Genomic DNA, 232,185 nt, shown 5'->3' with positions numbered 1-232,185 from the left:
TTTCTACTCTCTCTTAGGCCAAAGAGGGAACTGGCTTCTGAATCTGATGTGTTTCCAAGGCTAAGGGATTTATTTTTTCCCTACCAGGCACTGAAAGTCTTTTTTAGATTTAGCCCTACTTCTTGATGAAATCCAATCTCACAAACACAAAATAAGCTTACTGAGAGGGAAATTAACTAAACAAGTAGATACCTGGAAGCCTCTGTTTAGATATATCAAGTTGTTTTATAATCCTGAATTATTTCATAAAATCTGAGGAGAAGTGAGAAGGAGAAGTTCGTCTCCACAGAATGGCAGGCATTCTTGTGAACTATTTACACCAAATTTTGAGCAAAATTAGTGGGAGTTAAAGACTCCCTTCAGCTCCCAGAAAAGCTCAGCATCTTGCAGTAAACCGTAAATGAGCAAGAGGATAAAATATCTTCCTTACACCGTATTTCAGTGCTTTTAGAACAGTTAAATATAGGCATACTGGCTTGATAGAATAAGAAATGCATGTTACCTCTGCCAGTGGTATGAAGACTGTCAGTTTGGCAGCTTCCAAGGGTATAATTTTGCACATGAACTTTTATCAAGAAAGTTTCCTATTCTAGATCAACAGTGGAAACAGTACACAGAAATACATGTAGTCACCAGCATCTCTGTACTTTCTTCTCTGTGTGACTCATCTCTCAAAATAGAAGATATTTTATGCCTCTGGGATCCTTGGGCTTTCTACTCAGAATTTTCAGCTTGCATGTCAAATACAATTAGTGTCAAACATATGATGGCTGTTTCTGAGACCATGAAGGTCCGGGCAACTGATCATTACTTTTAGCCAATTGTTTTCACTGGAATTGTTGGGCCTTTTACATCTTTCCTGAGCAGATAAAGCTATTGCCAGTTTGTGTAACACAGGGGTGGTCAGGACCCTCAGTAAGGTAGCACAGTTTATAGGGTACCTGTGTAGAAATAGATGTGAAGCCATGACCATAGCAATCAACAATTTCCAAATCTGGGGCCCTAATTTTCCTCTCTATCTTTGCACGGGTCATAGCTCATCCCACTCTGGAGCTGAGGATTTATTTATTCTTCTAAGGTGCTACACATAATAGACACTAGGATATGAAAATGACAAATCATGCAGGAAAAAAAGGATTGCAAGCAAATACACAGATTTTCCATCTATTTCCTTACTGTCATGGTTTAACCCCAGCCAGCAATTAAGCACCACTCAGCCGCTTCCTCACTTCCTCCTGGTGGAATGGGAAGAGAATGGGAAAGTGAGAAAAACCACAAGCTGAGATAAAGACAATTTAATAGGTAAAGAAGATAAAGACAGTTTAATAGGTAAAGCAAAGCCCCATGTGCAAGCAAAGCAAAACTAGGAATTATTTAATTCACCCCTTCCCTTGGGCAGGCAGCTGTTCAGCCATCTCCAGGAAAGCAGGGCTCCATCACATACTGTGGTTACTTGGGAAGACAAAATGCCACCACTCTAAACATCCCCCTTTCTTTCTTCTTCCCCCAGCTTTATATGCTCATGGTGTGGGATATCCCTTGGGTCAGCTGTCCTGGCTATGTCCCCTCCCAGCTCCTTGTGCCTTCCCAGCCCCCTCACTGCTAGGGTAAGGAGCAGGAAAGGCCCTGGCTCTGTGAGTAATGAAATCATCCCTGTGTTATCAACATTGTCTTCGGCACAAATCCAAAACACAGCTCCATCCTGGCCACTGTGAAGAACATTAACTCTATCGCAGTCAAATCCAGCAGATATATATTTACATTATCATCAATATCCCCCCCTTATTCAGTGTCTTCAGCTCCTCAGACAAACCAGGGTTGGAGGATGTTGGTTTTCAAGAGGTCAGATTCTTAGGATTTTTTCACACATTATTACCCTCAAACTAAAATTTAATTTTAAAAACCTGCAAGTATTGAACTGGTTATTTTTCACTTCTGTTGATTAAAGTATGATCTCATATTTTACTCTGCCTCTTTCACACTTAATAAACTCGTGCCCTGTGGTGCCAGTGACTTTTACAAATCAACTTCTCAAACTATCCATCAGTTTTTACACAGAGCATTAATGTTTTATTGTTCTTGTTCTGCTAGTAATGATTTTTCACTTCCTCTGCTGATATTTTTTTATCAAAAGTAATTTACAGCACTCTTCATCAAGATGAGCCTTTGCCAATTCTAAATACATCATATGTGTGTTCTCTGCCACTTGGTCAAATATATGCTTTGCTGGTTTTAAATCCAGCCAAATGAGGGAATAAATAAAGAGGTCCTGTAGGCATTTCCTTAACCATTTATATATTAAAAAAAAATATTATTTAAGTCCCCTAAAATTCTGGGGTTTTTTCTGTAAAATGTTTTTGTAGGTTTTTTTTTATGTATAACTGAATGAAAGAGCCTTTTAAAATACATTATAATGCTATGATCTAAAATCTTTAAAAAAAAAAAAAAACAAAACAGGTTTCTTAGTTCATCCATAGGATTTGTCACTATAAAACTGTCACTTGGGAAAATACTAAGTTGATTATGAATAACCAAAAAGCTGTTTAGAATCAATATGGATCAACACAAACCCTTACCTGTCATCTCATTTATTATCTATTCTACAAGAAGCAGTTCTGAAGTTCTCCAAGACCTCACTTAACAACTGATCAAACATTTTTTTTTCTTTGCAAAACATTTGCAAAGAACTGGCATATATATCACCTTCAATTCTTTGCTGTGCAATAGAGGTGAAACTATTTCCTTTCTGACCCACTAGTTTGTGTGTAATAAGATCCTTGGATAGCTTTTTACTATAGGTATTGTATAATATTGTTTGATCAGGAATGACAGCAAAATTATAAAAATAATACCTATTAGATCTTTCCAGCAATAATTTATAACCATTTGCTAAATGCTCAGATAATAATTTATGTCTTTTTTTTACATTACAGCAACCAAAAAGTCATCTGGTTACACCCATCTGTGACTCTGAATGTGCTTTATAACATTTTGATGCTTAAACATCCAATCAGTATTTGTTAACTTTTCTAAACTTAATATTTAAATTTTAATATAGTTGAAATATTGTGTAGCTTGGAAATTTTTTGGAGCTGAAAGCAAGAAATTATCTCGTCCCTTGGCAGAGCCATTGTAAAAATGCCTTTTTTTGTCCATCTCCCTGCTGTTTGAGAAATAGGCTGATGAGATTGCAGACAGTTAGTGTTTCTTCCTTCAGACGCTGTTGCCAAAAAGCTTCAGTCTACAGAAGAGAGAGTTTCTTCTGGCAGTGTGTAATCCTTGAATTTGGAACAAGCTTGACATTTATACTATATAATTAGGAGGAGCAGCTATGTTGCTATGCTGCTTTTCCCATATGCTCCAAAAATCCAGCATCAGAGACTGAAAGTTCATGACACAATGATACATTCAATAACCCACCTTCACTAAAATATAATATTCCCTGCTCCTTTGTGTTAGGTAGTTATCTGTTTTTATTACAGGGAACATTGCCAGATGGAGCAATGGAGGAGCTGGAGTGCAAAGGTGTGTGGGAGGGGAACTGGTGCAGGTGTGAGTTCTCAGCTCACAAGGTGCAGCATGAGGACTCTGGTTCAGCACACGGCCAAAAACTGCATTTGAAAAAGAAAAAACAAAGCAATTAAACAACAAACAACCAAACCAAAACTGGCCTACACTACAGCTCTTTTTGGCTGTGCACCCTTTCTCTGTACCACAGGCTCCTTAAAGCATTCGATTCAACAGAAATGGAAAGCAAAGCTGCAGCTTTGACCTACAGAGAGCAAAGACACGTATCTAAATATGCTACCTCAAGCAGCAGCCACAACCATACCAGTATCAATCAGAAATAAGAAGCAAAGAAAATACAGACCCCATATCATCCAAAATCACCCTAAGGAAACATTTGAAAGAATCTGCATGAAACCTTGGGACTTTCCACACAACTTGTCCTCTGGCTTACTTTGTTCTCTATCAGAATATATTTCTTTCATTTCAAAACTCTGCACAGATTTGCTACAAGGATGGTTATACATAATACTAATACTCAAATCTCCAGTATTGCATCCAAACATGCTAAACCATATGACAGATGACAACACCCCTTGGAAAGAAGGTTCTTATGAGCAAGAATATGGTGTTCACAGAGATCAGAAGAGCCTGCTTCCTTTCCTACCTTCAGTGCAGACATCCTGTGACCAGCTAAACCTCCCACAGTCTTGTCAGCTCTCACACTTACACTGTGAAGACAATATTGGGTATCTATTAAGCAAAAGCTTTGTGGGGCATAAATCCTGGGAGAATAGATAAGAATGCAAATTAGCTTGTTCAAAAAGAGTCTCAATTATTCTTTAAAATAGAATAAATTAAGTCCATGGTCAGTTCTGTTAAAAAACTGCTGCTGTCAAAGTGTTACACCAAGGTCAGAATTCAGATAACCTCATCTTTCAAATACTCCCTGAATGCAAAAAATGTAGCTCAGTCATAACCTTGATGTGCAGAAAATGCATTTCTCATGGGCCCTTCTGTCTGCATACAACCCATCAAGTAAAGACATGACCAAAAAAAATATTTTTTATCAGCATATAGAGAGTTTGGGGTACAAATGTAAAATTCAGATTATTTCACTCACTTTTACCACTACAATAGTATTTTTTATTTTATAGCACTGAAGAAGCTCAGCTCCTTAGATAGCTCTGTAGGTACAAAAATGCTGTTAGCGAGGATTTTCTTGTTATTTTCTAAGGCCGTGAGAGATTTTTCTCTCTCACAGAAGAGGTAGCAGGGAATGTAAACAACCAAGCCACCTGCAACCTTGGAAAGTCTTGTTTATGGTATACTAGAAAAATATTTTGACAATGGATGTTTTAGGATTTTAGCCAATCACCCCCAAGGGGTGGCTGGTCCTTTGTCCAATTAGACTATGAAGAAAAAAGTCTATAAAAGAGTTTGTAAAATAATTAAATAAATCAATCTTGCTGCACAATTCCTGCCTGCTGGATCTTCTCTCCTCCTCCTCCCTATGGCTGCGGGACATGGTGATATACCCATGCTGCCCAACGTGATCTGCACTCTCTGACGTGTCCTGCTGCTGCGAGCCAAGCCGAATTCCTCTAGAGGTACGCTGTTCCCCTTCCCCCCCGGGACTGGGAGGTCCGACAGAACTGAGAAATGGCGAACAGCAGCTCACAGAACGACGCTGTCGTACTGGTCTGGAAGGGTGTGTTTAGCATATTGCACACCTCCATTCCTGAAAACTCAGTTTGGGAATTATTAGACTGGGCTACTTTAAAAGGGATTTCCATGGACAGAGATACTGCCCTGGATTTTGCCTTATGGCAGGAACTCGGCTCTGCTGTCCGACACGAGCTCTTGACTGGGGAGCCGGCAGCATTAGAATTATACAAAACCTGGCGGTCGTTATTTATCCTGCTGACAGCCCTTGACTGTGATAGCAGGGCTGGATCGTCTATTTTGGTGATGAGTGACAGAGGAATGTCCGAGGGGGGCCCCGCTGACTGGGCTTCCGAGGCAAATGATGGTGGATTCGGAATAACCCCCCCGGCTCCACAGGCAGAGCCTGCGCCAGCTCACCCTGCACAGTCACAGGACTCCGCAGCCCCCAGGGACCCCGCGCCGCCAGAGGCGGGGGGGTCAGGGCAGAGGCAGGGCGCACAGCCTGCCTTGCCGTTCGGCTGGGCGGCAGCCACGGCTTATCCAGGGCCGCAAATCAGCGGCTTAACAACTTGGATGCCCAGAGCGGCTCCTGGCTCAGTTCCATATGCACCTGGATCTGATTTCTTAGCCGGCATAGCGCCGGGCGTGCCTGCCCCGAGACTGCCTGGGTGTGATCCGCTGCCCTCCCTGCCGCTGGACTGTTCTACACAGTCGCAGAACCGAGCCGTCGACCTTTTAATGCAGCATCTGCCTTTGCTGACAGAGCTACCGCACCTATCCCGAAGGATGGAGGACCTGCTCAGCCTGTTAGAGCAGCGAATGCCCGAGCCCGCACCGGCCGTGCCAGCCGTGCCCCCCCTGCCAGCCGCGGGAGACTCGGCTCCGAGCCAGGAAGTGGCGCAGCCGCAGGAAAACCCAGAAGCGGCAGCAGCTGCGGAGACGCGGCCAGAGATGGCGGCGCCGAGCGCGGCCGGGGAGCGCGAAACAGCCGCGGGGGCAGTGGCACCGAGCGCGGCCAGGGAGCGCAAAACAGCCGCGGGGGCAGTGGCACCGAGCGCGGCCGGGGAGCGAGAAACAGCAGCAGAAGCGGTGACCGCACCGAACGCGGCTGCTGTGCGAGAGACAAGCGCGGCGCTGGGCGTGGCACTGGGCGTGGCACTGGGCGCGGCGCCGGGCGCGGCCGTAGCCCCAGAACAGGCGGCTGCAGCTTCAGTACCGGTTCGGTCGGGACTGGCCGAGACGGCCTCCCGTAAAGAAACTGCTGTAAAAACTGCTGCACAGCCAGCTGCAGTCTGTCCTGCCTGTTCTGGCTCTGGCGAACTTAGCCAAAGTGCCCCTCCACGTCCATTTCTGTTCACTCCCAGCACCCCAAAATTGCCTTTGCCTGATGACTCACTGTCAGGCAGTGAGGCAAATGAGGTTCTGGCCCCAGGTCATCAGACGGCTGTGGCCGCGTGGCGAAGAAAATGGCTGCGCCGGTCTCGCCCCTGGACCTTTCAGGACTGCACAGTAACAGTGCGTCCGACGCATCATAATCACTTCTTAGAGTCTGTTAAGATGCAAGCATTGGAGGAGGGTGACTGGAGGTTATTAGAAACCCTTGGAATGCCAAATAGATCTGAGGATTCTGGGGGTAACCGGGGAGCTGTTACACTCCATCCACAGGCTGTTCCAGTAGTTCAGGATGGTAGTGGTTCCCCAAAAGAGATCCGAGCTTTATCAGTGTATACGGCTCTCCCAGATTCAGGGGAGCATGACAAGCATGAGGTAATTGCTTGGAAAGTTGCCCAGGACCTCCAGTCCAAGGTGGCACAATATGGGCTAGGTTCTGCTGAGGTTATGCAGATAATAAGGGTGATAAATACAGATTTGCTTTCTCCATTTGATATCAAACACTTAGGTCAAATTCTATTTCAACCTGTACAATTTACAGTTTTTGAAAAAACCTGGAGAAAGCTGGCTGGCAAGACTGCGTTAGCAAATTTGCAGCTCCCTGCTGCTGATCCTAGACAGACAGCAGGAGTGGATGCTTTGATGGGGACTGGTCCCTTCTCTGATCCCAGCCTACAGGGTAACTTGCCCTCTAGCATCCTGCAGCAAGCTCAACAGGTCGGCATGGCTGCCCTGTTGAAAACCATACAGTTGTCAGCACCCAGAAAGCGATATACTGAAATAGTTCAAGGGAAATCAGAGTCATTCCTCTCTTTTGTAGAGAAAGTCGCTGCTTCTCTCGAGAAGCAGGTTGAGGATGACGGGTTAAGACAGTTGTTGTTAAGGCAGTTAGTGAGAGATAACGCAAATGAGGAGTGCAGAAAAATCATAGATGCCTTACCAGGGGATCCTGAGGTAACAGACATGGTCGAAGCCTGCGCTAAGGCGGGATCTGGGAACCAGGGAAGGTCTGCTTTGGCTGCGTTCCTGCAGCCTGTTCACACATCTTCTGGTCGTGAACCAAAGCAACCAAAACAGGTGAAGAAACAGACGCGGCCTAAGCCGAGCCAAAAAGAGAACACACCAATCCCCCAGTGCAAGAGGTGTGGCAGGCCAGGGCATTGCACGGGCTACTGTAGATCCCAGACTCATGCCAATGGTCAGCCTTTGTCGGGAAACTTCCGCCGGGGTGCAAGGAGGGGGAATTGCTCTCCGATGCAGTCGCTCCCCCAGAGAGTGGCACAGGTACAGGCACAGGCCTACCCAGCCACCCTAGAAACAGCACCCAGGGATCAGACGGTTTTGACATCCATACCTCAGCCGCAGTCGTCTTAGACTCTAGCGGTATTTATAAGGTTCCCTTGGACGCATGTGGACCCTTAGCCCAGGGATCCAGTGCGATGCTGGTGGGAAAACCTGATGTTGCCCATCAAGGAATCTTAGTGCACTCAGGAGTTATTGATGCTGACTTTAAAGGTCAGATTTGCATTATGGTCTCCACGCAAAAACCCCCTGTAACTATTCCTGAAAAGACCTGCCTTGCTAAATTAGTGCCTTTTAAGTCTTGTGTCCCCAGGATAGAGCAACAAACTCACGAAGATAACGGCAGTGGATCTACGGGACTTCCGCAGGCCTTCTGGACTGCAGACATCTCTGACCAAAGGCCACAGATGACATGTACCCTGATCCTGCTGAACGCCCGTCCACCCCGGACTCAGCTTCGAGGTTTGATTGATACAGGTGCTGATGTAACTATCATCTCCTTTTCTGCATGTCCTCCCTCATGGCCTTTAGCTCCGGTGGGATCAGCCATCGCAGGATTAGGAGGATCCACACAGAGCTATTTAAGCGAACGGCCTGTGGTGGTGAAGGACTCAGAGGGGCACACAGCTACAATTAGGCCTTATCTTGCTACCACTCCCGTTAACCTTTGGGGACGGGACGTGTTGGCAGCTTGGGGCGTACGGATTGGGACAAATTTTTAGCAGGGGTCACTGTGCGTAAGGGCACACAGTATCCTACACTGCCTTTGTGGTGGTTGATTAACACACCAATCCGAGTCAGGCTCTGCTCAGTTAGTTGAATTAAGGGCTGTTACCATGGCTTTTCAGCGATTCTCACAGGAACCTTTGAATTTGGTTACTGACTCTGCTTATGTAGTAGATATCACCCAACGCTTAGATTGTTCACTTCTGAAGGAGGTGAACAATGAGGCTCTGTTTTCGCTGTTGCAAACCTTGTGGTCTGCAATTCAGGCTCGAGTGCATCCGTATTACATTCTGCACATTCGAAGCCACACCAATTTACCAGGGTTTCTAACAGAAGGCAATGCCAGGGCTGACATGCTGGCCAGCCCTGCGTGGGTAGGGCCTCAGCCTGACAAAATTGCACAAACCAAGGCATCGCACGGTTTCTTCCATCAAAGTGCACATACCCTGCAGAAGCAGTTTCATTTAACGCCAACCGAGGCGCGCGACATTGTCAGTGCTTGTGCTGACTGTCACGGACTCGCTGCACCTTTGCCAGCGGGGGTAAACCCCAGAGGGCTAAAAGCCTTGCAGATTTGGCAAACGGATGTAACTCACATCCCAGAATTTGGTCGGCTGAAATATGTGCACGTGTCTATTGACACTTTCTCCTCGGCTATGTGGGCTACTGCTCACACTGGAGAGAAGGGCCGTGATGTCATTGCCCATTGGAAATTGGCTTTCTCAGTCCTGGGCGTGCCAGCTTCTGTGAAAACCGATAATGGTCCTGCCTACGCCTCGGAGAAGACGCGGCAGTTTTTACACCTATGGGGTGTAGACCATACCTTTGGTATCCCACGTTCTCCTACTGGCCAAGCCATTGTCGAACGCGCTCATGGTACCTTGAAGCATGCTTTGGACAAACAGAAAAGGGGAATGCATGGAGAAACCCCTCAGAGCCGACTAGCAAAAGCTTTGTATACAATTAATCACCTTACAGTACCACAAAATTCAAATAATCCTGTTATCCTGAATCATTTTCTCTCATCGCAGTCTGCAGGCGAGACACAACTGGCCCGGGCAAAAGTCTGGGTACGGAATTTACTCACTAACCTGTGGGAAGGCCCTCATGAGCTTATCGTTTGGGGTTGTGGGTATGCTTGCTTTTCCACAGATACTGGGGTATGGTGGCTACCTTCAAAATGCGTTCGCCCTGACCTGCAGCACCAGAGGCAGAACAGGCAACCTCCAAATGATGACCAGAACGCCAACCATCCAAATGGCGACCAGAATGTAGATCATCAGCCTAATGACTCTTCTGATGATGACCAGGATGTCAACCATCAGGCAGATGGTCCTTCTACAAGCAGAGACTGGGATGGTCCTTCCACAAGCAGAGACTAAACTTTAAATTTCTTGTTATGGAGTCAGATAGTTAAAGCCTTAAGGACATATTTAGAATTAATAACTGATGTAGATTTCTATTTAGGATTAATAGTAGAGTTATCTTATAAAACAAAAAGGGGGAATTGTAGGTACAAAAATGCTGTTAGCGAGGATTTTCTTGTTATTTTCTAAGGCCGTGAGAGATTTTTCTCTCTCACAGAAGAGGTAGCAGGGAATGTAAACAACCAAGCCACCTGCAACCTTGGAAAGTCTTGTTTATGGTATACTAGAAAAATATTTTGACAATGGATGTTTTAGGATTTTAGCCAATCACCCCCAAGGGGTGGCTGGTCCTTTGTCCAATTAGACTATGAAGAAAAAAGTCTATAAAAGAGTTTGTAAAATAATTAAATAAATCAATCTTGCTGCACGATTCCTGCCTGCTGGATCTTTTCTCCTCCTCCTCCCTATGGCTGCGGGACATGGTGATATACCATAGGAACCGGTAATATAGCGGTAATATAGCTCCACAATCCTAGAGTGACATTAACTGGAATTTGGTTTTGGAGGACCTAAAAGTTTTTCACATATTCAGGACTTAAAGTGAAAAAGAAAAAAAAGTAATTTAAAAGCTGAGATAGAAGGATTTCTTAACATCAGCTGGCCTTTTTCATGGCACACAAGGAACGACAGTAGGACTATGTTAAAGGCAAAATAATTAATCTAGCTTCCTTTAATATTCTCAAAGCACTAACAGGATCTTCAATGACCAATGACATTAAATGTTAGGGGAAATATATGTTTTAGAGCCTGTCTGAGCATAGAAGAATTGCTTTATTCACATCTCTGAGCATTGATGCAATCACAGCACTATTGTAGACTAATTACAAGATGAGAAGCAAATTGAATTATACCAGTGCAATTTCATTCAAATAATGCTCCACCAGGAAAAACTGAGTTGGAGGAAAAGATTAAAAAAGCGTACCCAGGAAAACCTTTAGTGTCAGGAGAAAAACTGTGTGCAGGCCAAACCATCAGAACATGGGACTTATGAAGTCTCATCAGTGCTTATTTCACTTTTTGTTCCTTTTAGAAAAATTAATGGAAGTAAATGCACATGAATGAAGATCTTTGTCCTAAAAGTCATCCTCATCTTTGAGAAAGTCATCTTCAGGTCTCACTGCTATATGAAGATACTATTAAAGAAGGATAATTATTTTCATTAAGTGGTTATTATTTCATATACTGTCAGTATCAGGACTGTTATAAGACTGTGCCTGCCTACCATCTCTCAGTTTTTGGCAGCTTCAGTGCTGAAGCACATCCTTTGAGTCTGCTGATCTCCCCAGGGACAAGGTAGCACAGCTAAATACATAAATAATGAGGGACACTGAAACAGTGGCACCGAGCTTTCTGAGACTGATGTAGGGGTAACTAAAAAGTGACTGGTATCTGATAAGTAATGGGAAAGCAAACTCAGGTACACCCTATGGTTTGCTGCAATATATGGAGCCAGGAACCTCACACACAGACATAGATCTTTCAGAGATCCTCAGGGAGCCTTTGTGCAGTGGAAGAAACGTGGGAGTGCATGTGCCACAGCCCAGAGATGTGCACAGGGCTCAGCAGGGTGCAAAGCCCTGCAGCCAAATGCTGGCAAAGGTATTGAGCCCTAGGGACTACTCTGTGTTCTGAGAATTCCAGATACCTGCCCATGCCTCATTTTTGTTTCTCCCTCCCCCCAAAAAGGGGAGGAAAGGAATATGGCACTTTGTCTAGAGGGTATTGAATGATGCTCTGGCAGGAAGGACCACTTAAAAAGAAAAGAAAAGGAAAACACCTGTCAAATCTCTTACACTGATTAGTTCTCAAAGTCTCACTGGGCAGAAGAAAAAAGGTTTGAGAAGTCTGAATTGGTCAACATCTAATTTTGAAAGGGGAGCTGGAAAAACTGATGGAATTATGGGTGGAATGAATAGCAGAAAAGAGAAAATAGACTACAACAAGCAATCAGTGAGCTAGCAGTTAGAAAAGCACATTATACTACTTTCATCACAATGGTCTGAGGAGGCACTGACCATGGAAGTGCTGGAATGATCAGAAGGGGGTGCAGACCCTCCACAAACAAAGTAAATGAGAAAGAAAACACACAATTATTTCTCTCCTGAGCACCTGTAGAAAACAAAGTAAAACAGAACAGCAGGGAAAAAATAAAAGATATGCAGCATTGCCTGTGAAAGCTGTGATGACCTCAGACTGTGCCTAGCCTCAGAGAGCACCTGCTGTGTGAATTGCTTGGGCTTTTATTAAAATTTCAATTAATGTAAACAGTTGCAATAATGGAAGAAAAACTGAAAAATGGTTATATACAGCCAAGGCACAGTCCAATAATCCTGTTTACTTTCTCAAGCAAAAGCCTAGTGAAAACAACAGAGTCTACCTGGACAGGGAGGGCTGAGGGTGTAGCAAAGCGAGACAGGACATGCAGGTGGTCAGTCTCTTCATTTGGAGCACACAGGCTCCAAACCCATGTACAGTCCAAAACCACACATGTGACCAAAAAGCCACCTCTGCCTCTGAGGCAATTTGCTGCTGAAGTGCAGCTGAACACAGCTGTGGGCCCTATGCTCTCACAGTATCTCACTGCCACAAGTATTCGGTGCATTTTGGCACCAGGTACGGATGCCCCAAACTGCAGCAAGGGCCCAACCTCTTCTGGCAGGTCCTAAACAGAAGAGACAGGCAATGCCTCTCTACATTCATTCATGGGCCTGAATTTCTCACCTTCTCCAGAGATACTCAGCTGAGAAAGATCTTCCTGCAATAACTGCTTCCTTTATGGTCTTCTGCAAATGGAGCTTTGAACAGGGCGTCAAAGGAGACATGAATGTCACAGAGGAAACTATGTCACAGGCTAAAGAACTTGGGATGAAAACCCCTCCAAACCCTATAGGTCCAAGAAAAACATAAGCTCCTCTTTGCCATCTCCACAAAACACATGCAAACAAATAATTTGAAACCTAACCTAACTTTACTCAGGACATGAGCACAGGAGGACACAACCCAGCTAACCAACTAGACACATCAGACATCTGCCATATTGTGTTGTCCAGCAGTAGAAGGTGATCGAAAAAAAATTCTGTGACAATTTCAAGCAATCCATAACATGTTTGGGGGGTTTTGTTAGTTTTTTTTTTCCGAAAATATAAATATTAGTTGTTGGTTGCAAAGCCTAGTTTTCCAAAAAAAAAGATAACTTTATCTTTCCAATTCATCATCTAAACAAATTAATTCAAGGCAGGGAAGTAATTAAAATGCAAAATTAAAACAGAAACAATATTATTTGTGTTCACAGCCCCCAATGTGGTTAGGAGTTAAGTTCACATGGGTTTATGTTGGCATGATCAAAGGGGAAAAAAAAATAATTAAAGTGTGTATCATCATAAATCATAAAACTCACACAACTGGGGACAGCATTGCTCAATTTATGTGTTGCCCCAAATAAAATATTCAATAGAAAACATGACCAGAAATCAGCCATGCCATAAAAGTGCAAGACAGGCATTATTTTTACATCTCACTATGGCTTCTGCCCCAATTCATTAGGTTCTTTAATTAAAAAAAAAAAAAAAACAAAAAACAGTTTCAGTATCTTTCATAACTTCATAAATGAAATTGGAGCTTAAACTCATTTTGTTGATTTAGAGGCCAAACTGGCTCATGAAGCTGTCTCCCCAGCACCTCCACTGGTGATCCTGCAGGCAGGTTTTGGAGAAAATCAGGATGAATGTCACACTGCTTGGCACTGGCAGCCTTTCCAGAGCCCAGGAAGACAGGACAGCTTCCTTAGGGCCTGTGGGAGGCAGCCTTGCTGCAGACCACGTGTGGTGCTTATTGCTTCAGAGGGTTCCCAGCACAGGAAAGAAAAGATCATCACTGTTTTCCCCCACATCCAGGCACGTACTGAGGAGAAGAGAAGAAAAGAAAGCCTAAGAAGGATCCCAAACCAACTGGATTATCATGTGCTTTCTATGATATCTGTATTTTTACTCTTTAATCCCTGTATGCATTGCAAGTTTGCAATGCATGTGTTAAAACTTAGACCTTAAGAGAAGCCACTTGGATCAGTGTCACCCCATCTCTCTTTCACAACTGAACACATTTCAATTAAGAAGACAATTTGACATTCAAAAACTTTCACTGGGATTTATGTGCACAAAATTAATCTTATTGATGGTTCCATGTGGGCTCTTTTGTAACTTCCTTTGGTTAATTAGGGACACTCTTTCATAAAATTAGCTGGTTTTTACATGGCTTAGTGCTAGCTCTTCCAACACTCCAGGGTAATATATTTCTTCACCACTCCTTCTAAGTCAGCAATATTGGAAGAAGAAAGAAGAATATTAAGAAAATCTTAGGGCAACAATGCTACAAAATACTCTGAGTGCTATCCTGTAAATGAATTTAAGTATTCTATAAATACACATATGCATGCTTCTGCAATGACTGACCAAAACCATTAAGGATATAATTTTGTGTCTAAACTTTTCCCAAGATTAACCTTAAGTGGTTGAGCAGTACATATAAATGTCAGCTGAGCCTAATTCTGAAGGCTTTGTTGCATTTTTACATCCAGGATATTGGCTTGCCAATCATACATTCTAGTTGGATTGTAAATGTGCTTCATCTAGCCTGATGTTATCCAAAGAGAGCTGTGAGTAAATTGGAAAAGGGATTTATTTTTTACCTGTCTGAGAAATCTTGTTTAAGCTGTAACTTTCCTGCATGCATGGAATTTACCTGCTATGGTAATTATTGCTGTACCTAAAATACAATGAGACAGAAACAGTTCAAAGAAAGTCAGAACTGGTGCAGGTGAAACCATCCTCTTAAACTCGATAAACCTTAAAAGGATGATCCAAAGCTGTCTATTAACAAATAACTTCTGCAGCAGTTCTGAGCTGTGCTGTGAAAGGCAAATGCTGCTGTATATTTTGGACACGGATTATGCTAAGAAAGCATTCAGTCTAATCCTTCTGTTGCTTTTATGTCAAATATACTACTGTTAGCTCAAACTTACTGCAATTTCCTTTTGCTGAATCTCAAAAACCTCTCAAGAGTTAAATCCATACAGAAACACTGAGCTCCAAGTGGCTTAAGGGCACAGCATGAGCCCTGCACACATAACATTGCACAACAAAGATCACAGAGTACTCCCTATGAGGAAGAAGCCCAAGAACCTCTGTCCCTGGCTTTTCATAGCTGTTAAACTAAAAAACTCACAGGTTTGGGGGTTCCAAACCTAGAGAACTGTAGAAAAGTTTTGTATTTCTTCAAAATAGAGGTCTTAATTCACACTATATGACAAAAATCAACATGTCAAAAATTTTTTTTCTATTTCAAAGTTATTTGTTTCTATTCAAGAATTTCTTCTGGTTTTCCAACAGCTGTGATATATAATCATAAAAAACAGAGTTCGTTGCATCACAGATGAAATTAAGAGAAATACTGTGATAAATACTTTGAAAATAAAGAATGTTTTTCTTATTTCCTCTGACAACTGAAGAAAAAGGGAATATTCCAGAAGACAACATACCTGAAATTAATGTGTAAGAACACATTGTTTTACAAGGGACAGACATGTCTGTAAACCTCATTTCTCCTAGATAGCTTCAGCTTCTAGACATAGCTAGACTTCCTATAGAACTTAAGTTCACGTCCCAGTCCATAGTTACGTTGAACCTTTTGGAGATAAGACTATATCCATGCAAACAGTATCTGCTGCCGTAAGAAACAAAGAATAAAGTGAACAGCTTAGAAAGGTTCCCAGGGAAGCAAATATTTAAATGGGGAAACAAAATAGGTTTAATGAGCAAAAATTTAAAAAGATGTTGCAACACTAAACGTTTTGTCTCAGGGAACAGCCTGGTACAGCTGGTGGGGGAGTGCAAGGAGTGTTTCTCTCTTACCTGGCTTCCTAGCTACAGAGTTCCTTCCTCTGATGCAGCTGTTGGCGCCACTTGTAGAAAGAATTGAACAGAAACCTGTGTGTATTAGTGTATTCCAAAGCAAGCCAGATGCCTAAATGCTTTGCCAAATGTCTCTCCGAGGACCACCTTGTACTTACTGACAACAGACATTGAGCTACAGATGTAGAACCTCAAGTAAAGGGAAGCACTTGTTGGTGTTGGGCCAGTTCTCACTGGATGAGGCTGAATGAAAATAAGAACAAGACTTACTTATTTACTTTATTTGTTTTACTGCACCTGTGGTTTTGTTGGAGACCTAAAAACAGTACAGCCAGGTTTTGCATTCTATGGGAATGCTTTATTGAACTAATTAATCATTAGCCGCTTCTCTTAACAGTTTGAAGAGTTCTGTCATACTCACTGTTACTCATAATTTGCATATAAACATTTCACATCTTGAAACTTCACTGCTCTTCCTCTACAGCTCACTTCACAGACTCTTGGCTAGAAAACAGATGAATTTACCAATGATTGGGACAGACAGCAAGGACAATGATGATGAATCCAGGAAAAACTCCAGAATGGCAGCAACAAGTAAAAGGACAGTGGATGTTATATATTTTGATAATTCTTGACTCTTGCTTGGCAGTGGGATTTCTTTGAGCATCTTTTGTGCTTTTATAGGAACAGCTAGAGATCAAGCACCATACACCTATTCTGCAGAATTGTTGCTGATTTCTTACTGATGATTAGTCTGATGTTTCACGTGCAGCACAACCGGGAAAGAGAACTTTGGATTTCCAAAGAACTCCTCTGCAGTTTTAATCCGTTCCCATTGCCTCTGAAGTGAACCAGGAGTATTGTATTTCCTGCTTTCATCTCACTAGACTGCTTATTTATAGTGGTTCATCTGCACCAGCAGCTGAATAAAGTATCAGTTCTCTGAACCTCCATGTCATTGCCATGAAAGCTTTTCATTATGACAAATCTTATCAAAATTACATACCTAACCAGTCAGATGAAGTATGGCATAAAACTTTGTTCTTGGTTTCTTTTCTGCTTTTTAAGATGTTTTCTTCAGTATTTTCTGCATCACCTTCAAACTGAAGCAGCTGGCTGAAAGGAACAGAATCCAAAGTGATATAAAGTGCTAATAGGCATTGTTCTTTGTTCATTGTTACACATATTGCCTGCTTCTTTCCTCTTCTTCTTCTCGATCTGATTGACACTGGGGAAAGCATTACAAAAACTTGGTATTGTAGTCTCTTCTTCCATGCCTCAATTGCCTTTACATACCTAAATAATGTGCCTGAACGTTTTGCATTGCTTTTAAAGTCCAGATTCATAAATAAATGCAAAAAGAAAAAGGGAAATAAAGCTACAACTATTTAGAGAGACCTATGTAACAGATGAAAATGTGAGTTCAGCAAGAAATGTAGAACAAAGACTGCAGTCTCTCAGAGTATTAATGTTGTGGAGGCAGAACTACTTCAGAATTGTGTTTGCATCCCTGTTAATCCTGATTTTTATTTACTAAATTAAAAAGGTGATTTGTGGTTTTGGATATAATATGGCATCATGGATACATGTGTAATTTGTGTACAATAAGGCATCATGGCCCAGCTGTTCAGAAAGAAATGAGGATGAGGAAATCCTTGGTTAGCATTTATAGTCCTTTCCCAGCAGATAAAACTTCGGGCAAGTCAAGTGGTGTCAGAATGTTGAATTGGCTCCACTTAATTAGATGTGTGTTCAGCTAATGCTTTGTTTGATTTTCTGTGACATTAAGGTCTCAGGTGAAATCTGAGGTGCCCAAACTTGGAGTCTAGTCAGGACAAACAGCACTGTAGTCACTAGCGAGAGCCACGCCCGCATCCAGAGGGTAGTACATACCATAGAGAAGTGGACCTGTCTCCTTAGACTGCTTCTCTCCACCTAATGATTGCAGAGGAGATCTAGCGTGACTCAATTCCTGACACAGAGACCTCAGCTGAATTGCTGATGGTAGGTAGGGTGAACAGGAGTGTAAATGTCACTACCTCTGAAGTCCCAATCTCAGAGGGACTCAGCTTTCATTTAACAGGAGTGGGAAAATCTTTTTAGAAGAGCTAAGCACTATACAAAAAGTAAAAACCTGGCCAGTACACTACTATAAGTACAGGAAATCTATCCAATTATGTCTGTCCCAAATACTATTCAATCTTTCTTTGACAAATCCAGATGCAGAAAATTAAATCTGTCTCTCAGGAAGCCAATAGAAGTGTTGCAATTATCTTCAATTAATTCAGAATTTCATTTAAGAAACCAAGATATGAGATGAAAACCAAGGTATAATAAATAGGTTTGAAAAGCACTTTCAATAAAGAGGCAGTGTTGGACAGGGCTTTAAGCAACCTGGTCTAGTGGAAGGTGTCCCTGCCCATGGTAGGGGGGTTGGAACTGGATGATCTTTGAGATTCCTTCCAACCAAACCCTTCTATGCTTCTGTGCTTGAAAGGGTGGTCCAAGCAGAGAACACATATATTAAAAGAGGCACTGAGGTATGAAGCAGAAGACAGAATGATAAAATGAGATCATATGTGAACAGATGAACACTGGCAGAAAAAAGAGGGTCAGGAGGTCAAAATCAAGGGAGCACTCCAGGCTGACACTCAAATACTAAGATCAGAATCTGGCTTCTTATTCTGCCTTGGTTACCAGAAAAGAAGAAAAAATCAGGTTTCCATGACTTGATTCTCTCAATCTAGAATCAAGTCAAACTTCTTAATCCAAATTTGCAACACTTTGTATCCAGTAGAGAATGAACAATGCACAAACCTCTTGTTGAATAACAGATTGTGAAAAGGCAGGTCTGAGTCCATTGCTTCCATTATTACCTAATCTCTAGAAAACAGCTAAATAGCAAGACCAGTTTCTCTTAGGAAGCATATATCACATTGTGTGTTTTCATCTTCGAATCATGCAGAAAATAATGTGGGAGTACATTTTTATTGGTATCACTAGCAGATCCAGCTCAGGTTCCACAGGATTTTCCTAGAGCAGCATTTCAGTTCCATTAGCATTGATTAACCTGGTATTAACTCAGTATTTACCTGGCATTAAATGAGAATTCTCCCATGCTTCATTTAAAGATCACAGCATTTAAATTTTGAGTATGGCTGAACTCTTCTTGCCTTCTTCAACATTAGAAACCGTGTGTCATCTCTTGCTTTAGTGACAGTCAGCATTGCAAAGTCACTGCAGATTATATCAGTTACAAAGCTGGCCAAGGTTCAAGAGTAATTTAAAATTTCTAAGTTGTCTTAGAGCAGGCAATAGTTGTTCAGATGAAAGCATTAGTACAAAAACCACCAGCAATAGGACAAAAATAATTAACTTCACATGCTTATTCCGGATCTAAATAAGTGCACTTAATGGCTGGGAATGGTAAGAAGAGCTTCAAACTTCAAGGTGTTCTTCTTCTTCAAACAATCTCAGAAAAATAATTTAACTCTGCTTTTTTTTTTTTTTTTAATAAGGTTTTCTACCTTAAGGGACTGTTGTAAAATTAGTACCTTGACAGGCTTCTAGAAGATGGTAGCAGATTACCAGTAATTGTTATCACAGAGCCTTATTGTGGATATATTCAGAATTATCATACAGCTTCAATTTTAATTTAAAAATTCCAGAAGGAAAGGCTATGCCATATTGCTACAAAAGGCTAATCTGGTTTTTTTCATCTGAACGAAATCTGTGTTAGGCTGGTATCATGACATTAGAGCAGGCCCAATGCTTTAAAGGGAGAAGCTTTTTAAATATCATGATTAAAGCACATTGGGGTTTTTATGGTGAATTTCATTCCCTGCACATGTTTAGAGCCACACCTGAGCTCCTTGAGCCCTTCCTTTTTGTGTGGAATTAGCCCCTTCCTTTCGGTATAGAGCAGTAGCACTGTAGTATGAAATTTCCTCTCATGGTATTTTTGGTAGCCAGACACTGAACAGAGAGAATTGAGCACTGTTTTCATTTGCTTTATTATCTATGCTACACAGAGGCATAAAGTTAACCAAAGTACAACTGGTGGCACAGAATCCTCTGATATTTCAAGTGTTTTAAACTGTTAAGAAGGACCACTATTTGCAGCAAAGGCAAACCTCCATAAACAGTCTCAGCATCTGAGATGGTAGATTTAGAGCCAAATAGCAATTTTCAGCTTCTGAGCCCAGCTGCATGATAGCCAGAGGCATCTGGACTCCTTGTCATCCTGAGATTCAGGTGTATATTTGTGTCTCAGGGAAAGGGAACACCAGGCAATGTGACACTGCTAAGCTCAGCTTATTGAGTGAGCCAAGCAAGGGATGAGCTTTGGCTGAAAAAGCTTTTCACTCATACACACACAAAGCAAGACCCACCCCAGTTACCACCTAATCAGGCTGGCTCAGGCTTTCCTGGAGGCAGCACGACACCCCAGTGCATCCAGACCCAGGGTCAGGCTCTGTTCAGTGGCTCAGAACTGACAGTTTCACTCTGCGTCCTCCTCCTTCTCATCCATTCCTCATCCAGTGGTGGATGTCTGCATAGCAATGCTTCCCTTGACCTCACTTGAGGGTTTTATAGCTGCTATTTGGCACAGGCTGCCAGTCAGTACCCAGCAATATCCCTGTCCATCTTCCCAGCAGTTTCAAATAATGCACTTGTATAACATGTTGATCCATGGCCCATGCCAAAGCTCAATACACTCTGTTCCTGTTGCACTTTCTTGTCAGCTGTTACTCACTAAACTCAACTGTGAATCAAAGCATGGTCACGAAGGCAGAGTGACAACCAGCTTTGCCCCTTTTTCCTCTTGATCTTCCCTTTAACAGTCCCTCTGCTGAATCATTCACGGAAGCAAACCAGAAAATCCGAACAAAGATGTTCCTTCAACATGCTCCAGACACATTTTAATTTTTCTTGTCCAGATACACCTTAAACATCCAGACCTAGAACGCCTGTGGGAACAATCAAAAAGTAGCTGATCCACCTATTCCTAAAGCAAGCTCCTGTGTGAACCCCACCAGACAAGGCCTCAAGAAAGTTTTCTAATTTATCTCTGCTTTGAGTGCGGATTGGGCCAGATGTGCTCCAGAGATCCTTTCCATTTTATAAGGTCCTTTCCAAACTGTTTTCCTGTGATTCTCTGACATGATCTCCCTTCTACACAAGTTGTTTGCTGTTGACTTTGCTGCTTACATCCTTTCAATAATGAGACCCTGAAGCAGGCCTGAGGCAATTTGCATGTACCAGGAAGACAGACAAATCCACAGCTGGAACAGTCATCAGGAGAGTTTTCAACATCTCTTCAAAGTACAGGGTAGAAGCAAGCTTTTGGAAAATATGTTTTCAGGGTACCTATTCATTGTAATAATTGAAGGTGTCACTGATAATGAATTACTGTTCTTGCTACTGGCCTAACAACCCTTTTTATCTTTGGGGTTGCATTCAGAAAGAAACTGTAACTTGTTGATTCAATGCTGCAACATACTGAAAATAAAAGCTGTGTTGATGTAATGCAAAAACAATCTATTCATCATCCTGACACCCAACAAATAACTTTTCCTCTTTAATCTGGAAACTATGGCTGTTCCATGTGTTGCTAAATCATGCTGTTGCTATTCTACCGATGGTCCTTATTGTTCGGCTTTAGGTTTTGGAGTTTTTTCTTTTCCACTGGTACATATTTCCATCTTTCTCCTTCCATATGCTATCGTAACATGTCCTTTACAAAGGGAAAAGGAGCCAGATGAGCTACTTGCAGCATATAGCTCACACATTTGTTTTTGTCTACAGTTCTCATGAACTGTACAAGACAGTTCAAAAAAAGTGCTCTCCCCAAGAACCAGCACAACCTAAAGAGACTGTCAAGTCAGAGCTGGAAATCCTGCTGGGATAAGAAACCAGTAGTTAAAGATATCAACAGACTGCCTTTCATCTGACTGCTGGCCCTCCTCATCAATATCAGTGAGATGTTACATTGTTTGAAGCACTTAACAATTTTCCCTTCACACAAACCATCCATGTGCAGATTTTCTGTTAACTACTAATTTACTGCTTTTTTGAAATATGAGAAAAATTGCCTCTAGAAACATAAATCAGACCAGAGATTACCTACTAAATACTTGCCATATCATCTCACTAAGCATTCACCATTTATACTTACTGCAGCTGTGCAGCTTCCATGGGGTCTAATTCACACACCTTACTCAGCAAACCCCAGATGTTTTCCATGGGATGTTCAGCTTGGTGACCTGAGCCACAGCACCTTTCCATCTCTCATTACCAGATTACCTTCACCTATGGAAGAAAGGACCAAGGCAAATGTCCAGCATACTCATCTGAACCTGGAGTTCATGTTCACAACTCCAATTCAAGTGTTATATCCTTTTTACCAGCAATAAATACAATTTCCAAGTCCATTCCCTGGAGCAGCCACAGGCTAGTTACCATTAAAAAACCAAATATTTGCCAAGAGTTGCCAATGCAACAGTGTGAGAAGATTAACATCACCAAAGATATTCAATTGGCTCCTAATTAGAAATGTAATTTAATGCTTTACCACTCTTTTTTGCTTCCTTTTTAAAACATCCATATGTTTGACATTTTATCCATAGGAATATGAACAAAAATGAACAGAAATGAATTCTGGGTCCACGTCTGACATACATAAGGAGATACAATCTTTTTGTTTCAAGTCTAAGGCATTTTTAAATCTTCATTTGTCAAGTCAAACCCAGTAATGTACATTCATAATATAACCTGCTAGATAGCTTCATTTTTAATAATGACTACTAAGTATCTGACTAAAGGAGCTGATAGAAAAGAAAGGACTTTTCCCAGAAAAATGACATAAAAATTTAAAAACAAGAAAAAGTGCTATCAGCATTTTTACAAAGAAATATTTCTGTTCCTCACCACCATATCCACACACTCTCCCTTCCCCCAAAGGAAACCTAACTGCAAAAATTATTTCAGAAGAAAACAAAATATTTCGCTTCAGAAACATTGCCAAATGGGAGATCCAGAGGAAGTCTCCTTCTAATATTTCTTATTACTAATCTCCCTGGCAGATTTATCTTTTAAGTTGCACATTTTGTCACTGTTGCAACATAATCTTTTGCATCATGGAGAAGCCAGGCATATTATGGAATTCTCTGGTCAGAACACATCAAAAACAATTCAATGGAGCTTGAAATCTCAGTCTTACCATCTAAGAAAAGATAACCGTGGTTCCCATGATGCACTGTAGCAGAATCTTTTAATTAAATGACTCATTATCAGCCAAATATTGACCTATTCAACCATTTCTATTTTTGAAGGAAAATAACAAACCCAAGTGAGATATCTGTGAAAACAATTTTTGTCAAAACCCGGTATTTCTTCTACAAAATAGTACTATTGTCTATAAAAGAAATATGCTCCAAATATTCAGAGCAAACGGAGGTAAAAACAAATAGCTACGTTGGTTAGGGAAATTATTTATGTGTTTAACTTTGCCTGTGAGGTCCTTAAGTATTTCTGTTTCTCTTGTCAAGGCTGGATTTCATGGCAGCATATTGCCCTGGCAGCACAGTGGCAGAGAAAAGCTGTGCTACAGCATCCTCTGACCCTGTGCAGGCAGAGTGAGTGACACAAAGGCTGACCATGAAGGTAAATACTGCTTAGAAGCCTTTGAAATACAGAAGCCAGATAAAGCAGGGAACTCTATGAGATAGAGGTTACCTTCTTGAGAAAGATCTTTTAGTCTCACACTCCTGCATGCAATTTCATTGATTTCTGTGGGATTAACTGCATACATCTGGTCTGCAAGAACCTCTGGCAGACAACCTATGAGTTGAAAAAAAACCAAAATAGCTGCCTGAACTGCAGTTTTGCATTCAAGGCAAGTTATGTCTCTGCTTGCCATCTGCCATAATTATCATTGTTTCTTCTGAATGTTCATTTCATTTGAAATGTGTTTGAACAACATTGTTCTTAATAGTTATAAAATGGTCCTTATAATGGGTTTACCACATTATTGATTCAAAGCTTTTTTATAAGTCAGCCACAGAAAACAGCACATTCTATAAATAATTAATTTTGCAGAGGATTAGGGGGAAAAAAGTAACTACAAAAAAAGTTTTTTCTTGCTTTTATGTGACCCACCTCATTTCTCTTAACTGTATTGTCCATAGTTGATTCAAAACTGTGAAACTCCTATACAGGAAAAAATTATCTGCACAGTGTCAATTCTCATATCTTGAGTACTACAATGAGTGAATTTTTGATGCCCAAGTTCCCAGAGTTCTGGGATTATATCAAAAATTTAACAATCTTTCTGAGATAAATGGAGAGAGTGGGAGGCTTGAGAACAAGCCTTGCGTATTTCCTAATGTTTCAGAGAGCTGAATGCTTTTTGAAAAAGAATTAATGATTTTTGCTGACCCTGGAGGGCTTTTTATCTGACAGGTTTTTATTACAGGAGTTTGATTGGCAGATCTTCATACAAAAGCAGTCAGCTATTTGATAAGGTGCAGGGTGGGTCTCTAATGCAGTTCAGAGCCCAGCTCTCATGGCATTATGTCCTGGAAAGGCACTTTGTCCATTCTAGACAAAGGAATGAAATTCTTTGCATTACAGAACATTCTGCTGAAGCAACAGCCTCTCCTTGACTGCTTTGTAATGGACTTTGGAGAGTGATTCGTCATGGGCCAGCACGCAGGGCAGGCATAAAGTGCTGCCCACTTCCATTAGCAGCCCACGGGGTCTGTGAGAACCACCTCAGGCAGGAGTAGGCAGGACAAAACTCAAGTGATGGAAAGTGCATCAGCTTTAGGAAGCAGGAGGCCAGGAAGGGCTGCCCGAGTCATTGAAAACCCCACTGCAAACCATGTCTACCTGCAGTACACCCAGAAATCATCCATCACCAGCTGTGGAGGGTTTGCTCCGTGCTGGCTGCCGGTGTCTCCCTGAGCAGTGTCATAACCCGCAGCTGCAGGCCCCTCAGCAGCCATCCCAAGTGACCCACCTGAGGCACATCCTCTGCTGGCCTCCAGAGCAGCTCCCCTGGGGGGTGCTCAGGGCTCCCTGCTCTCACAGCTACTCCCAGCTGGAAGCCAGGGGCTGACAGAGTGCTGAGTCCACGTTTCCTGCTGCCTTCCCTTTCCATTTAGGTGAACTGGCACACCCAACACATTCCAGTGGACACAGCCTGGACCCGGGTTATCAGCTCTGGATGCCTCAGCAGATGAAGAGTTCAGCAAGGCCCAGCTCTAACCAAACCCTGCATTTCTTGCAGCAACAGATGCTTTCAGTTTCTCCATGATCAATACTTTTAGACTGCACACCTGAAGCCATGGTTGGTTATTTCAGGATACAGGAACTGATTTGCATAAATATCTGGAGATCATAAATATACTGAATGATTTGGGTTGGAAGGGTCCTTAAAGATCATCTAATTCCAGCCCCCCCGCCCCCTTCCTTGGGATGGACACCTTCCTCTAGACCAGGTTGCTCAAGGCTCCATCCAGCCTGGCCTTGAACAGTGCCAGGGCAGCATATACTTCTGAAAATCAACAGCATTTCACCAATAAAGCAGCTGTAACTATATCTCAAAATAAAATAAACTTCAAGTGGAAGGGAGCTTAATTCTACTTTTATAGATATGACTTTGAATACTTTAAAATTAAAGAGATAATTTAGGTTGAAAAGAACCTCAGACAAAAATATAACTATCTGATCAAGGATTTGAATTTTGGTTTGCAACTGCAATGAATATTTTTAAAAAGCTTTATTTTTCCTAGTTTGTGTCTTTATATTTTTTGTTTACTTGAAGTAAGGTAGGAGACAGATATATAGAAGCTTACAAAAAGTAATGCACCATTTTGGGACAGTAGCCTGTGTGTGCAGGCCAGCACTTTGTTAGGACAAGCCATTCCTTTCTTGGCAAATAAACTCTGTTGAAAAAAAGCTGTCCTTAAGTAAGGCTCCTGTAATTTAGCAAAGAGATAATGCTATGTTATCCAATTAAATATGGTCTCCCTCACATTGTCAACAAACATGGCAAGCACAAGGCATTAATTTTCAAAGGGGAGATAGTCCAACTGTGACAGAACCATTCCCTTCACTGTCGCTACGTGAAATAATTGATTTGGACGCATACAAACACGTGGTATGGGGGGAGAAGATCTCCAGCACAGAAGAGAGAAAGTCTTTGCCTCAGAGTAACAGCAGTTCCTCAGGCATCTACCTTACTGGTGGAAAACTCTTCCCAGTGGTTAAAATGGAAACACTTATTGGTACTTGCTAATAATAGACCTTACCAGCTTGGCTTCAAATATTTTAACTTCAAAGTAATTAATGAATATTGGTTTAAACTGTTTCTTAAAAGTGCTTAACAACTTTACTGTATCAAATAACAGAGAAACAAGGAATTTCTTACACTAGTACAAAGATATTCACATAATCGTTACCTAATAAAAATTCTGCAACCTTATGTGAGGATTGTTGTTCTTATGCATTTAACACTACCATGGGTCTTTAAAGAATGTTTAAAAAAGCAATTTTTTCAAAAAACTTTGCCTCGAGGACCTTATAGTCTTAATCAACCAATTTAATTATATTCCTTTTATATCTAAAGATGGGGATTAGAAATTCAAGTATGAGAATCTAAGCATATGAGATTAGGTGCTGCCATCCACTTTGAGATGTGTGGCATTTTCATGGACTAAGCTTATGACCAGATAAGATCACTGGATTAAAAATTTAGAAATGCATAAAATTTGAGGGAATTATTTAATTTAATATTTTTCTCTCATTAGTTTTTTGCCTGCTTTTATGTTTTGAGACAAATTAGCGATAAGATATTATGAGATTCTGCATATTATGACAAGTACATTTCTACAGAACTTCTTGAGATCAAGCTTGTAATCTCCTAAAAAAAAAAAATATGTACCATAAAAATATCTAAAGCTATACTTTTACCAACAGCATCTTAGTGTTTGGTGCAAGTTACTTGCATTAAAAACATTTTTTAGTTTGAATTTTAAAACAAGATCTTTGCCATTTTCCAGCACTTCAGACAACTCCTTTTTTTCCTCCCTCTAACTGGGTTTGGTTTTGGAAGCTGATTATTTCATATTTGTGGTAAAGAAGTCTTCTGAAATCAAGAAATAATGGAGATTGGTTTCACATAACTGGGAAAATGGCTGAATACCTCTAGGAGAGCTTAGCTACATCCCTACTCCTTCCTTACAATTTTTCCATGCAAGGCGGTGGAAGTGGAGAAGGAGATGCTAAGCAGCTTGACAACCACCATGTGTTGCACCCTTGAAGTTGCACTGTTTGTCCTTATATATCTGAAACAAAGTTTCTTGCTGAAGGTGATTTCCAGAGTGCCTACTAATTAATTAATTTCTGTACTGCCTCAGGTGCTGACAAGGAAACAGTTTTTTAAGGGTTTTTTTCTGATTTGGGTTGTACATAGCCTATTAACATCTTTGTTTCTTTCTTCTCAGACTTTTGTTGTAGTATTTTCTAAAAAATTAAATAAAGTCCAAATTTAATTTTAAAATAGCAATTCAAATCACTTGCAGCAAATTCAGTGGCAGTGACAAATGTAGCACACAGTCCTGAGCATAATTATCCAACTCTGTATACTTACCCTAACGGGTTTTTTTGCTACTGAGATGTCATTGAAAAATGTCCCTTTAAACATTGCATTTAATGTATTATATAATAAATTTATTACTCTTCTATAATTTTATTTCATTTATACCCTCTACTTCTAAACAACAGTAGAGTAAGGATACTTTTGGGGAGTGGTGGGGGAGCTATATATCAATTTGTCCAATATCTTTTATTACAAAATTTCTTGATCAGTTTGGGATTCGTGTGACCTAAAAGTTAATTCCTGGAAAATGCTGAAAGAAGTTCATGGAAGTTTTGCACTTTAATTCACTGTATGCCATGGTACTTACACATCAGTCAGGCTTATTATGGAACAGTCTGCAATACACCCAACCCAACTACTACATTAAAAACCCATTTGAAAGCAAGTGGAAGCAGATGCTGTTCTCCCTTTACGTGACACCATGTAAATTCCATGACACCAGTACAATTCCACTGGAATTCAGAATATTCTGATGCAAAGGCACAGTCAAAATTCATGCAGAACTCTTGAGGGGCTGCCAAAGCCAGCTTCAGCTGGAAGGCACCGAGGCTCTGCCAGAGGCAGCTCCCTGAGACTGCACAGATGTGTCACCAGCAGATGGGATATGGGATGAGCTGCTTCAACAGCCCTGCCTGGGCAGTGTGAAATTTCCTGGCTGGGCTTCCCTCTGACAGCTGAGGCAGGAGAGTTGCTCCCTAGAACATATACCAGCATAGGCCAGAGTGCAGCTCCTCTCTTTTCTAGTCCTGTGAAAGTCCAAAGAAGCATAGGTACCCCAGCCACGAGGAAACCATTGTTCTGACCTAACAGCAGCAAAGGTTATACACACAAAATTCATCACTACTCCAAACACACTGGTCCTGAAATATAAGAAGACATCTGTAAAAAATGAGAAATGTGTCTAAATTTCCCACACGCTCAAGACTAAATTGTGATATTCTACAATGCAATCTTTGGTGATTGTCACATCAAGCTTTCTCTCCACAGCAAGTCTTCATCTTGTTCTTCCTAATAGAGCAGGGGAAACAGCATGCTCTATTCTCAGACTCTGTCTTGGTAAAATCCCTAACAATTTTTGTCATTACACACAGAAGTAATTTCAGGTGGCTGCTTTCCATTTGCTCAGAAATGTCATAAGCACTTGCCCCATGCCCTACCTGCCCTATCAATTCTAATATACCGTATCAACAATCCTTAACTGTGGGCCTCTAAGGGACTTTGTCCAGGGTAAAATACACCAGTCAGCTTGCACAGCCAGCCAGTGCGGGCTACAGAAGAGCAAAGTACTGTGGTACATCCCACAGCAAGGAAGCCAATGGCCAATATTTAGTACTTGATTTCATTGTGATGTGGGGTTTTTTTTTACATTTTTCCCTGCAACCAAAGCAGAGTGTGCTGCAGAAATCAGAACCCAAAAGGGAATGCCATTACCAGGTGAGAGCTAATGCTGCAATTACAGCAAGCCAAGACCTGGAAAAAGAATTTTCATTCTTCTTGATCACAGCTAATGACTGAGCAGCTACGAGCTGTCTAAAAGCTAATAAGGTTCTTAAAGAGTGAAGTGGACTAAACAGCTGAACTGGGACTGTTTAGCCTGGAGAAGAGAATGCTCAGGGCACATCTTACCAATGTATATATAAATACCTGAAGAGAGGGTTAAAGAACATGAAGAAGGGGTGCAAGGAAGTTGAAGACACGCTCTTTCCAGTAGTGCCCAGTTAAGGACAGGAGGCCATGGGCACAGACAGGCACAGGATTCTTCCTGTGAACCTTAGGAAACACTTTTGTAGCGTGAGGGTGACCAAGCAGGGACACAGGATGCCCAGAGGGGTTGCAGAGTCTCTCTTCTTGAAGATACTGAAAAACCATCTGGACAGGAGCAACTGGCTCCGGGTGGCCTTGCTTCAGGAGAGGACTTTAGGTCAAGATGACCTCCAGAAGTCCCTTCCAACCACAACCTATCTGTGATACTGTGATAAATGCTAATAAAAAATGCCAATATAAAGCTCTAATACAAACCACAGCTATTTTACTGATTGGGATATTAACATTTTTGTCAGTTCAACTTCTGTTTGTTTGTCCTAATTGGGATTTCTGTCTTGTTCAGATATTAGATTACTCATGAAATCTGGGCAGATCCAGCACTTAGTGTCTTTGGTACACTAGAGATATTGCCCTCTCTTCCCTAATACAGGAAATCCTGAAGAATTGTTACCTCTAAGGACAGGAGCAGTTCATCCAAGCTGTCCCTTGGAATTACACCAGAACACTCCATCTACTCTCTGGTTAGAACAGCAGCTGATCTGTGCTAACTCTGGACCTGGAAGCACTTCCCAGCTCTAAGAGTTCATTAATTCTCCTACCACTCTCCTGTGCCATACCTGAGCATCAAAAAGAGGTAAACCAGAATCAACTGCAATAGGCATCCTACTAATCCTCATGCGGTCAGAAAAGAAATTAAAATTAAGATATTAATAAGCACACTTAGACCTAAAGAGAAGTCTTCACAAGTAGCTGGCAACCACTTCCTGTGAATACAGACATAATGCCCAAAGTTGTATTTTTATGCAAGGTGTAACCAGTCAATTACCACTTATTCCTCACATTATCCAGGAAGGTCACCAGTCCATCAGAGATGAAAATATTATTCATATTTGAACTTCATCAAAATTCTCATTTTCGAACTTTGCAAGACTGATGAAAATGAGGTTCTATTCCACCCATCACAAATGATTCACAAATTGTCATGAGATCGTGTTACATGGGCTCTCATATCCAGCTATTTCCTAGTCCTTGAATGTGTTTCTGCCATGCAGTTTATGCTGTGATGACATTTTTAACAGTGTGCCTGTGCATTCTTCAACATGACTGGCATTGAAAGTGCCTGGTTTCTTTCTGCTCACCCAAGAAGATAGATCATTTCAAGAAGCATGATTTTCACAACAGTAAGTGGACTTACTTAATTTTAAATTAAAATGGATTGCTAAAAAGAATTACTTTCAAGGAGCTGGAGATTCAGTCCCTTTCCTAAAAATAAAGCTCCCCTCCCATCTAAAATAGAGTTTCCTAATTTCCTCTTCCATGAGCATGACACTTTAAAGTTTCAACCCATGACACTTTACATCACCTTGCACAGTGAGCACATCATGGCACAAAAGCTGCCAAGGGCCACATGCCTCCTTCAGAAGTTTAGAGTTAACTCTTGGCAAGTGAGACTTCCTTGTTATGCTTTTGAGGTGTTTGTCCTAAAGACAAACCAGTAAAAGGGATACAGAGAGATCCTAATGTTCCTTTCTTGGTTATGCACAGCATCTCAACTATTCATGATGAGAGATTTGGGGAAGATGTTTTACCCCTATTTCTCAGAAACCTCTCTTAACCTCTACTGGAATGTTCCTCAGTGGCTGTAGGAGCACCTACGATCCAGAAGGGAGCAGAGATTGCTACCTGCAGCTACAGAAGTTATTTTAAGTAACACTTGGCATTTCTTATGGTGACTGCTGAAAGCATTTCTTGAGTGGAAGACAAAGCCCTTTCCAGCTGGTATCACCACCTCTGAAAGCTCTGAACAGAAGAAAGCAGTTCAAGACACTCTGATTTCTGGATAACATGAAAAATTAGGAGACACTCTTCAGAGGAGCTGTCTCGTCAAAAGGAGGGCTACGTGAGCAACTGCTCTAAGGTAAAAGCCCAAAGAGAACATTCACCCTTAGTAACACACTTAGAATGGCAGCTCCGTATTCAAACTTACTGAGATAATGCTTCTGAAATACAAAATACAAGAAAATACAAATCTGAATATGATTCAAATACAAGGAAAATGCACTTGAATGATAATCTCTGGATTTTTAAAAAAACTTTCAGAGAAACATGAGGTCATGAAGAGTAAACACCTACCTGGCTTAATTTTTTTTCCATACAGGAACTGAAAAAGTAGAGAGCTGGAATTTAATCCATTACAATTGTTTGCTTTTATGGCATGAGCAAACATGTTCCAGATTTTTAGCTACCCCTGTCAAAAGGAACCTAAGACACAAAGTTAAACAGCCTCATGTCTGCTATGGTCTGGAAATGATGGATGAAAAAAATCAAAACCCAGAAATGTGTCACCTACTTGCAATAATTCTGAAGGCAGGATATTTTATAATGGAGATACCTTTTTTTTTTTTAATCATTTAAAAATGTACTTTGTTTTTTGATTCGATTAGCTACTTTAAGGTAACTTGCTAGAATAGAGGAGTACAATAAAATACAGTTCTAATAAAGCAAATAAACCCAGAGCAAAAGTTAAACCCAGAAGAAAACCTGCCATCCCTATAAGTATCTAACTAGAAACACAGATCGCAACCCAGATGGGAAAGTCAGTCAATGAATCCTTGGTCTGATCTTCAGCTGGTGAATAGGAAACAACATTGAAATAAGAAAAGATGTATTGATTTACAGCTGCTGAGAGTTAGCTGTGGATCTGACGTGATAGACAAGTCTGATGGTGTAAAATGGAGTCAGAGTTCAGTGGTGACAAATCTACAGAGACAGGAGTTTTTTAAGCAGCAAACCCCAGACTGATTGTACCTAGTCCATGACAAAGGATCTAGGGTTTGGATCATTTAAAACTGGACCAGGGCACTATCTATAATAGCCACTTGTTCCTACCCTTTTTTAGCTACTCTTTTTTTTTGTTTTTGTTTATAAAAGTATTCTTTTAAGGAGAAGTATTCTTAGTAGAATATAATGAGTATGGATACATTACTGTGGGTTCTACAGAAACCCAATTCGCAGGTCATAGCCCAGAGTGAGTCACATAATCATAGAATATGCAGAGCTGGAAGGGCTCCATCAGGATCATCAAATCCAACTCCTGGCCCTGCACAGCAGCATCCCCAAGGGTCACACCAAGTGAGTCCCTTCAGTCTGTTTGCCTTTGACAAGTGTATTATGGATACAAGGAGACACATGTTCCTGTTCCCCACTGTAATCTCTGGGAGTTTTGCCAAGGGTTACGAGCTGGGGACAGTTTGGGGAAAACTCTCATACATGCATTAAATGACCATTCAAATTCCAAATACAAGCAGCCCAGAGCACATGACTGTGTGGGAGTGTTCTTGCACTTCTTTCTCTGACAGGTGATTATTTCCAGCAACTCTCCTCTGTTTTTCACATCCAGACCAGAAACCATCCTTTGGCACAGTATTTGAGGGTTCCATTGAATTAATAGAAAAAAGGTCACATGAGGGAATGTGACCTGGCACAAGGACAGTTTCTAGTTCCCCTGCTGCCAACTGAAGTAAAGTCCAAGCAGAACAGTCACTGCACCACGGTGGCTGCTGCTGCAGGAACAACTCAAATGTTGATGCAGCAGATACAGAATCATTGCTATTAGTCCAAAATATTTAGGAGAACAGGCACTACAGTCAAATTACTTTCATATGCTGGATTTTAAATTGTGGTGGTTCAGCAAAAGTATTCAGACAGTAAATACACTCTCTGAAACAAACTACTTAGGCCATCCCAGGCTGCAGTTGTGCCTGCTAATGGAGAAGAATCTTAAAGAGTGCACTGAAGATCTCTAGATAAGGCTGCATTAGTCTGAAATGTCATGATAAGCTTGCTGGCAGGGAAGGTGCTATAATGCACGATTCCATGGAGTTACAGAACAGCTGATGGCAAAGCCTCTAAACAGAAAAATGAGCAATACATAGATTTAAAGATGTTTGGTTGTCTATTTCTATTTTCTGTCATCTCACTTGATGCCTTAGGGTTTAACTTTTATATTTTTAAAATCCTGTACTGCCTAGTGTGTAGCTCTGAAATTTCGTGTGGCCTGTTAACTACTGTTCTCTCATGCTGGTTAGACATAACAAACCCTCTCTAGGTTTGCACTTCAAGGACACCTTGATTGTCTCAGGCCCCAAAATATGTAAACTAAAGCCTTGAGTGGGGGGCAAACTTGGGGTAATTACGTCATTAACTGAAGTTGTAACTGGAAAATTAACCCTGATATGCAAATGGACCAAACTTATAAAAGTGTGAAGAACCCCGTGACCCAGGGTCCATCTTGGGTGGAGCCCTCAGAGGCTTTTGACTCCCAGGGTGTACCTTCAAAGGCCCTTCAAATAAATACTCACTTTTATTCTCTTATTCTGTGTAGCCTCTGTTTTCAGGTAGCCACTTCAAGAAATCACACTGATACATAAGGTCATTACCTTCAGAAATAACACACGCAGACTAAAAAATTATAGGTCACAATAATGTCCAGACACAAACAGGGATATGATTAACATAATATAATCCAATTCCTCCTGAAAGTACAATATGCAATAGATCTCTATGAAAAAAAATAAACAGAATTTTCTGTAAAGGATGCTCTTCAATAAAACCACAACCAAATATTAGTCTACTTCTCATTTGGTCTTAATTTCCCTGATCAGAGTCACTTTATAAACCCTGCCTGTTAAACTAAGCAATTCTCCTAAGGCAGGCTGCTTCATTTTTATAAGAGCAACAAGATTTTTATTCTTGGGAGGTGCTTGCAGGAGTTAGTTGCAGGGTAAGGAAATGGGAACGTGCAGGTGTGTGGCCTTCAGACTGACACAAAAAAGTATTCCCTTCTGATCAAAGAGAAAAGTTGAAGATTTGATATCCCTGGACTTGCAAAGAAAATAATAAATAAAACAAAAACACCCACCAAAAAATGCAGATAATCCACTTGTTCAGTCAGACATTCCATCTTCTTCCATGAGATGTCAACAAATAAGGAACATCTGGTAAGATGGAAATTCAGTGAGCTCCTCCTACTCATTAACTTCACAAGTGGTGTCCCACTAGCATATACACAGATGAGTGGGTCAGGGAATAGGACCACTTGCTACTTTTTCCACAGACTGAAATGACAGAAAACCAGCAGCATTTTGAGAGAATTATACTGTACCACTCGGAACACCTCTTTCAAAGGCATTTCAGTTGTTCTGCCAGGAACTTGGTGTGCTGGTGTTCAGACTTCACTGGCATCAGACCAGCAGCTCTCTTCTTCATTTGTGTCTTGAAATGTGAACAGTTAATTCTTCAGCATTGAGGCTGCAACAAGCACTCAAGCACAGCCCCTTGCAGACTGTGAGCTCCGTGGCGTTAACTCTACCTGGCTTCAGACTGCAGTTCATGCTGGCTCCTCAGATGCCCCTTTCTCATCCCATGTGATATGATTGCCCAAGCTGCTTCACCCACCCATTAGAATCCATTTTTTAAAGAAACTCCTGGAGGGAGTCGGGGCCAAAGTGTGTTTGTAGTAAACTTTACAACTTTCAAGTATTACAAAACTACTGTTGGAGAAGTAAGGACTTAAGCCAAATCAAAGTGTTTTTAAAACCATGTTGTTGAAAATAAAAAAATATGCGTCTCTGGTTGCAAATACTCCATTTAACAACCCTATCCCAAATTACAATTTTGATGAAAAGGCAGAATGACAAACCTCTTGAACCATGCTTAAATGATAAAGCCAAATCCTCTGTGAGATACTGAAATCCTGTATGGACAGTAAAGCACTAATGGGAAGCAGTACTTCTCCATGCTAAAAGCTTTGATAGCTGGCTGTGCAAGGAGCATTAAAACACTTAAACTAAACTTTTCAGAAATTACACAAAGAAAGGAGAACCACTGAAGCAGAGCTTTCAGAGACAGCACCACCAAATTCTCTGTGCTGTGTGTATCAGGTGAGCAAACCAATTTGAGTAGTGCTAGAACCACATGCTTAATTCTTAGCTTGGTGATACATTCTATGCTGCATACCAGAGAGCAACAGCTCCATCTGAACTTTGATAAGATTGGAATGGGAATCATGCCTTAGTGATGGAGGAGACTAGAAGTCTTTGGGTATGTTGGGGTGGGGGGAGGAGAGGAGAGGAATGTTGAAGACTTATAATTTCACAGTCCTTATAAATCACTTTACTGCTGCTCTCTTCAACACATTTCCACTTAAGGGAAAGTAAGCAGTTCCTGTCCCTTTCCAAGAGCCTGACAAAGTACACATTTGTATGTGCTTTTGTAATCAATGTAAAAATTCAGATCAGACACAACATCTGGTTTGCAGCAAGATTTTGTTTTCCAAAAGAAAAACTGAATTAGTCTATTATGAATCATTCAACAATATTGATATTACAATCTGAGCAGAAATAAATGTCATAAAACTACCAGACAGTAAACATAACGTTAATAACAGTAGGGGATCTAACTTCAACAACTTTTTAACATTACTTTCATGAATGTTTGGCATTCTCAAATTTTTGCCCTCTCTCTTGAACGTACACAGAGGCACTCCTTTCTTTCTAGCTCAGTGTATTTTCTATTTGGCATTTCACTCCTGGAGTGCAACAAATGGCTAGAAAGGGAAAACTCCTTCTGCCAAAAGAGGTTGCCCAACACTGCACAGTCTTAGCATAATTCAGAGAAAAATTGTTCTGGGTGGAGAAGGTAATCCCACCAGAAGATCCCCCTAAAACCAGAGTTTACTAATGCGTTCCCTAGATAGTAGGGCTCACAACTCTTACACACACAAGGTGATGAGCAGTTTTCAACCCCAGTGTGCAGAGGGGTGACTCACCGTAATGCAGCTTTTATCACTTATTATCTGGACAATGCATTCTGAGAATTCATTTGATGTGTGGCTTTGGTAAAAAGTTTGCAGTTTGTGCTGCACTAGAGACCGTATGTCTGGGTAGCAAGTCAGCAAATGATAGGTCCAGTTTGAAAGCTTCATCCACATACAGCTATTAAGCTTTAAAAATTGCAGTTATTGACCTGAATTATGTAAGTTTAGAGCCAGATCTCATAGAAGGACTATAGGAGCAAGGAGCTTTTAAGTTTGCCAGAGCACATGGGCCTGTTAGGGCCAGTGACATCCATTCCCAGAGCCTTGCTTGAACTGAGAAAGAGAAATGCCCCAAATGAGTTTTTTCCTTGTCTTAGTCTTATAAAAAACTTTGTTCTTTGGTATATTTCTACCAGCTTTGGCTTTCATTTCTGGGCTTAAAACAATACTGGTTTGTATGCCTCAGCAGCCTTTTGTTTCATGAAATAATGGCAGCAAAAAATCAGTAGATGCTCAAGGCAAAAGTTCTAAAAAATCTTGGTAATATCCCCTTCCTTTGCCTCCCACTTCCCAAAAGAATCTCTTACTTGATGCACAAATCATAAGCCTTTTAAAGAAAAATCTAATGGTAGGTTTTGATCTCCTCTGATTTTAAAACTACTCCGAAGCCAGAAGCACTCATGGGAGCCAGAGATCTTTCCCTCATCACAAGAACTCCTGTAGCAAGGGGCAGAAATGTGACTGGTGATGGAGTAATGACTGATCAATGAGTAATGCTCCCCAGCAGCAGCTCTTAATCTTGTTATACGGGGAAATGCGAGGTCATTAGAAAGAGGGCAGAAGTTGCTGTCAGAGGGACTTCCCAGTATAGGTGCAAACAAAACGTGCTGCAAAGAGCAGTATGAACTTCCCTAGCAATGGCAGTGGCAGCTGGGCTGCTCCCAAAACACGCCATGGGCGCAGGCTGCACGAAGCAATGCTAGCAGGAAAAATTAAAGCACACTAAACTTTTCGTAAGTGCACTCACTCTGATCCAGGCATGCAGGAAAGACTCATCTCTGGCTGTGTTCCAAGTCTGGTAGATGTAGAGAACATCTGCCAAGATCCATTTAGCTGAAAGCCAGGGGTTTGATGGAGCAGACAGTATCAGCTTTCAGCAATGTGCAGGACTCTGCATTTATAGTTACATGACATATAAAAATATGTGTTTGTATTTAGAAAAAAAACAGTTGTTGTTTGCGGTTTTTTTATATTTAACGTGTTTGTCAAAAAATAAATTTATTTTTGTGCATTTCATTTCTTGCATTTATTTTAAGTGCAAGCAAGCAAAGCACAAATTAAAAGGGGGAGTGGGCTCCCAAGAATGTCACTTGAGGCTTGTTTTACTGAAAGTTAGGAGAATGTAAGCTCTGATGTGCTTTTTTACCTTTTGACATTGAAAACATGCAAGCACTTCCACTGCTAATAGATCATAATGATCTGACCTTAATTTTTTTTTAAATTATTTTTGTCATGCACACTAGATGGTGCTCAAGTTAAAAAATGAATGGCAACTTTGATAGACTTTTCATGAGATTAGCAAAATACATTAACATACTTATATCCAGAAATCAGGGAAAACTGACCACTCACCTTAGCCTCTTCCTGACTGCTGATCATTTTACTAAAACTGTCTTTTTGCTGGCTTTGCTCCCAATCACTCCTGATTTTCAGTTGCATATTTATGAAATTTTTGCCATCATTTATAGCATCCTGTTTTACTAAGAGCAGAATGGATTATCTGAATATACGTACACAGCTCCAAACAGCATTGAAATATACTTCACCAGCCATCAGAAATTCAGTATCTGTGTTCATGACAATACTGAGTTTGTAGAAACATTTGAAAACAGAATTATTTCTTTCTCAGTGATCATATTGGATTAACCTATTAGTTTATGGAAAAGTTATCATATTTCTTGACATTTCAAGTACCAAGTATACCAAGTGTACCAAGTCACTGACCTTTATCCTAACTACAGTCTGAGTTTTGAGCAAATCAGGCTCTTTTCAAGTAGTGCAGAGAGAAAGGACTAAGCATTTCAGAGTCTGACACTGTTCAATAGGTGTCCAGTGCTGGCTGAAGACAGATAGACCTTCCTGAACTGGCAGTGATGGAACAGAAGTGGTCACAGACACAGATGAGGCCACAAAACTGGTGAGGAGCAGACACTGACAGCAATGCTGGACTGGTCACAAGCATGCAGACAACAAATTAGTCAGAAATACATAGATGCTTGAATCTGGCTCTTGATATTGCATTGATTAATTGGAGATATTGTCTATTTTTTCAATGAAATGTTATTTATTTCTGCAGGGTTAGTAATTCCTTGGGCAAACCCAGAGGCTGACTTGGGCTGCAGACAGATGGACACTTGCAGATCTGGCTGTGTAGCTGCAGATGCTTCTGACCCAAGCTATTTTTCTTCCATGGCCATCAGAGGTTCATTCCCTACTCTCCTCTCTCACTGTTAGTGGATTCACTTGAATCCTCCTTCTCTCATTTCAGAACCTCACAGGTAAGCCTAATTTTCAGTCTAACTTTGAAGCAGAAAACAGCAGTCCATGCTATTCTCTGTGCTGAGAGAGGGCAGAAACTTTCAGCAGGGAATTAGTAGCAAGTAGCTATTTAAGGGTGACATCTTCGGCCAGCATGGCAGTTTGCAAAGTGAACACCAACCCCAGCAACACCAGCTGGGCTAAAAGCCTTAGCCCAGACCAGCTACCAGCCTCACTTTTGGAAAAATCATGACAAATTATTCCGGAATTGCAAATCAGTGGTCTAGGAGAAAAGGACATAGGAAGCAAAACTAATTGAATTTTACAGTTCTTCACAAATCCCCCTAAATATTTGATCACAAAACCCAAAAGTGATCTTGATTCCTTTTATCCAACACCTGCTTCTCTGTCACAGTTCAACATTAAAAAACAAATGGCTCCAATCTGCTGGAAATAACAAAAGGCAAGAGAGTGTCAAGTGCTGTTTGCACAAAGAGGACTATGCAATAAAGAAGTTCATAAAATCACGAGCAAAGTTCACCTTTATCCTCTACAAATAACATTTCAACTTCCCTGTGTGTATATAATGAAAAAAAACAATGTTTCATCACATACAATCACCCTGTATTTGCAGCGTATTATCCTATTTTTTTTTGCCACAAAACGAAAAGCATTTAACAAGTTGTGAAAAGAAATCAGCATGGATTTAAATGTGAGGGGGGGGACCATTAGGAACTAGTAACCCTCACCCAGCCCTTTAGTCAGAGAAGGAGAATACATCTTTTTCTTCCTCACATCAGAGAACAGCACACATCCTCTGTAGAAAGCAGTGACATCCCCTGCTGCAATAGTCTAGATACAGACCCTATATATACTACCATCTCTTGAATAGCCTTTTTTCTACCCCAAACATTGCCATGAAGCTATAAATCTAAAAAGAATTTTTAAATAATTACAGGAGGATATTAGCCCTAGCCTAAAGAGCTTACAGCTAGCTTAGCCTACAATCCTACTTCAGGATTCTTTATTGCTGTCAAGGGGATTTGCACAGATGCAGCAGTTTGACCAGAAGGCCATTTCTAGAAGTGCCACATGACTTCACAGAGATTAATTCTACAGTTCCTACGGTGCGTGGGGTTCCACCAGAACATCCCCAGGCAGAATAAACTGCTCAGGAAACCATTTCTCTGACTATGCAACTCCACAGTCTGAGAGACTGTCACCACATCTGAACACACAGAGAACTGAATGGATAAGGGGGAGGTTTTTTCTATAATCACTCTGATTCTCTTTCAGGCACAACAGCACAAACTGCAAAGTAAAGCCCCTTCTCTCACTGAGGATTTTAGCAATAAGAAAACAGAGGGTTGGAATACACCGTCACAGACAGTGTTTTGCTGGGTTGTTAGGCTGAGTGTCTTTGACTTTGCTTATGTGCACCAATGAGTTTAGGCACTGGATTTTTAACAGTACATGTAGGTTGGCCCAGATGGGCAGAAGGCTGAAATCAAATCAGCAAAATGAAAAGAGCTAGTGAATCAGATTTTCCCAAATTAACTGCTATTTAAAAATAATAAGCAACTGCAATTGATTCTCCTTAGTGCATCAAGAAAAGATGGAGAAAATCCAGAGCTAGGCAGTCACTTCATTTATATTCTCCTATTGAAATCTTGCACATTTAATCCATATGAGCAGTAAACAGAAGAAAGCTACTCAGCATTTAAGCAGTTGGTCTAATCACAGACTGGCAAGGAATGTGCAATAGGTACAGTCGAGCCAAACCCTACAGCAGAACTCCTCTGAAAAAAAGCCAGACATATTGAGATTGCAAGTCTGAAGCAAGCCCCTGGTTTTTGAAGGGACAATACAAACCCAAAGGATCCAAATAGCCAAGAAACTCAGCAGGTTTAAAATATTTATTGGGATTTGAGTTCTGATGATTTGGTCAATACACTGTCTAGGTTTATTGAGCTATAAACCCACATCAGATGTTTGCTGCCCTCACCCCAATAGGTAAAAATATTTTATTTTGAAGACTGTGTAATTTCAAATAAGGTCTAATAATTCTTTATCAGCAAATGAGAGCAGTGGAAAGAAAGGTGAAAAGGAAAGCATAATGGAAAAAAAAATGGCCTTAAATTGAAAAATGAAGGGGTGAGGGAGCAAAAATTTCTAGATCTTTATAGCATCTTGATTATAATCTTCCTTGACATCATTCTGAAAAGTGAGTGAAAATCCATAGAGATTAGGGTTCAACAAAGCAAAGAAAACATAATATGGCAGGCTTAGGGTGCCTGAGCATTAATGAAGCAACTTAGAAGGGGAGTGGATCCAAATATACCATCAGGATCCAAATATACCATTAAATAAGGGGGCTGGCAGTGTATTCCAGTTATGCAGCAGTGGAATGGGAGCATCTCCAGAGGGCTCAGCCACTTGTACCGTTCATTACACTCCAAAGTGCAGCAGCGCCGTGGAGCCTGCTTTAGCCACAGAGCAAGACACTCTCATCCTATGTGTGACAGCAGCACCAGCCTGGCAGGCTGTCCCCACACTTAGAACTCCAGAGGAAGAAGCATCAGAGTGGTCTGTGATGCTCAGGACAGTCTGTGTGCAAAGGGATAGTCAGCAGTGGTCCAACCTTCTCTTCTCCCAGGCACCCAGCAGCATCTGAGCCAAACCCCCGCACACTGGGAAGGGGAGCATCATCAAGCTCTCCTTTTTTATGAACACATACAAGAAACAGGAGAGCAAAGAAAGACCATAAAAAAGGAGAAAATACTTAACCATGCCTTAACTGTGCATGTACAAATGGCAGGGTGGAGTCAGGTCTGCTTGGAAAAGCCAGTCAATACTGGACTTACTGTTACTAATACAGAAAATAAACAATGGGGCAGGGTTATCAAACAGCTGGGATTGAGTCAGGCTCCTGAAAGCAGACTGTGCAACATAACTATTTTACTGTGGATTAAATGCATATCCTAAGGATAAAGGGCATTCAGTGTAATTTTCTTAGATTCACTGCCTGAAAAAAAGATTAAAATTCCAATGGAAATCAAGATTGAAAGAAAGAAAACAAATATAGAGCTAAATTTTCACTGCATCTCCCCCAATAACTTATTGAAAAGTTAAAGTATGAGAAGTTCATTTTTCCAGTGTGATTACTGGGCAGAGCAAACAGCACAATGGAGGACTTTGATGGGTACAGGAAAAGCAAGCGCAGCGTCCACAGAACTGTAACAGAAAGGACTGTTTGAAAGAATGATCCTTCAGTCATGAACAGCTGTACCCACGTAACAAAAGAAAATCATGTTCAGTGTCCTCTTCTGCTATATCCTGCTAGTTTAAGGTTGTATACTCTATACTTCTTAGCTTCACACAAATGCCTGTGATTTTTTTTTCTTTGCTATTATTATAATTTTTTTTTAATGTGCCTAAGCAAAATAAACTAGGGAAAGAGCCACTTTTAACCCAAAGGTGATATGAACAACTTCCTCCACGTTAATGAAACTATTGATTCAGATTATTGAGGAACAAATCTCCAAAGTAATAACAGCTAGCCAGCAGGGAAAAAAAATCCCTACAAATAAATTAGAGAGTTGCCATGTTCCTCCAGACTCACTGGGACTTAGTTTTGGTGAAGAAATTCTGCAGTCATGAACTGACAACTTGGTAGGAAGAGAATCAGCATCAAAATCTGGCTCTAACCCTTTTCTTCCCATTTTATTGCCCAAAGCAGTACAGACTAAGATTTATTTCCTGAAGGTGATTCTCTTCCTTAAAAGACTCCATTAAGCCATTTAAAAACAAATGTCCTTAGAATATCAGTGCCAATTTTAATGCTTAAAGAGCATCCCAGCTATACAAAGTAGAGTTTGATTTGAGTGTGTATCTTAAGTATTATTGGCCCCAGACAGTCCTTTGGCCTGGCATCTAGGTTTCATCATCATTTAAATGAGTAATAAAGAGTTTTCATTTCCATAAAGATCCCTCTGCTTAGCTTATAAGGAGCACAATTTAATGTGTACACAGATAATGTATATTTGAAGAACCTTTGGTCTTGCCACAGTGGTAACAAGTGGCTGTCATATAACAGGGCCCTGAAGCTGTCATATAACAGGGCCCTAAAGCTCACATAGGATTTTTATGCTAATTTGGTAACATTCATGCATCAACTACTTGCTTGTTCTATAAAGCAGCCATAATGCATCTGACTTCATGGAAAAGTGTCATGATGTCAGACCAGCCTCACAGAAAAGCTTTCTGTCTTTACAGTGGTTTATGAAAGTTCTGCATATACCAAGGACCAAAACAAAACTCAGAGCTTACCAAAATGCCCTCTCCAATAACTTCTGCTTTCAAGCAGATGGAAAAGCCATGGATTTTTTTTTTTTGGTTGGCTGTTGGTTTTTTGGGGGCTTTTCTGTTGGTTTGTTTGTTTTTTATTGTGGAGGCTTTTTAAAATATTTATTATTTATTTCTGACTGCTAGTGCAAGGGAAAGAAAAACATTTTATGTCCTTTCATTGCTAAGGCTTTGTATGTGTGATTTATACCTTTACAGTGAACCAAAGAATTGAGAGACTAAAGTGATCCCTTAAGTACCTATTTCAACTAGACACAGGAAAGGCTTCACAGCCATACTTTGAAATTGATGAGTATCTTGGACCTCCTCCTTACTGAGATTCCTTGAAAGCCTGTCCAAGCCTGGTTAAAGAGATGCCCAGTTCCTCAGTTCTGCCAGCAAAGGACAGCTTCCAGAGATTTTCTCCTCTGATACCAGTGCAACACACCCAGAAGGACTAGTAAATGTAACTCATCTTTCCCATCAAATCCAAACACCACAGAAGAACTTGAGTTTTTCTACTTGGATCCGCACAGGTGTCTTTGGGGGAGGAGGTGGAGGGAAGGTGAGGAGAGAAAGATCATCCACTCTAAAACAAATATTTGAAACAATATTTAGCCTGTGAACCAAGCATCCTGCATTCCCCAAGACAGACTGGGGAGTTAGGAGATGGGAACAGTTGCCTTGAACAAACCAGTGGAGCAGCAGTCCTTACTTCTGTTCAGAAGACCTTTATGTGTGTCTCCTCTGAAAAAACCATCAGATTAATTTGCAGAAATTAGCTTAGATGTCAGTAAAGAGGATTCAGATAATGTTCCATATTTACATAGAAGCCACCAGTTCCAGGTGCTACCAAAAGAAGATACAAAGTTTTTGACATTAATACCAACCTGAGATGTTTAGAAGGGCCAGTTCACTGGAGCTGCAATGCTCTGTAGCTTCTAGCATTGTTTTTGTGGACTATGAGTCCTCTTGCCCGATTTCCATTCAACCCTAACCAGCCTTCTGGTGTTCCAGTGAAAAGACCAATACCTCATGTCTCACTTTTCCCAGCTTCTGAGTCTTCTCTCCTCATCCCCTTATTATGTACTTGTATTTTAAACTCCCACGTAGTTCACCAATCTTCAGTCTTTTGACTGTTCAATAGCCTACTGTAAAACAGGATAACAGTACCAATGTAGAAATTTAGTTTCCTGCAAAAAGTGCCAAGAGTCACAGAGTTTGTACACAAAGACACTTTAATGCAAATCAAATAGTACCATTTCATTCTAAGGTGCTCCATGTTCTCAAACACTGAGCATCCCAGTTTTACCATTCCATTGAGAAATTCACTTTTAGTCTAAACAACAGAAATTTTAAAAGACAACTCTTTAATTTTTCCTTTTTTTTTATTCAATCTATACTGCATTTCAATACCATCTGTTAAATCTTTATGAGCAACAGGAGCATATTCTGCAAATTTGTTGATCACTATATAGTACAACCTCAAAACTCTTATCCAAAACCCATGTATTCCAAAATTAGGTTTCCTCCCTCAACATGCAACATTTGAATAAAAAAGTCCTGATTTACTCAAAAAAAATTCCACTATGCAGTTATATAAACTCAGATCTCTTGACAACCCCTCTGGCTTATGAAGACACAGGTTTATATAAAGAAGCTTCAAAAGAAAATGAAAAATGAATATTATTTTGCTGAAATTTCCAAAGGATTCTAACAATTCCATTACCATAGCAGTACATATACATAAAGACACTGTATCCAGTAATAAAGTATTTCTGAAGGATTATACTTGTTCTCTGCAAAAGACTGTGGCATGTTATGCTGTGACTATATCAGAAACTACTGTGCAGCCATTCCATTTTATTTAAGCCTTCATAATTAGGAAAGTATCTCTGTTGAAATTATATTTATTAAAAAAAAATAAATCTTACTTTAGATTACTAAAAAAGTGCACATTCTGCAAGTGCAGGCTCCATTTTGCCATTTCTACTCCTTGTTTGTTCTACATTTCAGTTCCAATTCCCAGTTTTTCGTAACATCCTGCAAGGTTTGGACTGCAGAAATGAAGGCTAGATTTGCCTTTAATCAAAACTCTGGTTTTAAAGATGTTTTCATATCACCAACACATTTCAGGCAATCTCAAGTACTTCAAAAACTTTTTCCATCCTACAGAATCAAAACTTCCATCACTAGGTAGGGGCCTTTAAAAATAATCTAAAAACAGTATACACAGTATTTCAAGAGAGCAGGGAAGCTATATAGTCAAAAATGGCAACACAGACATTTTAAACAGTAAAACAATCTTCCTACTTTCTATATGAGGCCTCTGGACACAAAGAGATTGTGCATTTTGCATGGTTTTCTAGCCCCATATTTTTAAGTGGAGAGGCAAATTTTTAGAAGGATTTCTTATTTAGCTAGCAGAAAAATAAATCATATTGTCAATGCAGAGCTGATGCTGCCTAGATTCTCTTGCTCATATCATGATAAGTACCAAACTTCTTGTCCTTGCTTACAAGGTTCATGTTTATACTCAGTGTCACTGCTGAAGACTGATATATGTTAGCTGGTTTTAAAATAAGTGACTTGGAAAGATTGATAAAAACGTACAGAGCTCTGATTTGTTGTGGATATACTGTTTCAGTTTACACAGGAACGTGTCGTCTTTGCTCACAGCCAGTGAAAAATATTTCAACTCAACAGAAAGCATGGAATTGCATGATATTTTGATAAGGAGTTTCACAATTTCTACAAAAATTTAAATTGTTATGCCCAAACACAGCAGGAGGAACACGTCTTCAGTGAATCTTCCATCAACGCTCTCAGTCGAAATTCACAGGTCAATCATGCATCCATCTCCAGAGAACATCTTGCAGGAAAAGTTAGGTGAAGAGAGAGTGGGTAAAAACTAAGGTGCAGTGCATGGTGTGCAGTTTCTCTGTGCACTGGGTGCAGTGTAGGAGGGAGGAAGTCTCAGTGCAGCTGCATGCGGAACAGTTGAAGGACAGAGCAGAAGTTATTCCAGCAATCAGACTCCTCCATGCCTTGCCCACCCCAAGGCTGGGCTGTTCCAACCTGGGAAATGGCTCTGCTGGGCAGAGGTGGAACATTATTTCCAGTGTATCCAGAGGAAGCACCTCAACTTGAAGCTGCAAAGGATTCTTCCTTACCTTGGCTATTTGATGCAAAAGATAATGGTATCAGGCAGCTGGCTGCTGACAGGGAGCTGTGGTACCAGTCTCTCTCTCCTCAGAGGGAAAGAAGTAAAAATGACTTCACACCAGACTATTACGGATACAAATACTTTTGTCAAAAGCAGAAACACACAGAGATTTTACAAAATACTGTCTAGACACTGGAGCACACTGGCTAAAAGAAATCATTTGAGTACAGGCTTAATAAGGCAGGGTAAAAAAATCTACCACCTTACAGCTAACAACACTTGGAAAATGAGTCTGCTGTGTGCGATTTCACTGATGTCTGAGGGAGACAAAACTTGTTATGTTCATGTTTTTCATACTTTCAGTCAAACAGGTTGCTTAATAATCATGTTTTCTTTATTCTAATGGGTGAGGAAGCTATTATACAGAAGGTGTTTCCATATGTTGCAGTTAATAAAGGCAATTCTTACTAATAAGAGTAGGTTGTCTCCACTCAGTTATCTGATAAAAAGCCCTCCTGTTTAGAGGAAAAAGCAGATCCTGTGCCTAGAAGAGACTTCTAGGGCTGCACATTTCAGTGGCTACTGGAAAGTACTGTAGGCAGATGAATCCCAGGTCTTCTCCAACTGAGTCCGAATCAGTGACATTCACGAAAGTGTTCAGGGCACTAGGAACAAGCACTTCATGTCATCAACCTCTCCTTCATACCCACCCTTTTCTTGCTGGTGAAGGACAGTGGACAAGACCTGGATGCATCATTATGGAAATCGTCAGCAAGTCCCTTCAAGAGGTCAGGGTGCTTTCTTCTTTGAAGAAGCATCTGGGTCACTGTCTTAGGAGCTCAAAATTTTACAAGGAGAGTATGGCTAGTTTTAGGCTGAGATCACAGATGTTCCTTCAGACTGAAACAATAAAATGCATGGGGGAAAATAATTTTGGGGGAATCACCCAGAAGTATGAGATGTCACTTACATCTTTGTCTTTCTAACCACAAAGCTGGGTGCTTGTCCCCAACTGGATGAAAACCCCACATCTGTACCATGCTGTTAGAGCTACCTGGTAAAGAGAGAGAGAAAAAAAAAGTCTTGAAGCTCATCTCAGTTTGCTATGACATGTTCAGTGTCTGACCACATCTTTAAAAGCCATATGGAATCCAAACCTATTGAAGGACAACTTGCCTCAGACAATTGACATATCCCACCTAGGTTCACACAGCAGTGCTACACACTGGTTTTCTCTGGATTTCAAAGTAGGGCAGAGATTGTTCACCTGTAAGTACCTGAGTAGAAAAAAAGACCTGCCTCTGTTGCCATTCCCTTCAGGGAGACTGACAGTTTCCTACAAGTAGTTTCAAAAGGCACATCATCTCTCCATGGTAAGTAGCCACCTGTAGCCTTACATTTATGAACTTCAAAGCATTCTGCAAGACATCTTTTTATCCAGACATATAAAAATGTAGAAATTATTTTGTGGAGAGACATTACTAATAGGAAATAATCTATTTCTTCATGTTTTCTGGGAATGGTGTTCTGCTGGTTTTCACTATTCAGAATAGGCTTCAAGAAATGCAAAAAATACCCAAAGAAATAGGCAGATGCTTTCAAATATAGAGACAATGAGACCAGTTCCTACACATGCAACTAGTCCAGCTGGATATTCACTGTCACACATAATACTTTCCTGGATTTTAACCAAAGCTAATATGGCCAACATTTTCAAAATTGGCCACTAATTATGGGCATTTCCTAATTCAGTGTAAGTTTCAAGAACTGTTGAACAATACCTAGTCCTTGTGGACATTCAGCTTAGAAAATCAAATCCAAGGTGACTCAAGCCAATACTGAAAAATATGAACAAAGTTTGCAGTTGTTTTTGAAAATGCAACCCCTCAAGGCTAAATCCCTCTTTAAAGACACTGCAATAGTTTTGAAAGGTGCATATTTTTGTTGAGCCACTAGAAGGGATAGATAAATGTGATGGGTGGACTCTGCATCCATGCTCCTTCTGTGGGACCAGTGCAAAAAGTCCCTCCCTGACCAGCCACACTGATGACTGGGAACGGAGGGAATCCAGGATAGGCCTGCACAGTGAACCAGAAGTAGCCCTTGCAGAGATGAGGGAAAACAAGGGCTGCTGTTGGATCCTGCCCAGAACACAGAACCCAGCCACAATATGTCCACACAATGTTTCTGTCTCAAAGAAGTGGGAAGTCCTGTTATGTCTGCATTCACAATTGAACATGATTTTGACATTATTATGGTGCTGATGCTGTTATATCTTCAGTGTGTGATGGATCCTGGCTCTGTTCGGGCCTGCCTATTGTTCATGAGAGACTTTGTCTTTGCAATGATCGGAGAACAAGGTGTTCTGGAAGCTCTTTTCAGCTGTGATCTGGTGAACTTCTTACGGATTTTTCTGTAAGGAGGGAAGGAGGAAAGGAGGAAAGGAAGAGAAAGACAACAGAAGAGATAAATCTCAGTCTCTAACAGAAGACTGCTCAAGAGCCAATAACAAACATAACAAATACTCTTACCAGAGCAGGAAGGCTAGTTCATGGAAAAGAGACTTGCAGTCAGCAAGAGTCAGCCCTGTCCATCAACTGATGATTCACAGTTGTCTGATAATGATTCATTGAAAAGTGAATTGGTGTTAGACAATACTTGAACAATAATATTTAATTACATGAAATCTTGGGCCAGAATGCCCGGGTAGTGAATCCTCATGTGATACTGATACCGGAGTGAAGGACCACAGAAGAAAGGACCCTGTTGGCACCCAATGAATGAGCTACCTCTGTAAAAGTGGGAGCAATTGTTGTTATTTGCACTGTACCACTTCCACAGATAACTCATGACCCAGAGCTCTGGGATTTTTTACTAGTGCCATTCAGGTACAGTGAATTCACTTTCATTTTTGACTTTCAGATGACAAATCAAATATAGTAACTACAGGTGGCCATGTTGTTTGTATTGTAATCTTAAACATCTAATTAATTTTTAGTTAATTAATTGTTAATTTTGAAGCATAAATCCTTGCTATGTTTCAACTGCTCTGTCTCTACTGTTATAAATCAATAACGACAATGCTGAGGGTGTCCAGGGTATGGCATCAGAAAACACAGAATAGGTACTCACGGAGTATGCCAAGAATCATCTTCATTGGCAGAGACCTGAATATTAGATGCTACTGGAAAATGACCTATTTTCCAAATTTACTCAAGAATTCCAGCCTTCATTTAGTTAGTTTTATAGATTACAGGGATTTGAGCTTATGGAAATGAATTAAAGCAAACTGGGGCCTCTAATACTTATTGAGACCAGGCTTTCTAATTCAGACTTGAATATGTGACCTACAAACTACAGGGTGATGAGGTGCCTACCTGCATCAAGGTTCTGAGATGGTAACTCAAGGAGTGGTTTTTCCCTTTCATCTAAGTGGGCTGTTACCTCTGAAACTGAAAAATGGTGGCACGTGACATTGAAAATACATGATCAGCTGTAAATAAATTATATTGAATTCTAAAATAACAATTTGCATATTAAGTTTCAAACACTAGTTTGTTACTAGGTAGTTACAGATTGAGTGTTCCCCAGAGATGTAAGCTTCCATGTTAATTAACTGGGCCACAGAAGAGAACATAAGGAAAAAAAAAAACAGGCAAAAAGGAGAAGAATGTACTCTGCTATTAGAGGTTAAAGGGAGCCTGAAAAATACATCTATTTTGGTTAATATATTTTAAAGGTGCAGAGATGTATTTCCTTTTGAAAGAAGGATGTCTTCATGGCCTGGAATACCAAATTAGGGTTTAGCACATTCAGCAATAAGCACAACACAAGAAAAGGAAAGGAATCACCAGAAAGTTTCGTTTCAGCTTTTCACACAGTCCCACTGAGAAAAAAAACTTACTGTTTGAGTATTCACTTTACATGGTCATCTTAAATTAGGCCAAAGAAGATATTCAATTGATTGCAAAGATATTGCATACCTTCCAGAACAGTAAGACCACAGAAATGTAATCTCAGACTGGCAGAACTGTGTCTTTCTAAAAAATGAGGCAGCCGGGTTTCACAAATTCATGTGAATAGACGACAGCTATTACCCACGCTGATTACTAATGGGGATCATCTCAGCAAAACCTTACAGAACTGGATCCTTTTTGATATATTGGTTTGCAAAACTTTGTATTTATTTACAGAAGGAATGTGGTCATTAACCATCTGAGAAGTCCAAAGTTCAAATAATATCAGATAATTGTTCATCCTTCTGAATTTTCAATAAGGCAACTTTATAAACTGCCAAGAGGTTCCTGCTTATGAAAGTAATTTGCAGCTGACACTACATGTAAGGACAGTAAAGTATTTGAGATTACAATTAATGATTATTTTGTATGGACTGTAAAGTAAAAGATATGGTTATTCCCATTAAACACTGGTTCAAAACCAGCACAAAGAAAGGCAGAACAAAAAGGTCATCACATTATTATATCAAGCAAGCCACAAACAGAGTCAGCTCCTCACTGAGTATAAATGAAAGTAGCTCTATATACTCTGTCAGAAAAAACTAATCTGGTATGCACCCTGAAAAGGCAATCCAGCACTTCTGTTTAAACAGGATTGTGAAAATGCTTCCAGAAATTAGCTTTCTGGGATACAGCCCTTCAGAAATAAACCTGGAAGAATGGAAATTTCCACTGACTACATTAAACGTTATATTTAAACAATCATTTCTCCAAAAGCCAAAACTGTTCTTTTTACTGAAAAAAATACAGAATGTGAATTGACTGGATTCCTTACACTGAAGAATTTAGCATCTAAATACAGCCTAGCTTTTTGAGAGGCATTCATCAGGTTTCATAATTCTTCAGAGTCTTTTTAACACTTAAACATGCAGGTTGCAATAATAGCTGACAAAAGGCAGGATATTCAAAGATAAAGTTGTCATCACCCTTCACTCAGAGCACTTCCCCTCCCCCAAAAGATACACTGAACTAAGGGCAGAGTCAACTTTAATGCTCAATTTCCTGTCCCTCTTTCACTTAATACCAGCCATATGTTTTAATTACATAAAGCTTTTATGTGGCAATGGCAATAAATTGCTTTAATATCTGTATCGTTGGTAACATCCTTTGCAGTTGTTAGGGCAGATTAATTGCCATTTCCCCTGGGTTTTTTTTTTCCTTTGACTTTTGTACTGGTGCTTGAAGTATGATGCATTACAGACTTGAAATGCAAATTCAAAAGTATTTTAAAGCCTTTGCTTTGTACTTCTACCCTTCCTGTGACCAAAGGTATGAGAATGAACTAAATTTTTAGTAGGGAATCAGTATATAAAGCCCACTGTGCTCATTTTCAAGTCAAATATGATGCACTGGTGTAACATAGGAATAATACAGATTCCTTATATCTGCATGACACTTCAATTGTAACTGCAGATAAAGGTACACAAGACCCTTGCCACCTAGTCAGGGAAATATGGAAATGTCCATAAGTCTTACTGAAAGTCTTGATGAAGACCTATTGTCTCAGTGCAAGTTTCATACACAGGCTGGGACCTCCTGGGTAGAAATAATGGTTAGGCTGTAGAGGACATTTATACCCTGCCTAAATTTAATCAGGTGAGTCATTATAATTAACCAACCCTTTCTCAGGATCCAAGTGTGTTCCATGTAACTCACAATCTGCTGAAGTGAAGCACAATCCTATATAATCTATTATGTCCAGATTTCTCAGGAACAGGATAAGTGGTAGCAAAGTTTCACATTTGTAAAAGCTGGCTCAAAGTTCCCTTCTCTAATTGTGCCACACACTAAAACAGCATCAGTTTTTAAACTTTAATAGAATAAAGAGAGATGGCCTCCAATTGGTGTTAGTCAAGAATGTATTTTCAAGCCTTTTCTAGTAGGACTGGAAGGCACTGCCTGCTTTAGGTGTGTTGATATCGAGTGTATCTGTGTGCTACTGTGCTGTATATAAACTGTTGTGCATCAGTCTTGTCTCCTCAGTATTGGACTCAGAGCTGTGATGACTACACTGACTTTGGTCTTATCAGCTGTACCAACAGTACTTAAGAAGCAGTATTAAATAAATACAAATTATGGAAGAAGTTTCTACAGTGAAAGAAATTAATTGCATGCAAAAGCCTGCTGATATTTAAGCAGATGACAAACCTTGTTTTGAAAGAAAAATTTTCCTGGGGAGAGGAATTGTCCCCAACACACATGCACTTGTGAGATGCCCACAACTCTTAAATACCAAGGTCCAGAATTGCTTTTGGTGCTCTGTTTCCACTAAAAATACGTTATGACCTAATACAAACCTGGCTACAGAGTTTGAAGCTGCAGGACACAGTTTTGTTTTCCACACTCTCCCTAAATTACTTTGATATTTTTGCCTGAGTCCTTCTTAGACTGGTGCCATTTGAGCAACATCCTTATATGAAAGAACTGGTGCTGGTAGCACAAGGAACACCCCCAGGTCGGCAGCAAGCATAAATAAACTGATTTCCTGCACAATCGTAGTTGAAATTCCACATAATCTCTCCATTGGGGTGAAGTATTCTGCTATGACTTGCCAAGTGTAAACAGCAACATAAATGTGCTAGATGCATAAACACTGCCAACACTGGCAGAATTTTGTGTTCTGGCACAAATTTTGTGTGAAACTTGCAATCAGTCTAACCATAGAGCCATTCAGGGAGAAAACAAGGCTAAAAAATAGGCAAAAAAGTATTTTAGAGAAATGTTTGTGAAGTTGCTGCTGCCCCAGGGCAATATAAATTTTGTGCAATGTAAATTCTCAGTGCAAATTGTTAGAAAAAAAACAACTACTTAAAAGAATAACCATAACTCCTTGGCAGTTATTAGATGAAATAATCACTTATTTCTCTGAGGGCTTCTTTTATCCAGAGGTACATTTGAACTGATCAGTGGATTAAATTACAGGAGGGGATACTATCTCTAGAAAGCTGATAGGCTTTTTATTCATTTCAACAGGCTTTTAAACATAATGAAAGGCCAAAATATGTGAAGAGCTGCTTGCTCAAAGAGATTTTAACTGGGATGAAGCTGTAGGCACAGATCCTTAGAAAGCTGATATGCTACTGACTGAAGGACTCACAGCACTTCCTACCTTTCTACCTGTGTGGAAATGAGAAGTATTTTATTTAACTGCTTGGCTTGCTGCTTTAGACTGTTTTTCCCCTCAACGCTTTCAGGATAAAGCTTTCCCATATTGCATTAAAATTTTAATCTAACCTCAACATGACAGAAACTAGTTAAAAATAGTTTTGGAAGGCAGAAGTGGGTTGACACTGATACACCTTTTAAAACAAGGGCCTTAGGAAATGTTAATTTATGAAAACAGAATGGAAGACTTTAATAAGCATGGGACTACTGGAAAGCTGTTGCCATGAGCCACATAGCTGCTTTATAAAACCCATGCAGATGGCAGATAGAGTGATATAACCTTTATAAGATTAAAGAAGTGCTGCTGTAGACACGCCAACATTATTTAAATGTTTTAAGAGCTTATCTCATTCTTCTCCTCCTAGCAAGGAAATGTTTTCCTTTGCTAGTGTTTATCTTCCAATTTTTTATCAATATTTATGGAACAAGACTGTTCTCAATGAACAATAATTTTTAGACACACGAGTTAAAATTACAGTGTCAGATCTTCCTAAGAATCTTAAGATAACATATTTTTTCAAGTACTGCATCACCTTAAGGGCTTCTCTGATGTTTTGTGTTTCAAAGCAACAGCTTATAGGTCCTATGCATATAGAGAAGGACACTAATAATGGGGTTAAAGCATTTTCTTTATTGGGAGGAAAAAAACAGGTCAAGTGTTTAAAGCACAGACTTCTATGACTGTGTCAAGCCTGGCCTATTGTATGGCACAAGCCACCTCTGTCTCTTTCTACCTACTGCTGATTTAAAATCTACTCAGATCAAAATCACCTTGGAGCAGAAACCATCTCATTATGTGCATTTCTAGAGTGCCTGGAACAACAGGTCTATCTACTACTGAAATTATTTCTATCCAGTTTAACTGCAAACAACTGTCACAGCTTTTGGAATAATTAACTAATTCAATAGATTTTTCCATCTTTTCATTTCCCCTGAAAATATTTCCTTAATATTCTAAAGTGGTTTGGGAGAGAAGGAATTAAAGAAACATAAAGTCCTACTCTCAGCACCACTATTCATTTTTCAGTTGAATGCTGGAACTGAAAAAACTTTTAACCCCTAAGAAACATTATAAAGAGATGCTGTCATACACTGGTCATCACATGCGGAATAAATCTAAATCCCAACAATCAGTAGTGAGATTATCCTCACAGCTCATCTGCGAGCTTGGTATTTACCACCAAGGAGCTAAGGTTACCTACTGCTGAGACAACAAAGGTTACACATCAGTTTTGGTGCAAAGCTGACTTCTCACAGAAACCAGCAGCACAGAGGCCATACCAGGGATAGGAAGAGTTAAAAAACCCCTTGATCTACTTGGCAGGAATGATGGACACCACAGACTCAACATGGACTTGCCCTGTGTTTTGGGTGGAGCTTTGTAAGCTCAGCAGGAACAACACCTCACACACAGCAGTGATGATGGCAGAGCCATGCACAGAGCCATGTTCCTCAGACAGTCCTTCCCTCCAGGAGGGGAGAAAAGCCTGTCTTTGAATTCATGGCATTTCACCAGTATCCAACTTTGTAGAGTGGAGTAGAACTACTAAGTCCTAGCAAAGGAAGTTCGATGGAATGGGTAAAAAAGTAAATTATTCATACTCCTTAAAATAAAACAATAGCTCAGGCTTCAACAGACTTGTAACCTGAGCTACAGGACAGCTGCTCTGCACTTTATCTGAAATTCATTAGCCTCTCCTTAGTTACCTTACACTGCAGAGGCTGCAAGGCAGGAAGTCTGCTTTATCCAATAAAGGGTTGCTTAACCTCTCATCCCTGGGAAGGAACATACAGGATCACTGGAGATGTGTCAATACACCGGCACTCTGGGAATCCAAGGAGCCAGAAAGCCTTCCACAGCTTACAGGCACAAACACCAGCAGATTTCAAAGCAACTCCTTTATTCTTCTTAACTATATCAGCAGGGTGAGGATGAATTCCTACTCTACACAACTCTGTCCTCTACCAAACGGAATTTTCAAAACCATCTATTTATTCTGCAGCAGGATGGCCATTCTGTATGACCATTCATTGATTAAACATCACCTGCCATGAGATGAAAAAATTACCCACATGGCAGCATATAATTTTTCCTGAGACAAGCAAGAAATTGAAGAGGAGGTGCATCAGAGCTGGCTAACAGTGGAACACAATGTTGCTTTCAACTACTCCCCAAACACCTTGCATATGAATTCACAATTCCAGCATTATCCCAGACTCTAAGATGACAAAGAACATACAACTTCTGCTTCTGGCCTTGGGCTACAAGCATTAAGTGCCATCTCCCCAGCAACATTAAATACTGCATCGAAAACTTTCAAAAATATTATGTTAACTAAATATCCTTATTTAAGTCCAAGATAAGAGAAAGCTCCCTATTATATTTTTCATAGGGGGAAAAATTATATATTATACTTCTTCATTTTTATTAGTATTTTTCTGTCCTTCTTTTCTTACCTTGCTTGATTATTTCAGGGTAGGCTTCATCTGAAGTTTTTGGCCGGAATGCTGTGCTTTACAGTATTACAGCTTATAATATTACTCAAAAGAGTAAGGCTCTTTGATTGTCAATATGCTTCCTTTTTATCAATTATGCATACGCTTTTCCTGGAATAACATATGTACCAATAGAGTATATTTGGAGAAGGTTCTCGGCATCCTGGATATTTGCTATTAAGCAAGGGCTGAAATATAAAAATTATTCAGTCTTACCAGAAACAGTTGGAGAACAAAAGTTCCCTCAAAAGCCCATCCTCTGGGGCTCCACTTCACACCATCAATCTCTTGCATAATCAGCATTTCTCTACACAGAGAAACTCCAGTGCAGAATATGGATTAGAAACCTGTAGTGTGGCAGAGGAAAGCTTTGCCACAGAATGATTTGATGCTAATTTCTAAGGTCATTTTCATGTCAAGGGTTGAAGATTTTTTAATTTGTTTTTTTTAAATATTCATGTGACCAAAGGTCTATTCAAGTTCCATTTTCTGCCACTCATCCTGCACTCCACATTTATGTCCAGCACTTTTCACATCAGTATCTCATAGTGCTTGTTGGACTGATTAATTAAAAACTGCACAGCATCCTAAAGAGTAGGTGTACAGAAATATTATTCAAGCTTACAGACAAGATGTGGAGCTACAGAAAGGTTGAATTAAATTACTTGTCTGGTGTCTCACATCAAGCAAGAGGCAACCTCAGAATTTTAGTTTGGATCTGTGCTTTCTCCACAAGAACAAGACTTGAATAGTATTTTGTCAAGTAAATGTTTTAGCCTCTACTCATAGCACAAGTTACAAAAACAGCCAGTCAAGTCTCCTGAGATGTTTGACAAGAACTGTTACTTATCTCTGTGATTGACTTTCACAGTCACAGTCAATATGTTCTCTTTGGTATTTTATATTTAAAATTCCTATGTAGTTACTTATGCAAGCGTTTTCACCAAAAGAGACCAACTAACACTTGTTTTTCCACAGCCTTACCTACATTTATGCCAGAGGGTCATGAGTTTAAAAAAACCCCATATTATCAGGGAAAGTATTAAGAATGAATGATTAAATACATACACTGAAATATGGACTAATTCAGAATTAGATCCTCTACCTATTATTTGAAATGAAGACTGATAGAGGACAACTTATAAATTAAATTTAGGGGGCAGTTCTGTGTGAATTTTAAGACTGTGAGGATCACTGACACCATATTTTTGAACATATTCATCCCGGTACAGTTCTATAATCTTTTTTGCTATTTAACTTTAGCAACAGTGCATTCACCACAGGACTTACAGAGTTTATCTGCCTACATGTACATTATTGCTGTGTATTTCTCTGCCTTCAGATGAAACAATTCTTAACTCTGTGTCCAGCTTCTATGAGCTACTATTGCTCACAGAGCACAGAAATCATAAGAAGTGGAAAATATCTCTGAACACAGACACTGTACAGTATTTGGGGATTACAATCATTAATATCTAAGATCTAATGTGATAAACCTCCATGGTTTAGGCATAGGAATGGTGAGATTGGACTAATTTTAGTCTAACTAAGCTGATGTTACTCTAGCCTTGGTATAGGTAACAATTGTATAATTAATGGTGTCTCTACCTTTCCTTTGATACTTAAGTATGTTGGTCTGACAAGTTCACATTTTTATTGTTGCTTTGTATGTTTCCCAAGTCTTTGACAGAGAAATTGGCTTCCCCCACACAAAGATGCTTATTTATAGAAAAATCTCTTCTTGTTCAATACCAAATTGGTTTTAACTCCCACAATAGAAGACGGCCAAATATTACAAGATGACACATTCCCACTGGGCATGTGGATTTAGGAAAAAGCTAAGCAGCAAGCTAACAAAAAGCTAAGCCCTAAGACTTTCAGTTAAAACATTTGATAAAGAGGATGGGGTTCAGCTACATCAAATCCTCTGTGCAAACACAAAAGACAGCTTCTGAAGGAAAACCTTCTGAAATGGCCAAATGCAGGAATCTAAAAATTTGTCAAGAAATGTAAGGAAACAGGTTAAAAGAACTGCATGGCAATCCAGTTCAACTTCAGACATACAGGGTGCGTTGGGGACTAGGTGATGTACTCTAGCTGATGGACTGTGCTCAGTGGGAGTCAGGAATGGGTTGAAGGGCTTTGCTGAATTGGGTCTGGAAGGTCTAGCAAAGCAAACAAGGTTTTTGGAAAAGTCAAGTGCTTATACAGGAGCTTCTCCACCAACACGTACATTTAAGACAATCCTTAATGCACTTATCATCCCTGTATTTCATATAAGTTGTTGGGGTTTTCTTTCTCTCCCAAGTTTCCCAAGACAGCAAAATTGTACAAAAAGGCTCATTTTAGAAATTGTGTTTCCCTTCCCAAATATAAAATTTTCTGGCTATTTCTGCACCTACTGTCTGAATATGAGAGAACATTTGTCAAAGGCAGTGGAGAAGACTGCACGTGGCTGAGTGACCCTTCTAAATGTGCCTTTGTTTCTTAGCTGAGTCGTGTGAATTAACCACATTCAAGTTCCGACCTAAGATGCAATTACAAAGCAAACTTTGGTATCTAAGCCCCCCTGGAGAGGCAGCATATTTGAATTTCTGCTCACAACAGGGCAGGATCATTTCACACAAGCCAAAGGTGTGACTTTTCAGGCAGCAGTAACTAGGTCATTTACAGCCATCTGTTCCTAGCCTCAGCCTCCCTGCGGTCATCACCAAAGCTGTGTGCTAATTAATTTTTACCTGCTAACCAGTGGAGACAGCTCTGAAACTAACAAATCATCCAGTTTCAGTCAACAGCTCCTGGACTCCTGTGAGTGGCATTTCCATGAGACTTTATTACCAGTAAAGGTAAAGAGGTTTCTCTGAAAGAAGATCCCCTGTAAGGCTTCTGACCTGCTCCGTGTGGAGCGGCCCTCTGGAAGAATGAGAAGGCTTCATCTGACTCTTCAGGCAAAGAACAGGAGTTACCTGTTCTTTGCCGCCAAATCTTCAAGCAAGTGCTTAAGCACATTCTTAATTTTGATTTGAGTAGTTAGGTATATAAATGCTTGGAGATACAGACTTAAAAGACCTGCTTGACGTTTCATGGGAAGTCTGTGAGGAAGCAGGGAGCTGAATCATGTCTTCCCAAGTCCTAAGTAAGCACTCCAAACACTGCAACATCCTTCCACTACCATGTGGCTTTAAACAGGGCAAGTAGCTTACTGCAATGCCATTGAAACTCCATTTTAAGCTGTCAGAGGATTAATACATAGCTCCAAACCAGCACGATTGTATTTCATTTGTTCTGAGGACTGATAAAGCAAACCCCATAACACTATGGGTTCTTCCAACCTCCCAGCACTATCCATTGGCACAACTTATACAGAGCTCTGAGGGGGTTTTGTGTACATGTTTTCCTTGCATATAGCTATGATTCCTTAAATTAAAAAAAATATTCACATTCTTCAAATGAGTTGTTTTAGTTCCATGGAATGAACCTGCTTTTAAAAACAAACATTTGCATTATCACAATAGTGTTACTTTGATTTAGTAGGTACTATAAAGGATCCCACAGGAGAAACTCATGAAGGTGAATATTGAAAGAAAATGTCTTTAGACCCATGAAAGCTGCTCAATGGGAAATGAATGGCAAGAGATTATGATCTAGTTTCTACACTGCTGCTTGTGATTCTGTATCACAGTATCTCAGCTGGGGCTCAGAAAAGTGTGATTTATAAGGTGTGAACAGTGCGCAGCATTCATGAATAGCCCACACAAAATAAGGTCAAAATAACATCTCACAGAAAATATTATGCTCTCTCATGAGCATACAACAGCTTTGAATGGGAGTTAACCAAGTAGGATGGCTCCTAAACTGTAGCAAGGCCAGTTTCTCCCCATATTCCTCACACAGTATCGTCATGGTGACTGGAGAGAACTGTTAGTTCACCTGGACTCAGATATAACCAATCAATAAGATATTTGCAATCCTATCAGCAGAGATTAAACAGAATTCTAAGGTATATATTCTGTAATCCCTACTTTTCAAGATGTATAACAACTATATAATACAACAGAAGTAAAGGAACCAGAAAATGACATCCTTAGAGACTGATACGGTTTTTTGTTAGAGAGCTGGTGCATCATATTCTCAGGCTTGCAGCTGATGCTCCAAGAGTGCAGCCAGGCATCTTCTTGCAGCTGGTTACAGGACTGGGGTCTAAAGACCATGGTGCCATGCAGGAAAGAAGTGAAAATACACTAGGTCAGGATCCAAGTATGGTGTAGCTCAAAACCAGGATCCCAATTCAAATCAAGGTGCCTCATCTTTATGAAAAGCAGAGGTCAAAAATATGGTTTTTTGGTTTGGTGCACAAATTTTTTTGCACAGCTGGGGCCAGCTAGAAAAGAAAGAGTAAACGTACCCATGGACATTTGTGTGGTAGGAATTGCACACGTGAGGAGGAAGAAGGAGCAGAGCAGTTAACACTGGAGCTCTGGCTCGGATGTAGATCTGCAGCTCTGCACCATGTGTCAGACCCCCAGCACCGAAGCCTTACTCCTCCAGCTTTCCTTTTTCTCCCGGCAGCGTGCTGCAATGCAAGCACTGTGCATGGATTACAGCGCACGTGGGAGAGAGAGGGGGCAGGGGCAGGTCACCCACAACTCTTAACTCGGGCTTTGGTTCTCGCAGGGGTTCAGTTTGTGTTCCAAGGTACAGGTTAGGGTTTCCACGGATAAAGCTGCACTGCAGAGAGGGCCAGCAGCATGTGCAGGAGCACGGAGGGCTTTGAGCACTAGCATGGCTCTCCCCCTCTTCTGCAAGAGAAGCAGACCACTGACAGCATGGCAAGACTCAACATTCTGCAGCAGCTGGTTGTCAGCCTCACATTCTCTTCTTTCTCAACATGCAACTTTGGTTTTTAAGCTTTTTTTGTGTGTGCTATGAGACATGCATAAATAAAAATGAGTGGTACCAGGTAATTATCACAGCAATTGTGATATCCTTATGTAGCATCTCAACAAATCAAGGGAAGCTTTTTCCTTTTGGAGACAGAACATGAAGTGAGGGATACGAAAATTGCCTACATAATGCTGCCACAGGGATGCCTCTCAAATCATTTTATCAGCAAAAAAAGGAAGCCATGTCTGCTGGTAACAGCTAAAGATCACGTTCTAATTTCAGCAGTTGCAGTTAACTCATTCCCAATGGAGATGCACTTACCGTGAGAAGGTTTCTAACTGCTTCAGCACTGAAAGGAAACAAGCATTGAGTCATTCAACTGCAGATCTATATGCAAATATGCTTTTTGGCCCATGAAGGGAAAGCATACAGAATCCGCTGCTATAATGCAGTCAGCCAAACATTTCCACGCATTTCTTATAATGCAAACGCTGGGAAAAAAAAAAATCATTTACCAACCAGTGTTTTAGCTGTCCCTATACAAGTGTGATCATTGGCATGCACATGCACTCTGTTAGGGACAGAGCATGTGTATAGGAAATATAGGCACACTGCATACCTAGAATTGGTAAGAAAAGTTTTAATCAATAGATATATTCCCCTTGACATCGAATGGTTCAACAGTAATATTATTAATTTTACTCAAAGATTATGTTTATATCTTATATAATTCAAGATATATTAAGCCAATACATTACATTTTTATTAAACTTCTGAAGACTGTAATATGAACTGTTCCATTTTTTTCAATTATTAACTCCCAGAATAGTGATTCTGTATAAAGAATCTAGTTCCACACAATATGGTAATTTTGGTCTGTTGACCTCTAGTTGGGCCTACAATAGAATCCACATCACAGCTAGCCCAAAAAACTTTCTTAAAGCAAAGGTGATTTAGTATAAAGAATTAATAAAATGCTTTTATAGTTAGGAAACTTCTGGCTTATCCTAAAGCATACACTTAGTGCTAGGAGGGCCCTAGCAACTAATATCTAAGAATATTAAAAAGAAATAATTCTTTTGGTGAGCAATGATAAACGTGAGGCTCTTTAAAGAGTGACTTTTTCAATGAATTGTGTAAACAGATTTCCACTTTAGAATAAAATCTTGAGCAAGTTATTTCACAGCAGGGAATGAGAATTTCTTTTTAATTTGAAAAGGATAAGAATAAAGAAAAATACAAAAATATTAAATCCAGTAAAGATCAACAAAAATTATGATGTAATGTCAGAAGGTAAGTGTTCTCAAACTGCCATGTGGTTTTCTGCCTAGATTGATCCCTGCTGTGAGCTTGTGACTGAACAGAGGCAGGGAAATCCCATGGGAGCTGGTCTCACACAGGCATCGGGGAGGGTTTAGAATGGAGAGTGCAGCTTGTCGCCAGAGATGAAATAGCAAAACTGGGACCTCTGTATTTACTGGCAAAACTCACTGAGCCTGCTGACAGGTATTCAGAGGGGCATCCACATATCCATACAGCAAAATTCACAAGGATGATCCCTTCAAGGCACTAACATGCAGACAGATGGAAAAACTCTGTCTCTTCACCAAAGTGGCCGTGGGCTGTAATGACTGGGGCTCAGCACCATGTTAAGGCGCAGCTCAGCTCTGCAGAGGCAATGGGGCTGGGAGAGAGGGAAACACAAATGGGAGTTCTGCTGCCATTTTTCCCCAGATGTGCAGCTACTGATAAACAGCGGGGGAGGAAATGGCTTTCAAATAGCTACAACTTAAAAAAAAAACCCCACAGCTGAAATGTATGAGGATGTGCATTTCAACTGATGTGAAATACATTCCTGTTCTACTCTGAAGGGCAGATTAGCACCTAAAAATTTGTTGAACTTCAGATGTAAATTCCAGTCCTTGTGTTTCTATGATACATATGCTCACACTAATTTTCGAGGATACCTGCAGTCATTGTTGAACTGTGGCCTGAGTGTAGAGGGAAGGGCACTGCCCTAAAATTCTAGAGTAACTCCAAGGGTTACCCTGGAAAGCTTAGATGATATATAACTCCCAGAGTTATTTTCACTGCTCTTCGTATTTCACTCCCTACATATCTGTTGCTACAAATATCTCAAATCTGTGAGCAATTAGATACACAAGAGTTAACTTCACAGAAATACTGCTTAAATTCAGAGAGGAAAGGGTGATTGTTAAAAATTAATATTATTAAAAATTTCTTCTAAAATGGAGTCATACATACATGTATTCACCTTATCTATTGATGAATAGTAACATTTAGAATGCTCATGTCCATCTTTGGTTTGATTAGCATAAAATAGACTGGTACTTCATTTAGTCTAGAAGCAATATTATTACTCTTTTTTTTCTCAGCCAATATCAACAGTCTATTATAGTATAGGCTCTTAAAGCTAAATTTCTGTGAAAATTTACACTCTAGACTCCCTACTTGATGTTTTATAGAAATGTGCATCTTAAACATTAATTCACTAGACAAAAAGAAATATTTTAGGACAGAGAAATGAAAATTGTTGTGGACTGTTGCAAAAAAAAATTATACTGAAAAATATTTTCCTTTTTGCAGGCTTCAATTACTCTGAAAAATATTTTTCCTTTTGCTATAATTATCATGTGTCTCTCTCATATGTATTTTTAATGAAAAAATTCATCTGATAAAACAGATTGGATCCTGATGGAGCACAAAAAAAGTGCCCTAAAGAACCAGTTGTGACCTTAGATGGGGCAATTATTTCTGAGCTGAGTGTTCAGAACATGTTCAGAACTTAATGGTTTCTCCCTGGCAGCTCATTCTGATTGGCTACTTTTTTTATTTTTCCATTCTGTGTCAGGACTGGGTAAATTGTGTGCTGCTTTTTCAAACATCTCCCTAGATGTCTCTTTCCATTGCAATTATATTGTGTTCAACTCTGTCCTGGCAGTGCTGAGCTGTGTGATCTCCTATCACAGGGCAGGCTGCCTGTCAGGGACTGCTCTCTGCCTCCACCTGCCCTCAAAGAACAGAGCATTTAATTGTTGTCTTGGACATTAGGGCATTCCTAGCAGCAGAACCAGGCAGTGCTTTCCACTCGAAGCTCTGAAGGCTGGAGACTTTCAGAGCCCAGAGGAGAACAAGCTACCCCATCTCTAAATAATCACAAAGTAAAGGTGAAAGGAATCAAAGGAAAAAAATTAGAAAGGAGAAGGCACAGCTGAGGGAAGGAATCGATGGGGATGGTATGAGGACAGGAAAATACAAAAAAACCTAAGAAAGAATGGAAAAGCCCTGTGAAAGACAAGGAACAGATCTCCTGTGAAACAGAGTTTCAAAGGGTAACAAGCATTCTCTGCTGTGCTGCTCCAGCACCTGCCAGAGTGATGCAGCAGCACATGTTCAGGTACCTGCTTGTTTGAGGAGTATCAGTGAGGTCCAACTTCCCTGTGCTCCCCATACCAGGAGGTTTCAAATGTTACTCTTTAAACTGTTCATTACTGGAGAAGAGCAGCAGACACAGACCCCTGAGGACTAAGACCCTTGTTTGCACCCCACCCTGGCTGCAGAACCACAAAACAGTGGTACCTCTGCTTGCTCCCTGGCCTGGGTATGGTGTCTGCAGCCCTGGGAGCAGGGAAGGGGATTTCCTAGGATGGGAACAAGCAGAGCTGTCATGGATGAGTGATTTGCAAAGCCAGGACTCATCTCACTACACTTCAACCACCTAAAATTTAAACATCTAGTCCAGGTAAGTTATTTGGTCTGCCTGTGAGATAAGTGGGGAGATCACTGCCCGTGTAAGACTCTTCTCATCCTTTGACAGGTGCTTGTCTATAACATTGGGAAAAATTAAATTGAAAATTCTAAAACTTCAAAAGGTAACCAGTCTCACTTTCAGGATCCAATTGCTAGGGATTAGGCTGATATTACTAAGGTCTTTGTATCAAACAATTTTCAAAATGCCATCAATCTGGGCTGGAATCAGAAGCCTAAGAGCTCATCAGCTCATCATCCTCTTACCACTCTCTCTGAATTGTTGCATTCCTCATTAAAAAAAAAAAAGGTGCCATAATCAATTATGTTGAAATAACCACCAAATTATCATGTGCTAGTATGTTAACTCTCCTAGCTGAATCTGCCATTAATGGGATTAAACATGCACAGTTTCCTTGGTTATCTCTACATTTGCATATGTTCTTTCCCTTCCCTCTTTTTATTATTTACATTTTTCTTCAACTACCAGCTTTTCTAGGCTTGTGAAATAATCACAGAAGTGAGGAACAGTCTGATGTTGCTTGCTGTAATTAAGCAAGATATTAAAGGTTTTTAAATAACAGGCCCAGCAAACACAGTTTACAAAAACAGACTGCAACTTCTTCTCTTAGTCTGAAATAAATCAGGGAAGGGCCAGACAGGGGAAGAAAAGAACAGAACAGAGGAACCTCCAGAAAACTAGTGACTCTTCCATGATATCAAGCCTTTTTGGAAAAAGCAAAAGCTCATTAAATTTTACCAATTAATCTGTAACTGAAAGGCTGACGGAGATTATTATCTCCATTGCTTTTAAAGGAAATCAACTTCTCGCCTGGAAAGATGCTATCAGCTATATATTTCTCCACTGTGTACTATCTCTGAAGTTCTGAAAATTTTAGAGGATAACCTGCATTGTAGATGCATTTATATTTTGCTGAATGATCAGAGGTGCCCTAAACATCATTGTAGATGAACCACAATCAGTGTTAATTTAAAAGGTCTAATCTTTGCCACAGAGAAGTAGCACTAAGTCTCATTAATAAAATGCTGATAATATTAGTAGATAGAAGATGCAAAGTTTGGCTTGTACCAAAAATTGGTCTCTGCTGTAATGTGACCTCAGATAATAATGTCAAAACTGTTACTGAAATATTGGATCAGTAGCACGTATGCAGTGAAGCCTCATTCCCTGCTAAGGTTTCACTTTTCTTACCTGGTCTCTTCTGTAGCTATAAAGAAACCATCATCTGAAGCATCGAGCCAATTTTGCCTCTGTCTCTTGATCACTGGAATGGTGCTTGTCTTAATGGCACTTGCACTGGCTTGCAAGGCCTTACCATTAGCCATGTGGATGTGGGGAGCAGCGTGCTGAAATGGTAATAAAAGGGAAAGGTGTTTGTCTGAGAAGAAGCATAATTCCATTACCAAATTCTGCTGTACAGGGCAGCCTACACACGTCTCAAAACCCGGCTCATCGGCCCCAGCCTGTACCTGGGGGTAAGATAACAACCAACCTGTGCCCATTGACGTGTTTTATGCATAGGTCTTAAAGCTCTTTAAAAACTAAATTAACTATTGCTAATGCCATTTTATACAAAAAGATCTTGAGGCATGAATCAATGCTATGAACTAAGCAGTTCAGAAACAGAAACTCATTGCTTTTAGGAGAGAATTAAAATTTTCTGAGCAAAAAACCCTAACATTCCAAGCAATGAAACACAAGACCTATTTTTTCATCCAAGTATGGCACTAAGCTAATTTCAAAAAATTCATACTTCTCACTTTGCATGTCCTTACTCTGCCTGTCTTTCCTTTTAAATAGAAGTCACTGAGTAAGACAAGTGGTTTGGTCCTGCTGCTTACCTGAATGGAAGCAGGAAAACAAAAGTTTATATCACCATGCTGGTGCCATGGTTCTTAGGTTTAATTACTTAGGTAGTTAGAGCTACCTGAAATACATCTGCATTCATTCCATAACTGATAACATTAAACAGAAAACAATGCATTAATTTTCCACTAAACCTTTACCTGGAGTAATTGTGCAAGTACTCAGATCTAACAAGAGAAGCTGCCTTCTGACACATGAGGAGAGAATGAAAATGTTTTCTGTATCATTTATAGGAAATGTTTTGGAAGAATACACCATGACAAAAATACTAGTCTTGGAAATCTTAATCTTGTTTCCCACATAATTGATTAGCAGCAGGACTAATTAACAAAAATTGGATGAAAACAGATATGATAGGAGACATTATACAAAGATGAAAATTTGCTTACTCTATCTCCCATGGATTCAACATCGTGTTTCTTAGGAAGAAGTACTATTTTCTTGGTGAAATAATACCAGTATTCCACATTACTGGTAGCATTTTTGTAACATTCCTATAATGCACACAGTGCTGGACATTGGCGGGAGTACCCCCTAAATAGGGCACCAACACCACCATCACTGAGTAAGGAAGGGGCTGGTAGCACCCACAAAGACCAGCAGAACAGAACACAGAGCTGATCTCTTAAATCATGTCACAAAAACATAAAAGCCAGAAAAGATAAACAAGGGCATCATTTTTTCTGAACAATTCTTACACTCACATTCAAAGCATTCTATTCACATTCTGACACAACTTTCACCACACCCTGATCCACACCATTTGCTCTCTCCAGCAGGACAAATTTTATGCATCAGACAGAAAATTCCAGTATTCATTATGCTACTGTGAGTAACTGAGCCATCTCCTCTGTGATTCCTTAGATTTCATGTAAAGAAACCAAACCAGAAGAGGAGAAACAAGACATCAAAAGTGAGTGATTCACATAGAAATCTCTCTTTGAGCTGAACTATTTTATTTTGTCTTAAAAACAAAGATTTAGGGTGAATTTAGTTGTTGTTGCACACAGGGTCATAAAATTATCTTTGTAGCCTTTTTAAATATTTACCCAATTTTTTCCCATTTTTTCATTCAGTGCCTAGACTGCAGTTTGGCTTTCACATACTATTTTGTATTGGCTTTGGTGGGGGAAAAGACGTAAAAGACATGTTACTAAAATTCAGCTGTTATTTAGAATAAATTCAGGATAAAGTACATAGGTGCCATGAAATCAGAAATTCATTAAGGTTTTTAACTGCTGATCTCTTCTTGTACAAAGTGGGTAGTGCTCAAAAAGAGAGTAAGAAGTCATGCATGGAAAACATTGCCACACATCAGATTTCCCACTCAGGATTTGTAGCTGGCAATTGCCAGTGCCACACACAACATTCAAGGGCTCCAGTGGTATATTTTTTGTTGTGCTTCCCTCGTCAAAAATGGGTTTAAGTTATCTTATATAATGGTTCTGATCTTTTCCCAGGCTCCTTTCTAATACACCACTGAATGTTTCCTTTAGTCAAGAAGTGCAGGCAAAAAATGTTCAGGAACTATACAAGTTACAAAAAGTGTATTTCCTATGGCATAAACTCTGAAAAACAGTGAAACCTGATGGAAAAAGTACTTGTCTTTTCACAATACTTTTTCCCCTGGCAGAGCCAGATATTGCAACTAATTCTGAACTTCTGTTTTTTCTACTTTTATTAGCCCCTAACCCTCATTCCAGGCAAGAGATAACGTTATAGAAAATGACACAACGCTTACAATATAACCTCATTTCTGTTGCATCAAATTGGTTAGAATTTTCTCTTTTATTTCCCTTCTGTCCCAGCCCTTTCAAGCCATTTGAAGAAATTAATTACATTTCACATAAGGACAAGAGAAAATAAGATCATTTTTCTCCAGTCTGTGCTAGGGACCACATTAATTTCAAGTTAATAAAAACAATTGAAGCTCTTGACCAGGCAATCAGTTCATTAGTTCCTCTCAAAAAATATATTCACCAGTGTGTATGAAAATGAGCATTCAATGCCACTGTCACACTAATATCACCACCAAGAGCAAAATGAACTTTCATACAAAGTACTCGTTAAATGCTTTTCTTTTATGATGATGATGAATTCAAATCTTCCCCCCTAGCACACAGTTATGCCAGGTTATGAAAGCCTAGGGAATATTCCCTGTGCTACCAAAGAATTCCTTCTCATTTAAAACCCTGCTTGCAGCAAGCTTCAGTAATTTCCTTGCAATGCCACCGTGTGCAATCAGCTGCTGGTGCTTTGATTCTGACAGTGTACATCGCTAATGAGCTGTGCTGTGAGTTTGCAGCAGAGCCACTGGTGCTAAGGGTCTGCATACCAGGGGCACAACTGAGCAGCACCTGCATCAGCAGTTTGCATTTTGGACAAAACTTCCTCCATGCTGAGTGACTCCTTCCTCCCAAGTTCTTCATCTCAGTCTGAGTACATTCATTGAGATCTCTTGTTCCTCTAGGACAAAATTGTTCCATGCTCAAAGACATCAGGAGAAAAACATCTGAGTGCACTTGAAAGAAAAACTTCTCAAGACAAAGGGAGTTCTGATTCAGGCAAAGTTACATCCAGTAAAGAACACAAATATTTAAGTCAGCAGGGCGTTACCTCTGGAGAGAATCTCCCCTGTCCAGCAGGTGGTGTCCATGCTGCAAGACCGAACACACCCTCAGAAAGAAAAGGCAATCTTTTCAGGGTCTTCAACAAGGAGGAGCTTACGTAAAGACTGTTTGTTGTACAGCTTCACCTGTCCCCTGCTGATCCATTTCTCTGCTGCTTGCAAGTGCTGCTCATCAAAACTCGCCTGGCAGGGGCATGAATTTCCCATCTGCATTCATTTCACAGTGGGCAACTGAGATACTTCCAATGTTCAAGGAAAGCAGGAGATCCCTTCGTGAAGAAGTTACATGTCTTCCTCCCTCTCAAATCTTCTGGAAGCAGCAGCACTGAGTTACAACTGTAAATCCAGGTCTTTGAACACAAGGTGCACTGGGCATAAGGCTTTGCTGTGGCAGGGAAACCAAGGAATTGGCTGTATAGAATCACTGTACACATGATGTCTGCTGCAGTGGCATCTACGAGTCCAATGAAGTCTGGATACCATTCCAAAACCACCTTATATTAAAGTGGCAACTGAATACAGCATTTTTATTAACAAGGGTAAATCTCCTGTCCTCACTGGCTCCCAGAGAAGCACAAGAGTACTGAGACGCATGAGGGTAAGGCAAGAGAGGAATCCTGTACAAATTCAGAAATGGGACTCAGATCCCAAATCACAATTGAGGTTCCTGTCTATAAGTTGCTCAATTTGTACTGCTACATAAGTGGCCAAGAATTTATTCATTGAGAGCCACTAAAAATTCTGAAAAGACACTGAGGTCTGAAAAGACATCCAGCTTTAAAATAATACATAACACCCACAGTCATTCAAAGTGTAAAAACTAACAGTGAACATTTGTACTATGGCTGAAGGAATGTTTAACTGAACTATCATAAATTCCTAAGTGGACTTCAAATGTTTTCCCCATTGTTTCAAAAATGAAAATATTCCCAATGCCTTAAATTAATATTTTAAAGTTTTTTTATTACATCTTTAAAAAAAAAAAAATCAATTCAAATCAAGCCAAGCAAAAGAAGCTCTTTACAAGGAGAAAAAAAGTCGCTAGAAGAAATCAGCTTTGCTCAGATGACTGGCAATAACCCATATTAAATGGTTCCCCATATTTTGCATTGACCTAATTATACAATACATCATTTAAAACAAGTTTAGAATTACTTTAAGTTTAAATCAGGTATTGATTCTCTTTTGTCACACCTGAAGTATTCCTATTTCCAAAGGGATTAGCATTATACCTTTAATGAGCATCAGGGTTAGGGGCTGGTTTAGTTATTCATAGAAATGTGAGATTAATGCAAAAATGAATACCCTAACTCAGCATGAAGTCACAAATGTTGATAATAGCATGCAGGCACACAACCACTTTGGGTATAGGATTTCATTTAAAAACCCAAAGGCTATTAAAAATGAAAGATTTTCAAACAACAGATCATATACAAGAAAATAACCAAGTAGTCATCACAAGTGTAACTTTGGAACCTCTGGATTTGCTACCAAACCTTTCACAAACACCTACAATTGTTGTAATGATGAAAATCTAAGTCAATGACTTTTCTGTGCAAGGGGGGGAAACCACCAAAAAATCCCAAAAGAAACAACCCTCCTAAAAGATGACAGCTAACTTGCCAAAGCATCTGAGCCAAAATACTGCAAAGTTTATAGTCCCTGTTTGTCATAGATGGTACACAAGAGCTATATAACCTCTGAATAAATCATGCCTCAGAAGGCATCATTTTGAAGTAAACAGTTATTTATGGAAATCAGTAAATTAGTAATGAAAGACTAACCTAGGCAACCATCCACAGAATAAGAGGAAATTTATTTTTTAATATAAATAAATATATTTATTTATATTAGTTAAAACATAGAGCATGCCCTCCCTCTCCCTCCCATCACACAGATGCTTAAATTATTTTCTGTGGTTTTATTTTTATGAACAAGAATCTGAAACAAAAAACAGGTGGGTATCATTGCATTTAAATACAGAAGAAAAATTCTTGTAATGTTCTCAGAAAAACTGCACTTTGTTTTTTTAGCAGACTACACTCTATACCTTGCTGGCTTTGACTTTAACATAAATCTGAATCTTCAAGACAAGATCAGATTTAATGCCTTACATTATTTCACCACCTATAAATGCAACTTTAAAGACCAAATACTTCACTTTGGTAAGATAAAAGCTTTTTTAGATCAAAGCATCCAAGGCAGTAATACAAATTTGCTGTGATACTTACATGTTCTGTTGACTAAAGGTCATACTTTAACTTTTTATGTTACAATATAACCATAATCAGTCAGAATAAAGGGGACTTCATTTCGGAGTAACTATTTATTGCAGCAGCCATTATACATTGGCTCTCAGCAGTATTCCTTTACTACATCTGTACTGAATGCATAATCTCATAGTGTTGGTAATTCAAGGAACAGCATATTTTCTGGTTTCACTGACAATTTCTACATACTCACTGGAGAGTAATAAAATTTTCTTTTACACATTCAGTTATGCTTTAGTTGCAGAGAAGAGCGGACATTGCTCTAACAATTTCTCACTAAGCAGAATACCTATTTTTATTTCTACTTTTATTTATTTAAGTGCAATGAACAATTACTGCACACTGACTGCAGAACATTAGCCTGAGGTCTCAGCCAGCTGAGTTGTCAGCACAGAGGTCTGCAGAGGTTCACAACACAGGAACCTCAAGAACTTGAGCTATTTAAAAACCTTTTCCATCTCTCTTTAAAAGTTTGGACATGTTTTGGTGTGAGAAAGAAATTATATAGGCAAAACCCCCACTCTTTTGGGTCAGTTTATAGAACTGTTCTGGTACATTAATGGAAAAGAGAGACTGAGTATCTTCAGAGTACAATTAATAGGACAAAAAGAGTACAGGTAAAGCAGAGTGAAGGGTTCACCAGCTTCAACACAATTGTCCTGCTCTTTTCCTGACACCAATACAGAATGGAAAAAACATTGAAAAGTTTTTCAATCCCTTCCAAAATTTTACAGCAGAGGAATGCACTTGAATAACTGAGCATCTTCTTTTGAAATGTCTATTTAAAACAAATCCATGACAAACAAGGATTGTATCCCACCCAGCAGGAAAGAGAAATATCACTTTTTCCAGACATCTCTACTATTTTGAAAGGTTGTGATCTCTAGTCCTTACCTATTTATAATTCATTTGCACTGGATTATTAATGACCATTGACGATAAGGACAATGAACTATATTAACCTTTTATGCCCTGCAGAGTCAAGAAATCCATGTGGGAATTTACATGTCCCACAAATGCTGTACATACAGAAGAGGTAACTGAACTTGACGGGATACCCTAAAAACTGTAGGAATGGAAACAAACAAGCTCATGTCATGATTTGCTGGGGTTTATTCTAAAATTTCAGCACTCGCCCCAAAAACTGGCCTTTCTCCAGAAGCAGAAAGCCCTCTCCTCAAACACCCACAGGATAGGCATCAATCATTCCCTGTCAGAGGAAGGTTTTCTTTGTGTGAACTGTTGTTCAGCCCTTACCTAACTTTTGTTATGAGTTTGAAACAGAAAGAGACCGACAACATTTCTCACCCTATAAAAATGCAAGATAGACACTAAGGGCATGACATTTTTTTACATAAAACTTTCTAATCTCATTTTTGAAGGTGTATCTGTCCCCTTAAACATTTACCTATTTCTGGAACCCAAATTATCAAACCCAAGCTAAAGTCAGAGACTGGCCTCTCAGGAATGTGATGCAAGAAATTACTCAGCTATTGTTCTGAACTTTAAATGTGCTCTGACTCATGTGATATAGACAGAATGCAAGAAATTTTATCAACATTAATTTGACATAATCAAAAATCACTTTAACACAGAACACAGAATTGTAACTGGATTTTTCAGCTATTCAAACTGATAGCACTGTTACCTCTTAAGCTCTTCGACCTCTCATTTTTTGCCAAGATTTCTCATGAAATAAAGACAGACTCATTTTACCTCTACAGTGATATTGGACTTTATAAAAAAATGCCAATGTCTTAGGATACTACTACATCTACTTCATTTTTAAAGGAAAAATCATAGCTATAGACAGATCAATACCTATAATCTCCTCTATACTTACCATTATTGTTCTTGTTGTATGGCTGGATGATTCTGGAAAATAAAAGAACCACAGCGTATTAGAAAGTTTTCTTTATCCACAAAAGCCTTATTTTCTGATGCTCACCCTGAAGGCTACTGTTCAGCTACAACAATGAACACATCAAAAATGCACAGACTGGAAAGATTTCTCAGGAAACGAGCATAAGACCCATCATTGGTCCTGAATATATATGGCATGCTATAATATGCTGTTAAGTGCACCGTCCTCTTTGCTTAATTATCTTCTTCTGCAAGAAAATATAAAAATGGAACTAATTCATAATTCATGTTTGAAGAAGTAAGGGTTTTTTTCCATTTTGCATTTAACATATGGCATCATGAAGGATTAGCTCTGCAGACAAAAATACAGATAGTATCAACATAATTCCATTACTGTTCCCATTTCAAAAGAAGTTTTATAAAACTAGACAACCCTTTTTCTGAGAATTTTGAGATGGATGCTCAGTCTGAAAGTGACAAAGCATATTGAGAAACGCAACATGCAGAAATGTTAAATATTCTCCCCTATATGGTAAATCTGGAGTCAGTGACCTGAACTCATGGTTATATTTATATAAATTGCAGAGCAATCACTACTAGCCAATAACTAACACAGATTTCACCCTGCTGTTTAACTCAGATTACTTTCACTTTTTTCTTTCCCCAAGAACAGAAATCACACTCTCTTTGGCTTTAAAATGCTATAGTTCACATATTAGAGACATTGTTCTTTTTCAAAGCAGTGCAACTTCAGTAAAAAAAAAAAACCAACATTTAAAAAACCTGCAAGAAAACTCACTGCTGGTCTATAAGATGCAAGATGATACTGCCACCAGTCTCACAGGCTTGCTCAAAAATTTGGGTAGGACACCTCATGGGCTATAGCAGAGTTCTTAAGGAAGGGACATTTATCAACACTACATGCAGTTCTGCATAAAATGTACACAATTCTGAATGAATTGAATCAGCAGAGTCCTAGTTCTGCAAGTGAGATAAATGCAAAATAATTACAATTTTTTTTATTCTTGCCTTGGTTCTAAATTGTGACTCTTACAGGGTTTCCAGCTGGTATCACACAAAGAATTCTTGAGTGATATTATTGCTAAAAGTAGTATTAAGGAGATTAAAAGGACATGAGAACAGCTGCACATCTCTTTCTGAAAAAAAAAAGATGATTACACTCTTAAACTGGCATTTCTCTTCCATTTTGAAGAGTCACCTTAACCAGCATGAAGGTGTAGTTCAATCACTGACAGAAAAAAGATAAGTAATTTTAAACATCTCAAACTATAAACTCCAACATTCAACAGAAATTCCTGTATCTAGTGTACATTTACATTTGTACAAGTCTTCATCCTCACTCACTTATAAATAAAAAACATTTATATCGTTAAGGTCACATTGACAGAGGTACTGGAATGTGAATACCTACCTAAAGCCAGTGATATTTTAGTTGTGGGCTCCTCTACCAGCCCTCCTTTCCTCTTTTTTTTCACACAAAAGTTATCATATATAAAAATACATTTAGGTCACCAGTCCTCCAGGCAATTCTTAAACTGGTAGTATGAAAACTAAATATTGTGACAGTCTACTGCTTCCTGATACTTGAACATATTTGGCACTCTTATAAAGTAAGAGAAGATCACAGTAGAGTGAAGAACTCTATAATCTGTTAATTTTTTATCCTCAAAAAGTAATTTTTGTTATTATAACTTTTTTTTTTTTTCTTTTTTTTTGGACATCCCAGTAAAATAACATTTCAGGACCTGAATGTTCCTGAGAAAACCCAGGGACTGCATTCATGGAATAATGAATAATTGAGACAAAAATTCATTCCACTTATAAGCCTAAATACCCAGACAAAAACCCCAATGAACTTATCACCAAGAGCACAGTATTTCCTGAAGAATCCTGAACTTAGGCAGAATTACCTGGTTAAACACAAAGAATGGGGCTTCTTGTCTCTTGAAATGCAGAGGAGATAAATTACACAGCACTTTCAGTCACTCTCAAAATGATCAAAGCCAACAAACAAAAATCCATACTTTTTATATGGAGATACTTGAAACCTTCCCTCTTACTCAGAGGTGCTGTGCTTTTGGCATAGCTCTATATGCCAAATCTATAAAAACTATGCTTAGCCATGATTGTCCCAAAATACTCAGACACACTCTCACTCAGTTGTCTGTGAAACTGAGAAGATCTCCCCAAAATGAACTGAGGAACAACTGAATTTTCCTGGAAATTGTTAAACAGTGTATTTTTGAAAAGAACCTGACAGACACTGTTAATGCAGTGCCAGCAGCAGTTAACTCCAGGATATTACCATATTGATAACTCAATAATAAAACCCAGCAAAGAAGTGAAGAAAGATCTGTTATATTTGTAAATGTCCCTGTTATATCATGCAATAAAACCATTGTCTGCTTTTTGCATGTATTTTTCTTGCTGTAAATACTGAAAAATCATCTAAGTTGCCAAACATTAAAGACCTGAGTATATCCATTAAAAAAAGGTAGGAAAATAACTGTTTAATAAGTAGACATAGTCAAAAGAGTCTAGGATCTAGCAGAGACTACTAATTGAGGTGCCATTGTTACACAATTTAAACTCTTACATACTCTGATACACAAATATTCAGACTTTAGAACTGAGGAGACACCAATTTCTTCCAGAAAATAATTACGCCCTGACTTGGCAGGTTCTGAAAAACACTTATGCATGGACACACCAGCCAATTTTGCAGAAAACTTTTAATTAAGGCAACTAAAGAAGAAAGGCCTTGCTTAAAAAGGCAGTCACGCAGCATTCAAAACTTTTACGAAAGGTCTGCACTCCAGTGCAAACTCCAGAGCATCAGAGCTTATTTAAAAACCACAAATATCTTGGTGTTGAACAGAACAGAAAAAAAAACTTTGGATGTTCAGTTTTATCTGCCATGTTCTAGAGTGCCTTAGGATTGTTATAATCTGGCTCGAATTTTAGTGAAACTGTCACCAGTGGACACTTGGTTTATAAATGAGTTCTTACAGCAAAGGATTTTGTGCAGGACAATGATCTGTACTTGCACCACTTCTGCAGAAGGGAACTCCAGGATAGAGACTGATTCTCCCTTTAAGGCCAATGAAGTGTCAGGGAAGTGGATTGCTCCACTTTAAGCAGAAATGGTCAGACATCATCATCACTAACAAGGGTTCTTAGTGCTGTGATGCAGGCAAATTGCAGTAAATGCAGCTTCAGTGCTGACAAGATGTTTATAAGTTTATCATTGGGGAGAAATTGATGTACCAACAGAAGAAACTGCCTAAGATGCTCCTGTTCCCTTTCTACAACATATTTATTTGAGCTCAAATAGGAATGAGTAAGCTGTAGTAGAAATTTCCTCACAATAGAATGTGCTTTACCAACCATATTGATCAATCAAGTGTGTCTCCCTGTTTCCAGGCAGTAGGAGACCATAAAATTTCCGCACTGTGAAACCATTTAGGGATAAATCAGGAAAATGTACACTGCTAAGGGATGGTGTCAGCTACATAATTATTTCAAGTTTACATATTATTCCCCAGCAATATTGCTGCTGTTATTTTTTATTCCCTTAAAAGTTCTTCAGGTCAGGACAGAACCCATATCAGAACCCTTTTCCAGCTGTTCACATGTTATTTGTATATGTGATATTCTTTATTTCTGCTGATAGAAAACTTAATTACCTGGTATTTCTGGTTTTTATGTAACAGGATCATTGACAATACTAATGGGTGAAACATGTCCTACTTTTAAAACTTCCAGAATAAATATGCTTGAAGATAATTTGATTTTGACATATGGAAAATAAAAGCAGACTGGCAATAGCAGAGCTGTTTAATCCTAGCAACCTCTCATCTTATCTGCATAAGACTTTAAAGGTTCATTTCACCCAGGACGGACCACCTTATAAAAATGCTGAGGAAAGACTGCTTCATTATTTCTTCTGCATTTGGGTTATGAATGTTTTGAGTAACCAAACATAATTGTTTTTTTCTTCCCAGTTTGTAGCAACTGAACAAGTGACTTTGTTAATTCAAAAGTATTATTAAAAATAAATAAATATGTATCTATGCCTAAGAATAATTTTTGAGGAAGACCCTTATTCTCCCAAGACAGAAATTTTAAACACTGGAGAAAGAATATACAGATGAAAAAAAGAAAAACCACACAAAATTATCACAGAGCAGACACAGGATCTTTCCAGTTCCACTACCGAAGCACTTTGTGAAGGTGCCTTGCCTATTGCATTATGTCCTAAAATTGTTAAGAACTATTGCTCTGCAATCACAGCTTACAAAAAATAATCAAACTACTTGACAATAATCATACACAGAAGCGCTTTGAGTATGAACTCCAGATCTTGAATCCAGAACACGTAATTCAGGAGGTAATATGCAGCTAATCCTGTTATCCAACAGACAGGATTCTCTTTCTGCAACTGTAATTCTTTAAAATCATACTGGGGGAAAGTAGTGATTCTAGGAATTAAGCTCTGGCTATCTCCATTGTGGTTTAAATGTTAACTTAATTACAGTGTTGTTTGCTGTTTTAAGAGCTGATTCATCCTGCCAATTAGAAAAGCCAGGGTTACTGCAGTTTCATGTCTACATGTTACCTGCATATTAAAACAAGAAACACTGATTCAACAGCAGAAATGGGGCACTTTATCATGAAGTGCCCTTTCCTCTACATGGGATCCCACCTCTTGCTCTTTCTGATCCCTGCTGTCACCAGTATTACCAGAAACACGTGCTGCACTGGTGAGTTCAGGGATGCAACACTGCCAATCTTCCATAAGCATTCATTTCCTTGGCACAGCAAAAGCAAAGGATCTATGGCACACTCGAAGCAGTGCTTTAAGGCATGAATGTGACTCTAGATCTGTGCTTTTCTTGTGAATCAATTGTAGGCAAAGAAGCCTTACAAAACCAAAGATACGTTTTTGAAATAAAGGAATAAATGCAGAAGGAATTCATAATAGTCCCTTATTCAATTTCTAATGTACTTTCACCCTGGGAAATAAATCACATTTCTCAAGATATAGTAAACCTGAGCATTTCAGTTGAATGGAAATTGTATTTTGACTTTGGCAAAACGAAAGTAATGGCGGGCTGTATTTTAAAAAAACCACAACTTGCTTAGGAATAGTTCTTTGTCAGAGGAAATCCAAGGAAACCTGGGTTTGCAGAAATGCTTTTGCTCCTCCCAAGCACTCCTGTGACCAAATTACACTGCTTACCTTTTCTCACTGAAAAATACCCTGCACTTTAAGCAGTCTTCAGACAGAGAATGGAAGACTGTCCTTTTACTTGTCACCCAAGGAGCTCAAATACTTGGAAGATAACTGTAATGTGAATTCAATGTACATGTTTATCAGTGTGAGAAAACAAATTATCTTCTAAATTTAAGAATTCTAGGGAGAAAAGATATTTCTCTTCTATTTTTTTAACAAAAATATTTTCCTCCTACTTGGCTATTTTTCATGTTATGTCATGATATCATTTGCATCACTGGGTTTGGAGGAATGAGGACAAAGAGGGAAGTGGGGAAATCATCTACTCACTGTTTTATAATACAAAAATTTAAATAGGGGAAAAGAAATTACTCAAGATATGCAAACATGAGATGCACTAGCTTGGTTCTACAAGGGATTGACAATGTCAGCAGAAGCATCCTGGGGTAATTAAGGCTTGCATCATTTTCTGGGCACATTCTTTGTGCTCTGGAAGTTGTCACTAGTTCATCATCTTCAGTATCATCATTTGTACCTCTGCAAAAACGAGTGAATTTACTGACCACAGAAATGTAGGCTTTAGAGCATTTTAGTTTTCTAATCAATATTTAAAATGATTGCTTCTAAATGCACAGTGAAAATAGAGAGAAATTGTCTACTCTTGTGCAAGTTTCAAAAATTAAAGGTAAAAAGGTTGTTAGGTCAATCTCTTGAGGGTCAGAGATGGTTTTAATGACTTTGTATAGAATGGCAGGACTAAGCTCTTAAGTATTTCCTATAATGATATAAGCATAAAAGCAACATATTTGGGGAAGTAACTAAGAGCCATAAGCATCCTTTCATAGTCCTTTGCTTCCCCAGTAAATGACAGTAACACAGCATCATTTTTTCCTGAGAGATCTATTTTCCATGCTCACATTTCCATCAATACCAGTGCACACATTTGACTGAGAAATCTATAGCTGAATATTTTAAAGCATTTTCTGCCTATACTAAAGACCAAAGCTAGAACACACATGTCCTAAGCAAACTTCAGAGGGAAAACTGACTGTGGAGCAATATATAGCTTTTGTCTCCCACTTTTGGGAAGAGTGAGTATACACAATCCAGCATTAATCATACCTTGTGTTTCAGCATGGAAGAAATGGCAAAAGTGGATTCACATAGGCGCTTGTTTGTCACAACTCATTCCTTCTCGTTCAGTCAGAAATCACTGGTATGTTAAACGAGGCTTATAACAATTTTGGTTTATAGTTTATTAATGTGTAAAAGAAAATCTAAGGTTGTCTTTTTTAAAGCAACAGAGTGTCAGATGTTTTTTCATGCGCAATCCATGCCGCTCCTCTGCCACCGCAGCAGAACATCTCCGTCTCTACTGAAAGATAGCATCGTGATAACAACCACCAGACACCTTTGAGAACAGACAACTCACTCACTGCTGAAAAATTTCAACCTAAAGTGAAAACTCCTTCCTTTTTTTATGTGTACTTTCACATAGAGTTATGTGAACTTAATTATAATGAAGCGTGTATTATAATTGTTTTCTCTGTTTCAAGAAAATTTGGGAAAGGAAAAGCTTCAGTCTCCCTGCTTGTCAGTTAGGCTGCTTATATTTTCATCTGTTTGTCAAGAGGAAGTCACAAATTCCCCATGGAAAAATAGGATCGAAAACTAAGCCTTTCTTGCTCATCTCCTGAAGAGCCAATAGTCATAAGCACAGAGAGAAGGATTGACCAGAACAGCATCTAAGAAAGAAGGTACATTTTTTTGAGGTCTTTCTCCATTTCCCAGTTTCTCATGTCACCTTCTCATCCTACTGGCCCAGAGATGTGTGGGTTCCTAGGAAAACAGACCCCAAAATTGTTGCCTCATTCCTAGAGACTTCATGTATCTGCTGCACACTTCAGTACATTCAGGAACAGAAATTTGACTGTTGAAAGAATTCTCTTTAAGGCAGCAGGACATCTCAGACTGAAATACAGCACAAAAGGTAAGGGCAGGGCAGAGAGGAGGAGGATCAGGGCTGTTGAATCGTGTCTTCAACTAGGAAAAACTGGATCTTTTATTTTTGCCCACAACTCATGAAAATGGTATCAACAGGCACAGTCTGATTTCTGCACCTCATTAGTGACAATGATGCCTTGGACATCCTGCTGATATTCTGGTTCTCATGCTTGAAAGGTATGGAAATGCTTGCCAGATGGCAGAGATTATTCTTGTGTAAAATGCCTCTACCTGATGTTTCCAAATACTATAAGCAAAATTACCATTACTCACCCTGCCAAAACAATAGACTGATGTGAAACTTGACTACTTGGATGCACTGGTCCTCACAGTTAAGCAGCTTGTGGGAGAAAGTAATTGCTTGGAATAATTTCAGACACTGTAATTTAAAGATCAGATTCAAAATATCTAAAGCACTTTACAGTCACACCTAAATCTTCCCATCATCAACTCCAGTCACAAAATTGGATACATGTAACCTTCTGCAACATCGTGATTTTCTGAAGATGGAATTTTCCCACTTGAAAGAGGCTATCTTCACGGCAGAGAACCACTTAAATATCTTGTGCTGACTTTAATTTCAGCAGCAATTGAAATGCTGCATCTCAGAGTAGTTAAAAGCTCCACCGTGTACATTACACAAAAACTGCTCAAAGTACTGTGACTTTTTTTTCCAGAACAGCAAAATGCCAGTTCACTGGCATTTTTCACTACATCTGACAGAATACAGGATTTGCTGTGGTTTGAAAATAAAATGAAAAACACTTTTCTAAGATCATCCAGCAAAAGTCTTCCTCCTAAAGCCCACTAAAATAAGGGACACAAAAACCTACTAGATCCTCTCTCTAGCTACAATATACAGTGCAATATTTCTTAAGCGGTGCAATTTCACTCGTGTCCATGCCTTACACCCAAGACTGACACTCAATAACGATATCAGGGCACAACATCCCCATTTATGAAGAGATAAATGAGCTCCCTCATCATTCTTGACAATGATCGAGCAAAATCAGTCAAAAATGCCTGACTTCCTCACCCCTATCAATTGCACCAGACCCTTTCTGGAGGTGCATCCATGGAAAACTAAAAGGGAATCTTGTCCTGCATTGGCTAAAAACAAAACTCAAGCCAATGTAAGACTTGTATAAGAAAAGCAAATCATATTCTTGTTTATTTTCTTAAAAGCATTTAACTAAATGTTAATGATGTTTCTCATAATCTTCCCCCACTTCCCCACAGAGGCTTTAAAAAGTGCCATTTCTATAATGTACTGCTATATTCAAAGCAAATAATTATTAATTTGCTCAAAAAAAAAAAAAATTCTGTCAAAATAAGGCACTCATCTAGGCAGTAAGATTGACTTAAATTATGCTAACCTAAATATATATTTGCACAAGCCTAGGCAACATTTACTTGAATGCTGTAAAATACTGTATATCTTATGTAAACATATTTATGTGGCTTTCTCACAACGAATTTCTAATACTGTGGGGAAAAAAGTAGACTTGAAAATGCAGACAGTTCTATGTCAATAACATTAAGATTATGAAAACAGCAAGACATGAAAGTTATATTAAGTCCCCCATGCTCCTTTTTGTTTGCTCATTTCATCAAAGCATGCACCAAAAGGCAGACTCTGTCATCATCTCCATAGCAGGCTTTCTGCATACTGTTAATTGATACAAGGCAATTAACCCTGGAGCAATCGATAGTATTTTGGAACCAAAAAAGCTTTTTATTATATTTATAGTAACATAAAAACTGTGGGGGCTGGCAAAACCTTTCTCTGCACAAATAGTACACTATGGTCAGGGAAATGACACAGAAACCACCACGTCCCAAGTTGATCTGGTACTGAAGAGAAGCTGGATAAAATACAAGAAAAAACCCTGTATTTTATATTTACCAATAACCTGAGGAGGAGGTAAATGGTGAATATTGAAGGTAATCACCGTTAAGTCAGAAGAATCAGAATCTGTGCTGTTGAGTATCATTACTACTGGTTTGTTAATTTTTCATTGCATTTTATTTACACTTTTCCACATTTTAATTAGAGCAGCAAGAATAATAACCAAAATAGCCATTTTTAATACGAAGATAGTAATTTTTGCACTAAAAAAAATACAGATTTCACTTATTTAGGATATATGCTTTCCAGTAGGTTGTTTTCACAGAAAACAGATAAGCAGAAATATCTCCTAAAGCAAAGACTTGCAGTTCTCAATTCTAATTTTTCAAATTAGATGTTATTTTGTGCAAATTGCTTAACACAGTTAGCTGGCTGTTTGATACAAAATAATCATGTACTAATGACTGGTTTTACACACTCTATGCTTTGAAGAGAACATCTATACTAAGTAGAAGAAAAATTTTACATATTTCCAAGCATGCCTCCTTATAGGGACATAAGGTGGGGCTTAATCACAATAATTACCTTGAACTTATTGCTACAACCTTCTCTGCAGGAGAAATGTGCAGGTTGTAGCAAGATGGGGGTCGGTCTCTTCTCACAGATAAAAAGTGATAGGACAAGAGGAAACAGCTTCAAGTGACGCCAGGGAAGGTTTAGGTTGGATATGAGGGAAAGCTACTTCACTGAAAAGGGTTGTCAAGCACTGGAACAAGGGAACCACTGCCCAGGGAAGTGGTTGAGTCACCATCCCTGGAGGGATTTAAAAGTTGTGGCATGTAGGGTTTAGTGATGGGCTTAGCAGTGCTGAGTTAAGGGTTGGATGTGATCTTTGAGGTCTTTTCCAATGGAAAGGATTCTATGATCATCTTTTGATCATAGAAAAAGTAATTCACTGCTCAAAACTTACATGGAGAGTCCAGTTTAATGGCCAGCATTGGTGCACGGGGAGGCCTTCGTTCACATTCTCATGCTCCAACTACTAAACCATCCATGCAGAATTCCACCCTCAAAGGCTGCAGTGGAAATTCAGCATTTATGGCTCTGCCTACTAATGCAGGTATCATATTTTCTTCCAACTGAGAGTCCCTTGGTTGTCACCTTTGTCCCCCAAAGAGCCTGTGTTGCCACGAGTGTTGTTTGTCTGTGGTGCAATAGCTTCACGCTGAGCAGAGGTGCAAGCAATCCTCTCTTCTGTGTATTCTAAATAACCATTTCTTGTCAAAGTATGTCATGATTTCTATCTAGGTGTTATTAAATGAACAGTGGGTGTTTTCCCTGCAATATACAAGTAGTGTTTGCACGACAGAAAAACACAATTATGGGGAAGATGATGGAAAATGAATCAAGGATTTCTCCCTTTATTTGGAATACTATTTCTATTAGCTTGTCTGAAAGGCAATTCCTCTCCTTTCTACCTTGACCTATTCTGTGAAGCATGAAAGCAGATAGACACCTCTTTTGTGCACATCATCTCCTGAACAGTCTGTTTGAGAGCTCAACGTCTGACAGATTTCCACCCTCAATAACCTTATTCAATTACAGAACAAATAAGCTAATGGCTTACAGAAGTTATATCTCACAAAGAGATATCAGGAATGCATGCATGCATTTTCTTTTAGTGCAAACATTATATCCTGCTGGATTCTCCTATTATTTGTACATGAGATAAAACTGCTTACAGTTACAGTTGAAAAATCTTTCTGTTTGGTAATGATAAAAAAAATAAAATCAATAATGCACAGTCATTTTCAGGATGAAAAATAAAGATCATTTGAGAAAAGTTAGTCTTAGCCACAAAGGTCCATCCTTTTTTTTGTTTTTTTTTCTGCACAGCTTCATTCCTGCTCTCAGCTTGCACCGAGGTGTAATGAGGTGGCTGGATACACCAGGCCTAAACATCACCTCTGGCACTGCAAAGTCTACAGAAAAAGCCTCTCCTGCACCTCTATGATACACCTTTTACTTCCTTCTCTGCAGGGACAGTGGTTTCTAAGGTACAATGCAAAAAGCCAAAATAAAACATGCTGCATCTCTACCTTCACCAAATTTGTTTTATTCTTTTCTTGTCCTTCCTTTTTAAATCAAGATCAGTAAGGAAAATGGTAAATGGAGTTTTTGTAAGAGATGGTATTAATATATCCTTCTCCAATGAATAGGCACCACCATTCATTGCAGTGCTGCTATAAACATACCATCCATATCTTACCCTCTCATTTAATGTCATCTCAGGTTCACAGAAAGTTTTGCAATTCAGAGAGTCAAAGAATATTTCATTTATATTCCTTCACGTACCATCAAGCCCGTTATGATGGCTGTAGTTTCTTTTTCCCAAAATACTTAATGAAGAGTGATTGGAGGGTGCAAGCAGTCGTTTTGCACTTGGACTTTGAAGGCTTGGTGTTGACCTGATTACATTGGGTTTCACAGCAGGATGTATCTCTGTTTGAGACAAAAGAGAGAGAAATGACATCTACTTGATTTTAAAAGAAATAAAACAATCTATTCCACATATGAAATTTACTCTTGATTTCAGTGAAAAGAAAGTTCCTTCTGCACTTGTGTGTTTACAGGACCTTGAAAAACACTTCAAACACAAGTCCCCATACCCACAGGCCCTCCTAAGTAAGAGAAATCTATTTCACTTTAGATTACCCAAGTTCAATTCCATAGTGAAGATATGTAAGGATTTGAGGTTGAAGAGCTAATAAATATGAAACAATCTGAAACAGGTGTGTTTATAGCTTCCTACCCTTTTGGGGTTTGTACTGAAGCTACACACCCACAGGTTTCAGCAAGCAAGTAAAAGCATTTTACTATAGTGAAACCACCTCAATACCTCAAGCTATTCAGTATTTTCTGTCACAGTAACAAGCTTTAAGGGATCTTCCCACACACAAGTCACAAGGTGCAGGAGGTCAGGGGGCCAGACACTGTCAGGCTCTGCAGCTAAAACTACCCCAAAACTGCAGTGGGAACACTCCCATACAGACTCATTACTGGGGAGCTTCAAACATCCCAGAGTATCCATTTCATGGAGCAAGATTATTTTGGAGAAGGAGGAATAAAGAGGATAGGAGGCAGCAAAGCACATCTGGCCAGCACATTTCAGGATGGCAGCTGCTGTGCTTGCCAGGAGCTGATACAGCTGCATGGAAATTTCTCAGTTATCTGCCAGATAAAAGTGGCAAAAGGAAGCCTCAGTTGAATCTGCTGATCCCTCACCAGGAACTGGCTGAACCAATTAATTAATTCCCATCACACATTTGGGTTCAAAATGCCACCACTGTGTACAACCTTGGATGGACCCAAATTTGTGTGGGAAGTCAGCAGCCCAAGGGCAGGTCCCAGCCCTCTGACACAGCCACAGGGCACCAGCTGCCTGCACTGCACAGGTTATGAGGTGCTTGCAGCCCAATTACAGCAGCCCCCCGATGACCCCAGGCAGCAGAAGAGGCTGAGAAGGTGAGGGCAGAGGGGCTGGGTGATCAGCAGAGTCAGCTGCCCAAGGCAAGTGAAATCAGAACACAAAAACTAAGTACTTTCCCATTTGCAGTCCAGGTTTACACCTCCCGAAAAGTGCTTCTTTCTGCTTTTCTGTTTATAAAATGGGGCATGGAAGCTGGGAAGATGCAAAAGCTACAGTGAGGCCAGGTATCCAAGGAGGAGCCTCTCCAGCCTCTGCCATCCATGGCTATCATGCAGGAGAAAGAGAAACCATTGCATGAGGTCAAAGCCCACTGCAATAGCATGTTTTTCCTCCTTCAGGAATGCCCAAAGTCTGACATCCAAGTGCTTGCCTACCCTGCCTGGAGCTCTTGGTCTCATGGCCTTGGCCAGGCTGTACTGGAACAGAGTGCCAGGAGGAGACAATGCCAGCAATTTTCACACTGGGAAAGACTTTGCTTAATTGTTCACCACTGGTTTGGTTGGGGCGTGCAACCACACTCTCCAAGCATGGACATCCTCCCACAAGAAGCTTTGAGAAGGCCAGGTAAGAAACAGCAGAGCAGAGAAATGCACAGGCAAGGTTTAGAACAGCACAGAGGAAAGGTAAAGGTAACCAGCCACTTCAGGGCAGACCTGTCGATTTGATGTCACCTAATTTCCCACCACTTAATTAGATGAGAGCTTTTTACTGCCATTCACTGCAGTATTCATCTGCTTTGCATACAGAAAAGATTTCATGACATGTCCCATTTTTCTTGCTGTAGGGAACAAGCATCTTGTATTTTGCTTTTTTACTAAAATGGGAACTGAGGCATGCTTAATGTTACGAACAACACTAATTGCTAAGGTAAAACTTTAAACTGAAATAGAAACACTTGTGCAGTTTGCTGAAGGTAATTGGAAATTGCATTCTAAAGTGTTCATTTAGCAATCTTTTCCAGTTTTCTGAAGGAAATGGTAGATTTCCAGGGCTAACAACACTAAAATATTATTTTATTTGCCAAAGAGCTCCAGCAGCAACCACAATAATCCCAGCAGTTGCATTAACATATGAGAACTCCATCTCCTTTCATCTACAACTTATAGGAGAGCCAATTTTATATTTCCAGGGCAAGCAAACAGTTGAGGAAGGAAGCATTTCCTTCCTTCAACTTGTCTTCAGTTCTGAAGTCACTAATCCTCCATTAGTTTACCACAAAGTCTGTCTTTTCTCTTTCTGCAGTAGAGGAAGGTAGCAAGACCAAGCTCTACAGTTAAGTTCTATAAAGGAACTCAATTAAACAGCCAGGACAACTTCCCAAAGGACTGAGTCCTTCCTGTAGGGGCCCTTACATCTTATTTCACTCCTCCTATACATATAGAATTGCTTCAAATATTTTCATGCTTTAGATCAGCACTTACTAACCAGCTGCCTCATCATACCTGAGCAGAGAAATGAGGTATTTCAGGGGTTTTGCCTATTATCCCTTCATATTATTGTATTATGGAATAATGGTAATTAAAATCTTTTAATTCCTGCTGCTCTTATCCTTGATCTATTGCCTAGCACTTCACTGAAAATATTCTAGCCACCTGCACCGTGTGCTAACTCAAAAAACTGATTATAGCATTCAAATTATCCCATTACACGTGTAACAAATAACCAGTGAGCCACATTCTGAAATAAAAATAAAATAGGAGTAAGAAACAATGTTTCAGTAACATATTAGGAAACCATTTTATAGGACCAGATTGCAGCCTCAAAAAAGTGAATAACAACAACAAGGCTAAAAACTTCCCCATTTCTGCTCTGTCAGTAGGGTGAAAAAAAAAACCAAACCCAAAGTAAACAAAGAGAAGCTGAAGTCTTCTACTGAGTCACCTCAATAAACATCTTGGATTCTGGAGAGACTTAGGCAGCTGCACCTTTCTCTCACCTCATCTCCTCAACAGGTATCCCAGCTGGAGGTGTTAGCCCGTTTTCCTTATAACTAGGAGGTAATACAGGACATTTAATTAGCCAGGGGTTCACTTTAGGGGCTTTGTTGTAGGGAGCAGAGTGATGACTGAGGAGATTACAGGGGATTAGCCCCAGCTCTTGAGAGGACAGGGACTAATTTTAATGCCTACCTCACCTGTGGAACCTGCAGCCCAGATGCAGAGCAGGGATAAAGGGAAGGGACAACCCAGGATGTGCAGGGGACTGAAATCCTCTCTGCCTTACCAGAAAGGTTGAAAACAGTAGTGCCCTGAGACACACTGTTAATCATATGCCAATAAATATCTGTGAGAACAGCACAACATGAATCTTAAAAAGAAAACAAATGCCTCCTATACAAGCTATGACATGATATTTAATACTAATTTTTATGAGGAAAAAAATGCAAGATTTACTTATTTACCAAAACATGCAAATAAACAAAAAAGATCACAAACAAACTAAACTAAAAAAATCCCACCAAGCCACATGGCAAACAAAAAGCCATGTTCTAGCCATCCCTTTAAAGCTAGTTCAGATGCATGTATTCAACTGCAAAACTTCGTATCCCCATAACACACATTATTTTCCTCAGCTGCAGTGAGATACCTTTACTTCCCATACAGTCAAATACTAAGCAGACTCCACAGATAGCTGGCATATTTTAGCACTGTTAATCTTCTACCAGACCTTCATGTAAGTACACAAAATGCTGTTTGACACTGTTCATCCATTTACTCCCATTAAACCTACAGACTTAGACTCCCAGAGGGATCAAGACAACTCCTCAAAGACTACATAACACGGTACTAAAAACATGTGGTGCCTTCTAAGTTTGCCCATGTTACCATTTCCTCTTTAGATGCACAGACAGGTCAGCTGGATGAACCATCCCCCGTCCAGCTTCCCCCCTTACAACCACAAGTCAACCGAAGTAGTCCTTTCAACACACTGTCATTAATTCCTTCTTACCCACATTCTTGTAGTATTTTGACAAAATTGGTGTTCTGGAAGAACAGTTGTAACTACACTAATAGCTGATTTCTATTTCAGTAAGGCAAGAGACTTACTGTTTACTTTGATCTAGTACAAAAAAACCTCCTGGTGATTGAAATTATGAGCAAAACATCAAGACTGAGCTCTACACTCAGCTTCACTTCTGTAGAACAGGATTAATACACAGCAGAATTATTCACTGCTTCTCTGATCAATGGATTGATTTCTATATTCATTTGAGGATTAACAACCTCTGGGTTACCACAATTCTTATATGACTGTACAAATATTTAATAGTCAGTGATGGTTCCTTGCAAGGAATCACTATTACTAGAATTTTTCCTCTCCCCATTAACTTATGGGTTCAATGTCCTCTTGGCTGTGAACTCAGTCTACATTTCACTGCACCTTTTTAACTTAGGTCATCACATTACAAGGTCTGTGTCTTAGTGTGGCTGAGGTCCCCTTCTTTTAAGTAAAAAGTAGTACTGCAAATGGATTCAAAGGGCACAGTAGAGCAGCCCTGAGCATACTATCTCTCCTTTGAGCAGTTACTCTTTTTATTTAGACAGGCAGACAATTTTTCAGATTCTAAATTGCATGAAGTTTCACTCTGACACATTAAACTGGTATCAGGACTTCTGCCTGTATCCTGCAAGTTGCAGTTTTGCAGCTGGTAGTGGACCACCATTATTATTAATTTATTAACTTCAGAGTTTTGTCGTGTTACTAAAAGCATAAATCTCTCTGTGCATACCAGATTATAAAGCTTCAGTACACACTGAATGTTCATTTGGGTTTTGTTGTTACTCTCTGGAGGCAGATACGCACCTAAATACCCAATGATACATGACAGTGGTTTTCTGGTGCTTTTTATCTTCAGAGGGTTCCCAGCAAGTTCACAATGTCGATCTGCATCTGAGAATTTTAAAGAATAAAACTCAGTTTAAATATTTTACCGTTACAAACAGATTTAGGACACAGCAACCAGTTTCTGACTTGCATTTTTAACACAATTTTCTTTTTTTCTTTTAGCCCACCTTTTAGATTCTCCTTTTTTTCATCAATACTTCTAATCATGGATATTTAAAGGCAGGACATGTCCCCATTCATGCAAGTGATGTTACGATTTTTTTTTTTAAGTTAATGTAAGATTTAAAACCAGTTTGATGGTATTTTTTGCTTACAAAGTCTTTCTGGAGATAGTCAGCCAGGCAAATGAAACACAGATGAAAACATGAGCACTAAAAGAAATGCAGTTTGTGCTACTAAAAATAATTTACATTGAATTCTTTCTTGTTTTCTACAAGCTTCTCTGTCTCTAAATGGTAAGGATTTAAAGCTGGACTACTGATTTTTGTCATGCAACTCTTCACGGTAAACTTTTGAACAAAATGGTCAGTTGTAACCAAGTATTACAGAGCTCAAAGGTCTCAAAGATTGTAACTTTCTGCTAAGTACATGAAAACTAGCAGTGCAGCAACTGCCTTAAATTTCCTGCTGCTACTGTGAATACACAAGCAGAGATTCCATCCACATGTCCCAAACACAAAGTGTTAACATAAAGAGGTTCATGGTTAGACATTGAAGTCAATCAACTTAAGGTAAAAATTCACAAGACACTAGGTTTCAGTAAATAATTTCAAGACTACTGGAAATATAATTTTTATTTTTAAATTATTCAGAATGACTGGGTTATCTGTCTTCCATGAGCCCCTAAAAATCCTCATATAGAGGTTCCAGTATCCCTAGAACATGGGTATTTTGTTGTGGACAAAATTGCATTCATACAGTGATTGTACAGATCAAGAGTTCTCTCACATGGAATTAGTCCCCACAAATACCTACCTATAAGTATTCCTTCCTTTGCACATGTAGATCTGCATTTTCTAACAAGGTTTACAGGAGGGACACATTATAAAGAGATTATAATTGCAACTCCACCCTGTGTTTCACCAAACTCTTCCTGTTTGCTTCATTCCAGCACGAGACAGAGTAAATAGTAACACGAAGAGGATAAGACACCGTATAGAACAATTTACAATCGCTTTACCTATTCTAATCTAGATCTGTGCAAAAATCACAAGTGACTGGAATATGTAGTTCAGATGTTCAAATGTTTTCAGTGCAGCAGACAAAGCACAACTTACTTTAATAAATTAAGGAATCTACCTGAAATTCTAGAAATACCAATGGGTTTCAAAGGTACCAGAGCCTTAATGCTGAGTACATGAAGTACTTAATTATTTTTTCTTAATCACAAAATATACCGTGTTCAGGGGGAAAAAAAAAAATGCACAAACCTGCTGCCTGGAATATTTTTAATATTCCTGAAATATTTTAAGTGGTGGAGCAGAATGATGTGTCTCCACTGACTCCCTCAGTAAGACAAGCAGAGGCTATACAGTATTTTACAGTTACTCTGAGAACAGCAAAGCATCACCTAAGAAGTAATTAGCAAGAAAATTTTCCATCTATGTGTCTTCACTGTAAAAAATATATTGAATCATGGAGTATTAATATGCTGCCTGGGGATACATACTGCAAGGAAAGCACAATTTCCATGCTTGAGATAAAGCATGTTCACCAAAGGTGAGTATTCCAAAGCACACCTATCTGCTGAAACAGTAAAGTATGTTTAACAGCAGCAAACTTTGATCCACAATAAGGTGCTACCATAAAAAGTATAATAAAGTTTATGATCTTTATGCAGAACACAGAGAAAAACACAGAAGTTGGATTGTGCATCATTCTCTAGTGTAAAACCAGAGAATAAAATTTGGGTGGGAAGTTATCAAAATTCCCAAAATTTAAAGCAAGTCCTAAAATCAAATATGAGCTTTTATATGAACAATAAAAATCTTAGTAAGATCAGTGAAATAGCAGAAGCTATGAGAAAAAAACCTACATTTATAACAGGAGGGAATCTTATATTTTTTAGTGTATTTTCAAATATAGCAAAAGCAGAAAGTGTGCTGGTGTCTGTAGCAATAGATTACGAAGGTGTGAGGCAAACACACAAGAAAGATCAAGGCACAGCAGAAAAGCAAAATGGATTCTTTGCAAGTGTTCATTGCAGAAGCACTTCAAGAAGCTCACTTCCAAAATACTTTTATGAGGAAAGTATGAGAACTGAGTCACATTAAAGTGTCCATAGGAAATATTTCAAAACAAACTGGTTAAGGAGTAAAACCAAGTTACCAGGACCAGGTGGAATTCATCCAAACTGCTGAGCAGACATGCTGCTGGTATTTAATGAATGCTTAAATGGTCTTGGTTCAAGGGAACGAAAACAGGGCAAATGTGATAACATTCATCAGTAAGTAGTCTGCAGAGTGGCAAAAGGTTGCATTATTAATAGAGGCACGCAGTTAAATTTGGAAACATCAGGGGAGCCAACAAAGACCTTGGAAGGGAAAACAAGTTGGATGTGTTCTCGTTACTCAGCGGTGTGTCCTTGCAGCAAGGATGATGATGGCGTTCTGAGCCGCACGCGCGCCCGGCACGGCGGGGGAGGGAGCTCACCTCTCCCCTCAGTCCATGGGAGTACAACAGCCAGACCCCCTGTTCAGCTCTGGGATCCCCACCACGGAACAGATACAGGCACGCTGGGGCATGGCTGAGGGAGACTCACCAAGCTGGTTGGGTGTTTGAGTTCAGGACACACAGGCACTGGGGAAACTGGGTCTGGGCAGCCTTGAGACGAGAAGGACAAGGGGACACCTGGTTGCCACCTGCAGCCTCCCAGTAGCAGAGCACAGAGACAACTGAGCCAGACACTTCTCAGAGGAACACAGGGACAGGACAACACACTCTTCCTGTCTGTGGCAACAGTCAGGCCAGGAGACAGGAAATTGTTAGATTTAAGGATAAGATTATTTACTCTGAGGTTGATCAAACACTGGAGCAGGTACCCAGAGAAGTCGTGCAGCCTCTACCCTTGGTGATCAAAAAGCTCATCTGGACAAAAGGCCCGTGAGCACATGAACCTTATGCATGAGGTGGGATTAGAGACTTCCAGGGTCCCCCTTCCTACTTACATGTCCTATAAACCAGTAACTGCCAGTTTCATAGGTCTGCCAGACCCTCTGAGGGGAAAATGACATGTCCACATGCAGCTGATCTGGCATCCAACCTGGCATTTCAGTGAACTTTTACCAAAGTGTGTCACCAAAGATCTCTGCTGTCCAGCTGTTATAGGGTAAAAGAGGCTTTTTCAGGAATTAGCACCTAATTAAAATTAATTGCCTGTGTAATCCCAAATGATCTGTTCTGTTCAACATATAAAAGGGCAGGAAAAGAGGTGATTAGAGAGTTAAAATTTCCTGATAACAACTTTCTGAGCATAATCAAAGCTAAAACTGATAGCAAAGGATAGCAGCAGTATCAAGCAATGCATATAAATGAATTCCGAAGGGGTCAAATAACTGTAATATATGGCTATAATGATGGCTTCTACACCAAGCAGAAGAGTATTCATGGAGTCAGTGTCAACAGCTTTCTAAAAATATCTAGACAATACTAAAAAGAAATCAAAATCAGAATACTAGAAATTACGATGACAGGAAAATAGAAAACATGTGACTTTCTAAAATTATGGGAAATCCGTATCCTGAAGTGCACATAATTTGGGGCACCATAACCCTACAGAGAATACAGCACAACTAGAAAAATTCTAGGAAATTACATTACAAACCAGAGTGTGAAACACATTTTTTATGAGGCTGTAAATATGCCAAGCACGATGACTGATGTCGGTATTACAGAGGTGAATGAAATCAGTAATGCCAAGAAGAAGATGATAACAAATGAGGCTGTGCTTTTAGATATGAAAGTATTTTCTAATTATTTCCTTTTATAAAAAACTAATTTGTAGGTCTCTTAAGCTTATAGAGACTCTCATTAGCAAGTTATTTCTCTTTGACATTCCATCATATCTCTGTCAAAATGCAGATTATCTAATGCATGTACGTGCTCTATGTATTCCCTGAATCATATCCTTCTTAAAAACTTTGGAAAAAAAATAGTATGCTGTCAATTATTTTGCTGGCTATTAAAATCTGGCACAAATTGTATTCAAATATAACAACAGAGAAAATATTTTCATCCTAGATACAAATAAAAGCTCTTCCATAGCTATCAAATCAAGGATGCAAAACATAGTTTGTGAACTAACACCCATTAATGTTACTAAATTCAGATGAATGGGTAGTTCTATGTCAGTAAAATACAAACTATGCTTACAAAGAGAAATCAGTAACATTTTGCATGTTCTGCTATTTTCACTTGTCTTTGTTTCATCAAACTAGATCACTAGTATGTACTGTGTACCACATTTGTTAATAAATCTGAGGATTTAAATGTATGATAAGTTTTCATCATGATCAGTACCCATTTCCAGATAACTATATGTATATTATACAGATAATATATTACCATGCACTGAAAACATTTTGACAATCATGTCTACACAGACAGCGTGTAGTTATCCAGATTTAAATTACTATAATTAATACATATAGGTATATTGATAAAGCTATATCCAAGCAATGGAAAAAAAAAAAAATCCCTCAAAAGTCTCCCTGTGCTGAAGCAATAATGTTTACAGACACATGGCTCACTGCCAGGCATTTATCAACCTGCCTGTGAGCTGCAAACAGATCTGATCTTATCAGTGACTGCTGAGAAGAATGCTCACTTTGCTTTTCTCTCATTAAGAGACCTTCCCCAGACAGGATGGTTTTGCTTAACTTTCTAAAAAACCATGCAATATATTCAAACTAAAAAGGAGGTAGTGCATGAGATTTAGACCATGAGAATTTCATCTTACCAAAGCAGTTCACCAATTCTAATTATTCCTGAAAAGCCATCAGATAAGTTTATTGTCACCAACCACAGTGAGTCTATTAAGTTCAGGCAGAACAAAGTTTGAGCTTTCCATGATGGGCTGCGCTCCTAGCAGGAGGTGCTTTGCCTTCTCAACCTCCCCGTGGCCATCCCGAGATTGAACTGGGATGTAAATGCATCATCTCTACTACCTCCTGCTAGCATCTGAGCAGGGGTCATGCTACAGGCTTCATTAATGAGCAAAATCTAATCCTCTGCACTATCTGAAGGAATAAAGAACACAGAACAGGAGCTCGTTTTCGGCCCGTGGATATAATGGGCTGAGGGAGAGGATGTGGGTGGAAGTACAGTAATAGAAAATGCTCTGTCGAAACCTTGTTTCACCCAAAAGATGCTTGGGCCTTAGGTAACCATTCTCAGAGGTATCCGTGCTCCTCCAAGACAACTGAAGTACCTGCAGATGCATTCAGGTACACAGGTGGAATGAAAAACCAATTTATCTTATGAGTGAGCTCTGACAGGCTTGTTCAGACAGTCTCTCTCAGATTTGGGAATCAGTTTCATTTACAACCCGGCACTTCAACAAATTGCACAAGACTAAGCGGGCATAAAACCTGGTATGCAGCTGGGATAAGTGCCCTCCTACCAAACCTCCTGTCTCCAGGTTTTATGGTTTCTGAGTGTTGTTATGGTGCCCAATGCAATATAGTTGGGAAATGCAGTTACATTTTCAAGAACTGGTTTGGCACACACAGAGTCAGGTGAGTCTGACAAAGCATCCAAGCAGCCCTTAGATTCAAGTTTCAGCACACCAACATGGAAAACAAATTCCAAATCAGTTCTTGGGCATTGTAACCATCTTATGCCACATCACATCATGGGTGACCTGATACTGTGGCCAGGTTATTAGCTAAGCATAACTGTAACATTTCTAACACCAACAAAGATATTCATTCAGTACTGTAATTACACTGGATCCAGCATAGGAAATCATTACTGCTAATTAAGTATCTTCTTTGAAAATCTGAAAATTATTTGCTTCAAGATAACCTTAGAAGAGGATTCAGGGTATTCTCAGGAAAAGAGAGACTATGTAGTTATAACATTAAAATTTACAGAGTGCACTGAGAACAGGTCACCAGATGTTAGTACAGGAATAAAACTAAAAAACATTTTTCTTCTTTACTTACTTTTTTTGGCTTTACTAGAGCAAGAATATGACAATGACAATGCAGGTAAGAGCACTGTAATGATTCCACAGAAAGAGAGATTGCCAGAAACAGAACATGGATTGTGGATATGTGTTTGTGTACAGAGAAACATGAGTTAAATTAGTTGAGGTATAATTTGGTTTCCACCATCAGAACATTATTTTAATGTTGTGTTCAAAAACCATTAACAATTGTGACCTTTTTTCTTCAACCTATGTTAGGTCTAATCAGGAAGCATCAGAATTCAAAGAGGCAAAATCGCAAGGTCCGAAATTTGCTTTAAGCAAAAAGAATAATGAAAGAAAGAGACTACAGGGAAGACAAAAAAAAAAAAGTCTTTCTACTCTTGCCGTTAATCTGATGCAGAACTTTTCCACTCAAAGAAGCAAAGACAAAAGTCACAGCACTCCCAGTCTGAAGCAAAAACGACTATTTCCTGCTGAAAAGCTCACCTTTTCAGTCCTCTCTCTTAACACTGAACACGTGTTCTAGTATGATGATTAACAGCTTGATGAAACTTTTTTCTTCTGTTTTTTCTTTTCCTTAAACAAAAGTTTCATATTTTGAAATTTTTTTACTTCAGTGACTGACAAGAAATAGGGATATGGATAAAAAGACATAAGGTTCAAGTGAACTTCTAAATTTTCCTCCATGATTCAGCAGAAACATAAATTTAAAGGTACAATACCTTTCTCTCAGAAAGTAATTTTTATTTTGGATTGAGGATGAAAAATATATTCCTAATCCAGCTTTAGACACATTTCTTCCATGAAGAACAACTCATTTTATTCACACAGTGGACACGTGGTTTCCTGAAATTTGAAAGTTGCTCCTGACATGCATAGATTTAAAAGAAGAAAGAAAATGGCCAAAAGAGCAACTAAAAAAATAGACAAGGGCAATGAACAGAAATATTCAGGAAGTTTTGGAGGACTGCAGAAGTAGGTGAAGAGTTTGCATATGCGTAATGGCTGGTCTTAAAGTACATAAAGGGAAAATAATTACCCAAAATCAGATTTTAAGCCTCCATGGAGTAAATTTCTCATAAACAACACAGACATCATCTGCATCCCAGATAAGTATGCTGGGAAAACATTTCGTGTTAGCCTAGTGAACATGGTTATAAACCCCGCATCTAATAATCTTAAAAGTTCTCTTCAATTCTAATACAATTGACAGTACAATGAGCCAGCATGGCTCATCCTGGAATACCAAGCATCTGCTCCAAGAACTGTATCTGTGGAAGAATGGGAAAAATAACCAGACAGTGTGAACAGTAAAACAATGTGCTTGGTGCAGATAAAAACGCTGTTGAAATATTCAGTGACTTTGCAGCAGAACTTACACACATAGGCAGGTGAAGAGACTTACTATTGCTATCTACAAAAACCCATAGCTTTGTGTCATACTACTGGAAATTCATCAGATCTTTATATTTTGGCTATAAAAAGAACAAGCATAATACAGAATTTTATTTAGAACTAAAATTTAAAACTGGAACAGACAAAACCAAAATGATGCATCTATGATGTAATAATAAACATGGCTATCACCACCATCGGATTGTCACAGTGACAAAGGACTGCATTGCACACCACATTTAAATTATTATGAAGCCCCAGCTCCTGATTCTTTGAACAACCCCACTGAAAAAAAAGTACAACATGTACAGATCTATAGGTTCTGCTCAGCAAAAGAATAAAAATAACAACATAAAAGCACACTTCTTTTGTGCTGCCTGGGAGGAGGCATATATGTCATGGCGTTGATTTTCCCTTCCTGCCCCCCATTTTTGTTACTGTCAATTTTTGAAAGTAAATGAGGTAATATTTATCCCCTTTTTAATAAATTTGAAATGTTTCCACAGCCTAAGATCTGTTCAAGGCAACCAGACTTTATCCAGTGTGTCGGTGATATGCTGGACAAATGAAAAAAAAAATGAAAAGCAAAAGCGTATAGACAAGAAATGTTTATTGAAAAAGAAAATAAAATTAAAAGACAAAAATGGGTGGGAAGCACAGCACACAGAACTAAGAATTAAAAAAACATCTTACATTCTGCCTTAATGGCAGCACAGTTAATAGGGACAAAGGGACGTCGTGCTGCCTGCCGCAGCCGGAGGGTATTTTTGCAGACCTGACGGGCCAGTTTTGTCCAACACGTGGTGTGGAGAAAGAAAGCCTGCCGTGTTTTCACCGCCGACTTTGGGCTGCCAGTGTTCCGGACCGGGGTGCCCTGCGTGGCCTGCCGGGACAGGTGAGTCCGCACGTGCGGTTCCTGCGGAGAGGAGCAGCGAGAGGTAACGCACACGCCTCGCGCACAGCACCCAAACTGCCCCAAGTTGGACACGCCGGCAAGAACAGTCAAACGGGATGTCTGAGTGCTAGACAAAAACCAGGCCTGTGCAGGAAGCTCTAAGCCACAGAGCAGAGAACTCTGTTGAGAATGGATCTATAATGCTATTCTAAATGAGATATTTTATAGTCAATTTAACATTTCACAGATAACACGCCATTTGACTGACAAAATTACTTTTGTACACCAAAAATGCAGGAAGTGCATGTTTGTTTATCCAGGATGTAGTCAAATAAAGATATGGCAAGGCCTGAGCACTGTACAGTTCTACTTAACACAGGAAAAGGATTAATAAACTGAGTTTTGTAATACTAAAGTTGAACACATACATAAAACCCCATTCCATTAAACAATCAAATCACAGCAGTCTTGTGAAAGCACCATGTTTTCTTTTTGAAAAGTTTATCTGCACAATCCTACCTCTGTAGGTTGGCTGGAAGACAGTTTATCTTCATCTGTCTGTGTGGGCATTTTCAGGCCACCATATTTCTTCCAATAAATCCAGCAAGATGCACACAACCTACATTGCATATTGGGAGGGCCCCAAGAATACCATTGGTGAGACTGTGGAGCTAAGGAGGAGAAAACAACACAGGTGAACTGGTGCAGGCTACATTCACTACAGTAAATCCAAATGCTGTGTGCTATATATGCCCATAATATATGGCAGTATCAGAGCATTGTATGGATAAATATTTAATATATTTGACACAGACAGTAAGAACTTGAATTGTTAGTTGCTTTATTTTTTTTACAAAAGTACCACAGCAGTCAACTCCAAATGGAAATTTTGAAAGTGCTTTTATAATAAATTTCAAACCAGGGACTTTGTATTGTCAGGAAGAGATTTTCTTCCAGAGGACTACCAGAAAAAAAAAACAAACCCAACACTATTTCTAATCTCACACTGGAAGACAGGCTTATTAAATTGGATTTTATATCTACTCTCATATAACCTCTGTTGAGGGCTGCTATTTCAAGAAATCCAATAAAAATTATCAGAAACATACAAAATACTAGAAAGAAACAACAGCCCTCGCCCTGTTCCCCAACAACAACAGAGGGGAGGAAAAACACCCCAAAATCATTCAAACAAAAAAAAAACCAGCTCAAAAACCCTGCAGCCTTAAAGGAAAAGCAAAAACAAATTTGAATTTAGCATTCTGAAGGCAAATATATCAATGATATATCAATTATTCTGAAGGAATAATATATCAATGCCATCATATTATACTCCTTAAACTTTCTGTACTTTATAAATTGCTAGAAAATAAATTACAAAGTAATTTGAATGCTTTAATTAATATACTGAAGGCAGCTCTAACTTTAAAGTTATTTCTGCGACAAAAGTATTGCAAATTATCCTCTACCACATGCAAACAAAAGTACATACACCTTTTTTTTTTAAAACACCACATATTAAGATTAACCTAAACTCTTCAGTCATTAAAAAAAATATATATTTACTTACTATAGCAGCTTTCACAAGCCCGACCTATTACTGTGGCTTGTGCCTGGTAAGAGGCTCCCATTGCTCCATTGACTGCAGCAGGTTTCCCATTATTGCTGGATATTTGATTGGGATTTGGTTTATTGCTTTAAATAAATTTAAAACAAAAGTTGAAAAAAAAGTGGTTTTACTAATTGGTAAACATGAACACAAAAAATCTAATTCTGGAATGCTGATGTGTGCTGACAATATCTATAAAATCTTCTCTAAACAACAAGACTAATTTTTGTACTCTATTATTTTCAGCACTGTAAGAGAATTGCTATGTAAAGCGCTGCTGTGATACTCCAATTTACAGCTCTTTAGTGTGCTCACATGGTCTAAGCTACTTGGCAAGCTCATAAAAGACCAAGTCTCAGGGTCAAATCATTAACAAAAATCTGACACAGCACAGAATTTAAGAAGTTTACAAGTCGAGGCTGGACTTTGGGTGAAGTATAACAAGTAAGAGTAGTAACAGTGCCTGTAATACTACAAGGTTGTTCACCCTAGGAAAGGGTCAAACAGTCTCCTGTCTGAAAACGTACACACCTTCCCACCAACTACAGTAATGCAAATGTCATATAACCCTGGCAAAACTCACCCTTATAATATCAGGTTGTTCTGTCTAGGTTCTCTTCTAAACTACTTCCTCTCTGAGAAGGCTGAATAACTGTTTTTGGATATTTCTGTTTGGCTTTTTTAATATTATTATACTATATCATTCTTGTGATTATTGCAACTACTGATACTTCAGTGAAGTAGGACTTTACAGGTCAATTAATTCAGAGAGCATTAATATACTCCTCATTAGGTTAAGTGCATTATTTCCAGAGTTTCAACTTTGTAAGCCTTAATTACCCTCAATACAATGCAAGGCTGGATGCATTTATTCCTAAGATGATTATTTGTTACTTTAGGTAGCATAAAATACATTGAAGAAAAGTTAAAATGAGAGTTGAAGAAACCTTTGCTGTTTCAAGTCTCTATTTCAAGTGCCAACAAGCCTTTCTCCTGTCTTTTCCTTTTTCACTATATCCAGCAAGAGACAATTTTACAATTTCCACGTATTCTTTATCTTGGGCCCAAGGTACAAGAGGAGAGATTGAGAGACAATTAGGTCTTCCACATTATGATATGTTGTTTAGTTACCTTCCAGAAAAGCCATTAATTAAAAGGCACTCTCTGGTATTAAGGACAGAACCTTGCATTTAAAGGAAATACCTAATGATCAACTTCAAAAAGGTACTCAGCTCTGAGAATCAATTCTACTCAGATTTCAAACTCAGTCAATTAGTCTTGAAGCACAGCATTTAGCAATCCACTTCCCCATGACCACCCCAGATTGGACAGGTATCAAAGACTTGAGAAGTCCTACCATCCCCTTACTATTGACTAGGGATTTTGTCTTGAAATGGAAGCAAAAGACAGGCAGTAAGATAAAAATGCAAAAAATCCCACATTTTGAAACACATTTGTCATCCAATACAGCTGGTCCCTACTGAGAACATATTGAAAATCTAAAATTGTCCACATGGACCAAGGAAATTAATTGAAAAAGCATAATGTAAAGACTGAGCACCTTATGGTTTTCCTAAAGCAGCCACTTCTCTGAGAAGGTTAGGGAAACCTCATCCTAGAGTTTTTAGCTTTTTTTTAAACATTATTAGAGATGTGAGCTTCAAAACTCGCAAAATTTGTTCAGAGGTAAGATTAAAATAATTAATTTAACAGTCTGCTGCTTTCATTGTTACAGCGGTTTAAGAGAGAAAAGTCAGGATGAAATATGGAAATGAAATTCTATTGTATGTAATTTATACAAGTCATCAAAAATCTTTGCAAAGTACTTCCTTTGGTATTACATTCTTCTGTTATACAAACACTCATGACAATGGGAAGTCCATATATATGTAAACTGAATATACCCACAGAAAGCTTAGAAAAAAGTGATTTGTAATCCTTTCTCTTGTCATAATATTGAGGAAATTATGAATATGAAGGAGGGATTTTATCTTTTTTTTCTGCAAACCACATGTTAACAGAAGCAGATATAGCATTGAGTTTAAATCTAAAGAAAATACAGATCATAAACCCTCAGAAATAAACAAGGTTGCATTAATAGGACTTGGTCAAAGATAGAAGATCTGGGGCTGTGTGCTGTCTTTAATTTACAGCCAGAACCTCTCTTGTCCCTAGATGAAGAACAGATATTATCAGCCAGATAAAACTGTAATGGGAAATTATCTTATTTTATGTAACTAAATTAAGAACTGCTTCTGTTTTGAAATATTGCATTTACACAAATATGAAGTGTTGTGCTACAGGGATTTGGAAGAGATTATTTTGGAAAAACTACTTTTTAAATGATAAGGCTCTTCTTGCATGTGAACAGTCAACACGTAGCACCTGATCAGCTTTTGTAAAACTTCTCATTCCAGACAAAAAGATTGCAGGTCAAAGACAAAGGGATCAGTTGAGCATGAAGGTTTCACTTAAGAGTTTCTAGCATTTTCCAGTTATATCTCTGCATATAACAAATCCTGTGAAATAACCATTAAAAAGATGAGTAGGAAAACATCATGCATGTAATTGCATGTTACTGTTTCAGTTTTACCTGTATATGACTCAAAAAAATGACTTTGTTGTTATACTCACTAGGTGGGGATGTATACTTGCTTCAATTTACTTTCTGCTTCAGCCGCTTTCAGACGTTTCTAGTTGAAAATTAAACACATTAAAATATTTTATTATATTAAGGCATGAGATTTTGTAAAACTGCAAACAATCCATCTTTAAATTATTTCTATTTTGTGATTTCACAAGAGCCTCCAAAACAAGTGTTGAAATCTTCAAGATGAAAACCATGAAAAACAAGTTCTCCATTTTTACTATTAGTTTGAAATCATAATATACTGTCCTTCCCAGTAAAACCCACAGGCCTCAAATATGATAACAAAACTGAAAAAATAACAATTACGGTGTACATGAATTACATCTATATAAACATGTACAACATCGTGGCTACCTCTCATTGCAGAATTAAGTAGAAACTAAATGAATGAAATTGTGTAGGAACATCAGTCATGTAACAAAACTTCTTGTGTGCTCTCTGTCCAGCCTGAGGCTGGGATTTTATAACACAGTACAAGGAGCAGTAAAGTCCACTGACTCTCAGAAATAACTAAACACCTACTAGCATTAAATGCCATCACAAGCGTGGCTCAGGAACATCACGGTAACAGGACAGCTATACTATTGTCACGATAGTCTGAATTTACTAAATCGCTGCTTTCTTCATACTTGCAACAAACTCAAACCCTTTTGCATTTCTGTAATGTTGAGAAGTTTTAGGTATTACCATATATTATGCAAGTAACTAAGACAACAGTTTTTTCAGCAGTGACACAAGAAATACAGCATTCAGATGTCTACAGGTTATCCAAAACATTTGTATGTAAAAGATGAAGAAAACATTATTTCTCTGCAATTTCTGTACTCAAAACATTACTTCTGCTCACTTAAGAGAAAAAACCAAAAAAGACAAGAGAGAAAAAGAGTTGAAACATGGTCAATTTCATTACAGAGGATGAAAAAAAATGAGGGGACACCTTTATATCCAGCAATAATAAATCAGTACTACCTGTCTTTCTTTTATCAGGTGCTTAAAATTCAGTCCTCCATTTCTCTTACACCAGCCAATTCTCCTCTCTGCTATACTCCTATTTTTTGATATCCAACCTTTCCAAGGCTTATAATCCAGGAAAATATTTCCCACCTTGAGAAAACTATTATTAGATGACTGCTCTGAGAGTCCCTTGCCTGAGTCATGAGGTGAGTTACAGGGTTATTCAGCTTTACTGGCCCAGAAGTCTAAATAAACCTCCTGCCGTAAACTGTTGTTCTTTTCCACTTCATAAAGTTGCCTCTGTGTTGTCCATTTATAAAACTCCTACTTATAAATTTGCATCTTTAAGGAGCAATGTATAACAAATAGACTTATAATCAGTCCATGCCACCATCAATTAATTTCCATGCAATATGCGAGTTCTTTTCCGTTTTTCTCCAAAACAGGCTTCTTTTTTCTTACAGTCCTTTGCTGTTCACAGATGCCCAGTTATGTTTGGAGCTACAGAAGCGAATCCCATTGACACTACTGGTACAGTTGCAATCTTTCCCCAGTGCAGGCTTGGCAACACTGCTCTGCTTTCAGCAGGCCCATAGAAAAATGCAAACATTGTCTGCTCTGCCTGCTTGGATCAATTTTTACAAAAGGAAGGAGAAAGAACAGCAGCAGCACCATGCTCCAAGCCTCATAAACTGGTAGTTTTTAATCTGAGAACATTTTACAGCCCCAGCAGAGGAGCTCTCAATGGTGAACTCCCCCTGCTTAACAGCAGGACACAGGTTTTCCACAACTGTCTCTCTTTCCTTTCCATATTATATCCAACAACACAGAATTTGTTTTCAGCCTGAAAAAAGCGTGTGATACCACCAGTCAACAGGTGACACACATTCCACAGAGCTTCCAACCAAACTGGCTCTGTTCTACAAAAGCATCGAGTAAATCTCACTGCACAGCTACCATGAGCAAAAGAGAAAATACAAAAAAGGGCAAGAAATGAGGAAAGTAGCCCTGAAGCACTGTCAGAATGTAAAGGCATGTGTAGGAAGCTTTATTAAGCCCTGATGGCAGTGTCAGTGAGAAGTGACTATAGACACATTAATTAAATTTTAGTACTGGCACGGGGGGTTGTAAGGAATGCAATTTAACAATTGCTTCCCTCCTTTATTTACTAAAGTGAATGATACACTGCCTTCTAAAAAAATAACCATGCAATACCATTTCAGTATAAGCTATATTTGTATACCTTAAAACTATGGCTAACATTGCTCTCTAAAAGCAACAGAACATGTCACAGCTTGAATTCACACTGACATACTAACTTTTAACTACCAAGAGAGAGGAAAGGATGCAGAAAAAAAACTACCAATAGTTGCATTTTCTAAGATGAAACCTCTGCCTGTTGAAATTTAGAGACAGAACTGGTAAAAACTGGAAGCTGAAACTGAAAATATTTAGACAAGAAACAAAGCACCAGTTTGTAATAAATCCCTAGAGCAATGCAACAAAGAGAGCTGATGCTTTACCTGGAAAAAAATTTACATCTTAAACAGTGTTTCAAACAGGTCTTACAGACTGCATTGCAGGGGAGGTCAAAGTACACTAACTTCACCTGGGGTCTATTGCTTTAAATGAACTAGCATTGAAACTGAATGTTTGTGGGGTTTAAGGATATTTGCTATGAATATCAACTTACAAATATCCCAAGAAATGAATATTTCCCTAAATTAGTACTGTTTTCAACCGTGGAAATAAATAACTGAGAGGCAAATATAATTTACCGTTTCAGTAGAGCAATTTAGCTACCATTTAATATGTTCTCTCTTCTCCTCTTATGAAGTCTCAGTAAAGTCTTTTTTGCATTGAATCAGACTTTTAAGGAGAACACCACAAACAACCTTTCATTCAGTAGAATCAATCAATCAAAACCTGGCCTTCCTCAAATGCTATATATAATGTAGTGGTCATGAGAAGTGCCATATCACCAAGAATCATTACCCAAGGCCTGAATTAATTTTGCTAGACAAGTTCAGAGAACTTTAACATATCTTCCCTTCTCTTTGACTTGAAGGGAAGATGTTCTCAAAGCAAGGTGGTAGCAGTACCTCCACTGCCATTAAATCACCATATTTATAACCTAGCAAGAACAACATTTAGTAACAATTATGATAAAGAAACCTTTCTTATGGCTGACACAATACATCTAATTCACACAAAGAAATAAAGAGAATTAAAAGCAAATTTTTATATTAAATCACCCAAATCTAGAACTCAGGTTCTGTATTTTAAAATTCAAGAATGTGCATTGACCTTTTTCATCTTCCCTTTCCCACCAGTTCCCCTAGCCCTCGAGCATGAGATTTTGAGGAGAATGACTCTGAAATTGCCACTTCCTTACTGAATGCATTTTCTCCCTGAAATGCATTCCATTATCACTGCTTGTTCTTTTTCAACAATTCCTACAGATACTTTTTTTACTGAACTGTATTAATTTTTACCATTCCACAAAAACTAAACAAGGGCATGATGAAGTTCTAATCCCTTCTTAGGAAGGATTACAGAAATGTTAACCAGGATAAAAATTAGGCATTTGGTCTACACTAGCTTTGTTATTGATGATCACATACATGACCCTGAAAGAAGACATCTAAAGCATTCAATCCTGAGTGTACTGCCACAGTCTGAGTAAGATGTGGTAAGTTTATTTAGTTACAAGTAAAACACAGGCATTACAAAAGCATTCAAATCACAGATAACCATAAAGCCTATGTGTTTTTCTTGTAAAAACCCTAATCCTATGGAAGGACATGTAATCTTAAACACCACACATCTTGATCTTTGTAGCAACAGAATCATAATAGAGCTCTAGAAAACTACAAAAGGAATCTTAGCCTTTCACCAGCCACTCCAGAGCAAGCATTTCAGAAAAAAGTCACATTTTTATCTGATTCTTAAAGATAATCTTGCCCAATCATTAAGAGTTGACAAGATGCACAGCAAATCTCTGTTGGCAGCACCGTTCTAGGATAAAAATTAACAGTGAAAAAAAGTGTTAAAAGTGAAAAGAATGGTGACAAACCTAGAAAAACATGCCTTTATATGGAACATATTGTATTATATTTGTATTATCCATAGAACTAAAAAGCCCTAGTGATAGTCCAAGATTCTACTATGTGGTAAAAGACCGTTCCCTTATTTTCCATACTCTAACCAGATGATGTAGAAACAATTTCAAATAAACCAGAACAACCTGAAGCAATTATTCTTCTGATACATTTAATCTGAAAAATGTCTAAAGATCCATCTAACTACAACTGTAGTTACTACAGCAAAAAAAATTATTTTCAATATGCTGTCCATAACATCACCATCAATTATGTGGCAAGCAAAGGAGCTACAGTTTAAACATTAAATCAAAAATGAAAATAGAGTATTTCAAAGTATTTTATGTCTAAACCAAGGAGTAAATAGATAAAGAGTACAAGATATAAAAAACACCAACACTGAAATTTTGCCTAAACCTGCTAAAAATATCCCAGTATTGGTACCCAATATAATCTTAACATGTTTTTGCTCCAGAGCAACCCAAACAGTTGAACATTCAATCAGAAGGATGAACACAAGGTCTCAATTTTGAAATGCTGGTAATGCCAAAGTAATGTTTTGTTCAGGAGTACCAATAAAAGGTTCATAACACCAGCAGCCACTTTAACACAATGAATTTCCTTCAGTCCCACAGCAGCTTCCCAGCCTAAAGCATTTGCTCTACAGTCCATTTCCTTCTGATCCGCTACTGAAGTAGGAACCAGGAATCCCATTGCTTCAAACCAGCATACAATACAAATGGCTTAAAAAGCTCCTCACAGCTATGGGATGTACAGCAGACATCAGAGGATTTGACAATGCAGCCTGAAACAGCACAGAACCATTGGTTTATACCCCAAAATATTACCTTAGGCCTCCCATCGTGTATCTTTTCAAGAAGACAAACAGATTTTTATGCTTTAACAAGATCACATTTTTTTAAGAATGTCTCAGACTGGTTCATTCTGAAATAGTCATTAAATTACCTGCTGCACATATCTGTCAGTGGTTTTCCACATGTAGTAATACTCAATGATGCTAGTCAGTGACTTCCAAGGGAGCTGAAAAACATTTGTTACAAGTTAAAGTGGTCCCAAGAAACTGCAACATCCACTTCTTGTGAAATCAAGTATAGTTGAGACAAATACTAAAACCTGTATTAACGTATTAAATTACATTAGAATCCATATGTAAACAAACACATTGCAAGTAATAATACACAACCTTTCCTTACAGTATGCAGAATTACATTATCACACATCCAAATCTAAATGTAATTTATTCTATTTAAGCCATATGGTTAAACAAAATGATCAAAACAGAATGCAGATTTCCATCAGGAAACACAGAAGGTAATATCTCTATTATAAAGTGTGTCAGATGGAGAATAACATTAGGACTAAAAGAAATCATCTTGACAAGACTGTGCTCGAGTCTCATGATAATTTTGCTCTTAAAAAACACAAAGGATGCAGATTTTTCATGTCCCATAACAACTCAGCTGCTCATACATTACCACTAGTTTTGCATAAACTCCCACATGCTCTCAACCATTATCAAGAAACAAAAGGATGTGAGGGACAAATGTTACCCTGAGCAACAAGAGTGATACTGACAATAAATTTTTCACAAAATTCTCTGTACAAACAAGGTACATTTGATAATGACAATTATTTTGGGTGCCCACATTCATCGGTAAAATAAAAATGTATTAACCTAAGTCTAGGGAAGAAAATTAAGCAACCATTTTTAATTATCACCAAATAACCTATTAAACTCCACAAGGTCTTCCTGTAATTTAAATTACAATGTCTCATCCAAAATTCATGCAATTTTTCTTCATAACTTGGAACGTTACTAATTTGTCTGCTATATTTTCTAGAGGCATGCATTAATGCAAGTATTATCTGCTTTCTAGAAATGAGGATGATGTTTAGGAGATTCCAGAAAATACAGGTGTGGAAACCGATCTTTCCAACCTTACTGACCCCATTAGGCAGCTTTCTGCATGCCTTAAGTCAAAAGAATAGTTTTCTGCAACTTTAAATTCCTAAAACACCAGCGGAACACCTTCTCAAAGTGCCTCTCCCTGCATGCAGAAGCTCACTAGTTTTTTGAGCTGCTTGATTCAGGGTCAGAGTTAGAAGTGTACCAAAGTGTATAAATCCCCAAACATTTGCATTTGATTCAAATGTAGCAGTGTATGAAATGCATATGCTGATGTCCCAATAAGCAGTAACACACTTCAGGTTCTTAAAAACCTTTTGCTATCTCAGGCCATTTGTGTCTTGAAAGAAATCTTCCCCCAGAAAGTCCAGTGACATGAAGATATGTTTGGTGTGAGGTGACAGATGAAATGATTGTCAGTCTCCAGGTCCACCTTCCTCCTGGCATCCAGGTGAAATGCTGTCACCCCAACCTCCTGCCATTGTCAATTAGTTTATTTTAGCATATTCACATTTATTTTCCTTCCTGAATACTTACTGACATGTTCATGGTCCAAATGTTTGCCATTTCTCTAGAAAATACTTTAATCTATTTTAACTATGACTGTGACACCAGTATGTTCATTCACTCAGTAGGCATCTACAAGTAAAGATGATTAAGATGCATGGACCAAATAACTGCAATCCTTTTGCACTTTGATTCAAAACTTGGAAAACCTGTTTGACAGATTGAGTATGGATAACCTGTATTCCATTTACCTATGCACTTAATGCACTGAACTGCCAGTGAAGCTGTCAACAGCCATAGAATAACATATTGTCATTAGCAAATTCTGTTCTTGAAAGAAGTAAATATGCTCATCTGCATAACATTTTTTCAGGAGGAAATTAGCAAAAGCTATCAGCTCTACAAAAACAGAGAGAGGGGAATTTTAAGTTTCTTTAGTTATTCTCCAGGGTAAAAATAAACCAGTCTAATCAGATCAGCAAGAAAAGTTTAGGATTATAAATCATCCTAAAATGAACATGGTAATTTTAAGGCATGTTTTCACAATTTTCTAAAGCTGGAAAACTGTTGCTCCTGCTTTCTACAAACAGTTCCAAGTCTTGATTACCAAGGCCTTTCCTGCCATATCTGAGATGTAATAGTTATGTATTAGTGAAAACTGTTGATAATGAAAAACTTAAGAAGTATAACAGCTTTGTCTTACTGTTAGGAAAAGTTACAGTTGGAGAACTTAAAATATTCATTCTTTTTCCATTCTACCACCCTGGGATGTGAAATAATTCAAGCACATCAAGTAAATTGAATTAGCTTACAAGGTTTAGGTTGATTAGGATTCACACAGAGTCTTAAAGATAGAAGAACCTCTCCTATAAAAGTCAGTCAACAATTGATGAAAATTATTATTCAAAGGCTAGACTGGTAACTTGATTACAAATGAGCATCTCTTATGTATGAAAAAAAGGTAAAGTCCTTTACATCATTTAATTTATAATAATCTTGTTTACTAATATTTAGTGTTTGTAGCTTAATACTTGAGCTGCACATCTAACATCAGACAGTGGCAGTTCATAGCAATTGCTGGAAAAGTAAATGAATCTGCCCTTTACAGAACTATCATGTAAGGGCTGCAATTGCAGCTGCTGTGCCTTGCAAAGCTGGGCCGACTCAGAAGAGGCAACTCCTCTGGGATGTAATGACTCAGGCAGGTACTACATCATCCTTCTGCTTCAGGAGACTGCTACCAACCACCTCCTGCCATGCAACGTGACTTTCTTGCCTGTCCTGTGGCACCACTGCTTGACTGCTCAGGTTTGAATTTAATCTCAGGCACTGCAGATTTAATTTTATCACTAGATCCTACGTGGGTGTCTAACAAGTTCACACACACACTATCAGTTCATTTGCCCTTGCTCTAAAAACACATCTACGAGTCCTTAAACTTATCAATGGCTCTCCACTGGAGAGAGAGATGACAATAGATAAAAGTATTATCATGGAAAATCGCTGCTTAAGTGCTACATATTTATACCTACCTCACCTTGCAGAAACTTTTCACATATCCATGATCTAAATCTCGAAGCACTATTTTCGATGATTACTTAAAAAGCAAATGTGTGTTTTCAAATCCCTGTACTTTTAGAATGCTACATAGGAAGTGAGAACACATATATTTTACACTAGAGAAATTAAGATATCCCAAGACTACACAATGATTAGCATAATTGAAAGATTTCAAATTAGAATTAAATAAAGACTGTGCACTGTTATTAGTACCATATAAATTGAGATATAAAATAGATGTTCTTCTAAGGATTTTTTAAAATGACACTTTTCCAAAGATTAAAAAAAGTGACTAGGAGTATATAATATCCCTGTTCTAACTAAATGAAGCTATAATTAATTAGTGCTCCACATCCATTTGTGCTGCACTCTGACTCATGGTTAAGGTGCCCTCAGTAGGCTACGCAACGCTATCACCTGTGTGTGTCTCCTGCTTCAAGAGGAGACCATGGGAAAGTATCTGCATTTTGGGAAGGAAGATTCAGTGAAAGAGGGAGGGTATCAGGAATCTATCTGAGACAAAATTTGAATATTGCAAACAGCTTCTAATAGAATCATTCAAATACCTATCATTTGAATATTACAAATGCGGAGGCAATTCTTGCAATGCATTGCTATTCTGTATCACTTTAATGTAGTAGTAGGTAACACAGAAATTTTACAGAAAATAAAAATACTACATAAATACCAGAGACAAACCTTCTGCATAGTTATTCCCAAATTGTGTTAGGACACAACTCATAAACAGCCAATAAAATATGTTACATGCTTAAGGCATTTTTAAAAGCCAAATATTATATATTAGGAACCATTTAATTAGAAGACATAGCTCCTGAATTATTGTACAATTACAGCTGAGAACTATTTGTCTGTATGAGAAATAATATGGAATGTAGTTTACATTACGATTTCAGTTCTAAAAATCTATAAAATATTATTTTTCAATAATATTTTCTTGAACTTACAAGAGCTGTTTCATCCATGATGCAACTTTCAACCTTATGTCATGAATGCAGTGAACATTTTCTCCCTTGGGAATCTCAAAATTAAGCATGCAGATATAATACACCTATTAAAATGTCAGTTCACTAGAAAAACAATAGCCTTCCCTTCCCACCTTCATTCAATTACCTGTTCCATTTCAAATCTGTGAAAATGAAGGAAAGACAGCTTAGCTCATTGCCAAGCCTCCTCCCACTGTCCCACACTCTACCTTGGAAGGACTTCTACATTTGCCATACAGTACCTTTTTTTCCCCCTCACAAAGATCATTAATAAACTTCTGCAAAGAAAATAAAAAAAATCTGAGCTCTCGGAGTCAAGCAGGATGGGATTAATGTGAAAATGTTTCAATCAACTTCAGTCTTAATGGAATTCCTTTGGCTCAAATCTTAACCTCTCCATAGAGCCCAACCTGAACTTGGTACAACAGAGGAAATGTTTTTCCTTGAAAGAAAAAGGCTCTCCATAAAATGTGTAAAAAAATTCGCAGCAAATTACTAGCAATTCCAGCAATCAGTGTTAGAATCTATTTAATTTCATTACTCTGCATTAGAATTAGCAAATTAAAGGTTTACTGCTCTCTAGTCTGATACTTCAGTACCAAAACCAGTGTAGTTAGAACATATTGGAAAACATTTCTTTCACTTTTCAGAACTGCCAAAACATCTAATATATCAAAATAACTCCCTGTAGTACATTTTAAAACCTATCTGAATATAAATTTCTCTCTGCTAACCATAGTAGGAAACCCCAGCTTTCCAAAAACACCCAGGGGAGTCAGCCATGTAGCTGCTAATGAATTTCACTGGAAATTGTGGAAACACTCTGCAAAGTTCCCGGACCTTTTTCAGATGCTTGTAAAATCCTTGTAAAAATTCTTCTCAGAATGTCTCAGCATGAAACATCCTACGTGGTATTAAACCACTAAACAGATTATCTTGTGTCACCATCATTCCAAACAAAGAAAGCACATTGACTTTCAGCCAGATAAAATGCATACCTATGTTAATCACATGTACTTGTTACACAGATTTCTCCCCTAGCTAAACCTTCCAAACCTACAGAAAGCAGTTATGCTCAACCATGGCAACACACAGCTACAGGAAAGGGCACCACTTTCATACTTACAAAGTCTTGTCGAATGTCATTGAAGTCCTTGCCATACTTTTCCAAAGCCTCTTCAAATAAACTAGCTTCTGATGCTGACCACTCTTCCATTTCATCTCTGCATAGGACAGGCCCTCCCAGTGGCACTAGAACACTGATGGCACTGCTCAAATCATAGTTGTGTTTATGCAGTGTGTCCATTGCGTGAAACTGGCAGGGACAAGGAGAGAATAAAGATGTGTTTAAATAGACAGTAGTCCATTTCAGTTAATGCAAATTCAATGTATTATTCTCTATAAGCCAAGCCAGGAGCCTCAATTGATACTAAATTTAGAATCTGTCTCGATATCATCATTTTCTGCTGCGGAATATGAGGAAAATAAATGGTTTATTACTTAATCTGGGAAAGGAAATACCTTGATAAAACGTTTACCAAAAATGACATTAGTTTATTAGTTCCCGCAAATTACTAGCAAACACTTATAAAGAATCTTTAGTTGGTAGAAATTGGTTCCAAGAAACCCAATAAAGACAGTGGCATATATTGACTGCAGGGGCCATTTTCAATTAACAGAAGCTTTAAATAGTAACTAAACAGCTGCTCGGACATCTATGAGCTCAATATTTTCTCATTGCTGGTGAAGGAAGACACTTATTGTTTTCATTATCATCATACTGAAAGAACAGCAAGATTTTTGTCCCTTGCTAAACCCTGTTGTCACAGATTGGTAAATAAGGTTTCTTTGGTTGATTCCCTTTCTGTTATAGAGAAAAACAGAAAACAAACAAGTGAAAACAATCTTCCCACTGTAGGTAACACTGAATGCTCCCACTGCTAACCAATGATGGGGAATATGAAGAGTAAACAAATCCACCCGTCGGGAAAATGAGCAACACACAAGAAGCATTTCTGACCCAGTGTCCCAAAAGAGCCCATCACCACAATACAACTGGCTGTGCTGAAGGAGGTATCAGAGTTAGAAGTGTAATAATGTTTGTGACTCTGTATCAGTCTCCTTCCAGTGTGTCCCACCACAGTGCTGAGCTCCAAGGGTAGCGTGCAAACTCTCACACGGCCACAAACCCAGCTAAGAGAAAACCTTTCAAGGAAGGAACATTCCTGTGTTATGTGCCAGTATAGCAATTCCAGCTGAACTTCTGCATACAAATCTACTGCAAATAATGGATTTTGCTTCTCTTTTGCCATCTTCTATGAATGACTATTGTCTCTCTCCAGTGTTCACCATAAAGTCTTTGAGTGCTATCAAGCGCAAGATTCTGGAACTGTTTTGTCTCCAAGAAGCAATGTCACTATTATCCTGCAATATATCATTTTACTTATGGTTCAATCAAATTCACCAGCCTGGAGAAAAGCCATTGTTAAAATCAGGTATTCTAATATGGAAATATGCAACATAATGTCTAAAATCCATCAGCTTCATATTAAAGAATGTACATTGAAATCACTGGTTTATTGCTTACCATTCAGGCAATGAGTAAACCAGGACTAAAAATTGAACTCCTACAGCAGATGTGTCACTGAGGTTTAAATCATTTTTTAAATTGCAGCCCTCATGGAAAAGCAGTACACACAGGCCATCTTCCAAGCAGCTGCTGAATCCAGATCTATATATCACTGATCCCAACTTTCTCAAAAATGACAACAGAAGTGAATAAATCAGAATCTTGCTCTTGCTTTATGTTTGTTTTTCATCTATAATAAACATCTGACTCCATAACACTTTTTTTGATAATAGTAAAGATTCATACTGAAGTCTGTGGATAAGTGCTGTCTTTGCTGAGCTGTCCTGTGACAGAAGACCACTGACAAGTCCTCTGATAAAAACTCTGCCTTCTACAGGTTTGTCAGCCCTCACCTGCATCCAATTTCCCCACTGCAGTGCAAATTGTGGTAGCAAAAGCACAAGAAGCCTGAAGGCATTCGTAGAGGCTGAGAGAAAAAGTCCTGGAGTATCTTCTTTTTATCTGCTTTACCCTAAGAAGCAGGAGGCTTGGAGACCGGGCATTGCCTCTCCCAAACAGAAGCCTGAAGGACAGAGTAAGAACCTTCCCTAAGAACATTTGCCCAGAGCATGCTGTCCAGCACCAACAAGGGGGCCCAGCAGAGGAAAAGTGTTAGCCACACACGCAAGAGGCAACTTCAAATCCAAATATAAGCAAGCAAAGGAAGAGACTTTCCACCAAAAGCTAAGGAAGGGTTGCATGGAACTGAAAGAAAGGGCCTGAGAGGGCATCCTGCAAACCAGCCACACAACACAGCTCCAAAACCAGCTGCAATTTCAGACTGAACTGCCTCCAACAAAGCACTCAAACTGGAAACTGAGTGTGGATTCTCCAATTCAATATTTTAAGTGTGTTTATCTTAGGAGCCACATATATGGAAGTCTAATAAAAATCATTAAAAAGACACCATCCAAAATGCAAAGGAAAAGACTGTTCATCCTTTTAATTTTGAAGAGACATCCAATATCAGATTGAGGTCCCTACAATAAAGTCACATAAGATCTTCTGAACAAACCCACTACAAGGAGCAAGTGATTCCATCAACCTGCTTTGCTTTAAATGGCTCTCATGATCAGTATATGTACTATGAAATATTTAGGAATCTGAAACAGAGGGTCTTCCCAGTCTCTTTCTCTTCTTAGAGATCAATTTTCATTATAAAATAAAACACTGCCTTTGGGAAGGCCAGAAATGCAAGTTTTAGTTGGTTGTCTCAAGTCTTTACCACTGTAAGAGAAGCACATTTTTTATCATCTAAGAAGGTAAACACATTGTTTCATGTCTTCAGTAGGGTTTGCTAAAAGCAGGGGGTTTCCTATCTCGTCTCATTACTTTCCCGATATTTTCAAAATAAAGGAGCTTGAAAGCAGCCTCTCAGTTGTTATTCTCCTGCAAGAAATGTGTACATAAACCCTGGATTTATCCATGTTTATAATCTAGGCTTTTTTTTTTTTTTTAATATCAGCCTGTTTACAGTTATGCCTGATTAAAACAACTAATTAGGAATAATGGAAAGCCACAGGTGTGGCATACAGAAATCCCATTAATAGTACCTCAGGTGCAAGGGTTATCTGCCTTGCATTAAGAAGATAGATGGTATAATTTTCTTAGTGTTATGCACCTATATCCAAAGTATAAATGAGACACACCACAAGTTCTGCAAATGTCTCTACTAACTTTAACTGCTGCTGAAAATATGCTCCAATTAACATGGAAATGTCTGAAAAAGTAACTATTATAATGACAAATATGTCTTTTCTTAACTTAGAAGGAAGTATGTTGCCAAAAAGCAAAAAGTAGGTTTTTAAAAAGCTGAGGGGGTAGAAAAATGAGAAGAGACAGACACAATAATTAAGTCTAGGGTGGCTCCTCTGATGCCTCATTACAAGATATGCCTTTCATTAAGTGTAATGGAAGTTAATGGACCATTTGCAATGAAGAAACATTAACATGGCAAACAAAGTATCCCTTTATTAGCAGCATTGCACATATACTTTCAAATGAGAAATTGCCATAAGGATAAATCCATTCTACACTGAATACAGTATGCAAATAAAGAAGGTAGATGCAATATGTGAAATTTATTCAAAATTCTTAATTAAATGAAATAATAAAATGAAAAATATTAAAGAACTATTCTGATGAACTAAATAAAGTATTTAATGTGAACAGAATTGTGTTTGTAAAATTCATATTAGCAATTGTGAAACAGAAAATTAATTTTGAGTATTACTGAAAACATTACATTTTACCCCTACCTTTATGATACTATCATAATCCAGACTAAATCAGTTTCCTGTTCAATAGCCTTTGAGTACACTGCAAAAGGTAATAAATTAAGAATTTTTCTCACCGTAATAATGAATTTATCTGGAATACAAGAATTGTCCCAGTGAATCAGACCAATCACCCATCTAACTAAGCATTGTGTCTCTCACAGTAGCACCAAAGAATGTTAGACAAAATATTCAGGTAAGTCTAACCACAGTCTGAGGTTAGACCATTTCATTGACCAGCATCTACAAAGCTTGAGAATTAGGATGTTTAGAATGTACGCCTTTCCCTATTCTCCTCAGTATTAATTTATGTCCTATGGTACATAATTTTTCTAACTATTTTTTAGCCTGCTGGTATTGCCCATTCCCACAAAATTTTGTGCAACTGAATTCCAGGGAGTATCTATTCATTCTATATGGCAGCCCCTTAACTATTTTAACTGATCTGTTAGTTTTATTGAGTTTCCTCTAATTCCAATACTCCAGCATCTGGTAAATAGCAGGTCTTCTTTAGCCTAAACTATGTGACAATGTTTAGGTACAAAAACACCTAAAATAATAAAACAACAGTTGATGCCTTTGGATATATAAGTCAAACTTGATTCTATGAAACAGTAATATTTTTTGTTCTCACATAGTGTTCCTGGCATACTTTATTTACTGTAGAACACCTTCTCATCTCAGCTAGTATGATTATACAGAAACAAACCTCTAATCAATATATTTTTCACTTTCTCTAAAAGATGCAGGTGCTTACATTAACAGTGAACAGCATACTAAGGAAACATAGTAAGAACATGCTAATTAAAATGTTCTTAAAAAATATGCTTACAAAGTCAGATTGCTTATCCTTTATAAAATGTGATGACATATATATCCAGTAAGTGCAAAGTATTACCCACACAATTTTCAATCAGCTTTATTACCGACATACTTTAAATGACACTGTTGAACTGTACCGAATGAATCCCTCTAATATGTGTATTATCCATTCTGCTGTGGGTATCCACAGCTGTGGATGATCCACAACTAAAGCCAAGTGTTGTACAGTGTGATTACAAGGGCAGCACTGAGAAGCTTAGAGAAAACACACAGGATTTTCTAACACACACCCACACCCACATACACCCCCTTGCATGCAGGTATCTAAAGGACAACAGGCAGAGAAGGGGGACTTTGGAGTAACAGAAAGTGTTGAATTCACAGATATAGATGTTGTAGGAAGTTTAAGAAGCCACCTACCAGTGTGATGTCTCGGGAAGCAGCAGCTGCACTCATGTGTAAACTGGGTTGCCTGACAGAACTACTGCAGTCCAAGGCTCGAGCAAACGTGCCAACCGCACTGCAACAGAGGAACAGGAGTGACAGTAAATACACAGAAAGGTGCAATCCCTTATATCAGATTACATCATCTCTATAAAAGTGTCCTTTTAAACATGGAAGTCACATACTGTTACTGTTAAGATTTCAGGTCTCTGCTAACAAAGAACAACTTGATAAAGACAAACCACTAAACACTGCAGCAAATATGCTGACCTTCTGCCCCCAAAAGTAATGACGGACATGTAAGAACAGCAGCTCAGAAACAGAAGGTACTCACAGAATTCTCATGTACCAACCTCTTAATGTATCGATTTTTCAATTAATTGCAAAGTCAAATGTTCTCCACAGTCTGGAGTTTACAATCGAGACTATTATTTCTAAAATTAAAATGCTATAAGAGTGCTTAAAAATTATAATTCAAATGAAAAAGGGGGTTCACCATGTCCCCACGAGGAAATGAAAACACTTTATTCACTTCAGTAGTCCATGTCTACTACTTCCATTAGTGAGCCAAAAAAAGCTTATTAGCCTAGTCTAAGGTACTGCCAAAACCCTGTTTTTGTCACAGGGTTTAAGCAATAATGAAAACAATGGATCTCTCAATCGACTCAATAAAAGCATTCCATTATTGAAATGAAAATATTTTTTCCAAAACTTTGGTTTTTTTCCACTTTAGTTGATGAATTGTACATGGCATCTATTATACTTAGACTGTTCTAAACTGTAAACATTTCTTGGAGAGCAGTAAACATTTCTTGGAAGTACATCTAAGTATCATGCACAGGGAAGGGAAAAATGCATAGAAAATTTGACTGGGCCCAGCATATCATCCGGGAAACGAGCAAAGATGCAGTGACACAGAACATTATCACTTAACAGATGAGAAGTTTGTCCAGCACCAGCAGTTGTATAACGACGAAGTGCATTGTGTCACATTGATATCAGAAAAGTCCCATTTGTTGCAGTTATGACATAAGCCCTTCTAAATTCAAAGACCCAGTTACAAAACAGATGTAATGCAGTGCAAGGCTCTGGTGTAGGGACTCAAGCCTCACTCAGCAATTACACCCCACACAACTTACAAGTGCAGAATTACACCAATGGTGAATGTCACTGACAGATCAACACACATTGCTGTATCCTATAAATCTGATATTCAACCATGAAATAATGTGCACTGAGACTTAAACTCACTGAAGTTATAAATGATCATGGAGAAACTGATAATAATGTATGTTACTGCAATTTTGTCTTGAATCTCAAAATATTTAATACTGAATACATGTCTCAGTACTTGCTGCCACAGTCTTACAAGTTAAGATTCAACAGCAGTGATTCAGACCCCTGGTATTAACTGCTTAGGTTTCTAAAGGCTGTGGAATACGTAAGTGATATTCAAATGTTTTTCCATGACCTTTGCTCCTTCTTTGCGGAGATGGCAACTATGGGACAAGAACACACACACACATTCTATACTTTTTTTTTTTTTTTTAAAGCTTGGCAGTACATAAAACACTATTTGTCCACAAATCACTCCCAAGAATAAGGCTCTATTGTGAACACATTTCCTGATAGTCTGTCAACCCCTTTCAACATGTTGGCATTGGTAAGGGTTGTAGCTAAGCAGTCTTTCCTGTGATCCTTCTGTCCCTACTGTTCAAACCAGTGAATGTGGCATGACTGCATTCCCCTTCTGCTGCTACCTACCAGCTTCTTATCTTCCTTTGGCATAACTGAAATGATTTTCTTTGGACCACATTTCTAAAATAAAGTCTGAGTATGCTATGAACATTACAAGAACATTCTCACAGTCACTCTCTGGCAGATCAAACTTTTGAGGCTGACTTCAGAGCCCAAGAGTATTTTGCTGCCCAGAATGTAAAGTCATAACTAAGACACAATATAAAGCTAGGTTTATTCTGAATAAGTGATAAAGAGGTAAGAACTGATGCACCAGTGGACATTGCTTCCAGTGCTGTACTGAGTAGGAGAGGATTGCAACCATCAGAATGCTGTGTGGGAGTTTGGAGTATATGAGTGCAAAACAAATTAATAATAAATAAAACACATAAAGACAAAATAAAATAAATAAAACAATAGAAGATAATAATAAAAAATAGCATAAAATGTAACAGAACAAATATGATAATAAGAACAACACAAATAAATAATAAATAAGAAAATGCAAGCAGTGTGCCATTGGGGACAGGACAGGGGATGGGGATGGTACAGGACACAAATGGGGGGTGTGGAAGTGTGAGGTGTGTGCATGTCAGTGGCTCTCTTGAAATCAAAGTAACTTTCAGTTCTCCTTTCCCCTCAAAACTTGTGAAAAACAGTGAATTTCCAAATAAGTGTAGGAATTCTAGAGCATTTGGCTGTTAAATAGTAACTAGGTTCAAAATTAAACAGAGATATACAGTGTTCTGTATAATCTAGCTATGCAATTCAGATCTAAATTCAATACTAATTTTAGAAATCACTAAAATACCTTAATTTTTATGTTTTTCAATTAAAAATACATACACGAGGAACATATTGATGCAAAGGTCAAAAACTGTATTTGTCATTTGTCCTTGCATGATTTTTTTCTAATTCCACCATTCAATAATTGTTTTAGAAAAGGAACAAAATCAGTAACTAACCAATGCCATTTTCAGAAGACACACTATTGTCTTTACCTACCTAAAATAAAACTCAGTATTAAGCCAATGCAAGCTAAACAGTCACACCCTAACCACTCATTTTTCTTAACAAACTTTCAATATTAATGTCTTGTTAAGCTTGTAGAATTCAAAGAATTGCAAATAGTTAACTGAAATTATATTTAATTCAATAATAACAATAATAAACTGACAACCCAAAAAACGGTGCTCAGCAAGCTACTTATGAATTATTGAACATGTAATTAAAATACTTAGACTTCAAATAGAAACCAACACTCCCCACATTTTCCAAAATAAGCTAAAGCCAAAAGTCACACAGACAGTGAATTACACAGGTGGCAGAAAGACGGACAAGACAAAACAATTGGTATTATCAGCAGGGAGATCACTCTCTGCACAGCCTGCATCAGCAAGCAGGTATAAGAGCTTTAAGGGTTAGACCAAATGATCCAGTGTTATCTTAATTAGGTTTTCCTTGGTTTAATTATCTTAAAGAGCAGAACCAAGAACGTTCTCTCAAGGATTTTTAACAGATTGCACCTGACAACCATACAAACAAAAGAAATTGATGCAGTCCAGTGCCAGGATCTAAGATTATGGAATAAATCCACAAATTCAGCGAAACTCAACAACGTCTATGTCCAAAAAACTTTGGAGAGATCGCTGCAGTTGCTATGCCTGTGGGCCCTACCTTTAAGCAAAATTTCAGATTAGATTTTGAACATAGAAAATACATTGCTCCAAATTTCTTATAGCTCAAGTCTAAGACAGTAAAGGAAATAATTGTTCAAATTTTTGCATAAGATTAATATTAGTGGTAGGCAATGAAATTAAGAAGCAACAAACACAAGAGACTGTCCTAACAAGCTTCCAAAGTTTCAGTGGCTCATCAGTAACTAGTTCTGAAAAACGCTGTTATTTACCAAAGAAAATCTGGAACCACTGCAATTACACACCAGGATACAAACAGCCTCTGCTTCTCCCAGTAGCAACAGTGGTCTGGCACCAAAACAGATCCAGAAGGTTCTGGATCCAGGCCAGCAACTCCCAATTTTCTTCTACCTCATATTCTTGAAAATGCAGCTGAGACATACATCCTTCTCAGTCTGAGGATGCTTGTTTCAAAACTGTTCACTTTTCTACACTGTTTGTCTGTTTCAGTGATACCAGAGAAGTAGTGGGTATACTCTGGGCAAAGCTGTTGGAAGTGAACCACATCTGTGCATACATGAATCTCCAAATCCACAATTCTCCACAGATACTTGCAAACTAATGAATGAGACCTTTGCCTCACCTCTGAGCTAATATTTTTGAGGAAAACGATTAAGTGATCTTTGGTTGTTTTCTACATATTAGGGAAGCTTTTTGTTTTCCTTCTTTTTACTCCAGTGTTCCTCTCCACTGTAAATTGGAAACAGTCCTAAAGAGTGACCTTTGAGACTGCTCTGAACTTTACAAACAGCAAATTAATATCTGCTTGTTCTTTAAGAAAATATCGTGATACTTAAAATACTGGAAAGAAGAAAAAAAATACATCTTCGGTGAAGACACATGTAAGCAACAAAATATTAATTTAAAACTGAAAATACACCCGAGATTTTCACAACCCAATTTTGCAAAATCTGACCTGCAGAACATATTCAAAGTAAAATGATGCTGTCACAAAAGACATTTTCTTGGCATTTCTGAGCAACTGCCTGTACAGCGCTATGCTTCATTATTATCACTTCAGGTATTTACAGCACAAAGGGAGATTACATGATAAACGTGAAAAGTCACCTGCAACTATTCTTTTGCTGAAAGACTCTCAGAGTAAGTGTGGCATGATATATAAATGTGTGTGCTACGACCAACCTTCACATTCCTTACTAGATGAATAGAAATGAAACATATGTGAAATCTTTCTTCTTCAACAGAAAAAGAATCTGATAGATAAAAGTAGTTAAATTCACAGGATGTTATTTAAGGCATCATCTGTATGCCATCCTGCAATTTCAGTCACAGAGGAGGAAATGTACAGCCCCCTAAAAGCAGGTCCATGAAAACTCTGCTACAGAAATTTATTCTTTATACTGCAATAGATCAAAATTCATTAAAAAAAAGGACACAAAAAGAAATTCAGCTCCAAGTCTGAATTAGTCCTTTTCAAATGAATTTGAGTCAAGAAGTACAGTAATACAAAATGCACAAGGGAATGTGCATATACTAGCCAGGCATGACAGACAGGCAGAAACATAGAACTTTTGATATGCCTAGTAAACTTGATGTGAACATATTTTTCCTTTTTTATTGCCAAACCATCTGCCTACCATTAGATGCTGTAATTCACCTTGCTAGCAAACATCCAGTTTTGTGAGCGCAGCACTGGCATCAAGAGTTTTCACCATTTTTGCTGCATAATTTTATGTTGCAATTCTGCCATTAAATTTAATTACCTCTTTAATGAACTTCAATTCCTTTTACTTCTCACCACCTCCAGAGAATCCAGAAGCGCAGTAATACAAACTGATGTCTTTTATGTATTTATTTTCATTTATGAGCTTTGGGAATCTTGTCTACGGCCACTGACTACAATGAATTATTTCACAAGAACAGAGCATTATTGTTTGATCACACCTGTAAATGTCTTTATTTATCATTCTAAGTTAATGAGTGTATTATTTTCCTCAGTATAATGAAAGATATCTTGTCAGTTGAAGCTGCATTGTGTTCCCTTCCTTACTATAAATTAATGTAACAAATACACATACAATCATAGAACATCTCCAAATACACCAGCATACTGTGACCACTTATAACTAAATCAATAGTAACCAACAGAAAATTAATATAATCACTGCCCTAGAGCAAATGGAAAAGTGGGAACAACACAGGAAGGATCAAGATCTAATTTCACATGACTAACAAGTAATTTTCCATTCTTCTATGATTTTACATCAAAAAATAAGTGGCATTCAAATAAAGAGAAATATGTCAGATAGAGGTATGTAAAGCCATTTTAATGTCATAGAAATCCAAGCACAAGATTTTAAGGTAGAGATGCAATGCTTCAAGGCTCTTTTAATTAGATTTCAAAACTTCGGTTTAGTTGGAAATAAGCCGGGACCACAAATGTCTGTAAAATTGCTTCATTTAGAGATATATTCCTTCCAGAAGACTATGTTGATAATGTAGTTAGATGAAGCAGAATGAAAGAACTATGTTCTTAATGGTTTCACTGAATCATAAAGCACATAAAGAGAACTACAACGTACCAAAAATGTATCATGTAATGAATTATAGCCCAAATTAGCAGACAGAAAGAAAATTTAAAAAAAAAAAAAAAAAAAAGGGTCATTTCTTGAGCTCTCAGCATCTGTCCAGACCAGAGCTCACACCTCCTAGTGCAATTGAGACTGGGCAGGATAATTTTTGACTCTGACAAACCAAAAAAACGCAGGACTATTACGTGATACGGACAATAGGAAAGCTTTTATTTCCTAACACTGTGCAACTTGGGACAGAATTAGAAACAGAACATAAGATCTGGCAATGAAATGAAGTACTCCTTGTATATCAGAAATGATAACAGACTGACGACTGGAGGAAATGGGCTGTATCTGTATCAGTTCAAATTAGCAACGGAGTTTCAAAGCCCCTGTCCCCAGCGTTTTTATCTACTGCTCTTTAACCAACAACAAGAAGTATCTCATAGCATACAAACTGGCTTTCTGCTAAAAGCAGTTCCACATACTTGTAGATATTTAGTCCACAGGATCTGGCTAGAGTTATCACTAAAAATAAAACTGCTCAAAATGCATAGTGTGGACACTAGGCCCTCATCACCAAATATTCCATTTTTACTGTACTAAATTATTTGCTAACAGATAGAAATGGCTGTTGCAGCTTCTCAAACTCCTGTCCTTTGAAGCTGGTAGACACAAAAGAAACATGGCCAATATATAGGACAGAAGCAAAACTGGTTGATGAAATTGTATCTTATTTGAATGGAGTAAAAAATGCTGTTGGACTTTTCCTTGCCACAGCACAAACATTACCCAAAAGAGAACTCAAATTCAGAATACATTAGTCTGATGCCTCAAGCTTCTCATAAAAGATGCTTTTGCTATTTCAAGCAAGAGCCGTTACCCAAATTATGCTTCAGTAGCAGTAATAAGATACTTTCAAGATTTGTATGGCAAGCAAGACTGTTTGGGGAGGCCAAGGTTATGAATCCTTCCACTTTTTTCCAAATCCACGCCATTTTTTTGGCACTGTTACCTCTAATTTCTGCACAGGATAGGCATATTCTTCTACCTTTCTATCCAGGAAATTATTAAATACTAGGGCTTAGTGAGATGCCCAGACTGACCATGCATATAAATCTAGAAAAAAAGGCCTCTCCTTCCTGAGACAGCAAACAAAACTTGTAAGACTGGGAAAGCTATGTGCCCAAGGTAAACTATAAATATACTTGTAAACGGGCAACACAAATAAAAAAGTATTTAAACACTTTCTAAAAAACCAACAAAGCTGCTTGTGTGATTGAAAAAGCTAAAGCATTTCAGGACAAAAGCAAGTCTTCTTTCAACCAGATCAGACTGAAAAAAAATTAGAATAAATACTCAATTCCTTCGATGCAGCATCTAAAAAAGATCACTTGAAAATGCTTTTAAAATGTCAAACATAATAGCATACACATAGTTAACGAAAATCACACATGGGAAGGTATTCAAGAAAAAATTTTTCTTGTCATATTTTCAAATTTGCAGAACTGAACGTAACCAGAGAAAGACCATTCCAACTGGAAATCCAGCAGGCACAGCCAATGCCTAGTGCAGTTAGGCCACAGCAGAGCTGTCTGTAAGCACTGTTCACCAGATCATACCAGCTCTCCACTGTTACTCAAGCAGCTTTTAATGGTCCTATATAATGGTCCAGTATAAATCCTGCAAGCACGCAACATAGCGAATTGACAGCTGCCACTAAATCATCACAGAATTATTTTTCCAGAAATTCATAAAAATCTGTCTCAGAAGCCACTTACTGCATTCTGTGAACACAAGTATATGGGAGCTTGGGAACAGTTTCTGTCAGTTGAAAAGCAGCTTCCAAAGATGAGTGGAGTTCTGTGGAAGAACATCCACAAAGTTGCACCTGAGTAACACCTGATTCCAGATGGCCATTCGCCTACCACAAGACCTTGGATAGTTACAATTAATCAGCCATGATCCACTGTAACAGAAACCATCTTTACAGAAACGTATCAACTGTAAAAAAAATTCAGTCTTGGTCAGGGCACAGCATTGCAAAGGATGTCTTAAATAACAGGAAAAGTATATTCTTCTTTATGTATTTAATTATTTCCTTTTACTTCCCAGCAGGCTGATTACTGCTACACTCCTCTGGGAACATTTTTGCCTCCACAGAATACTACTTCAGTTCCCCAGAGTGGCTGAAAAACAGCAAGCAGAGGAATTTTAAAGCAATGAATGAACTCTTCCAAAATTCACAATCTTTATGCAAATGTTTTTTAGGGCACACCATAACAGACTGGCCATACATCGTCATGTATTATACTGCCTGTGGAAAAAGTAGTTCCGAGTCCTGGTTTCTGTGGGACATCTACCAGACCCTGTGACCTTCTGGACACCTGTTAACACCTAAACCCCTCTGCCTTGCTTGAAAATTCAACAAGGGCAAGCAAAAAAAAAAAAAATTTAGTACTGTATAGAAAGGATACAACACTCCAGGTGGGGAGAGTAAGGAAAAAACCAAAAGGATCAGCACCTGAACTGTCAACCAGTAAATCAGCATCCCATATCACCATACACATAAGGTGGAAAATATAGAGCAACTTTTTTTTTTTCCTTCCTGAAATGTTTTATTCAAAAGAAAGAAAAAAAACCAAAACCTAGAAACCATGTAAAAGGATTATTTGCCTAAGAAGATTTGATATTACACTCTGCAAGCAGGTTACAGAAAACACAGGAGATGGATTTATTCAGGATAAAATCCATATGTAAACTGTGTTCTCTGTTATCATTAGAACAGTACCTTTGTAAGTATGAATTAGAGGACAGGCAAAACCTGCTGTATCCCATGAATGTAGAATTGTTCTTCAGTAAGAAACCTACAAATTTTTGAAGGTTTGTTTTTGAGGGTTTTTTTAAGTAGAGAAATAATTTTTAAAGGTATTTATTAATTCGAAGCACTTTGATGTTCCCTTCATAAATCTGCATAATCATGTTAATTTATAAAATTGAACTGACCTGATTTTTTTCACTAATAAAATACATCACTTCAAAACTTTATTTCAACATTCATCCAAAATAATTGTACCGTCTATTATTCAGCTTACATGCACGTGTGGCAAGTTCTGCACCCATTCCATTTGTTAACATTTTTTTTATTTCTACTCTTTAACTTCTATTTTATGCCATGAAATTCCAAGCACTGCAACACAAAACTGAATTATTATTAGCACTGAAATTATTTACTCTGGGAAAGCAAACTGACATCTACATTCAAAGTATCAAATTTGACTATAACCTGAAATACAGGGAGTGTAGCATTATTCCAAAACTCACTCTCTTTTTCTCTCTCCTGTACTGGTAGCTTCAATAAATATACAAAGGGTCATGGTCTGCTTTTCTCTTTTAGCTAACTCTGGGAAGGAGAACGGATTACAAAATGGCAAACAGGATGAGTAACACGATATAGGGGAATAAATAGTCAGTAGGAAAAGGAAAAGGATTTTTTTATGAGAGGATTTTAATCTTACCGTGCTACAACTAAAAACTGGTCAATCTGACGGTCAGTAAGGGGGCTATCTGGATCCCACACTTTTACTTCCAGCTTTGCCTGTTCTCTGTCATCTAATTCTCCTGTCAAAAGGTAGATGGGACAAAACACTTATTACTCACAATGTTTTTCTTTGTGTAGTTCATGCACTATGTTTAAAAGAGACATTGTACATTTTTAAACATATACACATACACACGGAGTACTTAACAATCAGCAGTTATCCATTTAAATTCCATAATGCAACACCACCAAAATAAATATCTTCCCTTAACATCAGCATTTCAATTTAAGGAGACATTGTTAGGAAGCATAATATCAACAAACCTTAATAAAATGTTATTATAAACTTGAAACCATTACCTAAGTAACCAGTGACTTCTTTAAATTGCTTGTCTACTGTATCAAAGTTACTGTTTCACTTAAGCCATACTAAAATTAATTTTATACTTAACCAGCTTTAGCGATTAAATTCTATCCAATTTGTATTCTGCCCCCCAAAAAAAAAATCATTATGCAAAAATGCTGTCTATTATATTTAGGCATTTTGTTACCTCTTCAGCCACTACATTATCTGTAATTTTAAAATAAACCATACTATTAAAATTTCTGAGTACATTGAGTAGTTCTAGCCTCTTACAAACAAATACGTAAGGCTGCACCACAACAAAGTTACTATATACTACATCAGCATTTCCCATCTTCATTTGGTTGAACAGAACAATTTGTGTACACGGACATGGCTGTAACAATGGGGGTGGGTCCCAAAATTTAATTTGCCCTATATTCATTGTTACAAGAGTATGGCATTTGTACTGCACAGAAGAACAGAGAAGTGTGAATTTGGTACAAGGATTCACGTTCATAAGAAAGCCTTGATCTTGTCTTGCCTACTACACCAATAACTTCTCCTGTAAAGTAAGAAACATGTCAGAGGCTGATGGAGGAAGCACCACAGATTCTACCAGTATGAAAAGATTTACCTGTGGGATGTAGCCAACACATTTGTGGCCACAAGAGATGACAACAGTAAGTCAGAATCATTGTCTTTCCCTACTGTTTTAGAATAGGAGGGTGCTCTTCCCTCAGCGAACATGTGAAAACCACTAATGTTTAGCTGGTTGCCAGTACTTGTCTGTGACTTCTACACGCTCCTACAAGAATGAAAACCTGTTGTCAGATACAGCCACTCCACTCCCTTTGAAAATCTAGGCTGTGTGGGCACCTCTCTGATCACACAGAAGATCACTTTAGTCTGTGCTATTTCTTCTGACTTTATGAAAACAGCCAGTCTAATCATGCGCAGTATCATCAAGACATGAAACAACCTGTACACTTAAGAGTCTGGAAGCAGACAGCAAACCAAGCACTGGCTCTTCTGAAATCATATTATATATTGTGAGTTCTCTAGCACATTGATTCTGGAAAGAAATTAAAATGTGGTATATATTTATCCCTAGCAAACACACAAGTTAGAACTGCACCATGCTGTCAGGCTAATGTTTCAGGAACAAATTTCACAGTCACATTCTCAGAAAAACACAGTAAATTACTTTCTTCCAATACACAGGCAATAAAGGATTGGCTGCCTAATGGGACTTCAGCTTCTGTTCAAGCTAATTGACATCCAGTACTGGAGAGAAACTTGATTTCTGGCATCTTGGATACGATTTTAGGTCTATCAACTTATTGTATCGATTGCACACCTGTCAATACATTCATTTCTTCCATCTGTGACAGACACATTGTGGGTGATGTTCTACACTTTATAAATATTCTCTGAGCACTTCATTTCAGTCTGTTAATATATAGTTTTTAAATATCTTTAATGTTAGTTAACTGTTTCAGGACATATTCTGGATATCATAACAACACTCAGGTAGATTACACTTCTCACAAAGATAAAAGATCATACAAACACAGCACCAGTATTCAATCAAAACATGTCTATCTCCTGAATCAAGTCTGCAAAAAGAACAAAAAAATTGCAATACTACAATTCTTACTTCAATTAGAGGTAATCAAGCAATTGCTACCATAAAGTGCTGTAACTCTTGATGAAGGTGAATCTGAAACTTTGCCAAGCAGTATTTTGCAATGGCAGTAGACATAAATAGGATACAAGCAATGGAATATCTATACCAAAATAATCTAAACACATATAATAATTGCAATATTAAATATCACTGCAACAATGGTAGGCAAAGGTTTCCAGAAAATAAGTGGAGTCTGCCAAACTGCACTTTAAAAAGCTACTTAATTCCCGATTTTCCACTTACATGGCACGATATAATCACTTAAACAGGGAAAGTAACCCAAACAGACCAAACCATGGAGGCAGTCAAAAAGTGCTGTAGAAATCTTTGCAAAGTTCATTTCAGGAATAAGTTTTTTGTTAACTTCCTTTGCCTGTGCTGAGAGCATCAGTATAGGAGGATCACATAAGACAAACAGGTCTTTCAAATAATAATCATAAACCCTCTGTGTTTTACTTGAGCTGTCAGTCCTTAGCAGATCGTGCCTGTGCCACATCCTATAGGATTTTTAATGGAGAAGACCACTTTAAAACTAAGATGCAACTTTTCTGTTAGCACGGCAACATTTCTCTTTTACAGGGTTGAATTTGATGCCAAAGTATAAGACATTCAAACTGAACAGATAATAAAGTTGTCATAGTATTAATTCACTATATTGCAAAACCCAGGTCACAAAGAAATGGGGGAGTTTTACTTTCAACATTTGCAATGCATCTGAGAAGTTCAGTTTTAAGTGTGTCACCCTCCCTTACCACCAGCTTCTGAGAAGTGCCAGGCAATTTTTTTTAATAGCTGGTATGACATACCAGTAGATCCAACTTATTCTAATCACTGCTTATAATTTTGTTATAGCCAGTCTAACCCTGATGACTAATTTTATTGGAAAACATTAGTAGATGGTCAGAAATATGTCTGGTTTACTCTTCATCAATCATTCAATTCCTTATTTCTCATGGCTCTCTTCTAATAAAAACATAAGTTATTTTTTTCTCTAAAAAAGAAGTAAAAATGTTTTGTATTTCAGTCAGTCCTTCTAAACAAATGAAAGCATGATATGCCCCTCTGAACAAAAAATGGAAGAAAAAATTTACAAATAAAAAGTAAACCAAATGCATTTAAGATGAGGTACAAGAAATTAAAGATCTACTTAGTCTTTTAGATTTCACTTCTTGCAGACAAATACCCCAAAGATATCAGATTCAGTATGATCCTATGTTCTTCTTGTATCCAACTAAAAGAAAATAACTTGCAATATAAACTATGAGCAGCTTCTTAGAGTGAAATTCTTTTAATTTAATAAATACATAACAATACTGCAATGTCATATGCTATTAAGAAACTGAAAGATGAATCTATACGTTAAGTTTTATTTTAAAAATGGTTTTCAATGAAACAATGCAAATTCCACTTCTAATGACAAACAGTTGATGAGGTATCTGATTTTAAAGACAGTTATGATGTATAAAGTCTTATTTTTGTGTATTGCATGATCTGCACTATTTTTCAAGATACTTTTTTACTCTCCTTCTCAAAAAAGTAATTTAGCTGTCAATTCAATCCAAACATGCAAACTAAACACCTGTAGTGCTCAGCTTTCTGAATGAATCCACCTTTCAGGATATGCAAAACAGAGATACCAGATGCTGGATCCTTAATTACAGGGGACAGAAAACCTGTAGCTGTGGGGTTTTGCTCATTGTGAGACAGCAGATGTATCCATGGACAGAATTGTATCCATGGACCAGACCAAGAATTTCAACCAGAGAGCTCCTCCTAGTAAGCAAATTCATTTATTCATACAACCTCCTGAAATCAGCCAGTTTTGATGCATGTGTTAATTCCTCAGACTCACCAGACATCTAAGCAGATAAATGTGAAGGCAGTGGTAGAGGCTCATATTCTTAATGCTTAGCACATATTTAAGAATTCAATTCAGCGTCTTCATCTCTGTGTGTCGGTTTTGTACTTGTGAAACAAGAATAGCTCTTAGCTAACATTGCAAGGATGTGAAGAGAGGTACTTGTTGGTTCTTATCCTCCCCTAGATGAGTTGAGCATGCAACACAACGAAATTTCTTTCACTGAAATATGGATTTAGCAGATAAAGCTTTTAGCAGGTTTTTGCCTGAACTCCTTGGGAGTATGCTATCTGCAGGTAATCCTAAATGGTTTTTAGAACATAGTTTCATGTGTCGTTTGTGTGCCATTACTGTAAAAATAGGCAACTAGTCAGTGAAAATGAGGTTTCAGTTCATGAACCACATTCTCATGCTGCTATTTAGACAGTCTGCAAACATTTTCTCTAACTTGCAGAGGAGAAAAATAGACTCACAATGAATTTTCTTGTACTGTATGTGAATGAATTTCCAAACATTAAGCCTGTCTGTCTAATGTGACATCTGATCTTTCTCCTTGGACAAAAAGTACATTAGTTCCTCACTAAAACAGTCAGCATATTCATTCTGCATAAAATTCTTATTAGTCATTTTTATTTAATTTTTTTTATCATTTGCAATTCTCACCAGTACAGATAATAAAAAATAATCCAGATAAAAAGTTCAAAAGTTTATACTTACCTCTTCAAAAAATATAATGGAGTCACATGCAAATAACTTCTCTGATCACAGTAACATGAGAAAGCTTAGATGAAAAGTGTAGGCAAAAGAAAAATTATCAGTTTACCTTTCAATTTCAAAACAATCTCCCCTCTGCCTTAGCTTGCCTGACAGATGTGTATTCAGATTTCAATTATTCAGATAAGCAGTTACATGCTTACACAAATGTCATAGTAAAAATTTATTAATGTAAGACATGTATATGGACCAGAAATGAAAAACAGGCTACGTATAGAGACTACAAGTGAAAGATATAATGTAATATAGGCCTGTTACTTGTCTACAAGTATTTAAACTGCTATTGGGCATTTTTAAAGCGAATAAAACATGCATAGTCCAATCACCACCTATCCTCTAGAGCTTGAGTTTATAAAAAACATTTAACCATTCTTCACTTGAAAAATCCCTTTTGAAATAAAACTGCCTCCTGTGACCTGAAGTTCTCTCAGTGTTCAGCTTTGCAGTACTTATAATTTAATCACTGATGATCAAAAGACAAGAGCTCGCAAAACACTCAAAAAAGCTTTAATTCATCGTGTTCTAAATTCCTAGAAATTAACAGAAATAATTACACTTGAGCTCAGAATAAACTGAACTATAACCATGTATTAATGACCAACTCCTACATAATGCTGCATCGAGAATGGTTGGCTTATGGAAATACCCAGTGCTGGAAGGAAGGAACAAATGAGGCTGCCTCTTTCTCAAAACCCTGCAGAACTGTTCTCAGTTTTTCTGAAATTCCTGAAACACATGAGGCAATAGAGTTTTCAGGAAAGCATAGTGAAAATGATTCTGAGTGTTAATAATAGCAGTACTGTACTACATATGAATATTAGTAGTATTTAAAATACTTGCTTTCGAAAAAGGGATGCCACAATGCAGAGACATTGCATTCTCAAAAAAAAAAACCAAAACAAAAACCAAACCAAAACAAACAAAAAAACCAAAACAAAACCAAACCAAACAAAAAACCAAAACCAAAACAAACAAATAAAAAAACCCCAACAACAAAAACCTAATGAAACAAACACACACCAAAATCAAACCCTGACTAAATTAAAATGAAACTGTGGTACTTCAGTTTCAGGTTGGTTTGGTTTTTTTTAAAAACCTTAATGTTAAAAATATGCAAATTCCCTGTGACTTAAGGATTCTAAAGAAAAATAAGACTTCTCATGTGAATAAATGTAAACAAAAAATTTAAAGGAGAACTTTTTGTTTAGGATAAAATATATTTTGACTTACTCAAATGTAAAAAACCATATTTCATCTGCATCTGCTATTTGTTTTTCATCTCCTACAGAATAAATTTAGAAGAAAAATCCGACTTGCAGTAAAACAGCAAAGAAACAAAAATCTGAACTTACAATGAGTCCTTTTAGGTGAAGTTACTGAGGTAGAAAATACCAGCAAACTCATTGCTGCTTGAAAAGTGATTTGAGTGCTCACGGGGATAGTAAGCACATACACAGCACACCATAAATAACTGTATCCATCCTAAGACTGACTACCCGACAGAACTCATTTAGGATTTGAACAACCTCAGCCAAGGCTCTACAGCTATCATTAACAACAAAATCTCTATGACAGCTATCATGCACAACCTTCCACACCAACGACGGTCTGCAGCACAAACCATTCATGCTGCACTGCAACCAGAGGGCCAAAATAAGATGGCTACTTTAACCATTTCCTTCAAGTTGTAGAAAAACCAGAGGTTCATAACAAACAGAACACTGATAACAGAAGCCTAAGTCCCCTCAAGGAGCTAAAGGCAGCAGGGTATCATGGCTCTTTTTTTACAAAGACCAAAACTTTGACGGACTTCACCTCAAGCATAAATCACACTTGACAAAGGCAGACATGCTTTTACAATTTGGTGCAACCAACAAACAAGAAACCAAACAACCACAGAAAAAACCCACTCCAACTATCCCCAAGCAGGACAACCTGCATAGCTCACCTCAACTGTTGCACAGCTTTTAAAAAATCTAATTGATAACAGCACAATTTCCAACTCTTCTAACTTATCCTTGACTGTTAACATAGAAGTTGTGGATGATCTGAGAACTGAAGCTCAGAAATTTCCATGACCATACTTGGTCTCTTTGATCAAAATTATACATGCAGTTAATACCTCAACAAATTGTACCACAAGGCAACAAGTATTTTTAAATAACATCACTGAAAACACTTCAGAAAACACTATGGTTTACATTGCAAAGCTTCAAATACCTAATTGAGCTTCTCTAGTACATGTGGCCACAGCCCTAAACTACAGATTTTCCTTGCAAATGCATGATTAATCAGAAGCAAAGTTTTACTGAAAACAGGCATCAACAGGCCAGTTACATGTGTTTTGCTTAATTTCTAGTAAAACTGATAAAATTCTATAAACATGCTTTTAATTGCCCAGCACAAAAATCACTAACTCAGCTCCCTAGAAGCAAGATGGTCAAAACTGATGTAAAGGATATTATAATCCTATTAAAATTTGGCATGAACAACATTGTAAAGTGTATTTTACTGTTCGTGATGATCAAGCATTTGACAGTTAATTAAGCAAAATTTATTGTATGAGCTTAATAACAAAAAAATATTCAAATCTAGCAAAGGACTACCATGTTTAAATTGGTTAACCCTCAAGAAACAGCTCTTACTTATAGAAGATATTGTAGAAAAAATTTCATGTTAACTCAAAGTCAAAAGTGCAACCAACAGAAACCCTATTTGAGAACAAAATATATTTGAGCATATATAACCAGGAATTTTATTATTTGCTGGGATTCATCTCATCTAAATATCTGATCTATTTTAGATATTCATTTTCAGCTGAGATGAATCAAGGCTCAGCAACTCCTTCTATTCTGACCATAAAGGTAAGTCTTACTGGGTTAGCACCATCACACCTGTTATGTCTGGTGTTCTATTGCAGCTTCCATAAATAGGAACTCCTAGATCTGCTTGTTATATCTTTGTTCCATGCACTTCTTCTGAAAAATCCATTGAAATAGAAAGCCACCATCTTATAGTTGAACAAAGACTGTTCTACTTCTGCCATTTTCTAACCAATATTTTGAAGTTATAATTTATTTTGCTGCTAATTTACCAGTTTTTCTGTCAAATATAAAATTTCAATGAATTTCACACTGAACTTGGTGAAATAAATTTTTACAAGATTCCAAGGCATCTAGAAGCAAACCTGAGTTAGGCATAACCATCTCCTTTTGTACTTGCCCCTAAAGGTATTTTTTATTTCAGACTTTGAGCTTTGCTTTCTGCTCTCTGGGTCCCAGTGAGGTCACCTTGAATTGACAGGAAACCTGGTTTTAGACACTGACTGTGAACTCCCAAATTACTGTATGTAGGACAAGGGAGGTAGGCAAGCAGGTAGACACACTAGCTCCTCAATCCCATCCAAAAATAACTTTATGGTTGACAGCTTTTTCCACGTAATTCTTCCCCTCACCCACTGCTCATCGAAGAGCCTAAAGGTGCTGCCGTTGCCACCTTCTGTGAGTGCACAAGAAAAGCAGCTCTTCCTTTGATCATACCTAAGCAACTGGGTTTACATTAAACCCACTAACTTATTCTTGAAATGGCAATTTGTTTCACTCACAAAGGAAACACTAAAATCAGAATCATCAGCCCTCACGATTTTTTAAAGCCAGTTAAACACAAAAGGTTAGATGGATAATTCTTGAAACATTGAACTCAGGAGAAAAAGAGGCAATATTTTACGAATTTTATTTTCTAAGAACTACCTATTGTATTAATGTGTCCAGTTCATATCCAGCAAAAAAGTGATCACTTAGCACAAATTACAGACCATATTTTCTGGAAATCGATAGGACATGAAGACACAATATTTGTTTATCCTGTCAGATATTTCCCACAGACGTGCACTGTCTGTCTTCAGAGTATCTGCCTGTCCAATTTTTAACTGAAATATTTGAATACAGAACCTTCTAAAAATATTTCATATCAAGGGTTTTTAAAAGGGACTGATTATTATCTTCTCACAACAGAATTAAATCATGGCAACTACATCAACACTAACAGAAATAATCCAGCACACAGACTTCTGACAACAGAATCAGATGCACCATTCAAATTACTGCTGTAGGTCTCTGGCTTTATGATTTTCAAACTCAGCAGTGGTTCATATAATGAAGCATTATGTTCACATAATCAGCATTATGTACCACAAAGTAACAGAACAGATCCCTCCTCATGAGATTACATTTGAGTTTCACTATTCTAAGGCATATTTTTCATTTATTACATGAAAAAAAGATTTAGTTATATGGGAAGCATTTGTAGAACCAGAAAATACAATACACCAAGTCTAAGCATCTTGAACTTTCACTATTTTAAAAATCCAAACAGATTGTAGATGAGTTTCTCATCTGTCTCTTTACTTGTAACTATGTTTAAACTCAAAATCCTAAAATACCAATATTCCCAAACATTAAAAGGTTTGAACTCTGAGTTTAGAAGTTTCCATTTGGTATGTCTGGTCTATTAAAAACAACATGCTCTTACAACTGAGTTGCAGTAAGAAGCACAAAAACAGTGAAGACTTTAGAAACCACCCTTAAAGTAATTAATTTATTCTTTTTCAAAACAGAAAAATTTTAGAAACTTTAAATACAGTTTCTCTGTACATCATCCAAATTTTGCTTAAATTTGTCCAACTGCTCCCTTTCTTCCTACTAAGCACTCAGTTACTTGAACTGCATTAATTCTAAAATGCCTTGGCTTCAAAAACTAAATAAACTGCACAGCAAGTACTATTTCTAGGCACTCACTGGGTATTTTCAGGTGTGCAAGAGGGACTCCAGCTTTTAGTTTGTAATTTTATTTACGAGAAGAAAAAAAAGCTTCAAACAGAACATCTTTCCTACAGGCTGCTTCTTCCTCCATTTCAGACTCTTATTCCTCTTCTGTATGTCTTAGTAGGGGGTACTCCTGTTCCTTACCCACTTCACACTCTTTGTATTGCTTTAAATGGCCAGAGAGAACCCAATTGTGTCAGATGCCTGCTCCATAAAGAATTCCCTAGGGTCTCCTTTTAAACCCAGATGCAAGAGATATGCAGTGCTGGGCAGGGAACAGGACTGCAGCTGGGAGGGGACCATTAGCATGTGACTTAAGATCATCCCTCCAGGCCATTAAAACAGGAACTTCCAAACAGTCTGGCATTGCTGATGTGGGCATTCAATCAGGACTAGCAGCCACTTCTCCAGATAAACCTTTAAACCTAATCATTCCACATCGTACTTGTCAATGTCTTGCTGCCTCTCTCCTTCCATATACCTCTGCATGGAAACGGAAAACTCACTTCCCAAATCAAACTAAGCCTTCCTGCATCCATCATCGCATGTCCCTCTCTGGCATGTCTCCATTTTGCCCAGTGATGTCTGGCTCTACCTGACTTGCTATGTACTCAGAATCTTTAACGATGGGGAGAGCTGGATGAGCTGAAAGGAGCTGCTGCACACAGACAATTAACTCACAGTAAACATTCTTAGCAGACACTTCCCCCTGCTCAGATAACCGTGGCTGGGGACAGTTGCCACTGGGATGCTGCCCAGGATAACACAAGAGCCCCTCGCTGTCTGCCAGCACCGCAGGGCCTTTCCCACAGAGCTGCCCCTCCTTCATACCCAAATAAATTTCATACATTTATGAAATATATGAGTACGGGTAACTTCATACGCTATAATTTTCCCTTCAGCTAGACAAAAATTAAGGACATCTCACATCACAGAGGGAGAAAACCATCTTTGTGATTAAGACACATTACTAGATGTGGGATTAATTTTTTTCTTGTCACTCTTCTTTTATCCTCCTATTTGCTACAACATAGTCCAAATTTCAGATGGCATTAAAACGGCTAAGGTCTTCTCAGACCATCAGTAGAGTCAAAAGGTCTATAAACTACCAAAGAGTCCAAGACCTTGACAACATGATCTATTCAAAAAGGAAGCAAATAAGATAAATTTAAATTAATTGTTGGAAGAGAAATCAAATTAATTTTCTGCATTTGTGATGACTGGACAGAAGTGGAGATGTTCATGTGCATCATGAAAGACCTAAAAGATACATCTTAAAATGAAGCATTTGTAGGAGAAGTAACAGAAAAATTATACACTAGGAACAGTAACAAGTTATTTGAGTTTGGACAAGAATCCTCTCCAGATTTCTACAGGGTCTCAGGAATACAACAGCTACTAATCGAGACACATGAGCTCAAATCCAGTTGTGTTATACCAAGGGCGTGAAGGAGGGAGTGTGAGCTAAAGAAAAAATGTGGGCAACTAAGCATAGTCAAGGCTCACAGCTATACTAGCCAAACTAGTCAAAATTGCAACAACGCCACAGTGGTCAATAGGCCTTTTATAAAGAAAAATCCCACCTCACGTAATTCCTGAAGTGCTGCAAAAAGATCATAGAGGGACATAAGGAAGCTCAAGATGACAGCCTATTGGATTTCTAGTAGGCTTTAAACAAGTTTTAAGAAAACTAAGAAACCACAAACGACAAGATCTCCTGCATGGATAAACAGCTGATGGTCTGACTCAGCATGGTCCTTCCTACACTGCTGGGCTGCTTTCTTGAAAATGCTGATTTCAACACTTAAACATGTTACATTACCTAGCACTGCACTGTTCTACCACATCCTGGTACATGAAATCAAATGTAACATAAGAAAATCTATTTTGATAAATTACTTTAAAAAAACCCCATAGGAAATTGTTATTTCAAATTGTTATAATTTTCTTGAAAATACAATTGTTCGGTTGGGATATTTTTTGGCAGAGAATTACTACAGACAGTTTCACCAGACTTACATACCATGCCCAGAATGCAGTCATGAAAAAATATTTTGTTAATTTGTTTAGAAAATATCCTTTGCTTCAGAAGTTTTAATAGAGCTTTGATGGACAGAAGAACAATTATGGACCTTTTCTGACTTGGTTGCAGCCTTTCCACTTGATTCACAACACCATCAATGAATGAAAATAAGCATTACTTAAGAAATTACTTATTTGGCCAATGAGATTACAGTAAACAATTGGCTTCCCTATTTGCAACATGACTACAATTGTATTTGTTCAGCTAAGCTGTCATGCATTTTACTTTGTGACAACGCATTTACATTGTGTGACAGCTGCAGTTAGACCTGTGATGGCATGCATGAGGCAAAAAGAGCAGTGCAGGCATGTGACAGAAACAATAATGCATTAGATGAACTCCTACAGAGCAAAGAAACTTTCCTGTTTCTCCCATACTTAACCATTATCCTACTTCATAAACCAGATCCCTAATGACATGCCAGCACTTTTCTCTCTCTCTTTCTCTGCTTTTTAGCCAACCATGTAAAACAACCTGTCACTGCATCAGTTGTTCCACTGCCTGAGACACACTGGTTGAAATGCCAGAATTTAAAAACATTTGGACTTTAAAGCTGTGAGACAAGTAAGAATCAATGTCATATAAAAGTCTACCAAGTATCTAAACTAGTTTGCCTGGGTGCAATCTCCCTGTACACAAAACATGACTAAATACAATCTGTTAAAGGTGACAAAAATTTGATCATATTCAGAACAACCTATAAAAGTGTCTTGTTACTAAGTAACAATAATAATAATGCCTTGCCCAGACCAACACTGTATAGGGTTTTGTTCTTGCTTGTTTAGGGTCTTTAGCTTTGTTTACTGAAGTTACTAGTCACCTATAAGCTGTTGATCAAATACAGCAGGTGAGTGCACCAGACAGCAGCTTCTGGCCATCACACATGCAGAGAACCACATACCTTGCTCCTGTACTGTGCAGTAGGGATGCTCAAAACAAGATACTACTTGTCCAAATTCATGCTCTTGATTCTCAGAGATAAATCTTTTTATTCTTGCTGTGCACAGAGGAGAAGAATGTTGCCCCATGCTGGATACAGATGTGAAAATAAACTGCTACATCCACCAAGCAAGCCACTAGAGAATGTGTTGTTAAAAAAAAGAAAGGACCTTCTTCTGTATCCTGCTAGCCAGAATTTGAGTCAATGCTGTAGAACAGTCTCCTGCCTTCAGGAGCAACTAAAAAGACCCTAAAAATCTTCAAACTAGAATGTAGACAGACTGTAACGCTTGGCACTGGGGGGATGGAAGACATCACACAACCATATCATCATTCAAATCTGACAACTTTTACCCCCAAGTTTTACTCCCAAGAATGGTGATAACAAAAGTCGGAAGAGACTGTGGAAAGAAATCTGCTCTGGTCTTTCTCCAAAGTTACAGTCTTCACTAAATGTGTGATCTAAGCAATTTAGCTACACCATTACAAACAAAAGTGGCATAGATTTACAAGGTTTACGCTTTTCAACCAAATTTAAACTTTGTTTACATTTGTTTACCGCAATTGTGTAAAGGATTTATGACCCAATATAACTTAAAGTGGGAAAACAGAAAACAGTTGAATCCGGAATACTTTATTACACATCTTGTTTTTAATAAACCTTTTAGTCTTTTGAAAGTAGGCGTTCTTTTCATTTCAAAAATTAAAGAGAAATATAAATTTATAAAACACCCCTGGGGCAGGGAGAAACAGGTATGCTGCATTATCCAAAGTTTGACCTAAACACCTGCTTTTGCAGTACGTTTTACTCAAGGATGCAAAAATGGCAACATCAATGCAAGGAAAAAAAAAATCTATTCCTACAAAAAACACACAGAGTTCTCCAATAAACACCAAAAAATCCAAAACAAAAACACTATAGTCTATTCAGATAGAACTGGAATATTTCATCTACTAGAATTCATCTGTGTATTTTCAACAAATTAATTTCACGTTTATAGAGCATTTTTTCCCTTTTCTGCCATGTTGTGACTGGTCTTCTGAAAGCTAATCTGAACTGTCTTTGGTCATTTGAATTGGATTTATATGCCAGTAACTTTGAAAATAAAACAACTGATGGTGTCTGAATCTTTGATTTGTCTAAACTTTTTTTTAATGGTTCTGGGGATTTTCTGTAAATATAAAATATGCCTACCAACCACCTTCAAAAAGGTAGTCTTCCTTTATATTACAGGACAACTTTTATGTGTGAACAAATTCAGCAATGCTTTGAATTTTATTTCGCAATATTATTATTAGATGATATAAAATCTGATTTTTCCAAACTGACAGGATGTTGTCTAAATTCTGTCTTTTAATTTCAGGTGATGGCTCTAGACTTAAGAGTTACATATTAGAGCATAACAATTTGGAGATACAGATCACTAGCCACTTTTAACAATACAGGCTGAAAATTTACATAAAGATTAAATATCTTCACAGAATCCATATTTTCCAAATATAACTCTTCTAACAATTTTTAACATTGCTTAGATTTGTTTTCATGAAAGAAAAGGCTTGACAGTGAATGGATTAACTTCCAGGCTGTCAGCTTACATAGACACAGCAACAGCTGAATCATCTTTTGTTTTTCCTTGGAGGTCAGAGGGCTATGGAAACATTTAGAAAAAAATCAGCCCAAACTACCATAATTCAGATATTTTTATCCTCCCAAAACCAAACTCTTTTTTTCCACCAGCCACTTGAAATAAGTGCAGATTGATCCAACTAAACTGCTCAAGTGCTCCATGTACCAACAGATCCTTGGTTTGTGGGCAGTTTCGTGCTTCTTAGCTTTGATGGATTATTACTTCCTACTAAAGGCAGCAAGAAGACTGCACCACTCATTGCATTTTGGGGGTTAGTGGGGTGTGAGAAAAAGAAGACAGTAACACACAGTGAAATCCTATCTCCATGATATGAGAAAGAGATCATCTACTCATGTTAACTAAATCAAGTATTTAACTCAGAATGTTAAGCTCCAGAAGAACTTGGTAACTTTAGTTTAAATGAATATGGAATTTAATTTTAGAAAAAAACCAAGTAAGTAAAATTTGAACAGGAAAATATTTATATGTAATGTTCACTATCTCATAATTAGCCTCTGTCTTTAGTAATTTAAGTAAGAAAAATTCAGTAGGAAAAGATTTCCTGTCTGGCAGACAACCCCAGTTATCCTGAAAACTACCTACAGTTCAACCAGGTACTTGGGAATCAGATCAGTACTTCCCAGTTACCTCTCACACACATTGAGACAGCCATTTCCACACTAGCCCTCTGGCAAGCTTTCCTCCTGAGCATATGAATGCCTACAGGACTATTTTTTCCCTATGGCAGGTACATTTTACAGCAAGAATAGCAGTGGATCACAGTCTATTCATAAACATGTTCTGAAACAGGTCTGTACACCTTGTAAACAAACCTGGAAGTGACTTCCTAGAGTTTATTTCTGGTTATTAAAAGACGAGTCAGAATAATAATGCAGATGATCTATTAAACAACATTCATTGTAAAATAATCTGCCACTTGCCAGGAAACCAAATTATTCTTGTTTTATACATTTATTAAATAAGCTCTGTAGAAATCAGAAATAATGGGGGATTTTGTGCAAAAGAAAAAGTACAGCAGCAAAAAAAAAGCAGATCATGGTGAGTAGAAAACACAACATTTAAGGTTACAAATATGTATATTTGGGGCATTCAGAACTCCTTGGACTTACTGCAAGTGATGTTCTTCTCACATAATCCTTTCTTTTTAAAGAGTAACTACCATGATTCTTGAAAATAGTATCTACAGCTAGATACTTCTGAGGAAACTTTTTTTTTTTTTAATTTAATGGGCAAATACAATTGCAAGTACAACAAGACATGGCTATTCATACTTCTTAAATGCCATACAAACATGAAATAAATATTTTACTTGCAATTTTGTTTAAAAGAATAGTTTGTACATAGCAAAACACTAAGGCATAGGTAGTTGTGCTAGATTATAAATAAATAAAATTTTAAAAATATTAGTGATTTTAAAGCAATGCCAAGGCTAGAAATAGTTGTTTCAATCCTGCTACAAAACAGACAAGAGGCTTTAAAGAAAGACAATATGTTAAAATAAGAAGAAACAAAGACATACATTCTCTATGCATTCTTCATTTTAAAAGGGAAAGAAGAAATATATTTTTCACTTGTTTTACTACAGTGTTATTATTTTACAAAATGGGTTGGTTCTTAACATCTTCTCTCAATGCAGCCTATGTTAAGTAACTAACCAGACCATATAATTAAACAAACAAATATTGAATGCCTATGCACAGACTGGAAACGGACATATTTTTAACAGCTATTCAAGAGCCCTTTCTTTTTCCATATCTACTGGCATTCATAAATTTTCTCAGACCTACCATCTTACTTTGACTGCCTCTATGTATTAATTTAGTTCAGAAAGTCAGCATGAGCAATAATGCAATATGAGGACTTTTATTCTTTTCACTAATCAAAGATCATATATTTACCTTCCACAAGCATGTCTGGCACATCTGCTTGATATCTGGGCCCCACTCTGATTTCTCCCTTGTCTGCTAAAAGCGTTTTCAATGATGGATCATACACCAATGAATAAAAAAAAGTATCCTAAAAAAAAAAGACACATTTGCAACAGCATAATAATTTTTAAAATTAGGTTTGTTAACTTGTAACACCTCCCATTTGGAAATTTGCACACTTGACAGAACACAGATTTGGTACATAAATCTTTATTTTACATAATACAGATGTTTCATGAGTACCTTTAAAAGCTAATTGAAACTTCTCTCATTGATAGGACTTACTTCAGAACAGAGCAATAATGAAAAGAGTCATACACAAAAATATATCAATGGATTTGAAGAGAATTAATGTTAACAGCTTTCTGAATTTAACATGTTTCCACTCATAAGTATCTCTACCATACTGACTTCCCATTATAAATTAGTCTCAAAAAAAAAAAAAAAACGAAAACAAAAACAAAACACTGCCTGTGTAAATCCTTTTCAGGCACTAAAACAGTACTGGCAAATGTGGAACAATCACATAAGTATAGGCCAAGTCCTGCTCTCAGAAATATTTTTACTGATTATCAGTGGTTTGGTGTAGGAATTTAAAAATAAAGGCATGTTAATTTCAGTTACAAACCACTGTCTTCCTGATGTTATATTAAGACATTCCAAAGAAAAATATGTTTATTTTGAAGGCATTTTGCAATACAGTTATCTTTCAAATTCTTGGGGAAATTTCTTTCTCTCTGGTAAAGCTCAGCATCCTAAGTACCTTCTAGAGGAAGGTGAGGAGATACTTTCCATACAATAAAAGGAAAAAAAAAGGAAAGATTAAGGAGGAAAAAAAAGCACCATGTGAATTCTCCCTTCAGTATCGACTACAGGAAAACATCTCTATATTTTTCTTCTGTAAGATGCCGCATTGAATTACTTTAAATTAATTATTTTCTAAATACAAACATATTCATAAGAAACCTATCATTTAAGAGTGTCAATTAATTTTTTATCCAATAACATTTTAAAATCAGTGTTTTGAGCAACTAATTTTTCTAAGCTATTTTTCAAAATAAGATCTTCAAAGTGTTGTTTGTCCATTTATTAAAAATGCAGCTGTAAAAGAAAATTAAACCCATCCTAATATTTAATAGAAACCACAATTACCTCTTTCTCCAGGTATGACAGCACAGATTCTGTCTCATTCAGAAGTGCAACACTGCATTTTCCCCTACAGAAAGACAAGCAAGAACAGCTGCTTAGTAAAAAGTTCAAATTTCAAGTAAAGAGTTTTTTATAAGAAAACAATCCAGATATACCTTAATCTTCTACACTAAAAATATAAAAATATTATAAAATATAAAAATAAGCATTGCCATACTTTAAAAATACCAAAATTAACATCAAAGCATCAAAATAAATGGCTGTATTGACCCAAGCATTCAAATACATACAAACTGGGATATAGTTTCAGTAATGGAGAAGCAAAGAAAGAGAAGAGGTACAATGGCAAACAATACATACACATATAATTAATAAAAAGGCCTGGATTAAAGAAACACCAGTCCAAGTGACTTATCTCCAGTATTTTTAGTATATAATCTGAAAACAAACAACCCAAACTGGAAAGAACATAAGGTTTTACCTTTGAGGCTGTAAAAACAAAGCACCTTTCTCTTTTGAATGGAACTATTTTTAATAATGAATCATGGAATTCTATTAGTTTCTTCTACGCCCACATTAAAGTGCTAACAACCGCGTTTCTGTGCAGCCTCCTGTTGCTCAGCAGTGGTACAGACCTGCCCATGTGTAACACAAGTAGTCAAGGCAATGGGAGTTTGACCCCACCGCCCTCACCCCCTTCTCATCCCCATCTCCCCCAGCATTGCCTTGCCTCAAATTCCTCTGTCTCCAGCTTCTCTTCAGAATAACCTGCAGAATTATTTTTAACAAATGGTATTTTAAAGAAACACTCATGGATGTGGATGAAAAATTTAAAGTGTGCTGAATCGTCTTGGTAACAACTCGCATTTTTATGTTACCATTTACAACTGAACGACCATTTTATACATATATATGTATGTACGTATGTGTGTATATATATGAAGATATATTTGTTACCCCTTACATACAGCACCTCGTATTTCATGCACCTAAATTTTACTCAGTTTAGTTGGTATTTGCCAGGAGGTTCCTGTGCCCTTATACATACAGTTACAGGAACTATGCCCCAACAACCATCTCCCATCTTCCCTCAGGGAACAGACCAGAATACAAATAGAGAAAAAGTAATTGTTTGAAGAACACCATCTTCATTTTAAGATAACACCAAAGCAGGTATTGTAAAAACCTGTCGTTCAAGTCAGGGAATGCTGACTCTAAGCTCAACCAGAGGCATTAGAAGCCGATTGCTAATGGCCGATCATTAAGTGAACATAGCCAGCTAATGCCTTAATCACTGCCACTGCACATCCTGGGAAAGGGGGATAAGCCACACATTACCTCCGGAATTCCTCCTCATTGTCATACCTGTCAGGAGAACCACATCAACAAAGAGAAATGATGGGAAGAGGAGAAAGAAAGTCTGAGCACAATAAACAGCAGAGGAAAAGCCTCCTGCAGTGGAGAAGTAGAAAACCTCCTCGATACCCCATTTCCTTGACGGTGCTTTTGAAACCTTTGGCCTTGATAATTCCAGAGCCTTCACTTCTAAAAATTAATTATGCTGTAGCACGAAGTCAGTTTTCCAACTTTATTTTAATATTTTATTGGGGTTTTTAATGTAAAAGGCTAACCAGGAGTATACCTTTCCAGTCTGCTTCTATTCCATAGAGGTCTAGTATGCTCTCTCTCTCCACTACAGCCTGCCCTTCTTTAACTCCAATTACCACAGAGGCATTCACTGCTTCACTGCCATCGCGACTGCAAGAGTATTTTATTGACCGACCTCATCTTTTATTGCTGGTCCGTTAAAAAATTCATTTTATTTCATTAAGACACAAGATTAGTCCCTGCAGCATGTCTTCTAAGTGAGTGAATTTCTGTTGGATGTTACATTTCTTTGTACAGCACTTTAACCATCTAACGGCTGGAGCCACAGAGGTTACAGAGGTAATGTTTTGTATGCATATATGACCTCTTTACTGCAGGGACTTGTGTCTCAATAAAGACAGTACTAGAACTGCAGCAGACACTAAAATAAAAATAAAAAAACAACAAAACTCACATTTGAAAACAGGTAAATCACAGATTTTTTTCTAATTTTGACTCTCTATATTACAGTTACCCATTTCTGTAATCTAGAAACCTGCAATACTTAATATAAGTGATTTAGAATCTTTACCAAACTTATAAAAGCTTCTGTTTATGTAACTCCTCTCTTTCTTTCCCATCGGAGGAAAAGCTTCTCTGTCTAGCTGCAAATGCCCTGCTGGGTTGAACCAAGCATCTAGTTAATTGTATTGTTTCCAGCACCCCTCAGTCACGGATGCTAAGGAAATAACTTAAGTGAATATTGATTTGCAGTAATATGCCCCTTAATATTCTCCTACCACCACTGCACTTTTCACCCTTTCTTCAATACTAATAATCAAAAAGCCCTGGAGAAAAAGTTAATGTCATTTAAACCACATTACAAGGCGACTTGGGAGTAATTTCTTTAAGGGATGTTTCTGAAAACCCATAGCTTCTCTGGATTTAAAAACAATATTTTCCTCCTTACAGAGTTCTGGAGCTTCATTCCTTAATGTTTGTAAATAATTTCAGAAAATTGGGACAGAAAGAGCCATATCAAATAAATAATCAATATAACAGGATAAAATCTGACTATTCTAAACTAGACAGAGAAAAGAAAGGGGGAGCTAGCTACCTACAAAAACAAATGAAAGAGCGTGTACGCTGCATTTACCAGATTATGAAATCAGTCACACACCAAAATAAAATTACACTCTCTTCTTTCAGAAATCCTACTGTTTGTGCAATTTGAGTATTACTTAGACTGAAGGCATACAATGCCACAGTTTCATTGTTCTATTGGAGTCTCCTGCCTGAAATCTGTCACTAAACTGAACAAAACTCAGGTAAAAACTACAAAGAGCTGGCTTTAAAAAAATAATTAAATAAATAAATGAAGAGTTGTCTACTGTTTTTTCACGTATGAAACCTTCCTCCTCTTATGTGACTCTGATTGTCTGATCTAAGCTGTATTCCTCCAACAAGCAGCATTCTTGACTTAACTGGTATCACCAAGGTGAATTATTAGTTAACAGCATCAGAAGGTCTTGATGTTAAGATGACATATCTGGTTTGGTCCTTTTTCTCAAATTAAAAATATTCAGAAAATTTGTTTTTATTTCCTACAGAATTAGGCAAAATTTATCTTGTAGGAATGTTGAGGGAAAGTTTCAGCAACCTCAGCAATACACAAACAGCAAACAAAAAAGTAAGTTAGCTTTTATGTCTTCATTACAATTTAATTTTGATGAGATTAAGTTGTGCCTCCAGAATTCTTTCTGCTCTTAGATGTACTTCATATTTAAACTGGTCATAAATAAAGAGTTGTTCCATTGAGCTGACAACTATGTCAACAAAACTTATTATATTATTAAATCAGACAGCAACAAAAAGTAATTTAGAGGTCTTGCAGTAAAAGGAGACAATAAAACTTGACTGTATATATGTGCTCATGGTATTTGCCAGCTTCTATCATATAAAACACTTAGGATTGAATTTCTTCACCTGTCCTAGTAGCCAGAGCCACAACTCATAACTTTTTTCTTTAAAGCATTAATCATGTGAAAGCTCTTTTCACATGCAACACCTTTCTTCACTCTCATTTGTTAGAAGCTTTTGTCTGCTTGTAAGTTTTTTTTGTATGTCCCAGGTGACTTCACCAGTGGGTTGACGATTCCTGATCATTTACACCCATCAGCTAAGGGATGCCTGACAAGCTATTTTTCCATACATACAACCTACTTCCATACCCCAGGGAAGCCCTTCTGTTACAATATAGAAATGAGACTCACTCTCTCTCTTCACAAAAATCATACTATAGAAAAAGTGCCTTAATGATTTTGTAGGAAAGGATTTCTTCAACAGCCGAAAGCTAGGACCATACAGTCCCAAAACCAAACCTCTAACCATCTACAGCTGAAACCTCAAAGCACAGAGACACTAGTGAGGATTAAAAGGAAATGGTAAGAAATACTAGTCATCATGTTAGATAGAAGTCTCATTGTGGGGAACATAAGGATTTGTTTTCTTCCCCTCCCTGTTTTAGGGAACTATATTACCTTGGATGGGTGGGGGACTGTTTACTGCGGAACAAAGAAAAGGAGAATTAAATTCTAGCAAATAAATGACAGCTTTGTGAGACTTTTTGAGTTTCAATAAGGACCTAATGAAAATCAACATTCTACATGAGATGTCAGTTACCATGCCAGTCCTGAAGTAGAGACTTCACAGAGAGTAAGCTAAGACCTAAGAGATCTTGAAAACTAAAGACAAAAAAGTACCATATTTCAGTGAGACCAAATAGAGGAATGAAAAATGTGGGAACATACTTTAGACAAGATTCTGACATCAATATTTAGATGAGAAAAGGACAAGACTGCCCTTACTAAGCTGTTACAATGAAGGCAAAAGATGATGATAACCAGCTCAAGAATTACACCAGACAATGTTATGAAAAGACTTCAGTATAGTCTGGTTAAACAACCTAGAGCAAAACACCAAACTGCCCAGAAGATACACTTAAATGCCTTCTTGTTTGCACTGTCTGGGTAATTGTTCTTTAAAGACCTTTTTCTCAAAGTACTCAAAAATATAGATTAAAATCTCTACCTACATTTTTAAAAAGCTGATGCAAACATTTCTATTTTAAAACTATCAAAATGAATCGAAATCAACAGCAACTTCTTCATTTTTTTACAGTCCCTGTTGGTTTCAGTGATGCCATGAAGATTTTTTTGCCTTTTCTTTTATACCCCTGTTATACCTTTTTACAACTTCTGTATTCTTAGTGCTTTTTGCCTACATTCTTGGACTTGTTTGTCAAGCTGAGAGACTAAACATTTTAGAAGCTTCGTAGGTAGGGGACCAGACTCCAAGGTCCTCTCCAGAACACATTCTGTAAACTAAGATAGAACCATCCAGGGGAAAGCTCCTTGGGGAGGGGGGCTCATTCAAGCGTCTCATTGGGGAATTTTTGATAGATATGCTAATTAGTAAAACCCATAATGTTATACCAGATCTTTTGGGAGTGTGCATTTCGGTGCATTTGACCTGGACATGTGCACCTAAGGATCCTTAAAATAAATACCAAGGTAAAATCCCTTTTTCCCTTTTAACTGTGTATGACTCTTGATTTTAAGACCAGGAAAAGGCATCATCAGCACACCAGTGGAAAGCCTCTACAATTCCCGTTCTGCTGTTCTTGCAGGCTATTTCTTCACATTTTCACCAGATGAGTAAGACAGCCCATGAGATACTAATTTTTTTAAAACAAGGATTTCTTGGAACAGGAGGTATGCAAAAAAAAAAAAATACAGAAAGAAATGACAAGAAACAAAACACCTGCTGCCTGCTAACCAGCATGAATGATAGGAGTAGAGAAAGGCAACCTCATGGGTTCAGTACCATGCCAATGAAATCTCCTATTGGAATGAAGATGTAGCCTATGACAATGACACAGTGCAAGAACTCTCAGAACTCATTGCTCTGGGTTCCCACCAAGTCAATGAAACTTTAAATGCATTGCTAATTCAGATACAAGCGGCAGAAAGAAAAAAAACACATGCAGGCATGACCCCAGAGACTTGGAAATAACAATTATTAATTGCTCTCCTGAATATGACAGAATTATGTTGGATGATTTTGTACAGATATATACCAATTGTATCTTGATGATCTGCATCAAGAAATGTTAGTGTCTTGGTAGACATTTGGAACACAGAAGCATGAGTCACTAGCTAGACAGTCTGAAAATAAAATAACAGGAAAGAATATTAGGAAATATTATGCTTGTGAGAAAAATCTGATTTGATTTTAACATATGCTGTTACTTCAGTGACAATCAGAGATTAAACTAAAATGAAGGTGCATAATGAAGAGGGGTAGAAAGGAGCAAGTGCAGGAGTAGAACTCAAGAGTAATCTTTCTCATATCCAGCATAAAGGGAGAAAAGGAGGAGTGGGAAAGGTACAGATACTAAGTAAAGAAAGAGAGAGCTACCTGAAATAACAGTACTTTTTTTCCTGAACTCTCTTAAATGAGAAAGTGTCCTGAAGATTTCCAATGAAACATCCAGTTTGAGCAAGTCACGATCCCTTACAAGCAGCCTAAATTGCAATGATGATCACCAAACCACAGAGTGGGAACTGTGGAGCTCAAAGAGCTTCTACTAATTATATGAAATTGATTCCCCAGTCACTGGAAGCCAATATTAAGAGTACCTGTGCATTTTACTTTGAAGCACAGTTTAAGGGGCACAGAATGATGCTGACAGACACATACCAATGTCTTTATAGCAAATTTCAAGTTCACAAGACTGCAAAGAGATTAACTGGAGAGCAAGCTATTGCTTAACACTAAAAACAAAAAAAAACCCCATCATCATAGTGATTTAAACCTACAATAGATCCCTAACTACATTTTGACTTTTAAAATATTCAATCAAAATTTGGAATTGACAAAAAAAATTTTCTGCATTGTATTGATTCATAATGAATTGGCTCAAGTTTGTCTCTGTTCATTTACAGAGCCATCTCAAACATGAAGAAGAAAACCCAAACGAAAACCAAAAGTATTCGCTAGGTGACTACTACTGGGATCTGCGCCTCTGACAAAATAATGCCAATCTTCTGAAGAGTACAAAATTGTGTATCTGTGGCCAAAAGATAAATCAATAAACTTGATATTATCTGACTAATACATGCTTGATCAAATAAAATTAAAAATAGAATGCATGGCAAACTGATTTATGCACATCTAAATGAACTAGTAAATGCCTGGCATCTGAACACATGCACAGATCATATGCATGGCCCAGGATTTTTATACTGAGTGTGGCTTTTAGTCAAAAAATTCAGTTTTAATTAGAGCTAGAGTGCTAATTTTGACCACTTGAAATTGGTAACATTTACAGAGCAATCGTGCCCAGCTGACATGGATTTAAAAGTAATTAAAAGGTAAATATTTTCTTAATGCAGCCATAGTAAAACTACATATTTTGATATCTCAAAACAAGCATAACTGTAGATGTACTTGCTGTAAACTGGAAACTGCATTGTTGCAAACTCAAGTCATTGATATATTTTCTCTAGGGACTAATTCATGCTTAAAAGTAAAAAAAATTGTTCCCTTTTAGCACAGCAGCAGTGATGCACATGAATTGAACAAAACCACAGGAGGCTGGTTAGGAATGATTTTTCATACAATCATGAAACTATTTAGGTTGGAAAACACTTTTAAGATCATCAAGTCCATTACAAGTTGCCCAGCTCGGAAGCAACACACATCACTCCATGCAACTGAGCATAAAAGTTTTACACCATATGAAAGGCTCCTACTTTGTAATTGTATCACTACAGGGAAATATGTACTGATTTTCAGATATTTAAGTGACAGTTTTCCACTGATAAATATACTTTTTCTTACACTGTTACTAGTACTGGCTATTGACCACATCTGAAAACAGAATTCTCTCCTAGACTGAATTTTCATTTTAATTCAAGTAAGAATATTTTGAATCCTATTGGGGGGAAAAAAAAAAAAAAAAAAAAAAAAGAGTCAGACATGCTTCAAAGGTCCCTTTCCTCCAAATAAACTCAATCCAGAAAGGAAGAATACTTTGCTCAACAATCCAAATGATCAGGTAAGCATATACCTATGCAAAACAAATTCATTCCTTATCCAGTCTGATTTATGCCAGAAAATAATCAGGCTTATAAGGCTCATAGTAAGCTTTTAAAAAGTAGCTAAAATTTGTATATATACCCACACACCCTGTATGCAGAAACGTCTAGTTTGCCAGGAATGCCAAACCTAGAAATCCTGCGGTAATACCACTAAATTCTAAAGTGGCCTGTCTTGAAAAGCAACACTATAAAATGACCTGCCGTATCTATCTTGAGCTTCAGATCATTTGTTGTGTTTTGAATGAAGGAATCCCACATTCAGAAGAAAAGTATTTCTCTAAATCTCAGTTTTATCACCCAACTTTCTTTTTTGCTGTTCTTTCTTCTTCATGATCTCATCAGGACTCACTAATATTGATACTTCAAACAACTGAGTCATTTATAACACATCTAAAAAGTGTCACACTGATACAGTTTGTAAGCATGGCATGTTCTTATAAACTGCACATTCTTAAGCTGCTTTTTCTGCTATGCCTACGAAGTGGTACCAATCAAAGTTCCTTTAGTCTGCCCAAGAGCAAGGGTACCATTTAACAACAGCCAAAAACACAACCAACAAAATAACACAAAACCACCATCACCAAACAATTAAAACAAACAAAACACGAAACTAAAAAAAAAAATTAACACTGTGTTCTGGACTGCATTACTGATCAGAATAATGTCAAAAGAGGGAAACCAAGGCCCTTATAGATTAATATTTTAGAAGTTCAAGTACACTTTTTTGTATGCTTGCATATAAAAATATGCAGAAGGTCCAAATTTCTTAATCAAAGTTGGAGAACTCTTCTCATGATCTGACTATTTGGATGCTCTTTAATGTCACAAATGCACAGTCATTCTGCAAAAATACTCACATTCTCCCCAATCATATTAATCAGCTTTTAATATAACTATCTTATGCAATCACAATTTTTAAAAGGCTCATGAAGTCCTTTCTGTCTTGGAACAGAAGCAATAAACCAAGCCTAGAACATCTTAAGATAGTTTGGAGGGTTCTTTTCTTGGTTTTGTCTTTTGTTTGTCAGTTTTTAAAATACAGGGTATGTGTCAAAAGATTTCAGAATCAAAGCTCAGAAAGTGTTTCTGAGTTAAAGGCCGTAGGTGCACAGAAAACTTGAATTTGCTGTTTATGTCAAGCAACAAATATGATCCTCTAAAAAGCACAAGAAACACTTAGTTCATCCAATTGCAGATTGAATAAACACTCCCTATTAAAGATTACAGTGCAAATTTACTAGTTTTTGAACAAACCCCATAATGACAAACATCTACATAATGCACAGATATCCTGCACATGTAAAATAATGCAAGTTGGTTTTTTTTTTCTGAAGGGGGTGGGGGTTGTTATTGCAGTATAAAGCAGCCCAAAAGATTCACCCCTGATTTTCTTATGACATCTGAGAGTGCTTGACTTATGTATGCTTTCCAAACACTTAAAATATAATCGTCATCACCATCTTACCTAAAAAAAAACCCCACGACCCCAAGACTAAAACACCATATAAGCAAACAAGAAATAAGCAAAGGTATTGAAATGGTAAGATGAACCTTGATGTATAAATAAATGCTGCTTCACTATTCATAAGAAATATTAAACTTTAGAGCAATTACAAATTAACTTAGAAGCTAATGCAATCTTTTACAACACTCTAAACATGTTTAATACCTATTAACTCTTGAGAGCTTAAGAGTGAAAAATAAATATAAAGCCCAAATCACAAGTCAGACAACCCAGTGCATCTCCAAAAAGATAACCATTTGCAGATTTTTATACAAGGACCCACTCTCACTACATGCTAAGTTTTACGATGAATTTTACAACACTGGCAAACAATTTCAACTTCCTGACAACTTTCACCATTTTTCCCCCCATAACTTTTCATGCCTTTCCAAAATGCTGTATTTGATAATGCTCAAACCTCTGAAACCCCATGTACACAGCACTGGCTCAACTCAGCCCCTCTCTGGGATGGCACTGCTTATAGGAGCCACCTGCACCAATCCTGGGTGCATTCACTGCGTGACATTAATCAAGGAGGGTGGCTCAGGGAGTCCAGCTGGCAGGACAGCTGTGACAAAGACGTGGGATTACAGAGTCTGGCAAAACTGCACCTGTAATATGCAGGGATTATGAAAGAAAGAGATAATCCACTGGAGGGGTGTTACTGACTGCACACATTTGAGCAGACAGGGGAGGCAATAATTTCACTTGTAACTTGACAAGTGGGCATGAAGGTAACAAGCCTTGTCTTTGATCCCCAGACTGATGCATGAACTTGTACTGTACCACACACCATGACTCCAGAACAGTGCTGCACCCAGCTAGGCAATTCCACCTTCTGAAATACATTCCACTGCAAGAACTCTGTCCACAAGGCAGCACTGCCATGTTTGATTACTACTACAATACCTACTACTAATTATTTTCTAAATCTGGCTCTTTGGGTGCTTTTTATGCCAAAACTTATACTGCTCCCTAAAGCTACTGAAATGGCATAGTGACACCTAATTTAAAGGGGAGACAAGATGAAGTCTAAAAAATCCCAGCATTTCTAACAAAACAAATTACACATAATAAAAGTTACATATAATGTATATACAATAAAATAAAAATATCAGAATAAGGAATGAAACTGTATTTCACTAATACAAGAGCAAACAAATGGCATCAGAATTATTCAAAACCCACCGTTGCAGACCAAAGAGCTTCAGAATTAGACATGCACATAAAAGAAATCTAACCCACTAAAGTAACTGCAAGGTAACTCAACTACAAAGTAACAGCAACAGGTGTATAAATGAGACATCACTGTATTTGGAATTGTGAACTAGAATAAAAGTAACCTTAGTGAGAGGATTTTTCAGAGGGGAGGAGGTATAATTTCCTCTGCCACTCAGTTTGAAAAATGTAAAAAGGATAAAGTTAAGAAGACAAAACAAAAGCAGCAAAACCATATTAGCAAAAACTAAATAAAAACGTACTAGGTAAAATTCTTTTATTCCTTAAATGACAACAAAAAGGCAATTACACTCAGATACTCTTCTTGGCTGAAGATGTCATGAAAAGTTCAAGATCTGTAGCTGCCAAAAACCTCCTCCATTCTCTTAAAATTGACTTAAAACTTTCTCCTGTCCCTTCCAGAGGGGTTGAGGTTTTGTGTTCTTACTCTTGAGAGAACTGATCTCCAACCTCCAATCTCCACTCCATACCACAGTGTCATTTATTCCTGTAAATCCAGTTTTTCCTATCTCAGGGCTAAACTGCAGGTGCTTAGAGCAAAGGCCCACATCATGGAGCTACCCTGGCTTTTTTATTGCACAAATATCCCCTCGCTTTCTATATGGAGGCAACCGGCTTGGTAGACCAGTGACAAAAGAGAATGTCATTGAACCTGACTTGAGCAAGGCCTGCAGTGTTCCAGTGTCCTTCAAGCAGATTGGAAACACATGGACTAGATAAGTAGACAATTAAGCTTGGAAAAAGCCATCAGACTGAAAAGGCTGTGGTGAGTGATACAAAGTCCAGCTGGCACCTGGTTACTGGGGGCATTCCCCAATTGCTGACCCTGGAGCAAACAGTTTAATATCTTTATTAACCTGAATACACTTTCAACAAGTCTGCAGACGATATTAAACTGGATTTGTTCACTCTTAAGGTATGACAATTAAAGGGAGAAATTCTACTGCTTTGTTCAATTAGCTAATGAAAAGATAGATAACTAAGATGGAGCCAGGCTCCTTTTGGAGAAGTACGGTGATAGGACACAAGGCAGTAGACACTAAATTTCAGCAAGTGAAATCCCAAACAGATGACAGGGAAAAAAAATTCACAACAGTCATCAAACACTGAAACAGACACCCAGAGAGGCTGTGATATCTGCATCCTTGAGTATTCTGGAGTGAAAAAATGATGGAAGAAAGTTAGAGGAGTACCACCTTCTCAGTATTTCTATTATCTTTACAGGATGAGCTAATTACTAAAAGTTAAGAAAACTACTGAGAATCACAGAATGTGAACACAGTAAGTTAAAAAGCTAAATAAGGCATATTTTATAGTGTATTTGCCTTCTTGTTTCTTTTTAAAACAGAGTTAAGGTTGCTGAAACGTCATTATCTACATCAAGCTTGTTCCAGAATTTGTTTGGTAAAGGTCTTAGTAACACGTGACAGCACAGTCCTACAACATTCATCTGTTCTGAAAAGTAGATGCAAGTCATCACTCTGCTTTTGCCTGCTGTGCTGTGTGGCATGCACTATGAATTCACGTGTTTTTCTGCCTTCTTTGTGAACTATGCACTGGAGAACCTCTATTGTATTTGCTCCCCGAGTTGTAAGGTGAGAAGACATTTACAATACTTCTTCTATGTAATCTTCCCTCTGCAAGGAGAATACCTTATTTCAATACCTAAATGTCAAAGTAAGTAAAAGAAACTGCACAGGATTATTATCTCCATGCTATAGTTGGAGCAGCAGAAAATTGACAGTTAAATGACTTTCTCAAACTCAGAACAAGTAGCTGAATCAAGCACAGAAAATTAATACAAAATTTTCCAACTTCCAGTTTTTGTGTTGTCAGTGAGAGAGAGAAGCAACATCTCTGTGGTGACCAGTGACAGGACCCAAGGGAGTGGCCTGAAGCTGTCAGGGGAGGTTTAGGTTGGATATCAGGAGAAGGTTCTTCACCCAGAGGGTGGTTGGGCACTGGAAGAGGCTCCCCAGGGAAGTGGTCACAGCACCAGGCAGCCTGGCAGAGCTCAAGAAGCGTTTGGACTATGCTCTCAGGCACACTGTGTGACTCTTGGGGATGGTCCTGTGCAGGGCCAGGAGCTGGACTCAGTGGTGCTTGTGGGTCCATTCCAACATATTCAGTGTTTATGTGATTTGAATATTCCGTGATTATGTGATTTGCCAGTAAGAGAGAAAATAAATATGCACATACAAAGTGTTTCTGCTGTTGGACAATATCTACTTTTTTTTGGTAGCCTTTAGACATTTATGGTCTGAAATAGCTGGGGGCAGCGGGATGTAATGAGAAAATGAAAATTCGTTAAGAATGCAATGTGAGAATGCATTGTTTCACCCTAAACTAGACTCCCCCCATCACTGTGCTGTTTCTTTTCCATTTCTAGATTTATCATCCACTCTTCCCAACACAAAAAAAAGCTTTCTTGACTGCTAAATAGATGATGACATGAGCACCTAGGTCATTTACAGAAAGAAATCAACAAACACTTTTCGAGCTTTAGCAAGCTTCTTCCCTACATTAATATTAAAGGCAATTTAAAACAATACTTGAAATGTTTCTGCAACATTTAGCCAAACTCAAGTCATGGCTTCTTCACATTCTGAAGTTGGGGCAATTTTAATTTTACATGCATGCAGCCCTAAACTGCAGATCTGACCACTGAGCCACTGCCTCCTTTCCAAACCCATCTGCTGTTTCCCTGGCCAGACAAAATGGTCAAGGCTCAAACATCAAGTAACAGAAGGAAAAAACAAAGGCGCTTCCAAAGCAGTTCATGGGACAACCTGGACCAACTCAGCCAAGACCAACGGCGCCCTTTTGCAAGGCTGAAGCATTCAAGCAGGTGGGCTACTGGCAGGCAATCCACCCAGCAGAACACACAGAGAAATTGTATTTACTACTTCTTACCTGATATGCGTTGCTGGTAGGGACTCATACTGGCGAGAAAGGAAAAGCTCTCTGTGCTTCAGCTGATGTTTCTGTTTATCAGTCAAATCAACCTCAATTGTAGTTTCAGACTCTTCTTCAACTTCTTCTGCAGAGAAGCAGAGCGTAGGTCGAAATTAACTCTGTTGCATAACATCATTGCAACCATTTCATTTGACATCCCCCCCACCCCTTAGCAACCTCCTTTAGTATTTCAAAGAAAAGATGAGTTTAACAAGACTACAGTTTATGTAACTTGACAGAATGTTAAGTATTTTGAATTATACACTTCTACTTCAACTCTTTAAAAAAATTATGCTCCTCTCCTACTGTACTACGCATTGATGTCTTTCACACAGTTTAAGAACAATCCTGTCAACATTACTCATTCTTTTTTCATCTTCTTTCCTCTGTTTTTTTCTCTTGCTTGTTGACCAGTTTTGGGTTTGACTTTCTCTTGCCAGTATTACTACTACTAAAACTTTTACAGAAGTCCTGGAGGAAAGCACACTTTCTATGAACTGAAATTTACTACACATAATTGCAGTCTAAGACTGGAAAATCAGTCTAAGAAAACTGAAAAAGCCTAGTGTCTTCTATTATTCCATTACCTTCTTAGATACTGACAACAAACGCAGTGTGTTAAATTTGCATATTTAAATAAGATTTAAAGTTATTTCTCTTTTAAGCAAGACAGGAAGAAATAAAAGCAGATACTAGATAGAACCACATATAGAGTTGAAGGGCAATGTTCCCAGTGCTTGCTAACATGTAACACAATGGCACGCTCTCCAAAAGACCTATCCTGGGATCTTGATGGCTGAAATCTGCCTTCCTAGTGGATTTTTGAGACATGTGGAACCTGAATCTGGACTTCCTCTAGCATCCCAAAAAGGGCAAAAAGTCTCTCTGAATAAGGGATGCAAAAATACAGACCTTTTAATAACTTCTCTAACTTTTCTGCCTGGTAAATTATCAATCACCTAAAAAACCAGGTGTAGTTTACAAAATATTTCTCAGAAACTCAACAACAGAACCTCAGCATGAGATAGTATTTCACGTAACTACCTACAACAGAGGACCTCACCCTCTCTACTAATAATAACCATTTTTACAACCAACCTACAGACACTATTTCAAAATGAAGCCTGCCTGAACCCTCATAGCAACCACAGTTCTCTCCAAATGCAACACTACTACTTTTTTTAATCATGCCTGTGTGTAGTCAATTCCACTTCTAACAGTTCTTTTCATAAAAGTGATATAACAACACACCCTGATATAACCAACTTCTTCAAACCCAATTCTACTTTAGGTCTATCTTGCTGTAGACAACCCCACCCCCTTCCTTGTTTTGGCATATTTTGTGGAGAGAGAGAACAAGAGAACAAAAATGAAAACAAGAATTTCGCCCATCTCACCTGACAACCCACAACTTCACCGACACATGGACAGGTTCAAGCCAGACTATAACTCAATTTTGAATTATTTTGGCATCTATAATACTGATGATGAATAAATCTTTACAAAAATCTATGCCAAGGCAAAGCATTTTTTAATTAGGCAAGTAATTATTTTAAAAAATATAAATTTGTGTTAAAAGGTTCATGTTTTGCTGGTTTTGGCTGGGATACAGTTAATTTTCTTCACAGTGGCTAGTGTAGGGCTGTGTTATGGATTTTTGCTGGAAACAGTGCTGATAACACAGGGATGTTTTTGTTATTGCTGAGCACAGGTTACCCAGAGCCAAGGCCTTTTCTGCTCCTCATAGCACCCCACCAACAAGGACACTGGAGGGGCACAAGGAGCTGGGAGGGGACACCTGACCCCGACTGACCAAAGGGATGTCCCACACCACATGGCATCATGAGCAGCATATAAAGGTGGGGGAAAGAAGAGGGAAGTGGGGACATTCAGAGTGATGATGTTTTGCCTTCCCAACTCACTGCTGTGTGTCACAGACCCCGGCTGTCCTGGGGATGGATGAACACCTCCCTGCCCGTGGGAAGCAGTGAATAATTCCTTGTTTTACTTTGTTTACTAATTCCAATTCTCTCCCCCATCCCACCTGGGGGAAGTGAGCCAACAGCTGTGTGGCGTTTTGCTGCTGGTTGGGGTTAAACCACACCAATGTTTCCAGCAACTAATTTCTACAACTGTTTATTACAATAAGTGACCATTGCAAGATACATTTTGATTTCCAATTTCAAGCGTTAATGTTTCTTTTAGTTACCTTGTGTTTGGGGTTTTTTTCTAAGTAATTCAGGCATCCAAACCCAAGTTTGGTCAACATATAAAAAAGCATTTGACTGTAGATAAGGCACAAAACACAGGACAATATGGGCTGATATTCCAGAGTTTAAAACAGCTTTAGACAGCTACACTCATCTCAATATCTTCCTCAAGTAAGAATTTAAATTAAAAAATCAAGAAGAAAACCCACCACCTTGAATCAAATTTATTGCACTAATCTTACATAAGACATGAAAATGCTGATCCAAGAGCCTGAAGCTTAAACCAAATGTCTCTTAGACCGATCTCTTAAAACACTCCAAACCTAAACATGAAACAATGTAACTTTTTCTCTTGTATTTTTAGAAATAAAACAGATGTTTTACACATGATGATCTGGCAACTCAGTACTAAGTAGAGGAAACCACAGCCAGACACAGAACAGTTCCATCCACTCAACACAATTTACCATTGGGATAATTTTACAATTTCCTGCTTCAGCTTTAAAATATAAAACCAATGCTAACAGTAGGATTTTGTAAAACAGGTAATAGCTTGTCCCAGCAGTCACACAAACCTATACCAGGAAAGGAAACTGGATAGCATAAAGAAGGGAGAAAGCTAAATTTGCTTGATGGCAATACAAAGAATTCTGCATCTGAAGAAACCTTCAGAGAGCTGCTTTTGAAGCAGGTTTTTGCAATGATCTGGCCTTAACACCCATTAGAAGGAAAGTGGTAACAACCTTGCAGAACTCTTAGAGATCTTGTCACATTTTTGACTTGATTTACAGCACATGTGAATTTCATTTGCCATCCAAGGAGAGATTATTTCTATCAAAAGGAGTGAAATAGAAGGTACCTACAGGAAATCATAAAGTACCCACCAAGATACGCACATTTCACCATTCAGCAAGGGAAGAGAGGCAACAGCTCAGAGCAAGCAAACATTTTTATGCAGGATTATGGCGATGACATACACAGACCTCATTGTTCCATGATTAGAGAGACAAAAAAATAAATTTAAAATTGCTCAGCTAAATATTATATTGAAACTCTTAGGTATGACTCCAAAGATGAATACAATCACTTTTTGAAAAAAATCACACAATCCCCTTTAGGCCTTGGGCAAAATTTAAGAGAATGTTGTTTTTTAGTATTTTTCCTGGTTTACAAGAAATATTTCATTATTTAAAAGAAAAGTCCTGGTGAGCAAAAGCAGGCATCTTCAGTGAGCTTTTAAAACTTGTGGTCTATTTATTACATGTGGGTTTTCTAATCATCAATGGTAAATAATTACTGTGATCCTGAAAACCAGAGTGATCTGGTGATACTTTCATGGACTGCGTGCAACTTTCCCTTTCCCATCTGATGTAAATGAGACTTAACTGACTCAGTCAAGCAATGGATACTGGAAAGAAATGGTAATCCTCATTCTTTTTACATATGCATCACCACTTTTCAAAACATGATGAACACTCTCTTTTTTTCCCTCTTCCACTTAATTTGTAGGATGCACTGTTAGAAAATGGTGGTGTTAGTGAGCCTGAGAAGAAGAGAGAGCTGTCTGTGCCACCTAAATTTTGAATACAGTGTCTTTGCTTATAGTTATGTGATGAGTGAAGCTTGCTATGAGGAAGAATTGCTTGTTTTTGCAACTAAAATAAAAATAAACTGAGGGCAAGTCTCTAGAAATACAATACTCCTATTTAGTTAAAAATTTCTTTTAAAACAACTTTTTAAATGTCCTGAAAGACATTTAAAGGTTTAAATGCAGCTCAAACAACTGTACAGTTAATCATCAGCTAGCAAAACAAGGTAAATTCCTCAGACACGCTACTCTTCTTTAACTAAATCAAAATAACCCCCCATGTGCTCCCTTTGTGTATTGCAGAAGAGAGTAAGAGAGATTTGTTTAAACATTGAAGACTATCTTCAGGGAGGAGGAGTAAATCTTCAATATTAAAAGAAAGGAGAAAGTTCTCCCTCTACTGCCACCAAAATGCTGGCAGCATTCTTTCCAGCTAGAGTTCAGATCTGGACATTCAATCAAAAATCATGACAACAGGCTGAAAAGGGTCTCAGGAGGTCTCTAGCACAAGCTACTCTTCCAAGTAGGCTCAGCTGTGAGGTCAGCCCATGTTAACTCAGCAACTGAAAATCTCTGAAGACAAGAGACTACACAACCTCTCCATCACCCAGTAATGGTGAAAAGCTTCTACCCATATCTAATCTGAATCACTCCCATTTCAATTTAGTCACCGCCAAGAGTCCAGCTCCATCTTCTGGTCTATAACCTCCCCAAAGGCACTGGGAGTCCACATCTTCTCCAAGCCGAGCAAGTTCAATTCCAGCTGACTCTCCTAGAAGGGCAAGTGTCCATCATGGTGGTTTTTGCTGAATGCATTCCAATTTATCAGCAACTTTCCTTTATCAGGAACCTAAAACTGGATGCGATATCCCTCGATGAGATGCAAAGGGAGGATAATCTCTTGCCTCGATCTGTTGGCTCTGTGCCTGGTAGTACTGCCCAGGATGCTCTTGGCCAACTCCCTTCATTGTCAGGAAGTTATTGTCTGCCGGCAGCCTCAGGGCCTTTCCTGCAGAGCTGCTCCCCCAAGCCCCAGCTGATATCCCTACCAGGAGCTCTTCCTTCCCAGGTGCAAGACTTGGCATTTGTCCCTGCTGACCATCTTCATGTTCTTGACATACCACTCCTCCTGCTTTCTAGGAATCTCTGAATACCAGCCCTTCCCTCAAGCCACCCCCGGGTCATCCCCCCATTCTTGTGTCACCTGCAAACATGATAAGAGTGCACCACATTGCCTGCTCCAGTCACTGGTAAAGACAGGTCCCCACAGAGATTCCCATGGGACTCCACACACAGTCTGGATGCTTCACCACCACCCTCTGAGTCAGACCATGCAATTAGTTTTTTATTCACCCAGATGTCCCAGGTCAATTCCAATTGCTTGGCCTAGTGGATCTACCAAGAAAAGAAAATAAAGAACAAGAGAAAGAGAAAAAAGCAGAACTAGGAGACTGGAAAGACATAATGGGAAAAAACAAGACTACTCCTTTCAACAGCAGGACAGACCAACGCTGAATTAAAACGGCAGAGTACCCAAAGCTACAGTGCATTAACTTTCTACCTCTTAAACTTAATTGCTTCTACTGTTGAAACCATACCTCAGCTTAGCTACATCTGGCTTATGCAAGCCTAAATGCAGAGATTCAAATCACCACCACCATTTGTGGAGCTACAGCCGTTTCACTGTTTGCTAAAATACTTTTAAAATTGTATTAGACCAGTATTAGAACAGAATTTCAATTCAAAGAAAGTATCACTTTCAGAAACCTTTCCAAACTTTCTTCCTTTCCTGTATACCTTTTTCTTCTACACTCAGCCCAAAAATTATACACATACCCGGTATCAACAACATATTTTCAAACCTACAGATAAAAAGCTGAGAATGCCGAAGAGCAGCGAGTTTACCACACACATCAAAGGAAAGGTGGCTGTGCATAAGTCTCTCTAAGCTTAGATGGTTGCGGCAACAACTTCAAGTGCACATTTGGCAGTTAGATGCTACAGCAGCAACAATTACAAATACAGATTTTGGGGGAGAGGGAGTAAATCTAATTACTGCCAAATTTCATACAAAAGAAAAACAGTAAGTCTCACCATCTGAACAACTTTATTCAGACTGTGAATGAAGAGCTCTCTTAAGTTAGCAGTTGGCCAATTTGCTCATTTGCATGAGGCTTCTTGCCACATGTTTCACTGTACTAACTTAGTTGTGATATTTAACCCCTAAAGCTGTAGTAAGGCCACTTAATTAACTTTGTGAGCTAGACTATGCACTGTCAATTTGCCTAAGGAAGCATTTCCCAAAGCTGAATTAATTAGCTTTACTTATACCACATCTGTGGCAACGTTCAGATGAGTGTTAGAATATCTAACATCAATTTGATATTTGCTATTACTTTCAAATAGGATAAGAAATCCAAAGCACAGTTTGTACGGATTACAAGTCATTTAAATAGAATATTACTATTGAAAGTATGAATCTGAGCACTTTTGCAGGCAGGTAAAAAATGTGATCACTTGTGTTTACAGGGAACAGGTCTGCTTTTAATTCCTGCTGGATAGCATGGACATACATGTGGCCTCTAAGGGATTATCCAGTTTTCCTACACAATTATCCAAGGTGATCCTCCCACACTACCTCATCATTATATTTCTAAAGGAGGTCACAAAACAAAGTAATAACTACTGTACAGCCATTAAGAACTAATATGCCACACCTACTCTCAAACAATAAAAATTATTTCCAAAATAATGCAAAATGGTTTTTTATGTACTTCCAAGTAGCATATTACGATAATAACAATTTCCAGGATAATAGTCAGCCACAAGCAATTGGGCAATTATATCATGTTTATCACAGGCCTGTAGCAAAATATTTTATGGAAACCATCACATCTTTCATTAGCAGAAAAGTTCACCTTCCAAAACTTGATGGGTGGTGGTTTTTTGATAACTGGTTCTGCAGATTTTTGAGAGCAAGGAGCTTGTGGGTGGAAAGCAAGGAAGGATTACCTCCATAAGTAGTATGAATCATGATGTGCTACATTAATAAATAGATCCTAATAAATTAAATATAACATGAATAAATGCAAGAGCAAGCACAATAGTTCTTTAACCATTTTTCAGCGCTTCAAGCTAGTTTGTAACAACACTACAGAACAGAAGGGTCCCACAGACCTTCATGAGAACAATAATATGCCAGCAGTGCTGAAAGAGCTGGGCATTCTATATGATAAACCTCAACTAGGTTTTCCCCCTTTTACCTGACTTCTGTACCACCTATTCAAATGCAAATTCTTCCAAATGAGAAAATATCCTGTTACAGGGCTCAAGGTGTGCTTGGTCACGTGTACATCTGTATGAACTGCAGCAAGCTGCTGCAGGATGTGTGAAGCCACAGTCCTGTATGGCGTTTCTTTAAGCAGCTCATTAGTAGCAGCAAGCAGCAGACTCAAAGCTGTGCCATGGACACTGCTATTTGCAACACGATGAACATCCAATTACTGGTATCCAGCTCATCAGATGAATCAGAAGTCAATTAGTAGTTTTTCCAAAGTGTACATATGTTTAGAGCTGTGTGGGAAAGAAAGGAAATTTTAGTTCTACCCTCAAATCCAGGCTGGCAGACCACCATAAGCAAAAGTGTATGTGGTGAATCTGACAGTGCCCAAGAAAAAACTTTCTTAATCCATCATCTGGCTCAAGAAATCCAAAGGCTACCTGCAACACTGCCATGTAACCTGCATAAATAATTATTACACCTGACTTTAAGAAAAGGGAGGTCTGTATCTCTCATTTTCCTGAGACAGCTGCTATTAATAATTTTTCCCATCTCTTAGATTGCCACCCTTTCCATGTGAAACTCCTGCTCATATCTTGTTAAGATCGTCTTCCCTTTAGCATAGGCAACAGGTCTGTTTGATCTAGATGGTTTACAAGCTGCATGGTTGTCTCTCCTTGCAGAGCAAATATATAAAAAATAATAAATGTAGCACAAGAACTAAGCACACAAAAAATCTCTTACGTTTTCTGTAAGAATCCAAAGTCCAGGTTTAAAATCTACACTGGCATTTTCTTCCACTGTGTGACAATAACCACAGAGTTTCAGAGATCTAAACTGCTTTTCTAACATTCAGTTCACATCCTCAAAGCTGATAAACAACTTTTCAAAATTTGTTGGCAGAGATGAAAAGGCACAGATTGTACAAGCACTCTCCTACCCCTACTCAGAATGGCATATGATTCTGCTTATAAAACACAAATTATTTATCTTCTACAGTATCTCCTTACAGAAGGGCTGAATTTTGTTGGATTTTTTTGCAGGAAGGAAATAAGAATTAGGGAGAAAATAAAAAGAATGAGAAGGAAAGAAAAACAAAGAAAAGGATTTGTATATCCTGCTCTTGGGTAAACTTAATAAAGACACATTAAGGCTCTATGTGTGGGATTAGGAAACGAGAACAATATTTTCCAAGAGAATGCCTGCTTGATGCCAACATGGTAAGAAAGCTTTTCTGTCTATAGACCTGACAAGACAACCAGGAAGAGGAGTTCATTCACTCTGATGGTCTGTGTAAGACTTAAAGGATCATTTTTTTTCCATCTCTTTTCCATCTTCAACCATGCTAGAGATTTACCTCCCAGAATACATTATATCCTTGGTGTACAGAGATAATGCGATCAAAATTTACAGGAACTATACATATGAACTGAGAGAAGTGTAAATATATGTAGTACTTTAAATTATTAAAGCCTTTTAATTCATTAATTCTGATGCCAGGAGGAAAAATAAACAAACAAAACAGTGTAGGAATAAACATCACCTTGTATTAACTGGTCAAATTTTAAAACATATGCCAATCCCAAGTAAACCAATGAAGTTTTTCTTCTACTCTCAGTACTTTGCTTTGTAGACAATACATTTAAATACCATTTTTGTTGCAGCAAGTAAAATATCAAAAATCTTCACTTATTCATCTCATACTTGGTAAATATTCAGTATTCTGATTCTGGCTTTTTTTCCACTCATTAAAAACAAAAATTAAAAACAAAAAGAAAGGGGAGAGCATTATGAAGGTATATGAAGCTAGCCCCCATTTGAAGGAAAATATAAATATGAAAGCTGCCCATATATCAAAACCTTTTTTCTTGTATTATACTTGGCAACTAAGTCCTTGGCCTCTTGAGGGCCTACTGAGAATAACTGCATCAGGATTTCACTCCTGACAGCAGCACCAGTCAAAGGATCTGCCTAAAGGAACTGCCACACAGCCAAGGGCCACAGTACTCTGTAGGTCTAGGTTACAGGTCGCTGACTCTGCCAACACTATTTCTACCCTGGTTTAAGCCAAAACAAGGCTGCACTTTTAATGCAGGAAACTGAAACATGACTCCCTTCAGCATTGCATATCACTATCACAATCCTTCACAAAAACAAGAACAGGCAAATTAAAAATTAATTCTATCATTCAGCATATCAAAAATGGGAAGTTAGCTAATTTAGTTGGGCTGGTTTTGGATAGATGTTTAACCTGTTGTACAAGTAGAAAAGGCACATGCACTCACATAACCCCCAGATATATGAAGGCATAATGCCCAGCAACTGTGCATCTTATGTACTGTGATAAATCTTCAAACAGGTTTTGGATTCAGGCAGTAGGTGACAGCCAAAATGAACTACTTAGCTCCCCAAACTCTTTTAGGAATTTGATAATGTAGAACAGGCTTTTACTGAAAAAATTGTGCTTTTTACTACTCAATCTTTTTTTTGTATTCTGCATTAGTACAAAACAATGTCTCTGCAAGGATCACAGAATCATTTGTGTTGCGTATCAAAACCAGAAGCAAAGCAGATTCACACTACAAATCTTTGCTTGATCAGAGAGGGTTACAAACAGCAGCTGAGGTAAAAAAAAAAGTACTGATCAAACAGACAAACAGCACTGTGAAATAGCACAGCCATTCTGGCCACCCACTCCATGTGGTTTGGGACATGACAAACTCAACATATTTGCTAACTTTGAGTCCTGTTACTCGTGCAGGCTACATTTAAGAGAAAGAGAGTTTACCACACAGAAAGAGACAAACCACACAACCACTTTACACGTTAATCTTATCTGCTACTTCTACCTAGTCCATAATACCTCACATCATAGATATATATACACACAGCACTGCATGAATCAGCTTGGGTAGGAAGCACTACACCCATTCTCACACAGAGCCTTGCTCAAGCTAAAAAGCTCCACCTCTACCAGCATGTGTGCAGTTACAGGCATGCATGAGTATTACCAAGGGCAGCTATTGCAGATTTCATCCCACTGCATAATACAGACATTCAAGAATTACTGCTGGAAAGCCTGTAAATCTTCAGACCTGATTCCCAAATCACATATTTAACTGCCACTGCATGATGGGAAAAAGTCTTTCTATATTAATAGTGAGTTTACATCATTCAGATTTATAAATTATATAAACTACTGATTCAATTAGACTATCAGAGAACTCTTTGAAGATGTGAAATGCATCTCTAATTGGAGCTTTACAGATAGAGATAACCTAGCAATGTTTTTGTAGTCTAAAATTTATGCCTCAGGTGCTTTGGTACAGTGTGGGTGCACTGGGAAGAAAGTGGGAAAAGTCACTTAAAATTAGGAGCCAAGGGAAAAAAATGAAGAAGTAGAACCATTTGAGACTATGGAAATCTAGGAGGTGTGAAACATCCTATTTATCTTCATGAGACAAAAAGTTATGATCAATAATATCAGTTTAAATACTACAAGTATTTTGGGGGTACCAAGAAAACAGTGTAGGATCACTTGCCTGCACAATTAAGAAACACAAAAGAGGCAGGAAAGCAGCTGAGAGAAAAGAGTTACATGTTTTCCACAAATCAGAAGAATCCCTGAATAAGTACGGTAACAATGGCACATGTATTTAAAGTTGACCATGAGGAAATGAATCCTTAGGAACACAGGGAAATAGGGGAATGCACAATGCTTTGGCAATTTTCTGTGAATACTGTCTCCTTCTAAAGACTCAAATGTGAAAAATTTATTTTGGGAGTAGAGCTCAAAAAAATGACACCTTTTGTACCCTACTGAGTTCTTACCAAGGAAACATACTAAATAAATACTTCTGGTATTTAAAATAAAAATAAAAACTGAGCTTCATATATCTATTAAACAGTTTTAAGCATAAATATGACCTGATATTTTACAGCTTTCCACTCCTCACAGCAAATTCACTAAAATTAATCCAGATTTTAGGTTTAGTTTGTTTTTACGTTCAGAGCAATTGGCAGCAATGTATTCAAGCCTCTTAAACTGTGTGTTCAGAAAATAAGATTTTTGAATTTGAAAGAAAATTAATCTACACACACTTGCCCAAATTGTAAGTTTATACTTCAGAGGTCTAAAGATGAAGCTAGCAGTTAACAGCTGGACAGAACATGCAAAACTTAAGATGTAGTTATACAGATTGCATGGAGTGGACAATTTTTAATATGTGAAGAATCCATGCATGATCCAAATGCAGATCACACATTCTCAGGTGAGAAAAAAACCCCTTTTTAGGCAAGTTTTATGCAAGTTTTCTATAAAATCTAGGAACTCCTAAAATGATGAACTTAGTTGTAAATCCATTCATCCATTAAGAGAAGATCATTAACATTCACAACCTGACAAGCCATTCTGCACCAAAGGAGGAGCCTGAACAGATAGAGAAGTTAATAATTCTACAAGATACTTGGGGCTGACAGTAAACTTGTTAATAAGACAATATAACTACTAATTCTAAAATGTCAGTCATGAAAAGAAGACTCAGATATTGTCAGAAGAAAACACTAATTACTGCTTCTTTATTGCTTTTACTCTTGAGGAGAAAAAATACTCACAAGTTCTTGAACAAAAATCAAATGAAGAAAACACATAATTTATGAGACTACCCCAAGCACCCTTGAAAAGAATAATTGGGAGCCTTGAGACAAGTTTCTCCTTGGTGACAAGGAAGTAGTTTTTGACAAGGCTTGTTGTATTTCAGCAAGTTCTGAATTTTTCCCCCCTCTTCAAATAAATTAAAATTGATGGCATCCTCTTGGGTAAATGAAGGAAAACTTGATATTCCCTTGTCTCAGGAGATCAGAGATCATGTCTTCCTCACAAAAAACCCCAAGCTCATTTTCAGTGAAAGTGATAGTTACACTAATATAAGAGCCTTAGCATAAAAGCTACTCTGCCACTGATTAAAGAATTTGTTATCTGTATCATCCTTAAATGGTCCTCCTAGGGTGTGTCTCTCCCACATCACAGACTTCGGGATTCCCAGAAGCAACACAACATACCTGAATTTGTTACTGCTTAGTTTACATGTCTCTATCAGATGTCTGTAAATAAGTATTAACATGTAAAATTCCAACAAAAGCAACATCAGAACCCATACACCTAAATTTCCTGGCTTCCAATACTTGGTTTTGTCTCTGTTCAGCACCCCATCTTCAAAACAAACCCAAGAGCCTTCTGATGAGTTGCTCACAGACAGGGACTTCTGAAAAGCCTTTCTTGTCCTCAAAGAAAAGAGGGCAACTATGTGAGGTTGAAACTAACTTTCTCCTAATTCTTGGTGTGTGTGTGGACAGAGATGACAGAGCCAGGGACACTGAGCTGCCAACAAAACACAAGTTTATATTTACAGAAGCCTTGAGATTAACAGGGCAGTATCTCACTGAACCAGTTACACAAGTCTGCTCACCCACTCCTCAGGCATATCTAGCAGCCAAGCCTTCTTCCTTATACACACTTCAAGAGATTCTCCTACCTTTCATTCCCAGCTCTGTCTTTCCAGGCCTTAGCTCCTTTCCCTCCTATCCAACTGGAAAAATGGTATCCTTCATCACAGGGTAATATCAACAGATCTCTTTTCTTAGCAGCAAGCAAGAGAGGCCTTCTCACCAAGTACAATTACAAAAAATGAACTGTAACCTAACAGAAAACTTTCCAAAAGCCACAAAATTCCATGGAAATGTTACTTACACTACTGTAAGAGACACAAATCAATTGAGCTCTTGAGCTCTAAAGATTTATTTTGCTTTGGTTTTTTGCATCCACATGACCACAAGCAAGACCAAAAGAGTTTTGTTTCTGTTTTATTTGTATCAAGACTGATGCAATGCTGTCTTTTCACTCAAAAGAGCACCTACTAAATAGGCAGCTATTTAAACTTTAACTCCCTTGAAAGGGTAACTAAGAACTCTCTATGCCTTAGTGCATCCTTTTCTACAGGACGGATGCCAGTCTCTACAAGCCCACCAGTAAAGCAAATAAACTATCTTAATTCATTTCCTGGAAGCTGTACACAGGATACAAATAAGCATTCACCAGGGGGTTGATTTTTGTTGTCTGGGATTTTTTTTTAAAGAAACTATGAATTATTTCAACATTCAAAACTATCAAGATAGAGAAAATGGATTGTATGCAGTACAAGAGTTAATATTTGTCTCTTGGGTTCATTTTACTGAAGGTGCTTCTGAACATAGGCTGCAAAGATAACAGGTATCAAGGGAAGTACTGGAACCAAAAAAAAGACAATTTAAGATTTCAAATAAAATCTCCAGTCAAAACATACTTTTTATGCTAAGACATTATGTGACTTGAATTAGGTAACAGGAAAAATCATCTTAAAGTGATTTTTCAGAAAAGGGATTGTGATTAAAGAAACATTGTATTCTTTATTAATAACTGTTTAGTTTGATGTACAAGAACTGCTATGATGAAAAAGAACCACAACCAAAAAAAAAAAAAAATCCACCAAGTTTCTGGTTGTGTTACAATCTGATTGGACAGAAATAGTCCAGCTATAGTATTTTATAAATGTTTTGAATTATACTGAGTCAAATATGTGACTAAGATAACAGAACACTGAACAACACAGTGTTTCAGACATTTTACTCTTGAGCTCTTGCCTGAACCCCAAGGGTCTCCACATCCATAATTTTTTTGACACAAGTTTTTAAATTGTATTTTTTTGATTGTTGAAGAGGGCAGGAAAAATTCTTGTGTTTTTCCTGGAGGTGAGTATTAAGAAAACCACTATGCAACCATATGTTAAAAAACCTGGTAACACATGAAAAGAATTCACATTTCAGTTTTGTGTATATTTGGGAACATCAGTGAGTAATCTACTAAACACTACTTCTCAAGCTAAGCTCATTTTCTTAACATCTTCTATGATACCTTCCAGCCTACTGCTCTACTGAAATAAAATGCTTCTCAAAAATCAGATGGAGTATTAACAGCTTATTTCTCTTGGATGCATCTGGAGTGCTGGCAATTAACATAGACAATATGCAAAATATTCCTCCCCTCAAATACAAAGCACCTTTAAGTGAAGGTAAGAAGGCTCAGCAGCAGCTAAACTCCTCTGCAAGATCAAGCCATTTCCAGGAATGCTGGAGCATTCTTGATATTATACAGAAAATAATCTCCAAGTGCTTGTAAGGCGCTTTGAGGTATTTTAACAGCAACTATAAAAACGTATTGGCATATTAAATATTTTTCCCCAACTTTAATAAGAACTTCTAATAGGAGCATTACTTTACAGGCAAATAAACTAAAGTACAGAGAGAATACTGGATTTGTTTCTGATTGCAACACACCAATGTCATACAAAGGTCAGAACTGAGTACAGACTCCAGCATTTGATGATAAAGTTTAGTGGGCATGGCAGTGTTCAGTCAAAGGCTGGATCTTGGAGGTCTTTTCCAACCCTAATGATTGTCTAACCAGGAACCACTAGCAGGACTCCTTTCCTCCTAGATATCTACCATGTACAAAAATTCTGTAGCAGAAAACACCATTTACAAAGCAATGTGACATGAAACATGACTGATCAAGAGCAAAAGAATAAAAGTCCTAAAAAATGTGCAACAAGAAGTAAAGCCAATACGTGATCTCTAAAAAGAATTGAGGTTGAAAAATATTCTTTTATGCCAGCTTCTGTAATCTAGAAAAATTTCATTTTATCTTTCATCTCAGTCAATGAAACCAGCATCTCAGATTTTTTTTTTAACTAAGTCCTGTCTCATTCACAAAGAATATCAATTGTGTTAATGAGAAAAAATAAATTCTGCATGGGCTTTATCACAGGCCCAGAAATATTCTTGGCATTTAGTCAGCATCTCAGCACACCTAAATGAAACAAACCCTCTTAATAAATCAGAAGATGAAGGACTCCAACAACAGTAATTTTTTTTATATCCTCACCAGATGGTTGACTAGGCAAAAGCTGGCTGAGGAGTTGCAACAAGAGAATGACTTCAGACACAGTATTACATGATAGCACACGATCAGATAAAGAACTCAAAGTGTAAAGGACTGCAAAAACTGGCATCAGGCACTTAGGTCACCCTACTCAGCTTCAAGAAAGTAGTAGTGAATAAACCTCAAATACTGTATGGTTCTTGGAATGGTCCCTGTGCAGGGGCAGGAGTTGGACCCAATTATCCTCATGTGTCCCTTCTAATACAGAATATTCTATGATTCTATGATAAATCTATTGCAAAAGAAGGAAATACAGAACTTGAGCCCTTCACCGTAACCCAAAACCAAAAACCCCAAAACTGCTGGTACAAAGCTAATACAGTCTCCTCTCCACAGCTATTAAAACTTTGCCCTAAAATGCTTAGATTAGCTCTCCTTAAGAAAGAATCATCTACATTTTATAGATTCAGCTGGCAATTTCTCAATCACACCATTTAGTTAGCAAACATCTCTATGTTTGCTTCACCCATTTTAATGAGCTGGGTGTTTCTGTCCCATCTCTCCAAGTTCACTCGCTTACGCACTTGGGTACCTGTTGCAATCGCTCTTGTCCTGCCTGCCATCCTCTACTCATCTCTTCCTTCTTTTCCCTTCACAGTAAGCCTTACTCTGCTGGTCACTTCTTTCATGCCAAGAAAGGAATGACCCCCTTACAGTGATCCTGTGGTGGTGACTATAACCTAAGTGCTGGTGAGTGTTAGCACCCCAAAAGAACTCCCTTACTAAGCTCAGGAGGTTGCACAGGATCAAGAAGCCGATCCTGGAATGTCTTTTCGTTTGTATTTCAAGTTGACCTTACCATAAACTCTATTTTATAGTAACATAAATCAAAGGTGAAAAAACATAAAAGTCCTCAAGTGCCCATAAAACATTCCAAACTCCTGGATTTAAGTGGCTACAGTCAGCTTCTAGAACTATTCCCAGATCTAGACTGATGTCATACATGATGCTGGTAGACAAATAAAAATTTCCTTAATTAAATTCCACCTGGAATACCAGAGAAAAAAAGAAGGCAATACAATTTCCTCACAGATTAGTGACACTCTTTGAAAACAAGGGAACTCCTCTGTACCTGAGCATTTTAGAAGGGCCTAAGGAAAACTTGATTTTCCTCCCTCAATTTGTTACAATATCTTGAAACATTTTGGAAGACAACTTAAAACAAAAGCAAACAAACAAACAAACAAAAAAGCGCAAAAAATCCCCAACCAAATTTTAAAAAAAAACCAAACCAAAAAACCACTGAACAAAAAACAAAAAAACCCCCCAACAACAACAAAAAAAAAACCACCCTAGGAAAACAATATACTGATTCTTTACTAGTGATAGGGTCATGGATCAGCTTTATTCCAATTTTACCAAACGTTCTTTAGAATAATTCTGAAACTTTTTCAAGTGATCAAAATTTTTTTTAAAGTTCCAAGATATTTTCTTGCAAAGCTGTTTTCTTCTTTTAGTAAATGGGACCATGCCTACATCTCAAAATATAACCTTGAGTCAAAAAAATACCAACCCCCACCTGCCAAAATCTTAAGAAGTACATAACTCAGATCCATTTTCTCAATCATAAAAGGAAAAAAAAAAAAACAACCCAATGCTAGCAATACAAAATATCATTAGAAAAGATCAAGTAGATCTTATATTTAAAAAACTTCTCCAAACAGGTACACAGGAGAAATCAGTGGCTGAAGTTGAATTTCCATTCCTTAAGAAACTTGTATCTTTTAGCATTTCTATTATACCAAACCAGGTAGAAGTGTTGAAGTGCCAACATGTTTAGCTATATAAAACATTTCCAAAACATTCAATTCATAAATATACAAATATTTTGTTTACACACACCATATTTCTAAACAGAACACTGTGTTATTCCAGAACGAAAGCCTTTAAAGTGATTTGACATTTAACTACATCTGCTCTATGAGCTATAGGAAGCTCTAGCCGAGCAATCCTTCACTGTGTGCTGTCCCCTGTAACTGTAACAAACATCTCCTAAAAGAACGTGGCACTACAGAGTCCAGAGATTGGTCAGAACAGAAACATTGTGTCCAGAGAAAACCTTCCCAGAGAAACCTCATTCATAAGAGCACTGGGTTAGAAGGCTCATAACCTGTGAGACACAGGCATTCTAAAGATGATTGTTGAGCCAGCTGGAAATCACATTTCTGTTTTCTCACTACAAACCCACAAGGGGATCCCAACAGAGAAAACATGATGGAAGATTCTATGGCACTTCTAGTGACACCAACAAACCCCTAGTATGATATAGGAGAAGAGCAACACGCCATCAACAAATCCTTTATATCAAAGTGCTGACAAAATGGCAATCTAAAACTCACACAGGAAATAGAAAAATCTTATTCACTTTTCCAGATGGAATGATACCCACAGAACTAACATACCCTTTTCTAAAAAATAAGCCAACTAAAAAAAAATTTACAAGATTCATGTTTTAAAAGCCAAATTAAAATAAAAAAATATTTCCAGTAAAATTGTTATCCTTTTCATACTTTCTTGCCCCTCCATTAGAAAAGAAAAACAAAAAAAAAAGTGCTAAAAGTTTAGTGAAGCTCACCTTAAGTTCTACGTTTCTGTACATTTCAGGTGGAAGAACTCAAAAGAGTAATGATTGCGGGGGCTAATGAACATGACCAAAAATAGGTCACAAATAACTCTAGAGTGTACCCAACTATATTAGAAAAACATTAAATCATTCCCTTAATACATAAACGAGATGTATCATCTTCCTATAAAAGCCAAGCAAGTACTTCATACTCTGCACTCAAATCACCTCCCCTTCTCCAGGACCAATAAAAAATAGAACAAAACCCAAGGGTTGGCTGTTTCTCTTCACTAACCATGCTGGGATGAGCAAAATTACCAGAGCCGTACATTAAACAAATTGCAGGGTATTTTTAAAGCACCTAATTATGCTATTATATATCTGCATTAAAAAGTTGGCATTATGTAATGTCTTTCAAGAGATTCATCCTGAAAAATTACAGATTTATAACCCCTACATAATTTACTCACGGATTAATTTTGAAAACTCAAGCATCATATATAATCAAAATGGTACTTAATAGCATATGGCAAGAAATTTATGGGATGTTGACATACTTCACACCAGTTATTTACAAACATGACTGCAGTATTTTGCAAATTACTGTTTTCTCAAACATCTCAGATTTTTAGGTTCTGAATTATATTTTCAGAATCATATTTTTTTCTCTTCAGAATTATATTTTTCATCAAAAAGTTATGGAACAATACTGTATTTCACTTGCATACCAAATGGCAGATACTAAAAAAGTTAGGTTCATGTTGAAAAATGGGGCTTTTTTCACCTATTACCACTTGTTGTTTTTCTGGAAAAAAAAGGAAAAGAAAAAAAACCCCAAATCCCTTATTTTTTCACTAATATCTACATTTAGCATAAATGCACATAACAGCTCTTTTACAACCTCCAGTGATTTTCAGTCTTCAATGATACATTTCATTCTTTACGTCAAGCAATACATGTTTATGTCTAAATCCAAAAAGTCATGTACGATATTTACAAGAGCTCTTAAGCCTAAATTGACTTACAACCAAGAATTACTTTTGACATAAAAACAAGAAATCCAGCTGTATCTCCCAGATGAAAAGATACATTCTTTTTTTTTTTTTTTTCCCAGATGAACAGCCTCAATCACATGGATACAGCTGAACTTAACTCCCAGAAGCAACTGATAGGAGCAGGATAGTATCAGATAATACTGAGCAACTAACTGGATATTAATAAATGCCTAACATAAATATATATTTCACATGGCAAAAAAAAATGCAAAGTTAAGCAGCTGCAGAAATTGAGCAGGCTGTGTTAGTAAGAAAAAATGCCCTGTACCATCTACTTACTAGCATGCTTATCTGCAAGCATTATAAGGCTGTTAGAAATATCTCTTCGCCTGTAAAAACACACCACTTTTGCTTCCACGTTTCCATTGGCAGTCTACAAAAGAAAGATAAAATCAGGTCAGAATGTATCCCTCCTCAGCTGAGTAACACAAATTAAATGCTCTCTGCTTGGAGTGTTCCTCTATCAGTAGTTCTCTCATGATCAGTCAAGCTGAAATCAATGGAATTACTCCAATAAATAAAATTTTCTTGAGAGAGGCCAGTACCAATTTCAGACCAGACAAGAGGAATAACTACAATTAGTGCTCAGAATTTCTACATTATTCAGCTGTTCAGAGATGCAATGCCAGTATCATGCTAATGTAAGAATCCTTCAGAAATTTTAGAACCTTGTGAACATTTCTTTGCAAACCAGCTTTAGACAGAAATGTATATTTCAAAGTACTCTGGCATTTTTTCAGCATGCCATTGAATATAACATTTATTGAAAAAGTCTTCTTGAGAGAATTCTGAAAGGTTTATTTGAAAAGTCACAACAGCTCCTAAAATAAAAGAGCTATTTAGTTCAATGTTGTTTTCATGACTCATTATGGGGACCATGCTCTTCAGCTTGATGATGTAAAGAATTTACTAATATTTGAAGAACTATATCCTCCTTCTTGGAGGATACAAAAGTACTTTTTTACCTTGAGTTACTTATTTAAAACTGAAAAGTATAATGTTTCAATTAAGTTTCTTACCAAAAAATACTGTCCCTGGTAGAACAATAATCAAAGCATTTTATTACACATCCACATAACTTCTCCATGTTTGCTCTATACCTTTAACACTTGAAAGCAAACTATTCACATTTAAGATGTCAGGACTACAACCTCCAACCTCTCTTTAAGAAAAAAAAACAATACATGACTCTGTTTAACCTTGCATGAGCAAGATTAAATTACAGCAGTGCAGTTTAAAGATAATAAACATTACATTCAAAACATGATTGGAATCACGTCAATTACTGTGAATAAAAAATACTCTTCTCCTATAAAAGTCCAAAATGATTTGCCATGCACAGGTTCAGAAGATGTTGTGTTGGACAGCACTAACAGTTAATGTGGCTGATGTCTGCTATGGAGTAGTGCTATGTTTCATTAATAAGAAGAAAACCACATGCAGGTCACCAATTTTTTAATCTACATTCTAACCACTGGGAAAAAAAAATCTTAATCATTATTTATACCATAAAGGGCATTTTGACAATTAACTTTTGATGTAGTGCATCAGTAAGTTTTAATACTGCTTGAGGGAAAAGTAAGAAAAAAAAAATAATACATATAGAAACGCCACACTATTCTTAGTAGTGTAAGAGTGAAGAGAAATAATCGTGCTTTCCCCAAAATGACATTTAATAGAGCCTCCATTTTTAAAGAAAATACACTCAGGATAAAGACAGAGAACACAGTCTGTATTCAAAAGCCCATTCTTCACTCACAGCTGCCAGAGCAATGAACAGCCACAGAAGTCACATATTCTGTTATTTGATCACTGAAAAGTCTCGCTGGTACCTTCCAGCTCTTTACACATCTATCTAAAAGCAGACACATTACATGATGGCTGTCATTCCAGATGGATTCACAGTGTCCTCGTCAGCCAGAGAATTAAATTCATTCATTTCCATAAGAATTCATAGAATTCGTTTGAAATTTTTTGCAGCAGAGTAATTCTGTTCACCAGGAATGAGCAGCTGGGTGTTTCCTTAGGTAACAGCACAGAATTACAGGATATCACATAGCAAGTTTTCAGTAACTGAAACATACACATAGCGAATGTCAAGGAAGTTAAAAAAAAATAAATAAAAAATAAATAAAAAACCCGACCAGAAGACCCTACCACAGGAGAAATCTTATGGGATGGAAATAATTCTCAGTTTCTGACAAGCACACTGACTGCTATCAAAGGTCAAGAAAGAATCTTAGATATTTGTACCTTGTTGAGTTCTTCAATTCTCCTAATGAGATATGGATTGCTGGAAGAATTTTCAAAATAAACATAATCTGCAAGGAAAAAAGGGAAAGTTGCTGAAACACTGAAAAATATGTAAAGACGTATCATTATTAGTGCAAAAACTTTTTCCTAAACCTAAAAGTTCTCAAAGCACTGAGATTTCTTCATGAATGTTGGGACAGGGATGTATTTCTACACTGAGATTTAGCATAATTTGTTCCTAAATTCTGGTTATAACTGCACTACACCTGCTTTAACAACCATGCTGGAAAAAAAGTTAAATGCCTTGTGTTGAAGCTTACACTGTAATCCAGTAATCCACACACTTCATAAATCTTGACAGAGAAGAAGCAACTTCTCTCAATCAACTAGGGAAGATTTAAAAAGGGAGCACTTTAGGGAGTTTCTGTATTATGGAGATTAATATTTCTGTAAGAGATGCCACTTAACATTTATTATCAGGTGATGTGGCAGTACAGTTGTCCCAATGAGTAATGTATGATATTTGTAATATTTGTAATGTATGATAATGTATTTTATGATATTTGCTCTTGTTGTCATCTCTGTCCAGTAAAATGCAAACTATATTAAGCAGCAATTGTCATGAGATTAGCAAGGATCTTCCAGGACAAAATCTCTTCCAGCATCAAAACAAAAATATTTTCATAGAGTGTATGGAAGTTTACTCATATCCTGAAAGCTGCTCCCGTATAATATACAAAGAATTGACATGCAGCACATTTCCTTCAATAGTTTTCTGAAAACTTATTTTTTTTTCAATGAAAAAGTACCCATCAAATGCCAGCCACACTTTAAATTTGATATTGGACTTCTGCACCATGCACCTTGCAAACTTTATTTTTAAAGAGAAACTATAATGATGTAGAAAAGTCTTCTGCAATGTTTTGACACTACAGTACAATGAAAATGAACTTCAGGCAGTTCTAATGAAAGAATATGATCTCTGTATATTCACGATTGCTTATTTAGATTACAACGAAAAAAAAGAGAATTGGTGACCAAAGAGGCAAACCCTACCCACTACCTGCTCAGAGAAGGATTACTTTCCTGAGTAAAGGCTGATGGGACTACAGTCTAAATACCCTAATGAGGAAGCATGAAGATGGAATATTTGTGGCTATCATCATATCTCAAAACATTAGCAGAAAGGGATTCAACCTATTGTCACCCCTCATTTGCACACATCTTCCCTCTCAGCTCTGGCTGTGGAGAGAGCAGGAGGACAGAGCGATTTTTGAGCACCCAGTACTGCACACCTAACTTGAGCGGTGCACCTGAGCCACAGAGCTGGGCACACTGTCACGTTCGTTCCCTCCGTGAGGGAGCGAAAGTTATCCGTGTCATTTTCGAGAGGCTGCGGGTGAGAAGACAAACGTTTGCCTTGTTTTTCACCGCCTAAATGCCCCCTCCCCTCCTCCCTTCGCTAAGCAGTCACGTATCAGGGCGCTCCTCAGGGGTCACGGCGGTAAGCAGGGAAGCTGACAGAAATCCCCCGGTTACACAGCCGGATTAATTATTTATCCCCGGCAGACCAAGGAAGGCGCGGAGAAACTCCGCCGTGGGAGGGAGGGAAGGGGCAGGGGAGCGGCACGGAGGAAAGCGCCCCCCGGGGTGGGCGCCGGCTGCCCGTGCGCACCGCCCCGCACCGCACCGCACCGCGCCAGCAGGGCCCGCCAGGCCGCGGCGGGGCCGGCCCGGCCCGGGGGCGCACGGCCGGACAGGCGGCCCCTCGCTCGCCCCGCGGGGCCCGGCGGGCGGCCCCTCCGCCGCTCTCCGGGGAAGGAGGCGAGGCGCGAAGAGAGGCTGTGCCCGGCCGCGCCGCGGTGCGGGGGCTGGAAGCCCGCGGCGCCGCTCCCCCCTTCCCCGCGGAGGGCGGCGCTGCCCTTCTTCTCCTCGGCGGCGGGGGCCGGGCTCCCACCCGGCGCACGGAGCTGGCGGGGGAGGAACCTGCGTCCTCCCCCTCCGCCCCGCGGAGGGCCCGGCGACCCTTTGCCGGACCGGCTGCCGCCTCCCGCCGCCTGCCCGGGCCCGGCCGCCCCGCTCGGGGACGCGCCAGCGCGAGGGGCCGGGGCGCCGCTCTTCGCCCCGGCGCGGCGCGCACGGCCCGCGGCCCGGCAGGGCCCCCCGGCCGTGCGCGGGGGGCTCCGGGCGGGCGCTGCTGTGTCCCCACATACCTCCCACTCGGTACATGTTGGCCGCCATGTCTGCGCTCTGCGCCGCCCTCCTCCTCCTCCTCCTCCTCCTCCTGCCGCCTCTGCCGGGCCGGGCTGGGCAAGGAGGGAGCGGCTCCCGCCGCCGCCCCCCCGCGCCGCGCTCGCCCCCACCCCGCGCCGCCACCCCTCCCCGCCCGGGCGCAGGACACAGCGCCCCACGGGGCCGCCGCCGCCGCTTCCGGAGCCGCCGGCGGGGAAGGGGTTAAACGGCCGCCCCCGCCGCTCCCCCCGCGCACCGGCCCCGGGGCGGGTCGCGGGCAGGGCCCGGCCGCAGGTGGGGTGGGGCGGCCCGGGCCGGGCGGTGCCGGGGGAGGTGCGGGTGCGCGGCCGCGCTCCCCGCCGTGCCCGAAGCACGCCACGTTTTGCGGGCTCTCGCCGCTTTGTCCCTCTCCTCTCCGGCCCTCTCCGGGTCTGGCGGCTTTTTGGCGTTTGCCTCGTCCCCGAAGCGGCCGAGGGATCTCTCCCCTTTGGCAACTCCGAGTAGTATCCCAGAGAAAGTTTGTTTCTTGCGCAGCACCTGTTGGTGATGGGTTTGGCGGCCCCTTTGTTCGCCTCCGGAGCGCGGTCCCGCGGGCGGCTCCGGCGCCCTCAGCCCGCCCCGGGCACGGAGGAGCTCTCCGCCGTTCGCAGGAGGAAGCCTGCTCGCAACAGGCAGCAGAAAACATCTACTACAGAATAAATATGAATCCAGTAGCTCGTCTCAGAGTCAGGAAGCGTCGAAAGAGATGCTTACAAATAATCCGATGAGAGAGAGATGCTTCAAAACCATCAGTACTCCCCCCGCCCCGTTTATACAAAGTTCACACCATAAGAAACAATCCATACACTTTACTAACAAATTGATCATGCTGTGGCTTGCTTCCTTGGAAGAGAAATGCTTGTTTTCATCTTTCTGCAAGGAAGGGGATGATTTATTGTTTGTTTTATGTCCTGAATATTTACGTGTGCAGCTTGAGCATTACCAAGCTAAGATTTCACTTCATCCTGAGATGCAGGAAAATGTGTTGATTAGAAGGAGGATGATCTCTGGTTTTTCAAACGATCATATCCTTTCTTCACTTTCTCCTTTAAGCAAATCTGGGACTATGAATTTAAGTTTTTGTCTACTTCTAGGAGGCCTTTAATTTGCCAAGTGACTACAACTTTGTGTCAAAGCAGCAACTGAGTAACAAATTTCTGAAACAGATGAAATAGGCATATGATACAGTGATTTATTCTTCCTTTAAAAGCAGCAGCACATTCAAGCGCTGGAAGGAAAAAAAGGGTATTTTCCGCAGTTGAATATCTGCGGGAGCTAAAAATAAAGTCAGCAGAAACTCCTTGGGAAGTACCAACTCGGTCTAGCCGGGTATTTCCAGAGGCACAAAAACATGACCTTAGCAGAGACTTGAGGTGTTATTTTTTACTCTTCTGGTTTACTGCTTGGGTAAATGAAACAGGTTAAACTTTCAAGGCAAGAGAACAGTTAATTCAAATAGTTGGTTTGTCACAACCATTACCAGTTAAACAAAACGCCTCTAAGCTATTTTCCTCATTTTAAGTCCGCACTTGGACATTAGGGGAATTCCCCACACTTGGAAGTTTACAACCTCCCCTCACCCAGCAAGGTGTGGATTTGGATAGAAACAGACCATTGCTTCTGACAGCTGAAGGCATGGCCTATGGAAGAGGAGGGCAGCTCCTGAAGGTCCAGAACGTGAGAGAGCAGCCCAGGGAACCCATGGCCCCAGCCCGTCCTTTGAGGCTGACAGCCTGAAATAGTAAGAAAACCACCCTTACTTGCAGTTGCCAGCCTAAGGCTGCACCACAGACCAGATAAAGAGAGAAAGAGTGACATTTATACAGCTTAGTACTGAATCCCTGGGCCTCACTGTTCACAGTAACACGGCTCATACAGCCAGCTCCAGGCTGAGGTGTACCGTACGTCCATAGTCCAAGGTCACTGCTTTGGGAGTGGGCACAGCTAGTTAGTGGATACAGAGCTGCAGGACTGGCAGCACATTTTACTTTGGTGTAACACAGACAAAAGCCTGGATACAGTTTATTTTCAGTGCTCTCTCAGTGTACAGAATGGGAAAAATTAAAGTTATGTAAACATCTCCATTTTTCTAGATTAAATAGAATGGAAAACTCTTGTTCCAACCACAAGACTCTTGAGAAAAAAAGAAACAGATAAGAGCCTTGTCTTAACCTGGTATAGGAACTGTATTTAGCTATAGACTGAGATTACTTGTGCTGCTCGAAAGAAACCACATTTCTGTGGCAACTTAATTGAAGATACAGATTATTCCTGTTAGATACATAGGTTACCTGAGAGCTTCATTCTACAATTTTCTTTGTTGTGCCACCGTTATAGCAGCCCATCGTTCCTCCTCATGGTCCTCCAAAGAAAAGCCAAGAAGGAAAGAATGGAGTGTTAAAAGGATCATTTTAAAGTATGGACTAGTTCCATGTCCTGGCTGCCCAATTGCCCCCATGGTAAGCTAGATCAGCAGTCCTGAAGGAGATGGACATCAGGCACTGAGAGAAGAGATGACTGAGGACCTTTCATGGTATTCCCAACACAGCGTCTGTTCACTTATCCAGCCTCTTTTTCTGGCTTTTTCACTTTAGCCTCATCAGATGCATCTAAATCATGTCCATTACATACCTATTAAGCTGACTGGAGCTATACAGTTTTCTTAATGCATTTAAAAGAACACTATTATGAAATAATTTTTTTTCCATTAGAGATAGTACAAAAAGTTTCACCTTTTCTTCATAGGCAATTTAAGGCTTCTTTCTTATATGTAGAATTAGGTGGACAAAGGTAATGGGAATCTGCTATCAGAGAATTTTATTCCTGAATTTTCATTTTTCAAATTGAATTTTCTCATTTTCCACTATTGCAGAGGCACAATGAAAGTTTTACAAAGCTCTGGTAACTTTATCATTCCATGAAGTCGTAGAATAAGGGAACTTCCATTGCAGCTGTTGTACAGTATCCTGTTTTGTGTCCACAGAACTTAATTTCAAAGTTTCCCGATTTCAAAAGTTCCTTAATTTCAAAAAACCTGAATCTAAACAACACCAGCTCCGCCACCAAAAAATGTCCAGCCTATAAGCTTCCTCACAACAGATACCAGAACTGAAGACAAATCTTCCTAAATCACTTGTTTATTAATGATTATACTGACAGTCAAGAGGACTAAACTAAAATATATTGATAGAGGTGCATATTTCAGATTGAAATACTTCAGGATCTTACAGGTAGGAACATCTTACTGAAAGCAACAGAAACATTGAAGAAGGAGTTGCTTGAACCTTCATAAAAAATGTTCATCTTCCTGTGGAGTTTTCACAGAGGCTCACCCTCATGCTAATGCAATAGGAAGGAAAAGGCCTTTCCCAACCTTGGGCCATACCTATGGCACCTTAGAGGGTTTGTTGGTTTGTTTGTTTGTTTGTTTTTGGGGTGGCGTTTTTTTTTTGCACAGGTAATTTTGAAGCACAGGAAACATTCAGCAGTTCAAGTTCATGAGTTCACACCAAGGAAATCCTGCTCCCTTGCTAGTAAAACTTTCCCACAACAAATAAACTGGCTGTGTGCACATAATCCATGCAAAAAGTTAAACAAAATACAAAGGACTTCACAAGTGATCATTTCTTATCAGCCTAAACTGCTACACTGAGACTGAATTGCCACCACCAAGGACTTGGGTAGTTTATGGACTTGTCCTGTAGCTCAAAAATAAGATGTAGTCTGTACAAAGTCACTTTGCTCTCATGTGAACAAGCATACCAGCTAACACAGTTGCACACTGATCAGACTGACTTACAGGCAGCTAAAACTACAGGGACTTTTTTTTCCCTACCAATGCAAAGACACACCATAGCTTGCAAAACCTCACTAGTGAATTTATAGCAGAGACAGAATTCATATTGGTGTCACTTAATTAGTCACGAAACAAAAATATTTTTCCACATCAATAGTCATGATTATATTTATAAAAAACTTACAGAACTACCATTTTGCAACAAACATTATATAAGGTGGGGGCTTTTTTATTTACAGTAATACAAAATTCAGTGTTTATTATCCCAAGCAATTGAAACTTATAGCTGCCTCTACAAAACAGAAACTGTAGGTGCAATCTCTAAGAGATTCTTCCACACCAACTTCTATATAAATCAGAAAAAAAATCTCAAACCTCTCACAAGAAAAAAATCATCTTCTCTTGGTATCAGAAATAACGTTGGCTTTTTTATTGACTCTGAGTCAGATCTCTCAAGAGATTCTTAGCTAAATATGTCACTATTTTCATTAACTATGATTTAAACAATAGCTTAAAGCTAATTGCTGAATTACTAGTAGTCTGCAGATTTAAATGTTGAATCCAAATCTTAAAGTCGTAAGAACTCCACTAAATCAATGTACAGATAAAAATGGTGCTTATGGTTGGCAACAAGTTATTAATTGAGAGGGTAGCTAAAACCAGATCTCAGGTAATGGTTTTTCAATAACTATCATAGTGTTATATAGATTGGTGCTGTAGCCTACCAAAAGGCACTTCTTTGACACCACACATAATTTCATTTCCTATAAATCATACAATTGAATCAAGGTGTTCTCTTTTTTGGTTTTTTTTTTTGTGCAAATTAAGTCAGAACTGGACCTGTATGTACCTGTCTTCCTGTTGTGACTGAATTTGCTTTAATGAAAACCATTCTGTTGCAATGAAAAAATTACTTTAGGTTTGAGGGAGGGAGGGAGGGATGGTAAAGTAGGGTTTATTATTAATATTCTAGTAAAGGCTAGATGTATTTCTTCCACTCCAGAGGCATAACTCTCAGTTCTTGATAACAATCTCAGTAACAGAGAAAATATCTTCTTTCTTAATCAGATTTAAAAAGAAAAAATAAGATTTACCAATCTAGAGCTTTTGTTAGTGCTACCAATTTACCTTCCAATACACATCTTAATGGAGAAAAAGCTTTCAGCTCTAGGATTCAGTTTTGTACCCCATTCTGTTTGCCAGTTGTAGAAAACCCCTAGGTTTATGTCTAGTTTCTGTTCAAGTCCAAGTGAATTTTGTGGTTGACTCCAGTGGAGCTAAAACAATACCATTGTACAGCTTTTTAATCTCTAACACAAGCAAGGTTGCTAATGAGAGCAGCTGGAAGCACACTGGAGCATTGCACACATCTGCAGCACTCCGAAATGAAGCCATTTTGGACTTCAACACAATACTGGATAGATATTAAACAATCCACAGCAAATTTACTCTTTATCTCTCCCTTTCTTTCAACTGATCTATTTTTTGTGCTTAACACCTGCTAAAAAGCTGTGAAAGGTGCTTAATGACACCTATTTAAGTAGAGTACAGTACATTCATCTGAGCAGAATTAATTTAAGGACTCAGCATCTGTTCAGTTCAGTTTTTCTGGAGCTTGAATGATCTCAGGCAGGCAACACCAAAGTGCAACTTATTGAAGTGTACCCTCAGTGCCTTCCTGTGTCTCTAAAGACTGCCTGGTGTTTCCATTACAGATGCATTTGACCTGAAATTTTCAGGTACCAGTTCTACCTTTAGTGTTGAAAATCAGAACAATTTCCTTATGCAGGTAGCAGGTCTCCAGCTCAGTGCAGCGGGAACACGATCACTCATTGCTCCGTTCTGAATTCAGGCTGGATGAGTCTCAGGGACACATTTATCAGTGCTATAACACACACACCTTCCTCTTATATCAAGGGCATCATGCCTGCTTACACACAGTGAATTTAAATTTGTGTTCAAGTGACCTTTATTTCTAACAACAGGTGGTATGACAGAGGAGGTCAGCTTGCCTGCATGATGAACAGGTGTTTGACTGGATGACTTACTTCCAAAAACCAGTCGGGGGAATGGTGACAAAGAGCGCAGCACTCAGCACAATGGCAGTACTGCTGGTATTTTGGAAAGTATTGCCATTGCATTTGAATCTTTTACTTAGAGACAATCAAATACCTGTCTCAAACCAGCGAAGTTCATGAAGTATTTTCTCAGGATGAGTGGAAAGAACAAGGAACATGCGTCTAGACAGGTAGGTTACTGCAGGTAGAGTTAGTACACCAGGCAATAGGTGGTAACACAAGGAATACTGCAAGAACTAGAGGATGCCTAGTTGCAAAGCTGGCATGGTTTTTATTGTTGTTTGGAATTATTTTGTTTGTTTTAAATCAGCTATGTTTTGCTTGGCAAGAGGAAATAAACAGCTTGAAAACCCCCTTCCCCACAGCACACAATGGGCTGATGGAGAACACTTGTGCACTCAGAAAATTCTGAGTATTCCCCCAATACAGCAAGAGAACAGGAGATTTTACATATTTCCTATAGCAATGAGCCTAACTGATATGTTCTGCAAGTAAGCTCTTTAATAATGGCTGTTTGTGCCAAAACAGACAAAACAATAGGCAAATCTGTGCCAAATTTGACTGTTTTTACCAAATAAGCACAATCAAAAAAAACCCTGAACATATCACCTGCTTCTGAAACATCCATACAAAAGAATATTTTACACTCTTGCAAGCAAGATGTTTTTATCATTTATATTTCAATATAAACAAAAACCAGGGTGCATCAGCTCTCTTCTCCTTATGAAGCTCCTTTGGGATGCAAAGGTACAACATACAGCTGAGACTAACAAACACAGAGAGCCAAAATTTAATGGTTTTATTCCCCTGTCTTCCTCAAAGCTATCCAACCAACTACTCTGATGTAAGGAACCAGTAATGGGGAGAACTTCTAGAGGAAAACACAAATTCCTGCTCTTCAAGATGAATATGACCAAAGAAGCATCTTTCATAGTATGCTCTTTGAAAAAACTAGAGCCCTTCATCCAGTGGTTCTGCCACACAACTCTGCAAATTTCAGGGTCCATCCTGCAAGTTCTGCTTTAGGATAAAACTCAAAAATTCCTTAAAAGAGACATGATAGGAGGAAGAAATCATGGACTCCCATGCGTACAGTATGCTTGGTTTCCTTTTCTTCTAACACAAGAATAATCTACACTGGAATAATCCCCTTTTATACTGTTACATCTACTTCCCCTTTAGGGATCTGTAAAAGTTGTTAAATTAATGAATATGTGCAGCAATAACAAAAACAAAACCACCAGAACCCCACAAAAACCAACCAACCAACCCCATCCAAAAAAAACCCCAGAACCAAAAAATCCCACCCCAAAATTAGTCAGCAAGATATCCAGGACTATTTTCACTGAAACCAGTTCCTGAATTTCACCAGAATAATCACCAGCAGCCAAATCAAAGTACAAACATATGTGTATGTGAAATGCCCAGAAGCCATCACAGAGGAAACAAACACAGCTCGTACTGCTAAATCACAAATACACTGGGACAGAAGAAACCTGCTCATGTATGTTTCTCAGATCTGCTTTCAAAAGTTCTGCACTTCTTTCCAAATGGATACTCACATCCCTCTGAGGCTTGGCTGGGTCCATGAATACACCAAGGTCAACATGCAAGCCCATGACTGGGGAGCGCAGTCTAACAGATGCTGAATGCCATCTGCTTTCGTGGACATCAACCAGGTAATACATAACACTCCATACAGGTAGGAGGCCTTCCAACTTTTCCATGCTGGAGAATACTCACACAGTAAGTACTTACACTGCATAACTCTCATAATAATTATTCATAACATCAGTTCCCTAGGGACTGCTCCATTAAACCAGTTGAAAACAGTACACCATGACAGGGAGGGGAAAGTTGCAATAAAAATATCCCAGCCATAGTGACTGTCAAGCCTTTCAGGATATAACATCTTTAATGAATATTTTCAGAAGATTTCATGTTTTGATTGGGGTCCTCTTTGGCAGTTGCCCAACATTTTGGGATGAGAAAGGTTATTTATGTTTGATTGAGGAATATTTTCTTCTGAACAAAACAGTGTTGTGTTCTGCTATGATCGCTTTCTGTTTAGAAAAGAAATCAACAAATGACTGAATACAGCATAATGATCTGTTCTGGGGGGGAAGCAGGAGGCGAAGTGTCTGGGCAGGGCCAGTGTTGCCTTGCATAGGATGGAATTCATGGGCTTTACACTACTTAATCTGACATTTTACCCGAGCTCTTACCTTGCTCTTTAGCAAGCCTGATGTAATCTATAAAGCACTGAATATGTGAAGTTTATGTTAGTTCTAGCTTTAAAATTTGAAGAGGCACACTGCTTAAGAGTAATCAGGACTTTCAAAAAAGCCTTTTGAAAGGCCTTTACACCTTTCCTCATACATCAAAATGTAAAAATCAAAGTATCAACTTGTAGTTTAACTCCCTCTTTTTCTTTATGGACAAACTCTGCTGTGAGTATCTTTCTTATTCACCTACAGATTTCTCTGATGAAAGCATCACAAGGACTGAAAGGAGTATTTGCTGCTGTATTAGTCCTTAACAAATTCAAAAACATTTCTGAATGGAGTGCATAGTTCAAGAACTTTGTTCAGGGATGAGCCATTTCCTACAAACATTTGGAAACACTGTTACTCTTTCACCAAAATTATTTCCCCACCAAAGAGGACAAAAGTAACTACAGTTCTTCATAACCTTTCTGGAATTGTGTATTCACTTTCTGGTGGAGCCTGCTGTTCTGAATAGCAAAAGACAATGCTGCTTTTTCAGACACACCAATCTTGCAATCCCCCACAAGTGCAAAACTTCAAAACACAGAGAATCCATCATATCACCATTCACAACTCTAAAATTTTCTCCATCACTATTTCCATTACCAGCCCCTCTTCCAAGGTCTACAACTCAGCAGTAAAAGTTCATGCTAGGCTGAAATTTGTCCTGTGAAGTTTAAGGAACCCAAGAGCTATTTTCTTTTTTACTACAGAATTACTTCTCTGTTGTAGGAGACAGAGAGGATTGCTTTTACGTCAGAAAGATAATCAAAGAATCTAATGCCTACACTTACCATGAGAAATAATTGTCCTGTTACTCACAATATCTGTCTCTTGAGCCAGTTGACCTAAACGGTCACAATTTCTGCAACAATTTATCTCCTAAATTCATTAAATACAGCATATACTGGCATATTAATAATACTAGTCTAACCATCATTATTAGCAATGCAACTGTATTATTTTATTTGCCTACAGAGACTCAGAAATACTGATCTGTTATTAACTCTGTCACACCTCTGTAAATTCAGAATAACTATATTGGTATGGTTGAGTTCATCCACAGGAATCACACTCTTGGGGAAAGCACAAGAACTTGGTTACATGAATACAAAACACAGCAGTAGGTTGAATCTTTTAAGACCCAACCCCATGAAAGGAAGACTGCACAGGTCTATTCTGCCCTAGTATGGGATAGGAAATCATAAGCTTCAGACTGGTAACTGGTCTGCCAGGCCTCTCTGGCACACTGGGAGGAAGAATACTGGGACACTTCAACATGCTCACTCCCACAAAGCCACCGAGAAGCTCAGGGTTAGAAATACAGCTCCTCAGGCTTGTCTTCCTCTCGGCTTTCAAGGATTGCTCCTCAGGAAATAACAGAAGTGTAAGACGCTGCAAAAATCAGCTGTGTGAGCAGACAATCCAACTACACATTTGGCTGCGTGTTTTTCATGTTTTATGAAGCCACTGAAATGCTGAATTTGAGAGATGAGGAGGTTGTAAGGAACATTTTCCAAATAATCTCTGCAAATAATAAAAAAGCACCAGAATCTGGCACATCCTTAATTTCTGCTGAAATGAGGCCACGGCAACTGCACACATTTTAGAATGGGTGACCACAGCCCAGGCTGACTGGGGAATTCCTCACCATCCTCTTTTTAGAAAAAGATGCCTGGGGCTAAGAAGAGAGAAGGAGAGTGGAAGAATGTATGACTTACTGAAAAGGAGACTCGAAAAGAGTTCCTAGTACAGCTCCTGGAAAACAGAAGCACAGGATTTCAGTCCAATGTTTTTATCAGTTTTGGGGGGTTTTAATTGGTTCATTTTTTTTTAACTTGTTCTATTTTGTGTTTTGGGGTTTTTTTAAGCTTATTTTCCCTATTCTTCTCTTTTGAAGAAAAAAAAAAATCTAGTCTATGAATTACAAAATGAGTTAGGAAGAAGACACAGACAACCAGTGATATAAATTGGTGAACTAAAGACAGATCTCCAAATAAAAGATTTAACTATAGGAGGAAAGCAATCAAACAAACTGCAGTGCAAACACGAGATGTCAGTTCCCAGTTTGAAGTCTGTTTTGCAGCACAAATGTTTAAACAAGATAGAATTTCTAAAAACGACAGAAGAAAGAGAAAGAGTCACATTCAGACATGGTGAGGGAAAGATGTGTTAATGATTTGGTAACAATACTCTTCAGAAAAATAAGAAAACAACACGATCTTAAGGTCATGTTTTGAAGTCTTCAGCATAATGCCACAATACAACATAAAAATAAATAGATAAATAAATAAAGTCCAAACCTCCAAAGAGAAAGAAGTTCCTCCAGCTGAATGCTGCAGTCTAAGGGCAGAGACTTGCTGCTAAGGGATTGGAGTCTTCTGAAACAAGCTTCTATGCTATTTACTATAATTTCCCACTTTTGAGAGTCAGTCCAATATCATATTCATTGAAGTGCAACACAAAGCAGTGCGTCTCATCAATTCATGCTAAGCTTTTCTAAAGAGACATGTACAAAATTTTCCTTGCTATGATTACAAGATTACTGATGTCTCCTGCCTTGTTTGTGCAATAGTTAAAAAAACAAAAAAAAAGAAGAAGAAACACAAAACAAACTCACATGGATCAAAGGAAACCACAATTTAGAATCTGCAATGAGCAATCTATTTTATTCTGGCTCCCGCAAAGGCACATCTATAAATCTGTCTGGGCAGCTTAACATACAAAAACCCAAATTTACCAAAAATCTTTATCAGAATAAGTTTGCATGGCTCTGCAGACAACATTGCCAATTTGTTTCTTAGCCATCATTTCCAGAAAAGATCTGTTTTCTCACCATTGTTGTGACGTTTAGTTTTTTCCCCTCTCTCAAGGCCAGAGTCAGCCCTAACTAGATGGCAAAGTTGTGCCAAAGTCACGCCAACCTCAGCAGCTCAGTTTCACAGTTTATTGCCACGGGAAGCAGGGAATTAGGGGCTGACTAAATTGCTGATGCTGGCTAATTAGCTTTACATCCTGCAGCTACATCAGCAGCTGAGCCAGAGAGGTGGTGGCCATTACAGCAATGCAGCTGGCCCACTTGCCGTTGGATTTCAGCCTGACACAACTGGTTTTGAGCACTGCAGAGCCCACCAGCAGCACTTCCCAACACACCATGTGATGGGTCTTTTTCAACTGCAATTTTATTATAAATTTGACACATATTATAGAGGGATACCACAGGCAAACTGCTCCTTCCCCAAATCCCACTCCTCCCTCCCAAAAGAGAGCATGTGGAATTTACCTTCCCCTCCTGTAACCAGCAGGAAAAGAACAATTAGTCAATATATTGCAGTTTTCCACAAAACGACTTAGAATCTGTGACTTTAGTGACACTTGACTTAAAATGTGGGGGCAGGTCTGCACGTAGGTAGGATCTGCAGTTGCCAGCAGAGAAACAAAAGTGTGTTGAAATAGGCAAAAATACATGTTAAAAAAAAAAAAAAATCACGAAATCGGTACTTGCACAAAATGAAGCTGCAGTAACTTATACCAGAGAACAATACAGCATAAAAACTGTAAACAAATTAATATTTTCACAGTGTGAAATAAATAAAAATATGTTCTCATGCAGTTGTTTTAATCTTGAGAGCCAGATTCTCAGATATTGCACTATCTCTTCTGTCTAAATGGTGCTCAATCTACCAGATCATTCTGGTGGATTTTGTCACAAGGATTTGTACCTGATCCAAATCATCAGTGGTGACACCTTGAAGTCGTAATTGAAAAATACCCTTATGAGGAACACTATACCTTCATAGAATGAAGGCAGAGAAAGACACGCTCATTCTGGCTATGAGACATTTCTAGCTGTGTAATGGAGATAATGGTGTGAGCACTTTAACTTCCAACTCCGGGACATAATCCAGTCTCTTGCATCATTTAGGAGAGAGTCACTTGATGCAAAGGGTGAGCAGTTACTGCTCCTGAAAGCAGATACTAACTTGTACCAGTGAACTTGGGGAACATCTATATAATTTGTTTAGATGTGGATGGTGATTATGTCGGCACCTGGGAAGACCTGCCTACAATTGCCTACCTGCAACCCAGTTTTATAACCTATCTGCTGGAAGCCAGAGTTCTCTCCAATATTTTGCAGATAAGTTACAGAAAATAGTGAGGGATCTTTAGCTTATTTTTGCCCAGCCACGAGGATCAAGCTGCCTTTTAACGTCCTGTGCTGCGAGCTCAGGACAGAGCGGCTTTATTGGCTCTCCTGCAGCTGTAATCGAGCCATGCTCCACTTGTTCCTGAAGCTCTGATAACAGGAAGGTTTTAACACCTCATTGAGCTGCAGAACCAGGTCTGCCTGTGTCCTGAAAAAGGGTAACAGCTCCCTGCACTCTCCAGTGCTCCAAGAGGCTCAGGAAAAAATGGTGTTTGAAAAGATGTCTGATCTCATTTTCTCCAAGAATCAAAGGATTTACACTAAGAGTTTATTAATTTTAACTGGATGAGTATTTGACTGCAGATTTAGTATTTTAAGAACCTGAGCATCCTCTTAGAGTTCTAAATAGTCATCCAAATATTTATCTAAGTTAGCAAGCTTGATCATTTTCATAAACTTGTATAGTCAACAGGAAGAGTTTCTGGGACCTCTGAAAGAACATGTATGATAAAAAAGCTGAATAATTCCTTTTAGAAATAAGTATCTCCATGTAAGAGGTAAAATGTTTGCTAAATGATGCAAGAGACTGGGTTATGTCCCAGAGTTGGAAGTTAAAGTGCTCACACCATTATCTCCATTACACAGCTAGAAATACTGAATTTTGTATGTCTGAGTGTTAGGCAAGACCTAATCCTGCACCACTTACTGTAATTTGGTACAATCAAGTGGACAGTAGTTAACAATGCTGCATTTGTGAAGAGCAGAAGAAGGAAATATTTCCCCTATTAATAATGAATGAAAAAAAAGAAACGGTTTTCAAAAATGCTTTAACTTTATTCCCTCTGAAGTGTGAAGTTTAGAGAAGCATAATAGCAAGACAGAGTTTCTAACTCTCCTCTCCTTCTGCTAAAAGTTTCAATACCTAAAATGAAGAAGTATAGCATTTCTCACTAAGGAATAAAATAAATTAACCAGCATTTCCAGAAACTTCACTTCAGAATATTTTTTCCACAGATCCAGTAAAACCCTGCTTGTGAGACACTAACTCACTGTGATTACATCTCACCTAATTAGACCTCCAGGCTTTCCACCTCCTTTAAATAAGCAGTCAGAGCTATGTGTGCTGTTTTCAGTGGCTCTGCAGAAGTCTCCAGCAATGGAATTTTGGTGTCCCAGCTGTCTTAATTCCCTTCCCAAAGGCCATGGGTGACTCACCAGGGCTTCTGACCTGAGACCCAACCAACACAGCTTCCAAGCTTCTGATCCTGTGCTTCAAAGAGGCCTAACAGATGCCGAGGGCTCAGTTCAGTTACCTAACTGAGGCATCAAGTGTCCCCTGTATGGCATGCTGGACATTGACAGGGGCTGTCAGACAGGACAAAAAAGGCTCATGCACTACTGGAGCAGCAGGTGGAGAATTGGGTAAATCACAGAATCCTGCAATCATTTCGGTTGGAAAAGACCTCTTAGATGATTGAGCCCAACCATTACCCCAGCACTGCCAAGCCCATCCCTAAACCAAGTCCCTAAGTGCCACACCTACATGTCTTTTCAATACCTCCAGGTGACTCAACCACTTCCCTGGGCAGTCTTTCCAACACTTAGCATCCATTTTGCTGAATAAATGTATCCTAATATCCAACCTAAACCTTCCCTGGTGCAACCTGGGGACATTTTCTCTTGCCCTCTAGCTAGTTACTAGGGAGAAAAAGGAGGGCATCTCAAGTGGCATTAACTCCTGTATGTTTAGGTAAGTGAACTGAGCTCATGGCCTTTGCTGAGGATGCAAGTGGAAAAAAAAACCCCAAACAACAAAAAAAGCACAACAGCAGCCCTTTATGTCAGCTAGTTAAAAAAAAAAAAGGGAGGGGGGGGTAATAAGATTGTGACAAAATAATGCTTATATTTAGCTGGACCAGTTTTCTTCCTATTCTGAGGTATTCACTTTGGTTTCACACACATACTTGGCTTCTCCAAATCCCAATATTTCTCTCCATCTTCTCTTCAGGCTGTTTCCCTTCTCCTTGGTAGGAATTTAGAAAAGAATCTCTCTGGTGTGAAAACACATTCCCGTTTTGTCCTGTGAGGATATGTTCATGCCTTTGAATTATCCATTAGCAAGTCTCCTTCTAATCACCTTCCTCAGGCGAGAAATGTCCTCTCTGGGCTTTGTATCTGCCTGCCTGGAGTTCAGATGTAACAAACTGGTTTACCCTCCCAGTTAGTAACTATGTCTGCCCAAAAGGGCTTCATTTGATTCAATGATCATAGAAAATGTGCAGTAATTAGCCCAGAATCAGGGACAAGAAGTTTTGCTGGTAGTTTCTCAATATGGAGGCGAAGGAAAACAGAGAAGGCAGTTGTCTCTCACAGTCTGACCTACAAATACATCAAGTCTCTAGTATCAAATCATAATTGCTCACAGCCAAATTTCCCAAACTGTTATCACGTTTCATGAAGTTAGTCTAATTATAAATGTCAACTACAGATTGTACTCTGTGTACATGTATATATATGTGAATACCCAGCTCCCTACTAAATGTCATTCATCCATTTTTAGAAACACTTATATTCAAAATTATTCAGATTTTTATAAGTGCCTCAGTGACAAGGGAACTTGTACTCTTATGTCAGGTGCCACTGACAAGCCTGCATCTGTCATTAGACCATTTGTTTGGTAATTATATGTGGCAATAGGCTCATCTCCTGAAAGGTTTTCTATGTAGCCCACAAACCAGAGGGAATTTGGTGCAGAGAAATGAGATTAAAGAAAAAAAAAAATCATCTATTTGAAACCATTTTTTCCCAAGCCCTAAATGTAAGATAAATGCAAACTATAGTCCATCTGTGCATGCAGAACCTTTTGAAGCATTTGTTCTGTTCTTTATATATTGCCTTTCCAAATAATTAAAAGAGAGATGGCTAAATGTGGCAGTATGTTTATTACCAAAGAGATTGGGGTTTTCCCCCCACAATTTTACATGTTATATACTATATACTCCCCAGCCAGGAAGATTTTTTGTTCTGTGTTTACAAGTCTATCATCATGGCAACCTGCTCCACAACTAGAGTTCCTACATGTTGTAGTCATAAAAATAATCAAGATTCCTGACAAGACAACCCACTAAAAGCCAATTTTGCTTGCATTGAAGTCAACAGCATTCAGTAGCTACCTCAGTAGGAAGAGAATCTCATCCCAAGTTATGAAAAATGCCTGCCATCAAAATATACCACTTTGTTCACATGCAAAATGCAAGTAAAGACTCTCTTCTCTAAAAGCAACCATAGAGCTGCACTCAGAACACAGAGCAATGGTCTCAGCATGGAGCCAGAAAGATTTAGAAGCTGTAGAAAATATTTCAAGTTCATTAAATACCCCTAGGATGCAATAGCACAGTGCAAGCCATGAAAATAAATGTTGACACAAAGAAAGCTAGTTTTACATAATTACTATTAATTGTGAAGTTCCTCCTGGGCAGCAAAGGATAACAACAATAACACCAGGAAAAACGTAATTGCTTTGATTCAGCATCCCAGCAGTATATCCAGAACCTAAAAACTCAAACTAAACCAAGAACAAACCAACACCACAACCACCTGAACCCAACTACTTGAAAGAGGTCTTAATTATATTTTACATCATTAGCCTGCTAAATCATTCCAAAGTTTGCCTTTATGCTTCATACTTTAATATTTTACATATAGGCTGAATAGTCTTAGCTCCTTTTTATGTTGACCTCAATGGATTTATTTGCTCACCTGTTTTTTTCACCAATTATGTACCATTTTTCAAATCATGACAGATGGAACTTTCAAACACACTTTCTGTTCCAGAATTGCCTTTAAAAAAAAAAATCTCTTAATATATTACTAAATGTTTTGCTTATGATCACACAAAATCTTCAATGTTTTGGCTCTCCATCCTATTTCTTCAAATTTCTTGAGCCATTCAGTCACAAAATTAAACACCACCACCAAAAAAAAAAAAAAATAGTTTACACTCAGTGAAGTCTCCTGGAAAATTAGGCAGATCCAGTACAACAACAAATCTGCTATTTCACAACTCCAATGGGGTAACCGATCTCAAAACGCAAGAAATCAGAACATTTACTCAAAACCCACAAATTCTGTCTAAAATCTGAGGTTTTGTTCCTGGTAAATTGCTGCTCCTGCTCTGAGAAGATGCACTTTACAGTTGTTGACACCAGCTCACTTGGACAACTCTCCTCAATTGGAGAGTAGTTATAACTAAAATAACTAAAGTTGAACATGTCAAACTACAGAGGAAAAGAAAATATCATTGTTTCCACGTTAGCTTTGCTTATATTATTTGACAATGTAATTCTGAAGGAGGAAATAATTATATTCTACACTTAAAAAAACCTGAAAACCAGAGATAGGAATAGGCATTAAATCAACCCACAATGCCTTATCAAGAAATGAACTTTAATGATAAAGTCTTTTCAGGCCAGCACTTTACCTCTCCTGCCAGACAGCTTCTAAACACAGCACACAAAGCTTTGTTCCTCTTGAAGAAATTTCTAGAACATACACTCTAACCAATATTTCAATACAGATAGTAAATATGGGCCTTCAAGCCCTGTTATTTGTACTCTGCTCTCTTCCTCTGCAAGCTCCCTATGAGGGATGGTTAGAACATATGGAGCAGGAAGCCTGACAAATTGCAAAGTCAAAAGCACCTGGATAACTCATTAGCACTGTCAGAGTTCCAGTCAGGTTTTGCTATTTAATTTTTTAAGTAGATTTTCTAGTGATTGTACGTGAAAGAATGAAATACAGAAGGTATACATCAAAGAGGGGAGAAGAACTTTAAAATAGCGTTTGCTGCTTATAAAATTAACAAAGAGAAAAATACATTAACTGTACCAGGGAAGTGGTTGAGTCACCATCCCTGGAGATATTTAAAATATGTCGAGATGTGGTGCTTAGGGACATGGTTTAGTGGTGGACTTGGCAGTGCTGGCTTAATGGCCGGACTCGAGGATCTTCAAGATCTTTTCTAATAGAAATGATTTGATGGTTCTATGAACGCAGCTGCCGGAAGGAAAAACCTTTTCAGCTATATGAAAACAGACATCAGCACGACTAAGCAGACATCATAAATGACCTTACTGTGTCACAACACGCTGGTGTGTGTACTTGACAGCATTTTGGAGTTTGGGGTGGGTTTCTTGTGAAAACCGGGAAACAGAACAGGGAACAATGACTAACCGCGCCCTCTCGTGGTCACACTGTACAACAGCCAGAGATGGCGGGATTCTCTTCGTGGGAACGGAGACATTTATTAGAGTCTCTTTAGAAGTATATTTTAGAATATGAAAAATTGGCTTAAAAATAGTAGCGCTTAATATCCTTCTCATTTTTAAAAAAAAACCCCAATTTTTACTACACAATTAGACGACGATTCCTTTATTTTGATACACCCAAATATGCCTTAGAAATTTCAGCTGATAAAGTAACATGGCAGCAAGAACAACTCATAAAGTGCATATATCTAGAGCGACAAAGAATGGGGATGGTAAAGCACTGTTTAACCTGGATGCCCTTTTAAAGACACAACACTTGAGTGGCAAATCTTTGGCACTGGTTTGGAAAAGACATACTCACCTGCCCTTTCTCCTGACAACTTGGAAGCATCTCATAGAAAGGGAGAGCTGCGTCTTGCCTGCTTTTAGCCCAAGATACACCAGATGTTAATGAGCCTAGGAAATACTTCAGCTTGAAGAACTGTCATATTCAGGTAAAAAAGCAATTAAAAAAAAAACATCAGTAGCAGAAATTAACTCCCTCTACTTAATGCAGTCAAATAAAATCAAAGCTTTAGAGTGCAGACAGGGTCGTAGCAGCTAATAATTGCTTTAATCTTGTGAACAGGTGCAGGACACCGGAACACAGGAAGCTACAGGACGGGCAGAACCAGGGAAGAAGACTGCCCAATGCACCTGGCTCTTCCTGGTGTCCATACACTATCTGAGGAGGAAGAAGAGAAGAGTCTCCCTACCCAGATGTGCACGGTGGAGGGCCGGGGCGGACGGGCTGTGACAAGAACCCTGCGTGTTGCAGGGAAGCCCGGCGCTGCGGCCACCGCTGCCCGCCGCCGCTCAGCCCTGCCGGGCACAGGGAGCCGGGACCGCCCGCCGCCCCGGCAGGCGAACCAACGAGCTGCGAGTGACGGGCGCTGGCCGTCGGCTGCGGCGAACAAGAAGAGAGCTGCATCGGGCTCAAACACTTCACTTCGAGCTTTTTTTGACGGGGGGGAAGAACGCCCACAAAGTGTTACTTGCGTTTAGCGGACAACTTCGAGCAAGTGCCGCTTCGCGGGGCGGACAGCGGGGCTGGCGGGGACGGGCCCCGCTCCGCGCCGAAACCCTCTGCAGGGAGGGGTGCCCGGAGGGCGGGGGCGGCGGGGAGCAGCGGGAGCCCCGCGGCAGCCCCGCTCCGCTCCATGTGCGCGGGCGGGGGAGGAGGCGTGTCCCCACCCCGCCGTCGCCGCACCGCCCCTCGCTCGCCTGCCAGCCGGCACCGGCGGAGCGGCGGCGGAGCGCAGCGGAGCGGCGCCGGGCGCGGAGCTCCCCGGCCCCGCCATGCCCACGGCCGCGCCCCCGCCCCCGCCCCGGCGGGGCCCCGCGGAGGCGTCTGCCCGCCGGCGCTGAGCCGCGCCCGCACCTGCGAGCGGCATCGCCGGGGGGACGCGCGTTCCGCCGCGCTCCGCTCCGCTCCTGCGCGGCCGCTGGGGCGCCCGCGGCGGCGTCTCTCCGCTGTCCCTCCCTCCCTGCCTCCCTCCCCGCCCGCTGCCCGCCCCGTCGCCGAGCGGGAGCCGCCAGCGGTGCGCGCAGAGCCGGAGCCGGGGCAGCCGCTGCCGCCCGCGCTGCCCCCCGCCTCGCCGCTCTGCCCTGCCCGCCGTTCCCCTCCTCCGTCCCGCCCAAGCCATGAACTTTGGCCGCGGTCCCTCGGTGGTGTTGAACGTCGGGGGCACCCGGTACTCCTTCTCCCGGGAGGTGCTGAAGGATTTCCCGCTGCGCCGGGTGAGCCGCCTGCACGGCTGCCTCTCGGAGCAGGACGTTCTGGAGGTGTGCGACGACTACGACCGGGAGCGGAACGAATACTTCTTCGACCGGCACTCAGAGGCCTTCGGCTTCATCATGCTGTACGTCCGGCACGGCCACCTGCGCTTCGTGCCGCACATGTGCGAGCTCTCCTTCTACAACGAGATGATCTATTGGGGGCTGGAGGGCTCCCACCTCGACTACTGCTGCCAGCGCCGCCTCGACGACCGCATGTCCGAGACGTGCACCTACTACGCGCGGAGGAGCCGAATGGCGGCCTCGAGGGCAAGGGCCGGCGGCCACCGGGAGCCGAGGGCGGGAAGTGGCTCGAGAGGATGAGGAGGACTTTTGAGGAGCCCACGTCTTCCGTGGCCGCCCAGGTCCTGGCCACCGTCTCCATCCTCTTCGTCATTGTGTCCATGGTGGTGCTGTGCGCCAGCACCCTGCCCGAGTGGCGGGCGGCGGAGAATCGCAGCGTGGAGGAGCAGAGCAGGTACACAGCAGAGTCAGTGAGGGAGCCCTCAGGGTAGGAGGATCCTTTATTTTCCCGCTGTCCGGTCCCCGTGTGTCCCGTCCAGTGTGTCCTTCCTGCTCCTTGTCTTGACGGTCCGTGGCAGCAGCCGCCGCCGGCGGAGATCGTCTGCGCGCCTTGAAACTCCGGCCCTGAGCTGGGGGCCGGGGAGGGATGTCGGAGTGTCGGGGGAGTGGCGCTGCTCCGCATCTCCGGCTCCCACCGGGCTCTGCCGGGCACCCGTGGCCCCGAGCGCAGGGGACGGGCGGGGGCCGCCCGGAGCGGCCGCGCTGCAGGCGGGCCGGGGCTGGCGGCAGGCTCGGGTCTGGGCAGGCTGGCACGGAACGGGGCCATCGGGATACGGCTCCTATTCGCAGTGAGGGTGCCCCTCCGTGCAGGATCTTGGAGCTCTTATTGCCCCCTTTAAGGAGACACGGGACCACATAGAGAACTTAAGACACTCGGAAAATCAATTTAGACCTTACGATTGTGGAAAAAAAAAGAAAATAACCCCCCAAAAGGGTGCAATTCCGTTGTCCTTTCCTTTGGGAAAAGACCAATCCTGTATGTACTCTGCATGTATTCGTTCAGGTCCTTCTGCTGGAGCAGATCCAGTGCCTGTTACGATTCTGCTCTGGTAAAATCTTCTATGTGGGAACAGCCTTACCCCCCCTCCTCCCTTTCTATCTCAGATTCTCTATGTGGAGAACATAGGAGATGATCAAACTGCACATTGAGCTCTTGCAAATGCATCATTCAAGCGCCCCAGTGTATGAATGTAACAGATGTTTACATTTCCTTTAATATCCTTTAAGCATAATAAACATTGCAAAACAGTTGCAGAAAACAGGGCATGGGGTATAAGACTCATTCCTGAGCCTTACTAGTAGGAACAAACCTTTTTCCATCTGCTTGTGACCTCAGATTAGGGTTATATTGATGCAACTCTTGCACTCACTCTTCTGTTCCCTCTCTCTCTCCTTCCTCTTCCCTGTTTCCTGGAGAACAAAAGTGAGACCAGTCTTGTAGAATTTCTCCCATAAATAAGACTGACATATAAAGAAAGAAGTAAACATTTCTGGTATTTGCTAGCTTCTCCCTTCTTTTAAAACAGACAGGATATTCAACAAAAAGTTTTTAGCTTCTGCTCTGCTAAAAGGGCACTACAGTGAAATTGCAGCCTTGTCATTATGAAATCATCATCTTTTACCATAGAGTTAATTGGAACGTGATATATTATATCTTAGTAGCCAGATTAATACCTTGGAAAGTATTTTCATAGTTTCCATTAGCTTAATGGAAAACTGTACCTGTATTTCTCATTGTAGTTGAGCCAAAGAATTAATTCTATGAACAAAAAGAAGGCAGATGCAGTTTGAGAAGCTGTTGATTCCTGATTCAGATATGTCAAAAGAAGGTCCTAGAGGTTCCTCCAGTTAAAACACCTTACTTTAGCTTTGCAAGGTTATTTCAAAGAGTAGATTCTGTGGCTGACCTCTCTGTACAGCAGCAAAGAACTGAGATACTCCCAAGAGGCACGGGAAAATAGATGCAACTACATAGCATTAACCGCATCAGTCATGTCTTTGTTCACATCTTCATGGTGGGGGAATCAACAACAAGTTTTCTCTTACTGAAAGAGTTCAGCTTGCATTCAGCTTGCATTCAGCCATGGCATAGGATGTGTAATTTTTATTTTATAGTGCCTTTGTCTTCAAGATCATAATATCACTCTTCTGAACAATTGCAGGTTGTGTAACAAGTGTTAGAAGGATTAGGTCCTAAGTACTTGTAAGATGCACTATAGCCAAACAGTTCCCAGGGCAGTGAGGGCTGCTTTTAGAACCAAAAGGACGACTACCAATAATGGGGTGAGTTTCTTCTGTACCAGCCATAGTAGTCCATGTTATTGCAACAAAAAATAGAGATAACTAAAAGTAGCAGCTGGAAAGTTCCTACCCGTGTCACAAAAGTCTGTCACATATAAGCACCAGTACAGACTGGGTCATTTAACCCATGCACGCTGACTGCACAGGAACTGATCCCAATCTGATGGCAAACACACGGAAAACAGACAAAATGTGCACCTCTCTGTCCACAGGTGACCACCAAGGTGGAGCCACTCCTCTCTTTTTTGCACATGCTGCATCATTGCTAAAAAGTCTGTTATAGCTAGAAGAAACAGTGTGTTAGCTACAGTTGCTTTTAAGTGAGTGGTCCAGTTTAGTTATCACTACTTACGCATGCCACAGGATTGTATCTAACATGTCCAGTTGTCATCTGAATTTATTTTCCTTTATGTGCTTGTGATTTCTTTTGCTTGTAGTTATTTCATTTAAAATTAATTGGGTTTGCAAAACCTAAGTAGCTAAGTGACTTCTTTGAAAGCCTGACCACAGAAATCCCATGGAAGTTTCTGGGATTGCATACTCTGGCAATACAGTCCCTCTTAGCTGAGAAGGCTTTTAAAAGTCTGTCCACTTGTTTCTGACACATTTAAAAGTTTGAAACCAAATTCTGTCTTTTGTTTATCAAACAATGTTCCTCATCAAAATAAAGAGATTCTATCTAACATAGTAATACAAAAATTTGAATTTTTTTTCCCAAGAGAAATTGTTACATTAATGCTGTACACAAGTGAGTTTTGACTTGCATGGCACTGTAATACTAGTATGAAGATTGTACACTATTCCAAAAATGTATTTTGAAAAGTTTTAGGAGTGAAAATTGAATGGGCTAATCTAGAAATCCTTAGGCTGTAGATTTGGATGTAATCAGTTATTCAGCTCAGCATAAGCCACGGAGGTGAGGTGAGAACCACCTCACAAAACCCAGCAACTCTGATATTTTCAGTCTCTCACAGTAAGCCTCCCTGCCCTTGCCTCAGTGTGCTATGTCAGAAAGGTGGCACATGGATAATTTCTGTGGCTGACTCCCACGGTAACCATTCCCAAGACTGCTTTGGACAGCTGTAGTGAAAGCAGCTGACCAGCAGTGTATCTCCAGCTTACCTGGACATCATCTCAGCAAGTGAGGGGGTCACTAACTCTGGCATTTACAAAATCAGCCTCTTTAATGAGGTTTGCAGTGAGGGTTACTGGTGCTGCCAGCTAACACCAGCTGTGTTTGTTTTCCTTGTATGAACACCTCTTCAGCAGAAGAGGAATCGAGTCCACCAAACTTTTCTCAGAAACCAGTGCGTTGTTATGCCTTTTCAGGGTGACCACACTCTCAAAGGATGAACAGCTATGGCTATTTCTGATCCCTTGTGATAACACCCTTTAGAGGGCAACAGAGAACTCCACGAGTAAGCTTTTTTCAAGGAGAGATGGATGAGGAATCTGACCTCAGAATTTCACAGATATTACAGACACTGAAATATAATTCCCTGATTGCAGAGGGGTTGCCTTTCCTAGGCCTGTTCTCAGGATAAGGGATGAGTTATTAAATTTATTTCATTCTAAGATTTTTGCTCCTTTCCCTGCCTTGGCAAGTTCCACTTATGAGAGCTAAAGATTTGCATTAGATTTGCAGAGTTTAGGAGCAGACAGCAGGAATGCCTTCTGTTGCTTCTGGCAATTTCAAGTCATCTTTGCTGTCCTCTGAACTGTGCCAACAGATGCATACTGTGAGTCTCTGCTCAGGGACCTGTCCATACACTGATTGGGAGCGCAATCTTCTAGGGAGAGCTTCTTGAGCTTGTAATAGGAAATCACTTGAAGCTGCTTGACTTACTGACAGCATAGTTCTATCTACCTGCCTTAAAACTATTTTTCTAATACTAAATAGGAGTAGCTTGTTAGCAGTAAGAAGAGATGGTTGTCCCCTTTCCACTTAATAATTGTGATTAAATTTGTACTGAAGTAATCACTGACTTATCAAGCCTACATGATTGCTGTGTTCTTAAGCAAAAGCAAATAAACACCATAGTTTCTCCAAACAGCATCTCTCATTAAGTGCCAGTGAGCTTTTTTTAATCTCTGCAAAATATCAGCCTAAAAAATTGCATTTGAATTTTAGACATACAAAAATTATTATTCCTTCATAGTGGTGGAATTTCAGAACACCTGAATGTTCATGTTCAACATCTCTTCAAAAAACAGTAGGAACTCCTTTTCTGGACAAGATCTAACTTGAATACCACATTTTTGCTAGGCTAAAACAGTGGGCTGAAGGTAAAGAATGGAACTACGGACCTAGGTTAAAAACACAGACATGGATTCTATTGAATTTACCAGCTCTTTGAAAAATAGAGGTGAAATAATGAACAGCTATATATCACTGCCTGAGCACAGCAGAGCCTTAGACTCACCAGGATTAGGTGCCAGTTGTGTTCAACACATATGGAAAAGATGCTGAGGATCTCAGGGCTCAAGATGTTCGTACCCAGGTTTCCCCTTCAGCTATGAAAGGGATTTGCCCCTTCGCTGACGACTGCTGGGTCATTACAGCCTCCCACACAAAGCACCAGAGTTTAATGCATGACAACATATGATTCCTACCAAAGCAGGGACAGAATGGAAAAAAAGCCAGCAGGGTTTTTACTTCAGGGAAACTAGCTGTTCTGTGGCATTTACTCCACAGTTTGTAGTGGGAAGGAAGCCCTTGATTTCTAAAGGATTAAAAAACCCTGAACATTTGCTGAAATCACTTAGGAGTCTTCCTGAGCAGGAATTTTATCATTCTGGCTACTGCTTGGACATTTTTCAGGTTTAATGTGCTTTACATGGAAATAGGCTTTAGCGACAATTTAACAAATCAGTGCTGACAGACTTTAATCTTTAATCCTGTCATATACTGTCTTTAATCATATCATCTGTTTTCCTCATGTATCCTGTTGCTGTGTATGTTTTATTTACAAGCTTAATAATAGTGCCACTAAGGAATATTTTGGCTCGATTTCAACCAGCTCACCGGGGTTATTGAAAGTATACAAATTTGCAAGATGGCAAGAATATTGCAAGAGGCAAAGAATATTGCTAAGTTGAAACAATTCTAAGATAGTTACAACATGGGGGGTTTTTTTAGTAATAACAAACTAATCTTGTTAGTGTTTGAAAAAAATTATTTCTGAAGTGGTTTAACTCATTGTACATAAAGTAGCTTATTCTGAGAGAAAGTTATCATATGGAACAGAAAAGCGAACAGTGATGGGATTACAGGAGGAACAAGGCTTGCAAAGGCTTGATTTTCCATTTATGGACAAAAGACTCATTAGGGCAATCTTGAAAGTCTGTTAAGTGTCAAGCAGCTTAAAATTTTAGGACGAAAACCCTCTTTCATGTGCTTAGGTCTGGGACAATGAACAGTAAGTTGGAGCAGAAATAGCCTGTAACTGAATAAAAATTAGGACTTAGTATTTTCTCTGATTATTTATAAAATTTGTGGGGAATCTTCAAGGAAACATTTTATAACTTTCTTTTTAACTACCCCTCTCCTTTTTGGATACCAGCTATTTTAAAACTGAAAAAACGCAACTAACCGAAAACTGTGATGAAAGATTATAAAATAGGTACTGTATTTTTACCAAAAAAAGTCAGTATTTAATTATATCATTATAGATTTTAATACAGCATTATTCTAAACATAGGCAATAAAAGCAATCTGTCCTGTGAATATCCAGAAAATATTTTAAGAATTGATTATGGAAAACACATATACTTTAGTCTTCTGAGTACATGCCTTTTATTTAACTTCATACTCTGTTAAGTTCTCTTAAGGATTAACTGTTAAAATTGCTTTCCTTATTAGATGTTTTTATCCACTAATAAGGTTAACTATAAGGATAAGTCACTGCAAGAAGAGGAGACTTGATCTGAAAGTGGAAATGTAGAATGTAGCACTCCAGATTTCCCAACATGCCAGAGGTTTCTAGTTTTTCTCACCAAAGCACTCTTTTGTGTGATTCACCAGTACTGCCAAAATCCATCTACACAGGCAAAAAAGGAGTGACGAGAGAAGAAAAATGAAAAATGTTTCACTGATGGCTGAAAAGTAAGTAGAGGAAGGAAAAAAATAAGGGACACCCTTCTTCATTATCTTCTTCCCAGCCAGGAGAAAAAAAGATGGATGCAAAATGGGGAAATGGAAGTGCAAGTTATGACGGAGTGGCATTAACGTATCCCCCACTGCCTTGATCTTGCTTTGTCATTTTTGCATCAGTGACGTTCCTTAGCTCACTTCAAATCCATTCTACAATAAAATACTTCTTCAGTCCTTCCTACTGAAGTATAACTGATTTACAGTATTTCTTGTCCCAGGAACTGCCAGAGTAAAACTATGGATTGATCATATTTCATGGACTTTTACTTGTACAACTATTCCCCAAAGTTATATGACTACTGAATCAATGTTGATCCATAAAGAAAATTTCTACTGTATCACAACGATTAGGACTTAACTTCCTTTCAGCTCAACTCAGAGATAACCTGTCTAAGGGGTGACAAAATGGAGGAGTCACGTTTCTGACATTATCAGGGCATCAGGAGGAAATACCAAGTGAAAAAGCTTTAAATTGTATAATTAAAAATTTCTTTTTCATTTAAATCCTTCATATCATAGAATACAGACAACACTACCAGAGAAATATCATAAAATGTAAAGAAATAGCCTGTTGGAATTGTTGAACATTCCTGGCTGCAACTTTCTATCCATATACAATTTTTCTTTTAATCATTGCATGAGATCTCAACTAGCCAACATCTAAGTACATTTAGATGTCATTGGTTTGTCCATTACCATGATATTGCTGTTTGATTTTATTGGGAAAGTCTTAGGTATTTCCTCATCATATGTAAAAAGGGTTTAAGTAAACTTACCCATTAAGCTTTTTTTCTTGATTTTTTTTCAAACATAAAGGAAGTTTTCAAAAGCTTAATTTCTAAGCGAACACCTGATTCTTAAGAGCAAACTGAATTTCAAAGGTCTTTCCATCAAAAGGTACTAACATGAACTAGTGTTCTACAAGCTCTTTGTGAAAAAAGACCACTTGCTTACAGAACTTTCATTGTTATTCATGAAAAAAGAAAAACACGGCCCAATTTTATGTGAAGAAATAAGTAATCAATTTATGTTCATTTAAATTTACTTGGCTAAAATTACAATGCACCTTATGACTTTACATCAAGTCATTGTTACTGTTTCTTCTAATTTTAGCTTAAAACTAAAAAGAATAAACAAAAAATTAAATTAATAAAAAATAAATAAAATTTTAATGTGTAAAACTTCTATGAAAAAGTTAGTTTGTAGAGTCTGTAATTACATCAGTTAGAGAAGAATACGGTCTTTCTAACAGGCCACTGTCTTAACAATAGATTTCAGAACTGGTAAAAAATTATGCAGATGTGTTAGGGAAGAAAAATTTTAATTTTGAAATGACAGTTGGATTATCACTTGCAAATCAGTATGTTTCAACAGACACTACCTTGTTAAGAGTCCTTGCAGTACTGAAAAAACTCTGGTTGTATTATTTTCTGGCAGTATTTTTGAATCTCTGATCTCACACCACTTTGGTTTCAGAGCTGTTGGTATGAGAAGGTATCAGTGATGGTCTTTTTCTTTGCTCAGACTGTTGGTGAAAAAGATAAATGGAGGTAAAGATTAGCTTCCATGCCCTCACGTATTACAAAAAGTGAGCACAGTCTGAAATCTTAGGGAGATTTGTGACCACATGCACAACAGTTACTAAATAATCTCTGAGCGACATTTTTATCTTCTGTTTCTACCTTCCACCAGTTTAAAGTTGAGATATTCTCAAGCCTCATTCAATGCACTGGGACTTGAAAATATTTAAGAGCATACTGAAATCCCTTTCCAGGATTTCTTCTGCATTGGGCAAGAAGATGATCTTGCCTATTACCTTAACACTTGGTTACCTTGACATTATTGCTGCAATGTAGTTTAGGTGGAGTTACATTTAAAGCAAAAGAGAAAATTCAGTAATGCAGAGCATAGTGGTAAATGGGAGGCCACAAGCTTAGCACTTTATGTATGCACTAATGAAAAATAAAATACATCTGTATTTAGTGGTAATATCTATATAGTTGTGATATGGTTCTAGGTTAGACCCTGTTTGGGATGCAGATCAGGTAGACTGGTTTAGGTGTGTTCCTAAAGAATAAATTTGCATTAATTACCCAATGCAAATACTTATTCCTGCTTACTCCATCTGCACTTCCATTTTAGTTTAGCAGTCTGGTTCTATACATTGCTGTTCATAACCAGACAGTTCACTGATCTACAACCCTTGGCATTCCCAAGTGGATCAGGCCTCACAAACTTAAAAAAATAAACAAAAATTTTAAAAATCCCCCAAAACTCAATGAGCAAAAAAAAACACCAAAACCCCAAACCCAGCTCTTCTAGATAAGGTTACATATTGGCATTGGTGTCCTACCGTCTCCTGTAGGGCTCCAGTTTTTGCAGGCATATTTGCCTAGTACTATGATTAGTAGCAATCCATAATTCAAAGAAAATGATCAGTGAGTGAGTTTTTCAGCAATTATCAGTTTAAACATTCACTAGACTCTCAGGTTAATTGCTGAAATCCAGTGTCAGCTGCAGGATAAGGATGGCATGGCTTTCTGTTTGTTGTCTGTGAAAGTCCAGGTGTCACTTTGGTAATATCTGTGAACAAACCAAACATCCCCTGAAGCCTTTGCACAGAGCATAAATACTGTCTTTGTTTCTTTTGGCAGGATAATTGAAGCTATCTGCATAGGCTGGTTCACTGCAGAATGCATTGTGAGGTTCATCGTCTCCAAAAACAAGTGTGAGTTTGTCAGAAGACCTCTCAACATCATTGATTTGCTGGCAATTACTCCTTACTACATCTCTGTTCTAATGACTGTTTTCACAGGGGAAAATTCACAGCTTCAGAGGGCTGGAGTCACCTTGAGGGTCTTAAGAATGATGAGAATTTTTTGGGTGATTAAACTGGCCCGTCATTTCATTGGCCTTCAAACACTTGGTCTGACTCTGAAGCGTTGTTACAGAGAGATGGTGATGCTACTTGTCTTTATCTGTGTTGCTATGGCAATTTTCAGTGCACTTTCACAGCTTCTTGAAAATGGGCTGGACTTGGGAACAAAGAATAAGGATTATGCCAGCATTCCTGCTGCTTGTTGGTGGGTGATCATCTCGATGACCACAGTTGGTTACGGTGACATGTGTCCCATCACTGTACCAGGAAGGATTCTTGGAGGAATTTGTGTGGTTAGTGGCATCGTTTTATTAGCCCTGCCGATCACTTTCATTTATCACAGCTTTGTGCAATGCTACCATGAGCTCAAGTTCCGATCTGCTAGGTACAGTAGAAGCCTCTCTGCTGAATTCCTAAATTGACCCAACTTGCATTCTGTTGTACTTACTTGCTAAGCTTTGTCTTAGAAGAGAATGGCGGAAGGTCCCTTCGTGTGTCCTCCTTGACTGGATGGTCCTGTGGAACAACATTCTCACCAGCCTGGAGAAAGCCCGTCACCATTCAGACAGGAAGGATGTCCATCTGCCTTGAGCACCTTGCAAGGAGAGGGAGTGATGTTTCAAATTTGAGAGAACAAAATTAACAAAAGAGGATTCAGAAGTCCTCAACCAGACCAGTTTGGTGTTCAGTTTGCCTTCCCACAAAAAAACAGAACAAAAAATGGGCTTAACACTGAGATCTGTCATTCCTGTAATTATATCCTAAACCATTCTAAGCAACGTGTAGCAGAAGTTTTTCAAAGATTTCAATATTAAATGCTTCACAGAGGCATTGATAGCTTTTTGCCTGAAGCATCTCCACTTTTAACTCAGATAACCAAATTATATATTGAAGGAGAATCACTGCTACTTTTATGCTTTGCAACAAAGTAGAGCTGGTTCTGTGACTCAGGAAAGATGAAGGATATGGGTCTGTAGGACAAAAAACCCTTGAGGCCTGATTCTGATCTTTGAGGAAGCACACAAATCTTCTGTAAACCAGTAAATTCAGTGGCATTTCTCTGAATTTGAGAGTTCACAAAGAAGTGCAAGGAGTGAACCTCTAAATGTTTTAAGCAAGGACTTCTTTAGGTCACAATTAATTTCTTCTCTAGAACCCAATTGTAAGTAGAAGCAAGTATTGTATTCTATAAAGGTCAGCAGAAGAAATCAGGGATTGATATATATATTTCCTGGTAGGTTAGTGGGGGAGCTCTCCAAATTTTACATGCTTTCAGTTCAACTCCATCCACCTGAAGTTACATACTCAAGCACAGATTTTCCCTCCCTGACCTCCTCTGTGCCCCACATATCTTAAACATAGATACCATAGTGAAAGTTCTCTTAAGACAAATTGTAACATTCCATCATTTGAAGCGGCCTGGAGCAAGCACTGGAAAACAAGAGTACCTGCTCCCTGTCAGGTAAGACTCTTCATCATCTTAAATTCTGTAATCCTTACTGAAGGATCCACCTCAATGGAAGTCTTAAAAACAACTGTAAAAAGCCCAGAGCATACCAAAGAAAGTAAAATATAGAAGTGTGAGTTGCACTTGGCAAAATGGTGTATTCTTCAACGTTACTAGAAAATGAAATGAATCGAGTTAGGTTCTGAAATATTGCTCACTACATTTCTTGTGTAGTTCTGCTTAATAGCGTTGTTCAGTATAATTCTGAAAGGCTGCTATGTAGAAATGTGCAGTTAGATACTAAAACACATTAAGGTACAGCTTTACAAATTTGGGTACCAATAAACATCAACAGGGAGCTTTCATGCTAACATGAAAGTTCAGAGTCATCAGCACAGCTGAAGTTTGTGTGCTTGCCTGAAAATACTGCATTTACTCTTACTGTGCTGTAGAGGCATCTTTTATACACGTAACTGTGAAATGAGTACCACCTAGAAACACATCTCTGGAATTGCTCACTCAAATAAACCTGCTACATTGATCAGTAACCGATACATTGAAGGTTCTACCCTGAGACCTGAAAGAATCATTATCATTTTAAGTGGTCTTAGTCTTAAGTAGTCTTAAAGAATCACATTGCAAACACAATTTTTCTGAAGACCTGGAAAGAACTTTAGTAGCCTTCCTACAGACAAGCTTGACTTTCCCTTCAAGAATCCATTGTTAAGTACTGTTACAGCCATACCTCTGTTTCTTGCCACTGGTGTGTTCAGAAGGTTAGCTCTGTAGATCCCTACACTGCTATATTTATGCCTTTTCTATCAAAATCATGTTGCTCAGAAACCTGCTCCAGCATTCCACAGAGAGGTGAATATGAGATCAGCAAAAATTTCTTTCTTAGGTGAGATTCACAGCTGATGTTAGTTAGGCAAGTAGTGACTCCAGAGACACTTAGATGTTTTACACCAGTGGAGATGCTGGCTCTGTATTCCTGCATGTGTACCTATATATATATCCTGCATATATTATATATTATAGTCAGTTGAAATGTTTGGGGGTTTTTTTATTCCTCACAAAAAATTTCCTCCTTGACAAAATTAAAATTTCAGACTTTAGTCCAAACACAGATGTTGAAGAAAATGACATTTTCATCTTCTAATGAAAAGTTATTTTGACGGTATCAAAACCATTTCTAAGGAGAAAATTGCAGGTTTTTTTCTATTTTGCTTTTTTTTTTTTCTCTAGGTTAAAAATACCACATAAGAACTTAGCCCTACAGATTTTCATGTGCTGTTTTTAATGTGTGGGAAAAATACTGTTTGTCATAAAACTCCTTAAATCGTACTTAGTCTTTTGTCCATGTATTGTATTTACCAAACCAATACTCTGAGATACAACCCTCTTCCACAAAACACCCAAGCCATCATCATGATGACGATAGCTTAAAATCCGTACAGAATGTGAATATAAAGTATGTTGCAATCTTGATTTCAAGACAACATAAAATGTGTTTCAGCACTACCTAGAAATCTAATCTTTAGATGCCTCTAGAAAGGAAAAATATAAATTAATGCACATAATAACTTGTGAATACCAATTTGCACCATGAATCATTTTGCATAAGCAATTAAGGACAGGAAGTTTTCAATGATCCAGGCTATATATGGTATAAAAATAAAATGTTTCATACTTTATGAAGTGTTTTTCAGATAAGAATCCTTTCCCAGTGTAAAAATATAAATCTAATGAAAATAACTGTGTAAAGGAGTAAGTCTGTGGAGATTGTCCTATTATGTTTTTTTGAACAGTTTGTGTTCAATTTTTATATGGCAAAATGTGAACAGAATGACCTGATGTATTTTTTAATTTGAGTTATAATAAAATATTTTCAAACTGCTGTATATAAACCCACTATGGAGAGATCCTGGGGTGGGGTTGTTGTGGGTTTTTGTTTGTGTTTTTTGTTTGTTTGTGGGGGTTTTTGGGTTAGTTTTTTTCTTTCTCTTTTTATTGTTGTATGGTTATCAGTGTGTAGACTTTAGTTTCCTTACAAATCAAGCTGAAATAAAGTAATCTTCATGGTAGCCTTAAGCCAGAATTTTATAGGGTAAATAGGATGCCTGACTTCTAGTAATATGTATCATCTTATTTTCAATGGACCAGTGGGTTTTTTTAGTGAAACTTTACAAAATATGACTTATATGTGTAGTCAAAAATAAGCATATTTTTAAACAGTTGAAACTGTTTTATTAAAATTTTCTGGAGACCATGTTTTATGCAGACATGGTGTGCAGCACTCTATTTCAAAGTACAGCATTTCAAAGCCAAAAGCCAAGTGAAGACAAGCTGGCTCATCTCTAATCATTGCCAGTTTGAACCCTATACAATAAAAGACTTCATGGGCAGTTTCTCTTGGAAACATTCACATCTGGAACAAATTAGATGAAATACAAATAGAATAAAACTGAAGAAAAATGAAGACACACTGTACAATTCTGATCCAGCACTTTGGTTCATCTAAAATGGAAACCAAAGTTAATGAGTTTTGAACTGCCATTCAACTACCACTGTTTGCTGGCAGTAAAGGTTAATCATACACTATATACTCAGTTCAAACCCTAGGACTGATTTATTGGGAACTATATATTGGCTGTAATCCTTCAAAGTACTGTGTGTCACTTAAAAGCACTTGATTGTTAATGAAGTCACTGAAATGGAAAGCTCTCTAGGGTATTTTTCTTCTACAGTTCTACATGAAGCATCATCCCAAATATCACAATGAATGGAAGATTATCCTTTTCCTTGATGTAAAGCTTGAAAACAATATTGTCTTGATGAGTACCCACCAAAAAGAAAATTAGTTTGGTTGACTGATGATACTAAACAGTCTTATCAGCATAGGGATGAGCCATATAAAAATGTGATATTAATCCTTATTGTACAGTGGCTTATACTGGTGTGCATAGCAGCAAGTTTGAGAAAGATTAAAATGCTGTTAACGCAAGATTCCTATCTTGATATCCATGTATTTAAAAGGAAAGGCACTGCTTTTTCATATCATGTATGCAATTCATACCTCTAAAGGAACTGGTATTTCTATTCCAAAGTAAAACTGAAGTCCTTGTGGGTTCAAAACAATGGCCCCTTCCCTTTTGGGTAACAACTACAAAAATCTTACCAGATCTGAATGCCTTCCAGGAAGTGGACATATGCACACAGCAGCCAGCTAAATTCAGCAGCCAAACCCTGCCAGTTTCCTGGGAACCAGCATAACGAACAAGGTCTGCTGTGCTCTGAATTTTATCTCACCTAAGAGGTTCAGGATCACTTGAAATTTTTAGAACTATTATTTCAGATGAGCTGCTAAGGAGACACTTGCTGGAAAGTTAAATAAGCTATGCATAGTAAAGAAAGATGCTGCTTTATTAAAAAGTTTTCACTGATTCTAAAAAAGGAAACTGGCTCTCATTTTCTGTTATTTGTCTGTAAAAGCAAACATGCAGGTCAGGATACGTGATGATAGTTAAACTTGCTACATAAAACAAATCCCTGTTTAAAATACAGAGACTTAGTGTGAAAAGTCTTCCAGCTTTGCTAGAGCTGTAACAGCTTCCAGTAGCCAAAGAGCTGGCCCAGCCCACATGGAAAAATAACAAGACGCTGGTTTCATAGTAAAAACGTTCAACACAAATTAGGGAGTGTGTTTCAGATGACAGGTTAAGCACCAACAAGCTGCACAACGAGCAACCAAGACAGACAATCTGCGTGACAACAAATGTTAAGAGCACAGAAGATGAATCTGTGGTCAAATCAATAAAATTTGAATGTTTGCAACTACGCTTTTTAGAGTCCTTTATTCTTTACAAATGCAAAGGTTTATAATTTCATAGATCCCTCATTTTATATATTGTCTGGTTATCTGTAAAGAAAAATGTACTCTATAATTTGAAAAGGTAATAAATGGGGGGGCTTTATGTGAATACAGATTTAAATAGATAAAATAATGTAATAAAATTTGCTGGTCTTGTTGCTATATTTCATGGACTAGTGGTCAAAACACAAATGTTTATAAAATGTGTTCTTTTAAACAAGTAAATTCTATGGCTATTCATATTGGTACTGTACCTCTGCAAAAACTTCTTCCTTTAACAATTTTTGGCTACTGAGAAGTCTGCCATTTAGAACCCAGGAGTTATCATCAATATAAAATTTGAATATTTGATCCAGAAGTCTGAAGCAAAAATTAAAATTAAACATCCACAGGGTTATTCTTCAGTAAGATATGAAGATCTATCATAACTATGGACTGTAGAACTGTCAAAACAAAATGAAAAGCAGCCATGTAACACATATATTATTCCTCAGGGATTATTTTTAAAAACAAATCCAGAAAAATTGACTGAATTTGGCTTCAAGTCCACTGATTTTTTTTATATTAAAAAAACCCCCAAACATCAACACAGTATAAATTCTGGAATGTCAACACAATCAGAGATTTCAGCAGTGCAATCCTTGCATTACTGTGAATGGATCTGAGACACTCTCTTGATGCTTTAAATGCAGCCATTTCAAAAGTATTTCCACAAAAAAGTACTTCATAACTAGTGTTCTTGTAAAAAGAAAAAGTTGAATATTTTAAGAGATCACTGCATTACAAACTATTCTGGTATCAAGCCTCTGCATTATTATGAGAATGAACAGACTTTTCATTTAGAAACCATGAGCATTTTTAGTTCTGTTATTTATTAGTTTTGCATAAAATCAGTCAGCAAAGGAACAGAAGAAGTAAAGCAGATGTCCACATAGTCATAGAAGTATGTTTTAGAAGTGTTTTTCCTCAAAGGACTTCTAAAATATTTGGAAGCAGAAGGGTTTTTTTAATGTTTAAACACAGTTATTGTTCTGCAGATATGCTCAGCACTTGCACCTTCCATCAATTTGAGATACAAAATGTAAAATGCACAGAACTCCCCCAAATAAGATTGATTCTTTCTGCCTTGGGGAACATTTTTTACATGTTTTTGCCATAAGACTTTTGAAAAGAAAACACTAAAGAAGATCATTAAAATCTAGGAAATCTAGAACTTGAATATTGGAATTCTTTCCCATGCACTCCAGCAATCCTCCACTTCTGCTTTTATATTTTTTGCACTGCTCCTTTACCAATATTGTAGTAACCAGGAGCCACAGAGAGGACCAGTTTTCTGTTGTACTAAGGACTCTACAGCTACAGATAAAAATTTCAATGCTGTTCCCAAAACCCTTACAATTCAATACTGGAACATGATTCAAAGCGGGTAAGAGTGCAAGAAAGAAAGATGACATTTCTTGGGAGCATGAGTGTAGCTTATCTATTGAGCCTGATATACTGTTAAGTACTAAGTGTTGAAATACTTTTTTTTTTTCTCCTCAATTCAGAGAGGCTCCCAGAGAATGCAGCACTTAGAAGGCAGCTTTTTCTACATTGCTAAAGGCCTTGTCAGCTGCACTGGCTGTGCCAAGACAGCAGAGTGTCTAACCAGGATTTTTGTCATTAGGGTTTAATATTTGAATTTGATGACATTTGATAGGATATTATGAATGAGTAAAATTGGGGCCATTTATTAGGATAGCATCTTGAATCCTTGATGCTATAAAAGGATGCTACTGTACACATGCCATTAAAGATTAAAAGAGAAAAACAATCCCAACAATGTAATCACTAAGTATAGTCATGCAGAGGCTTACTGAAAGGCAGCACTAACAAAACTACTTAAATTAAAATAAATACAAATCTGGATTCCAGCCAGAGATTCTTGCTCATAGCTCTCAAACTTATATGGATTCCTTGAGTTGCCTTTGGGTGCAGTGCCTTTACCTCTTTGGTTCTCTGATAGAAACTCAGCCTATAGGTCACAGCAGCCTTTTGTTCTCCATTGACTAAAGAGGCTTAAAAACCAGGTATGTCTAAAAGGAAGAATCTTCTCCAAGGGAGCCAGGTAACCAGCAGTGAATGAAATTTAGCTAAGATGAATTTTGTTTTGTTTTAGAAAATCTGTTTGTCATCTGGGTTATGGAAGACAAAGTCTTGAATGTAAATACCAAGTTGCCCTCAACACAAGACCAAGGACCATGAACACATCTGCTCCCCTCTTTAAAGCAGACTCCATCTTCAGCATCTCTATGTTGTTTTCTTAGACCTTTTTCTTTCTGCTTTCACCTAATCCTCACTCAAGAAGCATTAAGGTTAAATATTAACATCCACAGACTGAGGCTGCTGTTACCTTTGCCTTCTCTTCATACAGACTGTCTCATTCACATTTGAAATGCAGTTCACATTACATAGCTTAGAATAAATATCCATACATTTCTCTGTGTCAGTGTAGGACAAGAAGCTCTCTCCTCCTCCACAGTAAATGTCATATATAATGGGAAAAAAACAGTCATGCAAAGCAAAGCTCTTACAAAGAATACAAAATAGTCTAAATCATCCTCATTCCATCCTTGGTCCAGAGTCTTATCCTGGTGCCATCCAAATCCCTTCTCAACTCTGCAGTAAAGAACACCTATCTGCCTTTGGCCACCTGATTCTGCCAACAGGGTGGACTTGAGAGCTGCATTACCAACGGGATGTTGCACTTGCAGATTTGCACTTTGCTTTTTTGATTGATTACTCTAAACTGCTGTTTCTACCAAGAAGCTGTAAAACAAACTGGCCAGACTTGGACAGAACACTTTAAGTGGCTAATCCACTTCCACCAGCATGTAATAGAGTCATGCTCGAAGCAACTACCAGTCTTGGAAACTGTTAGGCTTTCACTGCTGTACTGAAGAAACCAGTTTAATATCTGTAAGGAGACTTGCTATATTTACGTTCCCTGTTTGGAGACTTAGCCCTATTTAGAATTCAGGATTGTCATGTGAACTACAGGAATATTATGGAGAGCAGGTGGAAGACTAATGAAAAAAGGAAATAAGGCAGATGGATAGAGAGAGGTTACAAAAATTAAGCCAAACAATGCAAAAGGCTCTGTGCAATGAAGTCCCTTCCAAGTGACTCACTTTCCATCCCGTTTCTTTCCCCTTTGGTTTTTATCCTTTTCCTAGCTGCCCCATTTTCTTTCTGCTGCCAGCCACACCAGCAGGCTTCTGTGCTGGCACCAAGTATTACTAAAGCACAGTGCCAGCCCACGTATCTGCTATCACGTCCTGCCCCTTCTTTGCTCTCCTACCTTCATTTCCATAGGCACATTCTTATTTAAATCAAGCATCCTGTCCCTCAAGGACCTGTGCTAAAAGCAGTTCCCCGGGCCACTCATGCATGGCAAGTGTAAACCAACTAATACCTGCCTACTTTGCTAAAAAGAAAACTTTTGACCCATTTCTTTGGATTACACACTGTGACAACAACTTGTATCACCAACATTTGTGATTTACTACTTCCCTCTAAACGTTTTCCGAATGTGTCTCCATGCAGACACAGTCTCTTGGATCAGTAGAATAAGAGAGACTCTGGCACTGTCTTGTGCCACTCAGCAGTTGCTTCCCTTTTTGTGGAGTGCTAATGATTACCAGAAAGCATAAGGCATCCACACTAGGGGTGGTCCCAGGGACTGAATTCTGCAGGCAACAGTTCAAAATACACACAAAATTATACAGAGGGCTTTGACTTAAAACCTCCCCAAAAGCCACACTCTTTCCTTTCAGAGACGACCACTGGAAACTCCCATGAAAGTGTGCCATCTCAGCATGGAGAGTCCCTACCCTGCCTTTAATCATGAGAGCTGCTACCCTAAACACAACCTTTTGCTGCTGCCACAGACTGAAGCTGTGGCCAGCACCATGTCAGCCAACTCCTCGTGCTCCAAGGCTGTCAGTAACACATGCAGCAAATGCTCCTGTGTTCAGCTCTGCAACTTGGGTTCCAAAGTGACATCCTTATTCATTTTCTCCTACTATTTTAAAGAAGAATATACTACAAACAATACTTACTATTTTGCTTTTCAAAAAGAGCATGAAACAAAAGCCCAGCTAAAACAATATAAATTTTCTGGGAGGCTGGAGCAAGAAGATAAGCACTACAGTTTTCACTGCTCAAATGAGAGATACAGTTCTCCTGAATGAAAAGATAGTCAGCTTGAATGTTACAGTTCAGAGGAAAAATTGATCAAGTCCATTGTAAAAACCTGCAGTTATTTACCAGTAGTCTTCAATAATCCATAAACTCTCTACTAGGTCTTTTGTTTTCTCCTTATCTATGAGATGTGCAAATCATATTTTATGCTTTTTTTTTAACCAGCTTTAAGAAAGTTTTTTAAACTTTAAGACTGCAGTCATCCAAAAGGGAGCAAAAGGGAACACACATAGATATTGTCCTAAAGGTCAAACTGGTTTATGTGTGAATCAATATCAGCTATTAGATTACACTGAAAGTATATGGGATCTCAAATAAAATGCTTTTAATAGCATTTAGAGACTGTTTCCCTTGTCTCTACTCATGACACTTTCTTGTAAGGCAAGCATGTAATCTCATTACATATCACAGAATCACAGAATATGCTGAGTTGGAAGGGACCCACAAGGACCAAAAAGTCCGGCTCTTAAGTGAATGGGCCACACAGGGATCAAACCCACAATCTTGGTTATTAGCACCATGCTCCAAACAGCTGAGCTCATCTCAGTTCATTTCTCCCTAAAGCCCTCCTAACATGGTTCTATTAATTCAATAACCTGTGAAAGCAAAGAAAGAACTTGTAGTAATTGGGTTCCTATTATGTTAGTGTAATCTCTGCATTAACAAGGCAAGTGTTTAGCAAGTGCTAGGAAGATTGAGTTTGTAGGTTCAAATTATAATCATCTCACATCCCTTTGGTGGCAACTGGATCTAGGACAAGCAATTTAATGGAGTCAAAGTGGTGCTTCTAGCAATTCTGAGGATGCATAGATACGTTTCCCTTCTGCCTTTGAACAGTGAGCAACAAACACTGTAGCCTAAAGAAGATGGGGAATCCTTCAGGAAAGCATAATCACATCAGATCCACACCGCAAAAATCTGCAAAAGTGAACTGTCGGAAGGGGAAACAATCAAGAGTATGTAAAGCAAAAAGCATGTAAAATCATGGTGCCAAATCTCTATTTCTACACCTCCTCACCACTCCTTTTCAGTTCCCTCAGGGCTGTAGAATAGGATACAGCACTCTAAAAAGAATATGCCTGCCCCACCAATGGTACTGCAAGCTCTGATATTCCCTGTGAAAACAGAATTCAGATTTTCCCATTTTAAAAGCCTAGGCTGCTACATATGGAGCCAAATGAAACCCTCCGTGAGCAATTGCCATCACAGAACCTACGCAAGACAAGGGAGCCAGATATGGTTCAGCAAAATTTACTGTGAAAAATCTTTAGGAGGGAGGATATTGTCAAAAGACACATCTCCAGGAAAAATTTTACTCAGATGTTGTGTGGTCAGCAAGTGCTTCCATCCACCTACAGAAACCTGCACTCACACAGGTTGTGTCTTCCTTGGGAGGAAACTATAAATAGAGATGCAAAGCACAGTACAAAGAACCCCAATCTATCTATAGGCTCTGTAAGGCTGTGTGTGTTCTGCCAAAGAAAAGTTCCTGCACAATGCAGAGGCAGATGTTGCCGGCAGCATTTACTTGGAGGGCTCCCTATTTCTGCAACTATCCAACCCTTTAATGTGTGCAAGGACTTGGCTCAGGAACAGTTCTTTTCAGCTTTCCCTGCTGTTACTCTACTCACTCCAGCACACTTCAGTCCTCTTCCCAGCAGAGCTGTTACTGAGCTTCCCTCTTCCCCTCACATGGGAGTTTACCAGTGTTCTCCCACGCTGTTACCTAATCTTCTGAACTTCTTTCTCCCGTGCAGGGAAATGCTGTGATAAGGAGGTAGATAGTTCTTTTGTCTGCTTGTTCTCCCAGTTTTACAGTATCACTATGCTGATGGCAGTAAGAAAGCACAGACAGGTATACAACAGCAGACAGAGTATTTAAAAAGGAAAACCCATCATTGATCATGTGGCAAGGCAAAGGGGAGACACATCAAAACACCTTCAAGGCTTCCTGAAACAGGCCTGAGTTACACTACCATCTGAAGAGACTAATCCATAAAAGTGACATGCTTACAGAATGTCAGCGAGACTACAGGATGCTGTGGGAAAGATAATTAGGAGGCTGTTAGCTGAAAGATATCATAGGGTAATGGTTCCTGCTGCTGGCAGAATACAATCCTCAAAAATAAATTTCGTCAAAACCGTGCATTATTTTCAATGCAGGAGACACTGATCTCATGGCAGAAATCTATTTTTATGTTATGTCTGATGTGCTAAACGATTCATAAATAAAGAATGTTTTCTATCAGAAAGGTTTATCAACTAACCAGACAACTGACATTGGTATTACTAAATTTAAGTATGTCTTTTTGTTTGTGAATAGTCAAATAGAAACCTCTTAGAATGCAGGCTTCTGACAAAAAATCTGAGCCAAGATGGACCTTTTGCCTGAGCAAAGTGATAGCTCAGCCAGCTCTGAATGGCTTTATCCCACGGCAGTACTTGGAAGAAGAGCTTATAGGAAGTAGCTGTGAATGGGATTCTAGGCAGGTATTAGGATCTAGAAACTCCATCCTCACATCCCATCTTCCACAATTTACTAGGCTATATTTACTGTTGGAAACAGTGGGCAGAAGAGGAGCAATGTGCAGAATGAAAGAGATTATGCTGAGAACCTGAGACCCACACCATCTGGAGCACATTGTGTTACTTAAGTGCATCTTACAGTCAGCCAGGAAGCCCAGCTTCATCCAAAATGATACCCCATTTGTGAGCTCCAAGCCTGCTCAGGGATACAAACCAAAGCACAAGTATGACTTGGAGCTTCACTCCAAAAGCATATTTCTGATTGAATCTTCTCTGCTGAATACGTCTGGAGAAAATTTGCCCCTTTGCTCCTTATATTTCAGTTTCCCCTCTCTAATACACTGGACAACTTTTGTTTTACATTTTTAGATCCATAAAACTGCAGACATTTCAGCAGAGTTGCAGGTCCAGACTTTTCTTGGGCTGTTTCTTGCCTGCACAAGGTCCTGGTTTCCTATTCATGCATCTAGAGACTCAGCCAAAGGCTGTAAGAGTTTCCTACCCATGGAAAACTGTGTCCAGGAGCAACCCTGGCTTTGGCTCTGCATCTTAGACACATGCTTAGCTAAAATACAACCAAAACATTTTACAAGACATAGCTAGTGCTCTCACAAAGATGCTTAGGTGTAAAGTACTGCTACTTGATGGCACCAGCTGGTGAATTTGTATGAAACACTGATCCTCTGGTGGAAAAACTTCTGTTATTCTTGCTTGTTCCTGAACAGCATGAAGTCATTGCATTCTATCAAAGAGTATTGCCTCAGCACGAACCAAGAGATCACTTTGCCCTAATTTGAGGGGGGAGCTCTAACAGTTTATATCTTCAGGACATTCCAACACAGAAGTTTCCAATTTTGACATTTATTACTTACGAAAATTGTTACTAAAACTCATCATGTGAAAGGCGACTTTCATCTATGCATGTTCCTTATATCCTGAGATGTGCCAAAGAAGTGGTAAAACATGATCATGTACTAAAATATTAATAAACTAACAAATTTTAAAACCCCAATTTCATGATTTTTGAGCAGCTGGTGTTGGCAAGCCTACATGTTCATTGATTAATTCCTTCTCCAAGGAACTGCTAGAGTAAATACAGAGCAGTGTCATTGTTGGAAAAGGGTAGATTAAGTCCAAATATAGCTGGTTCTGAAATATGACTGATAACAACTAAAATTAAGTATGACTGACAAGTGGGCACTGGGCCAAGAAAGCAAAAGACTAAGGTATTCCACCCAAGCCCCCTGGCATAAACTGTCCCATGCAGTTCCAGTCCAACTGTATTTTAGTTGTTAATACTGAGAAACACTGGATGGGATCCTCCTCCAGCCCATCACAACACCTTTCTATCAATCTGTTTCAAATGACACATTTGAACAGATCATTTCCTCTAACATAATCACAAGGGAGGTTTCTGTTGGTTTGGCTTTTTGTCTATAACGTAATCTTGCCTTATTCAGGAAAGTTTGTTATAAAACTGCACTGAGGATGTGGTTGTCTCTGGACTCTAATCTGTGAATTTGCACATGAAAATGCTCACAAGAAGAAATTAAATACAAGGATAATGCATCTTCCTCCAGTATCTATAACATATCTGAGTAAAAGAAACTTTTGCTGTGGACTGTAGATTATTTGAGAGAGAAATGCTTACAGCCCAGGCAGGGAAAAGGAAGAGGGGAAAGAAGATTTTGGTAGTACTATGAAAACAGAAAACCTCAAAGGTGCATTTTACCTCTCAATGTCCAGAGATAGCACTCATTTTATTTGGGAACCTATTTCACTATGCATACAGTGTTTAAAGGAAAATTCAGGAATAAGGTACTGCAATCATGAGCTTTCCCTACTGGTTATAAAAGAAGAAAATGTATTGCAGCAGAAAGGACGCATACAGAAGGTTTGAACTCTGGTTATTCGTGTCAAAGTCAGCAGCAAGAGGCAAAATACCCAGCTTTACAGTACAGCATTTTAAAACTGGGAAGTATTATAAGCCATAGACATAGGGCCTGGGGATGTTGCATTTACTTTCTCAAAAGTAGAATGAACAGGGCTTTTAGGTAATTGTTATTTTACTGACAGCCAACATTAATGTCTCAATCAGATGAAAAAGTTACCTTTGGTTTTGCAATTCTGAAAATCAAGGGGAAAAAAAAAGTAGTGACAACAAAGCTGAAAAGTATCAAAATCAATATTTACTGCAGTAGGTTCCTCTAATGCTTTTCACATCCAGAAACTTGAGGATAAAAGAACACTTAATGGCTCACCTGGAAAAAAGCATTGTTTTCACAGTTTCCATTCTGCCTTTATTCAGGTAATACAGAACTGCAGAGAAACTGTCTATAAAAAACACAACCTACTGCCCCAGAAGTGCTATTCATTCTTCAGGCTTTACAATAATGACATCATAAAGGTTTCAATTCTTTCATTTACTTTCTCAGGCAAGCTCTGCATGAGAACCTGAAAAGAATACTATACATATATAACAAGAGGTAGATACCCCCAGATAAGATTCAACACCTTAAAAAAGATTCCTGCTCTCCATCATACAACAGTGGACACAATGCCCTCATTGCCAAAATTGCTAGTAAACAACAATTGCTATCAAGTATTTCACATGTAGAAGCCTTATTGCAAGACAAAGAAGTGCCCAGGAAACAGAAATGAAACACAGAATTATTTCTAAATTTATAGAGAAGATAAAAATGGCTGCCTCCCTAATACCATCTCCTTCAAGAAAAAGGCAAGAGTTCTGTTACAAAAAAGTTACACAGTAAAAACTTTAGTTGAATTTATATTAATATTTAAAGTCTACTACCATTTTAAAATGAAAACTCTACAATTTTTATTAATTTTCAGTATTGATAGATATATGCAAGAGAAATTTCTTAGTCATCAATAGAAGCCCATTTCCAACAGTCATCTCTGCTCTATGGAGTACATATGGGTGAAAAAGCACCAATAAATTCAGGTACAGGTTTTAGAGGCAACTACCACATTAGTCTGTGTACATATTTAATTTATTTATTTCAATTGATAAATCAAATGGAACATGTTTACAATATCAGCCTCTTGCACTAATATAGTTTATCTTGGAGATCATCTCCTAGTTTGGGGGTTTGTAAATATTATGTATACACACACACAAAGCAAATATTAAGCAAATCCAACCTAGTACTCTTAAAAATGAGTACTGCATAAACAAAACATAAGTGCACATGGCAATTTTATGTTCTAAATCCACCCACACAGTTGTTCTCAGCAATTCAAGAACAGAGTTGCATGGGCAGATTGACAGAATTTGAGTTACAGACATCTGTGCTGAAATAATGATCAGCATATGAAGGGTTTGTTCATTAAGCAAACTGATTAAGGTTTTGGTTTTTTGTTTATTTTATCCTCAAAAAGAAAATAAATACAACAATCACAGCAACAACAACAAAAAAGAAGAATAAGATCAAGGTACTCTGCTTCCTTCATTCACTCTCAGAGATCTACTAATCTTGAAACATAATCTTAGTGCTATTCCAGGAACAAACTTGCACATATGACACCAGTGATCTTTAAAATCTGGAAAAAAGGGAATAAACTACAGGACCCTATCTTCCTTAGCTGCTGCCAATACCACACGGGTCCCTAACAGACTAGATGTCCAACTGCCAAATGAATTGTTTGTCTCAGTGTCTAAAAGTGAGACCTCAGGTTAAAGTCCAAAGCAGGAAGTCTTTTCCTTCTAGGACATTTTGTTTATGTTAACTGTATGAAGTTTTATGGTCTTCAAAAATGCCCAATCTTTCTTTGAACCCTTCCAGGGTGAGTGGCCTCATTTTGCCCCAATAACTTCCTATGGCAGCAAGTTTTACTTGTCTGATTATCCACTATGTCAGCAAGCCTGATAAGCAAAGCAGTCTTGGCAAAAGTCTAGAGACTAAAGCAAATGATGAACCAGAAGTCTAAGACAAAACCAAGTTTTTTTCCTTTAAAGGAAAGACTTTATGCTTTTTTTTTGGACGTGGAATGTTCTCATGCTCCCATGGTACACAAACAACAGCAGAACCTCCATGTGTAACTGTAATTTTATTCATGTCATCCTCCCATGCATTTCTCTTGCAAGGTAAATAATTCCCCATCTTCAATTTTGTGAACTAAAACAAGGGAGAGATCACACCTAGGTTTTGTTCCAACAGCTTGCAGCAGCAAAGTTTCACAGCTTACTTTTAAGCATCAAGACTTAAATTGATTAACTGAAAAAGAGGATAAATCTGTTCGTTTTTCACAGCTTCCTTGGAGCTCCAGGGCACAAACCTTTTCTTTCTGTGGCTTTCAGTCAATATTGAACGACTTTTCAAGAACTTGATTCAAGAGCAACAATGAAGCAAGAACTAGTTATTCAATGGTGCTATCTCAAGGCATGACCTGCCACCAAGCCCGTGCTCCTCTGGTACCATAGCAAGCATTCATACCAGAAAAAAAGGCAGAAGAACAAAATACAACACAATTTTAGTGACTGAGCTTACCAGGCACACCTATTTCTTCTGGCAAATGCTGTAGTACATCTGCAGACAAATATGCCCAGAATCATTATAATATAAACTAGATCCCATGGATTTCAAAAGGTCAGGACTGCTACCACACAAACCTATCCCTGATTCACATCATTCTACTCTAAAAGAATATGTGGACCACACCCTCAGGGTCTTCTGCTCCATTACAGGCAGACTTGTAATCAAACCACTTTTAGTTTGTTTTTCTCAGGAATAAATAGAATCCTGATTAGCAAATTCTTTTCAACCATAAATTATGCAGCACGTCTTCCAGTTCATTAATACTGCCTAGTCTTGAAAAGCTACAGGGATTTCACAATTCCTCCTGTAACATTTACAAAATATTTCCATAAATTTTCTACTTACTGAGCAAATAACATATCCTCTCCAGTTATTGTTCTTAACCCAGAGCCAGAACATCGACTCAGGGTGTCACGTAGGGAGCACCCGGCTGATTCACTCAATAGGAGAACAGCACAGACAGGGTTTGTGGGCTTGAAATTTCACCAAGAAGAAAACCTGCCTTCAGGGCAACAGGCACAGGTAAGAACTGGTGCAGCAAAGACCCAGGCATGGCCCTGCTCTCACAAGCTCTCACAAGTAAATGGGTATGCAAGGGTCCCAAGGGCCTCCCCTGTCACTGAACAGTGGCTATCCTGTGTTGGATGTGTCTGTTCAAAAGGGAGTAAATCCAAGAAAACTCAAGGCTCCCTTTTGCCACTCCCAAACTCAAATTCTAAAACCTAAGTAGAAGGCGTTACACGGGTGGGTAAAGAAATCATATCACACATATTTTATATGGGTATTTTACTTTCTAAAATATCTTCTATGAATAGAACTTCCCCCAGTTTATAAGCAAAGTAGATTTTAATAGTTTTCCCTGAGTGCATGACCACAGATATTTTTATAGCAAACATATCTTCAAAACTGCATGTTTTGAAGACTCTCAATAGGCAATGATCTAACTGGTGGGGGACACTAATGATTAAACATTACCAACAAACGATCCTTTTCAGCCAGGCCTCAGTATGTTTAGTCTTAGCCAACTCACAGCACAAACTCCAGCCATGAATTCATGCTGTTAAACTTGTCCCAGCAGGATGCTCTGGGTCACTAACTGCATGCCAGATGGCACCTGCCTGGCATCCAAGGCAGGCACAGAGGGATTGAGGAACACCACAGGCCCATGAGCTCTGTGCAGGGCCAGGCTGCGCTGCATCCCATGGCAGCTGACGGGCTGCTGACTTCTCAGCAACACTAAATTCACAAATAGAAGCAGCACTGTATCACATCCCCCCAGTTTATGATGCTTTGTTTAGCAAAAGCCCTATTTTATGCAATGACTTAAACATGTCAGATGTTTTCTGAAGATGGCAGGAGAGAAGGGAATCCCTATAAGAGACATGTGAATCACTTGTTGGAGTGGAGACACAGCGATTTAGTTCCAGAAAACAAAACTACTACTGTATCTGTTGCAAAATGTGAAATATGTAAAAATTTTCTTAAGAAAGGATGTTGTTTGATCTTTGTATGCTCCCAAGATAAGGAAAACCACTTGGCAACTGTGCTGAATTAGCTCCGACTGGGTAAAAGGTAATCCTGGGAGAGGGAGATGGCGACCACTGACTCAGACCACCAACTCAAGAAAGCCACAGACCCAAGAGAAGAGAAAGACTGAGCACACGTACGTGAAATTAGTATGGGAAACAAGAAAATCAATGACAAATACAAAATGGAATACTAATTAATAAGTGAACTACGTAACTTCCAGCCAATTAACATTAATGCCTTTGTTTGCTAAAATACATACAAAGTAAAAAGTCTTGGTTGTTGGTGTCCTTGATTTATGGACACCACCGAGGACCCAGGCTTGTGCAACTCTGAAATAAATATTCAATTTCTCTCTCCATCGTGGTTGTATCAGCAATAGCGTGACCAGCAGGAACAAGGAAGAGATTCTTCCCCTGTACTCAGCACTGGTGAGGCCACACATCGAGTCCTGTGTCCAGGTCTGAGCCCCTCAATTCAGGAAGGACATTGAGGTGTTGGAGTGTGTCCAGAGAAGAGCAATGGAGCTGGGGAAGGGTCTGGAGCACAAGTCCTATGAGAGCAGCTGCGGGAGCTGGGGGTGTTGAGGGAGAAAAAAGGGAGGCTCGCGGGTGACCTTGTCACCCTACAGTTCCCTAAACGGAGGCTGTAGCCAGGTGGGGGTCGGTCTCTCCTCCCCGGGAGCCAGCGGCAGGATGAGAGGACATGACCTCAAGCTGCGCCTGGGGAGGTTTAGGTTGGAATTTCTTCCCAAGAGCGACTGGGCACTGCAAAGCGCTGCCCGGGGAGGTGCTGGACTCGCCACCCCTGGAGGTGTTTAAGGAAAGGCTGGACGTGGCACTCGGTGCCGCGGTCTAGTTCACGGTGGTGATCGCTCGTAGGTTGGACGCGATGCTCCCGGAGGTCTTTTCCAACCTAAGTGAGCCTGCGGTTACCGGCCTGTTGCACAGCGGGTAACGAACGGGACTCTGCGGACAGCGTCCCCGCCCCGCCCGGCCCAGCGAGCGCCGCGTCCCCGCCCAGCAGCGCCCGCGCCCCGAGCGCCGTGAGGCGCGCACGAGCCCGGCCGGGGGGCGCGAGAGCCCCGCGCGCTCCCGCCCCCGCCCCGCCCCGGCACCCGTGTGGGCGGGGCCTCGCCTCCCGCCTGCGCTGATTGGCTGGCACGAACCACGCCCTCTCCGCCCCTCCCGCTCCTGTCCGCTATCCCGCCCCCACCGTCCCTCCCGCTGCCGCCCCGCCGCTTAGGGGGCTCACAATTTTTGCCTGACTGAAAATTGCCACCGACCTCACTTTTTTCGGAGCCGCAGGCGTGCCTGGAAGAGCCGCGCTCGCGTTGCTTTGGCACAGGCTACTGTATTTTTTCGGACTTTTTTTTTTTTTTTTTAAATCTCAGTCTTTCCGCGGCTTCCCACGCAGGCGGCCGTGCGAGGCGCCTGCGAGTTGGTGGGGCCCTTGAACGTTACGGCGTCGCAAAAAGCCGGCTGGGGGCGGGGCGGGTCCTTTCGGCCGAGCTGTCGCAGCCGGTGCCCCCCCCGGCCCACCATGTACTACAAGTTCAGCGGCTTCGCGCAGCGCCTCGTCGGGGCCACGGCGGCCGCCGCCTACACCCCACAGGTAACACTCCACACCCGGGCAGGCGCTGCGGTGCCGCGGGCGTTTGTTGAGTCGGGGAGGGATCGGCCGCCCCCACGGGCACCGAACGTATCCGGCCCCTCGCGTGACCTTGGGCGGGACGGGACTCCGCGCTCAGCCCTGCAGCCTTTGAGTCAGTTTTGGGATGGGCTGAGGGTTATAGCAAGAAATTAGCGCGCTTTCATCATAGAGGGCGGCCGCAGAGTTGAGCAGTGCCTGGCGGGGTTTAAAATCACCGAATCACAGGATCAGTTAGGCAGGACAAGCCCTCCGAGGTCATCCAGTCCAGCCTGTGGCCGAACGCCTCTTTGTCAGATGGACCGTGGCACCGAGTGCCACGTCCAGTCTTTCCTTAAACACCTCCAGGGACGGCGACCCCACCACCTCCCCGGGCAGCCCATCCCCATGTCTAATCTCCCTTTCTGTGAAGAAATTCCTGCTGATGTCCAACCTAAACCTCCCCTGGTGTAGTTTGAGGCCATTTCTTCTCATTCTGCCTTTAGTTGCTCTGGAGAATAGACTGACCCCCACCTGGCTACAGCCTCCTTTCAGGCAGCTGTAGAGAGTGATCACCCCTGAGCCTTCTTTTCTCCAGGCTAAGCACCCTCAGCTGCTCCTCATCAGACTCGGGCTTCAGACCCTTCCCCAGCTCCATTGCCCTTCTCTGTACCTGCTCCAGTGCCTCAATGTCATTTCTGAAACGAGGGTCCCAGAACAGGACATTGTACTGTAAATTGCAGCTGGCAAATGGGAACAACACTGCTCTCTGGACTCTCTGGTCCATGCATGCAACAAAAACCCCCAAGTACTGAAAGCATTAAAACCCTTACCAGGGAGGACACCAATCCAGAAAAGTTAGTTTAACGCAACGAAGCTCAAATTCACTCAAAATGAAAACTCAATTTTCCTCTGTGTGACACCAACTTAGTAACTAAGTGTATAGAGGTTAAAGGTGGCATTAAATAAGCTTACACTTTTCACACTGTGTAGTAAAGTACACGGTTAATTCTTCAGGAGCAAAGCAAATCTGAGTGAGGGGACAATGAATCCCAAGTACATCAGTCATTTCAAGACATGGAGAGTTGCATATTGGTGAAAATAAATCACAGAAATAGTTTGCTTTTCTGTACATCAGCATAAATTCCTAAATAATATTAGGAAGATTTGTAATGTGATTTTATCATGGGACAAATGCAGCGTGGTTGTTACACCGTGTTCAGTTTTCTGAGTAAAATTTGAAAAATAGAAAATTCTTACAGCTTAAAAAAAACCCCAAACCAACAAAAAAACATCATCTGGAGGTTAAGAGTTGTACAAATGATTTTTAAAAAAATCAGCCTTTCAAAGAACTGCCTCCAGAGAGCAAACATCTGATTAAACAATACAAGTCGTAAGGAAAAAAAGTAGATACGTGTGCACATACACACGGAATCAAAGTTATGGTTGGTCTTTTTCCCAAATTCATTTATTATTTATTTATTATTATTTATAATAATATTATTTATTATTATTAAATTCATTAATAAAAAGTAACTGAAATTAGTTAAAGTCACCACATTCTTTTGTGGACTAATGTGGATTGTTGTGATACACAACTCTTATTTCATTCTTAGCCTGTTAATTCTGTTTGCAACCTATTTTACAGTTCTGCTTTCCTGGGTGTCCTTGACTGTGAGAGTTTTACTTGGAAAATCCAGTCATTTGCTGCATGCAAGAATATTGTATTAAGCAGCTGTAAGATCTCAGATTATTTCAAGGGGCCTAGAACAACTACAGAGCTTTTTATTTTTAAATTTTTTTTGAAGTTAAGAGAACTTGATGACCAGACTGGGTAGAGTGGTTAATGGTTCATACTCCACCAGTATCCCTGTAACAAGTGGAATGCTGCAGGTTGCTGGAGGACTTTATCAGTTCCCTGCAGCAGGCAATAGAGTGCACTCTTGTAAAGTTTACAGAAGACACCAGGGAAGTGGCCCCAAAATGTTTGAAGTAGAGCTGCCATTCATTCAGAAGGACATATCAAGAGGATGGGAATGATCTGACAGGAATGCTGTGAACTTCATGATGGGAAAAAGGCAAAGTTGCTCATGTAGGAAGGAAGAGCCCCTGCATGGTTACAGGGTGGCAACTGAGGGGCTGGTGGCAGCAGCTCTGTGGTAGAGCCCCTGGAGACACTGCCAGGCAGGAAGCCAGCTCTATCACCCTGTGAGCTGTTGGTTGAGGAAAGCAACACTCCCCCCTGCTCAACACTTACTGGATCACATCCAGGTGCTGTGTCCAGTTGTGGGCCTCCTGCTGTGGGAATGGCAGCTGGAGCAAGTTCAGCAGAGGTCAGCAGCCAGCTGAGCCAGGCTTTGCACAGTGGCCCATGGTGGGAGGGCAAAAGACACGAGGCATAAACTGCAACAAGAGAGGTTCAGACTGGCTAGAAGGAAAGACATGTTCGTGGTGGGAAGAGTCAGGCAGTGGAGTGGCTGCCCAGGGAGGAGGATTGTGCACTCTGTCCTCAGAGGCTTTCAAGGCCAGGCCAGAAAAAACCCTCAGCAACCTGGTGTCACCTTGCTCGAGGCTAAAG

The 232,185-nt window shown here is 38.9% G+C and overlaps 3 protein-coding genes across 5 annotated transcripts in view; 2 read left to right on the top strand and 1 right to left on the bottom strand.

Moving 5' to 3' along the window:
• Window positions 1-44,275: 44,275 nt before the first annotated feature.
• MTA3 (metastasis associated 1 family member 3) lies at window positions 44,276-181,063 on the bottom strand. 2 transcript variants are annotated; one of them, XM_039569010.1, is made up of 20 exons: window positions 180,963-181,063; window positions 178,750-178,817; window positions 176,776-176,869; window positions 157,724-157,850; window positions 144,320-144,383; window positions 143,138-143,255; window positions 127,058-127,160; window positions 117,548-117,647; window positions 112,527-112,715; window positions 107,369-107,443; window positions 102,332-102,390; window positions 99,659-99,783; window positions 98,608-98,759; window positions 97,887-98,109; window positions 89,606-89,692; window positions 84,667-84,813; window positions 73,182-73,213; window positions 65,765-65,919; window positions 61,105-61,132; window positions 48,532-48,635 (listed from the first exon to the last, which is right to left on the bottom strand). In XM_039569010.1, the coding sequence occupies exons 1-20, from the start codon at window positions 180,988-180,990 to the stop codon at window positions 48,624-48,626; spliced, it is 1,986 nt and encodes a 661-aa protein (XP_039424944.1). In that variant the 5' UTR covers window positions 180,991-181,063; the 3' UTR covers window positions 48,532-48,623. The 2 variants fall into 2 exon arrangements, with proteins under 2 accessions (XP_039424943.1, XP_039424944.1); XM_039569009.1 differs by lacking the exon at window positions 61,105-61,132 and having other exon boundaries at window positions 44,276-48,635.
• A 19,112-nt stretch (window positions 181,064-200,175) lies between these two features.
• On the top strand, window positions 200,176-215,093 carry KCNG3 (potassium voltage-gated channel modifier subfamily G member 3). The gene is given in 3 exon segments (XM_039569915.1): window positions 200,176-200,628; window positions 200,631-200,901; window positions 209,583-215,093. Coding segments are annotated over 3 exon segments (1,287 nt in total). The 5' UTR covers window positions 200,176-200,258; the 3' UTR covers window positions 210,229-215,093.
• A 14,350-nt stretch (window positions 215,094-229,443) lies between these two features.
• The window catches only part of LOC104685669 (cytochrome c oxidase subunit 7A-related protein, mitochondrial), a 9,111-nt gene continuing 6,369 nt past the window's right edge, over window positions 229,444-232,185 (top strand). The window contains exon 1 of one of the 2 annotated variants that reach the window (XM_039569523.1): window positions 229,444-229,592. In XM_039569523.1, the coding sequence (XP_039425457.1) occupies window positions 229,521-229,592 (72 nt within the window). In that variant the 5' untranslated portion in view covers window positions 229,444-229,520. The remainder of the gene's footprint in view (window positions 229,593-232,185) is intronic. The other variant, XM_039569524.1, reaches the window with a different exon arrangement.

This window comes from Corvus cornix, chromosome 3 (genome assembly GCF_000738735.6).
Source record: "Corvus cornix cornix isolate S_Up_H32 chromosome 3, ASM73873v5, whole genome shotgun sequence".
Taxonomy (NCBI): domain Eukaryota; kingdom Metazoa; phylum Chordata; class Aves; order Passeriformes; family Corvidae; genus Corvus; species Corvus cornix.
Note: the sequence above shows the minus strand (reverse complement) of the source record. Positions and strands in the feature narration are given on the sequence as shown.

Coding starts and splice junctions, on each gene's coding strand:
- MTA3 (XM_039569009.1), bottom strand. CDS start 180,990: ATGGCGGCCAACATGTACCGAGTGGGAG. Junction 89,693..97,886: donor TGCTGCCATTAAGGCAGAAT/GTAAGATGTTTT, acceptor TAAAATTCTCAG/ATGCAGATCGACATTGTGAA. Junction 65,920..73,181: donor ATACAACAAGAACAATAATG/GTAAGTATAGAG, acceptor TTACCATTTCAG/CACGCTGCTCCCCACATCCA.